General features: G+C 46.7%; 1 protein-coding gene across 3 annotated transcripts; it reads right to left on the bottom strand.

Moving 5' to 3' along the window:
• Nucleotides 1-60,265: 60,265 nt before the first annotated feature.
• Nucleotides 60,266-229,823, bottom strand: LOC146204848 (protein NDNF-like). 3 transcript variants are annotated; one of them, XM_084589562.1, is made up of 6 exons: nt 229,557-229,823; nt 152,077-152,142; nt 112,453-112,680; nt 92,217-92,344; nt 65,309-65,556; nt 60,266-63,817 (listed from the first exon to the last, which is right to left on the bottom strand). In XM_084589562.1, the coding sequence occupies exons 3-6, from the start codon at nt 112,659-112,661 to the stop codon at nt 62,675-62,677; spliced, it is 1,728 nt and encodes a 575-aa protein (XP_084445688.1). In that variant the 5' UTR covers nt 112,662-112,680; nt 152,077-152,142; nt 229,557-229,823; the 3' UTR covers nt 60,266-62,674. The 3 variants fall into 3 exon arrangements, with proteins under 3 accessions (XP_084445688.1, XP_084445689.1, XP_084445690.1); XM_084589563.1 differs by lacking the exon at nt 229,557-229,823 and adding an exon at nt 156,703-156,913; XM_084589564.1 differs by lacking the exon at nt 152,077-152,142.
• Nucleotides 229,824-288,358: the final 58,535 nt, after the last annotated feature.

The following is a 288,358-nucleotide window of genomic DNA, read 5'->3' as shown; positions in this document are numbered from 1 at the left end:
GCTCTATTGTTCGCCTGTGGGCATGGATAAGTTTTGTGAATATGTGGTGATGGTCCAATGGCTCTAAGTGAGCCTGTTTCCAGGAATCCTGTTTTGTAAGCATGTTTTGCTTTGTGGACAACCTGCAAATGCCAAATTGACCGTGTCAAGAGAACGTCTGGAAAAACACAAAGAAACGTCCCCCTGAGGGAAATAGCAGGAAGTGCTTTCTTTCTTTTGTTCACCCTTCCAGTCGAGAAGGGCTATCGTCCAGTGAGGAATGTCTACTTTTCAAAGGAGACGACAGAGTGACATGTCCGCTGACGTGCAGGACAAGAAAGGAGCATGACTCATACGGCCATTAAGTGATTTCCCGGGAATGCAGGAAAGATTTGCAATTGTCGAAAAGGGACCATGTTGGGAGCCCTATGCGGCGCCACGTGCACTCGGGTTTCTGAGAAGTAAAACCCCTTTTCAGAACCAGCCTGTGGTTTCTTTGCTGAAGAATAGAAATGTACCTCCTCTCCTCGCCGTTCCCAAGCTTTTCCCGCCAACAAGTGATCACGCCCAACGAATGAATGCCGGACCAGTCAGTGCTTCAGACCATCAGTGCAGTGATGTGTTCGATTGGATGCCGATACCTGAGGGGCGTGCCCTGGATTTGGTTGGTCAGCATCTTCAGAGAGGGGCTGGACATAGGGGGTTTTTAAGGACGCTGCAGAGCACGAAATGTCGCTCTGAGCCCTGGGTAAACGGCTCATCCAGTCGCTTCTCGCTATGAACCCTTAACGCTTGCCATTTTGCTGATGTACCCTTCTTTTTCATGTAAATATTCTTGTAAATACGTTTTCTCAAAGTGCCAGTAAACCTGCTTGTACATATTTTACCAACTTCGAAGATTCAGTCCTTCTTCAACCCCGAGTCTCTGCACGCTACCAAGTGAAGGCCGGGTCGACGTAGCCCCAGCGTCACGACAATCCTGCCACTTTTTTTTCCTCTTCAGTCCGACTCATGCGAACTCATCTAAGAAGTGCATTTCCGTTTTTTTGGGAGTGAGAATTAAGTTACACAGCATGCAAAGTCTTTTAGCAGCGCGAATGTGTTGGTCATGTAAGTGAACACGAACTCACACTGCACAAGTCGACCGTTTCTGTCTGAAAAAATTTGGCTAAAGGCTTCTTCCTAGCTGGAATCACGTGCTAATGTTCCAGGAAGAAGCTGTAGCAATATATTAGTGCTTGGGTGAAACGCATATAGTTTTTAAAGAACTTGGAAAAAGGGGTGTGACCGCAAAGCAAGCTTTACTCAGCCTGTGTGAATGTGCGTATGGATGTCAGATGCTTCGTTCCAGGTCCCTTCAATGGTACCTGTGCGCTACTTGCGTGATGACTGCCTTATCCGCCAGCAACTTCATGTCATGTGACACTTTATCGAAGAACTTCTCAGTGTTTAGAGATGCGACTACCGCTTGACATATATAGAAACCCGTATTTATACTAATCTATGGGATGGTGACAGTTCATTCTTTTATTTCGCCCTCCTTTTTCCTCTTATAGCCGGAATGATCATCTGTGTTGCAAATTGCCCTTTGCACTGTATGATGTTGACACAGGGGCTGTTTCATCCTTTATTTTTATTTTCTTTCTTTATTTATTTTATCTCACTATACAGTGAAAAAAGGAGCCAAGGGAAAAGCGGTTCAAGCCCGGCTTGGGTTGTCCTTGGCCCCACAACAAGCACTGGCAGCAGCGAGAATAGCACAAAAACCAGTGGTATAGGACGCGGCTAGCCCAGTCAGTACAAAGCAATTAGTTTATTAGTGGTTGGCACCTAACTTGCTTCTAAGGCACACCTCACTTAAACGAAGCTGAAAAGAAAGAAAAAAAAAAGAGGGGGGGGGGGATAGAGACGTCATGACAAACGTCGGCGTTCGTTAGATCACTTAATGTTTGACCGGAGCTCGTGCTCCGGTATAAACGTAATCAAGACTCCCACCAAGGCGACAACCGATTGCAAGCTATTTGATACAGGAAAAGCTTTCTGAATATCATTTCATAGCTTTGGTGCGCTGAAATATGCATAGCGCTAATTTCGTCAAAGCAAGCGTATGGCGAAACATAAGATCACTCGAAAGTTCTCTGAGGCTCGGGTAAATAAACGTCAGACATGCCTCAAAACGTTGCAAGAGGCGAATTGGGGCGCAATTTCCTCTAAATCATTAATAAAACGAATGATGACATTTCAAAGGCCCGTTGGAAAGATTGTATCGAGCAAGCTACTAAAACGGCGCAAATCCGACCTGCGTCGCCGTATTGATGAGAATGTTTACATTTCCGTCATAACTCAGGTGCATGTGGCGTTTCTGGAGGAACAAAGTAGCGACCGAGCTTGTTTTGTCTAGACCACCAATTCAAGGTCCTGGTTGAGAGAACCACTGGTCGTAAGCCACTTTTTTTTTTTCCCCCATTCGGTAAACCCGTACAGAAGTCGAACATGCAGCGAGTCGAAGTGACATGTGTTTCCTTCGCCATCGCAATCTCAAAGAATCATCAAGTGTTCACACTGGGGAAACGACTACGGCGGCAGTGTAATGTGTAGCATTACGATGTACCTGCTAATTAACGTGAAGTAGAATTAGCGACTTTTTCTTCTTCTTGTGCGTGATTGCCGTGAAATTTTCCGGGCAAAAATTCCAGAGGAACGAAGAACAATGCTATCGGGTAAAGCGGGAAGCTGCGTTGTATATGTCTCCGGCTCCACTTCCTGATCACCGGCTGCTGCTGTCTTTTGTTTCTGCTGCATATGTGGTCTTGGCCAGCGTAAAGAGAGCACCTTGTTTTTGAGCCCCCTAGAGAACAATGTTTCGTTTATTTGATTCTTTCTGTTTGCCGCAGTGAATTACGTCTGGAAAGAGAGGGGAACGAAAATACAAGCACCATGGGCAGTGACCGTGACGTTCAGCTCGAGAGGAACCGGCCGCTTCCTTTAATTCCGCCAGCGCGAGGTTCTGCGAAGTTGTGCGTTTATCTCATCGCAGCAGCATATATATCCGCGCAGCTCCGACGGCGGACGAGTGGAGTGCGCTGTTCCGTCGACGGAACTTTCTTGTACACCGAAGCAAAGGTCCAGTGCCCAGAACGGATTAGTTCGTGGCAGAATACGACGTAGCAGGATTCGATGTTGAGACCTGCAACTGTTGCTGTCCCGTAGTGCTTTAAGGTCCCGGTGGAACACTGAGAGGAAAGGCTCTTACGATTTGTCCTGTTCATTAGGAAGGGGACGGAAGGAGGAAGATCCCGGGGTGCTGCATAGAGAAACAAATCGCATTTCCGGGCAGTAAAGGGGAGCAGCCTTTCTAGCGTAGTCAGGTCATGTGACAGTGCTGTCAACATAAAAAAAAAAAAAAGCAAGATGAAAAGGGGAATTCTTGCAACAGAGGCGGGGCAATCACTACTGAAGAATGCATTCCCGTCAGTTGCCCATTGACGTCCGTGTACTCTATTGAGGCTGTGTTCTTCTTGGCCTACTACTTCTTGCCCTGCGATGACGTTCACCACGAACAACCTAAACACCTACCGACACGGCCATATATAAGCTATGTGCGACATATTTGGCATGTGTAGCGTACTACAGTGCGCCTTGAAGACTTGGGGGATATTTATTGCTATTCAGGGGAGCTTGGTCATGGTTTTCTTACCGGGTCACCTGAATGTGCAAGCGCAAAACTGGGTGCACAGAAATCTGGAGTGCAAACATTAGATTACATACCCGAGTTAAAAATTTCTCCTGTCGGCAGCCACTCGTATATGTTTGCATTGCTGATTAAACAGCAAGCCACACCTGCTTCTGTTGCTTTCAACGTAAAGATCTGCAACCGTGAAGTGTGAGTACACATTTGCTACGTTCTGCTTTCCGCTTGTGGGGCCCCCAAGCCATCTCCAGACAAACTTCGCCGAATACAGGCAAAAGATGCATGTTCAAATTCGACGACTTCTTGTCCATGATTAGTTCCCTTGGTGGACAGTTTTATGTGAAAAATAAGCAAGAATAAAATAAGAAGTGTAATGGGGACCTTTTCTCGCTCCAATTTTTACCATGTGACATACGGGCTTTTTATATAGAAGCACAGTGTAAAACTGCCAGCCCTTTAACCTGCTCGTCTTGTGGGGTTTTTGCAGAAGAAGGGCGACACAGAGGTAACGTGTGCGAGTACAGCACTTTATTCACAACTTCATTGGAGAGTTACAACAGCTTTGGTCGAAGGCAGCGGAGTACTCCTCCGCAGTTCAATACGCTTTCTCAAGATGAAGGGTAAAAAGCGTCAGCGCTTATTCTTATCGATTCTTCATCAAGCAAACAACAGTTCCTGCTCTGCAATTCAAGTACAACTCTTCTGAAAGAAAGAAACTCTCAACTCTTCTAAAGAAAATGCAGGCGGGAGGGGGGGGGGGAGGGGGGTTGCATGGCTCGCACCTAGTTATAAGGGCGAAAGCTCTGTTAAGCTTGGTTTTGCATGGTTTAGCAAGGTTGAACAAGGTTTGACGGTTTCACTTATAGGGTCCGGGACGCTCAAGCTTCACCTTAGGAGTAGACATAATAGCACCTATAACACCGCCGTTTCATTCCGCGATTTTTAATATATTTTGATTAGGATGGTTTCTTGGGAAAGACGGCGCGGTATCTCACTTTTCGGTGGCAAGTTCATTCAGACCCATCGGGGCGAAATCCGAAGTTACACTCCGAGTGGTAGAGTTTAGGCTCCAATTATTTGGTTTAAAATAAACGTTATGACTTCTTAATATTCGTAAACGGGAAACCAATGCACGGCAAACTTAACCTGGCCTTCGCTATCGTGCTACGGTACATCGGGAAGCGCGATGTCGCGCCCGTGCGAAAGTCGCGTTTTCTTCCCATAAGCTGAGATACCCAGTACGCTTCAAACATGGAGCAATGCTTGAGAGCGTTCACCTTGGGCGCGTTTGCACTCCCACCGCGGCAGTCGCTTGCCGATCCCTGATCTGACCTCTGGTGCCAAGTGCAACGTGCACGATCGGTGGCGTACGGGCTCCCCGACCCAGAAAGTCTGGCGAGAAAGCGGGCCTCTGCCGGCGCGACGCGCCTTATCCGCGCACGAGAGCGTTCGCTGCGGATTTGCTACGCCCTCATCTCGAGTGCGTGGTTGTTGGCGTGATCCGCATCTCTTGGCCGGTCTTTGTGCTACCTGCAGCACTGATGACCTTGGTCAATGCCGCCAGCGTTACTAAAAGCTGCTCCTCTACCTTCTTCGTTTACCATGTGTGCAGTGTCATACAGGTTTGCCGCCCGCATACACGTATAGCCTCTCTCTCTCAGTGTCCAGTGTGCACGCAATACACGTATTCATATACGTACTTTGCGCGCACGCACACACACACACACACACACACACACACACACACACACACACACACACACACACACACACACACACACACACACACACACACACACACACACACACACACACACACACACACACACACACACACACACACACACACACACACACACACACACACACACACACACACACGCACGCACACGCACACGCACACGCACACGCACACGCACACGCACACGCACACACACACACACACACACACACACACACACACACACACACACACACACAGAGGGAGAGAGAGAGATGGCTTCTTCGCCCAAGGGGCGGACCTTGAACCCTTACTTGCCTCACAAGTGGCTTGCGCAGAAATGCGAGCAGGAAGTGATACCAAAAATATCGTGTGATTTCCTATCAAAATTGCGAGGCAGCCGTTCTTTGTGCAACATTCAGGGCGGCGTCATACCAGTTCGCTTCCTAATTTGTATTTGAAGGAGGTTAGTTTGCGACAGGAATTCGAACCGGCGACATATGCACCTCCAACTGTGAAGTCACCTGCAGCAGTTCGTCGTACAGCGGACTTTCGTATAACAACATAGCGACGCAATCGTTTGTCGTATACAGTGTTCTGAGTGATGTCATACGATTTCGAGTTCCAAGTTACTAGCATACGTCTCTTAGTCGGGTTGCAGGCTAGTCTCGACAGGGGAACAGCCGACACATGTACGTTTAATGCTGCACCTTTCCTCGAATTTCATTTACCAATCGTGACGACATCGTTCGTCGTACAGCGTTCCGGTGGAGTCATTCGATTTCTTGTCCCACGTAGCATACAGCTGGCATTCAAGTTGGAAGTTAGCTCATGACAGCGATTCTAGCCGATTAGATGGTGGTGGTGGTGGTGAAAACTTTATTTCCGTAAAGAGAGAGAGAGAGAGAGAGAGAGAGAGAAAGAAAGACATTTGTCAAATGATCAATGGGCTTCTTTCCGTTGGCTTCGTGATGTGGCCGTCAGACCGTGTCTTTCGGCGACTTCCAAAGCCCAGCTCACCGCCCGCAGTTGTACCACAGGTTCGGAGCTGGTCACCGCAGCCTCCCATTGTAGTGGGTTAGATAATAGCCATTCGGCTTTGGGTTGGAGCTCAGGGCATATGTGTAAGATATGAGCTAGGTCGTATAAACTCACGGGGAGACATTGATGTTTTCGCCTTCACAGCACGTAATAGGCGGTGTTAAGTGGTCTCCGTAATTTTTTGGGAAGGAAAGGGCCTAGTAAAAGTAATTGTCTCCCTTCCCGCCGACACCTCTACCGTGCCATGAGGGACGGGTAAGAAGGGTGTGAAAGATGGAATATGTGGCATGGTGAGGGGATCCAGAATAACTTCGACCGGCTGGGGATCTTTAATGCGCACCGACACTATATAACAAGGGCGCCATATGCGTTCACCTCCATCGAACCATGACCGCCACGGCAGGGATGGAACCCGCGCCGTCCTTCTAGGCCGTGCAGCCGTGAGTGAGGAAACGTCGGCGTTAGCCACCCGTCATCTTCGCGCGAGATTTCCGACCAATGACAGCTCTCACCGAGTGTATTAACTAAACTGTAGCCTACAGTTTCTCTCGAAATTTTGTTTCCTGTAAAGGTTTCAGCTTTTTTCCTACCAAAGCTTTAGTATTAGTGGATTCATTTCGACTACCTGCAGTTCTCAGACACGCTCTGTAACGTCATTACACATGAGTTTCTGAGTTTAGCCTACAGCGAAATGCGGCGCCTAGGTGGTGAATAGCATTTGGCATTTATTATATTTAAAGAAAGGTTGCTTGGGAAGCCACCCCTTGGGGGCCGCTACAAAACATCAGTGGTCTGGGCCGCCATCTCGAGCATGCTGGACCACTGCTTCTTGGGCGGGTAGGTACAGGCAGCCGAGCAGGGCCGCCTCCCAGTCCTATCGGGTAGGGGAAGAAGTTATGGGTGAAGGAGGCTTTAGCTGGCATGCCCAGACCATGTGAAATATATCAGCCACCTCTCCACAGAAAGGGCAGAGGCCAGAAAAGGAAGGGTTGAAATGTTTGAGTACTGCCGGGCACAGTAGAGTGTTAGTAAATAGCACGGTTTCTCTAGCCCCTTGAGAGGAACCAGGTACTGACGGTGCGAGTCCCGGTAATAAGCAGATACGTCTTGAACGGCGTTTAGGACCGGCAGACAAGCCCGCGGAAAGTTACAACTAACGGCTGGGTTTTCCTAGCTGTGTGCCAGCTCCGGAGCTTTTTTCGAGTCGCCTGCATGTTCCTAGCCGCGTAGAAAACATGCAAAAACATACAAAGCACGAAGACGTATTCTGCTCCTGCTTTCCTATATCGCAGCAGCTTGCCGAATGCACCCGTGATCCACACTCAATGGCAGCAGAGCGTACGCTATTGCGTGGGAAACCAGCGGGAGATGTGCGTCAACAAATCCGTCGTCGTCACGTGCGCTTGATCTCGTGTATTTCAGTCATATTACAGCCGGCGCGCGAAGAATGGCAAGGAGCGCTACTTGTGCGCGGCGGTATAATGCATCTCTATCCAATGAATTTGGGCTCCAGCAGCATGCAAGGCCACGAGTTGCATTGGGCGACGTGTGCTGTTCAACGCAACGCCGTGTTTCCTCGCTGTGGACGCGAAATAGTTTGGCGCCGGCGTCCACTGCGCGAAACGCAGTCGGCAGCGAACGCCTCACGATCCGGGCGGGTCCATCCTGTGCGTCGTGCCTCCCGGTTTACTCTCGGGGTGCGGCCTCGTCCGTGAGTGTGTGCTGATGGTTCTTTTCTTGGGCGCAGCCTTCGGTCTTTTCCGTGCCGGCAGCCGCTTTCTTTCTTTTCCGTCATGGCTTTCTCTGGGAGACCCATTCGAGCTGCCTCCAGACGTATCGGGTGTGTGCACGAAACTCCCGTGGCCGCGATGGGTGGCGAAGCCTCTATTGTAAGAGCACGGACGACGCCTCGTTTTGTCTGTTTGGAGGGGAAAAATGCGAACGGTGTGGTTTGTGCTATCATTGTGCGCTCATACAACGTTAGCAGAGGTGCCGTGCTTTGTTGGCGTACGCGCTCGGCAACGTACTACCGCCCATGCGTCTGCAAATAGAACAGAACGGAAGGTGCTGCGGGGCTGATGCATTTGGCTCGGGGATACGTCTATCCATCAATATATGAAGGAGGCCAGCGTGCTCCGCGTTTTTATTTCTCCGCCTGACCTTGCAGCGGTCTTGAACGCAAGAAAGTAGCTCGAGTGCCAACGCCTTGGGCTTTTCTGTGTCAGACACGCTAAGGTCTTCTACAGTTTTTCATCTGGGAAAGTAAAGGTCCAAATGGACAGACGTGCGCGCAGTGACATTCTGCAACGTTTCGAGCTCACTGTGTGGTATAAATCACGTCGAGGCGAAATTGATTCCAAATTGGTTCTTTTTTAGCGCAAATCATGTTGATTTGCACTTCACTGTCACGGCACAACTAACGCTCCCCTCCACGTATCCGAACATTTCCGGGACAACAGGGCGTTGCGACAGCGGTGACCTTTAGTCGTGGAAAAATGCTTGGCTTCCCGTACGCGTCTTACTTTTTGCATGTATTGATGTGAAACATTCGTTTAGGCGATTCCCTCGGATAAACTTTGATGTCATCTTAGTTCCTCTGTTCGCCATATTGGTGCGCGTCGGCAATGGAATCTCAGATAAAAGGACCTAAATTTCAAGCGAAATATAGCTTCCATTAGCGCGACCCACAGCCTGTTTCCGGGTAAGATGCTTTGATCCTGTGATCGACTACATCCGTCGACTCTCGTATTACACACCGCAGAAGCGACAGACTCGTCTCCTTCACAGATAAGACTGAACTTAGGAGAAGCCTTTTCGTTTTTTGTTCTCCCAGAACGGATGAGTGTATATACATTTTACGGATTGGGTACGTTTTTCTGCCTGTAAGCGAGCGCTTCAGCGGCTGCATTCTTCCTTCCTGGCCCAACTGTGCAGCGGCGGCCCCACCACAAACATTGTCGGTGTATCAGCATCCCGAGTGGATTTTCCTAGATTGGGACGTTACGTGCGTCGAAACGTAAATGACCGGATCGTAGTCATGCAATTCTCGATTCGTTTCGAAACGCGTGGATCCCGCTATCGCGCGAGATCGGCTACAATGCTGCCGGCGCTGATCTGGAAAAAGATTTCTTTCGCAATCTTCCGCGCCGCTTTCCGTCACAACGCGAGCGAACGAGCCTGCAGGTATACATACAAGCACCTGCGCCGCTCGCACGCGAAATGACGTCCACCGGCAATCGGCTCCTCTCCACAGACGTGCGCGAAGAAAAGATTAAACGCCGGCGTTCGTCGCGAGAGAAGCTGCCTGCCGCGGCCGTCTCTGCCCCCGGAGCGGGCTATCAATGAAAAAGAAGGAAGCACCGCTGCGCCAACGCTGAAGCGGGCGGCTGTCAGCCTTCCTTCTGCACGGTGGAGACCTGACCCAGCGAAAGCGATGCTGCGGGCTCTCGAAGCCAGGGTGAACTTGCCTACCCGCCTGGCTAGCAGGACGCTGCCTCTGCCACGGCTAAAGCCCGCGGGTTTCCTTAGAGGCCGCGTAGCGGTGGGCGACTGATATACCGACGAGTGGTCTGCCATTCTTGCATTTTTTTTGCATTTTGCTTCGTTTCTTCCTTCTCCCCGAGGAGTCTCTCTTTACTTTTTACCTGCTCCACTCTAACGGGCCTTGCGGTGGAACCGCCTCGTTCACCCAACCTTGGCCGTAACATGTACCTTGGTATGCGAGGCGTCTCCATAGTGTGTAGCTATGCGCGTTGACGGCGCATAGCTATACACCGATCTGACTGCCGGCTCCCCTCCGGGGAAATCCCTCGGGTGTGCGGATTTCTCCTGGCCGATCAGCGTTTTTTGTAAACCCGTTGAGCAACGGGGCAGTGAGGTGCCGGGCTGTCCACAATCGTGCTGCCTGAGAGCGTCCCACAACGTGTGTGTTTACGGCTGCGGCCGAGGCGATGGAATCGAAACAGTGACGATTAGGAATCACGATTGCTGAATGCGTTCGGAGAGAACAGTGAGAACGAACTAGACTGGCTAGGCACAGAAGTAGTAAATGGTGACCACCAATTTTACTTTGCGCGAAAGATCGAAATAATGAAGGGAAGTGAAGCTTAAGGTGGATTCACACGACGGACCGAATAGCGAAGCGATCGGTCACGTGACCTCTGATCCGAGGTCCGTCCGTCCGCGGCGAGCATTCACACGGTGGGAGAGAATAGCAGACGACAGAGCGGACTTACTCTTTCTCCCAGGCACTGCGCGAGAGGAGAGCCTTGTTCTGGCGCGCTGTTATCGAGGGTAGCCTACCATGGACGATGCATGGACGGTGGGTGAATGCGCGGGTTGCGGCGGCCTACAGCTACTGCTGCTGCGCCGTTTTGCCAAAGTATTGTGGTGACTGTTTCGCTCGATGTGGTATACTACGCAGGCAGTTCTCTGCAGTGCAAACGATCGCGCTTACTCTATGAGAGCTGCATGAAAATACTGCTTTCAACCCTTGGAAGACGACCATTCGGACTGCCCCTATGCTCCCGGTACGTGCCAAATGCCAAAACGCTTGAGGAAAGCGATGAATACATTCAAGCGACTGCTCTGTGCAGTCACAAAACTCACGCATTCGGTATCGCGCAGTGCAAGAGCCTGTCACTGTAAATTCTGTGAAAACCATGTACTGCGAATGAAGGCAAAAACAGGCTAGTTCGACTCCAAAATAGAAACGACTGCCGTCAGTCGTCAGAAGCCGCTTCTCGCTTTCCTACAGCGTTTTAGTGCAATGTATGTTATGTTGTCTATGCTTGGGCACCGGGAGCATAGCTGAAAAGCGTTCCGCGAGAGAAATAAATAAATAAAAAAATGTCTTGTCCGTGAAGGATCCGAATTGTGAAAAGGACTCTCGACCTTGTCGCGAATTGCTGCTCGCGGACTGAAGCGAAGCAGCGGAAATCACTGACGTAGGGCCACGTCACAGCGAATCGTGAGAGCGATTCGCGATTTGGTCCGCCGTGTGAATCCACCTTTAAAGACCACAGATTCCTGAAGCAGAACAGGATGGTCTCACTTGGACTGTCACGGTACTTCACTCGAATAATTGTGTCATCATGAGCATGGTTGTCATGCTCATGATGGTTGTCATGGTTCTTCCCATCGAACAACGCGACATTGGTAATCAGACCTCTACGCATATTTTAATTTTGCTACAATAGCATTATCTTCAATTTCTTGAGCGTCGACATCCGATAATCGAGCAAGTGAATGCGTCACACCTTACGTAGGATGATCCGATTGTACTGTAGCCTTTTTCTGTTAAACTTTCGTCTTTATATCGTATTCGTATGCGATTCTCAGAACTGTAATTAATCATGGAGTGGAGGCTGATGGACAGTTCAGGATTCATACACAGGAGCAAGAATCTTGGGTGGTAGCACAGAGTGGCACCTTTCAACCAAGGGAGTCGCGTGCGCAATCGAGTGGTAGAACTTGTAAGCGGCATATTACTGCGGAGGCTAAAATTCGGTCACTTTATTTTCGGAACGTAAAGGCAACAGCGTTTCCTAACCTGGTAGTGTTTGGTTATGGATTTTTATTCCATTGGAAAGGCTGAACATTTTTTCCACTGCCGCTAAGGAGTGAAGCGGTTCAGAGAGCCAAGCTGGCCAGAGGGTGATACAAGCGCAACAACGGAGACGAGCTCAACTCAACGCTCAACGCTCAACTCGCCGTTTTACTGAAGAAGAGGATGATAGCTTAAACGATACAGCACCGTGAAAAGCAGCTTAACGTCGGAGTCCTAGTCTCTCCGCAGTGGCTCAGGGTTTAGGGCGCCCGACTGCTGATCTCGAGAACGCGGTTTCGACCCCAACAGCGACGGCTGCTTTTCGATGGAGGTGGAACGCAAGGTGGCCGCCGCGTACTGTGTGATGTCAGCGTGCATTAAAGAGGTCGAAATTCCTTGAGCCCTCCACTAAGGCGTTCCTCACAGCCTGAACACAGTCGTGATGTTAAACTCTATAAACTGAACTAAATATCAATGCCTTGTTATGAGTTTTGCATAAATAATTGCGGTGACGTCGATTTTTTTTTTTTTTTTTTTTTTTTTTTTTTTTTTTTTTAGCGGACGTTTCGAAGCTAGGCTACATCGCTGTTGATTCCCAAACGGGGATCACGCAGTCATTTCCGGCCTTTAGGTCGCAAGTATGAATCGAGCGGCGGACAAAAACAAAAAAAAAAAAAAAGATGTTCCCTTTTAAACTCGATTTTCCACGAAATAAAGAGCCCTCTCGCTTGGCCAACAAGCACCAACACAGCCTCAAATATCCATTCATTATATCTTTAAAAATAACAAAAATTGAATACGGTTGTCCTCACTTCACCTCCAACTTATTCTGCACACCGAGGAATGTGCGTATGACGTTCCTCGTCGTCAAATCGCTGCGCGCGTCCTGGAGACGTGCGCGGACAAAAGGCCGCAGAGTCTCATCCTGGCGGTGCGAGCGCACAAAAGAGCTTCACATCTTGCAGCGCCCGCCGACGGGGAAGGAAAGGGGCGAATGGAGCACACATTGCGCAATGCGCTGTGCTAATTCTTCTGAGCGACTCACTCCCGTTGAGTTCGTTCATTTCGGCGCCGCCTTGTAATGTTGCGTAATTTACGCACGCGACGTCTCCTCTTTTCCTCGAAGCCGGGCGTCGTTCCGAGTCGTTTCCTTCGAGCGGCCCCAGAGCGCGCGCGATGTGTGGACTTTGCGCTTACGTCTTAACCCTCCCTTCTCATCCCCGCCTTCATCCTGCGCTATTCTTTCTTGGCTTTATATATATTCGTTTGTTTGGCCCCCATGCCATTAGTTTTTGCTTGCGTTTTTATTTTCTGTGAGATGAGTTTCTTGCAGGACGGGCGGCCTCCTGCTTACAAGAAAGTACACGCACGGTCGGCCCCACCAATATCAATGCTGAAGTGTTAAGGAAGTACATTTTGTTATAATGGCAGTTCTTATGAATGGGATGAGCAAAAAAAAAAAAACAAAAAAAAAAAAACAAAAGCTTAACAACTTGACATCGTTTTATAAAGCGCAGAAAAGGAATTTAACTTTTTTTTTTTTTTTTTTTTTAAACAGCAATGCAAGAGCATAACTACCGGTAACCTAATTTTAAATTCGTTTCATGTTCAACTGTAAGGCCTCCTGATAAGGCACAGCTTGCAAGATTGCTTTTGTTATTTTTTGTCATCGCTGGCCTTGCACTGACACATCTTGTTCCGATGAAGTGCCTTCCTCACAGTTAGTGGAAACCTGTCCGAAAATCAGGCCAATGTTCGCGACGTTCTTGGTATCAGGACTGAATCCTTTCGTTTCGAGGAACAGTTCTTGACGGTGGAGAAACGAACTGAGACCATGACCCGACTCTTTTGAGTATCGTATACGCACAATTAGTAGTGGGAACTTGACTGAACAGAGATGCGAAACTTTCTCTGGATGCAGTCTCCAAGTCCAGCATAAACCTGCGTCACATATTTCGGCAATACAGACGTTTAAAGCTCCCACTTGCGTCCATGTGCAAGCAAGGCCGCACATGTGTTCGGCGGGAGATCAGAAAGCTGGCAGTGCAAGCGCGCCCAATGAAAAGCATGTGACAGCGCATACAGGTGACACGCGACAGATCAGTTTGCCTGCTGTATATTTAGGGTTGTTCGTTTTGGGGTAAAACCCGATTTTATCCGGTTTTTGCACCCCGAACATGTTCCTAAAAAAATCGGGTAAAACCCAATTTTCCCTGGTTTTTGGAACAACTTTGCCCCTGGAACTTGCTGAAAGCTCGCATGAAAGCACCAAAGCCAAAGTTATTCGAGCGATACTTTTTGATAAAGAGGTTCGTTATTCAAAAGCAGTCTTAATGAGAGATGCACTCGAGCGACTTTTAGATATTCGGAAAACGCTTGAAAGCGGAAAACTCGTGATGCCAAGTTTCGAACACCTCGTAAACATAAAGCTACAGCAGATTGTCAACTAGGTTTCCACGATGATCGCTAAAAGAGATCGAGCAAAGGTGTTTTGTCTATGTTACCTAAGAGCAGTGCCACATCAGTAAAAACTTGTTTTGAAGAGTTCTGTGCAAACATCTCAAACTAAATTTGGAGCTGCACCCTGAAACCGAGCGTCTTAAACGGAAGAAAACCAGTTGACAATGTGGAAACTGGGTGCCTGACACAATCCACCCCAGAAGCGGGTGCTGAGTCAGTCGTTTGATGACTGTCCACCTCTCTTTATTTCCGTGACGGGCGATGTGGGCTCGCTTCACGAGGACTTAAGCCAGTACTTGCTGAAAGCAAGCCCTACAAATGAAAGTGCTGAAGTCACGGACTACTGGAACGACGCAAATGTGCTCTACCGCAGGCTAGCAAATGCAGCGTTGACATTGTTTTGCTAATGGCAGCTGTGACGTTGAGCGAACGTTCTCTCGGCTAAGATACCTCCAGAGACCAGACAGGTATCGGACGGAAGCCGAAATGTTGCCCGTGCAGATGATTATGTGTGCTAATAAGGGCGTGTAAAACGTCGACGACCAGCTCAGGTGAAAATGTTTCTTGTACGAAAATCGACCGCTGCACATCACTGAGAGTAACATGTGAAGATGTATTTTTTGCCAATCTGTAACCCCCCTGCTATAACGCCTTCGGGCAATGCGGAGTAACTCTTGAATAAAAAATTACGACAGAAACGCCAATTTATGAAAAACTTTCTTGAAAGTAACCCAAAAGATAACCCTGATCGTCACCCATCGATTAGGGGAAATCGAATAAATTATTAGTTTGTAAATTTAACCCGATAAAACCCGGATTGCGGAGTGTTTCCACGAAAAACCCGATTTCTCCCTAATTATCAAGTAGAAAAATAACGTCCAATTTTCGCCCCACGAATTTGAAAAAAAAAAATAAAATCCGAAAACGAATAACGCTATATTCTGCGGCGGCGCGAGGAGTGCGGATGCAGCCGTCACGTGCACGACGTGCAACAACTGTGAAGAAGCACGTGGCTGCCTCACTTGGCCTGAATCGCGATTAATTTTTCTCAACGCATCTGCATCTATTGCAACGTTTCGTGCTGCTTTTTGAATGTATACATGCGTTTTATATGCATGCCTCTATAGCACGCCAGTTTCGGGCCACGCGCTTTTAATTTCGCATTGCATAGCACCAGGCTAACAGTGGAGATGGTCACTGCTAGCTGCTCATCACTGGAGCTGCTCAGTGGACGGTCACTCAGATCGTCCAAGTACGAGCTCGGCAGGATGGCGGTAAGAACCATATATATCGTTAGAAGGCTACTTCATATGGCTACCAACATAGAGCTCGTGGAGCACTATTTCAAGCAGTATCGCTTACAGAGTTGTAGAGGGATGAGAGCAGCCTTGGCGGAATAATACGAATAAGAGGTTTCTATGGAAGTTCCTGCAAGAACAACAGCAAATAAAAAGCGATAAAACCCGTCGCTAGTCGTAAACGCTATCGATGAGAATGCATTTCTGCAGCAGTTGCACATCGCGTTTACGGGTAGTCTGTGTTTTTTCACCTGTGCCTTTTTTTTTTTTTTACTTTTAATGACGGGTTATTCTACTTGTAGTGTCCTGGTAGCATGATTAGGCATCTTATTATAGGGAACCGAGAGTTTGAAAGCAACGTCCGCTGTGGCTTCAGTGCAAAGCAGGTAGATATAGCAACATCTTGCTGCCATGGAACACTGAGGCGGGCGGCAAGTCGCTGCAGATGCGAATCGACAGTCTGGGCGCAATGCATCTTGCATGTAGGGGTCAGGTAAGCTCATATTTTGCAGTTGGTGACGTTGGTTCCAGGGTATATACGTGTAAGAGAAGAGCACCAGCAAAAATCAGTTATATCTGGGTCCCTCGTTTCGACTATATACGGATGTATGCAGTCTCTCGCACACAGTGTAAAGCTTCGTCAATGCCATGTAATGCCACGCCGCTAGATTTTTGCGTTTACCTCTCAGGAGAGGACGATCCAAGGGCACATCATAATCAAAACTTTCAGGGGGCCATTCCACATGAGCAATGCATTTTTTATAACCGCTTAATACTGAGAAATCAGAGGCCAGTACAGGTCGCCCTCATTATAAAAACTATTGCGCGAGAAAAAGATTTGGGGAGGGATTCATTATCTAGATGCACTCGCGGAATTTCTAAAACTGGACGTACGTCAGCTTTTGAGGCGCTGACTTAAGCACTACAGGGAGTAAGCTAGGGTTCATGTACTCGTAAGACGTCAAGAATCGAGGACATTTATATAAAATTAACTTGCCTTCCTCTGAGGCATCTGGCGGGTGCATGCTGTTGTCTTATCCCTCGCATAGTGATTTGTGACGACCACTCATTTATTAACCTGATCACACTAACCTTTCACGGCAAGTAAGGACAACAATACCTGACAGCTCCATTATACCTCGTATAGGGCTCGGCTCGTTCTTTTACACATTACCAAATGACGCTATGTTTATAAAGCGAAATATGGGACCCTGGTACCGTGCGCGTTTTGCAAGGCTTCAATCTCGTGAGAGCAGCGCGAGTGCTCTGGGCGCATTCAGATCATGACTGCCAGCGATGCATATCCAGACAGAGATGGTCACCAGGGAACCAACACGAGCGCAAGGGACGCAGTGAAAATCTCGCACCTGTTTCACGAAAGGTTCCAGCATTTTCGAGCGCAAGATTAGTTCGTGGTGGGCTGACGCCCGTGCACTGCGAATGACGATATTCAACAAAACGTCAACTGGCGGGGCATCGTGACTGGCTACACCAACGAACAATTGATTACTAATCTAAGAGCAGACTGATGTGAACACGAGAGCGCTTGAACGATTTCTTGGATATGGCCCCAAAATTTTTTTTCTCACGGACGTCCTTTCGAAAACGTTCTGTTCTGTAATGCAAGCAGTTGATCGAGGCACAAAAACGAGGGGAAAAGAAAGACAGAAAAATGGCGGACAAAAGAGTTGAGACGGGAGATGAGAAAAAAAAAAGGGGGCGAAGCCACGCGAGGGCGGAAACGCGATGAGAGCTGTGCAAGAGACCATCCTCGCGCTGTCCACGTGGGCGCTTCTCTTGAGGGGGCCCCGCGGTGCCGTGCGTTTCCGTTTATCTCGGCCGCGTTGCACCGCCGTTCGGGGCAGGTGAGAGTTCAACGTTCGCCGACAGCGGCGGGGGCCGCCGCAGGCACCGAGCGCCCGCGCGGGTTTCCTCGGACCATCTCTCTCTGCGCGGCGCGAGGCTGGGCCCCGGAGGCGATGACGGCGTGCGGCAGCCACTGCTGGCGCCCCGCGTCGGGCCGTGAGCACGACTTGGCTCCGCTACGCTGTCGGTTAGAGTCCAGTGTTCTGAGCCCGTCGCTGTCTCCGTACTGGAGTGGCGAGAGATGGCCCTTAAATGTTTTCCTTCTCTTGGTTATCTGCCAACCCGTGAGAGTGCGAAGGGTGGCAGTGACCTGCACGGGGTGTGGACAAGGAATCCAATATGCACGCCCACTAGAGGGCACTAGGCCTGATGTGTGTTGTCATTTTTCGGGGTCGGTGCATGCGCACTCGAAAGCGTTGCTTCCAGAATGCACTTTTTGAAGTCGAAGAAAAGCGCTTTGCACTTGTTCAGACACTCTGACGGTGGTTAGTCTTTGAGGTCCCCCGCTCTGGCACCCAGGATCGAGAACACGCAAGCTTTACTAGCTGACCGTAATGCTTACAGCGCATTGCAATGCAGGTTGGATGGCAGCGTACAAGGCCTATGAGTCGCATTTGTGCTGCATGCAGACCATGTCCAGCTTCGGTAGCTAGACCCTTTATTAAGAAAACGGGCGAACGAGCGCTACGAGGTTGAGGCAAACAACAAAAAAGAAAAACAAAAATAAATTTTGAAACATGCGCACGTATTCAGGCAGTAGATTTATTGGACGTTGACGGCTAGCTGGAACAAGGACCCCTGCTTTGTGCATAAACTGTCAGTGTTGTGCTGGTTTCCCTACTGGGTGAAAGTTTGGCAAGGCCCACTAGGAAGGTTTTCCAAAACGTTTCACGCAAGAGGTATAATACGATGAGCAAGATTTTTGACAGAATTATGGACTGCGTGACAAGTTTAGAAAGGGAGAAATCGAGATGACAACTTGAGACAATGCTGTCGATGCAAAGACGTATTTCTGTACTTTCTAAACACGTACATATCACTTCTTCAATTCCAGCAGCACTCTATACCGAATAAATCGTCAGTAGCCAGCATTTTTAAGGCCCAAGAAGAGATTGTGCTTTATTTTGGTGGTTTTTAAAACTTGTTTAGCAAAGAAGACCTATCGGCCCGTGGGCCAGTGGATGCAAGCTAACATGTTAAAAACTCGGTAATATCAAGCTGCCAGTCCTTACCTGAAATAAATAATTCACTGCAGTGGGAATCGGCTTCTACACCCTCCACTCCCTTCTTTTTTAACATGCTAGGAGTGTCGCCTCCACAGATTCCTTTACATGTCTCCTACGATATTCATCCCTGACTAGTCCGCACCCACCATCTTTCACCACTGGGTTCTGTCATACGGAACATTGTTAATAAGCGCCCAAGCACCTTACTGAACAACTTATGTTTAAGCGCTTTACAAAAAATTGGTGAAGAAAATTCGGAGGTTGTTGGTGTAGAAGCTCTAGCCACAGCCATGTAGATTACTTTCGACCGTCCAGACGCCGTTGAACTTATAGTTCAGTCCTTCTGTTGCTATGTCATTGCAGGTAACATTGGCTGCTATCATCTAAGGCTTGAATAGCTCTTCAGGATTTACGCTATATGGTGAGATCCGGAAAGAAGACCCGAGGGTTCACTACACGGGAGGTCAGTGCAGATTACGCGGCTGTCGCATAAAAACTGCCGTTAAGCGTGAATAGTAAAGCCGCGATGCAACAGTTACCGGAATCTGTTCGAAGGGGTTTATCGGCTTCTCAACGGTGACGCCTCAGAATGGGCCCCTTCGACCATGCTATCGTCTATGCTGCACTAGGCGAGCGCTCTGCCGTGTTCCTTAGCGCACGTGCACAGCCGCCCGATGACCGTCACTGTCTTTGCCTCAAGCCAGGTTGACAGCCACGCAGCAGCGACCTGCTCGCGGGCTGCGACAGCCGTTCCAGCGTGACCCCTAAACACCGGGCGCGCACACGGACGAGCTACAACCTATCATTGCCGACACGAAGAACTTGTGCTCCCGCCGTAAGCGTTACGTCGGCCCCAGTTTGCTCGTTTCTCGTACGCAGTTCCTTTGTCCGACCCCGGCCTGTAGTTGATGGGCGCATCCGGCCTATAATGCGTCCAACAGTGGGCAAAAGTGACGCCCTCCCGGTGAGGCTCTCGAAGTGTTGGCCGTGGTGCGAACCCTGCGTTAATGTGCGCGAACGAGATGATTCGCGTTGTTGTTGCGTTGTCACATAAGTATGCAGATTTTTTAATGCATCACCGCTTTTTGTGTCACTGAAGATACATAAAACGAATGGGTCTTTGATTTTGGTCCTTTCAGAACGAAATAAATGGCTCCACGTTACATTGAAGGCACCAAGAGGATGCGGCGGGTGGTGGCAGCCACCGCGAACATTTTTCAGGTGCTTCCTTCTGTCCCTGATGATGGGTTTATTTCATTCATCCACAAACACCCTAAGTATCCCAGTATTTGCATTCATAAAGGCAAACGAATATATCTACCGCGGTTAATTGCTAATTTATTTATTCTTTGAAGTAATATTCCTTCTAAAAAATTCACTCCCCCTTTCGGCGTAACTAATGTAGGAATATATCAGAAAATATTATTTGGAGGTTTTTTTCTTTTTTTGAAACAGAAAACAAAATGTCAGGGGAAATATCTTCCTGAAGAAAGCATATATAGGTGTTGCGCTATGGAGCCGCAGAGGCTGTCGACTGTTTGGGTTCCTTATAAGTTTCATAACACGAGACATGGGATCTTGATTTGTTCCCGTGCAATATAAACTCACCAGTGTTCTGATTCTAGTTTTATTAATGATCATAATCTTAGCGTATCACGTGCTCAAAGCCTTCTTTAACACTGCTAGAAAATTATAGCCACCCTTCTACGTAGTTCATCACCTAACGCCGGTGGAACGGGCGAGGTCATATTGGGGCGCCGGACTATAGACGTCGATTATTCTACAAATGGCAGCCATTGGTACATTAATCCACACGCCGTCGCTTCTGCGTAGTGTCAGATATCCTTTGTTACTTCTTTTTTTCAAACTAATGTCTCTGTGGGCACTGTTGATGGTTCTTACACTCCATATGCTTAGGCTACGGAGTGTATACTCCATACACCCATATTATTACATATTTATTATACTCCATACACTCCATGTACTTAGACTATAGAGTGTAATTTTTAACACAATTTAATATAAACGTATCCGCTAGCGGAAATAAATGCAATTTATGCTCGTTTAATAATACGAGCAAAACGAGCAATAAATGCGCGTTTTTTTTTGTATATTTTTTTCACCACCCAATGCACTTTATTACACGCTTTTTTTTTTTTTTCTAGAGGAGCACAAACCACCGCCTTGTTTCAACGGCCGTGCTCAAACTCGCTATGCAGGCAGCTAGTTTTCTTCTCCAGTAATCGATGGCAGCGCCACGCGCAGTCGACTTCGACACCAGCTTCGTTTCGCCACTATGAAGTCTTCTAGAACACTGTAATGTCCAGTGATTTGCATGCTGATGTAATGCAGTAAATTGAGAGCCGTAGAGAAGTTGCTGCGCTGCGCGTGTCGTGAGCATGGGTTGGAACTTCTGTGCTCAGGCATGGCCATTAAGGATTGTTACGAAATTTCTCGAAAGCAAGAGAAGTAAATGTAAAATTTCAGCAAAGAAAAAAAAAAAGCGATCTGTCGATGTAGCCGCCTCCCTGCATGCGATTCACTACAATCAGTTAACAAATTGGCACCTTGCAATATCAAAGGTCAGTGTTCGGTGCTTAAAAATAATTTTCCTGAGTAGACAAATTGTCGTTATTCTCTCCGGGTATACAGTTCATCAGTGCGCATATTTAGAAAATATGTCGAGTTGCAACTGTGCATCCGAAAAGAAACTAAGAAACAAAAAGAAAGTTCTAAAAGTGCCGTCCCACGTTTTTCGTACTTTCCTTTCCGGGACGGGTTTCATCCAAAATCACTAAAGCGTTTGAAAGTGCCTCGAGAAGCCGTTATCTGCATTCATATGCGGAAAGGGTCGAGGAGGAGCTTGCGAGAAGGGGGGCAGTGCTATCCTGCCTCCCGCTTCCTGGTGATCGCAAGTAAAATTAGAGCCTCAGTATTGCCGGGGCGCACGCTGGCTCCGCCTGTCTGCTTGCTCGGGTCTGACGACGCGGTGTTTCCGAGTCGGTTGTGGCGCTGCCTTGCACGAGCGCGGCCACACTTGGCCGGATATTCTCGCGGCGAAACGCGTGCGCCCTGAGGCGTGAACAGCTGCCGAGGCTGCGATGGACCCGGCCGCCCGCTTTGCCCCGAGCGCATGCTTGGGTCGCCTGCGGATGGTCTAGGCGGTGTTTCCGGAGCACAAAGCGAATTCCGCTAAATCGACCGAGAAACGGAAACAGCCGATAACCACGACGGCGAAAGAAGTTGCGCAGACTACAGATGCGCATCCTGAGCATGAGCATCCACACGCCCTAAATTATACGGAAGCAGTGGCTGAACGCAGTTGCACAAACAGAAACACCTGTACAATGATGTCCACCATCGTCCATCGCATTCTAGAGAAATGCAAGAGCACTAGCGCTTACATTTAGTCAAGCGTAGATGCAGAAACACGGGCGCATGCACAGTACGTCACTCTCAGGAAGTATGCGCGGGCGGCTCCATTTCCTGCAAAGTCAGATGGCGTTGAGTAGACCTACAAGCATACACAGGCAACACTAGCGCGTAAATGGACGGACCTGCGAGCAAGGTATGTACAAGCACATTGCCCAGAATCAGGGGTTGGCCAGGTTTACGCATGAGCCGCTCGTGCGCTGTTTGCTCACTAGTGACGCAGACTATACATACACCTAGCCTCAACAGCACGCAAGCTTACATATGCTCGCTCTAGCATTGCTCACATACAAAATAATAGTTCTTTGAAGTGTCTCGCGTCTTACCCACTTTCTCTAAGCAGCGCATAAAGTATCCTGTAACAGAAGCTGTCCACTCCTTATGTCAGCTACCGAAGTATTTTGTATTTGTTGAAACCACGTATTGCATAAGAGCGAACTTTCAACGTCTCCCTCCTGTCGACAGTCATCTGTCATCATATGATACAAACTGTCTGTTTAGTAAGAAAGGAAACAAGCAGGCTTGTCTTCGTCCCCAGGCGAAGACAAGTCCCCTAGTCGAAACGTTGGTTTCGCTTGCGAAATGAGGCCTCAACCCTTGTCTGTTTCTCTTTCATTCCGCCTTCTTTCTACCCTGGATCCTCAAACCGTCTGCTTGGGTGCTTTCACTGTTGCCAGAATGTGGTCGCCTCCATCGACAACGCATGCTGCTGTTTGGACGAGGGCAGCACCAGGTACCTGCGAGTCTCTGTATAAGCCAGCATAGCGTCATGCCAACAGGTGCCACTTCGCCGTTTTTCCCAAAATTGTTTTTGACGACGGAATTATATGCCCTGTATTTGTTAGTTTAGGTGCCACTCCAGCGGACGATGATGCGCGTATCTCTTGCATCCGGCCTAAAAGCCTCTCACGAACGTTTCGGCTCGATGAAACGAGCTCCACCTGAGAAAAATAAACGAGACGAGATGCGAGGAATACGGCAAAAGAAGTATGAAAAGGGGAAAACAAAATGGAGAAAAGACGGGCCTGACCGAAGGGGGCTAGCTAATCCTTGACCGGCTTCTCACGTTCCCCGCAGGCGCGTCTCCTGGAAACCCGGCGCGCAGTTATTCACGCACGTTCGCGGGAGGCCTCGCCGTCCGCGTGGAATCCAGAAGCACCGCGTTTGCCACCAATCGCGCAATTTGGCGCGAAGCGAGGATTCTGCTTTGCGCTGAATACATGAAGCGCTTAGGCCGCTGTGGCTGGCGGGTAGAATAAAGCCGTTTTTCTTTTTGTTTGTTGTTGTTGTTTTCCTTTGTTTAGGCCGACGCTGCTTTTACCTCGGTAGTCTCTTGGCGCTCTTTCGTAACAAGTCGCGTAAGAGCCTCGAGCTGCTTTTCGGGGGAGCACGTAAGCGTGAAACGAGCCCAGCGAGCTTCACGGACGCAGGCGCGAGGACTGCGTGTACGTGCGTGCGCGTACTACTTAGCCAGCGCGTTATTTCGATCTCGGGAGATGCGAAGATAACGCGACGATGAACTTCCAGTTTGATATATTCCTGGCCGACTTCGGCGGTCTCCTCTGGTTTTATCTCCGGTGTGTCGACTACAGGGCCGCACAAATATTGTCGCCGATCGATGTCACTAATAAAAAAGAAAAGAAAATGTAAAGACAAGAACTTTGACGTTATGAAGAACCCCTAAGCAAAGCTAGCACTGTCCGAGACAAATGATCTTTTCTCCCCTGCTATCAGTTCATCTGGCCAGCGACGAATCGCCTCAGACTGAGTCCTCCGTGTGGTCGTTGGCTGCTCATGGGCCCTCAAGAAGAGCAGGTCAGAGCCTGCATGGCTAGCAGCGGGCTAGCGCCGTCGACGATGACGCTATTGATAAAATTTTGTCTTTTAAACAGAGAGGTGGAAAACTGGAGCAGCGGTCTTTCAATCTGATTTACTAGATCAGGTCGATCCCAAGACGGCCTTCCTCGTCTTGAAGTTGCATACGGACGGCGCGAGTGGTCAACTAATTATCCTTCGAGGGAAGAAAGAAAGAGGTCGCTAGCGGTGAGACAATAAGTCTGAGCCACAGAAATGACTGCGGACGAGAGATCCCAAGAAGGACATTTGAAAGTTTTCTGAGTTGTAACACCTTGGCTTGACTCCTCGTTCAGAGGACAGAGCCAATGAAAGCAGTATGGGCTGACAGCATTGGATGAAACGCCCGCAAGACAGTTGAAATGAGAACGACAAAAAGTGTAGGAGACTGAATATTGGAGCCCTTGATTATCATTTGGATGGCACGAATAGCACTACTGTTAATTGACCCTGCCTACATTGTTTCGCCACCAGCCAATATTTTTGCATTATAACGTTTGTGGTACCGTTAGCATGTTCGCATTTCACTTCACGCTGATAGTACAGCCTCAACCTGGCCACTGTAGCGGAGCTCTACTGCGGTAACCAAACGGAGAGCGAGACAAGCATCGGTGGGCATCCTGCTCTCGTATTGCGTTATTGTTAGTCAAGCACATAGTAACCGCGCCCCACAGGCGCGGATTAACGGTCCGCATTCCGAAGGTAAGGAACACAATTCTCGACACGTTCCAGCCGGCATAGGTAACACAAAAAGGCCGCCGTGTCGCAGTTTCGCCGGCAAACTAATACCTTGCGTTTGCGGCTTTCCACATTTCCTACCCCGTCTACGCGACGAAGGCCAACGCAAGCGCGCTGATTACGCGGGGTGAATACGGCGCGAGCGCACTCGACTGCTTTTCCCATTGCGCCAGCCGCGCACACTGGCAATGCAGACGCTACTGCGCTCGCTCCAAGGAGTAGAGCGCGGGATTTTTCGTTTCCTCGTATTTTACTTTCGCATATATATCCGCGACGTTCGTGAACGAAAACAGGCGGCGTTGTGCTCGCGGTAACTTTTCCACTGGGAAGAGCTGTTTTGCATGAGCTCAGTTCATATGCTAATGCCTCGACTCACGATACGCGCGGCGCGCGTGGCACCGCCGCAGGCGATGCGCGGTCCGGAGGGGCCGCAGATAGCAGCTCTGCCATTGAGGGAGAGCCGCCGTCTGAGTCGCAGCCGAAACGTGTGCTCGGTCTCGCGTTGCGCGTTCGCATTTGTGCGTACAGCCGCAGTCGCTTCGCAGCTAACGCGACGGACAAACGAGGTCACATTTTCGTCCCTGGTCACAGACGCCTCGCGCAGCTCGAATGGCGGGCGGGCGCAACTTTGGGGCGTTGACTTCTTCTTCGGAAGACGTTAGGCACGATTTTTGCGGCATCTCGCTGCTCGGCAGTTCATTTCTTTTCTTCCCTTCCACAACTCCCCCCCCCCCCCCCCGTTCCCCCATAAACGCTCTTCGTGTTTCGTCGCTGAGAATATACCTCCTGCTTTTGATTCGTTGTATTATTCATTGCCGTTACATCCCTGGTGAATATAGTCGCTCAGGTTAAGCAGTTTTAACGAAGGCTGCGCCTGACTGCTCTTCTTTTTTGTTTTGTTTGAACACAACTCACTACAATTTACAGTGAACCCGATCATTTAAAAAAAAAAAAAGTGATATAAGCACTTTTTTATAGACAGACAAGATGTTTTACCTCGAAAAGAAAAAGAAAAAATCCGCCTCTTTCCTACGTTTTTGTGCCAGTAGTAGAGATGATAAGCAATATTTCATGTCCAGTTTTTTGCTATTATGTTTCCCACATAAATTTGCCCCGTTTTTCAACCAGAGCGACCTGGTTCCGTATTAAGCGGCCACTGAGTCCGCAGTCGTCTGGGTTTCTGTTGAAGCTGCTGTTTATATGTATCTTCCTGGTCCAATCCAAACACCTCTTCGGTAGTTGTCAATCATGTGTGCCGTAGCCATGGGCACGCCAGTTCATAACACGGGGCTGCAATTTCCATGAATAACTCACTCAGTGCGAAGACTTGCCTCAGCAGCTGGAGCTAAAAGCTCTTTTCTTCCTCAAGCAACATTCCTTTCTCATATACTATAGAGTGCATTGAATGCACATCGAAGTGAATTTCATCTCGCTTGCGTAAGCTCGGCAGCTCGCGTTTCGGCTGAGCACCAAAGTCATTACTTGGTGCACTCCATTCCAATCTAACTCTAGTTATTTCTTTTCCGTGATCCGGTAGTCCCTGCCCTAAGATGACGTATTATCTTACTACTTCCAGCACCCCGCTACCCTACTGTAAACTATAGTGGTCATTTCCGAGGCTGTTGAACATTACTATAATCTTCTGCATAATAGTTTTTAGGCCTACCATTTTCTTTTCCTGTTTATGGCATTAATCATCCTTTGCAATTCGTCACCTGAGCCATTTAGAAAGGCAATGTCATCAGCGAATCTCACATTACCGAGGTATTTTCGATTACCCTTTATCCCTAACTGATCCCAATATAGCTGCCTGAATACTTCCTCTGAGTTTATTACCCTGCTTTCTGATGACAGCTAAAAATGGCCCAATTTTACCGTGTAAGCCGTCTGCGTATTTCAAAAAGCCTATTCTTTAAAAATTAGTGCCTGGCTTCACTGAAACACACGGGATTCTCTCAGGTTTTTACTTATTTCTTTTGACGTAATTGAGGCTGTTTTTCGGAACATAATCTTCGCTCAACTGTGATTGTAATACATTAGAATAATGGCTAATTAGGCTGTCAAAAACAAGTCGTGATGCTGATTTCCCCCCAAAAGTCTTCGCGTGATGTCGCCTGTGATATTGCCTTAACGGAATCTGTAAAAGCCTTTTACATACCTAAGCAGCTTCCCTAGTCGTTTTATGATATGGTTTGTATATAACTTAGAACAACTCTACAGCACTGTGTACTGAGAATATGCAAACAGTTTGGAGAAAATTAACATCTAAAGCTTTAAATCTGGCTTCTTTCGATGTGAAACTATTGATTTGGCTCAATTTTGTTCCAGAAACTATATTTGTCCAGCATTAATTCAAGCCGTATATATGAAATAATATCTAAAAACGACTCTACTGCGAACAGAGTATAAAATACAACTAAAACGCTCATTGCGTGCAGTCAGGGGCACTGCGATGCTTAAGAAAATGTAAATAGGAGGCTTCTACCATAGCACTAAGGTGACAGCCTTCTCTTCTCTTGTTCCCCATTTCGCCAGCGGAAAAGTAAACTAGCTTGAATGTATTGTATCTAAAATTTATTCTACCTTAACGGCAGCACCATAAACTCATGATCGGTAAAGATAGTAGATACAGGCAGGACAGAATACAACAGGACAACCGCTGGTCGTGTCATTTGTTGACGGAGTCTGCCATTTCGCCGCTACAGATGCCTTCGATGTCGCCGTCTTATGTGTTCAAACCGGGCGACGACCTCTTGATATCCTACGCAGTGGGTCGTAAAGCAGCATTCGATGGGATATAATATTAATGTTAGTGATTTAGCATGAAAAAACTGAGAAAGACGGTTCAGAGCGGTGGTTAAGTCACTTGTTTAGCGGCATGTTTTGCAGTAAGTGATACACATGGCATACTGTCATCTAGCTCGTATTGCCCCCGCCACTTCGCTCGAAGTATCGCTTCTGCAGTAACCCGTGCAACGAACCCGGTTCGCTCTCCATCCCGCTCCCAACTAAAACGTGCAGAGAATCAGCAACTCTTCATATATGATACATCCCGTGTCCATCACGTTATATTAAGTGGTTACTCGACTTGAGACATATGTACGTACACACATTCCTGCAAGGTGAAGGTCAAAGGTCAAGTCATCAGATAACTATTTGGTTCACCGTGATTAGACTTCGTCGTTTTTCCGAGCCACATAGAGTCTTCACACAGAGGTTAAAAATTTTCAGTTTGGTTTAGTTTGGTTCGCGGGGTTTTAACGTCCCAAAGCGACTAGGTCGGAATTTTCAGACATTTCGTGAAGTAGTGCTTCTGCACTAAAATGAGACCACGCTCACACAACAGTCCAACCTATATGAGGCCTAATGACAGGAAATGCCCTCGCGAGTGGATATGGGAAAAAGCGATCAAAACATACTCACCATCTGTCACTTGTTTTAGCATTTACCATATTTTAATATAACTAATATGAAATGCCACAATATGGCGTCATCTGCATTCCTCGTCCGCCCACACTGCTAAGACAAGTCAAGACAATTCACTTTTCTTCTAGCTGCCATTTGAAACTGTTTTCGGTGTCTACTGCACCCGACGCCCGAGCCCGGCGATTATCAGAGCAGCGATTCTGAGTGCGAGGAGGATGCCCCTGCAGCGCTGGCGCCAGAAATCGGCAAACTAGCGCCTTGGAAGACGAACCCTTCCAGGGCTCTGAGTAAAAAAAAAAAAAAAAAAAAAAGTATTATGCGCGAGTTTTTTAGACGTATTTCCTCTTCTTTTCGGTTCTACCGCCTTGTTAACCTCTCATTAAAAGCCGTTATTCTGCTAACTGATGCTAGTGGAGTTTCTGTAACTGAGTTCCATTGCCCGTCCATCTCCGATTATGTGTTTTGCAGCATTGTTGTGCTTTAAAACGGTTCATTGTTACCTAAACCTTCATCTCACAATTATTTACCTAAGGATGCCATTGTTTTTGACAATAGCGGCATTGAAAAAATGGTTAAGTATTTGAAGGTATTTGCAAGTCCAGGTGTCGACCCTATTAATGACAAGTTTCTTAAGGGCACAAAAACCTAATCTTCGCTGTTTTTGTTACTGATTTTTCAACAGTCCATCGACACAGGTGAAATTCCCAATGTCTGGAGAGTTGAGGAGGTGGTTTTACTCCGTAAATCAGGTAGCACTGCTTCCCCATATAACTACCGCCCAATATCACTAACATTCCGTGTAAAATCTTAGAGCACATTCTATTCTCTGAAATTTTAAATTTCCTTGATTGAAATTCATTCTTCTCACACGCTCACACGTTCACTGACACGGCTTCCAAAAAAAAAAAAAAAAAGAAAAAAACCTGTGAAACACAGCTAATTACGTCTAGCATAAGCTCCGCCTAATTCTTGACCGCCATTCGTTCGCCGATTGCATTTTCTTAGACTTTCCCAAGGCGTTCGATAAAGTGTGCCACAACATTCTACTTTTAAAATTAGGGCAGCTTAGCCTTGGTGATAACATTCTAACTTGATTTGAATGCTTCCTCCGTCACCGTTCTTAGTTTGTAATTAACTTGTAACCACCATACTTCATCTAGTAGAGTCCACTCTGGTGTGCCTCAAGGCTGTCTTCGGTCCTCTAGTTTTCTTAATCTACATTAATGGCCTACCGCAGCACGTCACGTCTAACATATTTTTTGTTCGCTGATGACTTTGTAGTACTGATGTACTACACTAACTTCCAGGACGTCCACTCATTACAGACGGACCTATACGCTATCCTTGATTGGTGCAAGCACTTAACAGTAACAATGGCAAAGTTTGACGATCACGTACTGAGTCGCGTTCAGAAATCTATAAGCTTAACACTATGCTTTGTCAGCAAAATCCTACCGCTACCTTGGAGTATATCACGTATGATCTTACTTGGTCCTTATATATTAAGCACATAATTAACAACGCTAATCGCATGCTCGGGTACTTCAGACGCAATTTTTCTTCCGCCCCCGTGTCACTAAAATTGCTCCTTTACAAAACCTCAGTCCGCACTAAACTTAAATATGCCTCCTCTGTATGGGACCCGAGCTCAGCCAAGCTAATACAATCCCTCGAACTTATTCAAAATAATTCCAATCGATTAATTTCGCACAACTACAATCGGACTGCCATTGGACTACAGCTACAATCACACTACAATCAGACTACTACTGTAACATCAACCTGCATAGTGAGCTAATCTGCAAGCCATCCTACCATTCTGATCGCATCGACCACATTCACGAAGTTGGAATCATCTCTTGCCGTACTGATTGCTTTTCCTAAAGTATTATTCCACACCCATCCTAGGACTGGAACCGCTTCCCGAATTCGTAGCTGCCATTGAAGATCACCAACATTTTAAAAATGCCTTAGCTAACATTGTATGATTAGGAGCCTAACATTTTTTGCAGCGTTTCTTGTTTCTGTTTTGTTTTTTATTGAATTTACTCACACCCCCACCGTAACGCCAATTGCCTTGGGGGTACTAATATATGAAATTAATGAAATGCTCTTTGCCACTATGGTGCTTCTTTTGAGCACTGCGCGAACACGAGCAGCTGAGCTTACTGGGCACAGAAAAAATAATCTGCACATGTCCCCCCATTTAGCCACTTTCTTCGGGCTATGCGCCACCCGGTGAACATAAGGAACCGTCACATAGTGGTTTCATTCCGCGCTTCAGCTTGGCTCTTTTTTTACCCTTCATTTCTTGAAGGGGGGTCTTGACTACACCGACAGTGACTGGCAGCGAAGCTGGCGAAGTGAATCCTTTTGATCTGAATTTTAAGGCTGCCGCCAATCGCGGGAATGAGGAATACAAACTACCAGAAACTATCATCCCGTTTCGCCATCTTGGAATACGCTTAGCCAAAAGGAAGCAAATCTTCTGTCTGCCAGGGTGAATATGGCCAGCAAACTTGCATTTCTCAAAACTTGATATATTTACAAGCTGTAGTCCCTTTTCTTAGCAATTTCATGTCGCCTGAATACGTCTACAAAACATTCCGCCTATTCTGGTTGGTTTGGTTTTTTCGGTTTAACGCCCCAAAGCGACTCAGGCTATGAGAGACGTCGTAGTAGAGGGCGCCGGAAATTTCGACCACCTGGGGTTCTTTAACGTGCGCTGCGACACCGAACAGAAAACGGGCGCCTTGCTTTTCGCTTCCATCGAAAAGCTGCCGCCGCGGCAGGGATATTCTGCCTGTTTTGAGATGCAGTATCGTGAATGACGCTGCCAACTGTTAATATAGTACGTAAATGAAGATTCACTCAAGCATCTTTGCTTAGAAAAAAAAAAAAATGCGTGGAATCCAAAGCCAATGGAGAATGCATAAATCCCTTGTTTGTACCCTTGATAAACTTTTAAGCAAAATATATATGCAGAGCAAATAAAACTGTTCGGGGCAAACGCTAATTTTCCGTTTTTGCATCAGGTACAATGCAGCAATTATTAAATTGTATCCAAATCCAACTTGTTCTAAGAAAATTGCACTCGTACTTTTCTAAGATGCCACAAGATCACATTTCAGTTTAGCTTTCGACAAGCGCTTCAGGCGTATCGGTCCCAAAGTAGGGCATACTGAAGCGACAAAAACGTTTATACTCAAAAGCAATGCATCTCTCGCTGAATCCCTGCAGCTGAATGAGCGATCGTGTCTGTTTCATAAAATCTGGAGGGGCTTTCAAGCTGCGCACAGTGTGACTTCAGATTGCCGGGATGGGTTATCTGTTTGCAGTTATTGTGATGCTCTCCGAGTCTGGTGTCGATGCATTTCCCTTACTGGGGCACGACATCGCACATGGGAAGATGCGCTCGCGCTGCTTGATGTTATTGATTACCTACTTAGATAACGCGACTTGAAAGTGGAAATTGCTTTCTTTTGGCGGTGTCGTGCTCTCCTGCTCTTGAAGATAGGTTTAGCTTTGTGGGGTTTAACCCCCCAAAGTGAGTCAGGCTATGAGACGCCGTAGTGGAGGGCTCCGGAAATTTCCACCAACTGGGGTTCCTTAACGTGCACTAGCATCGCACAACAGATGGGCGCCTTGCTTTTAGCCTCCACCGAAAAACGGCCTCCGAGGCCAGGATTCGATCCCGCATCCTTGGGTGCAGTAGTCGAGCGTCGTAACCATTGCGCCACCGCAGCGACTGCTCTTGAAGATATGTTAATGCAGATTTTCGCGCTTCTTTTTTTTTTTTCTTTTTTTTTTTTGCGTGGCGTATTTTGCGGCTTGTGTAACCTTTTGCTCATGCTGTCGGGTGATGTAGAATCCAACGTCAGTCCAATATCAAAAGGCGAAGCTGATGTATTCTTCGATACCTTAGAAAGGATTCGTAAACTCGAAGGTCATACTTTCTTACTCGAAGAGATAAAAGTTGCTAAAGAAAACTGGGCAGCAAGTCAAAACAAAATTCTACTACTTAGTGCTAAGGTAGCAGCACTATTGGAAGCAGCCGCCGCCTCACTTAGCACAACAGGGGAAGAAACACATGCCGACATAGTGTACGTCTCTGACAACCATTGCATGAAGGCATGATGATGCGGAAAATAGGATGTTGCGCTCGGACTTCCCCCCCCCCTTTTTTTTTTGTTTTTTTTTTTTTGAACTGAAGATCAATTAGAAGCAGACTTGGCAACGTCTAAACAGATTTTTTTTTTTTTTTTTGCTAGGAATTATTGCTACTAACCAGCAACTTGAGCGGGTACACCGCCTGGGAAAATATAACTCCAATAAGCGGAAGCCAATTATCGCAAAGCTGACCCACTTCAAAGACAAAACAGTTATACTGTTTTCAGGGCCCAAACTTAAGGGAACAGATTTTGCAGTCCGCGAAGGCTTTTCGCTTGCAACGCGCAGGGCAGAGCAAAACTGATCGAATTCGCAAAACCGCATAAAATGGTGTACAAGCTATCGCTTGATAAAGTGCGCACGAACTCAAAAACGTACGTGTTGAATGTGACTACTGATATTGTCGCGCAGTTAGATCAACAGCTCGCACGAAGCAAGAGCGTGCACATTCACACAACACTTGAACCCTGTAGACATCTCTTCCCCGTTATCGATATCATTTACTAGTATGCGAAGTATCTATCCAAGTGCTTTCAAGTCTCATCTTTTCTCGTAATGCCGCGTCTCCGACATTATCGCCTTCAGTGGAACATGGCTACATCCCGATGTCAGGAACAGTGAAATTTTTCCGGCTACAACTCATATGAGGAACAGGCGTGACCGCATTCATAAGCGAGGGGGCAGCGGACTCGTAGATACTGCAGCACGCTTCATGAGCGTTACATTAGACTTTAACCTGTTTCAACTAGTTACACAACCACCGTGGTTCAAATATATTAGACCTCATCTCACATCAGCCTCTGACACAGGAGGAGGAGTAGGAACGAGGAGGAAAGAGGAAAGGCAAAGAGGTTAACTGAAAAAAGAAACCGGTTTGCTACCCTGCACTGGAGGAAAGGCGTGAATGGATTTAAAAGTGAAGGCTAAAAAGGGGTTACAGGAATATGAAGTCAGTAAATCAGTGAAGTCAGTACAGCCAGTAAATCACAGGTCAGGCCCATGGTTCTCATGAAGCGGCGCAGTGCCGACGCCTTCACCGCCAATAATCGCCGCGGTCAGTGGCCTATAATCTTGATTTCTGTCAGCGGGCGTCCATCTAGACACCCCAGCGCACGCAGAGAGACTGTCTTTCCGCACTGTATATGGGGCACTCACAAAGAATGTGGGCTATAGTCTCGTCGCACCCGCAGATTGCACAGACAGGGCTACTAGCCAACACCTATCACAAACGAATAATAGTTTGTGAACGCTACACCCACCCGCAGGCGGCACAGCAAAGTTGCTTCACGTCGGGTTTACTGATATCTCGAAGAAACAGGTCCGTGACTACAACCCAAGTGATTACGATCAAATATGCGCTGATCTGCAAGCCTTTTCCAATGACATCCTGATGCCTTTTATATTTTTCACCACAGGCTAGTAGAAGATATCTGGACTCTTTATAAAGACATGCTCACAGAATTAGTAGCTGATCACATTCCATTTATCACACTATCAAATGATAAATCTAACCCTTGGTTTACTAAAATGCACCAACGCATGAGAAATAAGGAGGAACGATTGTATAAAAATGCGAAGGTGCCAATGTACGCCATGTATATGGAGTAAATACCAAGGCTACCTATATCTGCAACGTTCTACCCTTTGTGAAGCAAAATATAAATACTTTTCAGGAAACCTGTCTGCGCTACTAAAGAATAATACAATCAAGTTCTAAAAGCGATTGGTCCGAATCGCGTCAGCACTGACATACAATACATGACGTAGACAACAACCCTACTCCGACGCTGATCGTTCTAAAATATTTAACTCGTTTTTCAAATCTGTTTTCATTCAAGAAGACACTTCTAACATCCCCAGATTTTGATCACCTGTACATGGCGCCCGTTGACATTACACTTAATGGCATAGTACACCGGATAAAATACCTTAAGTGCATGCCTTCTTCCTCTGGGGTTGATCAAGTAAATTCTGAAATAATGAAAAAGCTCCGCCGTGGTAGTGCTGTGCATAGTTAGGGCGCTCGACTACTGTGCCCAAGGATGCGAGGTGGAATCCCGGCCGCGGCGACCGCTTTTCGATGGAGGCGAAAAGCAAGGCGCCCGTGTGCTGTGCGATGTCAGCGCACGTTAAAGAACCCCAGGTGGTCGAAATTTCCGGAGCCCTCCGCTAAGGCGTCTCTCATAGCCTTGAGTAGCTTTAGGGCGTTAAACCCCATAATCAACCAAACTAAATAAGAAAAAATACCATTTCTGTTTCCAGCAACATCTTGCTTCAAATCAGTCGATGCCAACAGGCGAGCTCCCCACTGATTGGAAAAAAAAGGAAATCTGGTGCAGGTGTTGAAAGTGGCAACAAACACCCGCACGGAAATTATCGCCCCATCTCACTAACATGTATTTGCTGCAAGAGGTTTGAGCATATTTTCGTTTCACACATTTACAATCACTAAATCTTCTTTCTGGGTGAGTTGGTGCTAAAGATAGAGCGCAAAAAAACAAAACAGCAACAACCACACACAGCCAGAGTAACGACACACAACACAAGCGCTCAGTTGGAGCGCTTGTGTTGTCTGTCGTTATTCTGTCTGTGTGTGGTTTTTTTTTTTTTTTTTTTTTTTTTTGCGCATTAACTTTATAATGTACATCTGCAATCACCTGAAATGTAGGATTTTTTTTTTTTTTTTTAATAAGCAGCATGAATTCAGAAAAGGCTTCTTTCTGTGGGTCGCAGTTATTTGAGTTCACTACGGACCTGCGTTTAAACATTTAAGAGCAACCTGCAAACCGACTGCATCTTTTTGGACTTTTGATCACTGCCGACTAATATCTGAGCTTTCCGCGCTCAAATTAGATGTTTTAACTTTGACATGGGTCCACTACTTTCTTTCCAATTGCCAGCAGTTCACTGTCGTTAACAATTACTCCTCCCCTCTCTCCGATGCCACATCAGGAGTGCAGCAAAGAAGCACCCTTGGCCCATTACTCTTCCTAATTAACATTAATGACCTTCCAATAAACATACCATCTTGTACACGCATATTTTCTGACGACTACGTTATTTATCGGCCAATAAAAGACAAATATAAACACTTTTCACTCCAAAAACCTCGATCGCATTTACAATTGGTGTAATACGTGGCCAATGAGCGTGAACATTTCTAAATGTAGCATAGTTTCTTTTACCCGAAAATCAATAAATTCACGCTTTTCGTACCACCTTAACGATGACACATTGTCTCGGTTTACACAGTATAAATACTTAGGCGTTCACCTTACACAAATTTTTTTCTTGGGTTAAACCTGGAAACGCGTGAACGACGAAGTGGTGTGCTCTCGAAGACGACGACGCTGACAGTGTGCATGCTGGACCGCTCTTGCGCCGAGACACTGCGCTGAGTTCCGCCCATCGCAGCGTAGGTTTCGATAAATATTTCCCCGTGACATTTTTGGTGGAGTTCGCGGGTTCGAGCCGACCACACGCTGGATATCCGCAGCGGCCGTCACCAAAGAACCGTCGCCATGACTACCGATCCCCTTGCAATCAACGCCTGCAAAGCCAACTGTTGTCGTGGCCCAGGCCCGTTATCCTGGCACATTCTGCGGTACAAGTGAGGTTGATGTCGAGGACTGGCTGTCGCTTTATGAGCGTGTCAGCCAGTACAACAGGTGGTACGCCACGCTGATGCTGTCAAATGTGATTTTCTACCCTGCCGGCACTGCCTGCCTGTAGTTCGAAGAAGCGATTCCCTTCTGGGATGATTACAAACAAAAACTCCGAGACCTGTTCGCCCGCTACTTTTCCTTCATCGACTTCGTAGTTGCTACTGGCCAATCTCTGCTGACGAACAAGACCCCAAGAAGACTTACTTTCGTCACACCCGATGGACTTAACCAGTTTACCTTTTGAACATTGTAACGCCCCTGCCACGTTAGGAGAGATGATGGTTGCGCCGAATTCCGTTTATCGCAGCGCAGGTCTCAATTAATACTTCCACGTAACAATTTAACCACAATTTTCGCTAATGCTTCGAGGTCGTTAGGTTTCCTTCGCAGCAACCTGCAAAGGTCGCTGCGTAAACAACCTCAACCTCATGTGCGTAAACAAGCCTGCATAACATTTGTGAGACCGCTGGTAAATTATTCTTGATCAACTTGGTCATCCTGTCAGAAACACTTAACCGATAATTTGGAAACTGTCCAGAACACCTGGGCTTGTCGTTTCATTTCGAGAAATTATTGTTACCAGACCAGTGTAACCCAACTAAAGCTTGAATTTTCACTCCGTCCGTTAAAAACTCTTCGAGGTATTTATTGCCCTTTTATCTCTGTTTCATAAATACGTCCATGTCACTACATCCCACCTACAGTGTCCCCCCTATTTACCATATTGATTACGCAATAACTTTAGCTACGCCGGCATTTATGGCAGTACACATGATTTTAACGTCTAGACACTCCCGCACGCCACCCACCTTTGGAACAACCTTCCGGCCTGCATCGCCCTGCAACACAATCATGATACCTTTCGCGAACCCCTATTCAAACGCTTCATTGATAACAGTTTGCACGCAATTTATATACTCGCGATTCTCATAACTCTATCTTCAGCAACTTCTGACTATTGTTGCGTTGGTTCTGTCCATGCGCTGTTTCCTGACATGTATGCCTGAAATGTTTTCTTTTGCGTTTGCGTGATAGTTCCTGCATTTCACTCAATTTTTGTTCCACGACGCATAGTTGCCTTATATTTTATATAATTTCTTTTGAATAACTAATTGTTACCTGTGTTCACTTATTTTTTGTTCTGTATTGCTACACTTCTACTATGCTTTAGCTCTAACTTTTCTGCATATCAACCTTTGCATATGCTCCCCTACGCAATGCCTTGAGGCCTCTAAAAATTTGTAAATAAATAAATACAGTGCTCTACACATGACAATGGAACAGTTCGTGCCTCGTTTCGCACATGTCGCTTCTTTTTGGTTGCCTTCTTCATTTACTCGTCCGCAAAGCACAGTCAGCTTTTATTGTGCTGTAAATGTCACAGGTACAAAATGTCTGCTAGCCACGATTTTAAGACCACGGGGAATCTTGTAAATGCATGAAATGGCTTGGGATAGTTGGCGCAACTTCCTCATCTGACTCTTTTATTTGTCGCATTTATGCTTATCCGCAGTGGCCATTTTTAGTGATCGAAACCAGTGAAATGTTCGGATATCATCTACGCACCTGAACGTAAAGCCATGTGTAACAATGTGCTCGCATGATTTCTCGGCACTCTGAAGCACGCACATGTGCGCGACACTGCGCTTCACCAATTTTGAATGGACTGAATCGGTACCCTAGTGCTAGTTGGTTATTGTCTCATGCTGAGTGGATATCCACCTCTAACCCCCCTCTCTTAGTGCCAACTCCAGTATTCCCCAAGTCGGCAGTAATTCCCCCTGGTGTGCGCGGCGGACATCTCTATCGCTGATGCATTGCGTTGCCTGCGAAGGTAGCCTTACTGAAATCCTTACGATGTAGTGACAATATGTCCGATGCTAGTTCAGGCTTTTGAATTGGGTCTATATCCTGATGCGACTCAGATTGGTTCATCATGACTGCACCATCGCGCTTAGCCAGCAAGCGACCACGTGGACAAACCACGTTTTTCACCTTGCCAGGACACTAGCGCCTTCTCTCGCTGGCTTGTAAGGACTGCTTTCCTATGTAGTGTGGCGGGAGTCTTTGAACGAGCGAGTGTTTGGTACTACAGTCATGTTTGTGTGCAAACAGCAGTGATGGTTGTGTTACTTGGCATGGGCATATGCAGAAATTTCGGGTTGTTATAGTGGCGATATCATATGTCGGCCCCTCGCTCCCGTGCCCGCGATATCGGTCAATTTGGGCCACCAATTAGCGTTTAGTACCCATTTCAGCACAAAGAGCAACAAGGCCTGGCCAGGTATCCAATAGAATTGGCACCATGCCAATTCACTTCTCGGCACTCGCCAATTGCTGCGTGGGAGCAGTATCATATGTTTCCCAATTTTCTGCCGCTCAAAAGCAATATTTTCTGTGGCAGCAAATGAATGACGATTCCGTGGTTTACACTTGCCACAAGGAACAAAGTCCGCCTGAGTTAGCGCAATTTGGAACCACTAGGTACCATATGGCCCGCTGCACCAAAAAATACATGTCGGCAAATTGTCACCACTGCCGCCAGAGCCGAGAGCTATTTGTTGCAAGCGTTGTGGCGCCATCTTCCAAACACCACGAAAGATAGCCACGCGTTGCTGCAGGCGCCAGCTTTGAATGACCGATTTGCTGCTAATTCATATCCGTTCTCTTACTCTTCGTATCCGTAAGCTACGTTTTCGTAACCTGGTCACTTGTTGTATACCACGGCCATGTGTAAAACTTGAATTTCCCAGAATTATTCTTGACTCGTCACCGTAGTGTTTGGGCTTAGAATGGGGAAGTGAAGCAGCGCTGTGTCGCTTATGAGCTCTGGCTCCGATCACGAAGTACAACGAAGTATATGAGGGGCGCATGGTGTCAGTGATCGTAATGTATATTACGCACTAACCGTCCGATTGGAGCGTCGAATAAATCCGCCGCTATAGTCTTCATTATTTGGTGATTTACCTCTGCATTTATTGATCAGCTGCCAAGCAACCGTTTCTGATATATACCGGGTGTTTCAATACAGATTTGCCTTTTCGAAATCGGGCAAGATACTTAAGCGCAGTCTGTGAAGGTGAGCTGTACTCTCAGGCGGACATTGTGTGCACTACAGAGATAAATGATTGGGCGATTAATTAACTAAAAGTAACTAATCAACTTTTCATTTATGATTTCAAGAGTCAATATTATATAGCGAATTTTAAGGCCGTCAACAAGAAAGTTGAGTGGCCCTTTTAAAATGTTCTCAATCGGCAGCGCGTAGGCTCGAACCGGTAATTTACAGATTTTTAGTTGATCACATAGTTTCTATCAGGAAAGTGCAATTTTCGCCATCCTTACTAATGCTTTCAAAGTTTTTGGGGAGCACAATAAGAGGCTAAAATGTATTGTTAAATTTAAATTCTTTCATGCATGACACAGTCTATATCGGCTGAGGTCGGCACTTTGTAAATACAAGGCTTAGTAAACAGCGATTACTTGCAAGTTGCTCATTCTTTTAAGAAACTAATCCTTTGAAAAAGAAAGAGAGAGGGGATGATCGTATAAATGGTAATTAGTTGACCGATCTATTTAAGTCCTGAAGACGCTGACGATGAGGTCCTTACGCTTAAGCAGCGTTGAGCGCTGCATCTGTCCAACGAGAGGCCGGCTGCTATCGGGAGCAGGAGTCTCGTTTGTTTGAATGCCGGGCAGGCCTCCTCTTTACCTCACTTGGCTGCCACTGAAATTGCATGGCGGTGCTCTGCCCGTTAGTGACAGGCTATTTTCTTTTGGTGCATCTTTTTGTGCCAGCTCACACGTGAGGTTAGCGTGTGCTCTTCGGCAAAAAATCGCAGTTAATTATGCCTTAGCCACACTTCCGCCACTTTGGTTGATGCCAATTTCGGGTGGCCAATTTCGGAAAAAGTAACAGCTGATTAATTTTTGTTTTTCTTTCCTTAATTTATTGACGCAGATTTCCAGCTTCACCTGAGCATTTTTGGGCACTTAAACCGTGTTTTTTAATATACTGGCTCTCTAGTTCTGAAAAAAAAAAAAAAAAAAAGAAACTTCTTTTTTTTTTTTTTTTTTTTTTGAGTCGGCGCTTCTTTTTTGTGTTCTGTCGCTTTTTTTTTTCTGCTTTTTTTTTGCGTGGTTTCATTTAACATGCAGCAAATAGCACACGTTTCGTTCCTGCGGCTTGACGCCAAACGATCTAAAACATGAATGAAAACTTGCAGAATCGTTGTGTTTTAGCAGATGCTTACGTGACAAGCCCCTCCAGCTGAGGCTATAGCTGAAGTTAAAAGGGCCTGTGTAGGTGTGGAGGCGATGTTCACGTGTGGCGTTAATCTATTTTTTTTTTTTAAACAGAGACTTGTGGCCGTTTGATGTAATTAATAGCTTAAGAGAGCACGTTGTTGGGCGAGTCGGTCGTACATACTTAAACAAGGGAATCGCGCTAAAAAAGACGCGGACGAGAAGAGGACATGGACGGGCGCCAACTCGAGACTGATTTTATTCAGAAAGAATACAAACACCTTGATGCTTATCCAATTATTGCCTAAGCGCACATGCCAGGAACGTTTTCTCTTTCTTATACAATTTGATAGTAGAATCGCTTACGCATTCATCACCTGACTTAGCACGTGAACTCGCTGAGGCGTTTTTCATTGATATCTGGCTACGACTGCGCCTTAAGATTTTCGTTCTAGCCAGCAAAGGCTGGCATGTTTTATCAGGCGTAGCCAAAGGGCATGCCGAATTTTGTCGTGTGTACAACATTCCCTGTATGCGCCTAATTCCTGCCCTTAATTTCAGCATGAATATCCGCATTTGTGGCCTGATGTACACAATCCTATCCCTATCTATTAACTTTACAGCAAGCGTTTTAATTGGTATTACACCTTTTGTAATCATCAATTTCATTTCAGGGCTTCTTGTTAGCCGCCAGATTTCTGCCCTAAAGATGACTACTAGTAAAATGGTCTGTAGTGTCAGCTAGGGCGTCAATTGGTTCTGCACACTGCTTTACAAGCGATCAGCTGTCCGTCGGTTTCGCTTGCAGCGAAAGAAAAGCAATTCTTAGCATGGGGTCGCCCATAAAGAAAAGACACCTATGCATGGATGCGAATGCGCCCTATGGATTTCACTGTCTTTGTTCTTATAAACGTGCACTCACCAAACCAACACGACATTTAAAAATTTGCGCTCAGTTAGTACGTGTCTATGTACACCGTGTCCAATTTCTTGCTCAGAAGATAGCTAGGGGGCGATGAAAATCGCCTTCCGCATTCAGACATTTCCGGCGATTGTCTTGAGCGACTACCAATTCTTTTCTGCATTCGCACCTTGTAAACTTCTGCTGTCGATAGTATGTATCCACTTGCCTCTATATACCTTGCCTCTATATAACACGCGGACAGTAGAAGCCGAGGCATTATGTCATTTCTTTCCAATATCATTCGTGATCGGTATTCTGTCACTTTTCCCATATAGGAGACTGTACAGGGTAAGTGTGCAATTGTTATTGTTGCTTTCTAGTGAATTTGCACGCCTCTTGAACACTATATGGTTACGCGAGGCATGCGTGATTGCTGATGTTTTCACTGAATCAAATGCTTTTTGGTAATATGTGAAGGCTCCGCCGCAAGGATATGCTGCGTACGTTTCTGTAAGCTCACTACGGTGTGAATGAGCACATTATAAGCAACATAAAATTGAATTTCACCGTGAATTAATACAGCTTGTGTATATTTTCATGTTTCAGGCACACCTGCCGTCACGAGTCATTAAGTGTACCGTATAGCAGGTACCGTATAGCAGCATCCTTCAAGAGACCCGCGGTATTTTGACACGCACCTTCCATTTATTTCATATGCAGTGCGTGCAGCTATTTCCTTATTGAAGAAGCGTCGCTTGATGGGCAAGTTAGTGCATAGCTATATAAAAAAAGAAAAAAAAAAACTGCCGAAAAGGTCGCGCTCCCAAAAACAGATACACGCCAGACGACTCGGGAAATTTGCATCGAGTGAATTTCAGCCGAGTTTCCAACGTCGCCCTGTGTACTTCTTGTGCGCACATGGTTTTCGGCAGTTTTTTCTTTCTTTTTTTAATAATTCTGTCTTTCTTCGCCTTTCTTGGCCCTTGGAATATCAATCTCCCCCGGAGCACTGCTCCACCTTGTGCCATCTGCGCCATAATTATTTTGCCTGAACTTGTCGCGCTGTTAGCAAAGGTAAATTCTTTAAATTTGTTGGGACGTGCTAAGCGGATTCCTTAGAGTCAGCGGGAAACTTTGATGCGCATTACGCTTGAACCGGCTGGAGGGAGGGAGGGAGGGAGGGAGGGAGGGAGGGAGGGAGGGAGGGAGGGAGGGAGGGAGGGAGAGAGATATCAGTTTATTTAAAAAAATAATAATCAAAAGGAAGCAAGAGGATATTGCCGGCCGCGGCAATTGCTTATCTACCTGGAGCTCAAGGACATTTTGACCCGCATGAACCACGTGAACTGAATATTCCTGCCATTCTTATGTTCTTGCGTGGCAGGTTTCAGAACATATCATACTGTTAGGAAATTAATGTTTAATTTTAATATTGGCCACCATGCATTTGTGCCTAACTGAAACAAGAAAGGCAGCCTCGTACGGCCTAACATGATTTTCTTTCGTACAGCCCATAATGACATAATTTTTTTTAAAGAACCTTTGTCCCTGTTATGCGAGGCACCCACCATATAACACGCAGCGTGAATTAAAAGGCTGAATAAATGAGACTGGGCGTCTTATGGGATCGACACTCACACACTCTATATAATATGCGCGTAAAGCACGGAACGACAGAGTGCGCACTAAATAAATCAACTTCTTAGGATTGAGATAATTTTTTTAACAAGAAAATCGTCAATGAAGAAGTTGTAATGAGAAAAAAAAAAAAAAAAAGAAACCGCACCATAATAAAGCTATTTTTACAAGTTCAGAAATACAGAGCATCATTTTGTTTTTCACGCTCGAAAGCAAAGCACGAAAATCACATTTCAAAATAAATTCAAGATATACGAAGATATCAAGATCAGTAAAAAAGTTCGCCGCTTCCAGTTACCGGTATTGAGCGAGCATGATAGTTTTCTTTTTGTTCTGACTGTAGTGACTGTTCTTTTTTTTTTTTTTTTCTTTTTTTTTTTACAGACAGGTCCACATTACCGTACAGTAAAACTAAGCTCGTCGGCTGTCAGCCTAGGTTCACAAGCCTGAAAGCGCTGAAATCTTTCCGCTGCATATCTCGAGTCCTTTGTAACAAGTCGGAGTCCTTCTTATTGCGTATACCGTCGTCTTCCAAGTAGTCATGATTGGAAACACTAGATGGAAACTAGATTAAGGCCAGTCTGAAAGTTAAATTACTTTAATCTCGGAAACTAATTATTTTAGACGTCTGAAATTTCATCCTCGCCAAAAAGAACTAGCCTGCCTTTAGCCGTGACGTCTCACTTCAACTTTCACAGTGACTCCATTGTACCGCAGGTGAACGCCCATTGTTAGCGGTATATTTGTCGGTGCTCTTGTGCCCCGCCTTTGAGGCAGCATTATCGATAGTTAGCTGTCCCTGGAACTTGTAGGCTCCGTTTTCGCTTAAATCAAGGGCTCACCCAGCCTTCGTTCGGGCCGTTGAGGTGTACCGTTGCAGGGCGTGCATGCTTTCCTGCTAGCAAAATGCGCCCGCCCCACAAAAGAGGGGATGCAAGCCAGCGCTTCTCCCATTCAAAGGAAACAACATGCCGGAAGCATACACTACACCCTTTACGCCTACTGCCTCGTGTATTGCAGCGGGAATACACAGTAAAGGAAATTCGGTCGAAGCAGCCGCTTCCGACTACACGCGCTGAACCTCCAGACTTCGTTTCCATGCAGTTCCTCGCTGCATGCATAACGCCATCGCATCCTCAACGACATACTCGACGTCGATGCCCGTGAAACGAATCGAATGCTCCAGCTTGGCTCTTTATTCGTCAGTTCAATACTTATCACCCCTTCATATTCCTCCTTATAGACTGCTGTTGTCCACTGCTCGACCACACGACATCATCGCCGTGCTTTTATGCGACGGACAGCGGAGCGAAAGGGCATATTTTTGACATGCAAAGAAGACAAGTTCGTCACCGCCGAGACACCATCCGTTAGCTAACGAGGATGTTGCAAGAGTTGCAAATATTTACGAAAACTGTTTGCTCCATGAAGGTACGTATATGATTGATGCGTGCATACAAATGCCGTCTAGTTTTCAGGAAGGAGCCCATTGAAATATATGCGTCTTATGTGACAAGGAAGCTAAGGAAACATGAAATAAATTTTTGCTTGCTTTTCGCAAATGTGGAAACTTCTTGGCGACTAAACATTGACACGTCGTTTCGCACAGGTGCTGAATTTCATTGAGACAAGCATGCTCTCTCCCTTCCTTCGCCTCTCCTTTGCTTTTAGGGCAAACTTTATTTACAGGAGGTCACCTTGCGATGGGTTCTGATCTCTTGGTGCTCGCGCCGCCTGGTATTCACGTCGCTCCATGTGTGGGGTCTATAGTTTTTTAATATTTTGGAGTAAATCATCTAGAGCTTCAATTTGAAATGCCTTGCAGTTTGTCGCGCACTGGAAAGGTTACAGTGTATATATATATACGCAGGAAAGACGCGTACTGCGAAGTCTTTATCATGTTATAGATCATTATTACCATCATCATCACCTTAACTGAGCCCACGGCAGTCCGAATTCAGTTTGTACCACGGCCCTGCCCTGTACCAACTGTGGCCACCGCACCCTCGCAAACTTCTTAAATTACTTGCCACCTTAATAATCATTACACTGTGTTAGTTTTTCTTCAAGTGGCGATCAAGTGGTGCGTGGGAAAGCAAAGTATATAGTTTCGCAATAGATACGCAGTTGTAAGTCCCGAATATCGTCAGTTAATTTTGCCTGATTATATTAAGTTCATCCATCTTTCCCAGCTTTATTATAAAACTCCGGCATTTCACCAGCCCGCGCATGTGCCAGTCAATCAGAACTTCGGAACCACAGTGTCAACTCACGAAAAATCTACATTTGCAGAGGGAACAAAAAAAAAAAAATACTTTGCGTGATAAACAAATGTGAAAGATCCTTAATTGAGTAAACGTCTGTTGGTATTAGTTTATTGTTCAATTCCGAAACTTTATGGGTATAAAGTTCTCAAACCTTTCACGCAAAAGGTGCATTGACTTTACTAAAGTCGTACATCGCACCATAGAACGAGACAAGCTGCACTATCAGACAAGCTCACAAGGCGTGCAGTGAGGTTCAATGCATGAAGGAAGAAAGAAAAAATCTAGGAGGAAGCGCGACACCACATGCGTAGCGACCGCATGCCAACCTCCTCTGACGCCGTTGCCTTCTCTCTCTCGGGACCCTTATGCTCATCGAATCTTGGTGTTCTTTAGTGACTGTGCATGCTCCGGCGGAAAGCCTGTCGAAATGGGCTGCTGTAAGTTCGCGTCTTTTCGTATGACACCTCATTCCTTTTGTGTCTAACTGTTGCATTCTAATCAGTGTTATAGGCACACTAGAGAGAACTGCAGTAACCTTTTCAACGGGTCCGTCGGGAAGACTCCGCATTTGAGCTAACGTTAATCGCGTGCCTGGGAAACTGGCTGTGACGTATTTTCAAATGAAACTAAAACGATTTTCGCCTCAAACAATACATATGCATGCCATGATTGGCAAAGGTTTCGTCTCTCGAGGAGTGCGCATAGCAGGATACTCGATGAAACGAAGCTCCGGGCAGTATTACTCTTCCGCGCAGTTCTTGCACCCCGCAAGCAGCAAGTTCATGTCGCAGTGGACAGGACCCAACCACCTCGAGAAATACACGGGCGCATTGAGGCGGTGGCCATGGGCCCGTCATAAGGTTGAAAATTCCATCGTCTGCGCACAGCGCATGCCTCAAGATTCAATCGCACGCGTCGCGTAGCGCAGCCACTCTTTCATAAGCGGAGTGTCCGAAACTGCGGCCGAAACCGGGCAAGAGCTATCCGCCTACCGCTTGACGTGTCACGCGACGATCAATTTCCCATGATGCTTTCCATTACATTTTTTATAGCCAGGCTTTAACGATTCTCCCTCTGTGGCGCTAGAGATATAAAATTTCAGAAAATTTTGAATGGCTTGAGTTAATCTTCGTTGGTCTCTTCTTCTTTGTTGCTCCCGTTTTGCAACGTCAGGTCCTCGCTGTGGAGGAGCAGTCCGTTTGACGTGCGACACGTTGCAGAGGAGATGAGACAGATGGGCAGACTTCTTGGCACGAATGAGTTCTGAAGAATTTATTTACACTATTTATATTATTTACACTACGACCGGTGTGGTCGCTACCATCAGAGGGTAACGAGAACGCCAGGCCACGGTGCGCCCGCAACAACACCCTGTCCTGCCTGGCCGACGACTTAACTTGCGTCGCGCTACAAGTAGCGGTTCCTCGGAGAGCGGTCAGCGCATGGCATAACCCGGTCCGCACCTCTCCTTCCTAGTCTCCACCGAGAGCCCCTGTCTGAAGTCTCTTCTCTAAGTCTGAGTTCCAAGGAAAAACTTGGAGAAGCATTGTAAAAACTTCTGTTATTTTTTTTTTCATTTTTTTTCCCATCTGAAAAAACAAAACAAAAAAAAATAATTTTTCCAAAATTTCGGCGTTTTTTTCAGGCCTTCAAATCTCTACTCGCTCCCTTCCAGTTTTCTTTGGTCCGATGAGACGAAGCGTTGTGGCGATTCATTTTGTGCCGTCATGTCACAGAAAAGAATATCAACATTTTTTTTTTTAACTGCGCCAAAGCGTCCATGTCAAGACACTACAGCCAGTGAAGGTAACTACTTTCTTATTTATTTTTTCTGCTTTGACTTTATTCGGGAAGACATATCGATTCTCTTTAATTTTCTTGGTCTCGCTACCCGCGGGCTTCGAGAGCCAGCCAACTAGAGCGCGTGCGCTTTTCTCGTGTTGCCCCGAGCCCCCTCGCGACACACTTGGGCACGCGTTCGTTTTCTATGGCCAAGTAGATTTTGGTCTGAGAGCGCTTTGGGCGCATTCTGGCTAGCAGACGAGAAACAACGATCCCTCACCGCCATCACTGGGGTGACTCGACGGATTGAAACACGCTCGCTTGAGGGCATCGCATCACTTTCACTTCAATGTTATTGGCCTCGAGATCGAGCAGAGTCGCCACCTAGCGGCGAACCCTACCTAATGTGGATGCGTGTTGGCGTCGCGTGCCAGCCCGCAGTGATTTACGTGCGCGCGTGCGGCGTGTACAAGAGTGCTTTTTGTTTATTTCGCGGTTCCTGTGCGCTTTTGCATACCTATCGGCCTCTTGTAAAATAAGTATTAACAGGCTATCCATCCCACACTCCATTAAAAAAATATACTTGTCCATATCGCGTATGTCACGCTGGAAAGGAAATCATCAGTCGCGGTCTTCGGCGTTTGAGATTCTTTGACAAGCGGTGTCTCAAACGAAGCGCTGCTGTAGTTTTAGGCGCCGTGTAAAAGCAAAACGGGTTGCTGCCGTCAATACAACTTAATGCAAACGCACAAAAATTGTATATTCCCGCTTCTGTTTGGAATACCGCAACTACTGAAACGTGCGACCGCAGACTGCTGCATCGCGAAATCCAGTTTGAACAAGCCACTCTGTGCCTTCTGTATCCACGAAAGTTGTCTGAGTACTACTTTTTTTTTTTTTTTTTTTTGCTTTTAAACCTCTGTCACGGTGTCTCAGTGGTAGGGCGCTCGACTGCTGATGTCGAGAACGTGGGGTTCGATCCCGGCCGTTTCGGAAGGCGCTCCTCGGCTGGGGATTTGATTGTACGTTAAAGAATCCCACGCGGTCAACGACACCGAGGCCCACTCCTACGTCATCCGTCACATAGCTGATGTTGCATGACGCATTAAACACATATATGTATCTCTTTTTCTCTTTTTTTTTTTTCAGTTGAAGGCTTCTGCGCATACGTAACAGTGGTAATGAGCACACTTCGCTTTAGAGAAATGCTCGAACGTTTGAGAAACAAATCTTCCCAGCAGCCCCCATGTTACACTAAATATTACATAATACACATAGATCAATGTACACTGGTAGCCCATTAGAATTATTAGAACCCCTTTTCGTCTGTGCTGTCTTTCGAGCAAACTGGTTGTTTATGACAAGGGGAGTAAAATAGCTTCATACGGGCTTAACGATCGGTGTTTAGTTCGGGAATAAATAGATATTTATAGAAACATGATAAGATGAAGTTTATTTCTTTCAGGATAGTTTTATATACGGCACCTGTTTTGGAAGTAAACTACTGAACCGCCCCAACTCACTGCTCAATTAATGAAAAAGAAATCTTCAGCCTTCAAAATTCCTTGCCAGAACATGACACCGACCAAAAGCGCAGTTTTTACGATGTCTTCGCAGCTACTGATTCGTAGCTTGCACTTTAACGTTACTGAAAATTAATCGCTGATAGTGCTAAATTTTGTCAAGTGTGTAAAACTTCTGTCGCATGGTGAAATTCATTGCCACTGAAAAAAAAAAATAATTACACTACTAATTTACCATTTATAAATATCACACACATCAGAAATTCCTTATACTTCCCTCGGTTTCAGGAAATCATTTAAAGTCATTTCACATTGCAACACCAGATTATCTGCCGCAAGAAGCATCCGCCTTGTTGCGAGCTCGGCAAACTCAATTTACTCACCGCTCTACACGTGAGCAGTCAGCTTTCCGGTGCAGCGACGTTTCCTAAACAGTGTCGGCATAATCTCATTTTTGGGGAATACTTGTGCCTGGTTGTCTAGCCAGAGTTGATGTCCACTCAGTTTACGGCAACCCGCCGGGCAGTACGCTGCCAGTGCTACATTTAACCTGCCTAATCCTCGAGTCAAGTACGATATAATAAACCAGGCTGCCTCGATTCATTCTAAAGTACTGCAGGTGAGATCACGAACCTTGTATCTCTGTGAGCTTGACACTAAATTTGCTTGTTTCACTCGTATAGACATGCGCACTCTGTTGAAAAGGCGATATGTCATGTTCAGGCCCAAGTATCAGGCCTGTGAACGCCGTACAACGCAAAAAGTGTGTAAAGCGATGCCAGTAAATCTAAAAGACGGGTGATTGTGTGCCTTGTTTTCCTATAATCCGCGCATTTTTTTTTTTTTTTTTTGCTGTATTGGCGAAATCCACGAATTTTTTTTCTGCAGTATTAGAATACTCTAAACAGTAAATCGTTAATGCAGTTGCATAAGGCACATTTTCCTGGCCAACAAACCCGCCGTAAGCTCGGAAGCAGACACGCCTAGTGCGTCTCTGCGAGCGCCGCCGGCTGCCAATGCCCACTATCGGAGCGACGGTGGCGCCACCTCTAGGTAGATCTCGCGGCGAATAGTAACCTCTCTGGAAAGTCTTTGTTTCACCGGCGTAGGACACCGAGCATGCGAATGGCACCGGGGGCGGTATCTTGAAAGCGACCATGAAATCGTGGCTATGGCGGCGGCGCGGGACCTACGCGATGGGCACGGGCCTTATGCAATGGGAACACAGTGAGCCTTGTTGTGTTAGCCCTGCTCTCCGCTTAGGTGGCGTTGAAGCGAGGGGCAACACGAAGATAGCTGCCGCTCTTGCTCACGCCAACGTTTTTACAGCGAGTGTCCGCGGTAATAAAATGAGATGTGTCTTTTTTTTTTTTTTTTTTTTGTATGTGTGTGTGAAGCCATGCTTGTTCACGTATAGTTTTCGAATGTGTTGCTAAAGAATTACTTGCTTCGTAATTGTGACTTTTTTCTAAACATACCCTACAACTCATCAAACCGCACCACGGCCATTTTTTTTTTGTAATTTATTTGTTATCATAAAATTACAGCTTCGTAATTCGAATTGTCACTAATGACTGACAATTTGCTGTACCTTAACGTTCGAATAACCGCTATTTAAAAACAACTATTGACGAGATGGCTGTGATGAACTACATATATATTTTCTAAAACTTGTACTGAGCTCCAGTAATACGCTGATCGTACAAAATGTTATTTTTATCTACCTGCTTTTACTTCTTTTTTGAACCAAAGCAACAACCTGCTTTGATTTCGGGTACATAATTGTCACTGTGCAGGTAGTTAATGTGCACATTTTGGTAATGATTTCTGCATTCTTCCTTTATTACTTTGCTCATATGGCGATATCGTGACCGCAGCATGACCCAAGTACACATCACGATTTGCGATCATAGTTTTGTTCTTGCCTGGATCAATTGTCTTTCTATGCATAAATATTTACTATCTGTGATTGCACAACATATTTAGCTACCTTGTTTAACGCATTATGCCCACTGACTTTTGCTTAGATACGTAGGTTTATTGAAGATGTATATGTATAATAGCAAGGCTGAAAGTTGGGCGAGTTGAATCTTATTCATATTGAAGGTAGCGCAAAAAACAAGGACCAAGAAGTAGAAGGACACAACACGATTGTTTCTTCGCAACTAAAACTTTTATTGCAAACCACGGAGCAAATACCCCATCTTATGAAACTAAACACAAAAAACACATTTGCTCTCGCATTTGTTTTCACATTTGTTCTCACACGCCTTTACTGTTTTTAGTTTAATAAGATGGGTTTTCCATGGTTTTCAATAAAAGTTTTAGGAGCGAAAAAGAGCTCGGGTTGTGTCCTTCTACTCCTTGGTCCTCGTTTTTTTTTTTTTTTTTTTTTTTTGCTTCCTTCAATATGTACGTATACATTAAGATATTCTTTTGATTTTGATGTGAGGTTTTGTGTACGTGCAGCGAACTTTGTTTCCAGTGACACTTTCTTGCTCATTATAAAGCTGTACCTTTGCATTTGAAACTTGCCATGCTCTCTTAACTCTCACTTTTAGATGTATATTTTGCGAACTCCTGCTTTTTATATGAGCTCTCTGTTGCAGCGATAATTTCGGTGTAATTACATAGCACGATCGGTGACAGCTGCTCCTGCGTAATACAGTGAAACAAAGAACAGCGTAATTAGATCTTTCCCTGGCCGTTGTATATGTACAAAACTTTAAACAAGTTTCTTGAATGACAAAGATTTATTAAAATATTTGTCCTCAGCTTGTTCATTTCATGGCCTTTTACGTTTTTCATATCAACGGCATGCACTGCAATTGCTGACATCGAACTGGTGTAGTTGTAAAGTTCGCGTGACATTTTCTTTACTTATTAAACAGAAAAAAAAAAAAGACAACTTTGCGGCATTCATATCAGTTATTTCTGGCACAATTTTTGCACATGATTATTTTTTTGTAAAAAAAACAAAAAAATATCCTATTTTGTCCTGACAGTGCGCAGCGTTCAAGAATTTCTTTTTTTTTTAGCGGCATCTAATCGCAATGGCAATGACAGTGCAATTCATATGTTTGATCCCTCGACAAATTCTATGGGAAGGAAATCGCGCAACAACGTCAGCCCCCCCCCCCCTCCCTCCTCGTACAAAATTTCTGGCTACACCACTGGCAAGCAAGTGGCGCCCCCACAGGCAGTGCGCATGGCGTACAGAAGTAGAACAGATGGTTCTTCGGTGTTTCATTTGGAAAACAATGCTAGGTTTCATCCCCAACACGCAGCGTAAAGGTGCAATCCACAGGGATGAGCTATCCCAACGTGTCCTCGTTCCGCACGTCGCAAATTCTGCGGCGACAACTTTCCGGCCTATTCGAAGGCACAGTGCCAGATGGTGGTGTCTGTAGTCCTTCTTGAGACCTTCGAATAGTGCGTTGAAAGTGCGAGGTTAGGCGGAGTGCGAGGCTGCACGCTCGCAACTGTTCAATGTTTTTGCCCAGCTGGATGCACCAAATCGAAGCGGGCGATAATACAGGACCGCGGCCACCTAACAATCTTCATTTTTCTTTCCGGTGGTGTGCTTCTGGAGTACACACTGTTAAGTTTAGCGACCGTGTAACTCATTCACGTTCTTTGCATGCAAAAAAAAAAAAAAAAAGAATCAAGTCGCTGAAGCCGGGGAAAGCGTAGGCGGCTGTTTAGACTTTTTTTTTTTTTTTTTTTTAATTTAAGTGTGGTGCTGATTCAATGGGAAATTATTAGCGAAGCGCTTTCTTACCTGCGGGACACTTGATTACAACGCAGAGGAAAATAATAATAACTTGCCATTGGCGGAATCCGAACCTACGGCCCTCGTATTTCGCGTTCTCTCCACTGTTCTAGTTTCGGGTGCATTCATGTTACTTGTAACCTAACCGTGGGTGTTGGTCACCAGCGTCATCTTCGACCGTAGCGGCGGACGTAAGAACATCGGTTTTCGTATGTGTGTCGCTACGAGCTCCTCGATTCCTTATTTTTGTCTTCTGATTGTTCTGGCAGTCCTGATATACCATAGGAATCACAACAGGGTTGCCGTGCAGCTGCCTCCTAACAGGACGTTTGTACGTCCACCGCCATGCCTGGTGGCGAGGCTGGCGCCGGTGAGCACTCTCAAGGTTAGATTACATCACAATCCTTCAATGCTTATTTCAAGGACTCTGGTCGCACTGTGCTCAGCTAAAGCAGTAATTAGTCGTACGGAAGCCAGGGGCATATTGGGCACGGTTTAGGTAGGGTGCCTTGATGCTCGCGCCCTCTCCCCAGTGGAGGGGGACGCGCGCATCGAGGCAACCTTGATGTAGGTGTGTATTGTTCTGTTTCTCTTCTTTACACACCTCTGCAGACCGGGAGGCTCGATCTCTTCGCGAGCCAGCTAGCGTAGTCCCGTTGATTGTCATCACCTGCTTAGAGCACTTACTTTCTTCAGTACGTTTTTGCACCGTATGGAGGGAGACTGACTGAAAACCAACGTCACAAAAAAAAATATCGCGTCCTGGCCACTGCGCGGTGGTTAAATGACAGTTCCACGACTGCCTTTAGCATGCAGGCACCATGATTTCGCTTAATTCGGGGATGATATGGTACCCAACCTCATGATGTTCAATTTCTACTCGAGCTTTTTCTAGACGTTGTCACCAGTTACCTGCGCTGCCGTTTTATTGAAGATAGCATTTATTTTTTTTTTCAAGCAGATTTCTAGTGTACGATCATTTGTGCTTTCATAACCCGTAAAACGTTAATTATTCATAAACCCAAAATTGAGGTTACAAAAAGGACAATATATATAATAAGCGACTTCTGAGTGCCCAGAAATATCTCATTTCTGTATTTCTTAGGGTATATATTTGCAGTGCTGTGGCAGTGGGACAAGGTGAAGCCTACTAGCCCCCAAAAAACTAACGCCTCTTCCTCCTCTTCTGCCACACAATCCTTCATCGTCGTCAGTAGCGTGACATTTCCCCCCTACTCAGCCGAAGCCCTCTAGGCTAACACGGCTTCAAGCGGGCAACGTGATATAGTTCGGTTTTGGCAGACCGACGAGCGACGACCCGATGCTGTCACGCGGGCTCTTGCATGAGTTAAATCACTAATGCGTTTGACAACCACATATGGGCCGTCATAGTGGGCCAAGAGTTTTTGATGTAGGCCGCGGCGCCGAATTGGACGCCACAGCCAGACTAAATCCTCCATAGATTACATGACACGCCGGTGACTGGCAAGGTATCGTACTTTGGAATGTTCTTGTGAAGCACCAGACTGTGAGCGGGCAATTCTCCGAGCTTCTTCGGCGAGGAAAAGGGTATCAGTTAGGCAGGGATCTTCACGGCTTGAGAAGGGCAGGATAGTATCCATAGGGTAGCGTGGTGGTCTGGCATACAGCAGGAAGAATGGGCTGTACTCAATCGTCTCATTCGTGGCGGTATTAAACTCATATGGAATGAAGGACAGTATGGTGTCCCAGTTTCTATGCCCTGCATCCACATACATGGCTAGCATGTTTATAAGCGTTTTGTTGACGCGCTTAGTCAAGCCAATGAATGGTTTGGCGTCGAGTGCCGGGAAGTTACGGCGCACAAACGGATGAGCTCTTCAACAACATAAGCGGTTAATGGTCGGCCCCGATCAGTGACGACAATTCGTGGCGGCCCGTGTCGTAAGATGACTGAGTGCAGCAGTAAAAACGACACTTGATGCTCCGCAGCAGATAGAATAGTGGTGGTTTCACAGTAACGTGTGATAGTCCACGCAGATTACAAATCAGCGATTTCCATCCAAGGACATGGGAAACGGACCTACGAGGTCGATGCCTACTTGATCGTGTTGGGGTTTTCACAGGGTGCAGCAAACCAGATGGAGTTGTGGTGGGACATTTGTGGCGTTAACATTTCTTGCAACTGACAACGTATTGTTCAATCGTCGAGCGCATTCTGGGCCAGTAAAATCTTTCTTGAGCACGGTGGAGTGTTTGAACCGATCCCGAATGCCCAGAAGAAGTTCATCATGGTTGACACGCAATACGTCAGTGCAAAACGTCTTGAAAATTACAAGTAGGTATCTTTGGCCCACAGAGGATAACTCTTTTTCCATAGGAGGCCATCACGCACACAAAAACGGCTTGTATAGCTCCGCTGGCTTGGGCGGCGGCAAAGAGGAGCTGCAGACCGCTATTCCTTTGCTGTTCCGTTTTGAAAGCATTCGTGTCGGGGAACGCCGGCTCGAGGGTCGATATATAATTGTCGAATTCGTCGCTGTCAGATTCGGTCGTGGCCACTGGCATTCTAGAAAGAAAATCTGCGTCTGCAAGATGCCTCCCGCTTTTGTACACCACGGCAAAGTCATACTCCTGTAACCGGAGGGCCCAGCGTGCTAGGCGACCACATGGGTCTCGAAGGTTCTACAGCCAATAGAGTGAATGATGGTCAGTTACGATAGTAGACGACCGTCCGTACAAATATGAACGGAAACGCTGCACAGCGAAAACAACAGCCAATCATTCCTGTACGGTGACTGTGTAATTTAGCTCTGGCTTGCTCAGGGGTCGACTTGCGTGCGCAATAACGTTATGCTCTCGTTCGTCGTGCCGTTGGACAAGGACTGCATCGAGACCGATTCCGGTAGCGTCCGTGTGAACTTCTGTCACTTCAGCAGGATTGAAGTGACGTAGAATGGGTTTAGATATTAGAAGACACTTCAGTTGCCGGAATGACGCGTCGTAGTCATGGTGTCCAGTCAAAAGGGGAGTTTTTGTTGAGAAGGCACGTCAATGGCTAAGCAACGTCAGCAAAGCGATGTATAAAGTGTCTAAAATAAGAACACACCCTCGAAAACTGCGCAACTCCTTCACTGTCTGCGGGGGTTTAAAGGACTCATCAGCGGCACTTTTCTGGGGATCCGGCATGACACCATCACCATTAACAAGGTGTCCTAGCACCAGCGTTTGACGCTCTCCAATGCGGCACTTTTTTTAGTTTAAAATTAGGACGGCGTTGTGCAGATAGTTCAAGACGCTGACTAGACGGTCGTTGTGTTCTTGGAAGGACTTCCCAAATATGACGACATCGTCCAGTTAGCATAGGCAAATGTCCCATTTTAAGACGCGAAGAACTGTGTCAATAAATCGTTCAAATGTGGCTGGCGCATTTCACAGCCCGAATGGAATAACATTAAACTCATAAAGACTATATGGCGTGACAAAGGCTTTTTTTTTTCTTTCCTTATCTGCGGGGTCCACTGAAATTTGCTAGTAGCCAGGTCTGAGATCAAGACAAGAAAAATACGACGCACCAGAGAAGAAGTAGAGGGCGTCATCAATGCGAGGAAGAGGATAGACGTCTTTCTTCGTAACAGAATTTAGACGTCGGTAATCGACACAAAATCGCCACGAACCGTCTTTCTTGCGTACGAGAATGACAGGGGCTGCCCAATTAAAGACTAGATGACTCCTGTATCCCCTTCTTCCGCAACATGTGCTCCACTTGCTTATGAATGACTTTGCGCTCAGATGGGTACACGCGATATGGCTTTTGATGGATGGGACGAGCCGAACCAGTGTCGATGGTATGATTGGTCTGAGGTGCAGGGTGAGAGGTTGGTCCATCTGTTTGAGAAAAGTCAAACCTAGGCGAGAAGGGCCGAAGAATATCCACAAGAGCACGGCGTATGTGAGCTCAGATCGGCGCTGATCACGTAGAAGAGCGAAGATTCATCAGCGGCTGGAGGTACGGGGCACTCGTAGCATCTGTGACCAAAGCAACGACGCGGAGCGCATCGAGTCCACATGAGGCAAGCTTCAATCCAGTTTGTAAAACTGCAGGCTCGGACGACGGGTTGATTATTTATAACGAGGCACTACCATGATGCACGGAGGTTATACAATGAGGAATAATGACATTCTTCTTGAGGCATGCTGAGTGAATTGGGTGCACCACTGCCTGAAATGTAACCTGGTCAATAAGTGGAGCAGACTTGGGGACGAACATGGCAGACAAGTGTGGAACTAATGTGTCTTCGGTAAAACTGAAAACTGTTTCTTCCTTATGGCTGCTTTCAAAAAGAGTCGGCAGAATGAACCTCTTGACTTCGGAAGTCCACGGTAGCGCCAGAAAACTTCAAAAAGACCATTTCTAAAATGATGTCATGCGTAGAGCGGTGTAAGGCGACGAATTCGGCTTGAAAAATTGCACCACCCACAGACACTTGCGCATTACACATGCCCAGAGGCTGCAAGCCTCTTGTTGTTGTTGTTGTCCAAATAAATTATGGCACATACCCACAGAGGGGGATCGGCCAAGAATTGGGTAGCAAAGAATCGTCGTCATTAGCGTGATAATATCAAAGAAAGAAAACCGGTAATTTATCAATCGAAAATAACTTTCGCCTGGAAACAAATATATTTGCACTCTTAATAAACGCCAAAGAAAAGTCTGCCGAATACGCCGAATACTCAAAAAAATGCAACCGGAAAGTCAGACCCTTCGTTACATGCAACACGCAACTCCAGAAAGTAGAAGATTCGGCAGCCGCCGTCGTAGCTCAGTTGGTAGAATACCGCACCTGCGCGACATGAGGAGGTCGTCAATTCAGATTCCACCGATGACATGTGGATGGTTTTTATTCTGCTTTCCAATCAGTTATCTTTCAGGTAACAAACGATCAGGCTATATCTCTCTTTGTTCAACAGCAAATGCATACCAAAAATAAAACCACTACCTTACACCTTCCTCGGTTTCAGCGAGCGCTGGCTTTCTTCGCGTGCATGTCGTCACGAGCTCCTATTTCTGACACGTTTCTTATTCATCCCGTCGTTGTACTTTGTCCGTATCACTATACCAATTTTACGGCAATGTGGAAGGAAGAACAGGGGCACATTCCTCAATTTGCCGATATGTTTCACAGAAATTCATAATGATCGTAGGCATCGTGATTCTCAGTGGCAATCGTAGTGCAGCCGAAGATGCGCTCGATCACATTTGGTCTCTACATGCCAGCCAGACTTGGTTATCATCCTGAACAAATAACATAAAAAAAAAAAAATTGGTAAGGCCTTATGTCTCTACGTCTCCCTTCCGCATCACAATCGTCTCTGTCCTCACTAACCTAGGAGGGATAACAAGCAAATCAAATGCACAGTCACAGGTTACTTCTTCACTACAAGCTATTTACCGCCACCACGCGGACGCTACATTCCTGCGTGTTTCTACTGACAAAAAGCTAACGCTTATGCAGGCACGTCCGGTCATTCCACTTGTCGCAATATCCGTGTTCCTTCGAATATTCAAAATGAACAGGAGACAACTCTGGAACCAACTGAATCTGACAATATTAAATTGTAGTATTCGAAATTCGCGTTTGAAACTTAGACTATTGTAGTACTCTGTCGTTTCATTATTTTATTGGTTCATTTGGTTTGTTTATGATAAGTATTTAGAGTCCCAAAGCGGCTCGGATTGTTACAACGCCGTAGTAGGACTCCGAAAATTTCGACCGCCTGGGGTTCTTTAACGTGCGCTGGCATCGCACAGAACACAGACGCCTTGCTTTTCGCCCTCATCGAAAAGCCGCCGCTACGGCGGGGACTGAAGCCGCGTCATTGGGTTCAGCAGTCGAGGGGCCTAACCACTGAGTCACCACAGCGTTTGGTATTGTATTGTATTCCCAGAATATTTTGGTTCATAATTCTTCGAATGTTGATCTACCAAATTAACTTAGCCTAGCCTATATTCTTAACCACCGGTGAATGGTTATCAACATTTGCCAGTGGTACCGATAGATGCATGATGCATGGCCATTCGTCACGGGCACGTAATGTTGGAGCTAGTTCCTTTCTTAGCAAGTGCTTTTGGTGAAATTCGCATATTGGACAACCTTAATGGGTAAATCATCAACATGCTCACTTATCATCGTTTTGTACGGTACGTGCTTTAGAGACAGGAAGGTGTATAGGGCGAGTTGGTTATCGCATCGCTATAAGTAATATTTACGAAAGACGCTGCGGCAGCCCTTTGTCATTTAATTACCTCGTTATTAACCCATATCATGTGCGCGATTACGTTAGAACGAGTACGTTAGGGGGGTTTTCCTGATTACGGAAGTCTTCTGGAGCGGCGTTTTCATAGACCCGACAGCAGCGGGTTGAGACAAGTTATCGGGTCGAAAATCGGCTACAGGATTCATGTAAACGCTGTCCGGTCGGTTCCAGAAGACGAGTCAACTCCGGCGCAGGAGGTGGATTGACTAGAGTCGACCTAGCTGCAGGAAGCTTGTAAACACGATCGAGTTGAGTTGGTACACAATAGGAGAGAATAGTAGGGAAAACGCTAGGGGTGTGCAGGAAAAAAAAAATGGAATCGGATGCAGTCTGCTAGTTATTCGCCTCGGCACCGTAATCACCGCTCGTCAGGTCGGGTTCACGCAAACCTGGTAGGGTCGAGTCCTCTTGACTCAAACTCCTCAACTCGACCCTCGCTTTTGGGTCCGTGTAAACAGGGCTTGGATATCCTATGAATAGCTCGTTGTTTACTATCCTGTGGTTTCGGAGGATGATAATCCGTAGAGGCTTGCTGGCCAAAGCAACATTGGTGGCTGTAAGGCACTCCGCAATGCAGTGCATCGGTTCTTCGACACCCCTATGTCCTTTAACACGCACGGAAGTCCCCATATGCGGCACTCTTGCGCAGTGTCCCTTTAGAGATGAGGCTGCAGCGGCAGGGATAGAACCAGTGAGCTCGTGTTCAACGCACGAACGTCAAAAGTGCATGCAGGCAGGACGCTACTCAGCAAGTTCGGCAACAGGACATCTGAGCCTTTTTTTTTTTTTTGCGATAGCAATACTGCGTCAGGTTTCGAGCCGTCGCGTGGTCCCGGCGGAGGCCACGCTTGACCTTGAACAGCAGAGGAGGCGGAGCAAAAGAAGAAGACTGGTAACTTATGCTCTCGCGTCATGCTCTTAAAGGGTGAGCTTAAGTGCACCTAATAATGTAGCACCTTACACAGATAGGGCGTGATAGGGGAATAATCATGGAGGAAGGAAACAACTTAGGAGAGGCCCTTGCCATTCCCAATGCATTGGAAAAAGTGTGGCGGAAGTGACGTCAAAATTTAGGGTTAGCCAAGTCGGGCCATTAGCAACGGCATCTCTTTGCTATGAAAACTCAGGCCACTAGCAACACCGTTGCTAGGGACCCGAGGTACGTGAGCGTTGCGGAGAAAGAAAATGCGGAGGGTAAATGAGGAGAGACGTTGCAGCGTCCGGTCGCGGCGCGGCCGCGCCGCCGAGGCGTGTTGTGGAGTTCCATCGCTTATCCGCAGTACGGTACTGAAGCGAGACGAATAAGATGATGCCGTTTGGGAAAGCCTTTCGTATTTTATTTTGCGAATGGTGACGGTATTCAGTCCACGGTAGTTGATATGTCACTTATGGCGGAAAGTAATCATGGCAATCACTTCGCAGCTCCTCGGATCCTCGGTTGGTTCCTTGGCCGGCTTCAAAACAGTGACGTTAGGGCCTCTCCTAAGTTCTTTCCTTCCTCCATGGGAATAATGTAGCAGGCAAAAGAAACTTCCGCCGTTGCTATCGCAATTCAACTAGGTTTAACCAGAGTTAAACCTCAACTAATGTTTTTTTGATCAAGGGTCAATCAGCCTCCAAGCCAGAGACATGCTAGCCATGCGCCCATACCACATGAGCCATGAAAGACGCAAGGCCAGGTGGTAGGCGAGAGTTAAAGCCCAGAGAAAGAAGCTAGAGAGATAACCACATCGAGGCTTACCCAGAACCAAATAGGTTTATTGCGGTAGTGGCTAACTCGCAGTTTAAATCGGTCATTCAAGCCTCTGTCCAGGATGTTCATCCGTCCACGCAGGCTGAAACCATGGCGGTAGCTCCCCCACCAGACATCGTGAGACGGTAGGCATATCTCACCCGCCATAGTTACCGACTTCCAGGCGGCGTGATGCTACCCTTATACAATGCGCACAATACAAACACATGTCCAAGCCTGTATGCTTGAAGCAAAATCTTTCCCACACACTTCACATTTCTTGGTGGTGTACTACTAAGCCGCAGAACCTGACTCAGACACAGTACTCTTACGAGAAGTGCGAGGCGGTACGTTTTAGCGACGCCTTGGACGTCCAGGAGAGTATATAGTCCAGCCAATCCACGAAACGGCTAGAGCCAGCGGGATCCTGGACTAAGGGAACCAACCGAACTACTTGCGAAATCCCGATTCCATTTCCCTTGCTTGTATAATGTTTTTTCCCCTCCTCCTCTTCGCATGCACTGAGCCACCGCATCCGCTACGCTTCGACGGGACTTCGTTTACGTTGATCAAATAATAGAGAAAAAAGGAAGAAAAGTTCTGTGAACTCAAAACTTCGTAGGCTTAAATTGTGTGTGACAGCGCAAGTATCTTGCACTTGAAAATCAAAGACAAAAGCGGAGGTTCGGGAGTTCACCCTTGGCATGTATTTGACTAGCGCAAAATCTCTACGTCCCGAGCATCAAGCTTATTATAGAGTAGCGAAGGCAACAACTGTGCTCCTTGCTTCTTGCGTAGCAAAATGTTCATTCACGGCGGACGGTGATGCCGATTTCACGAGACACAGTACACAGTGGAAAGCCACTTATGAAGGAGAAGACAGTTCATGTAAAGGCCGGGGCGATCTGGATGACGAAGAAAACGCACATGAAGCAAATGACTCGAAGGTGTGTCATTGTTCGCCATCTCAATCTTAAGACGACAGAGATTGTTGGTCGAGAGATGAAGTACACAACAATGCAAATGAACAACTAAAAAAAAAAAATGAAGCTGAAACCTCAACAAAAGAAACATGGCGCCTCGCGCGCAGCGCGGTCCCCAACACCCAGCACGAAGTTTCCCAGTGAGCAAGATGCTGGCTGAGCCTGCTGCTGATGCTCAAACATGTGCGTAGGCATGTGTGCACTCCGCTGGCGAGGCGCGAAAGGGTGATACCCGGAAGCAGCAGCTATGTTGCGGACGGAGCAACTCAGGTTACCGTGTGCTGCGGCCCTGTACATACTGTTTGTTTGTATGGTGATGAAGAACACAGAGGAATTAAGTATATTTTCACGGAGTATAAATGCATGTTTTCTGAAGGCTTTGAAACAGAACTCTTCAAATCAAGTGGAAGAAGCGTTCGTTCCTGCGAGTATGAACCTGCCGAAAATAGTAACTCCAAGCTCTCAGTGTCGGCAAAGTGCGACAGTAATTCAAGGCACGTCCTTCAAAGAGAATGAGAGCACACGGGTTTACTGAAAGCACGCGTATGGACACCATTTCACAGTGCCCAAGGCCCAAGAGGATTGTTACTGTGCATGTCGACAACTGTTCTTATACCGGTGACTTAGAGCCGTTTCGTCAGTTTTGTACATTAAAATAATAAAATACAACCCGAGAGAAGAGCATTATCTCAATATTGAGTGTACGTTCTCGGCGCGATGCTGCCTTTAAGCACTTTCAAATGAATAAAGTGATGTGCGTAAACATTAGCCATTGCAACAAGTAACAAAATGGAGTAGTTTTAGCCATCACATAATCTATGCGCTCTTCAGTTTTCTTCGCTTATTACAATGGAGCATAAATGATCTGTCATCTCTCGCAGGCGTTCAAATCAAGAAGAGCCGTAAATAGTTTACTCTTCTCGCACATGGTGCGCACTGTGACAGCTTTAACCGCACGAAAACGAACGGTCGCATGCAAGTCGGCGCCGGTTTCTGGCTTGCCTCTCTTCCCGTTAGAACACCGTCCTGCCCTGTTACCTGCCCAGAAGGTCAGGTATAATCAAGCATACAATCAAGCCGTAGTAAAGCCTTTTTCTCCACCGCCTTGTTTTCGTCGAACCTATTTTTGTAACCGACTCCTGTGTGGTGTACTACTGCACTGCGCCTGCTTCCTGCGAGACAATACATTACTCTTTAAACATACTCCATTTCAAAGTAAACTGTGGTACAGTGCCTTCAAACCTGGTCTTAAACGTGCCCTGTACTTCGCCCACTTCATAAGCGCTATAACAGTCATGGGTTCAGTGTGCGGGCAGGTCGGCTCCTTTGGGCTTTGGCCCGTGTGGACAATGTTCAACACAACCTTGCCGGCCTGAACAGTCGATTCTTCCTCCCGTAACAGGGAACGCAGTATTCTTCATCGTTTCCCCTTTCGGTATGACGAGCTGCAGCTCCTGTGCGTCGTCGCCCAAACTTTCTCGTAGGCCAGTGTACGCCCTCTGGCTTTCGTGACGAGAACTTCGAAGACGTAAGTTGTGTCCGGTTGCAGCTTTCTGATCTTCTGCATTATGACGTTCTGGAAGCGGTGCTTGCTGAAGCGATGGTAGCGACGACAGCTAACCTTGCCACTTTTCTCTGCCAGCTTGGTCTCGTCGCAGAAGTCCTGCGGTCTGGCAAACACGCCCGAGTAGCTCCCACGTACCTCCTGCTTGAAAATGCAGTAGCGAACTTTTTCATCCAGGGCAGCCTTCCAGGCTAGCGTGACTGAGTTGCACGTGGTCAGAGAGCCCATCACCTTCACTCCACTGTCGTCAGGCAGCGTAGGGAACGGGAACTTGTGGTACTTCTTGCTGACCAGAAGATGTACTCGGCGCAGTTGTGGAACGGTCGATGATATTTTGATCACGTACGTCCCATTCGACGGATGGTTCAGGGTGAGTGTCCTTGTGTCCATCACTTCTGCAGTGAGCACCTTAGCCTTGCGCAGCGTGACAGACAGCTGTATTGGACCTGGCCCTGAACAAGACTGCACGAATATCCACACCGTTGGCACGTTGGCGTTGACGGAGTACTTGGCCATATGCGCGAAGTTGTCCCTCTGGTCCAGCACGATACGAACCAGCTGGTTGTCTTGGATTCGCTGGTTTCCCACGCTTCTGGCAACCACACTTGTGCCCGGATAGGCCGTGCTTGAGTTGGTCTTGACATTCAGCGCGAACACATCGATGTAGTATCTCTGGTCGACCTCGAGATCTGCGAAGCTGTGCCAAGTCCGGCGGCCGACGCACTCGAAGACGACGTCACTTTGGGGCCTAACGGCACGCTGCATCTCACGAGACCGCAGGGCCAACTTGCGGCGGGTCGCCTTTTCCCACCAAAAGCCAAACCCTGAGTCAGGGTGCGGCGGACTGGGTACGTCGCCTCGCAGAGCGCTGTCCACGGCGCATTTGGTGTGGAAGTTGTCTTTGCGGTTGGCGGCCACGCAGTACTGCACGTCCTGGTGCGCGGTGCCTTCGGACGGGCTCGGCTTCCACGTGAACAGCACACGGCCGTTGCGAACCTGCGAGCGGGTCAGGTTGTCATACAGTCAGATAAATGACAGTATAGTTCTGACAATGAGGTCATAAGACAAGAAAGTGGAAGCACTATATTGCTAGTGATGCTTTTTGAAGATGATATGCCTTTCTTGTAGGCATATGAAAGGTACGAAGGCGCTGGGAAGCAGTGAGCCTATATTAGCCACGTAGCCTAGCATATCATTCGATACATCAGGCAGAATATGTGAAATTTTAAAATATCACGTCAATCACTTCCAAACAATATGCTCTGATGCCTCACGTGTTCTAGGTTATTTACGGCGCAACCTCAAATCAGCATCCCTGGAAGTGAAAAAACTGGCTTCTCAAGCTTTCGTCCGTCCCAAACTAGAATTTGCATCATCAATCTGGCACCCATCTCAAGCCTACCTAACCGCCGAACGAAGCCATCCAAAATCGTGCAACCCGCGTCATCACTTCTGAATACTCCAAAGAAATCAGCATCACTGCACTTAAACGCTCTATCTCTCTGCCCACTCTAAAGTCACGCCGCATCATCTCCCGTCTTTGCCTACTGCACAGCTTCTTTTACCACCCTGCTTCCAGACACCCTTTGCAGCAACCACCGCTCAGAGCGTCCAATCGCTTAAGCCACAGCCTCCCCATAGCAGGTATCAGGAGCCTCACTACAGCTATAAACAGTTCATTTTTCCTCTTCGCGATTACTCTCTGGAATACCCCGCCTAACGACATACTAGTTTCATGCGACGATTGCAAATCATTTCGCACAAAACTCGCTAGTCATTTCCAAGATGTGTAAGCATTTCATCTGTGTTATCATTAATCATTCATTGGCTTTCAACTTTGCTTGCCGCCGCATGTGCATTTCTTGCTTTTTCTGCATGATCCCACGGATACCCTGATGCTCTTTATTCATTTTATTTTTCTTGCCTTTTACAATTTGTAGTGTTTGTGTTAACTGTGCCTGCCTTCATCAAGATTGTATTTACCCCAACTGTAGCCCCTCCTTATGTAATGCCCTCGGGCCCTTAAGGATGAAATAAATGAAATGAATAAAATTTTCCGCTTGCTTTCGGGCTCCGCGATGCTCTTACAAAAACGTTCTGCGGTCGAAAACTGGTGGTGTTCAGAAGACGATAAATGTATATCACAGGGGACAATTTAATTTTATGCAGTAGATCAAGTGTGCACTTGGAATATTGCATGCCCTTCCTGAATTAAATTTGACTACACTTAGCCAATGCAATGCGATGCAGGTGCATGTGCAGGAGCTCCAGTCTGTGATTATTCTGTACGCCATTTTTTGTTTCTTCGTCAAAAAGTGAGGTTAATTCTTTTCGCTTTAGGCACGCAGCCAAACATATATAAATAAGGCAAAATGTGCACAAAGGCGACCGCTCAGTAATCACCAATTTAACTTTTTTTTTTTCTCTAAATAACGAAGTGGTTATACTCCTGCGGCCCAATTAAAACAGTAACAGCAGGGTGGTAACCTGGAGCACGTCCAGCTTGGGCTTGACAGGAAGCAGCGGGAACGGGTAGTGGGTGTCGGCGTCAGATGTGCCGTACACGCGCACGCTCGTGTCCGCAGAGTCCGAGTCGAACTCGAGCATGTAGACGCCCCTCGGTGCATCGCGCCGCGAGAAGCTGAGCCTGCCCCGGCCGTAGAAGGAGCCGCCGACCACGGGCTCTGTCGAAGCTCCATCATCCCGGTACAGCAACGCCGATGGGTCCCGGGACTCTGCGCACAGTGATGAGATATACCATGGTCAATGTGCTGCCTGGATCGCACAAACCTGCTGAAGACTGTATTCGCAGGGGTAACACTATAAGAAGCGCGCTCCTTTACAAATTCTTTGTAAGCGCTATCGTGCTCAGCAAGTGCTGTAGTGCTGGGCACAAACTATATTGAAAAGCAATAAAAGAACTAGTGTTGAACTTAATTCGGGTAGTAGTATTAAAAATGGACAAAGATATTGAACAGTGTCGCATCCAAGTACAGCAACAAAATAAAGCGATCGTATATCAGACGAATAAAGTGACGATTACACAGGTAGATTAGTAGAAATGTTTCTCATCGTCGTTAGAGCATACAGTCAGCTTTGCTACTTGTCGCTTGGTGCTAGAGAATACAGCTTATTCCGGAATATATTGCCCTCATTTCAATAATCAAATACGCCAAATTCAGAGCACGTTGCTCCGCGTCAGAATAAGAGGTGGATAGAGGTCACTAAGTGTGAAAGAACACGGCTCTAAGTTCGCTCGACGGGCGAGAAAAAAAAAAAAATGAAAAGGCGCTCTGCTTGCAGAGCCAATGGCGTAGCGGCTGAAGACAGCAAATGGACTAAAAAATCTGAGAGCACTGTTGAATCTACACTGCAGAAATGCGAAAGCCTGAGCGTTGCTGCTACACAGGGTACATCACGTTTTTCTCATTATCAACTAAATGCACCGTCATTATAATCGCTATTGTCATCATTATCATTATCACTAATGCAGTGTTATTGTCATCGCTACTATCATCCTCACGGTAGACAAGATGAAGTATGATATGCTTTTCACGACCCCGGGTGCGGCGCAGTTTTTTAAAGCGCTCGACTGGGGATCCGAGGGATGGAGGTTCGTTTGATTCACGGTGGAGGCAGGATTTTTGTTTTTCTGATGACGTTATCATGACGTCATCTGATTGGAAGCTACAGTGTGACCGGACGGACGCAGACAGTGTGAGCTTCGCCTTAAAACAGAAGCTTGGGCGAGTTGGTAATTCCTTCGTCCCAGTCTTGCTTTGCGCCATTTCTACGCAGGTGCAAACCCAATCGCTGGCCCTGCCTTCCCAAACCAAGCATTTTTCACGCTATCAAGACACTCGTGAGGCAAAATGAGCAACAGATAGGGGGCCGGGAGTACCCTATCAGGTTTCCAGTTTTTGTGCACGGCTGCCATACAACAGCTTTCGATATTAGCTGCTTTTTTTTTTCGTTTGCACTGCACGTCATCTTTATTAATCTGCATATTCTCGCACCCCCTTTTCCTCTCTCTCTCTCTCTCTCTCTCTCACACACACACACACACACACACACACACACACACACACACACACACACACACACACACACACACACACACACACACACACACACACACACACACACACACACACACACACACACACACACACACACACACACACACACACACACACACACACACACACACACACACACACTTTCCTTTGCATGTATTTTATTTCACCGATTTATTAATACCAAATTCGTCCATGCAATTATTTGATAACCGCAAACACAACCGTACCAGGCATGTCTGTCGCCATCATTGCTACTACCGTCTGCTTCTCACCCCTTGACGACAGCTGATGTCACGGGCACAAGCCAAGACCTGAGCACACTGTAGCACATAGGTTACCGTGCGTACTTAGCAGTCACGTTTCTCTGAAGCCTGCCGGGAAGCAACTGAGACCGTTGGGAGCCCCGTGGTAGCAGAGTTTAGGCGACGTTGTCGTCTGCCGCGTGTCTCGAGCCGCTCTTCAAGGGCAAGGCTCGCAGTTCCTGTCCCGAGCATAATGACGCTGGTGGCCGGACGCTGACAAACGCCAAGCTGATCGACAAGACGGGAAGTGCGCAGGGGAGGACGCATTTTTCTTCGCCCTGCGCCGCCTGCGCTCCCTTCTCGATAGTTCTCCGCAGCACACGCTGGAGCTACACCTCGCGGAGCTAGGACGTCGTCCTCATGCTGCCCGAAATGTATAGCGGCGTTTGAACCTAGTGGACTTTGTGGATCTGGACGGACCTTGCGTCTCTGGCGAGCCTCGGGAGACGCGCACGGTGCTTAAACACTCCAACTGTCACGAGTCCTTCAGGAATCAAAGCAGTGCGTGACCTGAAAACAAGACCCGCGGTTTGCGGCTGAGTGATACGACGCTCTCGGTGGCCCTGATTGGATCGGTCTGCGCCCTTCCGGCACGCTGCGCGGAAGTGCCGAGGCGGAGTCGCAGTGGCCGCGCGTGACGGCTAAAAGATACGGCCGCGTGGTGCAGCAGCAGCAGCTGGGCTGACAGCGGTGGCGGGTGGCGGTGCTGAGGAGCGCGCTTTGGCGCGTATTCGTCAGCGTCAGGGCCAGACGGAGCGTTAAATTAGGAGAAACCCCGAAAGACGACCGAGACACCGGCGTGCCACGCCACTGACGGATGAAAGAGCACCCGGGAGTGGAGGGAGGCCCACCGGGTCCTGCGCGCAGCATGTCGTTGGCCCTTGCGTGCCGCCTGAGCGATGGCCGCGGCTGTGAGGCCGGCGGCTACCGCGACGCACGCTCTACAACGAGCTTGGAGTGCGCCTTGCCGCTGTTCATGGAGTCAGCAGAGCATCACCTGGCGGCCATCGCCATTAAGCCTCGGTCTGGATACGCGCGGCCATCCAGAGATCCCGGCACCTGTAAACACCCTTAGCGGAGGATTCAGCGGGCACCACGCTGCGTGGTGTATATGTATTGAAGTCTCGCAACGTATGTGGGGTGGCGCCCGTGCAACTGCAAAGAACAGACGAAGTATACAAAAAGTGGAAAATGGCTTCTCATCAACGCAGATGTCCTCCCCCCCCCCCCCCTCCTCCTAGTCTTTTTCTTTGCTTGGGATATAATTAGCTTCTATGGTCATGCAAATTAGGCAGAGAGCTTTTTCGAAAAATAGCCCCGGCTGCCTCCAAACCTCCACTGTTTCAGTGGACACTCAAAAATCCCTACGATAGGAAATTCAAAATAGGAATAAAGGAACAAGCTTTCAGGAGGGCCGACGTAATTTATTGTCAAAAACGCTCCTAACTACACAGTTAACTAATTAACTTTTCAATTAACTCATTTGTGTGATTAGTGCCAAAGGGGAGTACGAAGCCGTGGACTAGGCGATGCCACGTTAGTTCCTGACATGAAGAAATCATTTTCGAATTCATTGTAGTGCTCTTAATTCCTGCCCCCCTATCACTCCCCTCTTTTATTTCCTCTTAATGTCGACTAGTTCTCTCTGGCAGATGCTGCGGCTGGCAAAAATGTTTTCCTTTAATTATTTTAAAACAACTTGAGCGTTTTAGACTCGCAAGAAAGCTCAGTGGAAACGGCACATCCACTGATGTCGTCTGTCAGTGACGACGGCATCCAATTCGGTCGCGCCACGCCACGAAAACTCTTTTGCTTGGCCGCTTGGTGAAAGGAAAAGGACAGTCTTTGTCAAGTGCGTGTTTGTTATTTCTGGAAGTGACGGTGCGAACGCAAGTGTATTACATACTGCAAAAGAGCAGGTAGTTAAAATTTGGCGCCGAGTCACCGTAACACGTTGGCAGCGCATTTGTCAATTTCACCCAGTGTCTTGGGCGCCTCATGCACGCGTTTCGGCTTTCTTCCAAAACCGAATTTTTTCGCCTTGCTGGATTTTAGAAAATGGTTTCAAAACTGTGACGCCATTGTTCTGTCCGTGGCTTCGAGCTTCACATTGGTACTAAAAACCTAACTTGATTAATTAAATATGAACGAGTGAGTTTTAGGTAATTAATTACTTCACTTGAAGGGTCTGTGCCGTAAACTAAGTTCGTCGTAGCTAAGAGTTTGTTCCGAACAATTTTTTTGTTTTCCTATGTCGAAGTCAATATTTAGCAATTTTTGAAAACGTTCATTGAAACACCCGGCATATCTAATAACTTCTACAGATTGTCCTTTTCGGCTCTAACCGGAAATAAAATTCAATTGATGGCGCCGAAATCAAATTTCGAAATTCAGTTTTAACAAAAAAAAAAAAAAGCAAATTCTGCAAAATCCAGTTTTAACCGAAAAATATCAGTATTCTTAGCTAACTCGGTAGGAGTGACATTAAATCAAATGAGGGAATTAAGGAAAATCGGGAGCCAAGGAAAAAGAGAAACGGAGTATCGTTATAGGTTAACTAGCGCAGTTGTTCATTTCGAGGTACCACTTGGTTACATTGGGCGCATCTGAAGGCTTGGCAGGCTCTACCTCGTCGCCATACGTCGTCTAGCGTAACGCAGTTTACTTGGTTAACTATCTCTAGCGCGCATGCAAGGACTCACGAAACTATGCATAGCTGTCACGAAAAGTATCAGGCTCTAGTTACCACGATAGTTAAGGAGGGGATCCATCGCTGCCGTCAGCACATAGACCACGTCAAGTTTCGCTCCCTCGCTCAGGTTAGTGCAAAAACCTAAATAACGCGGTAAACTAACCTTTTAGAAATTAACACTCATTTGCGTTTTAGTAACACTCATAGCCACAACTCGTCGATTTCACTGATAGCTGCGTGGTCAAGCTAGACATCAAAATAAATTAAGACTGGCAGAGAGTGGATTTCGATCCTGAATCGGCGCCAAAAGATCGGTTTCGTTGTCCACGCTCACGGATATTGCGCCATTCACATGTCAGGGCTGTAAGAGAACCAGTCAGAAGCGACCGCAGTTTAGTTCTTCGCACGCAGGCCTAAGTCAGAATTTTTCAAAAATGGGTATTAGCGAGTTTTACAGTAGCCTGGCCTTATCAGTTTATTTATTTATTTATTTATTTATTTATTCAGATACCCTAAAGGCCCGCTGGGGGCATTACATAGGGGGGAGGGGGGGGGGGACATAAGCCAGCATACAGTTCTTTGTTAAACAAACAATCAATCAAACAAACAACAGCAACAAAAAAACAAAACAGAGCAATGGTGACGGTGAAGTAGCACTCATAAACAACACACCCAGAGATAATATAGTATTATATCCTTGAAATTGAATATAATGCAATGACGGTGAAAATTCACGCAAAAGAAAGAAAACAGCGGGAGGAAAAGAGAGGGCAGAGTGGTCCAATATATTCACCGAAAGTGTAATGATTCAAGGGAGGCTTGTAATGCTGACTGAAATAAAGATGATTCTGTTATCGTGGCAATTCTGGGCGGCAGTTCATTCCATTCTTTTATTAATAAGAATAATGGTGGATGTTTGTACTTTTCCGTTCGGACAAAAACGGGGTTAACTTTATGGGCATGATCAACGCGATGTGACGTATGAGGGGGTGCAAAAATATGCGACCGGGTGAACGGAGTGCTACTATGATAAGGTGTATGAAAATACAATAAACGGGTGATTTTTCTGCGCACTCATAGGGATGGCATGTTGAGTGTTTCCTTCAGAGATATCGTGAATATATCGTGAACGCTTTGATATCGTGTACAGGATGATAAGATGAATCGAGCAGCTTTATTTTGGACGGATTCAAGAATGTTAGTTAGGGTGATTTGATAAGGGTGCCAAATTATTGATGCATATTCCAGAGAAGGACGTACAAGGAAATTATAAGCTTCAAGTCTAGTGTCCCTGTCGGCGAGATATAAGCGACGCTTCAGAAAGCCAAGTTTCTTTTGTGCTTAAGAAGCAATTTGCTCTATGTGGTCAGTCCATGTTAATGTAGAATTTAGGTAGACGCCGAGGTACGTAATCGAGGAGACCGAGCCTATTAAACCATTATTTATAGTGTAAATATTGGGAGAAGACTTTGAACCTATGAAAATCTTTATATGTTTAGTCTTTTCTGCATTAATTTGCATCTGCCATTTGTAGCACCACGCCGTTAGCTCGTCTAGGTCAAATTGCAAAGTAAGTATGTCGTTAGGGCTGCTTATATCTCTGTAGATTATACAATCATCGGCAAAAAGCCGAACTGTAGAAGTAATTTCATCAGCTATAGTATTACTGTATATTAAGAATAAAAGCGGGCCTATTACCGAACCCCCCGCCGGGGTGGCGCAGTGGTTACGACGCTCGACTACTGTTCCCAAGGACGTGGGATCGAATCCCGGCCTCGGCGGCAGCTTTTCGATGGAGGCGAAAAGCAAGGCGCCCGTGTACTGTGCGATGTCAGCGCACGTTAAAGAACCCCAGGTGGTCGAAATTTCCGGAGCTCTCCACCACGGCGTCTCTCATAGCCTGAGTAGCTTTGGGACGTTAAACCCCACAAACCAAACCAAACCTATTACCGAACCTTGACGGACACCAGACCTGACTGGTGCTGGACAGGAAATACTACCGTTCAGTTTAACCGCCTGAATACGATTGGTGAGGAATGCTTCGAGCCATCCTATTGTTTTATTATCTAACTCCAGATTGCGTATTTTCCTTAGTAATCGTTTACGAGGTACATAGTCAAAATCCTTTGAAAAATCTATAAAGATACCATCCACATAATGAATCAGATGCAATGAAGTGTGAATGTCTGTTACTAGTTCGTAAAGTTGTGTCTGGCATGAAAGCTTCGGACGAAAACCGTGCTGATTGTTTATCAGCAAATTATTTTGATTGAGGTGGGCCATAATGTGGGTGTAAAGAATGTGCTCGAGCAGTTTACAACTGATTGAAGTTAGCAAAATAGGCCGGTAGTGGTTGAAAAGTGTATTATCGCCAGATTTAGGTATTGATAGAACATAGGCTAATTTCCAATCGTCAGGGACCCATGCGGACGGAATCAATTGATTGCTGAAGTATAAGGGAAAGTAGCTGAAAACTCACTTGTTAGCTTTAAAAGTTTAGCACTCACGCGATCGGGCCCTGGGCTAGTCTCCAACGGTAGACGGTCCATAGCGCATTGCACGCCATGTGCGGTGATTATAATGGACGGGTATGCTAACGGGATGCTTAGCCTGGGGAGCGTAAGGGAATCGGAGATTGGATGTTCTTGTGTGAATACGCTGGCAAAGTGCCTGTTAAAGTGTTCGGCGCACTCGTCTGGTGGTAGTATACGTTGCCATCTGTACCTGTCATGGCTGGAATCAATTGATTTTGCTTAGGATTTACTATATTCCAGAACTTCTTAGGATCTGTTCCTAAAAGATTCGGGAGAGTGCAATTAAAATATTTCTTCTTCGCATCAGCAACTGGTTTTTCGAAATTTCCTTGTATTTCTGCCAATCGTCATGGGCATTTGACCGACTAGCGTTTCTATACGCTCTCTTCTTCCTGTTTATGTGCCTTACAATATCCCGAGAGAACCACGGGTCGCTTTTTGGGGAAGGGGGAATAGCGTGTCGTTAGTGCGCATGCGCAAAATTCTTCCCTGCGTCACCCTATGCGCTCTAGCCACTGAATTTCTGGTATTGTGATATTATCATGGGGAGTCATCAGAAATTATTCCCAAAGGCAACGCGCATATTGTATGGTGCTCTTCAGTCAGACCGATTTCCATTGACTGTTTTGAATCAGGGTAAAAACTCTTGATGAATTTCTGCATTAACATGTCTGAAGAAAAAGCAAAAGTCATGAAGAACGAAGACATCACAGCAGTATCACTTTCAAGTACCACCCGAGACGCATTTTTCAAATTACCATGCATTAAGGACGCACAGCAGCTAACAGAATAACTTTCCTGTTAATCCGTTTTCGGGCTTTCACGAAGCGTGCAGAAATAATTTGCGCCGGTCATTTTTCAAAGCATTAAATCACTTGATTTGTACATGCCAGGCACTGCACACATGACTTCATTTTTTTTTTTTTTTATTGTGCGCACTGACAACTACCGTCTAACACTGCTCTTATTGAGAGTGTATATATAAGAATGAGCCCGAGGAGTATGAGCGTAACAGTCTGTGTGCCCTGTATTTGTACGGCATTGTGATGCCATAAACTATATTCTCGAACGGAATTGTTACTTGCTCCTTTCAGAGGGTCGATGGAAGCTGTTTGCTCGAGTGACCGGAACAGTTATTTTCCTAATGGTCTGTACTGACGCTTATCACTAAAACTACCGACCTCATATTTCGCCAATGTTAGTTTGTGCGAAGCCCTTTGAACCTCAATATCAAATAAAACAATTCATGGCCGCGATCAGGTTCCGATCCCGCGGCAGCGAAAACATATAAGCTTCACCGCAAAGAACACTACGTCATCACCGCAGCCGAACACTCCGCCTATTTAACTGCCATTCTCTGGCGTTGTGCTTTCTATGTCGTCTTTTCATCAACTTCCTATCGCATGCAGTAAATCCAAACTGATTCATTATAAGATGTATTAAGCAGACCCAATATTTTGTAACGCGCTGCCTCTGAAGTCACCTCTCACCGATTTCGCATTTCTTTGTCTGAAGCCCGCTGGACATTGACAACCCAGCATCGAACCGAAACAGAAGTGAGAAGCGAAGTGCTATATAGTGCACAATTAACCCGCATTAGGCATCATCGCACTAAAACGTCCATTATTTTCGTCTCTCTCTCTCTCTCTCTCTTTGTACGTGTACGTGCTTCTGTATGTGTGTAAAACTGTTATATCGTTTACGTTCATTGTTAACTTTTGATAACATTTCCTTCTGCAAGGACAAGCGCGCCACCTGCAATTGACTACCATTTGTGCGTTACTTACAGATAAATCGAATGCTAAACATGGCGAAAAGCGAAGGCAAAACCTAAGCGGCTTTTTCAACGCACAAGAGTGCCACATTTATTTCTGAGAAAAAAAAAAAAAAGCGTATTCGCCACCGAAAACAACAACGACCGAAAAGAGTGTGTTAAAATAAGCGCCAAAAAAGAGCCAGCCAGTAAAACCAAAGAAAAAAAAACAACTGCAAAGTCCAACCTTTGCATATACGTTAAACTATTTGCCTTCTGTTTCTAACCGCACGAGCAGTTCGCCTATGGGTACAAAACACGGGTATAATAATGCCCGCATAATAAAAAGAAGTCTACAACACAGGGAAGACTGACGATAAGGAAGAAGGCTGTGGTACACGGGGTTCAAAGTCATGGAGTCACACATGGGCTACTATGAAAGCAATAATGGAGGGCTACAACGCACAACACACAGGTGCATTTTGCGTCTCGCTTCCGCTGAAACGCAGCTGTCGCGTTCGGGTTCGAACCCGCTCCTTTGGACCCCGGCAGCCGAGCGCCCTCACGACTGAGCCATCGTGGAGGGCAAGAAGGAAGGTGGCAACTGGGGAATATAGAAAGCAAGAAACAAACGAACAAATGGAAAAGTTCGAAATAAATAAATAAATAAAAACGAGAAAGAGAGCAAAATCATGCAGAGTTTTTAGATCGGTGCAGTCGAGAGCAAAAGGTTTAGCTGTGACGCGTTTCCGGAAGGGTAGCAAATATATCTCAGCGCCGCCGTTAGGAACACGCCGATAACAAAAGCGCCTGGCGTACGTGTTCGCAAAGAACGGCAGCCGCGCAGGGCGATTTTCGTCCCTTCGGTGACGTCATTGTGCTAATCTTATTTTACTAGCGACTGTACTACCTCCACAAAACCCAGAGATGATCCAATCAAGCCAATAGCTGATCTGGTGTCTTTAAAAAAAAATAATAATAACAATAATAATAATAATATCAATAATAAACAAAAAAAAGAAAAAGAAAGAACGCGGATGTGCCGGAGATTTCATATACTATTCCATGCTTCCATGAGAAAGAAAGTATTGGCGAGAGCAGGTATGGGGCCAGGAAATATGCTCACTCGCGTTATTACGACAAGGATGCCAGGGTTGATAATTATTAAACCAATATCTTGAAAAGTTCCGCACAACTGCTTCTTCAAGGCCTCAAAATTACACCCGCAAAACTGATATGGAAAAGAAAAGCTACAGCGATCGTTTGTCGCACCAACCGGGTGATTCATCGCGCCAGGTGCACAGTACAGTTTGCACGAGTATTGCAGGCCTTGTTCTCCTCTACGCGAACGTTTCGTCCGTCTTGAGTGGCCACCGTAGCGTGATGCACAGCAGCGCCTTCGAAATGATGAAGTTTAAACACAGGCTTCGCGGTCGGCGAACCCAGCGTGAAACCAGAAGCATGCATTCATTTTCTCTCTTTACTGCTAGTTTGTCATTTGGTGGAATAAATGGTGTCAGCCAATCGGTCTCTTCTCCGCCGAGATCTTGGCATACGCTGCCCCCCTGTCTGCGTTGTGTGCTCTTCGGGGTTTGTTTGCTTCAGTCTGCGCATAAACACTGTCTGACGGCTTGTGAAACGGGAACACTCGCCACCGATCGGACCGCGTCTTGTCTCAAGTTTGTTTTAACGAGGGAGGCTAAACCTTTACGGCTGGAAGATTGAGTAACGTAGTGACAGGGGAGCGGTTCCTCGCAGTGAGGCGCGGGAAACGGCACACATGCACGGTGCGCGGCGGATACACTGTGGCTGTAGACAAAGAAATGGCTCGGGAATGCATCGATACAAGCGTATCACGCGAGAGTACCTCACGCACGAGGAGTGCTTGCTCTCTCTCGATATGTGCTCTCAAAAGCTTTTCTTTCTTTTCGCTGTAGTCAGAAACTCATTCAGTAGTTATTGCATCGCCAACTTAATTTTCGCGTGAAAGGATGCAAAAATGAAATCCACACGTGGCAATAATTACCCACGGCGAATCGATAAGCCTTGTATCGAAGCGTTGCCATTGAAGATTTGTATGCGAAGGACGCCACCACGTGCTGGGCATTAAAGTGGAGTTACGAAGACTGGACAGCCCCAATACTAACGCCAAGCGCAAGCTTAGTGCCCTGCTAGATTTCATGTGGGAGTCTGGCGCCCTCAACCTCACCTAACCCACTCCCTTCCCCCCTAGGCCTCAGGTCAACCTCATAAATAAAGGTTTTTGAATGAATTGAAGTAGCAAGAAAGGGTTAAATTTTTGTCACTTTGCAGGACTATTTTAAATTATTAGTTGCGAAATTGCGTCAGTAGCTTCAATGGCTTGATGGTTGCGCACGCACCCGTGACTAATCTATTTTGCTGATTTTTCGTCATTTTATACTCCTGCCCATGCACTGCCTTGTTTTGCCTACAGGGGCCCTTGTATCGTGCTAAAGTGGTTCACCAAATGTCCATTTGTCGGTTCTCGGGCTGCATCTTGCTTCATTTTATTGTCGACGTTCCTCTTCGCAATGCATGCAACCCACTGCCTGCCCAAAAGGTACCGCGTCAGCATTTCATGCTAGGCAGTCCCACAGGTTTTCATTTTCTACGCACGCACGCGCACTTTTACCCACACATACCATTTCTCTCTTGAAGAGGAATATCGCTAGGAAGTTTCGGTTGGCGCCTTTCAGGTGTCATCACGATACGAAATGACAGTGTCAGAAAAAGAGAAACACGCACACCAAGGTTCGACATCAAACTGAACCTTTAAAAAGACAAAACATATACACTTACGCTACAAAACGTAATTGCGAAATAAATAAAACGACAATAATGAAAATGCATAGAGCGACCGTCTTGTCACAGTCTTCCAGCAATTAACTGGCGTTGGCAGCACTCCCTCCAGAGTCAGCAGGACGACGCGTGTGGCCAATAAGCAGAACTTACTCGACGATGGACGTGGTAAGTCATAGTTCACAACGTGGCGCACGCCGCCACGTGGAAGCTTTTGCCGGCCGTCGTGTTCACCACGATCACTAGGCAAAGCCCATCGGTGTCTTCTGCTGCGATGGCAAACAGCGTTCACTTGGTCAATGGAACACCGAATGCAGGGCGACCACGCTTACTTCGTCCACGACCAACGCAGACTGGACATCGCAGTCGTCGCCGGACTTCAGAGCAAGCAGCTGCTTGGCCAGGGCCCCCGTGGCCGTCAGGATGCAACTGCAGCAGAAGTGGGGTGCCTGGCCGTTCTTTGCAGTCGTGCCGCCGTAGACGATCGCAGCCTTCCGTGTGGAGTCGTGGGCGCACTTGTGCGCGCAATCGGAACTCGGTACAGTAGGCTCGTGCATTGGCGATGACGACACAAAGTACCAACGGCCCCGCGAGGCAACGGCGCTCAGTCCTGTGAAGGCAGCCGTCATGTTGGACTCGGTCTGGGTGGCCTGGGTACAAGTCGTGAGCCGGAGGACTTCACAGCGTGGTTATGAACAAACGTGGACTAGACGTATCGGGCGCGCCGCAGGCTTCGGAGAAGCGAGGAAGACTGCCTGCCGTCCAGAACGCTCCGAATTCCTTCCGAAGTGAGCTGTGCCAGTGCTCGCGATGAATGCACACGTCATCTGGCAGCCCTGGCGACACCTTTGTGGAGATTGCAAGGGTTCTTTCGGCACGTGCCTGATGTGCATGATATGCAATTAGGTAATAGCCACTTGACGCAAACGCCACATTTTTTGGTAGTGTGTGGTAAATAAAATTAGATTTTATCTGCATATTCATTTTCGTCTTTATCGCAGCCAGCTGCTGCAGTTCTGTATTGTGAGTCTTCATTCTCTTTATCCTCACTAGGTAGAGTTTTCATTTCCGAAGGTATTTTGACAGGACGCAGCGCCGACTGGCTCAAATCGCATTTAGGGCATATTGTGTACCTTCAGAAATACGCGTTGATACCATGATATTTCGCTGAATTTGATACGCTTAACGGGCGCCAGCATTGGGTCAGTGAAGCATATTTAACAGATGCGGGAGACCAACACTACCTGTGTTGATAGGAAGAAAAAAACTCCGAAACAGGCGGAACGGTTTCACACGTTATGACCATTTTTCTTTTTTTTTTGTTTTTTTGTTTAGATAGCTTTAGACACTATTACGAAGAGTTACGGAAAAAGTACTGCCAAATCATATTCTACGACGAAACTGGCCAAGAACAGATTTTCTCGGATCTATTTCTCTTCACAGTAACACGAGATAGAAGCTTGTCAGGAAATAGGGTCCTATACTATATCTGGAATACTTGCTTTGTTATCTTTATAGTCTTCGTTTATCGCAGTGTTTGTTCATTGTCGATTTTCTCTTGTAATTTGTCAAGCCGTCTTTTGTCACTATCGTGTCTGGCGTTTTTGTTTTATTTTTTTATTGTGTTCGATTAGTGTTCTATTATTATGCACTGTAATTGGGACTGCTAGCCATACATATTCAATTCTTGTAGAAGAAAGCGAACTTCTTGAACGTATTCCTCAATCATACACTGACACACGTACTTCACGGGTTGACCGGCCCAACTTTTAACTGTGTTGTCAAACCTCATAGAGGGACGACGGGTAAGAGTAAAGGGGATCCCGCGCCTCTGGTGACCGTGAAGGCAGGGGTTTGTGAGTGTGTGACTCAAGAAACAAGGATTCATGGTTCGATTTTCATTCCACCCATGTACATCTCAAACGAGCCACTTGAGTTAACAGCTACTGCCAACACGGCCATGTCATGTGATCTCGAGACGTCACACAACCAGTCAGTGTCCCTGACCATGTCACCTGCAATGGCAAATGGCATGCCCGAAAACACGCCTGCCGTGGCGTGGCGGCAAGGTCGTTGTTTTTCGCTCAACGCCGACCAGGCCGACGCCGTGTTTGTGGAGAACGTGACCTTCATGGCTGTCGTTTTAACAAGGAACGTACAAAGACACGATATCTACTGTTTCCGCTCTTGCGCCAAATGGCGAGCTCTTCACCAGCGTCCATAGATCGAATATACCGCCCCGAGTTCAGAGACTCTTATCATTGCCCGTTTCCAATGACATTGTTTGACACCGGTAACTGCATAGAATCTATGCAGTTTAATGTTTACTGCTTCTGAAGCACTACCTTCTTGACATGCGATGCTGAGTTGAAGATGTCACTTCGATTTTAACAAAGCCTTGAGTCTTGCGATTTCGTTTTGCGCGTTTCGTTTTGATGAGCGTGCTCTCGTGTCATATGAAGCTTTCCATGAAAATATGAATTTCGGTTGCCATATTTCCCAGATTTTTGATATAGTCCGCCTCAAGAAAAGGGGCGACGCACTTTGGCCACCGGTGCTCCTCATGCCATTGTAGATGAATGAGGGCTTCTGTTGAAGGCACAGCGGCACGTCTCATCGGCGACCTCTTCGTCGAACGCGAAACGAAATCCTTTCGGATGCTCCCTTTTCTTAGAAAAGAGGCAGAAGTGCGATAGCGCGAGCAACGAGCTGTAAGGGGGTCGAGGCTAAACGAACCATTGCCCTCGTTCTTGTGCGGTAGCATGCAAAAACTAGCGCAGCAGTGACGATGGTTCATCGCCCCGGTGGAGACTATATCGAACCGTAATGCGCTCTTTCAATTCCATCACTCAGTAAGGAACTTCAATCCATAAGCAAATGTATTGCGACGACTGCGTGTCTTGTGTCGTCTTATAAATCTGGGAAGGCGGCTGTGAATATTTTTAGCATTAAATATTTTTAGCTCCCATTGTCGGTGTGCAGGGGCCGGGTTACCTTGGCGCCAGAACAAAATGTGAACACGGAGCCGAACCTAAACGAACATTGGCAAAAGTTTCTATCCCCCCATATGCCTACGTGCTGTGTCATGCCCAGAAATGTTTGAGATTTTCTGCGAAAGAGTTCCTGAACCTAATTTTTAACGCATATTATATAGCTGCACGATAACACTTAATATGTCCGCAGACGCGCTCTCGGAATACTTCTAGTTTTTTTTTTTTTTTTTTTTGCTATTAATGATCGAAAACGTGTCCCAATGGTTTTCTGTAACGTCTGACTTACGTTTTTCTTTTTTTTTTTTTTTTTTTTTTAGTGCCCAGGACAAAACTCTGAAGGAAAATTTTGCTATTCATTGGGAGCTAATAGTATACGCTTCCATCAATGTGTGAATAACAGTATCTTGCAATATCCCACAGTTGCCTCAAAATGAATGGTGTCCCAGCATCATGTACTTGAAAAGCGCCGTCTATCGTGAGAGGCTCACGCACAGTCCTGGTGGCGCTTGATAAGCGAGGCTAATCTAGTTCACTGTGGCCAGGCGTCGTTACGTAATGGGCGCACTAGCAAATCGAAAAGTCTAAAGCACACGTCCCGTGACGCCACCCATCAGCACAGCCAGTAACCATTTCGAATTGGTCACTTTTTCTAGTCATGGCTGTTACAAGCGATTTTAGTAGCACCTACTGGCAGCATCTGCATCTTCTTCGGCACGTGGCAAGCGCTGGTCGTGCGCGTTTCCATACATAAAAACCAGCTGAAAAAGTCGAACGCACTGCGAAGAAAAGTCTAGGCCAAGATTTTTTCGATGTAATGTTGATTGGATCCCACAGGTTTCGTACCTGCGGCTTGCTTATTCTTCCAATAGGAATGAGCAACAGCCTGATATATCGCCACAGTAAAGGTTGTGCGACCGTGAGGCCGTTTACAACGAAAATCAAACTAGTTCCCAGAATGAGTCTGGCGTTTGCCCTACTAAGGACGCAGAAAATAGATGGGAGAACCCGCATTTAGGACAAACTCCGTTTTTTGCGTTGAAGTTAGTAGTCACGGTTCTAAAGATAAAGTTATATACTTAAAAATGCCTTCAGTTAAGCGATTAAAATGCGAAAAGACTCCGTCTACGGGCAAAACCCACAAACCGCCAGGAGGAGGCGTATTTGTTTCTTCATGTTTCTTCCATCTCAGGATGACGAGCTTTCGCTTTTCTTGACACGCCTCGTTCATACGGGAACGCGCGTCTTCGACGTCAAAACCTCAGCAACAACACAAGTACGCAGCACTGGCGCGTGCGTGGGACGCGGTTCCCACACACAGTGCGCTTGATAAACGTCGACACATGTCAGGCGACCACAGCTGCAATTTATCAACATGGATTGGAGCGTAGACAACGGTTCCATCCTATCGTCGAATCTCCCTTATGAAACAAGAACAAACGGCACGTCCCCCTAGCTGAGGTCTTTCTTTTCTCGTTCGCAGTTCACAAGCCACCCGGCACGGCCGAGGAGAGTCGCATGACGCGCCTCGTTATCGGAACAGCTGCCAAAATTGTGTTCGACGCACCTCCTCGCGGCGTCGCTTTTGAAGTGCGCGGGCAACGGGGGCAGCCGCTCTGTCGTGCTTTCGTAGGCGGCACGCAGGGCCGCAAAGACAGCGAACGAAACTCATAATAACAAAGGCGGCACACATAGACTCACTCGAACACCCGCACTCCATCACCCACACACTGGCGTGAACGCACCAATGTGCGCGTGTTATGCAATTAACTTATTTGCCTCTGCTATTTACGCCACTTGCGCAGCGAAAGCTTTTGCTTTACGTATACAGCAGCTCTCTACACCCTCGCACATACAGCACACTTGCCTTTAGTGATAATAGACTTTCTTATAAATGATAATATAGTCTCGTTAGGTTCCAGAAGCGGATATTACAACCCCAGCATAGCCTCATGTATTAAAACCAACACTGTAGCCATTTCTTCGTCTATATGCTCCCTGTGCTGCAGCTGCCATGACTTTTTGACCTGATCATTGCGCTTGCCTTCTTAACAGCTCGAAAACACCGGCAAATAAATGTTTTATGAGATATGACGCGTTGGTTTATGCTTTCTTTATTGGAGCAGTCTAAAAAAAAAATCTTGCTAAGGGGTTCATGAAACAGCAGTTACCAGAGAAGAGCGAGGTTTGAAGTGCGACCTAAATGCTGTATAACAAAAGTGCGGTCTGCACTACGCCACATCGCACTACAGGCTTCAAAGTTACATCTAAGTGAAATAATACAAGCGGGGATATTGAAAAGGATTGTCATTATCTGACTATTTAAAATACTGTTCGGCGTTTTTAAAAGATAAATTCCCGATCAGGATGCCTGAGTAGTTTTCTTTCAGTTGCCGTGCAAAATTTCTATTTTGCAGTAAGCTAGTTGGATAGCTTATATACCGTGCATAAAAGCAAGAAAGGCTGCTTCGACAGACGAGTAAAAGAATAGAGGACCCTTAATTTCCGCCTTGACGGAGTTAATGGCTCCCGTTTGCTGGCACCCCTTGCGGATCCTCGGTTGCGTATATATGCACTTTGGTACTCACTTAGTCAGTAACCTTTTAATTTGTGCCTCTATTATCCCGCGCATGCGCGACGGCATACAGTCGTCTCGTAACACACACATTATGTGAAAGACCACCAGACTTAGATACAAAGCCCCGCTCAAGCCTAGCCATACGGACGTGCCTGCGTAGCCCACGGATAGCGTGTCTAACTGGGGTCGGCTGGATTCCAATCTCATCCTCGCATCTCAAAGGCAAAGCCCGAGTTGGCAGCGCCTGTCAAACTCGGCCGTGTCATGCGGTCTCGTGACGTCACATACCCGACGACCAATAATTTTTCGCCCGCAACACCGACGCTGGATTTCCTCGAGGACGACGCCTCTGACGATGACGCGTGAAAATAAAATCCAGTCCGAAGTGGGCCACCAGAGAGACCCAAATTTACGAAGTAAACCTGATTTGTTTGTTTGCGCTTTGCCCTAGCCGACTTTCGTTTAACTGAATCCTGTTCGATCTCCTTAGGACCTAATTCGATTGTGTAGAACAGCGCGAAAAAAAAAAAAAAGACAGGGACGAAGGAAGACAACAAGACAGCGCTCGTCTTGTTGTCTTCCTTCGTCCCTGTCGTTTTTTTCGCGCTGTTCTACACAATGGATTACCAACATGCCCAAGCCTCTGTTTTGACCTAATTCGACACCTTCGAGGAGGTAGCCCCTGCGCAATTAAGCTCCAAGCAGTACAGAATTGTAGGGCTAAGCGCTTCAGAGCGTGAGCGCGCACCTTTCACGTTTATTTGTACGCGAGGTATACACGCGGTCACCTCTCAGAGTTTGATTTCCGAGCGACCGCGTGTTCACCGCCGGCCGGAGAAAGGAGAATGAGTGCGCAATGCAGTTTGACCGCGTGTTCGACCACCCACTCAACAAGAACCGCGCGTGTTCAGAAGCAGCAAGAACCTTACGCAACTCCGCCATTGTTGCGCCGCAAAGCTGAGGCCTTCACGAGAGCGCGTTGCGGTTTTGCCTGCGCAGCCCGTTCAGGGTAATTGCCGGTTGACTTATTACTTTTCCCCCTGCGCCCTTTGTTTACTCCGCAGGAGCTTTCTGGCGGGCGTCGAGCCCGTCGCTGCCTTGCTACCACTGCTCCAGCGCGGGACCGGGCAAGGAAGACCCTCGTCGGAGCCTTCTGTACGAGCTCCTCCTCAGACCTGAGCCGCGACGACAAACGCAGCGCCTATTTCGGCGCAGCGTCCCCGCGCCCAGCCACAGGGTTCACGGCCGCCACACCGGCGGCGGCAGCAGCAGCAGGAGGCGCGCATTGAAGGAAGGAGCACGGAAGAAGGGTCGCGCACGCGTCGGGGTTGACCGCCCGAAATAGATGGCGTCTTGCGTCCCCCTCCTCATCGCGCTTCCTTGCGGGCGCGCTCTTCAGCAGCTTCTAATTGCCGTAGAAATGCGCCTACTCGGCACTGGCTGGGCGGACATCAATTCCATCACGGCGACGTTACCGCCGGCTCGGAACATATTTATAGAGCGAACGGCACTCCGCGCCGTTAGTTCGCCCATCAGTCATGCTGAGGCGACGTCAAGCACACGGGACACCATGATCGTCTCGATCAAATTCATCTTTGGGACACGGGCGCGCCACCGATGAACGCGCGTGCGGGTCCAGGAAGCGACCGAGCGTGGTTCCGCAGTCGTGAACGCTTGCCTTGGAATCAGCTACAAGTAGACTCGGAGGTTTTTATATCCAACTAAAATTTGGCACATACTCCGTTTTGGCGTCTCCGGACTAGACAGATTGTCAGCGGTGCTTCGATCTTCCAATTTGTGGAAATTAAGCGTCACCGTTCGTAAGCTCACTACTTTTTTTTTTATTTGAGTTTACAAAGTGTCACTTAGAAACAAACAAACAAAAAGAAATCGCGACAAGCACCTATAAAGGCGAGGAGCGCATGCATGCTTAAAAAAAAAAAAAAAAAAAGTTGTCATAGTAGAGCACTGGACTGAGATGCTGAATCGGAGGTCCTCATTTACCGACTGCTCATCCCAGCGGCTACATTTCCATTCAAGTGGAATAAAAAAAGAGCAATTGCATTGATCTCGGCGCATGTTAAGAGACTGGGACCTAAATAAAGATATTTGGAGGCACTTCACGAAGCCATCATTCTGCCTTCATTTCTTGTCTCGGGAAAATACAGGATAGGTGTAAAGCCTAACGTTACGAAGGACGCCGAGAAAAGCGCTATCTGATAGAAACTGCGCAATATCGACCTACAGGCGACCATCCCTTGTGGCTTTTCCGTCCATGGCGCTGACCCCATCCTATGGATACAAACAAAACAGTGACCGAGTCTCGAATATCACACAAGCGTATATGCAGGTGTTTATATTCATGCTGAAACTGTTCTCGTTATTGGCACTCTATTACTTAGCCATCATTAAGGTGCGGATCCACTATTCCAGTCTTCCTACTTAGAGCATTCCAATAAGGTCTCTTGTCTGTTTATATACTCGTGTCTTTTTGCTGATCTCTACTCGAATCAAAACTGCGTTACACTGAACGGTATTGTTTATTTTTCGCAGCTTGTTTATCGTCTGTTAGTCGTGCATTTAGCTAAGAAGTATGCAGCGATTATTCCAGATACTGTTGAGGTAGCTAAGAATGCCATGGTTTTAGGTATCGTTTTGACAACTGTCGAACCGGCACTGCTGGCAACCATAGCGAGCCTTTGGAGTAGGCGGCGGCGGAACTCTGACGTCACGCACATCGCATATGTAGCTACTGCGCATGCGCAAAGCGCGCAGCCAGGCTGAAGAGTTGGCAGCAGCGGGGCACAACTCTGACGTCACGCGCGGCGCACCTGTTGCTGGGCGCATGCGTAGTAGCAGCTCTGGCTCCGCCCGGCGACCTTGGCTTTACATGGCGTAGTGAAGCTTCCGCTTCAATAATAATTCTAGGTCTTCAGACAGAACAAGAGCAGGTAATGACAAATCTCCAACGATCAATCTTGGTTTTATGGTTCGGCGAATCTGAGCACTTCATGTGTCCTTGCCCCTCAATCGTACCTTCTCAGTCACTGCGCGACAACACTCGTGTACATGGCATTATGTCACATAGTATTCAGTCCAACGTTTATGGGTATCCCCCAATGTGGAATGGAATTTGTAATAGGGAGAGATTTCTCAATGGCATCCACCTAAGTGGAGCCATAAGTTCGAACTTTGCACTGTCAGCTTTTCAAAAAGTCATCAGCGGGCGTTGCGTTACCACTGAAATTCGGCCACGCCTACAGCGTAACCACCCCGTGCAAAAGAAAGAAAGAAGGAAAGAATAATTTTTTCATGCCCCTTACCATGTTTTTGTGATTTTTCTTTTTTTCGTTTCAGATAGTGATGAGGCATCACTTGGTCCGTGGCTGAAAACTCCCCATTGGCATTAACCGCCAGTGTACGTTACATAATTAAATGCTGTAAAACAATTGACGTCCGCTGCATCTGCCAGTTAATTCCTTCTAGAGAACGTTCTCTTTGTAATTTGGCGTCCTATTTTCAGGAATTTTCGTTGCAGTTAATCGTTAATTTTAATTTTCGAAAGACAAACATGAGCGCGGCGACATCCTGCCTCTATTCAACGAGAGTGATGCCAAGCCGTTTGGGACACAAGCAGTGCTCCATGCTGCGGATGCACCCAGAAATTTTATAACATATGCGTATGCACCAACTGCAACGAACTCTCACGATGTCAGCGTGCACATCTGAAGCTACACAAGATATGCTAATGCGGCGTTAAACCAATTGATGCTCAGCTCTGTGATTCACTCTAGAAACGAAAAGTCGGCCCGATGAGGAAGAGGATAAAGAGGACGACATATTAGATTATAAAGTGCCTGACTAGTATATATGCTGTGCGACTATAGTGTGCAGTGTGGCGGCAGTTTCCTATAGGGAGCGGTGGCGCCGTTTGCAATGACTGCCACCATTCGCCGATTAAATGCGCTACGCACAGTGAGTGTGCTAAAACATCATCATCATTATTATCATTGCAAATCAAGCATGAAGATTTTTTCAATTTTTTGTTTATATGTTTGCCTTGGCCTGTTCCAAAACTTTGATTTGTCGCTACAAACGGGAACGGCCATACTAGCCTCAGCAAACAACCTCGCGTAGCAGAGGATTTCGAATAGCAGACAATACCGTTTAGCGTTTCTTGCGTTGCTGTGTGCAAGAGTTTCGCTGGTGCATGTTAGTCCCATGGTGTGTCATACGTTTATTGCGTTCATATTGTGACAGTGAATACTTATCGGAATATCACATCGCAAGACTGTCCAGGTAAAGCGACCTTGCAAAGGACGGGCATGTTTTGTATCAATATGCTGGAGTGGATACCGCCCAAGCAGCGAAAACGTTACTTTGTTCATGACCCCGGTTGACCCTGCACGACTTGCAAAGCAGGAAAAGGCATCAAGCTGGCAGGTAAACTACATACACATACGAAGGGGGGTATCGAATTCCACTGAGAGCGCCTCGACCGACTTCTCGTCAAACACGCACACTCCTAAAGCCGTTGCAAAAACCTCTAGCACACTGCCAGTCGGTAGCGCCCCTATGCGGCAGCGGCAGTCGCCAAACCAGCCTGCAAAACTGCGTGATGCTGGCTGGTTTGGCGACCAAGGCCTATGTGGCACCGAGGGGATTCAGAACGATATAAAAAGCTCAGCAAGAACGAGGAAGCAGCTTGGAGGCAGTTGCAAGTGATGGGCACCTTTCCGAACCTAGCCACAATGAATAGTTTCCTGACTGGCTTAAACGGCAGCAAATGTAGGGCATGTGGAAAGCGGGTGACCCTAGCCCATATGATGTGGACATGCGCTCAATAGACAGCTGTGGTGGATAGTTAGGAGTCACGGGAGATTTTGCTACGCAGCCAGGACCTCGAAGAGCAACAAAACACCATCAGACAAGCATTCGAAGCCGCCATGTCCCAAGGGATCTCGGCCGTCTGATAAGGACGGGAGAGCAAGGCCGCCCTCCTGATAATTGATCTGATATAATAAAGTTTTTCTATGTTATACTATGCTAAACCAGCCGGCATATTCTACGCACTGTACTAGTGCTGTGCAACAAAGTTCATTTTGGACCATGCGCAAAAAGACTGGCAAGCTGTGACGGGCAGTAAATATCGTGCAGACAAGTTTCATGCGAAATGTAGACGTCTTACAACATAACTAGAACAGCGACTAAATTCGGTTATACTGGCTACTATATGATAATGGAAACATAAGAGCTATTATAAATAAGGGACAAAACACAAAAAATTGATAGAAAAAAAAATGAAAAGCATGTATTTCTGGCAATCATGTTCAGTTAATCTGCATGAACTGCAGGCGACAATGAAATTGCAGAAATGTTTAACCACTATCCAGACGATAATAAAATATTGAGTGCAGTTTTTATATCTCAAATAGTTTTCGCTTTAAATACTGATGATTTGCTGCAAGAGTACAAACATATTGGTCTGACAACTATGAAAGCAGAAAAATCTAATCACTATTGTATAACTGGTGACAATATTTAATGCCCCTTTTTGTTTACTTGCAAAAGTTAAATTTTGAAGCAGATTTAAATACTTATTTCATATAAAGCTACCAGATATAAGTTGCAGCGCTAAAGAAATGCAGCCACCACCGATAGGCGTTGAAATGCAAGAGCGTAGGCTGTTATCCATCGCGATCTCATTTCACATAGACCTCGCCGAGACAAATCGTTTGATACCCCCCGTGCGTGCCCACGACCAGTGGTTCGCCAAATACGCACCCCCGTGCAAATGTGTATTTTGATCATTTCTGACCCCCCCCCCCCCCCCCCCAAAGGTGGATGGTGCGACTCCCTCATCAAAATAAGAGTAGATTTAGACTTGCAGTTTTACCCGTACGAACCCAACTAATCGGTAGACACCACTCCTATGGTCTCTCTACCACCATCTATAGGGTCACAATTTTAGCGTAATGACATATTTATATTAATATATAAATTTGAGCGCACTGCCGATCGGCGTGGTGTTGGGCTACTGAACCGGAGTACCCGGGTTCGATACCGACCGCGGCGGCCACTTTTCTATGGAGGCGAAACGCAAAGGCGTTCGTCTGCTTTGCGATGTCGGTGCACGTTAAAGATTCCCAGATGGTCGAAATTATTCCGGAGCCCTCCACTACGGCACCTCTTTCTCTCTTTCTTCTTTGACTCCCACCTCCCTCCCTTCCTTTACGGTGCAGTTCAGGTGTCTACCGAGAAATGTGACAGATACATGTTCCTTTCCTTTACTCTAAACCAATTTAACAATACATCGCCACGGCTGCCGGAAGCTACATCCCCATTACGGTTTCAACGACCAGAGGTCGTCGGTACGACTACACGTCACACATTTTAAAGCTCGACTCGACTACCAGTTTTTTTTGCATTAAGCCAACTAATTGTTTAGCACCAGTCCGAACCTCGGACCTTAGTGTGGACGCCATCTTGGATTGCTAAGGTGGCACACCACCATGATGAACACTGCATCGAATTTAGAGAAATTTCGGCCCGGATAAACCAACAGAAATCGCCAAACGTGACGGGGCGAGGGAGCCAAACAAGCCTGCAGCTATAGAGAACCGACCGGAGGACAAAATGATGAAAAAAGAGAGATTCTACAATGCATAGGCCGCCACGAATCCATGAGGGAGTTTCGAAATTATATATATATATATATATATATATATATATATATATATATATATATATATATATATATATATATATATTATTTACACCTAAACACATGTTCCTAGATAGACGCTCGCAGCGACAGACAGGCAATATCTATGGCCTAATGCTACGTAAGGTATACATTAAATAGTAAAATTTTCATTCCCGTCAAGGTTATTTGTAAATTTTCGCTTGCGACTCGTCTAGAAACGCGTTTTCAAAAAGATAATGTTCAGTGTGACAGAGTTAAAGGCCCCGTTCTTCAAAAAATCGAGCTTTGTCGGCGTCGTGAGCGAAATGTCGCGAGCGATGCTCCGACAGTTGGCAGGTGTCAGACACGAGATTATCCAACGAATTCTGCGACGTCACGAGTCTACACTACATGGCAGGATCTGCCAACTCTGGTACTCTGTTGAGATGGGAAGACTTGGATAACACTGCTCCCGTTCGTACGGCTGGCTTCAAGCGGGGCATTATATATCTATGTCGAGCGGTCTCTCACGCGATGTGGTACTTTGGGAGTGTATGCTAATGAGGTGTATACCAAAGGTACAAACACAGCAATCAGTGAATAAGCGAGTGGTAAAGTGCCCGTTAGGCGAACAATAACCCTCAAGAGAAGCCGGCAAACGGGAGCCATCAACTCTGTCGCGGCATACCCTTAAAGGCGGAGCTTAAGCGACACCCCCCTTCCCCCCCCCCCTTGAATTTTTTGTTTCAGAAGGGAAGAGTCCGCAAAAAAAAAAAAATATGATCATAATGCTGAGGAACGGTTGGCGATAAACAGTCTTGAAGCGCAGTACAGACCTGTAACGTTTTGAACATTAGCACCACTATATGTCCGCCAAGGGATAATAATTAACAGCGGTGAAAGAAAAATATGCATTCGAAAAAAAAAAAAAAAGGCCGAAAAGACTTTAAAACACTGAATACCATAGACACGCTAGATGCAGGCACAAAATACTCCTGCTTCAAGGTTGCCTTTCGCAACATTTGTTATGAAAGGCAGGCTGGAGCGCTCAGTGACCGCATAATAATATTCAGTCCGGTATTTATGACATTACCGTCATCCATAGGTTTTCACATTGCCTCCCGTATACGAATTTTGGCCTTTCGAGAAAAATGTTTTACCGTGCAAACGCTGAATACACCAGAATGAGGCCAGACTAACAGGCAAAGAACTTTTCGCAGGAGACAACTGAGTGAATTTATAGGCATTGCGTAAATGGATTCTCCCCCCCCCCCCCCCCCCCCCCTTTCTTGCTACGGTCGCAAGAAAAGTTGAAACTCGTAATTTATGCATACGCCCAGCAGAACACTGTTGAAGTGGCTGAGCATGGTATGTTTTCCTGCTGGCATTGTTATTGTCCACAGTTTCGGAACCAAGCATCTGCGCGCTTTTTGAAAAGGGTTTTTCCTCGTCGCAGTTTTTATGCTGCGCTCTGGGATTTTCATTTAAATTTCAATGCTCAAAGGCACACAGCACGACGAGCCTGGAAGTGCATAGAGCGCTGATAAGTGGCACGCCGAAGCGGCGAAGATTCATTTCGAACTCTTTGTTGATAAAACGTGCCTAGAGGTCCGAACCCGCAGCCAGCGCAAGCTGCCAGAGAGCGCATGGGAAACGTCGAACCGGAACAGGCCGATGGCTATTTGAAGAAGGCTAGCCTCGGTTAGTGTACACAGCGCATCAGCAAAAGCTGGACGCCTCATAATTAAATCGCTCAACGCGGTCACTCACAATCGCGCGCAGGACTCCTGCGCCCAAGCACACCAAGACACCTGGAAGGAAAATATATTCAGATAAGCCACATGGCAGCGTTCGTCTGAAGTTGTGAGCCCTAAGCCTGCACGTATGAGGACGTTTGGTGACGTGTGCTGACTGTGGCGTCGCGATTGTGCCTTGCACATTCTTAAGGCTCAAAAATTTGCCCAGCTGCTTAACGGTTAGTTGTTCAAGCGCTGACATACTAAACTTCACGATCTAAAGGTTCTCTGTGCGGTTGCAAGAATGGTACGTATTGCGTGACAGCATCTACACCTCTGGCAATTCACTCCAGCCCCAAATGCCCCGCACTGACTTGAAATACGACAGGTGTCTGAGTGCTCTGATGAAATATGCAATTACACGTCTGCCACAGTTATCACTGAACGAAACGAGCTAGCTTTAAGAACAAAATGAAGGAAAATTTTAATCAGTTATATCGCGGAACACACATGCAAAAACAAAGTGCAAAAGAGAAAAACGAAGTGAATTAAGAAAAAAAAAAGTCCACCCTCTACACAACTCTGTCGTCATTCTGCTCCCTGTCGTTGTTCAACATATTGAGGTAAACGCTACCTTGTACTGTAGCATAACGGCAGTGGAATGTCTGGAGATGCAAATGGCCAACACCAGCAAAACCAGAACAAAACGTGCACCCCCCCGTTTCCCTCACACTGGCAGGGAGCCAGCACCCTGGATGGGAATGCACTTTCACACGTGGGACATCCCACTGCGATCTTTCGAGCTGCGCAAGATTCCTTGCGGCGTTCACTGATCTCACCTGACGGTCTGCCAGGGGATAGGAGAGTCGCAGTACTCGTGGTGCTGTATGCATTTTGTTTCACTACCTCGCAGCATGCAAATTTCACTTTAAATGGACCGCCTGCCCTCCCCGGAAACCAAAAACAGACTCTCTTCCGAAAGGTTGATCGACCCACGCAGGAAACGTCTCTTTCAGTGGAGGCCTGGCGCCGGGCAGGTGGCTTGCTGCTGCGTGTGGCATAAGGCGACGCTGCCGACTATCGCGGCGACTAACACGAATTACAACGTCTTACGACGACCACTCGGCGGTAGCCGGGTTCCGGTGGAGTGGGAAACAAGTTCGGCGCAGCCACGCACCTCGCAGGCGTGTGAGCACCTCCGTGCGCGGTATGTCGCGGCGACCCACCATTGGACTCCTCGGAGTAGTCGGACGGCGCCAGGGGCTTCCGGAAGATGTGCCACTCGATAGGCGCCGAGCAGGGGCTCGCTGTCAGCAGAAGCGAATTGCGCTCCTTCTCCACCAGGAAGAACACTCTGCGAAGTGGGAAGGGAAAAGAAAGCAGAATACAGCTGAGCAAATGGATTGTGGGCTGGCTGCCGGCGTACGCTGCGGCGTGACGCGACGGTGCAGTTTACTAGCTCTAAAACGCGCATCAGAGCCCATTACCGGGGACAGCGTCTCCGCAAAGAGCCGCTGGGAGGAGAGCACACCGCCGCCAGGCAGCTTCGATAGTGGCGTCCTCCTCAAGTGCGCGGCGCCATGGCGGAAGATGAATTTCAACTCGACGCGGCGAAATCACCGATCACAGCGACATGCACGACTGTAATGCACGCCGCGTCTTACTGTTCATGGCTGCCCACGCGCGGCGTTACGTACCAACATGCACGATGGAGCTGGCACGAATGTCTGTTATTCTGTGTTGCTTCTTGCTGCCTTCAGACGAAGGTGGCGCTTACCACGGCCGCTCTCGAGCGGCCGTGCGCTTATTCTAAGCTGGCGTGTTATGTGTAGGCTCTTTTTACTAGTGCACGCGCATCTATTGTGCCACGCTTATTTTTGTTTCCGAGTGTACGAGTTGGGTGTACACATTAATGATCTCTGAGCGACGTTGCTTACACGATGTAGGGGGCACTCCGTGCGTTAGTCATGTCCTGAACAATTACAATGACTTCAATCTGAAATATTTACAGTAGTTACTCACCCTGTCAAAAATGCGCGAAAAAAAAAATGCGTTCTTTAGTAGATACACATTTTTTTCGCTATGCTGTATTTTTTGTAATGCTTTGCTGTATATTTCTGTCCCCACAATTAAGGAGTGCTACACTATAGAAGATTCTGTGTTGCTACAAAAATATGGGTTGTTACAACAGGTTCGCGCTCCCAAATGCTACTTAAGACTCCTTGACACACAGAAGGTTTTCTGCTATGTTTTTCGATAGTAAAGCGCCAGTCCACGTCATACAGTGTACACGTTAGCTGCAGTAATAAGAAATGGGGTGCTCCGAGCAGCGTTCGTAGGCGGATATAGAGAATCGAGCTTAACGAAGATGGAAATTGCATGAAGCTTAGCGTCCAGCGCTCTGCCCCCCCCCCCCCCCCCCTCCTTTTATTTTCCCGGAAAAGAAAAAAAAGCTTTCTTGAAGATTAAAATACCATTTCGGTCAATCCGCGTGAGTTCGAAGTGTCTTAGTCACAGCCACATGATTTTATGGGCATCAAGGCGCATTTCCTTCACCATTAAATTACACCCATTGTAGCCATTTCATCCTTCGCTTCCCAGCATCACCTCCGACGTCGAACATAATTCACTCCGACGGGGAAGCAATTTGTATGGATTTAGCTTGCCTTGCAACACTAGCGAACGGTATAGACAAGCGTCAGCCCGTGACGTCAGTGGAGATACGGCGGCGCTGGCGACAGTAGTGACTTTCGTGGTGTAGGCAAAAGCATGGGCAGTCTGCATTGGATGCGCGGCGCTTTCTGCGTTTTCGAGCATAATTCTCCATATTCCTGCCATGTGTGATGCGGTTTGTTGCGCCACCAAGGCACAAAAAAGAAAATGGTACCTGTTTTCGCTTGTTTCTTGCGGTCAGATAAAGATGAGAGCGAATGACAGAGGCGTTGAGCGCAACAATTGTAGACCCTTCGGCGACAGAATCCCTTGGCAGCTAACGTGCGCTGCACTGAAACGCGATCAGTTCGTTTGCAACTCTTAATTGTCTTGATTGCTTTTCGACCATACGACGAATAGCGCAATAACAAACGCCTGCAGTTTGTGCACGTTTTTGATATATTCCGTGTGCGTATGATCTTAATCGAACGCAGCTAGGAAACCGCGCTGTGAGTTCCATTCATCTGAAGTATACTGCTCCTGCATATTTTCTTACTGAAAAGGACGCAAAAGCTGCTGCGAAGGTAACTGCAGTTACCTTGAGTGGTCATTCTAGCGCGATATTGCCGAAATAAGCCCAGAGTTGTGAAGCAGACTTTCTCTGTTATCACTTTCCCGAATTTCGAGTGACTCTACATCAACATTTCTAGACATCTAGTGAACATCGCTAGGATCCGGACAAAGTAAAACAGCGCTATTTCTCGCAGTATTAAATTTTCTTTTTGAAGGTCACTAAGATCATAATGAACGAATTAAACACGTACAACCAGCTGTGATCGAGCAAGATATTTAATTATGGTATGTACAGTACATGTAACTAAGTGGAATTGGCTATGAGGGATGAAAAATAACCAGAATGAGATGACGCGCACTTGAATAAAAAAATTCTCAAAATATTAAATAATGCTCAGCAGATCGCGCAAATTGCGCTGGAAGCGATAGTGAACATAGTGGAGAACATTGCATTTGCGCTAATAGAAAAAAAAACAAAATTAGAGCATTATTACGGGCCTTTGTTGGTTGGTTGGTTTGTGGGGTTTAACGTCCCAAAGCAACTCAGGCTATGAGAGACGCCGTAGTGGAGGACTCCGGAAATTTCGACCACCTGGGGTTCTTTAACGTGCACTGACATCGCACAGCACACGGACGCCTTGCTTTTCGCCTCCACCGAAAAGCTGCCGCCGAGGCCGGGATTCGATCCCGCGTCCTTGGGAACAGTAGTCGAGCGTCGTAACCACTGCGCCACCCCGGCGGGGATTACGGGCCTTTGTGTATATATTAACCTGTGAATGACCCTGGCTACGTCTATGCACTGAACAGACGTCAAACATCTTTTTATCGAGCAGAATAAAACAAGTTGGCAGCGCGCACTATAGGCGAATGTTACGAAGAACTAGAAGATTGAGTTGTCCTTATTCAAAAAACTTCTATGACTTAAGTTGCAGGTACAATTTGCTAGAAGTATATTCCTAGTTCAATATAGTTACCGGCAATATTGTTCTTTAAAGTGTAAAGGTGCTTGGAGCAGCAGAAAACGTATACCCATCAAAATAGTCGTCATATGAAAAGCACACTTCCAATCATTCATATTATATCATCGTACTTGCATGGGCTGACAATAGGCCCGGAAGTTGGACAGTGTTGACTATATACTAGTTTTTCTTATACATTGCGATTTCTCGTTTTCATATAATTAAATCAGTCACTAGTCCAACGTTGCTACAGTCGCCCACCGTAGCCGCGCGCTGTTGAGGCCACGGAGAAGGAAGTCAATGCAGCGCTTTTCGCCAGGCAATTCCAGCTGTAATCGATTAGTAAAGTGCTGAACTACTCTCCAGGCACAGACCAAACTGTTTCTACGCACAAGCAAAGCTTGCGCTTCAGAATACTTGCACGCGCGAACTGGTTTCGAAGGCATTGTCGCTTGGCGCAGTGTAGGCACGCTGCGCTTTTGCCTACACTCAATGTCGCTGCCGATCGCAGCGCCACCTTTGTTTACAAACATGACGCTTGCCTATATGCAGTTCAAACAGCCGGCATGCTCTTGTCAACACTGAGTAAAATTGCCTAAAACAGAACACTGACAGTAAAAAGCTCACTCGAAATAATTCCCGCGAGTGCCATGTCTATTTACGGGTCTTAAAAATAAATAAATCGTAAGCGGCGCGTTTTACCTGAAATGGGCATTAGCTTTGTCATTTCCAGCCACGATGCACTTAGAGCTGGACCATTGAACAGCGCAAAAACGAGGACGACGAAGAAATTTGACAAGCGCTCATTTTCCGCGCTAGTTAATGGTCTAAGACTAATAATCGACTAGCTCCATACCAAGTAATTAATCTTGCTTGATGCTCCTAAATCAGATTTACACATGTGATCGTACGAATCATATGAATGAGTGAAGTGGAAGACCGGGCCTCCGCAAGCGCATACGGCTGAACTAGAGGGGCAGATTGGTTCGATGCGCGAAGCTGTACAAACTCGAGCTGTGTCGTACCCAAAAAAACCGGTCCGTGTGAGCCGCTTCTGCAGTGTACTGCTTTGCTAAAACGCCACTGTTTTTCCCGAGAACGGCAAGATTTCGCGAGCCGCTAATCAGATTAAACTTCATTTGCTCTCAGCATGCGCGTCTCGCGCGCTGCAGAGCAGCGAACGCCTCGCCACCAAGGTTTCCTCGGCGGCGCAAACGATTATACGTACCGCAAGTCTCACGATTTCTCGAGACATTGTACGGCGACATGCTTAGGCTTTCAGGCTCCGAGGCTGAACGCGCTCCCGACCGCCTTCCGCGCTGCGATCTATGCGGCCAGAGATACGCGCCACGCTGAGGTCGTTTTTTATTGGAGCTCGTGCGGACGTGCGTGGCCTCCTAAAGGGGTCTTTTCGTATGCACGCGGTATACAACTTTCCCCGTGTACGCACGGTGTAACCGAGAGCGTTCTCTCTCTTTTTGTTTTCCTCTCTCTGTCGTTTTCGCTCTTTGCATATTTCGTTCAGTTTGTATCCCGTCAACTTCCTCCCCACTCTTGGCTTTTTCACCCGTTGTCTCGCCCTCGTATCTCCTCGTATCGTAGAGGGAAGAAATAATTTGCTGCTCCGAGAGCGCCAGAGCAGCTGGCTCCAAAGCACGCCTCCACTATCGAGCTGTCACGGGGCAGAATGCCTGCATTTGTCTCGCGAAACGAAAGTTTTTTTACTGCTCGAGGCGGCGTGACAATCGGGCGCGACTCATCGCAGCCGCAGGCAACGTGTCCCGAAACGCGTAGCGGAGACCCCGGAGGGCAACTGCGCGGCGCATGTCCCGTGGTTGTGTTTCGTTTCGCCCGCGATTGTCAGTGAATGCAAAGCCTGGGAACAATGATGGAGCGCGAGCGCTCTGTAAACAAGGTATCGTTGCAGCCCCCCCCCCCCCCCCCCCCTCATCCAAGACCTATCATAGTACGCAAACGGCGAGTAATTGATCATCGAGCTCTCGCTGACATTGCGATAAGATAACAGCACCGCGGGTTGGCTCGTTGGTGTCTGAGAAGGATTCAGTGGTTGTATACATCGTGCGACGGCGCAGGCGTCTTCGTCGAATTACAGTCCGGTATCAACACCGGAGTCAAAGTCCAGCAGCAGCCAGCATTATGTTTCGTTTATAGGGTTTAACGTCCCGAAGCGACGCAGGCTATGATGGACGCCGTAGTGGAGGTCTCCGGAGTAATTTCTATCCCCCTGTGGTTCTTTAACGTGCACTGACATCGCACAGCACATGGGCACCTTGCGTTACGCCTCCATAGAAACGCGGCCGCCGTGGCAGGGATCGAACCCGCGTCCTTGATTTCAGGATTCGAGCGCCCTAGCTGCTGAGCTACAGCAGCGGGGCCGCCAGCCAGCATTACTTCTCTTTGTTAACGCATAAATGCATTCTTGGTTTTGATTTCTTGCTTTGTGCGCTCGCGTCCGTAAATTCTTACATTCGCCCATTGGTTTTTCTCTGCTTGAGTGCCTCGATAGAAGCATCACTTTTAATTAAGTTTTGATCTGAAATAAGATTTCAATGCATGACAGCAGTATCTTAACGGTTTCATGCCTCAAAGCTACAGAAAAAAACAAAATCAGCTTTCCACTTAAATTTTTGTACTAATCAATTAAAAGACACTACAGATCAGAACTCACCGATTTGCTTGTTTTTTCGTCCGGATACGCAACCCGACAACGACACCAGCTAACTTTAACTCCTTTTCGCGTTCGAAATAACTACTTTAATACTCATTCCTTCCACGAACTCTTTCCGATTGGAATAACCTCACTAACAATGAAGTGCTGCAGCCATTACTGGCGTTGTTCTCGCAACATATCACCTAGTTTCTTTATATTGCATTTGTTATTTCACTGCTGGTTGTATATGTTTGGTTTTATTCCTAATTGTGCAGAAGAGCTTCAACTTGCACTGTAATTATTGTTTATTTTTGCCTGTTTTGTTAAACTGCTTAGTTTGTATTCCCACCCTGCTAAAATCCCAACCCTGGGATGGCAGTATAAATAAATAAATAAATAAATAAATAAATAAATAAATAAATAAATAAATAAATAAATAAATAAATAAATAAATAAATAAATAAATAAATAAATAAATAAATAAAATGTATATGGGTGATGCTGAAATGAGCCCCTGCCCCGGGATGACGCGTCTTCCGCGGGGCCTCTGTGGTCAGAGCGCTCGGGAACGTCAGCGCAAATGCTGCCGCGGCGGCTGCGTATAAATGCAAACGTAACGCAAAAGGCACTCGTGTCATCTGCGATACCAGCTAGTGCACGTTAAAGATCCCTAAGACGTCAAATGATTCTAGAGCACTTCTCAGCGGCATCTTTTTTTGTTTTGTGAAACTGAAAATTAGCTTTAAGGAAACCACTCCTTGGTGAACACTCCAAACGCACGCGTGTAAGGGATGAAGGAACTTCAAGAAGGCGGTTGAAGAATGAAGTAGGGCAGTAGCGGAAGGCTCCAGAATAATAGCGAGTTTTAGTATACCGTAATCCGCGATCCGCTACCGCGATCCGCCACCGCGCGTTCTACTGCGCATGCCCAGATCTCCTTGACGCCGATAGATGGCGCCACATACTCGATGTCGGCACATATACCTGCCGCGTCGGGAACAATGAGCTTGTGCGCCCCGCCCAAGCGCGGTAGAGGGTTGCGGTGGCGGATCGCGGATCACGGTAAGCTGAATCTCTCTAATTTCGAACCCCTAGGGATCTTAAAAAGGACACTGAAAGGGAACACAGGTAACGTTCACAGTAGTGTTCCCGAGGAATGGTCTATCAGTCTGGCGTAATTCCCGATTTCCCACTGTCCATTTAACGTGCATTGGCATCGTACAGCATACGAGCGCCTTTTGTTCTTCCGTGTGCTGTGCGATACCAGGCTACGTTAGAAATACCCAGTCCCTCCCTCGCTTTCCTCAAAGCGTGGTGCGAGTGTCCGCCGTGAAGTGAGATAGTTACTGCGCCTTTCATTTATTTTCCCTTCCTTTGCTCAAGAACATTTTTTTTTTTTGTAGAATGGCGCAAGCCGCCACCCCATTATTCGTTATCTGTGAGTTTTCAGTGGCTCTGGCTGGTAACACAACTGATAAGAAATCAACAACTTGGAACAGAGCCCTGTATGTTCTAAACGGTAGTTATGTCAATCCTGTCAATACTGCGAGGAAGAGTTACGTTGTTAATCCAGAAGTGAATTCTTGCTTTTTATATTATGCTCTAAACTTACAAAAAGCGGCCGGTTTTCGTGCTCTTCGGCACATCGAGCGCGACGCGCGGTCGGAAGGCGCCGGCCAAGCACTTTCAACTCTCAAACACTCGGTGGTGCGCGACTGAGTTATAAAGAGTTATTATCAAAGGGACGATAACGGCACGACTTATAATGGTTGGGCACCAGAACAGTACCTATCCAGGACGCGAATAAAGAAAGAATAGTGTTAAATTCCCCATGGAAATTTAAGTTCTGTGAGATAAGGAGCAGGATAGTGAAGACAAATTTGTATAAAGTAAGCGCATTTTAAGTAGCTCTTCGAGCATTTTTTAAGATCCTGTAATGTATGGCTATACTTGCCGCTGACTTGTCGAAGTCGGTTTATCTGAAGCAGACAGAAATCACCTTATACTCATTCGATTTCATGGAACTGTTGGACTGATACCCTAGTTGCGTATAGGCAGTCATCGTAATAAAATTGTGCGACAGTGTCATGATTTTCCGCTGTAAAATCTTGCACAACGCTCCGTAGGTACTACAAGTGCAGTCTCTTTTGGTAAATAAGATTATACCGCAAGCCTTACCGACTCCTGCAGTTTCTTTTTTTTTATATATATATATTGCTCTTTTTCAAATGAGGGCCACCATCGGCCTTTAGTTGAACGCAAAAGTTTGTCTGACCTGCAGTGGCGTGAGAAACTAGTCTATTCAATTTTGATATCGCCTTTTTCCTACTCTTCCTTCTCTCGTTTTACTCGTCGCAAATCACGAACGCACTTCCTGTGTTATTTCCTAAGGGCACACTACAACTCGCCTCTCCATCCCTTCTGCTGCCCCCCCCCCCCCCCCCTTTCCCACTCTTCTCCGGCGTTTCCCCGCTTTGTACCTTACACGCACGCAGTCAGCCACTACATTTCGCAGGCTGCTCTTTCTTCGCTACACTTCTGCCAGCATCCTCCGCGGGCGTCTTTGTCTTCACCGCCGTGTTCGATCTCGAGGAGGCTATAGCACGGCGCCGTGTGGTAAATCACCATCATTTTCCCGTGCGCTTCGTATCACTGGGCCAGCAGGTGCCGTGGCCCACCGGGGATGTATGCTCTATAGCATAATGGAGCCGCACTCACAGACACACACCTTCGGGACGACGCGTGCGTTGTGGATCATCCTCACGAAGCGGCGAATGTCCACTGCGGTATGCGGCTAAGCCACCTCAATTGCCAAGTCGCCGGCTGTGAGGGGCCCGTCCGGCCCTCCCAGAGTACGTCGCATGAAGTTCGGGGCCCCGTTTTATCGCGCGCAACCGCTCGGTGCTGGATGGTCGGTCCCTCGTATATCATGGCCCGATTCAGTGGCCGCCGAAGGTCCAGTGCAGGCCGCCTGCAGGCTGCGCGGTCGGCGCAGGGCGCGGGAGAAAACGACTGATATACGCGTTTTACGAGCCGTCAAGGTATTCCGCGTGGCGAATTCTTTGGCGCAGACCCCGCTGCTGTCCTTTGTTTTGTGGTGAGGATATGAAGCGAGCCGCGGAGGTCGATAGCGTTCCATGAAGAGATATCAACGCTTCGGCACTGCAGAGTCCCGACCGGCATATATGCGGCCACTATACTCGCTTAATGATCTTGTTTGAGAGGCGCAGATAATGAAATATTGGAACGAAACAATAAGCGCTAAGGTGCGCAGATAGAGAGTTACGCGGCCCTGCTTGCGTCACATGTTTCAAGCCCGACCTCGTGACTATGCTATTTAATTAGCTCGAGGCACGGACCCCGTCTTTCCTCCTGTAACGCGGCATCGTCTTAAGAAGCAACATTTACAAGGTGTCCTTATTCCCATTACCAATACTAATGCTGCGCGTACAGTTAATGCCCGACGAGACACATCATAGGAAGTCAAGCGTGGCGCTTCGATGCTCGAGGCCAGACGTCACGCAGGTACCGATGTTGTCAAGACATGCGCGATACAGAAGCACGAGCTTCTTACTGATACCTTCACAGGCTCCCAGTCAAAGTAGGTGGCGTTGGTAAGAGACGTTCAAAACGTTACGAAGAAGACCTCTCTGACCCACTTCCGTACTTGATATGCCTAGGTAAGTAACTGTGGTAGTCACGCGATTGTCCTCAACGTTGGTAAGGAAATTGAAATAATTAAAATATCCCAGGTTCTACAAAAATTGTCTTCTCCCATGCTGCTGGCGTGTGACCCGTAGCCTGAGCGGCCTCGTTATGATGACTTGATGGTGGCGCGTAAACATGCCCCCAATATATGAAAGGGAAGAGAGAGTCCGCAGAAAAAAAATATTTTTTGAGGGGATAGCATATTGGGCTCTTTCAGCCGTAAATCTGTTGCCAAACCCTGAAGCTGAGAACTGCAACATAGGCACAAATCGGAAAAACTACGCAATAAAATAAATATGCCGTCATTGCGGTTCCAACCCAGGCCCTCAGCATGAAAAAGACGGACATGCAATGAACGAATAGGATACGCAGGGCCGTTGCAGTGGTACACCTATAGTGAACGCGATGTTGTACTTGCGTTTGGGATGTGTACCGATGGTAATGTAATAATATTGTTAATTAAAATAATTAAGGCAAGAATTAGTTAAAAAAAAAAAACGTCGCGGAATCGCAAGAAGGTGTTAAAAGAGCTATCGCTTTCGTCAGCTGCCGCCCTATGGCACACTAAACGTGCCGGGCAACGACTGGCGCGGCCATGTCTTGAGGCGAGGTTAAAGAGGGTAGAGAATTGGTTTTGTAAAAAACAAAAAAAAATCGATTATTGTAGTATGTAAGTTTCTGATAGATCATTTTAAGTTTCAGAAACTGCATTGCACTTAGGTATTCAAAGCTTTTTTGATCGTTTTTCGCAGTGACGTCGAACATAGAAAAGAAGTGGGGGGGATTGAAGGGATTTATAAGAATTATTCTCAAAACAACGTTTTTGCACGCTTATGCAATTTTTTTTCGAGAAACAAACTTGTAAGGAAAAAAATTTTTCACACATGTCAGTGCACGCTTTTTACATGAGCATAGGGCAACTTGTATTTTTTATGAACAAAAGAAAGGAGAAAAAAAGCTATAATCAGTCTATTATTCTGTTAAAGTGAATATTTGTAACCTTTGCTGTGTAACAACATTTTCTACTGCCACACCAATTTTCAGGTCTCTTTATTTAGCTGATTCTCAAGAAAAGGCACATAATTTTATAAGAAAAACGAAAAATGCAAAGTCCTATTACAGTTTGGAGCTCTAATGCGAGCTCAGACATTCAGAGGACTAGCTGCTAGCAAATTTCATGGCCGCAGCTTTTATCAGACTCTTCTGCACCACTTTCAGAACACAGTTTTCAAAGTCTCACCTATGTGATTGAAAAAAAAATCCCGTTTTTTATCTTCTGTGGCCTGTTAATTGATGAAGAAAACTGCAAATATCATCTGGCTTTTTATGGGCGAGAGAGCGTGGCACAGTATGTGCTTAAGAAGATCGCAGTACGCATATATCCAGTTAAGATACAATTGTTTTGCAGCATTTACGATTGCCAGGGGCGAAGCGCACCCATCTCAACTGATTGCACGTGCGTATCGTTATATATATATATATATATATATATATATATATATATATATATATATATATATATATATATATATATATATATATATATATATATATATATATATATATATTTCATCGATGTCAGCACGAGGTCTTTTGGCTGCAGAGTGCCATGGCATACCTTTTGGGTGTCGATGAAGGATACAGTGTACGGTGCGCACTAGCTGCCCCAATTAGGCTCTTGCGTATTGCCTCGCCCAGCTTCACGCCACCACTGTAGCATTTATTACAAGGATTACGCAGCGCAGTTGGGGCATGGGTTTCTCTCACAAAACGCCTGCTCCGTAGATACCTCTCGAAGGGTGTAATGATGGGGGTGGAAAGAGGTTGGGGTGCTTCCGTAAGGTATAGAGTTCCCATCTTTGTTAACACTATAGTCGACGCAGAGACTTTCCAGAATGGCACTTACTACTGTTGTCGAAGTACAATACATGCGTGGTACGAAAGATAAACGAAAAAAAGAAAACGGTTGGAGCATTTTAAAATTTAATTGCTAAAGAAATGCTAAAGTTGCATCTTATACTGACGCCTAAATTGATTGTGTTTTATCGTTAATTTTCGTTGGTTTTGTTTACTTCCGTATCTGCCTCTCCTGGAACGTGGAGGCTATAGCCAAGAGGGTTCTACTTAAGCTGAGGACGACGCAGAAGGCTATGGAACGAAAAATGATAGGGGTAACATTAAGAGATAGGAAGCGTGCAGAGTGGGTCAGAGAAATAACTCAAGTTACTGACATTCTAGTGGAAATCAAGAAGAAGAAATGGACATGGGCAGGTCGTGTAGTGCGAAGAGAGGATAACCGATGGTCGCTTAGGGTAACAAACTGGATTCCAAGGGAAGGAAAGCATAGCAGGGGACGGCAGAAAGTTAGGTGGGCGGATGAGGTTAAGAAGTTCGCAGGGGTCACGTGGATGCAGTTAGCACAGAACCGGGTTAATTGGAGAAATATGGGAGAGGCCTTCGCCCTGCAGTGGGTATAATCAGGCTGATGATGATGATCTGCCTCTCGTGCAACAGGTTACGCGTGATTCTAGATTTGTGCCTCATTTCGCAGGCTGCTATAGATTTAGACATGCCATCGCACGTGGCACAGAGACATGTTATAATGCTCGATCTGTCTTCTTTCTTTTTGTCATTTTATATGATTTTTCTCTCGTTGAACGAACATTATTATTTAGCTCAATGTTCTTGCTGTGGAAATCTTTTTTTTTTTTTTTTTTTTTTTTTTTTGTAATCGTCAATCTATAATCAAACATTGAAGGGAAATGCTGTTCAAAATTTCTAATGTGAAGGATATTGTACAACCATTTTGACCAATGAGAATGATGAACGCGCAGTCTTAAAGAGTTCTTTTCTCCTTTCTGCCCTAAAAAATGATGTTAAATCATCATCATCATCATCATCAGCCTGATTATACCCACTGCAGGGCGAAGGCCTCTCCCATATTTCTCCAATTAACCCGGTTCTGTGCTAGCTGCATCCACTTGACCCCTGCGAACTTCTTAATCTCATCCGCCCACCTAACTTTCTGCCGCCCCCTGCTACGCTTTCCTTCCCTTGGAATCCAGTTTGTTACTCTCAGCGACCATCGGGTATCCTCTCTTCGCACTACATGTCCTGCCCATGTCCATTTCTTCTTCTTAATTTCCACTAGAATGTCGTTAACTTGAGTTATTTCTCTGACCCACTCTGCACGCTTTCTATCTCTTAATGTTACCCCTACCATTTTTCGTTCCATAGCCCTCTGGGTTGTCCTCAACTTAAGTAGAACTCTCTTGGTTAGCCTCCACGTTTCAGCCCCATAGGTGAGTACAGGCAAGATGCAACTGTTGTATACTTTCCGCTTGAGCGATACCGGTAAGCTGCTAGTCATAATCTGCGAGTGCTTGCCAAATGCGCTCCATCCCAATCTTATTCTTCTTGTTATTTCCTTTTCATGGTCCGGATCTGCGGTTACTACCTGTCCTAAGTAGATATATTCGCCTACTACTTCCAGTATTTCGCTACCTAATGTAAACTCCTGTTCCTTCCCGAGGCTGTTGAACATTACCTTAGTCTTCTGCATATTGATTTTCAAGCCTACCTTTCTACTTTTCCTGTCTAGGTCATCAATCATTATTTGCAGTTCATCTCCCGAGTTGCTTAGCAAGGCAATGTCATCAGCAAATCGCAGATTACTGAGGTATTCTCCATCTAGCCTTATCCCTAACTGCTCCCATTCCAAGTCTCTGAATACTTCCTCTAAACAAGCTGTGAATAGTACTGGGGAGATTGTGTCTCCTTGCCTAACACCTTTCTTTATGGGAATTTTGTTACTTTCTTTATGCAGAACTATGGTTGCTGTGCAGCCACTATATATATCTTCCAGCACTTTCACGTACGGCTCGTCTACCCCCTGATTTCGCAATGCCTGCATCACCGCCGAGGTTTCAACTGAGTCAAATGCTTTTTCGTAATCAATGAATGCTATGTATAAGGGCTGGTTATATTCCGCGCATTTTTCTATCACCTTATTGATGGTATGGATATGATCGATAGTAGAGTACCGTTTCCGAAACCCTGCTTGATCCTTTGCATGATTGCAGTCTAAGGTTGTCCTGATTCTATTAGCGATTACCTTAGTAAATACCTTATACGTAACAGACAGTAAGCTGATTGGTCTGTAATTTTTAAGGTCCTTAGAGTCCCCTTTCTTGTGAATGAGGATAATGTTTGCATTCTTCCATGCTTCCGGTACCGTCGATGACACCAGGCACTGCGTATACAGGGTGGCCAGTTTTTCTAGCACGATATCCCCCCCGTCCTTCAGCAAATCTGTAGTTATCTGATCCTCTCCAGCTGATTTCCCCCTTTTCATAGTTTCTAGTGCTTTCTTGACCTCGTCCTTCGTCACTGGTGGAACGTCTGACTGTTTTTCCCTACCGCCAATCTCATTACGGTCCTGACTATTTTGGCTGCTGTAGAGATCTGTATAGAACTCCTCGGCTACTTTGACTATCTTGTCCATATTAGTGATGACGTTGCCCGCCTTGTCCTTTATCGCATACATCTGGTTTTTGCCTATGCCCAATTTCTTCTTTACCGCTTTAAGGCTTCCCCCGTTCTTTACAGCATGCTCAATTTTCTCCATGTTATATTTCCTTATATCGGCCACCTTGCGCTTATTGATTAGCTTTGATATCTCGGCCAATTTGATCTGGTCTGTTGGATTGGAAGCTTTCATACTCTGCCGTTTCTTAATCAAATCTTTCGTCTCCTTAGACAGCTTATCGGTATCCTCTCTAACTATCCTACCGCCTACTTCTACCGCGCACTCAGTAATGATATCTCTGAAATTATTGTTCCTTGCCTCTAGGGTAATGTCGCCATCCTCAGTTAGAGCTGAATACCTATTCTGTAGCGAGATCCTGAACTCTTCTGCCCTCCCCCTCACCGCTAATTCGTTGATGGGTTTCTTTCTTACTAATCTATTGCGTTCCTTCTTCAGATTTAGGCTAATTCGGGACCTCACCATCCTGTGGTCACTACATCGAACTTTCCCGATTACCTCTACATCCTGCACAATGGCGGGGGTTGAACACATTATGAAGTCGATTTCATTTTTAGTCTCTCCGTTAGGACTTTTCCATGTCCATTTTCGGTTCTTCCGTTTGCTAAAGAAGGTATTCATGATTCGTAAGTTATTGCGCTCTGCAAACTCAACTAGTAACTCCCCCCTGCTATTCCTAGAACCAATGCCATAGTCACCTACTGCCTTGCCTCCTGCCTGTTTTTTCCCTACCTTGGCATTGAAGTCGCCCATTAGTACAGTATACTGCGTCTTTACTTTTCGCATTGCCGATTCTACATCTTCATAGAAGCTTTCAACTGCCTGGTCATCATAACTACATGTAGGTGCATAGGCCTGTACAACCTTCAGTTTATACCGCTTATTAAGCCTAATTACGATGCCTTCAACCCTCTCATTAATACTATAGAATTCATCTATATTACCCGCTATATACTTATTGACAAGGAAACCTACTCCTAGTTGTCGCCTCTCTGGTAAACCTCGATAACACAGTACATGCCCATCCTTCAGTACAGTATATGCCTCATTCGGCCTCCTAGCCTCACTAAGCCCTATGACATCCCATTTCATGCCCTCTAGTTCCTCTAGCAGCACTGCTAAACTAGCTTCACTAGCTAGGGTTCTAGCATTAAACGTTGCCAGGGTCAGTTTCCAATGGCGGCCTGTCCAGCGGAGCCAGGCTTTCTTAGCACCCCCTGCTGCGTCACAGGTCTGACTGCCGCCGTGGTCAGTTGTTCCGCAGCCGCTGGTGACTGAGGGCCGAGGTTTTATGGAGCTTATCATAGGAGGTTGTGGCCAATTACTGCACCAGGGTGGCCAACTCCTGTTCTGGTGAGGGAGTGCGTTGCCGGAGGTGTTCACCGGCATCAGGTCGCACCCCAAACCTGTATATGCGATTCCATCGACACGCGGATTTTTTTTTTTTTTTTTTTGTCATCCGGTGGAGAATTGCGCGGCACCGGGATTTGAACCCCGGTCCTCTTGCATGCAAGGCGGATGTTCTACCGCTACGCCACCGCATGTTAAATGGTGAATATTAAAAAAATAAATTTGTCGCCGGCAAACGTGTCGTTGCAACCAGCAATTACTTTTTTTCCTCATTTTTCCACAAAACACAAATTCCCGTTTCTTATTTGTGGGTTTATCTCCTCTCCCCGATTTCCCCTGTATTCCATCGTTAATTTTTTGTTCTGCGCATGAGTCACTCGTGCTTTGGTAGGAATGAATTACGACGAAGCTGTTCCCTCATAATGCTCGTCCATAGTTTAACTAGTTTATAATGATAAGCTTTAATGTTTAGTCAGTATAGTAATGAGCCAACTAATAAGTATCGCGACTGGCGCGAAACGCTCTTCATTTAGTTGCTTGCAAGGCCGCATTAAGGGACTTCAGGAACGCAGGCGCGGGCTTCGCAAAGCTATGCAATTCATTCTCGCCCACGCCCAATCCCTCCCCCCCCCCCCCTTTTTTTTTTTTTTTTTGATTTGCCGCGTAGCTGCAGCCGCAAAAGAGCAGCTTTATCAGCCTCTCACCTGCACTGTCAGCAGAACAACCAGAGAAAGATAGCGACATAAAAAGAAACCGCGCGTGCTTTAACACGTAATTCGGATGAAATGTTGAACAAAATAATATATATTGGCTAACAGATTAAACGGACCGCCCTTTGAAGCGAAGCTGAAGTCAGGAAAGTAACAAAACAGCCCATTTTAAAAAGCCCACCGTATAAAGCGTGCTCGAGCACTTAAGAGCGATGTTTCAGTTAACTATATGAGGGCTAATTGCAGCAACGACGCGAACATGTCGAATGAAAAAGTAAAAAAAAAAAAAAAAAAAAGAATAAAAGGTACTATAAAGTTAAATCTCATATGAGTCAAGCACAAATATCTTGCATTTTGATAGTTCATTTATTTCACCTTTACTTTTATCTTTTGGGTGCGTGATTTTTATTTTCCGTTTACATTTCTTCCCCCAAAGGCGCTCGCGCGGCGGCGCGGGCTTACGATTCTAATATCGTCCTTTAGCTTTTCTCCCTTAACTCCACGAAAGCGTGCTGGCAGGTGTGTCTGACTGCGTCGGTAAGAGTAGAAGCCCAGCCGCGAGCGAAAAACTGCTACACTTGCACAGCTTAGGCACACCGCGTGGGAGGAGAGGATGAAATGTACGAGAACCGTTTCTTTCGCTCTGTATAACAAAATGGCTTCTTCTTTTTGTTCCCTTTCTAGCTCTCCCTCTTACCTTTTCATTTCTTCGCGCCGCAACGCGAAAGAGGTCTCGTTCGGATGTCCCTCTCGAATTTCAATGAAAGCAAAATCTGCAGCGCGAAAGCCTCTCTGTGCGCTGGAAGCTTGCCTATTTCTCAACGTCTTCTTGAATGGAGAGGCCTGAAATACGTCCGACCTAGAAACACGGCTTTGTCGCTCGACTTTCTTTTTATTTTCTCCTTCATCTTCTTGTCACACGCACGCAAAGTGTTGCAGCAACCCAGGGAAAGCGCGTAGCCACGTCTCTTCGGAAAACGTGTCATGCGTGAGTAGGGGTTACTGCTTGCGCAAACCATTCTCTTGGACAGCCCAAAGGCGCGGGAAAAGAAACAGTGAAACAAGTTCGAAACTAAACAGATAATATCGCTGAAGGAGAGGGGGGGGGGGGGGGATGAAAACATGGATTAGGCTGGCGTATGCTGCGGAGTGTCAGAAAAAAAAAACAAAAAAAAAAAAAACGAAACGTCGGCTAGAAAGTCACAGAATAAAAGAGAGAATGCTCGAGAGCACATGCAACGCCAGCACTCGTACTGTCGTAACTACACAAAGGTGAAGCATGTAGTCGCAAGCTTAATAATGCGCGGTACAACGCTATCGAGAGATTCACCAGCTGAGCGTTTAAGATAAAAAAAAAAAAATAAGGATATAAGATGAGAATCACTGAAAGGATGGCTTGCTTTTTTTAAGGGGTGTCGCGATAGACACGACAACACTCTCGCGCTTCACATACGTGCATGCTGCTCCAATGACAACCGAAAGTACTACCTGCTCAATCCAAACCCCAAAGTTCTAGTAAACCACCAGCACTCGATCGTCGGAGGCTTTCTTTGCGTTACTGTCTGCAATGACGATTTGCAAGGTCAGTATAGTGCGTCATAGCGGCCTAGGTGGAGAACCATGTATGCAAAGACTTCAGAATAACGACTTCAAACATACGCAGACAGATGAGCGTTCTTCTCAAAAGATCGGACCGGAATGCGAAGCGGACCGCTTTCGTAGTCTCCTTCAAAATCGCGTCTCCACTTCGCTTAATCTGGGGTACTACGTACGCTTTATCGCCCCACGGAGGGAAAAAACCAGCCCCGGAAGTGCCGCGAAGCATTCTCGTTGATGTAGGACGGCCGCTGATACAACATCCGCCAGCAATGCTAAAAAGCGGGAGCGACGTCTGCCTTCGTTCTCCGGCTTCACGGGCGTAAATTATAGCCGGCGGTGAAGTCGAGTTCCATAATTTCTGATTATTTCGGTGTAATGCACTTGCATTCACGCCCCTTTCATTTAAGCCAGTAATCTAAAGGCAGCAAGTTGTCATTCTCAGACAGACATGTGACCATGTGACGAAGTGAACAGGAAGGCAAACAAAGGCGAAAGTCATGCCACAGTTGGCACCGGAAAAGAGGGCAAAAGTTTTAGCACAGCCCGAAACTCGAGCAACTTTGATACTACTCCAGTCCCCGCACACGCACGGTACAGGCAGAAAGGTTCGTCCAAGTCGTTTCTTCCGTGGTGCGAACTAGCTCTTCCGAGAAACAGTGTGCAAGTTTCGGACAAGGTAGTGTAAGATGTTGGATATCAGCGAGGAAAATCCCAAACCTCGTGCGCATTGGATGCTTAGCCATCTCAGGGAGAACACGAAGGGAATCTGGCGCCGTGGGCATTATACCCTCGAACGTATGGAATGGAAGTGAAAGCGAGAGAGGTCTTATTGCGTTTTGGATCAAGGATAGTTCTTTCCTTGGGTAGTTTAATCATTGCGATGTTTGCGTGCAGTGTACGGAAAGAAAGCAGTACTTGTTTGGGAGCCCACATTCTTCGTGTGCCCAGTCCCCCGGCTGACATAACATATGTATTATTTCGTAAATCTGCTTGACACGGGCATGAAGCCATTGTTGCATTATGATTAGTCGGTTTTGTAATGGAACTCATGTGGCGCTCACAAAGCAGCCGGAATCAGTGTATTTACTTAACCAATATGTGCTTGAACTAGAACCCTGCACGGGCCTATACTTATGAGGCACGATCCCAGGCTGAAGTGCGGCCCAGGCCCGTGGCTTCAAGCTCGCACTCGGCCCGAACTGCTAAATTTACACTTTACTAATCCCGACCCAGCCCGCTGAGTTCAGCGAGTCCCAGCCCGAGCCTGCCGCGGTCCTCTCCCGCAGCAGCCCAAGGGGTAAATTGTTGACTGTACGCAAATAGACTCCTACTGTACCAATAAAGAAGTGGCTGTAAAAAGCGCACAGATAGCAACAAGTCTTGATGATATTGGTTTGGTAACCACAAAATTAAGGGTTCGCCCACAGTACTTTTTCAACAGTATAGTGTTACCTACAAATGGCTCTGGCGTTACGGAACGAAACTAAAAGGGTTGCATACGAGCGCAATAATGTATACTTTGTACTACCATTAGACCTTTAATCAGACTGATTTCTTACGGCTCACGATGTCTAAATAGAAAACTGTCCTCGAATCCGTAGCAATAACATTTTTTTAGTTTAAGTTGAATGGGGGTTGAATTTAAGGCTGCAATGGGACGCGTTTCAATGGACACAAAAAGTAAGAACCGCAGTAGGCATGCTGCGCAGTATCTGTTAAAAGAACCGGAGGGGCATAAAACAATATCCTCTTCCCCAGCGGCGCTTCCCATAGCGTATATATAGATGCGTGTTAGGGAGGTAAAGGCACGCAATCTATGACGTCGTTGGGGCTGCCCTTTAAGCAATCGAACTAAGGATTCTCCGGTAGTTTTTGTTATGTCCAGTCGCGAGTGCCATTTGGTAGAACCGAGGGCGTGTGCTCGCTTGTAGTTGAAATAGCCCAGCTAGCGGCACACTTTACTAAGCGAACGAACACTCTCAAATGAACCATGTATCGGGCCTTACAACGCTCCAGTGAGAACGCCTTCGTATAAAGGAGACCGTTGCTGAATTTTGAACCTGCATGCGAGGGCGGTCTTTCTCTGCTGCTCTTCAGTCCCTGAAAAGTGTCATTTTACTTCATTTGTATCATTCAATGCGGCCAGGCGTGCCCTTCCAAAGTTATTTCAACATTGCATTGTGAGAGATGCGGATTAATTTCGGCCTCCAAATGACGTAGTTGATTTACCTCTCATTTTGCGTCAGCCAAGAAATCTGGCAATATTTTACAGTTCGGAATTTTTTTTATTTCCAAGACATTCCAGAAAAAAACAAAAAGAAACGCACAGTTTGTAGCTCTTATTACGCGAGGAAAGTAATTACATCAGGCATCGAACATTAAGTAAATAAGCAATGAGCGTCTTTTTTTTTTTTTTTAGACCATTATCAAAGCATTCTTCCATTGGTTTTTCAACTATAGAACGTCTGTACTTCACCCTGCAAAGAGAAATCAAAAGCCGGACGCCGGTCTTACATGTACGGGACCGGGCCAGGCATGAGCCCGCAGCTTCAAGCCCGGCTCACTCCCGGTCCGAGCCCGTGCAGCGCTTTAGCTCGAAGTAGCACGGTAGAGCGTACTGCGCGCACTCCCGTGCGGGAAATGATGCAAATATATTGCTGTGGTCCGGGCAGTATAGGTCACTGTGGTGCATACCTTCTGATCTGGTCCTTGAAGACGAAAACGCTCACTTCGCCGTTCTCAGGAACTACGTTGTTGTCGTAGAAAAGCTCGGGCCGGTGCTTGGCGAAGTGGAAAGGTCTCTGCGATTCTGGCCTGGACGGCGAGGAAGGCCGCCGCAGGTCCACCGCCACGGCCACCTCTCCGCGCAGCAGGAGACACAGCAGCAACGCCAGCCACGGCATGGTGCGGCAAAATATTAAGCTGTCAGAGAAGAGAGATAAATAAGCATGCGAATTACCTGCACATTACTACCAACAATACTAACAATACTATCTCGAGCAATACCCAGTAACGTCACAGACCAGTTTTGATAGAAAGTAGCTTTCTCGGGACGAGGGCATGTTGTGATGGAAACATGCGAGAGGGGTTTAAAAGGCAGATAACAAAACGGCAAAAATGATGATGATGGTGTGTGTGTGTGTGTGTGTGTGTGTGTGTGTGTGTGTGTGTGTGTGTGTGTGTGTGTGTGTGCGCGTGCGTGTGTGTTTGTGTGTGCGTGCGTGCGTGCGTGCGTGCGTGTGTGTGTGTGTGTGTGTGTGTGTGTGCGTGTGTGTGTGTGTGTGTGTGTGTGTGTGTGCGTGCGTGCGTGCGTGCGTGCGTGCGTGCGTGCGTGCGTGCGCGCGCCTGCTGTCGTCTTTAGACTTAGCGCCTTCATTTCTTTGGCCAGTTAGGTCTGAGCAACTGTAGCAAGATCGAGTGTTACTCGTACAGATTTTGCCATCGCGCACGCTAAGGAGCATCAGCGACACCCTGCGACGGTGGGGTTAGACAGGGCGTTTTTCAACTCTTCTTCCTTTTCAGTCGCAAGGAGAGTTGCTTCCAAACTGTTATGCAAAATCCAATTTATTTATTTATTTGGTCATAGTCCAGTTCCACTAAGAGTTGAAACATTTCCCTGCCCAAAGTAAACTTCGAGTTGAGGAGTGAGCAGGGTCACTGATATGAATGAAGGCCTCAGATTTAAACAGCACAGAAAAACCGGAAGCAACATTAAACTCTGCTTGTCGCTCCTATTCCAATCGTTTAATTTGAATGATAGCGCATAATGATCAATTCTGCGCGATTGGTAGCTTCCGGACAAGTGAACTTATGCAGTATGTCAAAAAAGAAGTGTTTTAAGGATAGCGTTTTTTAGTCAGCCACATGAGCGAGTGTTCTCAAGCATCCAGCGAGGCTGTCAACGCGGATCTGTAGTAACGAGCATGGCATACATGAAGGCCCCCTCGTCTCGCGTCGACTTCACTTAGCAACAACGATATTATCAAGATTCCTCAACATCGACACTTGACTGTGTAGATGCAAACGACAACTCCGCGCAGCGTAGACTGTCGACAGGTGCCTGTCTGTATAGCTTTCTTTCCGCCGTTACTGAGGAGACCCGCTGATCCTTTCTGAAGGTAACTGCCACGTTATTAAGTATTCCGTGCCACCTGAAGTTTGCGGAGCGGGTTTGCTCTTCGACCGCCCGGGATCGCCTTAGACCTGCACTGAGTAGTAGTCCAAAGCACTTTGCGCGAGCAATTCATTTTTTAATAATCAAAAGGTTCAGCATAGATAGTTGTATAACGTCGGATACTTCTTTATGACATAATTCCGCATAAAACGCATATTCTGGACTTTTATGCTTCTGCCTATATCTCGGCCAGCTAGGTTCGGAATCAACGCACGAACGGGGAAAGACAAATTGCCAACTGGAACGTTCCCAGGAGCCATTTACGAGATACGTGCACTGACTGCCATAAAGTTTAGAGAGGCGGAAAGAAGTTCTCAAGACAGCTCAGAAAGCACGAACGTAACGTTAGAAACAATAATTACATGACGAACTTTATTGAGAAGCACCCACAAGGAGATACCTTTATAAAATTGACAGGGCAACACCGCTATCTCACAGTAAATGAAGCGAGCGTGTTATCTCAGCGCCTGCCGGGACCACTTATTATATGAAGCCGATGCTAGCTGCGATGAACCAGAGAGAAGAAAATATGCTGGCTGTTTACGCACGCTCATCAGGTATTGCGTGCATAAGTGGTTCTGATTTTTGTTCTACTCAGTGAACAAGGAACCCGCAGGTGGTCCCGAAATGCCGATCCTTTCGAAGGTTGGTCGGTGAAAGTGATTGCCTTAATCTTACGCCTGACCAGGCGAACTTTCCTCGAGCCCTTGTTTTTACGCCAAGCCTGACCACTCACCACCTGCTTGGCGGGAAATAAATATAAATACAACGTTTACTAGTAAAGGAAGGCAGTTGCCGTGCGCCCTTGAATATTTTTGGGCAATTTCACACCCAGTATGCAATATGAATTCATAACCTATAGAAAATAACGTTGCATGCTTCTGCTACTGGCCGGGAACTGGTATAGGCAAACCCAAAATGTGTCTAATCTTAATCTTTCGCGAAGAGTTGGTAGAAAGATCATTCGTTTAGAAGTGCAGAGCATGCATCAGCAGTAATTGAAAGCAAACTGCGGGAATCTTCGATCTTTCACTGTGGAAGCGTACGGTTGGGCTTTGTTTGTTTTTAGAGAGAGGGAGGGCTCGCAAATATTCTTTCTTTGCCGAGCGCAGAATTTCTTTTTTTCAACATCTCATAAGCTGCATAAAATTGGGCTGATTGTCTCAGTACTCGTGATAGAGTGTGCGAAAAAAGAAGCAAGAGAGCGGGCATCATCGGCTTTCAAAGAATTAAATAAATGTCAGAAATGATGGCTAAACGCGTCGAAGGCAGCAGACAGTGCTGCGTGCAATCTCAACCAGCCAAACTTCGCCACCCTGAACAACGGTCCACGCCTATCAGCGTCGCAAAGCCAACGAGTCGTGAACGTACGTCAAACTGTCACCGAGTGCGTTTGAGGCAGCACTCCGTGAACAGTCTATCAGATTGGTTCCTCAACGAGGCGAAAGGCTGGCGCTCTCTTACAGCCGGGCACAGTCTCCCGCACCGTACATGGTCAAACCAGAGCCGCGCTCCGGAGGTCTAAAAGTGCTCCGCAAGACGACGGGTCTCCTGGCTGCCGCAGTGACGGACTCCCGACGTTGACGACATCGCGCGAGAAGAGCTCACGATGTCGTCCGCTGTCACGGGTTTATGTCAGCTACGTCACAGCGTCGTCAGGGCAGAAGACGCGGGGCGCATTCTTTTTGAACACAGGGAGCGGAGGTCTATTTGGCTCGCGCACGCTGTGAGATACCGCCGGTCGCAGCTTCCGGCAGCAGCGCTATCTGGCGTGCGGACTGGTCGCCCAATACCGGTTTCGATATCGCGCGTACACGTGATCCTGCGCGGCAGCACGTCTGGAATTCTCCAATGCTGAAAATCGTGACCTTTTTGCCCGAGAAAAGCAGTGCCGGCTCCGACGCGAGCAACGGGAAGCCCGCTGCTGCGTGTTAGCCACGCTGAGCGATATATACACGTTTCTCGGCGGGAGCCTCCCCACCGCGCATTTTCATTTCATCCAAGTGCAGCGATGCGCCCGCGTTTCTTCCTTTTTTTTAAACGACGCAGCAAGTACATGGCGCCGGGTTAATGGTATCAACATTGATATATTCTCGTTTTTTTTTTTTTTTTTTTTTTTTTTTTATATACAGATCGGCCGGTCTCATTTATTTCTCCGCGAGGACAGCGCGCGGATAGTCCGCAGCATCGCCAGTGTACGCGTAGGAAGCTGGAAACGCATCTAAGGTTGGGGAGAAAATCGCGCTCCCGGAACTCTGCGAAAATACGTTGCGCATGACTCAACGTGGGCGCTGAATCATCCACGCGGCGCAATATGTGCGCGTTCGTGCCAGTGATCCCGAGATCACGATCCGCTTCAAAAATAGGTCATCCGGCCAAAGCACGCCATATATCTACCGCAGTCACTCAGCGACCGCAAAATTCTGCTAAAAAAGAAAATAGAACAATGGATCAGTCACTAATTAAAGCGTCAGACCCCCTGGCGTTAAAGCAGCATTGTTGCAGGCGAAATACGTAACTTTCGGTGCACTGAGATGATGCAAAGTTGACCAATGTCAAGGGGCCCAAATAAAGCCAGAGCGAACTTTGGAAGGTAAGCATTAACGGTATAGAAACGCCCTGAAAACACACCAGACGAGCTTGACACTCGGAGCTGTTCCGAGAACTCCGGGCAACTTACACATTAGTTGCAAGTCGAGTTTATCGATGGCAAGGCAATGGCCCAGTCTGCCTGATGCATTATACAGTGCTTGACCCCACGTAAGTAGCCCTGCTAGCAGCGTTCTGTCGACGTTCCAGTAACTTATCTTAAATGCAACGGATGAATTCGTACCGTAGTTCTACAACGTCAAAGCTATAAAAACGCGAACTAACCTTTCTCTCAGTCCGCTCGCATCAATCACCGCCAAAAAGCGCATAGCTTTGGTTCAGCATCGCTTGAAGGTAATGATAATAGAGAGGATATCAGTTCTTGCGCGTGCAGTTAAAGGTAGACAATTACTTTGCATCTTTCGTTCACACATCTTATTAAGCTTTCTACTCTTGATTACGTTCCTTCGTAGTGGCAGGCGGTGGCACCCAGAAGTCACAGCAACAATCTACTATGTGCGCTTAAGAGGCGATAAATGTGGCTTCAGTTTTCCGCATGACATTATTCAATCTTGTTATCAGCTTTGCGCCATCTTCCACAATTGCAGCGGCATCGATCAGTTGCCGAGACAAGTAGCACCACCGGCGTGTTTAGCACGCCATCAGGTTGCTGACGAATGCCCACTCTTCGTTATTCTCGCCTGCCAGAAAACCTTCATGAAGCGACCGGAGACGATGAATGACGAAAAACACGAAGACGATGAACAGAATGGAAGAAAAAACAATTCACTGCTCACTCTTCCTTTTCAGAGAGAGGGGAAAAAAAGAAGAAAATGAGTTCCATACAGCTCGCTCTGAATTGCTTACGAAATGCCTTTCCTGCACAAGCCTCGGATATGTATCAGCTTTCTAGTCACCAAAACGAACTCACAGAGATTAATCTGGCCAGAAACAAAACGTGCCAAAGGCACTAACCGACATGACAAGCGCCTAGAGAGCCGGTGGTAACCTAGAAACTACTCATGAATATTAACGCTTACGGTGGTTAACTGCTGGCTCCCTTATGGATGGATGAACGCCGCTAACGCCAGTGCAGGGGCATTCGTTCATACAGCTGGCCAAAACGAGATCACTTGACTTGCAAAAGCACAGCGTGGCGTCTACGTTGTTCTGCCATTTTGCCCTTCTCACGAATCTTGTCAGGAGAGCAGGCGACGGAAAACCACAATAAAAAAATAAAGAGAGAGAAAAGGCAATGCCATAAAACGAAGATGTGGACGTTGTTAATACTCCCAAAAATTAGTATCCGCGGTGTGAGCATATGTGTCTCTATATACAGGCGTGGCTTGGTTACCAGCGTGTGTAGAGTCTCGGAGCAATATAGGACAAGCGAGTAAAAAAGCTCATGAAAACCGAATTTTAAAGTGCTTTAGACAAGCGTTAAAGCTCTGTGCTATTTCAGTGGTGTTGTTTCACGTGAAGAAAATGCAAACGCTCGTTTAATGCGTCCGGGATCCTCAAGTGAAATATAAATGAGAGCACGGACACAACAATAGACAGAGTGAAAGTCTCTAAGATCTAGCGTCGTTTTAGAAAGCTTTACAGTTTCTGAATTCTTGGATTTGACTTCAATTTGCTTCACATGTGTTCTGCGTCCGGTGGAGAAGACGGGTTCCGGTAAAAACGTCCCCGGAAAAAATGGCTAGGAAAAAACATCCCCGGAAGAAAAGTCCCCAGTTATGAAGTAGCAAAAAATTCCCCAAACGGGTGCAAACAAAATGTACTGCGACGCCAATCTCCGTCTCGCCTGGTATCCGGCTTATCAGAGAGTTGCTTTTGCCGTCACCGGCATTACCGATGTTACTTTATATCTTGCATAGGTTTCAGCTTGAACCAAGTTTGTATTTTATTTCCATGGTTTCTTTAAATTTCCATGCGCAGATTGTTTCCTCGTGGCATTATTGTATGGTTCAGCGCTTCGACCTTTCGGGTTTGAAGTGGCCAAACGGCAAAACATGCTGATGCAGGGCACTATTAACAACAAAAAAAAAAAAAAAAAAAATTATGGTAGCGGAAAATTATTGGCAAAGGGCAAGGGCCTTTCTGTATCATTCTGCGTTTCAACGACATGACTGCGAGAAGTGCTTTTTAATGTGATATTACGCAGCTGATGAGACGTCTTAATGAGTGCCTAAGAAGCTCGGGAACTTGGTACCAGACAATTTTTTTTAGAAGGGAGTTTTAAAACAGTACATTGTTATGACACATTTTTAGCTTTGGGACATTTTTTCCTAGGGGCCGCTTCTTCAGGGGCCTTTTCTTCCGGGGACATTTTTTTCCGGGGACGTTTTTACCTACACCCGGAGGAGACCTATAATAAGCACGAGAGCTGAGGCGCGTTGTTCGCCACATCAGCCTGCGAACTTACTACTACTTCCTTTTTTATTTTTTTTTTCGTAGTACACCAAGAGCTGTGATACAAACGTTCAAAAGCTTATTTAAAATTACAAGGGCTTACCACATGTCAGCATGCGTGCCTTACTGTGCGACATTGCCTTCTGGACCAACTTCGCTTTCTGAGCGCAAGAAAAGGCGGCCAAGGGCACTGTCTCTTCGACCAGCCCGCTTCCACTCAACTTTGGAGAGAAGCCCCGCCGTTGCTCTTTCTTGTGGCTTTTATTGCTTCTCCCAATGAAATCTCACTTCTTGAGCTCTGAAGTCGTGTTGACCTTCTAGGGCAGTCGGCGCGACCCCATTCCTTGACTTCAAGAGTCGTGCTTGACATCTAACAACGCAAGAGCAGCTATTGAATCATCATAAACGCCAATATTTACGGGTTGCTCCTTCCTTAGCATACAAGAGAAAGTCGCCTTTTGGTATTAGTTGAACAACTGAAGCCAGTGACATAGTGAAACGTTAAACGTAACGCCGTTCGTACTCTGCATAGGAGCAGCCTACATCTGCAGGTCACAGGTATCTAAGCATCTTAAAATAACGGCTTGAGGGGCCAGTTGGTGCTGCATAATAATGTTCTGCGGGGAAGAAAGTGCGAATATCCCCTTAGCAAAGAAGAGGAAGATGAGAAGATGTACTTGAGTGTAGAAGAAGAGGAGTGGTGAAGAGGAAGTGTTTTCAGATCCTTATTACAGTTGGTAGTGTGCGCGTGTGTTGTGTCTCTTCGCTTGTGTTTGTGTTTGTTGCGCCACATTTCTGGGCACTATTCATCTTAAAACAGCGCGATACACGAAAAGAAGTGACTTGTCGAGTTGGAAAGAATCTACTACGAAAAAAAAAAAACAAAAAAAAAACGGAGGTGCCGCATTTTCTGGCACTTCGTACCGACATATCCGAGGAAAAAAAAATAAATAAAAATCACACACTCTTGAAGGTCGCGAGCATGGTGACATCCGCAGACACGTTTTTTTTTTCTTTTTTTTTTTCGGCGTGAGGTTCTTGAACATGGGTGAATGTGCTGCTAACAGACATTCGAATGCGAAGCTGCATTCGCGCGAAGATCGCGACCAGCGTTGTCATTAGAATCTCTTGTGAGGGCGAGGTTGTCCTTCCTTCTAGAGATGCTGCGCAAGAGCTTCGGCAGAGGAAAAGAAAGCAAAACGGAAAAAGAACAGCGTGTGCCCTAATTATTGGTATCTCACTTTTGGGTGCCTACAACGGTTCTCTCCTGTTACGTCAGCGCAAGTCGTCTGCTAGGAACGGCGGTCGCAAGCGCCCCGTTATTCAGACTGATTCACGCTGGTCTGTATTGGCCGAGATGCATTCTTGGCTTAGTGACAAAGGCTGGCCGTAGCACCCGGAACAGTTGGCGAAGCAGAGAGATGCCGAAGTGTCTGCTGGGGCGCGAGCCCGGCGGAGGGAAGAAAGAGCAAGAGGATCAGAGCTAGGTGCGGAACGAGAATGATGAGAAAGCGTAAAAAGGAGGCAAGCGCGGCTCTTGTGCAAGGCCTCAGCACCAAGCTGTCTGCGACGGCGGCCAAAACTGTGCGCGTACGCACGTCTGCATGCAGGGACGCGCGGCGAATCTTGGCAGTCGCTGCTCCCTCGGTGGCAGGTGCTAGTCCCCGGGGGTGCCGCGCAAAGCTGCGCGCCAGCAACAGCATCACAGCAAAAGTCGAGCGCGGCGAGGCAGCAGCGCAGCGCAGCGCATCGCCGGTGGAAGCGGCCGCGCCCATTCGGGGCCCCATGCCGGGCGCTCGCGTTATGGACTAATTCCGCGCCTTAACAGAGCGTCTCTGTCTGTGCGCCTTTCTCATGTTTACAGGTCGACGATTTATAACAGGTGCTTCTGGGCCCTCCGGGGCACGCGCCGCGGGAGCACAGTAAGGCGGTTCGGCTGTATTTTCCCAAGCTCAACTGCTTAATGCGGTATTATTATGCGAGTAAAGCAAAGGGTAACGAGCACCAAACGAAGTGAGGAAGTGTATACAAGCGTATTACATAGATAAAAGGCAGCTCCGCCCCCGCTGCCGGCTAAAGAGGAATGTCAGGCTATATGTGGCCAATTATAACGATTCGCTTCAAGCATATAGATCATCTAGCACCGTAGGCCAGCGCCAACTGGGACCGCTGATGGGCGTTAAAGAGAAACAGCCCGAGAAAATCGCATGCCTTTTGTAACGACACATCTTTGTAGTCGAACAAACTTGCACGCATGGGATCCTCCCTGCTTGCTCCTGCTTACGAGATTATCAACACATACTTCCCTCTCGCCGTCCTCTCCCTCTCATTCGCTCTTCTCCGCGAGGACAACACCGGTTTGTTTGGAGCGCGCCGAAAAGCGTGCCGCGCGTTTAATTGATCTCCTCGTCAAAGCTGCCGGCACAGAGGCAGAGGCTTTGTGTTCGTAGGAGAGTCGAGCGGTTTTGGCGGCGGACCAAAGTCGAACGCCTGAATAGCGCGCGCTTATTCTTCGTCATTTCGCGCGGTTCGCGCGACCGAGCCTTCGCCGAGGCCTTGAAGACCCCGATTTCGCTCTGTCCCCTTGTGTGCATGCAGGACGCAAGACGACTGGTGCCCGCGCTTCCTTCGGCTTTTGCCCAGAACAAAGGGGGCTGGAGGAGGGCATGCGGTGCCGCAGGGCAGCGCGCAGACATCGTCTGACAAAGGGGAGAACGACGACCATCGGCGAGATTAGGACAGCACGCAACAGAAAGCGCAGAAATGGCGCTCGCAGGCCACGCCCTGGTGTTCGAGCGGCGTTAATGGTTTGATTTTTATACCAATGTTTTCTTCATTTTTCTGGAGCGGGTGTTTTGTCTTTTTGCAATGAAATAAAGGCCAATGCGCGTTCCTTTGGTGCGCACGCTAAGGTGCTCGCAGTAGCCGGCTGCTGGCTTTTTTTTTTTTTTTTCATGCATGCTGAGCGCACCTCCGGCGTAAACCACCATTTGCACGCGTCAGTGCTCGCTAGTGGCATTGCTGCAGTACCCAAAGCGCTACTCCGCAATCCTTCTCGCGCTCTTTTCTTTTTTTCTTTTACTCTTGCTGCCGCATATAGTCACCTCTCCTCGAATACTTCCACGTGCTAAGCAGGCAACGTTTCCTTCCACTCGACATAATTAGAAAACGCTGGCAGCAATAGCAGCAGGGTGTGGCGCGTATGCCGTGTCCTTTGCAGCAGGCAACCTACTGAACTGTGCCGTCTGGCGCATAAAGTCTTCGTTATTGATGGCCAGAAACGTGCACGAGCGCAATAATTTTGCTTTGCTCGTTGCTTCACTTGGACCAACTTTGCCAGCTGCTTCGAGTGCTTGTCGTAGGCTGTCCGCGGGAGCCAACAGCGTGCACACAGCTATCTGCAGCTGCTCGACTGAGAACATCAATCAAACTGAAGAACTCGTGCCAGGGACGCTTTCCTAATGATAACGACATGAGTGACCGCAAGAAGCAAGTGTTTTGCAGGGTGCTTTATATCTTGCATCCTCGACCCGAAAGGCCGCGGCCGAATGAAGACAAATATTGATAGGATAACTTCATCATTAGTGCAGCCTCTCTTGGTTCTTCTGATACGGCGTGCACGAGAGCCAACCGTTTAGCGTTGTCGCTGTTTTCATTCCTCACGTTGCTCAAAAGTGAAAGGAAGCTAATGGAAGCCGGAATTGGACTGTGGACACTGTACGCTTTGTCCATGATGTCTAGTTTGTGAACAGAGAGCCGCGTTCTAGGATATATTCGGTTTTGGTGGTGGTGATGGTGGCGCTGTGCCGTCGGTGGGCTATTATATTAACGAGTAGGTCTAAACGGATCCACGAAGGGAAGTAGTCCTCGCATGTTTGAGGCCGTCTCGTCTGCAGTGTTCAGGATATATAAATCAAGAGAGCAAAATATGATATGGGGTCTATTAAATGCAAGAACAGAAGAATAAAACAGATAAAGAGAGGAAGTCCCAAGCGACACTCGGCCCTCAATTCCGCTTAAAGGTGAGAACTGCCTCAAAAGTAGATTGGCCGGAGCTTCTCGCTACATCTGACGCGATAAGATGTGCGGTCGAAAACAGTGCGGTCAGGTGACTCCAGAGAATAGCACGCTTCGCAGGGATTCTCATTTGGCTTGAGGAAGCGCATTTCATCCCCGCTGCCGGAACCGCATTTCGACGGAGGCAAACGGCAGTACTGAGATTTCGGACACCAGATGGCCAAATCAATCATGGGCCATTCAATTCTCCATTCTTCATAGACATTTCCCAGTTGCAGCTCGGGCACATCTTTTTGATTTTCATATTCGTGAATGTGCCACCTAGGCGTATATCTGTGGACTAGAGAGGTGCCTTCTCGCGGCGCGCCTCAATAATTCGGTCACCGTAACTAAGGCCAACGAACGCTGGAGCCTTGATAACGCGTTCCATCGTGGGTTTTACAGAATAGCCATGTAAAGCTGCAAACGGGGAAGTTCCGTTTTTGTGTCTACTTGCTACGAGGGTCCTTAAATACGGGCTGTGATGGCCGGGCCTTTACTACTGGAACTTTCTGTGGAGACCCTTCATCTTCAGCGTGCATTGCAAGCCACTCACCTCCGTTTCTTCTGGTGCTCTAGAGCCTACAAATGTAATGTGGTTGTACTTATTAGCGCACTGCTTCATACGCTTTCGCCGTCTAAGGCTGAATGTCACGAGGGTGTGAATAAACTTCACCTATGACCATTTTTTGCGGCATACTTTATAACAGTGAGTGTCATCATTCTAATACGCGTGAGATATTGTTTTGCTCTGCGGCATGTGTCAAAAGTTTACTGCCCAAGTGGTTTGGTTTAATTTTAAGCCACACTAGGTGGTTTGTAATGCATTCCCAACGCTCCAAATTTCCTTAAGGTAAGAAAACTTTTGGTACAGCCTTCTCCACAGGATTCGACATCCACGAACGCTGCTTAACGTTTGGAAACAACAGAACCGCGGTGTAGGGGAAAGCCGGTCAGTGCTTAAAGGTGCAATATGAGACCTCTTCGCACCTCCCCGTCCCATCGGATTGTTTTCAGTCTTTGCACTACACTTGGACGTCAGGTACATAAACGCATGCCAAAACGGATACAAATACAGACCCCAAGTCAGAAACATTCATAAACAACGAGATAAGACCCTTTCAGCGCAACTTCATCTCATCGACGGCGTCAGTGTAAGCACAATCAATTGGCTGCAGTAAAACAAAATGAAGAAAAGAGAGGAGGGCGAGGGGGAAGTACAGACAGGAGAGTGGCATTGTTGCCCTTCAAGAAACAACTTCACATCGAGGTTTGGCCTCATGAAAGACATAATTGGGTAGATTCAGGAAAGAGAAGTCATTCGTCTGGCAGCATTCGTTAGGTCGCATGCGTACGCCATCGACAACGCGATGAGTGCGCTCCCGTCTGCTCACCGCTTTTCGTCTTCCCCAGGCTCGCGTGCAGAAAAGGGTCCGATGACCACCGTCGAGAGCACCATGGTCGGGAGGAACTGCTGCTCGCAATGGAGCGGAGCTGGGTAAGAATGTCGTGCTTCTTTCAGCGCGCGGACTGAATGAACGACGTTCCGCTCTCACGCTTCTTCCTGGGAACGTCCGAAAGCAGCGGCGGCCGCCGCCTGGCCAGTCCGCGCGCACTCGCACGCCGGCATGCGGGGCACTGAATGAAGACGCGCGGTACCCCATGTATACACCTCGATGGCCCGCGGCGCCGCCAGAGGGGAGAGCCCGAGTCCTTCGCTGCTGCCTCCTTTCTAATATTTTTTTTCTTCCTGTTCCCCCGCATCGCTCCCTTCCTCCCTCGTTTTTCCGAAGAAAAGTCGTCAAAACGCGAGGTGGGGAAAGCGTTTCTGGCTGGCGAGGGAGGCCTGCTCCAGACTAACGGCCGTCCAGAGTGGACGTCGCCTTTGTACCGAGCACCAGTCGGCAACTTAAAAAGACGCCTCTGGTCGGAAAGTTTTCTAGCTGGCGTAATTGTTTTGTATGATGAAAAAGTAAGCAGGGGAGCAGCTGAGTGAGAGGGAAGGAGCTCAGAAGGAAAACAAGCGATTGTTCATCTCATCAAATGTTAAAATAGCACGAAATCTACTTTGTGCGCCGCGGGAAGCAAGACCGTGCTCACATTCCGAGAATATTCAGATCACGCCGCAGCGAAAAGGTGGGCGGGTCAATCAAGCGCACGCAGGAGCCGATCGAGCACGTATTTCGCCAGATCAGTGTGATTAGTACGTCCTGATCACAGGCTACTGTGAAGCACCCGACACTCCTCGCCAGTGGCAATTAACTAGAGCAACGTTATACGACGGCTCGAGTAGGTTAAACTGGCGCCGCTGACACTCTCCGTGCGGGCCAGTGACGTGCGAGAGCCCGATATCAACAAAGGCACACATCACGCCGTACGACTGCCGCTCCGTTTTCGGCCGAGCAGACAGATACACGGGCTGATGTGGCCCTCCTCCGCGGGCGATCCACCGCCTAGTGTGCAGCCTCACCACCCCCACCCCCTTCTTTACCCCTGAAGCTACTAACATCTTGCCGACTGCCTGTCACTCGTTGCCATACGGAGCCAGGAGCCCGGCCATCATCCCACCGAGCGCAGGCAGCGGCTGCGAAGCAACTTCTAGTAACGTTGGCGGCGAAGTGCGCGTGTCTCGCCGCCACGCATCTCCCGCCTCCGCGTAGGCGATGATGTTTTCATTTTTCTTTTTTTTTTTCATACTCCAGACGGCGCGACTCCGTCTGTATTTTTTGCCTTCTGTTTGCGTCTTTCCATTTTCAGCCGAGTCCGCTAGGCATTGCAGGCGACTGGGCTTCCGGTGTTAGGTTACAGGCGCTTTTCGTCTCCTCTCTGGTCCGTTTCCTCCGCCTTCACAGCTCAGCGGCTGCTTGGACGCGGAGAGCGCATTCTTCGGCATCCTACTATGTTTTTATCTGTTCGCTTTCAGGAAATTCTGTCGTCTGGAGAGAGGGAGAGGGACCCGGTGTGCGCGCGGTATCAGGAGGCGATACCTCTCATAGATACGTATGCGGGAAAGTGGGCAGGCTGACAATGTATTCTGTGATAACTGCACCCCATGCTTTGGCAATTCGCTTGAAACTTTCAAGAAGACAGGAAACCAATGGTGTTAAATGAGCTCGCTATGAATATCCCCCCCCCCTCCCTTTTTCTTTCTTTCTTTTTTCCCCTCTACTAGGCGAGCTTTTCTTTTAGTGAACAAGTGAACCACAAGACATGGAATCGGCATACCCTTTCGAGCATCTCGCGAAACACGCAAAGGTGGCCGCGAAATTTATTCAAGACGGCAATTTTGCACTTATACCGAATCTGTTTTATATCGGTTTTATTTTAGTTTGAATTTCTTCTCAAAAGCAGTTGAGCGGTAACTTTCGAAGTTTTTCTTTCAACCACTTTTTTTTTTTTTTTTAAGTTTGCGTTACAAACTTTTTTTCCTGAATTTGCAAGCCACGAGAAGTTCACTGTTAATGTAGCGAGTCTTTTAAGAGGTAACCGCATGAGGTGACAACCTCAGGCGATTCGTCGCGCGACGCCGCTACCAACGTCGGCCTGTCGTTGCCGCTGGTCCACACCGCACGCAGCGACGGGGCTCAGCGACAGAGAGGTGCGTTTTCAGTGTTGCTCTGTTACCGCCGCCTCGTCGTTCGGTCAAGGGGAGTGCAATTACGCTATATCCCGTTTTTAACACTAAAGTAACAATAAAACACTGATGAAATTTCTTGTAACGCATCGCATTTTAAAGGGTCACAGCGAAGCGGTGCGCTACTACACTGCGATGCCGACTTGCATTGCAAGCAGTGACTTTCTCCTGCTCCTTTCGAAAATTAACAATATCTAGCCACACTAGCCTTTTCTTTTTTCTTTTACGACCCTAACAAGCATTTACTGAATTGTCTAGATGCACTCATATATACACGGTATACACGGATCCGACGAAGTGAGCGTCTGCAGACACCAGGTTCTTCGCCCAAACCGGACTAGGAAAACTAACTTCACCCGGGTAGGTGCTTGGTTGTTTCACCCGCAAGCTTCACCCGCAAAAAAAGAAAAAAAAAAAAGACAGAAAGGAAGTTGAGCACGCCAAGGCCTTCTGCGATTGGCTGCCTCGCACGCTGCTTCCGGGCGACACGCGACATTTTCTAAAAACCCAAAAAGTGAGCGACAGCGACGAACGAGGGTGCCTCGATACGCGTGCTTCCCCACGCCCACCGCGCGAAGTCGTCGCGCGGCGTGCCGCCGCGAATTGTCGCCTGGCCGGAATACATGCAGCCTTTTTTTTCCACGATTTTCGCGCGTCGAAAACTGCCGCGCCGACGCGACGCCCAGCTCGAGATACATGGAACGTCGAAAAGGCGCGAGCGCCGCCGCTGGTGACTCGATGCGAGGAGGAGGAGGATGAGGAGGAAAGGCAGGGAGGTAATGCGAAAGCAAATACATCAGCGAGCGGAAATAACAGCAGGGCAAGGTACGGGAGAGAAGCGACGCTGTCCCTTGTGTTAAAATCGCGATATGGCGCATTCCAACGCTACTGTGCTAAAAGTAGAAAGCATACACAGGTCGCACAAGGATTTGGCTCGCTCGAATGAACGAAGATACCTCGAAATGCCCGCTCGGATACCAGCGGCACGGTTTTTTTTTTTTTCTTTATAAATTTCGCTTCAGGGAGAAAACAAATACATTACGATCCGATAGTAGGTCATATGCTCACAAAAAAGCGACATTCCGTGCTTGATTAAGCGTTTATGTTTACGATAATCACATTTCTGCGCCAAACTGTCGCACACCTCGTCGGCCATGGCGGCCATGTTGACAGCGGCAGCTCAAACCGGATATGCTAGCTTTCCGCGCTCCTATTGGCTCGCGTCGGCAGTAGCTTCCGGTTCGAGAGGACGCCGTGCCGCCCGCGCGTCAAATATCTGGCAGAGCCAGATCGGCGGCGGCGCGCGCTTTTTCCGACGACGGGCGTCGAGTGCGCGCCGCCGGGCGTAAAACGCCGGCTTGACGCGGCAAAAACGCTCCATGTATTCCGGCCTTTATGCGGTTAGCGCTTTAGCAAGTTCCAATGGAAGTAAACAAATGACGCATGCTCGTAGGGATACTTTACGTACTCCATCTGCATGCAGTATCTTATTTATTCATTAAAGGGGATGTTTGTTTCTTTTTGTTTGTTCTTTTAGTTTAAGGAAGTAAAAGATGTCCTCCCCACAGAAATAAAGAAAAATAGCGCCATGCTGGTGCGCCCTTTCTCGGCTCATTCCCTTAACCGTGGACGCGATGGAAGCGGGCAGAAAGCGCGTAGCGTTTCTCAATATTAACTAAAGGGGAAAGTGGCGCCACCGTCTATGCGACTTTCGTTAAGGGCGCTTCATCCAACGCGAGAATGCCGGAAAAGCGAGGTTTATGTATTTAGCTTGGCTAGTGTTGGGTCCAAAACGTGGGTTTTTCATCGAAGTCGTTAGCCCGCCGCTATGCTTTCCTCTGTGTGAATGTTATATTAGGTATTAGCAATAGTGTGTATTCCACTCCGTCAGTAAATTTAATGCAAGTGCCTGTCGTCTACGTTCAACTTTCGACCGCGTTTAATTCGCATTTCCTCTTCCCATGATGAATCACCGACAAGCCCACACCAAGATTTCAATCGAAAGTTACGCGTTAAGCTAGGATGGAAACTTGCACAGCATGATCTTTTCATCGAGAACAGTCGTATTGTTACGGCTGAATACAGGTGTCCATATTAGAAGACCACCGACGCAGCTTTCTCTCTCGGCACACACAGCCGGCGAACCTCATGTGACCCTGCGTAACGGGTTCTTATTTCAATCTGCAAGCGCGGTGGTGGCGGAGGCGGCAGGAGCCGCAGAAATCGTCTACCTGTGCTTTGCGCGTTTGTGTCGCTGCCTACTATCACATATGAAGCTATGTATCCTGGCAAATTCATTGGAACTTCGGAGTTAAAACTTATACTTCACTGCCGGTCATGCACCACTACAGTTCACTTAAAACCAGCGCAGAAATTTGAAACGAACACATCACTGGAGGCTTAACCTGGCGTTATCACGTTTCCTTGCATCTATACTGGTGTTTAAAAATTGACCGAGTAAAAACGCAACCTCATTAGCTTTACACAAAATTCGGAGTTGAAACAATGCTCCATGGCAGTCCCACGTCGGTGCCCCACAATACAGCCGACTACAACACACCGTGTGAACCACATGGAAAAAAGCTGAGAGAATGAGGCTTAAGCGGGAGCTCCTACAGGATGGCGGCGCGTACAAAAGGAAGATCAGGTATCGTGGGAGCGGGCTGCAGGTTTCAGAGGAACAGTTCAATCTAGCTTACTGTCGCGTTAAATGGCGGCAATCCTACTGTCGGTTGGCAGACGGCCTTGAAGCAGCAGAACCTAACTACGGAAACGATGGTATACCAGCAAAAGGAGATGAGGTGGTGGTGCACAAGTGGACGGCGCAATGTAGAATTTTTCATTCTTCCGTTTGAGGTTTGGGGGTTTCTTAGACCAAAGAACTCCTATTATAAAGTGGCGTTGAGAAATAGTCACATGCTCTGTTATTTCTTTACGGAGAGAAAAGAATGTCCTTATTTAGCTCGAAAAAATATCTAGAGACACTGAGATATCGAGAAAAATCTGAAGCCGTAGACTTCACAATATACACTTGCATTTTTTTCACACATCACAACCAACACATGCACATCGCGTATCACAGCGTATGCATCACACCGAAATAGAAAGCTATGTCCAGCCAAAATGTATCATGAAACCCACGCTCTCGCGTAAAACGCGCAACAAAAGCGCCGTACTACAGATGGAAAATCAAAGTCCGAATCGTAAAGTATGCCAATGCGGACCCACAGGAACAAAGTGCGCGCCCTTCGGACTCTCCCACCGTAATCCTCTTCACGTGTATGCCTATCATGGGAGCTTGAACGCAAAAAACGTGTCCAGATTGTTTTTTTTTTGTTTTTTTTTTTAAATAACGACTACAACTACAAAATCACCATAGAAGCTTAGCGGGGAAATAAGATACTCCGCGCGTCTGCCATAAGCGTCGTGCCAAAAGAGATAGAAAGAACCATACAGTACAGGTTTTACCACGTTTTCTTGCCCGATCCGATGCGAGTTTTTCGGTACCGGCTGTAGCCTGGTTCATCGACAGCGGAGTATCATGATATCGATAAGTTCACGCGCGCGGGTTGTTCGGACAACTCCCGTATCCCACTTACCTCAGCACTAAGCGGACGCCATAGGCAACTTCGATCATCTGGCCGTCTATATAAGCTAAATCGAGGATTAGCTGACTGCTATATGCCATCAATAAAAATTAATTTCCCAGAATTCAGCATCCACACCTTGGCCTCACCAGAAAACAACGCTGGCAGTCGCCTTGCTGCGTGCGGCAGAGTACGTGAACGAATCTGCGTCCACTGTCTCAAGCGCTGTTGATCCAGCGGTTACAGGTCACCTCATTTCGACAAATTTCGTGAGATTTCTGGAGCTCCCCAATGCGGAATCATTTTTCTCACAGCGCACAAGGACGCGATGAAAGACTATATAACGTTGCGCACAAACAAGCGCTCCATTACGACGTCCCTCATTGGCTGTGCTGCGATGGGACGTAAAATCCTATAAACTAAAACGGAGCTAACGGTAACAAAGCCTTTTGGCCGTCATTGCGTGTTGGATTAACGGGGACAAAGCCCGCATGTGCCACTGCCATTACATGGTCACGCTCGTGTCGGCACACGCGGATATCGGCCCGAACGCGTGCTCTTCAGTCGTGCGCCAGCCCGGACGCAGCCCTTGCCGGAGATGCTTTCCGGGTGAAGGAACGGGCCTCGCAAGACAGATAGGAGAGCCTCTCAGGCGAGGGTTCACGTTCATCTTGTTCGGTGCAGGGAAAACCAAGCTGAGTGGGGCGTATAAACGGTTATCTCGGCACGAGCGGGTTTGTTTATATAAGCTCTCGCGGGCGTGCCACCCTCTTCATATTGCGGAATTTATTTCCCCCCCGCCCCCCGCTCCCGCTGGCATTGCTGAATCAAGTCGACGCAAGACATTTCCTGCCGGCTCATTTGTGTTTTCGGGTCAGTCTTCAGAGATCAAGGAACAGAGGTACTTAAAGAGGCATCAAATATCATCGCAGATTCATTTGTGACCGCAGTGTCTGAATGCTATCAAAGCAATCTGTCATTTCATCCTACGCATCAACCTCCACTTTGTAACGTACTCGGGCACTCTGAGTATGAAGTTAAATGAATCTTCACTCTGTGCCTCGTGGACAGGATTGTTGAAAGGTATGGGAGATGCGAATGATGAACCGCGCTTATGAAGCTACGATTTCTTTCCGAGAGCACGTCCGTGCAACTATGACCAGCAATACTACACTCAGCTCTTCCCAGTTAACGTGCTTCGCTTTCTTTCTTGCGCATGTGGGGATTCAGCTCGCACGGTGTGTTGGAGCGGGTGTCACTGATCTGTAAAAGTGAGAGCAGCGGCGTGCTGAGACTCCAAACCACAAACTATGGCCATCTCATTACAACGATGGTCCATCAAAACGATGCAACGTACAGAGCCATATGCACTCGGACGGTATAGGTCGCACTACGGAATCAAGCAGCGCCCGGAAAAGATTTGCGCACCGGGACGGCAGAGGAAATGAGCCCCGAATGACCCAGGGGGCTTCGGACGCGCACATATGAGCAGGGCGTGGTGCAGCGCAAAGTAATACAGTGTACCAAGTGCGAGGCACAGAGCTGCACGCAAGTGCCGCGGGTGGGGGATCTGCGGAGTGCGCACGTGCGACCGGCGGAGAGCCGCGGAGCGGATTAGCCGTGCGCGCGGCCACTGCCGAGGTGTAGCGCGGGCAGCCCAGGCCAGCTTTCCGAGCGTGCTTACGCTGCACGAAAGTCTCCAGCCCGTTAATTAGCCGACTTCAAAGTCTTACCGAACGCGCACGCCCGCTTCCAAACACGGCGGGGCAAATGCGATTAGTGAGGCAGGCTCGGCATGCGCCCCTGTTTGTATACCTCGCAATTAGCTCTGCCTGCCGATGGACGGACGCCTGTATGCGGGAGGAAGACCAGCAAGAAGTGTACCGTTAAAAGAACTCGACGAGGGAAACAGCGTGGAGACAGAAATCTTCGGCGAGTCCAGCAGCCTCGGGCTTAGCGTAATCGACGTCCCAGTCCTCGAGGGAGTGCGACGGCGCGCTCGTTAATACGCGCGCTGGGAAACAGCTTGTGCCATTATGAGTTGGCGCGAAACAGCCGTCTTTGCTCAGCGCGAGGACGCGGCAAGGCGGTTTCGCGTGTTTTCGCAAAGTGCGCTTCCGATGCTCGGCGAGTCGAGCTACTGCAAAGCGCGATCGGGAAGCGTCGGCGAACCTGCTGTGATGTGGATTAATGAAGTTTATTCTGTTCCGGAAGATGTCGTCGGGTGCGCTTAAATCTGCGCCCCCGTCGGGCACTTAGGGAGTTGGACGCCACGGGACGCGTAAACAGGGGGCCAGACAGAGTCTAATTTTGAAAGACGCGTGCGAGACGTCCTCTAATGGATTTTATCTGCCATGCGAGGAGAGACACGTTCCACTGCCACAGTTTCGGTGTCTTGTTGCCAGAGGGATGCACGCGTGCTTTCATCAGGCGACAACCCTGTCAGATATGATTTCGGCAGTATTCGAAAAATAAATGCTACTTGGACGCCGATTTATTTGGACTTGCGTTCTGACGATAAGCTGATGCGCAGTGAACAATCGATGTCATGAAACATCTGAAATTAGTTCTTTAATGACCTCTGAAACTAGTTCTTTAATGAAACTAGCAACGAGGTGAGAGTCTAAAGCATTTTCGCTGCACTTCAGGTTCACAGGTGAGAAGGATTCGCTTATCGTAAAATCCCGGATTAAGTTATATCGTTCTTCTATCGGCAGCGCTCTATACGGACTTGGAAAGTCATACGAGAGTCGCGTGAAAAAAAAAAAAAAAAAGACAATTTATGGAAGAAGGAGGCAGAGGCACAGTTAGTTATATAGTCATTGTCCGCTGTTTGTGTACTTTCGATGAGTTCCTGTAAAGCATTCGTTAAGAATCCGTCGCGGTTCCGACAAAAAAAAAAAAAAGAAAAAAATATTCGAGCTTTTTGTTTTGTTAGTCGTGTGTGGCTCGCACTCAGCGACCATAACCCACCTTCAGCGAGCTCATATAGCTTTCTTTGATGTCATGACGAATGCTATACGGTCCGATGCGTGCCAGGCGAAACGTCTTGCATGTATGGAAGCCACAGTTGCATTTACAGATTGCGCATCCAGTCTGTGAGATTCAGTGCTTGCTGGAGACATATTTTGGAGGATTGTATGCAAAACTCACACTCTCATCAGCAATTCGGACAAAGTCTTCTAATGAAACCAGCAAGAAAAATGCTGTTTTCATCATCTATCGGACCGTTAGCTTTAAAGACTGAACTCCTTGGTGTTTTCTTGTAGAACAGGGCCACAGTGTGAAAACGAAGACACGTGTTACTTTTTATAGTCGCAGTGTCAGCACGTACTCACCGCCCAGTCTGGTACCCAGATAGATGTACGCTGAAGGTCAGCGATTTGCTTACCAAGTCGGCGGCTAGCAATTGCGAGAGAGTGGACGGCACTTCTCGACGCCCATCAGCGCATGCCACTTCTTTAAGACTGACCAGCCCAACTTCTTTCGCAGTCAAAGAGAAAACAGAAATAGAACCATGCTTCGAGGGAGAATCGGACTAAGCTGTTTCTCCAAATGTGCCGATTGCGGATTGAAGAGGAGTAAAGCTCCTTGTTTTGTTTTATTTTCTCGCTTTGCTTCGATGACACCAGAGAGCCCGTGTAGGCAAACTGCGCCGAATCCGGAACTCTCTCCCTGCTCCCCTTCCAGCCTGCTGCGAATCCCGGCTCGCAGTTTGTTGCTCCAGATTGGCTGCCGGTGCCTCGCTTCCTACTCCTTCCACGTCGTTGCTTTCTTTGCTCCCGATGCAAGAAGCATGGCTGCCGCTCGTTTCCCTTCCAGCTGTCCCCCTGGCCGTTCGGGAGCCGACTACTTTCCAAGAGCAGCGTCGCGGACTCGCAAGACCGGGAAGGCATGCGCCGATAGGCAGGAGAAAAACGAACGAGAAAGGGAAAACCGTTCGGGAGGCCTGCCAGTGCGGCGTGTTGCGTTGGCCCTGATTGTTCCTGTTCCCGCGGCCACCTCTTGCCCGGACTCACTCGGATGGGGAGAGCGAGCTCCTTTTCCGGAGCGAGGCAGAAGAGCGCGCAAGGAGGCCACCGGGCCTTAGGCGCACCGCAAGGACCACGAGGATGTGCTCCACTGGGCTCGCGCCCGCCAGACTTCCCACTGTAACGCTGCGTTTTCCCCAGGGAAAGCGCGGGGCTTTGCTCAAGAGGTGTACGGAACTCGAAGGAAAGTCGGCTGAAAGAGGTTTACAAAAATCGAAAAAAGGTCGGCGAAAATGATTTCACGAAAATACTCGACGGCCTTTTCTTTTTTTTTTTTTATTTCTCCTTTACGTTCGGCTCTACAGGGGTGATTCTCGAGGGGTAATAACGTTATCAAGCAATCGGGAAGTAAGAGGAAAACAAGAGTGTAAAGGAGCACAGAGTTGGACGCAGCATACGGATGGCGAAAACAACACACCCATCGTGGCCCTCACCAAATTACCAGCAATGTTACGGTCGCTTCCAGACATTAAGGACGACGCATAGTGACTCACAAGCGAAGACGGAACTGCGTGCCCGTGCTTTCCTGCTGAGATTATCAAGTCTGGCTGCGTAGGGTATATGTTGATTTAAGGCAGTGTTTCAGAAGTGTATGGTAGATCAATGTTGCTGGTTTTTGGAGCGAGGCACTTAATCTTCACAAGATTAAAAAATGGTCTGATTCATTAGGCGAAGTTTAAAAATTCAATAACAACCAGACGACACTCAAATTCGCAGTAAAACAAGAAAGCTTGCCTTCATGTATGTACAGGGTCGTCCACTTCTAGATAACACGGTCACTGATTTCAAACTGCCATTGCGTCCGACCCGACCACGCAATAAAGCTAAGTGGCATGCTATATGCAAAGCCCTACCTCCGGGTCCCTCTGTGCTTGTGTCGCTTTGCATGAATATGCGCCTACGTCAGGCGCAATGTTGCTTTGAAAGCAGTGACCGTTTTATAGGTAGAAATTGAACCTGCGTGCGTGAGAGCTAGTTCACGCATGGTACAGAAGCTCGTATTTTTACCAGCCTGCATCAAAGGAAACCCACAGTTTGGTGATTTCCTTGTCAGGTGAAAAAAAAAAAAAATCTAAAAGCCATAATTTTCCAAACTGCGCCAATGCGAGCTTAAATGACTGCCTTGAAACGTTTCGTCAATTAGTATCGCCGCGTGTATTAACCGTCGAGAGGACTGGCGACTCGCTACTTTAATAAAGCAGAATTTATTATCTATAAAGAGTTTATTTACTGAGTATTCCTTAAGCATTTGCCACTCATATATTACCACGACCTCACTGGTTATTACAGAGCAATAAGAAGCCCTGCCAGCCCCTCATAAGCACTTACCAGACAACAGCAGGTCATATAGAGACGGTTACAGACGGGCACCATAACCAACCCAAACTAAGGATATGAATCCCTTCTGACGCTTTTGTGGCGAGAAAGACAACTTCGACCATATTATCTGGACGTGTAAATTCCATAAGCCTCCCTCAGAACTCTGACATGATCCCTCTAAAGAAGCTTGGGATAAGCTCCAGAGTCCAGCGATGACCAGGAGATTCAGTCCAAGGCCGGCATGCGGAACGCTCTCATGCCTCTATTCTCCACCCTTATCCTAAAAAAAAAAAAAAAAAAAAAAAAAAAAAAAAAAAAAAAAGTCTTATCATTCTCAGCCTCCGAAAAAGACTAAGCCGCGCGTAACTGACTTTTATCGTACGGCCGTGCTTGAAGGGAATGAACAGTAAGACATGCAACGTTTGAATGTTCAGCACGCTTACAGAAGCTGCAACGATGACGCTGACGGCAACGGCTGAGGTGGTGAGGGCAGTATTATGCTGCGCGGTTTTGCTTATAGAATTATAACAAGGGCGGTTCAAGTTAAACCAAGGTCTTATTAGCGTGATAATGCACAAAGGTATCACCGAAGACCACTTCTTTTTATGCTAACAAAGCATTCAACCCCCCTCCCTCTCTCTTTCTCCCAGAAAAAAAAATAATGATCACGCATATGGAGATACACTAAATATAAAAATTTCCGTTTTCACAATACAGCGACTGTTCTAAAAATGTGGCCTTCTGTCGAATAAGCGGGGTGGCTTGATAACTGGACATAAGCCTAAGCCCAGCTTGCGCATTTCATTACCATGCCCAAATACCCTCTCATGCACATCTCCCTTCCTTACCCTCTTCAGATCTAAATGAGGTTTCCGCGGCCTCGGACAACGATCGATGTAGGCAGACCGATATATCCTTTGCCCAAGGCAGGGCATGAAAGCTGGCTGATTACAGAGAACAGAATATGAAAACAAAATCAAATGTGTTTCCTCGAGGATTGCCTTCTGGCGGGCCGGGTGCTTGGTCTTCCCTTGTCACAGCGGCTTCAGTGAGCACCAATTCTTTCTTTCTCTCTCTCTCTCTCTCTCTCTCTCTAGTTTTTTTTTTTGCCGATACTCAGTCTGAATTCTGCAGACTTTGAGAGGCGTACATTTAAGAGTTAAGACAAAAAAGCTGCATCATCTGTGATGAGGAGCACAGAAGTTGAGCGGATACAGCGAACACGAAAGAGAACGCAAAATAGTTCGATAGAAGAAAAATGGCGGTAGATAATTTTACCTGCTATAACTCAGAAGCAAGAATACTTTGCACGCTAGTTACGCGATTCAAGGGTACCACTAGGGGAAACGGCATTAGCAGGGGTGCGGCGTGCCATTCGATATATCGGATGTTCCACTGAAAGCGAGTTCGATGACCTCGGATAATAGTAACACTCTTCTGGGCGGCGTTTACAAGTGGACATCCTGGCTGTTATTATAAACAATATTTTGATGTATACGTGGTATACCTGCTATATAGTTAACGAAGCAAGGTGCCTTGCACCAGAATTTCTGCGAGGAGAAGATGTACAAAACTAGTGGTGTTGCGTTAATCACTTTGATAAAACAGACAATAAAAAGGTTGCTATATTTTAGAAAACAAAGTGCTATTTTTTGTTGAGTGAAAGAGCGCAGTCGCAGGCCCAGCGCTCTCTGAAAGTGAAGCTGAACTTATGCTGTGCATGAGCTCATCAAAGAAGCGTAGATTCTCTATGATCGGCGTTAAAATAAAATACCCGGCCCTGCACAGTCAGCCCACATTGAGTACTGCCAAGATGCTCGCTAATGTTCTCTTCCACTTTAATGCGCTCTTGTATGAGTGGGTGTGTCAAAGGTAGCAGACACGAGCGCCGCGGCATAGCACATGCTCAAATTCAATGAAAAGCTACTTCTTCCAACAGCGGCTAAATGTTTGCGTTCACTGAGGCATGAATTCCCCCTCGGCCTTTTGTGCTTGGGCGTAAGCCGCTGATTTAGTGCACGGCGCGCACAACACATCCGTAACGCAGTAACCTTGGTGCATTGGCTCAAAGCTGCCAGAAAACGTGCGGTTATCGACGGGGTGGCGCAAACCGTCAGCGTTAAGAGGAAATGGGTGCATTGGGCAACGAGCTGCCACGCAAAACCAGGAAGGCCAAGTCGGCCATCGAGAAATCGCTATTTAGGGTACACGAAGGGAAGCGCGGTTGTTCACATGTTCCTTTTCTCGCTCGCTGGCTAATCAGAATCTGATATCTGACGGCGCGCGCAAAACGATGAAGGACGTTGGCGTTTTCTCTTCTCTCTTTTTTCGCAGAAAAGCCACCGGGGCTGTCAAGGGGCCAGCATGCAAGCTGTCACTGCTGATGGAGAAGGGCACCTGGGACTGGCAGCCTGTAGCGGCCTCGACACCTCCTCGCGGCGTCGTGTGTGTTCTCCCGTGTACAGCGTTAATCGTGAAGCACACACGAAAATCACAGGCGCAGCCTAAATAGAGAGAGAGGGCGCCCCTCATCTTCACCCCTCATATTTAGGATCGCGATAGTGCCGCCAAAACGCGCACCCAGGGCGGCAGTGCCAAGTTCAACGGCCGCCGCGAGCTTCCTCCCGTTCGCGTCAGCCGCTTGTGGGAATGGCGTTCCAGACGTGGCAATCAGGTCGTCTCATCAGCGGCGGGCGATGGTTGCTGGCGCCGAATCTCGACGCGTGTAGTACCTGCTCTGGCCCCCTCCCACGCCTTCCGCGCGCCATTGTCGCTCCCACAGCCGCGCCATGAGGGAACTGAGAGCACATGGTTGTCTGAGACAGAGCCGAGATACTGGCCTCCGGCATCCTGCTGCGTCCCTCTGAAACATATTACGACAGTGTATGACACACGCTTCAAACTTCCCTCTTTCTTTACGTCCCCACTGCTTTGCGCATGTATCCTCTCGATGAGTTCAGCTGCCATCCATTGAGAAGGGACAGTGGTTACACCAACGGCGCAGCGAACGAGGTTGTTTGTCATGAAGCAACTGACGAGGCAAGTGCCGATCGAAATGTCGTCCAAGCACGAATTTCACTTCTTGAGGTATTAAGATAAGATTGTCTCTGGGCACTAAATCTTCTTTGAGTCACACAAAAATTCGATCGCGAATAACGTGGAGTTCAGAATACCCCTCATCACTTTCTTCTTTTTTTTTTTTTTTTTTTTTATCGCCAAATCTGAAAGAGGCGAGTGCAGGCGGCTCATCGTACAGTGGCCCAGGATCGCTCAAGATCCCGCCCTCTACAGCAATGTCACCAGTCAGCGAAGATGGCGGAGAATCGCAAAGGTGTGATGCTTCGCAAAAGTGCCTGTCCGAGGCCACACGTTTCACCGTTCCACGGAGTCCAAAGATGAGCAGCGACTGCTCGCAGCGAGGCCTCCTCGCCCCCAACTGCGGGCTGGGCAAAACGACGAGAGGGAGCCCCTATTTTTAACGAAAATGAGCGTGGAGAAGCCTGGCCTCTCCTCCTTACCGCCATCTCCACGCCACACGGCTTCTGCTGTCGTGATGGTTGCTCCGGGCCGGAGCTCAAAGGGCCCTCAGCGCAGGTTGGAGACAGGGCTGTGCGTTACCGGATTCCCCTGGCGGAGGATGTGGGGGAGCCCTGCTGTCTCCGGCTGCACGGCAATTACGTCTTTTCCGCGGCGTTTCTACGGCCGCTATATCACCGCCCCACTGTACCTTCTGAAGGTGGCCGCGAGGGTGGGTTTCCCTGCACGGAACCGCCCATGCGCCTCCTCTCTTCGCAGGCAGACACGCGGCCGCTGCGCCCCATTGTTCTCCAAGTGGTCATTTGTTGACCGGACGGCACGCCGGTTCGGTGTACTGCTTCCTGCCTGCTCCCATTGCTCCGACTCCTCTGCTCGCAGTGGCAACGCATTGGGTTTATGTCCTTTCCTTTTCGTCTTCACTTTCTGCCTTTTCCATTTGATGAAAGCTCCTCGGAAAGCCATTGTCGCTGGCGCCGCCGTTCTTTCCTCGGGTACAATGCCCTGATCGTGTAGCGCCCGAAAACAGAAAGAATCGAGGCCAGAACAAGGGCTTTTCGCCGGAGTGGCGACACCCCCTTCCAAGAGTGGTGCGTTGGTCGTCTGGGAAAGGAAAAATAATAATAGTAAAAAAAATCTGGGCAAGGAAAGGCCATTCCGTGTTCGCGTTATTTGTTTCTGCCATCTGCCTTCCTTGTTTCACGGCCTTTTTGTAATGTTTTTTCTCTTTGAGGAAAGATCATGAGAAAAGTGTGCTCTTGTAACGAAGAGGCCAGTGACAGTTGTGTTCTGCTGCCGCGACTCTGCAGCAGGCTAGAGGAACAAAATGACTGAATCTTACTGCGATGGAAGCGCTGTGACACGTCGTTTCAGTTATTTTTTTTTTTATCCATCGTCACAACGAGCTCTGTTAGGAGTTTCGAGGTGACATTTTTACATATACAATGTATTCACCGTGGATGCGCCAATGCTAGGGCCGTATGCTGTTCAGCGCGAGTTTGCAGGAGCGAAGTGTGGTTGCGATATTCGCATTTCGAAGAATTAACTTGCGTAAGGATTCCCCGTGCTGCGCGCTTTCAGTTCACATTAAAGAAATCTAGGTAGTCGAAACCAGTCAAGCCCTCTGCAATGAAGTGTATCAAAGCTCACGTGTAGCTTCTGCAAGTTAAAGGGACACTAAGGGACACTGAGAGGAAAATATCAAAGCAAGCACGTCACTATACGCTATAGACAAATATGTTATTCCTAATGGGGTACTACGAACACTTTCTTTTTGCTCGAAAAGGTGGATGCGTTGCTGAGAAATTGCAAATGAGATTCTCTGTTTTTCTTCCCAATTTTCCAACTATCGAAATGCAAGGGCACCTCCTCCCTGCAACATCATTTTCAGTGCGGTCAGATCATTTTTAACCATATCAAATCCCTCTTGGTATTTTAAAATAATCCTCCCGAATAGTATATTACAACCTGTGGAAAACCAATACATCAGTTTTCCAAATAAGAGCATCAGCTGTTAATTGTTTACAAGCATGCATACAACTTCGTACAAAGTGGTTCCGGGTTGTAAATTGTATTGCGTAAATACAAGGATTTCTCAGATAATCACCATAGGGATCGTGGATTCACTTCCACTGTCGAAGATGAACATATTTGAAATTGAGGTCAAATAAATAATGTTGCTCGTGGTAAAACCTGTCTGCGTGAATTAGCTGGCCTGCAAAGTCGCCTCATTTACAACATGAAATATACCTTGAAGTAGGATGGACAGTTGGGCGAGTTTTCTGTTGTGCGTTTCTTCTTGTGTGTTTCTTCTTTTCGCGCTGTTCCATCCACTATGAAATATACCACCACAACATCATGGGGAGATGCACAGTATACGCGTGAATAAAATAAATAAATATTAAAATTTACGTGCAACAAAGAACCATATCACTGTTAGGTGCAGCACACACTCACAAAGAGCTGAGAGTTCCCTTTGTGCACAATTTGGTATGCAGTGCCACGAAAGGTCAAGCTTCTATGGTCGGTAAAGCCCAGCATTGTCCGGAAAAAACGTTTAAAATGTAGCCATAAATGAAGCACTCATCTTATCCGAAATAGTACGAAGCTCCCCTTCGAAATGGTATTAAAAAGGAGATAAGCCTTAGCAAATATATAGCTCCGAGAGGAACTCAAACCAGCGTCGGCGTGTAAACCAGTCCGGATTTGCCTCAAAGCGTGAGCGCGGGAGCGACGTCACGTATGTCTCCGTCAAATACGATACAAGAAAGCCAGTCGATATGGCTTACTATTGTAATCGTGGAAATGTCATTAACTGAGCCAAGGACTTGGAGCCCGCGTTCGGTATGCCAATTCTACTGAGCCATATGAATGTGCGGACGCCAGAAGTCGCTTATCAAACTTCACAGGTGTTTCCATAAGACGCCGTGATTCCTTGCTGTTCGCTAGCTTATAAAAGCCTCGCGAAAGGAACTTCTGCATGCATGCATCTATTCTTTCTTTTTTTTTTCTTTCTTTCTTTCTTTAACGCAGCCGCCTTGAAGGCCCCATTCTTTAGCAAATCTGGCGTCGGCGTGGAGAACGAAAATTGGCTGTGGCTTAGCTCAGCTAGGCCAGGATACGTAGCGAAAGCATGTGTGCCTGGCGCTGGGCTGCCTACTCTTCTCCAATCCAATCCAATAGAATATCATCCAATCCGGGGTAATCCAGTCCAGTGTAATCTAATCCAATCCAAACCAATCAAGTCTAATCAAATCCAGTTCAATCAAGTACAGTTCATTCTAGTGAAATACAATTCAACCACTGATCCTGTCCAATTCAATCCAAACATGTACAATCCAAACCAGTCCAATCGAGTCTAATTCAATGCAGTCCAATCTAATCTAGTCCAATCCAATCCAATTATGAGTACACGGTACACACTCTCACTCGAAATGCGCCGCTGACTAGCCTATCATCATCACTACTATCATCCTCATGCTAGAGAAGGAGAATTAAGATGCGCTTACTCACTATATATGTCTAGCTATGTTGTTGCATTAAAGAGGAGCCATCATCTTCTTCTGGTTGCTTCTTGATTACCAGATGTCACGGCCAGCGCGTGGCGTCCGTCAGCTGCGGCGGTTGCTAGGCAACGGCTCTGTGCCTCCCGCCACGCGAAACTCCTCGTTTGTGGCTAATGTAGCTTTCGCTACAAAAATCACGGACATGCCTCTGGCACGTAGTGGTAGGTGCTGCCACCACGTTCCTGACAAATCGGGTTTCTCTTTTGAGATGAAAAGGTGAATGGGGCAATACCACTGCTTCGAACATAATTAAGCTCCTGCTACTACAAAAAAAAAAAAAAAAATCGGTACGCGTTATTTCCGGATCATCACATGATGCTCACACCGCACCTCGTTTTGATAATCTGAAGACCCGCCCAATGAAATTTTTATACAATGAAAAATTGCTGAAGCAATGTTCCAAAAGCAAACATCTCAGAAACAATTTAATTGCGATTTTAGCAGACCTGTCCAGAAGCATTGATATTTATGAAACTCGTCATCATGAAATTTGGCATATCCCATCAGTGCGCACAAACTACGGCACACAGTTATTGCAGTCCACGCTACCTTCCATACTAAACATGCATGGGCTATGAACTCTGACGAAAAAAAAAAAAGAATAAACGATTGCGAACGGCAAGGGAAGGAAGGGAAGAGAACTGGCTAAGTCTTCTTTTTTTTTTCTTGGTTCTAATCTGAATTTCATCCGCACTTCTTTGTTGCAGTATTTACCTATTGTATATTTTTGTTATTATACCTTCTATTACTACTAACGTGTTACTTTGCTACTAATAGCATTTTGCTGTTACTATAATATTTATATATATATATATATATATATATATATATATATATATATATATATATATATATATATATATATATATATATATATATATATATATATATATATAGATCAATCAAGTGGAAAGGAGGGTGCTCGTTATAATACATGAAGGAAAGAAGCCAAAAAAAAAAAAAAAAGACATAAAGTACCATCTTCAACGCTTTCCTCGGCCTCGCCGACTGTTGGCTTCTTTCCTTCATATATATATATATATATATATATACACACTTCTTTTTTCATGATTCATATTGCAATTGTAATAAAGATTTCCACTGCTAATGCCATCTTTACATTTCACACATGTATATGTATTGTAAAGGGGCACATGACCCCGTCAAGATGTGTCTTCTTCAGCTTTTTGTCTGTGCTCTTGACTCTGTAAAGAAGTCGAATAAACTGATTCTGATTCTGATTCTGGAATCGAACCATCCGGGACCCTTGTATCCCGAGTCCCCTGGGCCACGCAAGCTGGTACCGGATGTCCAATCTAACCAAAGGTTAAAAAAATAAAACTTTTCAGGTAGGCCAGACAAACTACTTGATACACCTGCCAGTCATCTGGCGCACAACAGGCAATTTTTAAGGCGAAAGCCTTTAATGGCTCATACTCGCGGCCATGACCCTGTCCGTCCAGCCACGACCATGCCACACCTTAACTAGTACTATTAATACTTATGGCTAATGACGAACTAATCACTAACCAGTACTAACTGTAATGACTAACTAGTCACTTGCTAGTACTAGTTAGCCATTAGTAATGACTAACCTAATTAGTCATTAGTCATGACTAACTAGTCTTTGGTAAATACAGATGACTATGAGGTCATCGGTCGTGACGTCATGACCGGATGTGTCGTCATCACACCAGGCCACGTATAAAAACAGGAGATGACGTCATAACGACATCACATCCGGGTATGACGTCACGGCTGGTCATGACGCCATCAGACAATCCACGCATATACGAAGATGATCCCGCCGGGCGTCCGATCCAGGTGTCCGTGCAGCGCCTTTTATTTGGCGCTTCCTCGAACGCGTTTCAAATTGGTTTACAGGAAAGAAAAGGCACACTACCTGTCATAATTATCCGTTGACGCCTGAATCGAGCAGTAAGGAAAAGGAGGAAGGAGGGAGTGAAAGAAGAAAGAGAAGTGCCGTAGTGGAGGGCTACGGACCACCGCGCTGTAAAGGCTTTCGCCTCATCCGCTTGACCGTACTCCTTATCAGACCTGCGAGTTCTTGCTTCTAACAACTGCTTCGATTTTTTATTTTTATTTTCAAATATCAAGGAGCAAGCGTGTACTAGCGTATATTCAATTGCGGGTGAGCTGAAGCAATGTCGAAAAGCGCGCTAACATGACGCTTAGCCACAGTAAAACCAGTAAAATTATTGTGGCCTAGTTGCGTAGAAAAGGAAAAACAAATTATATATATATATATATATATATATATATATATATATATATATATATATATATATATATATATATATATATATATAAGTGTTTCATATTCTAATAAAATGTAAGTAAAAATAAGCGTGTTCTACAATTGTTATTGGTAAATTGTGCCGATGCCGCTCGTGTTGCACCGGCAGAAATAGCAGGCACCACAATCATCTCAAAGAGCTGTTGCGATTGGCGCCGCAACGACACTGAGGCTGGGCCGAAATCTTTTGTGCGCGTCGCATCATGTGAAACGGCCTTAAATCAGCACCGTGTCCTATATATACCCCCTTCCTGTTAAGCGATCGGCCCGATGGGAGTTGATGTACACGTCGCATGTCGCAGAGCCTCTGAGTGTAATGGATAGCAGGGGCCTTCTACCTCGATCACGATGTGCCACAGGAGAGCGCACATCTGCCCCCTGCCGAGTTTCCGCGCGAGGGCCGTTATGCTGCCGCAGGTTGAGGAAAAAGCGTCGCCAAGAATGTGCCAAATGAGAGCGGTGTAGAGTGGGGAGGGAGGAGTGTTCATCCGGTCTCGCGGGCATACCATGTGCTTACAGCATGGAGGCCGTGCTCGATGGGTCCGCAGAGCGCTCACAGGGTCACCACGAGTTTCGAGTTTCCTTCCGGAAGCTCATGAGACGCCCATTCACTACTTGACGAGTAGTTGCATACACTCTCGGTTCTATAATTGTTCGCTGTTCAATGCGCAAGTGGCCATCGACATTCCGTTTTTATCCGTTTCCGTTTTTTATGACCCCCTCTCTTAAATGTTAATATGACTTAACCTCAATGCAGCATTCCTTTTTAATGACTGAATCACTTTAGTAAACAGTATTTGCGCTCGTAGTTGGTGTATACTGTGAATGGAAACATGTGAGAGTGGTTAGCGTGGCCGCAACACGTGCAACTTTGAGGCGCTTGCATATGCGTTCAGCTTTTTAATGGAGGAATATATTTAAAGACTACATAACTCCTATTGTCAGTCACAGTTCCGTCCATAAAAGGCTACAGGACAACCATAGGTGCCTTAGTGACTCTCAGTGGAGTTTAAAAAATTCTCGTTTGTTGTTGTTCTAAGTATCACTCCAAAATACCCTCTATAATTTCTACCTACAATAACGACATTGCAAAGGTACAAGATAGTTAGTCGAGAGTTTCTAGCGCGCCTGCCAGAAACTACAAACGTAAGTTGGTTTTAGGAAAGGAAAGGCGCAGTATCTGTCACCCATCTTCGTGGACACCTGATACGCGCTGGAAGGGAAGTGAGGGAGGTGGTATTGACAGCAGAGATAGAGAAGTGTCGTAGCGAGGGGCTCCGGAGTAATTTCGATTGCCTGGGGATCTTTAACGTGCACTGACACCGCACAGTAGACGGATGCATTTGCGTTTAGCCTCCATGGAAACGTGGCCGCTGCATTGAGCGGGCAACGGACGCCCCATCATCTGCGGTGACTTTAACGACAACACTGATCACAGTGGTTGCAGTGTTCATGAACGAATTACTCGGGTCGCAATTGTTAACCCACTTCAAGTCACCGCCATATATGTACCTTTGATTACATCGTTGCATAACACGTCGATTTAACCAGCATGAACTATGGGTCTTACTTCAGTTACCACACGCCGCTACTTGCTGTCCTGCGCGAAAGCACACAGAGCACACTTGTGATTAAATGTAAGTTTTATCAATAACTGTATTTTGCTTATGGTGACAGAACATGGGTCAGCACGCATGCATTCCTGCAGTGGAATAATATAGGCGTAGCACGGATTAGACCGCCAATATTTTATCCTCGTCTTACCTCGAAGAACGGTGACGCCATTGTATGGGCCAAAGTGCAACGAGGGAGAGCCGACCTAACGATTTATGCAGGCGACTGTAACTATTAATTAGCCCTAATAAAAACCTTATAATACTACAACTGCTTCCAAGGACATGTTGCGTGGCTTCAGACAGTATATAGCGGACATCTTGCTCTAAATTTCACTCTCAGGAAGTCATGCGGCTTAGTGGGACGAGTTTTCGTGTACGCCTTAAATCTTTGTTCCGCGTCATCCCAAAATGAGCTGGTTACTGACCCCCCCCCCCCCCCCCCCTCCCACACATACACACACACAATGAGATCGATAGGTGCGCCGACAGTAGTGGTCGCGTTCTCTGTGCACGCAACAGCAACAACAAAATATGCAGAAATGTACAGCGCGCGCTCCGATTACGATTCAGTTTTGCAGGCCTCACTTCAGCAGGTTGCGATTCCGCTTACGGCGACTGGCCACAATGTTGACCAACCATGTAAAAAAAAGAAAAAAAAAAACAGCTTTAGATCATATCCCAAGCTTTAGCTCTACAGTTGGTGGGTTCAAGCCGTACAAAAAGCCGGAAGGAAGTCGCAACATAGTTCTAAACCCCATGTTGAGACGACTAAATCCCATATCGTCTAAACGAATTGGCTGTTAGGGCTCAGTCGAAAGTGGCCGCCATCGCAAATAACAAGCACGTGCTTCCCTAATCCACTTTTTGAAATGCCGCCGTATCGGTCAGGAACTGAGCATGTGACCTCAAGAAATTAGCGACAGAAAGCCGCTCCAGGCGCTGGCGCGTTGCCCGCGGGCGCAGACCCCGCGCGCGGCCCGAGGACAACGCGAGGTGCCGCGCGTGCTCGCCCGGTGTGACGACGGCTGTGTCGCGTGACCTAAAAGCTGGCCGGACCTACGCGTCTGTTAAAAACGCATTAACGGCCCGCGCTCTGCAGAGATGCGCAGAGCGAAACTATCGAGCAGTGCATCTCTCCCTCTTTCGGGCGGCACGCTCGGAGGCTCGCTCAAGAGCGCGCGTCGGGTTCGTGTCGTGGAGTGGGCTCGTCATCAAGCCCCGCGCGGCACTGTTCCGAGGAAAGGGCGGTGCGCCCTGTTTCGTTCTGATGAATTGCCAAGCGCCGCGCCCATAGCTCCCGGTAGTGATTAATAAAGCGTAGCTCCTCCGCCCTTTCAATTGCTGCATTGAGTCACTCTCATTTCGAAGTGAGCTCGACTGAAGGGACCACACGGGTCTTGTAGGGAAAGGTTGATTGTGCCCATACCATGCAGAAAGGAAATGTGAATCACTTTCGGTTGGACCATAAGCGCAGAACATCTTGAAGAACACTTCAATTAATACCGCTATATGAGAAGTTGGTGCTGATTCACTGTTTAATGGCGCAGGAGGACATGCACATGTTTCTCTCTGCGCTGTTGAACCACCAATATGGAACAGTTCAACATGCGTATTTTTTTTTAAACTTTATTAAACCTATGTCACTAAATTAAGCATTATCCTCCTTAAGTACCAGCAAATTACCCTCGCGCATGCGGCCTATCTTTCATTTGATCTCCTACTGCATATTTTCTTTCTTTGAAGTCATAATGTAGTAGTAGTAGTAATAGTAGTAGTAGTGGTATTAGTAGTAGTAGTAGTAGTAGTAGTAGTAGTAGTAGTAGTAGTAGTAGTAGTAGTAGTAGTAGGATTAGTAGTAGTAGTAGTAGTAGTAGTAGTAGTAGTAGTAGTAGTAGTAGTAGTAGTAGTAGTTGCATAACACCTTTATCTGGCATGTACACATCTCTCCAGATGATTATCAACAAAGTGTGGGATAGTGACGAATAACTGGAATCCCAGGGACGCCAGAACGACCGCTTATAGATGCGGATTCGCGCTGCCCATACACGACCTAACACATCGAAAGTAATTGCGTCTTGTTCTTGCTATTAGCAGCCAAACACAGTCCGAAGCCACCACAGTTTGCTAGAGCGCTGAGTAAGTGACGCCGACGACGATGACCTAGAGGGCGGCGGTAACAAGAATAAGGAGACGCTCTCGGAAACTGCTGTCTTATCCGAGATGTGGTGCAACTGGATGAAGACAGCCCCAGAGCGTCAATTCAGACAACACCGCTGAAGTTTCCCCAGCGTTCACTGGCGTCCTCAGAAGCGCTCGTTACCTCCCGCAGTAGAGGCCCCCACGAACGCCGGTGTTGCGCGGCGGCCGGCTTCGGTGGCGGGCTCCGCTTACTGTTTGTTGACGAAGGCGGCGCGTGCGAGAGAGAGATCCGCGGCGCGGCAGCGCATGCGAGTGTGCATGCCCTGCCTCATCAGCGTCCCTTGCCGCCGCTGCGCCCTTGTTACGTTTCCGCGCGAGTCCCGAAAGCCGGATATTCGTGTTTCCGACCGGGCCGTCGTCGCGGTTTAAGCAGGAAACTGAATTGTTGCAGTTTTTTGCCGGCCGTCGGGGCCACTCTCGGCACTTGTACATCGGCGCCGTATTGCTGCCAGTGACGCGCGTGACCTGGGCGCGCGGTTTCTTTCGCCTCCCCCATCGCGCGACTGATGCGCGCTGCCACCGCCCCTGTGTGCGCGGGGGGGGCACTCGTGAGTCGCGTGCTTCTTCCAGTGTCACGTACGCGCCGCATGCAACGGGCGCCGCGTGCTTTCCGAGAGAGGGCATGTCTACCAAGGGACATGAATTATGTACGCCGCCTCCAGGTGCTTTTTCACGGTATCTGTGGACGGGACCAACGGGGCTTCCTGTGAATATGTCACGTCTGAGCGATCCGGCTCGAAAAAAAAAAAAAAAAAAAAAAGGAATCTGCGCGAGCGGCGTTGCCGGATTTTCCTATTTTATTTCGATGTACCGTCACTAATCTGCCGACAATACGACTCTGTCCATACTTGGGTTAGCTGCGCCGGAGGACGCCCGGCAGCCTCGCCTTTTAAGCTTCTTCAAAAGGTGCCGTTCTACCCGGCTCCGGCAGTACTCTAGACCCGTCACCAACAGCGCATATTCTGCATTCATGGTGCCTTGCGTGCCACTGAATACCGTCGAGCCGGATCAAATCCCCTAAGATGCAAGAACACTCAATTTATGCGCAGATACGCTTTCTCAACGTCCTCCCGTGGTAATACTCATCCGGTGCACGAATAACTGTGTAAGCCGCCTTGGCGCCTGTGAGCTCAGCAAGGAGCCATTTTCAAAACACCGGTACTTATTGCGGTTTACACATGTAGCGTTACACATCAGCTCATTGCAAGTACATCCGACCGGAAAATTCGCGCTACTTTTAGAACACTCCAGCCTCGCAGTGTTAGCTACAACGTACTGGCAGAAGCTCGCTCCAATCAACAAAGGATACAGGAGTCATACTCATCATTGTTATTATTTGTGCACACTTTGTTCTAGACCAGAATTCATAGATATGACATTGTTTCGTCGAGGTCGCTCATAGCTCTGTGATGTCCTCAAGCAGTATAGAAAGGGAGTAGCGTACCGCTTCTCGCGAATAATTGTCACTGCTCAGCGCCGTCAAAAGCATCACTCATTTTTTTTGCCCTCTTTGAGCACCTGTCGGCGGAGTATACATTGCAACAGTTTTATAGCGACAAACCAAACGAAACAATTATGAGCCCCGCGCAGAAGACTGGTGAGGTGAGGTAGTCTAAGCATGAAGCTAAGAGCTACAGATTACTCGTCTGGGCTATGTGAAGTGCAATATCCCATCGCTATTACTGTTTCAGCGCTGGAAGATACCTTGTTGTGCACACTCTCTTCTTTCTTTCTCCGTACTACCTGTTTCCTTCCTTCCTTCCTTCCTTTTTTTTTTTTGCCCAGTAGCTCAAAAATCAATCGAACGAACTCTTGATGAAATGCAGTTAGCGCCCAGGTGCAACATGAAAGCAAGCTATCAGCGGGGCAATTTATTAAATCATCTTCAAGGTTTATTCCGATATTTAGGTTCTCGGACGCTTAATATATATGAGAGAAGCTAGTACTTTCCTTGGGGGTGTGGAAAATAACAGCTGTAGCCTTGACTGCCAGCAGCCATCCGTAACTGATCGCTTCTTTTCTCGCTTCCGCGGCTGCGGAGCCAGGAGAGAGGATGATACGCTTCTAAAGAAAGCGCGACGAGGCTTTTAAAAGCACTTCGCGCCAGAGCACGCTATGCCCAAGGACGATAACTGCCCCCTGGCGCGAATTGCTGAGGTCAGACGCTCCATTTTAATCTCCCGCGCGTTCTTAGAAGTCGAAGAAACAATGTCTATGCAGAGAGATAGCGACGAACTCTATGCGTGACATTTTTCGCACAATAGATCGTCACCAATGACTGCTGGTGTTCAAGCAAAATTAAGAACATACAGAAGCGAATCATAGGAGTAAAATATGGATGATTATACCAGATTTCCAATCAGTAAACAGCTCTGCTAACAACCCGCGATCACTTAGCCCTAGCCTTTAAGTTAGTTCAGCGTAAATTATTTTGGGGTCAGTTTGAAAACTTCACGTAAGTCTTGTCGAATGCGAAGAGACGAAGTTCGAAGGGACAGGTACTCCCACCTCACTGTTCCTCGGTTCTTTCATTGTTAATTGTTTTCATCCATTATGTATGTGCGTTCTTTTCGCTTAATTATCCAAATATCAGAGATAAATAATAAGGAGCACGGCGGGAAGGGGTTTGTCGACACACGGCGCCCTTTGTCGTCTTGTCAGAGATTGGTGGCACACGAAAGCGAATAAATTCGTTCTCGGATTTCTACTTCTGTTAGTGAAATAGGCAGTACTGACGCCTGTGTTGACATTGCCGGCTTGCTTTATTTCAGGACACCTCGAAAAATTTCACTAAAAAGGGACGAAAAACGAAATGCTGTTTTAAATCGTCAGATAAAACATAGACTAGACCCTGCTCGAGCTTCACGTTTCTTTCAGGCTCGTTATCTCGTTCTGATGATCAGCCTTCATGCAAGATCGATTGTGTCAATAATAAGCAACGCGAGGGCAGCATATCATCACGCAGCTGGCCGTGCTTTACGCTCGCCTTCATAGCGCAAGCTTCGTCTCTCGTGCAAGTTTTTAGGCCGCACCAACCGAGGCGTAACATGCGAGTCTTGCTACCGCTGTAACGTAGGACGCCACCATGGCCGATTGCCTCCCGCACGGTGCCTGTATGTTTAGCGTTAATCGCAAATTTAACTAAACCCAGCAAAGCCGCTGCTTATGATGTTTTAAATGGTGCAAACATGAGTTTCCTAACCTTTCGATTTCGGCAGACTGGCTGGCAAATGCCCGTTTGTCGCGCACAGTAATAGCCTCGCAGTAGTTGACAGCAGTGGCGTACGTAAGAGTGATTCGAACCTGCGTGCGAGCACGCTTGCGCAGAGGCCGCAAGCATTCGCTCCACTTGAATCTTGGGGACAGGCTGCGGCGGCCTGCTCGCTCCCGCTTCGGCGATTCCCTACAAGTTCATGCTGTCCGGGGTCACGACGCCAGGGTAGCGCCCTTGCTGTCCCTGGCGCACTGTGGGTCCCAGACTGCGGCAGGCACCTTCGCGTACACTCGGTATACAGTCGGCCACCCCCCACCTTCTCTGTCTGTCTTTCTTGTTCTCGTGAATCCGCCGCGGGCCGGCGCGGCAGGCGAGGCCGCCTCCCGCCCGGTCTAAACATAGGCCCGCTGGATTTAAACCAGACGCTTTCTGCGCCTTTGTGCGCGGCCGCTCTCCTCCGAGCACCGTGGCTTGCGGCCGCCGCACACGCGAAGAGCAAGCCGACGCGTCCAGATTCCGGCTTTGTTGTTGTCTCTATGCGCGCGTCTAAGCCCTTGCTTAACCTACTTTCTCGGTCCGCGCTGCTCCTGCTGCTCCGCTGTCACGGCAGGCTCCAGGTGAGGTGGCGGCGCCCTGCGAAAGGGGAGAGAGGCAATGAGCAGCGCCCAGTATAGTTTTGGGAATTGGGAATCGGACGGAATCCCGCCCGAGCGCCAAGTTGCCAGGTAGACGCGTGCAGAGCCGAATAACTAGAAAGCACGGAAACAAGCGCGAACCTGTCGCCACTGTGGACATTTCTCCCCTCGAAAATGAAGACAAGGAAAGGAGCAACAGACGACGCTGGAGGCGAACGGATATTTATATTTTCTCCGGTATATATACGCTCGCGGAACTTCCAGATTTTCCGTTTCCGCGCGGCTGCGAGCCGGAGTGTCGCGGGCTTCGTCCCGCAGCGAAGGGCAATGCACGCGAAATCAGCAAGAAAGACGTCGCGGAAGACTGCGGGCGAGCTGGAAACAGGCTTCTTCGCTGCTCTTAGTCGGACTTACCGGGAAAACAGTTTTTTTCTTCTTTTTACATTGAATCCGCTGTCATGCAAACTTACGCATTACAAGCTTCCTTCGGAGCTATTGATAAAGATCGTCGTGTGGCCCAGACACCATTCCTGCGTATAGTTGGAAATGCGAGCGGTTTGCTTGTCAGCCTGCTTTAAAAGCAAGAGCAACAAGAGCGCTTCGTGCGCTAGGCAGGAAAGATGCTACGTGCTTGTTTTCCTCGACCCAGTTAAGATAATATGCTTGTTAATTTGAAGACCTGCCTTGTTGTAACACGTAATACGGGCGGCAGTGAAAAGATTTCGGCGCCTCTTGGCACACACTTCGAGAGCAATGTTGTTTGCCTCTCCTATATGTATGCTGTGGCAAGCGTTGCTATCGGTGTCCGCACTGTTCACTACTCGAGTCGCCGTCGTTTGAGGACTCATCCCTATCATCGTGCCAGCTAGATACAGGGCAAAACGGGCGCGCGAGCGAAGCATGTTTTGCTCTGCGACGTGGAGGAATACGAGTGGATAATGGTCAAAGACTACGCCATCGCAATTAATATCTAAAACAGGTATTGCGAGCATATAAACCTTCGGACAACGTGTTTCTGCAATTCTGAGCACGCTTCAAGCAGCAGAAGAAATAAAATTCATGTTCAGCACTACGTACCATGCGACTCCCGAAGCTATTTTCGCGTCCTTCTTTTTCATCAGGATTTTTTTTTTATCTAGCTACCCAAAATTCAGAAAGCTGCACAGCTGTATAAGGATCTCGCATTCAGCTTTTCCATAGCTGTGCGTACCTAGAAATAAGCTATTTGTTACCATGGCTTTGTTTGAAGCCTTCTCCAACACGTATCGGAATAAATAATCTTTCCTGCATCGACATATCCAGCAATTCGGCCTTTCATTTCCATCTCTCACCCATCTGTGTTAGCTCAATTGGCACTGGAAAGCTCTCATGATCGAGAGGTGGCTTCTGTATTGAGCCCCAAAGCCCACACTCTGTTTGGGAGAACTAAATATCCGCACAACGAGAGAGAAGTCAGCGAGATGACAAGAATAGAGTGGACTACATTTGGCAGTCGCTCCCAGGTTATGAACACCAGTGTAAAAATGCCCCCGAACGAAAAGAATATAAGCGCTGTATCTTACCACCTATAAATTTGGAGGCTAATAAAAAGGATAGAAATGAGGCTAACACCTGCGGACGGCAGAACTGAAAATGGCAGGTGAAACAATAACAGACGGGAACAACGTTGTATGTGTGCGAGAACAGACGTGAATTAAAGGAAAAAGTAAAGACAGAAAAAGATATGTGCAAGACATGTACTGCTCTGAGCTGACATCCGAAAGTCAGTCGGAATTTCTGAATAAAAGCTAAGAGATGGAAACACCAGTCCGCGCTCTGGCCTAGAGCCAGACGAAATGAAGAGCCGAGAAGATATGCAATAGGATATGGGCTAACCACGGTCAGAAATAGCTGAAAGTTGATGGGAGATGCCCCCCTGGTGATGAAGATGATCGATATGGTGGTGATGTTGCTCTAAATGTTCCCTTTTTAGTGGCTGAGCGGTACTCGAGGATATACAGACCTTCGCACTTCAATCGTTCCTTCACTTTCAAGATCGGTTTTCCGTAATCCGGAACAATACAAAGCACTTGATTTGAAGTCGTACAGATTACTGCTTAATTCAGAACAACCGTTCAGCCACGGGACATTTTCAACACCTATAGGGCTAACCCTACATTTACGCACGTATCGTGCGTCTAGACCACGCTCTGGCAACTGGAGTAGCGGGCGGATTATATTCGTCGGGATCCGAGTGGGCGTCGCATATGACCGCGCAGGATGCGACATTTTCGCACAGTTATTTTGGCGCTCGCTCGCCTGCATGCCCAGCTATGTCTACGCGCCCAGAGAGCAGCAGCGGAAAGCGAGGACACAACGCTGCTTTTGAGGCGGCATCCCCGCGCGCGTATGAAGGCGAGCCCTCTCACCTCCGCGTAGCCGCGACCTCAAGCGCAGCGTCCGTCTCGCCGAGACGCTTATACACCGGGCGTCTCGTCTCCACCCCCTCATATATATATTTTTTTTTCCATTTCCTCCCCATCTTTTCTTTACGGCCCCCGCGTCTCTTTTTGTCGTCCTCGCGAGCGACGCTCGCCGCCCGAACCGGAGCAAGACGGACGTCTTTGCAGACCGGATTTGCGCTTTCTTTTCTCGGGCGTCCCTTTCGCGCGGAAGCAGTCGGACGCGCGTGGCATTTGCAAAAAGAGACGCTCTTTTCCGGAGTCCAGCGCACGAAGCTCTCCTGTGGGACGTGCCGCGGGCCTAACGCGAGATGACCGCCGAATGCGCCGCACGCCGCTCCCTTTTTGCACGCTCGGATCCCGTCTGATTTATAGCCAGGCATCAGGCTTTCCGGCGTTTAACCATTAGCAAATGTCCGCATTTGTTTTCGCATTTATTTACGCGCTATACACCTGGGCATGCTGGCATTTCTTTTATTTGTGAGGAGGGCGGCGGTGAGGTACTGAGATGCAAAAAAAAAAATAAAATAAAAAACAAGTACTTAATGAAAGAAAAAAAAAAAGATCAGAAAAAACGATTTTACTCCAGGCAACCGCTTGAAGGAAGAAGCAATTTTTGCTAAACGCCAACTATCTACGCGTAGCTCTAGGCATATATTTTCCCTTAGCCTGTGCGGTACTATAAGTTATCCTGTTGATCACAAAAAGTCGGATCCTCTCTGATAAATACTTGTGCAGATAAGTCTGGCAGGATGCAATCAAAATCACACAAGAGCCATTAGCTCCTTGCTCTCTCTTTTGGATTTTGAGAAATGCTCGAAAAAAAAAAAACACGTTTTGTACTGCTTGCAACTTGCCGAGCAAACCACGTGGTCTTAAGTGATGAGAATTTGAAATTTCATATTCCCCGCCAATCAATTGACCCATAGTTATGGAAGGTTTTTGATATCATTTGTGAGGTCATTCAAATTTCACTCATGCCCGTATCTGGCTAGTCTTTAATTTAAACTGAAACGAAACGAAGAAACGGTGTCCTGATAGTGGTGAATGCGTAAATTTCAAGCAAGTGCGAGAGTGTAAAATAAGCGCAAGGAATTTGGCAGCTATGAACATGAACCACTCTAATTGCATTTGTGTTAACTGGGCCACAGGCGTCTGACTGGATACCTGTGACAATCACAGCTTACCTTGTAGCGTCTTGAAGCAAAAATTTGTTTTCATGATAAGTATTTTTTTTTTTTTTTTCATAAGCGAGACTTAGATGCATAACTGCCTCCTTCACGAGACTTTGTTATTAATTGCTGGAAACTTGCCTGGTTATTTTCTGTGCGTTTGTCAATCCAACGGCACGCTGTGATACATTTTGGATCGCGCAGTAAAAAATCATAGTCACAGATCGAATGTTTCTGCGCACAAGTATTTCCTCTAGCTACTGTTCTCTCAGTTTCCCAGCAAGGCAACTGATGACAGGGTGCGTGCGATCTTTCACATGGTGTGTCACATTGGCCATCGGTTATGACAGACCACCGCATATACTTTTGGCATCAGATACAGTGACTAAATTATTCATACCCTTCTCTCCCAGAGCTCCGGTTCTGCCAATGCCTACGCCTCGGAGCAGAAGGAACCAGCTGGCCTTGGCTGAGGATATCCTTGATGCTTAATGCTTCGCTGCAGTGAGGTTACTTATTCCAAATACATATTTGCTGCAATTTATGTTGCAGCCGTCTGGGACACACGTCAGAGAAGAAATTACTCCGTGGTAAGATGTCTCCGTTTAAGCACGTCGCAAATAATTTTTCGTCACGAGATATGGATGGTTTGCAGTGATACGGCGGCCGACATGCATGGTGATCATAAATAACGGCGCGACCACGCTCAAAGTCTGCACGCTTACGTAACGTGCTTATAACCCGTACTCTGATGTCCGCTGAGGAATGAATAGGCGGGCTCCATCATCATGGCGCCTTTGACGTCAAGTGCAGGCCACGTATAGTATACGCGCCGAAAAGGAGGACATGATTGTCTGAAACAAGTGGTAAATGCCAGAAAAACCAAGGGCGAAAAAATATGACGCTAGACATAACTGCGCTGATAGAGCAAGACAGCCCACTTACCTTGAACGGCACGTTAAATCATATTCTTGACAGCTTGCAAATCGCTCTACCGTTAAGTCACATAGTATAACAGACCATAGCCTCCTATATTATAGGAGGCTATGAACAGACGAAACAGCTTCCCCTGTAGCACGAGTAGATTACGCCTTTGCGAGCACGTTTACTGAACACGAAAGGCCACATACGGGTCCCTTTACTGCTATCGGCTTATCTGCCATCTGTCATTCTGCGACAAAGTCCCTGCCAAAAGCGTGATGAGGGCGCGCCCGAAACGAGCGAATACGCGCAAGTGCGTCGACTGCATGTCGGCGGCGTCGATTGCAAATGTCGATTACATGCGGTTATTGCGCGAACAGTTCCTTGCAACCCCTCCCGGCACCCTCGGTGATTTACCACTTGATTTATCACCTACCGACGGCGTATGTCAGCGTATGTTCGCAAAAAGCATAAAAAGCGATTGTCAAAACTGAGGTTACCCCGCTCGAACCCCTTGTTCGGTTTCCTTTAAATTTGTGTGCATACCATGGATTTTTTTTTTTAAATCTTTATAGCTTAGGGTGTTTGCTTCTGAATAACACCTTTTGACTCGTAAGGCCTTCTCAGCGTCCCAAATCGTCTGAAGGTAAGAAGAGTTTTGGCCCTGCCTTCTCCCATAGGTATAACTTTTTCGAACGCTAAAGGACACGGTTTACACGCAAACCTCCCGGATTTTACACATTTGACAAAGCCTATAGCCTGTTTCATCTTGATTTTACTGTTGGAGAAATAGTGCAGGCTCTTTTAGGCAATACTATAATGGCTTGGAGGGCCACACATTTGGGTTAGCTGGGTCATATGGTCCCCACACCGACTGTTGATTCGGATATTTTCATATTTATTTCTTCGGTGATTATCGTTTTCCTGTCGTAGCCCACAGTCGCGCTGCTCACTGAGCTTCACACATTCACACACAGGCGTCCACGCACTTAAAGAACAATGGGTAAAAAGAAGTGGTGGGGGGGGGAGGCATGCAGCGCTCCGAAAATTTCAGCGGCGAACCTGACACCTCCCCCCCTCTCCCCTCTCTCTCTTTCTCTGGCTATACCTCTGCAAAAGGGTTATCATTTCGAAGCTCTCTTGTGCCGATCCCATGCATGAAATGGCATACAGCTCCGCACAGTATTGCAGCTACTGAGCAAGGATTTCCTTTTCTCCATCGAGCGCCTCTCTTTCTTTCTTTCTTTCTTTTTTTTTTTTTAATGTGGCGTGCCCCTTAGTGAAGGGGGTTTTTAAGCTCGTGTTCTGCGTTTTGGGCCGTTGTTTCCGAGTTTTAATGAGTCACTTTGGCATAAACTCGCTGCCCATATACTTGCTCGCTTCGACTACGACTTTCCTCGCTATAGCTGCAAAACGCACCGACTGATTGCTTTATTTCACTTATAAATTACAAATGAAGAAAGGTGACGTGCGCCCGTCTGGAAAAGATTTAACTCGGTCATGAAAACACACTGAAGAATCCGAATGGCGTGCGCTAGTCTCACAGTGCTTTTGGGTGCACGCTGTCCTTCTCCTGCTGCTCAAATGAAGGATGACCGCGAGTTCCAGCTGCGTTAACGAGAATTTTATGCGACATCACACCGGAAAAGAGAAGCGAATCGAGCAGATCCCAGGTCCGTCCCTGCAAAGGTAACGATGTTTCACCGAAGAACAAAATTTCCCGGAACCATATACTGCTCTTTGCATCTGCAGTTCTGACTTTGGTTCCTTTGCATCACGCGAGTGAACCCTCACACGCCATTTCTTTTTGTTTTATTTTCTGAAACCAAACAAGTTTTCGCATATGAACTAAAATTTAACTGAGCTGCAATTTAAGACGCATGTCCAGAAATTCCTGACCGCCAGTTTACGAGGTATGTGCATGCCTGTCGTTTCAGCGAAGGTGAACCAGAATTTTTAGAAATAGCAATTTTTTTAGCTGTAGCCATGGATTCAGATGCACTGTAACACCAGTTTTGGCGGACGTCAGCAAAGAGGTGAAACACAATAATTGGCAAACGCTTAAACGAATTTCTGGTAGTTTATATCTAAACTATTGCAGTTAGGTGCGTTGTTGCAATCGGAAATTCATAGCGCCTTTACAGCTTTTCTTCCCGCTGTCCTTGTCTTTTTTTACGCCAGTATGTACGGCCGGTACTAACTGGCTCGAATTTCCTTTACTGAAGTCAATTTCATTTTGACGTCGGACGTGATGACCACGTGGGAAGGGAAGAATCAAAGAAATGCGGGGAGGAGCAGAAAAGGAGTGCTTTAGGGTAACTCCGCACATGATCGTGCGCAATATAGTAGTATCCCCATTATGCTTTTACTACAGCGAATATATCGCTTATGTTAGTGTGGCGGTATTCCTGCGCTGTTTCCTGCCCAGGAACCTTGGGGCATGAGGTGGGTGGTGTGTCTGCAGATCACCGAACAGTGCCAGAACGTTCACGGGTAGGTGTGGAGAGCGAATCCCCCTGGTTTCAGTGAGAACTTACCGCCCGTCGTAAATCAGCAACAGCCGATAGCAGCAGCACGTGCCATCGTAAAGTGCAAGCCGGGCATGCACTACACTTTACATGTTATGGAGGTTAAATTTGGACCGATCTTTAAGCGTTCCTGTACACAGCCACGAATAGTTTGAAAGGAATAGGTTCTTTTTGAGTTCGGTGTGGGCGTTGCTAACTTCTGGGGCGTTCAACCAGGACGACAACATTTGTACATGAGGAGGTTTACGTGCACCGTGGTGAACTAAGCATATCTGTCTTGACGGTATTGACTCCGCTGCATGCGACGCTTCTGATGCACTTTTGGTTAAACTTCGACCTAGGCAAAACTGAGTTGGCGTCGATTTAATCTTGGCATAGGTTCTAGAGAGAGAAAGAAGAGATTTTTCTCCTCGTTTGTGACGAAGATGTAGCAACGATTGCTGCCGTACCACTGCCTCCCGACTTTACCGTTACTTGAACGCGCGAGTATTAAGTTACGATATAGAAACCCGACGGCGATACTGTCCAATCTGGAGAACTGCTTTAAACCATAAATACCCGCTAATGGACGTGCTCAGATGACCTCAACATGATTATCCAAGCAAGGATCGTGATCACATACCCTCACAAATAGCGTGTCGCTCGGGAGAAATGGTCTTTTTTTTTTTTTTTTTTAACGGTACACGCTCGTGCGACTGGAGCCACAATGCGTGTAATATGATCGTGAGTTAGGGTAATATTCTAGAGCACTATAGTTAGGTTGGGAGCGGGCAGCGCTCCTTCAGTCGAGAAGATGCCGCAAGCTTGCGCCCGTGCTCCCTTTCCAGGCGTCCTCGGAGTGCACGCCGGTCAGAACAGCCAGACGCAGCTGGTCTCGAGCGGGAAATCCAGTTTTTTCTCTTGGTTTAAACAAGACGCGTCCACCACCCTTTTTCCAATAATAGCAGCTCTCCTTCCACTCTCCGCGGGCGGCCGCGCATATGTGTGCCTGGGTCGGTCTGACAAAGTCGTCGGCCGATATTGGCCGCGCATCCATTCGATCGCCTAAGCCAGGCACGTTGCCTCCGTCGCCGCCCCGCGCGCCAGCAGCCGCCACAACCAGGCACGCTGGTCGTTGCGCTTTCGTCCCAAACAGATACTCTAATGATCGCCAACGTCGGTCGCCTCTGTCCTATCTCTTTGTTGCGCCGGTCCCCTCCTTTTCTTGGGCGCTTTGAGAGGCTGCTGTTGTCAATGTTCGCCGTCGGTAAGCAGATCGAAAGTGGTACCCGTCGGCGGTCAAACTTTGGCTGCGCCCGACAGGTATCGTCATGCTCGTCCGTCGTGGGCAAAAGCTGGGAACGCGTGGAGAGGAATGAGCAAGGCCAAGCACTGCAGCACGCCTTTGTAGTGGCTGCTAGTTGAGTCGCTGTCGAAGCTTGCGTATTTGCTTGTGCTTTGCGAAGGGCTGCTATCGCACCCCTGTGTAATGAAAGGACGTGCGTCGGCAAAGATCACACGCCGCAGTGGACCAAAAATGTTGCGAGATAAATTTAACGAGTACCACCGAAGCTTCCGCTGTCCGTCAGCTGCTCCATACCAGAGGCTTTCCTGTCTCCGAGCGCGCGCTTGTTCTAACGTTCTACCGCCCTTGGAGATATTTCTCATTCAAGTGGAAAAGATACACTGTTGATAGTGTTGCATCTACACGGCTAGGCAAAGAACATAAGTTCTCTCAGTTTCGGTTACGGGGAAGTTTTGTGTGTTCAGGCAGGTCAACTTTGCTTATAGCTAGCGCGCATATTGAGTGCGTTATCTCACGAGAAAAAGAAATAAATAAAAGCGAGGAAAAGATAAGAGAGCCCTTGAGAGAACAATGCAATGAAGCAGAAATGCCAAAAAAGAAAAAAAAAAGATACGGTGCAAGATTTGATGACTTTGTTTCAGCAGTTCTGTCATTTTTTTCTTTAGACAACACACTTTACGAAAGTGAGATGATAGATTATAGTTGGTGTTCCATGGTGACGTCCTAGCGCAAAGAACGAAGACACAGGTCGTACAATGCTTGTCTGTGGTTTCTTTTCTATGCCCGTGTTACTTGCACTGCGCTGTCTTAATGAATGCGCTTTATAATTCCTTTCAAGGGTCTTATATGCCTGTGTGTGGGAATCATTTTGAAGAGCAACGACCAAGGTATTTTTATCGGGACTGGAAAGCTTCTGCATTTCCTGTAACTGATTTAGTGTGGTCACTGGTCGTTATCGAAAACTGTTGCATTTTACCAGAAGCAACACTCACTAATACGAAGTAACATACCGCGGTGATGGATGGCCAGCGCCACGCATTACTGAAACCGTAAACTTGGGCTTGGTTTCCGCCAGTGCTGCGCGCCGCGTTACGTTAAGAGCCATTTGGATATAAGTGGATCTATGTTCTCTATTTCACTTTTCTTTTTTTTTTTTTTTTTTTTTTTTGCGTGCGCGTGAAGAAAACTTAGACGACTTGACCTGCCGTTGTGTCCGGACCGCCTTTTCAGGTGCTGTCCATAGCAGACATGGCAGTAATTGAATTACAGTAATGAAATTACTGTAATTTAATTACTTTTTCGGTAATTTGTAATGTAACGAATTACTTTTTCAGTTCGGTAATTTAGTAATGTAGTGAATTACGTTTTAGTAGTAATTTCGCAGCAAAGTAATTAATTCCTCTCGAAATTACTTTACTAAAGTGCGCCATCACTCCATCAATAGACAACAAAGTAGACTGCGCGAAAGCAGGGACGACGTGCTGCTATCCGAAGCCAGCGTAACGGATTGGCAAAAGGAGACAGAATTGAGCAGAACTAGAATACTCTGGAGAACAAGTTGTTGTTTTGTTTAATAGCTTTACTTAGTTTTTGCATTTATGGAAACTAGAAAGTAATTTCAAAGTAATTGAATTACCCAGAAGAAGTAATTGTAATGTAATTTCATTACTTTTGGGGAGCAGTAATGAGTAATGTAACTTTATTACTTTTCTGCGATTTTCAGAAAAGTAATTATTAATGTAATTTAATTCCTTTTCAAAAGTAATTTTGCCATGTGTGGTCCATAGACAACGGTCTGCGGAATGGCGTTCATCTGCACTTTACTGGCGGGCTCATATGTCATTCCTCCTTTCTCTGAACTCGATCGTTCATTCCATAACAGGCCACGGCTGTTTTCCGTTTTAATTTCATCGGTTTTTGGTTAGACCTGACAATGAATGTTCTTTTAGACGTGCTTGCGTTTATGTTCTAATTTTCTTGGTGGTGAGAGCTTTGACGCCATATAGTGCTTGTAAACTTCATCGCACCCTGTCCACGCATTCTGATGCAAACGCTTTGCAATCTTGCTCATCAATTCGTGTGCATGTGTCCTGATTAAACAAGTGGTTGAGAGTAGCGCATATTGCCCCACTATTGCTGCCGGGTCACTCATTCGGATGACATATAGCTTTTATTTGCTTACCTCTTTTTTAGCGAGACTTTGAGCCTATTTCACAGCTCTGTGATGCTATTGGTTCTATGCTGAAGGACCCACAGACTCTATAGGTTTGGGAGGACGTTACGCCCGCTTTTCCGTTTGGCCCAGTGCCAAAACGCTTATATCTAAGTAGCGCAATGGTGTGTTTGTCTTTCTATCTGTCCGTGTTTCTAGCGCTATTTTAACATAACGCTTATATCTCCCCACTGCTCTTTTCCTCTCTTCACCTTTCTTTCCACATTTTCTCCCGTCTCTTAATCGTTTTTGTAATTTTGTTCATAGCGTGGCTATTAGCTGATGTTTATTTTTAACAACATAACATTCTTTTCTTTTAATTTTCATTGTAGTTCCGGAACAGCATTTTACCATTCAATTACAATTACCGCTTTTTTCTTTCATTTCTTTATTTTTTTGCACGGCCCCAGCCGCCTGACTCTCATCTTTTGTTTCAGCCAACCTCTTGTGCGTGTACCAGGACCTCGCTTTTTCTTTCATCTCTAGGCATAGCAACCTCTTTTTCTTGTCTAATTGGCTTTTATCTAAATTATCTTTGGGGTTTCCTTTTGTTTTAGCTTTTGTTCAATTATTTTTATTGACTGGCTGGGACAGACATTCCACCAGCTTTTCTTTTTAAATTCTTTTCTTCTTGTTTTGGGAGTGGCCACAAAATGAAGAACTGAAACTATTTACCATTTGAACCCATTAAAACGGCTCTTGCGCAATTGACGACTACCCCAGACAATTGACCCAAGTGTCCACACCTCACCGCTACGAACTTGCACAGTGCAAAAAAAAAAAAAAAAAAAAAAAAAAAATGCTTTTTTTTTTTGTTCAAGGCACAACTTTTTACAAAACTCGAAAGGCTCGGAAATGGGTGATTTTTTGAAGAAAGGGAGCAAAGGTGATAGCTAAAGAGCCAGCGGCTTTTGTGCAAGTGAGGTTCTGTGATTCTTTCCGGTGCCAAATTTAATATATCTACACGGAACTTTATTTTGTTATGAATATCCTGTTACATTTTTGTCCGCAAACAAACTGGTTTCATCCGCTTGGGTCAGTCGTCGACAACCAGAAATTACAAAGAAAGAGTGTGTAAATATAAAAGTGGGAACAGCAGGACGCCATTCCTTGTTACTATGTTAACGCTGGACGCTAGAGCAGACCCCTTAAGTCATATGCTGCTCCTACACGCGCTAAAGGAGACACTGACATGCTAAATTTTGAGGGCAAGTCTTTTACAGGCGTATTAATGAAGTATAATTACAGTCACCTCTGAAAGGCATGCCATAAAAGGTAAGTAAGAGTCACGCCTTTAAGTTTTTTCTTTTATTCGCTTGGCATCCGCTTGTATCAAACGCATTTGCGTTCAGCCGTAGTGGAAATCCCAGAAAACGTAGAGAGAAACTATATGCAGTGAACATTGACAAGACTGCTTTCCTTAAGGCAGACACAGCAATGGACCTAACAAAAAAATCCTTTCGGTAGGAGACGCGACTTCTCTAACAGCGCATATGAGTGTTTTACAAGGTACGACAATTCTCCTGCCGCTCAAAAACAATGGCAACATCTTCAATGGAATTGCTCGTTTCTTTAGTTTTCACACTTGTGCTTGGTACACTTCATTGTATGAAGTAATAAAAAAAAGTTGGGGAAGAAGTACCCCCGTACTTGCAAATCATCTTCAATGTAGTTTCCGCTGCGAATGCACCGGTCTTTTCATTAAATGTTGCTAAAGGCTGCTTACATTTTTTTTTTTTCTGGTGCGCGTAAGTCATCGCCACATTGCAGGCTTTATATCTGAGGCTTCCATTCGCTTAGTACTCCATCCATTTAGTATTAGTTAATACGACTGCCCTGTCTATTGCAAGTATCACTGTATTGAACTTATCTTTTAGGGCGCTTCCCGTTTGTCAGCAACCTAAGAATTAGCTCGAGTTTGTTGATAGTGAACGAGAAAAACAAGGCGTTCAATTTTTGTTCGTTTACTTTTTATTTTGCATCAAAGTGCAAATAACAAGGAAAAAAAAAACTTTATGAAATTGAAGTCTGTGGGCAACGTAGCCAAGAAACCTCGCGTTTTAAGATTTGGCGGCTGATTGCCGGCAAGCGAAGACCCATCCAGCAGCAAATAATTTTCGCCATATGATTTACTCCCTCCGTTTCATCGGCACCGCACGTCGCCACCAGCAGCGTGTACTTCAGTTCCGCGGCGTCTGAATCGCTCCGCACAGATTTTGGACGCGCCCCGCTGCTTGTGTTGTACAAACGGTACCATTTGCAACAGAGGCAGCTGAGCGTCGCGAAGAGAGAAGAGAAAATTAAAAGAGAAAACATGGTCGCCGCCTTCTTTTAAAAGACGCACGGGCAATTTGTCTCAGGCAGAAACTCACGTTGTCCGGGTAAATTTAGACTACTTTGTCTTTCTTAAGTGACCCCCACCTTGGCACCTGCGCTCAGTCAGTGGAAGCGCCATATAGCGCGCAAGAAAAATGGGTACTTAGCCGCACGTGTTTTCTTTCACAAATCAGCTGAGAAGTGTCCCCGTTACGGCCTGCACGATGGAACGACTCTTTTGCGTGTTGAATGTACGCTGCTGCACATTTGCTTGGTCTGATCCGCTTTCAGCTTTCCAAGAAGCGCCTGTTCACACAGCTTTAGAAGTTCGAATCCCTCCATAGCCTCGCATAAATCACATTAATTCTCGCTTTCGAGTTTTGCTTACAGTAAACATGAAGGCGTTAACTGCAATCGCGCGTCAGATATCACGTGCCCGTGCATGCTGTTCTGTTCAACAGCGCAACAGTTGTTAGTCATCTGCGGTGCCACGTACTTTTCTTCTATTTTTATTGCCTTGTCATACAAACTGAATTGAGGGGTCACGCATGTGAGCAATAATAAGCATTTTTAGTTGCCTGGTAGACACCGTACAGTTTAGACGCGAAACAAAAAGCCGTAGCATACAACATATGTAGCGCCGAAATTAATGCCTATTGTTACCACGCATTTACATTAAAAAAAAAAAAAAAAGGCAGTGCCAAATGACGTTTACCACTTGGTTCTTTTTTTCCTTCGCTTTTCTCTTCTGTGCCCATGAGTATGAGTTTACACGAAACACCCGCACGCTGGGGTTCCCAACGATGGAAAAGCGCAGATCATGCGGCAACAAACATCTCAAGCGACAGAAGTAATGCCGACTTCAATTAACCGCGCATGTAGACCTAATTCAGAACGCACGCCGTATCTTCCTCCGCAGGACAATGTTATCGTACACAGAACCTTTCCGGGTCACCAGCCCGCTCATTAACATGCTTGCAGCACTCTGACTTCACACTGCGGATCAGCCAGAACACCAGATGTCTATAAATACGGATTGCTGAATAGCCGTAATTACAAGGATCATGTATCCTTGCCCCTCCTGTCGAACCTTCCACGCCGCAAGGGCTCGAGGTGCACCAGAATGCGCTCCTTCCACACTCTTACACCATATATGAAACGGGTCCGAAAATGGGAAATATCCCCCAGCACTGCTTATTGATTACAGCTTCCTCTAATCAGATAGAAGGCCCCGCACGGACGAAAGCAAAATGCAGATGCCTAAGTTCTGACAAATGACAGCGTTTAAAAGGACTCGCACTTATTTTCCCCAAAGGCAAATGTGTCTGACACAGGTGCGAACGCTCCAAGAAATTCGCTAGCTACGCTTGCCTTCCATTCTTTTCTTCCAAGTTTCTCAGCTCCAGATATTTTTTTTTTTTTTTGGTCCAAACAAAATAGAAGGTTCACGCTGTAGTTTTTGTTTCGATGACGGAAAGCAAAGAAAAAAAAAAGAAATAAGAACACTTTGAAGCAAGCTTCTGAGCACCCCACCTCGGAAGGTGCGCTAAAACCTACCTTAAAGGATAATCAAGAGTTAGTGCACGAGATCGGAAGTAATGGAGCTGCCACGTGTGCAAAAGTTGAGAATGAAAAAGAAAACAAAGAAGGCGTCACGGCCACACAATTTAACTCTCTAATCCACGAACATAAAGAAACATTGGCACCGGGTTATTGGCACGCCGGAGGCATTGACGTGGCAATAATCCGAGATCTAATATTTCGGATCACTGCCCACGTCTCTCCTTCCAAATCGCCAAAAGAAAAACGTCCAACCCTGGAGTTTCATCGACATCGCTTGAAGATGAAAAAAGTAAGAAAAAGATAACAAATACTGACCGAAATTTGGTAGCAACGCAAAATACTTAAAAATTGGGCATGCCCGTTTTTTCTCTGTTCGTGAGGGCTACCCTCAGTGGCTGCTGGTATATATGTGCCCTTCCGCTCGCCTCTGCGCTATCAACGCATTGCTGTTTTTTATTTCTTTTTCCCTCTTACCTCGACGTGAAGTTGTTCTGAGGCTAAGAACGCCTCCCTGCCGCGATCCCTCGCAGCATTCGCCCTGCTCCGATATAGAAATGAAAAACTGCAGGTGAGCCCCCTTGGAGTCAGTAGCGCTCCGTTCCAAAGTAGCACGGCACTACTTCTTTCCGGATTAGAAACGGCGGCTCGTGTTGATTTTTCATTTAGGATTTCGCTCCAGATCTTTCCGAAGCACGAAGAAATTGGCCGCATTACGAAGCCACCGCGCGGGGAATAAACAGCTGCAGTTCTTGATCTCCTCCGCGAAGCGCTCTATCGCATCCACCTGGAGTTGCCGAACCCCCAACCATGGGTGCGCATTTGTAGTACGCAATCACATCGCAACGCATGCGGTTCGTGATGGCGTAACTCTCTGTTCAGCTTGATTCGCACAGCATGGCGGTTGTGCTTCGGTGGTTGCATATGCGTGCTTCGACATCTCATGAATTCTCGCACGCCTGCATACAAGGTCTGTCGGGAAAGCATCCGGTCCCAATCCGGCCTTTTTGCAGCTTGTGGCTGAGGCTTGCATCTCAATTGGCCTCCCGCTAAGATCGCCACCGCTCTGCATGGCCTGTGCGAGATCTCGTTAAAAATTATTCTACCTGATGCAGTAGAGCGCGTCAATAAGGGCTGTCCAGTGTCGGCGTCGCATTCAGAATGTGGGAGAATGGCAATACGCCTGCCCACTCAACATGCCTTGCGCAATGCATCCTACAGCGACATACAAATGTTGAACACCCATTCCCGTGGTTTCGCTTCGTTGTAGATAGTAGTATATTAGTAGCAGCAGCACTAGTAATAATAATGGTAGTAGAAGCAGCAGCAGCAGCAGCAGCAGTATTATTATTATTATTATTATTATTATTATTATTATTATTATTATTATTATTATTATTATTATTATTATTATTATTATTATTATTATTATTATTATTATTATTAAAACGCCCGAGGTCTTCGGACTAAGGGATCTGAATGTTTTTCTATCGTTTTGGCCTGTTGTTACACCGCTGTTGTAGTTACCAAAATATGGCTGTCAAGCGATATCCATTCCAGTGATTTCCTTCCTAATAATTACTCTGTTTTTCGAAGCGACCGCCCTGAAACATCATCATCATCATCATCATCATCCTGACTATACCCACTGCAGGGCGAAGGCCTCTCCCATATTTCTCCACTTAACCCGGTTCTGTGCTAGTTGCATCCACTTGACCCCTGCGAACTTCTTAATCTCATCCGCCCACCTAAGTTTCTGCCGCCCCCTGCTACGCTTTCCTTCCCTTGGAATCGTTTGTTACTCTCAGCGACCATCGGTTATCCTCTCTTCGCACTACATACCCTGCCCATGTCCATTTCTTCTTTTTAATTTCCACTAGAATGTCGGTAACTTGAGTTGTTTCTCTGACCCACTCTGCACGCTTCCTATCTCTTAATGTTACCCCTACGATTTTTCGTTCCATAGCCCTCTGGGTTGTCCTCAACTTAAGTAGGACTCTCTTGGTTAGCCTCCACGATTCAGCCCCGTAGGTGAGTACAGGCAAGATGCAACTGTTGTATACTTTCCTCTTGAGCGATACCGGTAAGCTGCTAGTCATGATATGCGAGTGCTTGCCAAATGCGCTCCACCCCAATCTTATTCTTCTTGTTATTTCCTTCTCATGGTCCGGATCTGCGGTTACTACCTGTCCTAAGTAGACATATTCGCCTACTACTTCCAGTACTTCGCTACCTATAATGTAAACTGCTGTTCCTTCCCGAGGATGTTGAACATTACCTTAGTCTTCTGCATAGTGATTTTCAAGCCTACCTTTCTACTTTTCCTGTCTAAGTCATCAATCATTATTTGCAGTTCATCCCCCGAGTTGCTTAGCAAGGCAATGTCATCAGCAAATCGCAGATTACTGAGGTATTCTCCATCTACCCTTATCCCTAATTGGTCCCATTCCAAGTCTCTGAATACTTCCTCTAAACCAAGCTGTGAATAGTACTGGGGAGATTGTGTCTCCTTGCCTAACACCTTTCTTTATGCAGAACTATGGTTGCTGTGCAGCCACTGTATATATCTTCCAGCACTTTCACCTACGGCTCATCTACCCCCTGATTTCGCAATGCCTGCATCAACGCCGAGGTTCCAACTGAGTCAAATGCTTTTTCGTAATCAATGAATGCTATGTATAAGGGCTGGTTATATTCCGAGCATTTTTCTATCACCTGATTGATGGTATGGCTATGATCGATAGTAGAGTAGAGTAAGGATAGTAGTAGGGCCCTGAAACAGGACCCAAACAAAGAGGAGGGGGAGTGCTCATTGCTATTGACAGTTCTATGCAGTGCGTTAGACGTTCCGATCTGGAAACTGTTGAAGAATGTGTGCGGCTTGAGCTCACTTTAAATCGACATGAAAAACTTTTACTGGCAGCTTTCTATATTCTTCCTAATCTTCCTCCTCCTTCCTACGATGATGATTTACTCTCAGTGGAGCATGTTATAACTTATCATAGCAAACACAAAAACTACTAAATTTAGGCGATTTTAATGCTCCAGGTATCAACTGGAACTCATTTACGTTTTCTCACAACAATCATTATACGTGAGTGTAACATGCTGCTTGATTTTATAGCTTTGAACTTTTTGCGGCAACTCAATTTCATTGAAAACTTGACATTCTTGACATCTGTCTATCAAATTTTGAAAGCGTTCGAGTCCCGAGTTCCGAGTTCCGACATACCGCTGACTTGCTGTGACAAATTTCACCCTCCACTTCTAGTTACTACTACTGTCTCTGCCTCACCTTCTACTAATTCAGATCGGGCGGGAAATTCGCCCCGTTTCGCGTATGCACGTGGCGATTATGTCGGTCTTTTCAATTTCTTCTCTTCCGTCGATTGGTCCCTTTTAAATGACATTAGTGATGACGACGGTCAAGTCAGTCGCTTCACTGAAATAGTTCTTGATGGTATACGTCAGTACATACCTCTGCATACTCCTACTCGTAGCAAGTTTCCTACCTGGTTTTCCAGGGAACTAAGAACGGCGTTAAAACTTAAGGAACGGGCTCATCGTAAACTGAAACGCCCTGGGTCTGAATTCAGCGACGCGCGCTCCCTTGCCCGTGTTTTTTTTTCTTTTTCTTTCTTTCTTTCTTTCTTTCTTTCTTTCTTTCTTTCTTTCTTTCTTTCTTTCTTTCTTTCTTTCTTTCTTTCTTTTTTTTTTTTTTTTGCGCAAACGGAGTACTATTCCCCACCTCCCGCCAAACGCGGAGGAGGAAGGGGAATCTGTCTTGCGGAGGCTAAACGACCGGGCAGGAGAGTGAAAAACCTTTAGCACGACAGAATCGGGTGATTGCGGTGGCTGTAACTGCGTTATTAATTACTGTTTTCAAAAACATTTTGCGGCCTTGCGTTCTGGGGGCGAAGTCTCACAGTCACCGAGGAAGAAAATATTTTCAACCGGAGGGTGGACAGTGGGCCTTTAAGGGAGCGCGCTGTTCCGTCTGACTGCCACGCAGCAGCCCTGTTCCTTTTTTTTTATTCGAATGAACATCAAAGCGGAGATAAGGGGAGGTAGCAATTCATTTCGGTTACCCCCAGTCTCGTAAGGTTATCACGCGGCGAAGTCAGCCAATTTTAGGTGTTCTGAGCCAGGGCTACGAGATAAATTTTTATGTTTTAACGACGTCAGTAAAGTCAAATTATGTGAATGAAATCTAATGCGAATGCGACAGTAGTTGGTCACGCAGGTGTGTATGATTGCAGGCACTGTGAAACACGTTTTAAGCGGCATGTTCGATATAGCACTGCAGTCGAAGACGTGATTGCATGGGAGTGAGTCGCGCAGCTCGGTTATAACCAAAAAAAGCATGAAACGAACGGTAATGTTTTTTACTATTTACATGTACATTCCACAGGGACGCATCATTTTTTGGCTTTGTGCACACGAATATCTTGAACGCGTAAATTATTTAAAATGGCCAAATTACATCAAAGCTTACTCCGCCACGGGGTTCATATGCTGGCTGTATGCGAACAGGGGCCTGCGGTGAGGACAGGCCTGCGCCTGCTGCTCAGTGCGCAGAGCTAAATTCCTGGAAGCAAGAGACTGAGTCAATGCCACCGACACCACATGGCTATGACGGTGACAGTGTATTCGATGAAAGCAGGTTTGCGCATGCTGATCAGTGTGCAGAATTGAATTTCTGGGAGCGAGAGACTGTATTCATGCCATCGACACCATCTGACGATGACGACGAAATTGTCGTGAATGAGTACTTTCCTGCTCGACAAGACATGCCCCGCCAAGCCAGTGCGGGATTTGTGCCCGATTATTTACCTCCGGTACAGGTACGAACAGAATATGAGGCACAGAACATGCAGCCGTCACCTGTAGCTAGCGTTCCCGTACCCGCCATGAACAGCGCTGATAGTACGCACCTGAATCGCCATTTTGTTTACGCTAACCATCCTGATTACTACTACTACTACTACTACTACTACTACTCAGTTCAGTTCAGTTCAGTTCAGTCGTGTCCGATTCTTCGTGACCCTTTGGACCCTATCACGCCACGCCTTCCGGTCTCGCACTATCTTCCTAACATCACATAACTTCATCTGCAGCGCCTCGAGGATGCCATCTAACCATCGCGTTCGCTGCCTACCCCTTTCCTATGACCCTCAACCTTTCCTAACATCAAATCTTTCTCCAGCGACTCCTCTCTTATCATCAGATGACCAAAGTAGCTGAGCTTTAACTTTAGAATTCGACCCTCCAATGAGCAGTCAGGGTTTATGGTCGACAATATCGACTGATTTGATCTACTAGCCGTCCAAGGAACTCTCAAGAGTCTCCACCAGCACCACAATTCAAACGCGTCAATTCTTCGGCGGTCAGCCTTCTTCACAGTCCAACTCTCGCATCCATACATCACAACAGGAACGACCATAGCACGAGTTATATGGATCTTGGTTAGCAGTGTAATGTCTCTGCTCTTTACTAGGCGGTCAAGGCTAGCCATGACTTTCTTTCCCAGAAGCAGGCGTCTCCTAATTTCATGGCTGCAGTCTCCTTGCGGGGTAATCTTGGAGCCCAAGAAGAGAAAATCTGTCACAGCTTACACTTCTTGTCCATTGATGCTCCAGGACTTGATAGGGCAAGACGCCATGATCTTTGTCTTTTTAATGTTCAGTTTAAGCTCAAACTTCTCACTCTCTTCTTGTACGCGCATCAGAAGTCTCTTGAGTTCCACTTCACTTTCTGCCATTAAAGTGGTATCATCCGCATATCTAAGGTTGTTGATACGTTTTCCAGCAATCTTCACTCCAGCTGAAGACTCGTCCAGACCGGCCTCCCTCATAATGCACTCTGCATATAGGTTAAATAGGCAGGGCGACATTATGCAGCCTTGTCTCACCCCTTTCTCAATCGGAAACCAATCAGTAAGACCATGCCCAGTTCTGACTGTGGCCTCTTGCCCTTCATACAGGTCCCTGAGGAGACAGATGAGGTGAATTGGAACTCCCATCTCTTGGAGAGTTTGCCACAACCTGCTGTGATCTACGCAGTCAAACGCTTTCGCATAATCAATAAAGCAGAAGTAGATGGGCTTCTGGAACTCTACCAATAATCAATCAATAATTAATGCCTGACAAACTCGCAGCAATAGTTACTAGTGAAAAACAAATTTCAGCGCACCTTTTAAATCGGCCCCTTAGTTTGGTTATCAGTGAGAGATTCCTCATTAGCGGCCATCGAAGCGCTACAAAGGAAATTGCTCTACGGCTTTCAGAAGAAAATGCGCGGCTGAAGAAAAATTCGTGCTGACTCAAAGTTTGAACCCGTGACCACCGCCTATTCCGTGCAGGTGTTATAGTTTAATCTAAGCAAATGTGAATAAATGTTTTCATCATCATCATCATTAACAAGGTTACTTGCTGGGCTAGTTGGTATGTCATCATAACTTTTGGAAGCGCCGAGGCAGACACGCACGGGAGAAGCGTTTGTCCCGCCCACTTCTCTCGTGTATGTCAGCCTCAGCGCTTCCAAAAGTTGCGGTGTAGGCGCTATACTCACTAAGCTAACAGACCATACGGCTTTGCGAAAGCTCGTTGACAAATAATTCGAAGTGGTAATAGCGTTGTTTCAAAGTTTAGGAGCATCCACCAAGAAGGATTATATTTTTAATGAGTGAGTATCTTATCATCATTGAAACAAACACGACGCTACCCGACAATGAAACCCGAGCTATACCGTCATTCTAGCAACATTATATGCGTTTGCACCAATTCAGAGCAATGAACTCGCAGTATATTGAACACACGCAGAAAAGAAATAATAGGTCATGCTCCGCGAGAGCCAAATTAAAATACGCTAGCAAGCAGTTGACCACACTGGTGACTGCCTGGCTATTTTTAAAACCAAAGCAGACACCTTTTGTTGGCCATTAAGAACACCCTTTCTTGTTCACTCCTGACTACTTTTGTTTTTGTTGCTTTTATTCGCATTCACCTTGAACAGCTACGTGTTGTAGCTCGTGTAGTAGCTGGAAATGGCCCGGACGTCACTTGCGACGATATTTTCAGCTTTAAAAGCCAAGTCTGTGCAACTAAGCCACAGAATGGTACCCATGCCATCGGGATTGACGAGCACCGTTTCTAACTCCTCCTCGGCATGCATCGGATATAAATTGTGAGTTTCAGGCCATGCTCTTGTTCAGAAGCTCCCATCAAAATGAGAGGTCGCTCCTTGCAGCGGAGGGGGAATCCTTTCACCTCTGTCCTTCAAGTAAAACGGCGTCATTGTGGCTATGATCGAAGTTCCATACCCGCTTTCCTCGGTCAGTATCTACTCCGGAGGAGTTTTTTTTTTTTTTGGTATTTTCTTGTGCTTTTTTAATGCATGAGGTTCACAGGCACATCGCTGAAATCGCTCATCGCTGGGAGATGTGCTAGCGCATCAAAAAAAAAAAAAAAAAAAGCGCTCTCAGATCTCAGACCTCGGTCACAATATTTGCTTGGCGGGGATTGCTTTACACGAAGCTAACAGCCAGAGATACAGCGCTCTCTCCACCATCACGACCGATGTGCATGCTCGTCCCATTGCCCGATTTCCGCTCTGCGACACCTCGCTGCCTTTGCACCTGGAAATCAGCGCTCCGCGCTATTACAAAATATCTAGCAAGCTGCATCATGAATATAAATCAAAGGCATCAAATTCTTAGTTATTTAATGCAGATGACAGCAAATAAATATCGGTGTTCTCCAGAATTTGGTCATAGAATTGGCATAATCGAGATAGCACTTCTCATATATTTTGTAGCGAAAGTTACACTACGTCGCCCTTGAGCATTTCGCCAGTGACTGAAAGAGCGCCAACTCGGGCCTCTCCATCATGTGGAAGAGTGACATTAGAATCAGCCTGCCATGACATTTGTATTCACGTTACCAGGGCATGCCACGCAGGCACGTCCATACGGCTTGGTTAAAGCGGGGCTTTATTCATGTAGCCTACGCTATTGCGTCATACACTTAAAGGCGGAGCTTAAGTGTGAAACATAATCTTGTAGCGAAATGTACACTATACGCAATACTTAAGCATTCGCCGGCGCCTGAAAGAGCATCCCGTTGCCTGGCAACCGGTTTCGCCGCTGTTGCAGAGGAACAACGAGAAGAGGAGGAAGAAGAACACAAAGAAACCGCTCGCAACTCGACAGTTGCCACACTGGTAGAGCAGTCCACACTGAACCCTGGCCAGTCCCCCTTCGTGGGTATGTGCCAAATATCAAGGAAAAAGAAGAAGAAGAAGAGACGGACGACAAGAGCGAGTTGCCCGCAGCGAAAGCTTTCGCTCCGCATTCGGTTCAGCGGCGTTGAAACACTCCAATTTTTATTTTAATGAACGTGCATTGGACTATTGGAATAGCCAGTAAGTGCTAATAGCAGTATATAAAGGAAATAACTGCACTTAATGAGTTTGCTAACTAATATGCCGCGATAATTTAGCGCTAAATCCTGAAGTTGCTGAAAACGTTTCTTTTTGCTCTTGCTTTTACTTACAGCTAGCAACTATAAAAACCTATGCGACAAAGTATATGCCATGTCCTTAGACGCTTTCTCTGTTTACTCATTTTGATCTTCGTAAGTAATCCACTCCGTCATGAAGTGTGGGACTCCACAGGAAGTCCCACACAATGCTCTGAAAGTCCAGTGACGGATGCAAGTAATTTGGGGGATAGAGCACACTACGAAGCTTCGTATATATCTCTATGATTAAAAACTACGTGCGCTACAAGAACTATCTGACAATTATTGCGTGGTACAAGACGTGCATATTAGAAGCATGTGCAAGCCCGAGAAGAGCATTAGAAGGCTACACTAGCGCGTGTGTCTTTGGTCCTTCACATTCCCATGTCACGCGCTGCGAAAGTCACGTCGCACCAAGTCGCTCAAACTGTCACCCTGCGCAGGCGAGGCGTTGCATGTTCTATGCAGTCCTGTTCGAAAACATCGTTCTCCCTTCCAATTCGACGAATGACACAACGGCTCACCATGCAATCTGCTTTCTGTTCTCTCTCTCTCTCTCTCTCTCTCTTTTTTTTTTTTTTTTTTTTTACTGCCACTTGTTACAACAGCGGCGTACCGCGCCCATGCCAGCCAAGAGTCATAACAGTCCACCGGCGTAAATTTAGCTGGCCTCGCAAGAACGGCGCATACACTTGCTGCATGGCGGTCATACAGCTGCGACGCCTGTCCTTGTCCGCTGTCATATCAGCCGCGCAATGCCTAATGACATCGCTCTCTGCTGCTGGCGTCCCTCGCCACTAGCGAACAGGTCCTTTAATCAGGACCTCGGCGCCACGAAGCGACGGTGCTGTGTCCTATCGTGATGTGTGAGTTGCCGCTCGCGACGTGACACTTCAAAGAGTATGCCGCGCGTGTTCACTGTTGGCAGCCACGTAGCGGTACCTCGTTTTTCTCTGCTATTTCCTTCTCGGTTACAGAACGCTGGTATCACGGGCATACTTTCAACCGCACGGCCATGCCGTCTTCTAGTTTCTTCGGTTGTATTGATCGAGAAGGCGGACAATTATTCTGATAGTTATCAGGGCATCGCTAGAAACTTCGAGAATGCATCGTGCATAGTAGCATGCTGCCGCAGACACGAGTCGAGGCGGTACCTTCTTACAGTACTCTTGCGGCTATATAATGTGATATATATAAACGGACTAAATAAAGCAAAATGTCATGAAAAGAAGACACCTTCAGGTTCTTTTACTCAGAAGCGTTTTCAATTTCAAGCCGCAAGTTATTTGTTCTTAACTTATGTAACGTTTGTTGTACGGTGCTGTGAGGCTCTTGTTGACTCCTCGGCTATCCATGTTGAGGCGAATAAACCTTCCAATAATTACTAACAAGACCTTTTTGGTTATTTTTTTCTGTTTTTTCAACCACTGGTAATTTTCAGTCTCGACTGTAATTAAAGCAAGGGAGTCAGAGAAGCAAATAGCGCCTGTTCCGCCGTACGATATGCTGAGTGCGCAAGTGACGGCTTCACCTATTTATATATGATGTATCCTGGAGCTCAAAACATCATCTCATCATCATTAGCCATGCTCTGGAGTGCAAAGGCCTCTCTCTACAATTAACCCGGTCGTGTGACCGCTGCCGCCACCTAATACGCGCAAACTTCTTTTAATCTTCTCTACCTACCTGACCTTACGCTTGCCTTGCCATACCTTCAACTTCCCTTCGTTATCCTTAACAACCATCGGTTACTTCGCATTTGCATTACATGGCTAAGCGCATTTATTCTTCGCAACTTCGACTACAATATCAGTAACTCGTGTTTGAGCCCTGACCCACTCCACTCGCTCCTTTTTTCTTAAAGTTACATTTTCCTTTTCAAAGCTCCCTGCGTTGCCCTGATTTTTAGTTGCAGATGTTTTGTTAGCCTATGTGCTATTGCCATAAAGGTAAATACCGGCAAGATTCAGCCGTTTTTTATGTTGGGGTATGCTGGCAAAATCTTATTCGATATCTGAGAGTAAACGTCAAATTCCTTTCACCCTACCCTCATTCTTCTAGTCATTTGCTGTCGGGGTCCGGACCCGACCTCCCCCCTGCCCAAAGTATAAAACTTCCGTTCTCTTCTGAGACTCGACAACACTTTAGTTTTCTGCGCATTAATCATTGTGACCTACCTTTCTGTTTTTACTGTCTAAGTCATCACTCATGCTTTGCAATTGGTCCCCCGAGTTACTCGGCAAGCCAGTGTCATCAGCAAATTGCAGATTACTCTGATATATTGGTCATTACTTCATTTTTGCAACTGTTCTTAATTCAGGCATGTGGCTACCTCTTGTAAACTAGCGGTGGCTTTGTAGATGTTGCGTCTTACTGCCTGACACCCTTGATTATTGGGACTTCAGGGCTATGGTAGCTGTGCAGACGCTATTATTTCATTATTTTTACATATGGCCTTGCCGTAACTATAGAATGACTGCTGAGGCTTCGATTAAGCCAAACGCTTTCTCGCAATCTATGAAGGTTATATATACGGGGTGGTTATACACCGCCTCAGTGGCTCAGTGATGGACTGCTGAACCAAAATACTGCTGAACCAAAATACCCGGCCGTGGCGGTCACTTTCGATGGACGCAGAAAACACTCGTGTAATGTGCGATGTCAGCGCACCTTTGAGAACCCCAGGTGACCGAAATTTACCCTCCACTGCGGCGTTCTTCGCACGGTAAACCCCACAAACTAAGCAAAACCTATAATCTGCGCATTTTTCTATCACATTGTTAATTGTGCGAATATAGTCTATTGTCGAGTAGACTTTATGAAATCCTGCTAGGTCTCTTGTCTGGTTGAAATTTAAGGTGGTACTGGTTCAGTTAGCAGCTACCTTGTAGGCCCGCACGAATGGATCGGCAGCAGCCACTGACAAAAAGGAATGCAGAGGGATTTTTTTTTTTTTATTGCGAAAGCAATACTACTCTAGGTTTTGAGCCTTCAGCGTAGCGCGGCCGGTAGCCACCTCTTACCCACGTGACGCTGTGACGTCAACACCCCACGTGGGCTGGCAGGAGCTGCCAACTTGGGTCTCTCGTTTCACATGGGACGGTTATGTCAGAATCAGCCTACCAGGACCCTGGAATTCACGCTACCCCTATAGGCCACTAAGGCACGTTCATACGGCTTGGTTAAAGCGGGGCTTTATATGTGGGCTGAGGAAGAAGAAAAAGAGAAGAAGAACGCTCGGTCACCCACAGCTAATGCTTTCGCTCAATATTTGGTTCAGCAGCATCGAACCCTTGTAATATGTATATATATATATATATAGTATGTATATATATATATATATATATATATATATATATATATATATATATATATATATATATATATATATATATATATATATATATATATATATTAGTGTTGCTGGCTGTGAAATAATAATGTACTCGTATTGATAAAAACAATGGCATGTCGCCGATGGGATCCGAGCCCACGACCTCCGAATCCGAGTTCGGATCCCACCATGTGGTAGCTTTTTTATCTACTTTCTAGTAAATTTTCTCCATGATATGTATTGTTTCACATTGATTAGCACGCATACACCAAAATCCCCCGTGCTTTCCTTTGCACCAGTGGCTGTTGGCTCCCTTCTTATAATTATCCTCTCATTAGCCTTGTATTTTTAGGCAACGGGCAGTAAGCTGATCGACCTGTAATTATACAAGTAATTGACGCTCCTTTTCTTTGTATAACGATAATGCTAGAGGTCCACCAAGATCCCACTACATTCGAAATCGTAATGCATTGCGCATATGGAATATGGGGAAGGGGGAGGGGGGGGGGGCATTCTTTTTAGCACAATCTCCCTACCGTGCTCCAGTATAAATGAACGTTGCCTGAACCTCACCAGCTTCTTTCCCATTTTGACAAAGCTTCTCAATACAAAGCCAATATGTAAGCACGCAGAAAGCCTTCCAGCAGCAGTTAGACCGCTAAAAGAACAGTAGCGACTAGAACGAACCACACTAGTGCTCCCAGCCTTATAAACATCAACGGGCCTAAAGGTTTACGATACTTCAAATAAAGTAGTTGCAGGTCAAAGTCAAATGAAAAAAAAAATAAATAAATAAACAGCCACGCAGCGCACTACCGACAGCTTTCGCGCGAGGGCTTTAGAGAGTGCCGCCTATCTCTACCCTATAATTTGCCGCCGCCTATCTGACGAGCTTTGTGCCTTTCTCCCCCGAGTTTATCAAGCCCACGTGTTTCAAGCAAGTCGTAAAGTCACACAAGGAGTCGCTTGCACGGTTTCGCGCAATCTCTCCAAGATCGCCTTCTAAACTTCTTTACGGTCGCTGAGCGGCAGCGAGTAGCAAGCAACACGCACACAATGGCAGACATGCCGCGTTTTCTCGCTTCTGTAAAAGTCCGCGACCAAAATGAGTTCTCGGAGTCGACCCCTTCCTCGAGTACGCGCCGTTTCACCGGTGTCAGATTCCCGGGAGCACCGAACGATATTTACGGCCACGCCATCGGCGCGCAAAGGCCGCCCGGCGAAGGGCTTGCGCGCAGGGGCCGTGCGTTGGGCGGCAGCGCTACACAGGTGCCGCACACCCTCGAAGCTTCAGCTCCGGCGCGGGAAAGCGAAAAAAAGCGCGCTAAAAGTCGCCACAACGCAGACGCACACGTATACGACCGACTTTCCTCGAAATTAACGAGCCAGTTTCAATTCTTTCCGCGCCCCTCCCGATCGACCGAAGAGACTTGAATGCCGGTCCATTGACCACCGCCATACGCGAGGAGGAAAGCTGTCGCCGAAAACGCGTGTGGAGTATATAACATGGACAGAATCGAGCCACAATCGGAGAGGCCACGCTGTCGGCACCCGCGATTCTCGGAGATGGGCCGCCGATATCGGGGGAAGCCCGCGCGCGTATCGGAGGGCGAACGGCTGCTGCTCTCGGGACTCGAAAGCAAACGTGCGCGGCAAGGGAGAATAAAAGCGGCAGCCGATACAGGCCGCCGCCCAGCGCTACATCAATGGGAGCGCGTTGTCCGTGATGGGTGAAGCAATCTCTCCGCGCACAGCGGTTCCCTCAGAGCACGCGGTTTCGGTGGCTGCTCGGCCTGCTGCTTGTGCGTGTCTGCAAGCAGTATACGCGGTCTCGGCTGTGTGTATACACACACGCGCGCGCTGGTAAGCCGCCCTCTCCGCTCATCCGGGGCGCTGCCCTTGAGCTGACAGTCCTGCGTGCACTTCCGTAGTCAAGCACCGCGGGTGTGACGACGGGATTGTGTGGCCTAATTAGCGTAACTGGACGACGAAGTCTGTTTTAATTGGCACAAAGTGAGAGCGCGTGGCGAAATTTGAACGGACATGAGGAGAACCACGAGGTAGTGATAAACGGGCATGTTTTTTTTTTTCTTTTTCTCCGGCGACGTCACATACGTAAGTGGATTAGGAGCTCTACCGGCAGCAGCATTCATTGCTCTGGATCCGTTAAGAAGTGCGCCAAATGTAAAGGCGGTATGAAGGCCGCGACATTAAAAGCAGCGACGCTGAAGCCATCCTCCTACATTTTTACCCCAGCTCTTTCCGACCAGGCCTCAAGAGCCATGGATCATCCAAGCTCTCTCCATAAAGAAAACGAAATTCTGGCTCCGAGACACGACGCAATACTTTAAAGACGTCATTCGTAGTGACAAAATTCGCTGCGGCTCGATGGTATTCTCTGCACCACACAGATAGGAACGACCATAAAAGATAGGAATGCTGCTTGGCACCGCCATCACCTGACACCACCTCGACGGCGCCGTACGAAATGGGCTGCTCGCTGCTTAAACGTTCGGGCGCTATTATCATCTTCGCCATAGCTTAAAGACGGCCGCGGTGAAGTACAGGGCGACATTTTTGAAATGAAGGCAGCAAATTGTCTGCGAACTATACGACGGGAAATCAAGGTCGGAGGCCCCGTGAGAAACCTCCAACTCTTGTTGCCGATGGTATCAACAGTTGTCAACACCGAAGGCACCTCTATAAAAAATATGTGGCTTTTGAAAGCTGGCATTCAGTAAAAGAGAGTGGAATAAGTTACACGGGGCAAGGTCGACTTTGCTGCAACTGGAAAGACTTGCTGCCCCAGATGGCTGCAGATCAGCGAAAGCGAAATGGCGACCAAAGGTGACTGAAAGCGATGAACGATTAGGATATTCTTAATAGTTAGTTTAGTTTAGTTTAGTTTAGTTTAGTTTAGTTTAGTTTAGTTTAGTTTAGTTTAGTTTAGTTTAGTTTAGTTTAGTTTAGTTTAGTTTAGTTTAGTTTACAGGCTTTAACTTCCAAAGTGACTCAGGACAGTGCAGTGGAGGACTCCAAAAAATTTCGACAACCTGGGGTTCTTTAACGTGGACTGACATCGGACAGCGCACGGGCGCCTCGCTTTCCGCCTTCGTCGAAACGCAGCCGCTACGACCGGCTTGGGACCAGTAGTCGAGCGCTCTAACCACTGAGCCCCCTCGGCGGGCGGCATTCAATTCAGAACGCTCTTTAGCTTTCGTGGTTCTCCTACCTCACATGAGGAGCCCTTCGTGCTTCCCCAACTCAAGGAAGCGTGGAATGGAGCCAAGTAATTTTCGAACCGTCCTCACTCGCTTCTTGGGTAAGGAGCCACTCAGCGACGGGGAGCCTTTTGTATGCGTCTGGCGACTAAAACTGACTCCTAATATTTTAAATACATCGGTCCAAGTGGCAAAAAGATTACTAATTGTTGATTTGTGTTCATTTTGAGGCACATTGCTATGTGCGCTCGTTTTCCATTTCCCACGTATTGTTTCAACGCTCTAGATGTCCTCGCAAGAAAACATAGTCGGTCTGGCAAGGGGCAATTGTTGAAAGTGTAACGGCTTTGCAGAGACAGCAGCGAATGTTTGCGTTGTCCGCTCTGTAACTGAACTCCTCTTCGCTTAAGCTGCAGTGCAGTGAAGCATGAGTTCCGGTTAAGTGCCAAGGTAAGGAAGCATGAAGGTATCATGCCGATCTAAAGAAAAGGACGCTTAAAGAGAGGCTTAATTCACTAAGCCCTCTTTAGTAAGGTGTGTTTAAAAATTGATCGAAGGAAGGCGGGACCCTCTTAAGGCATCTTCACTGAGATAAGGAGCGTTTCAAAATCCGCCCTTAAAGGGCAACTAAAGTGGTTTTAAAATTCAACTAAATTAAAGGAGTCGAATCTGTGAAAGCTGATGATAAATCATGCCAAGTCGTTTTGCGCTAGCGTATAAATTGACGCCGTAATCGTTGGATAAACCTGTTTCGGCATTCTGGCTTCTCTGCAGCCGTATAGATTGCTTCATCTGCGGAGGTGATGCCTTTCCAACGCATAAACGCTTACACTGAGGAATCAAACCAACACTAACCAAGGTAAAGGCAGCGAGGCGTTGCTTGGCGGAATTGGGCGACTCAAGAAAGGAATTGGACAAATGCAGTTGAAAATGGAAACGTCACCGATAATGACGTCATTGTCAAGTTTCTCCACATTATTTTGTTGCTATGAGAAGCCTGAAAATCGTCGCGACTTTAATAGTTGATTACGCGATATCTGTAAATGGCAGCGCAAAACCACTTCGTGAGCTTAATCTACAAGTTTTGCGTGCACATCGTAAAATTGTCTAAAAGTGCTTCAGATTCTCTTTAAAGAGAAGCGAAGTGGTTTTTCGGCATTTGGACGATAATCAACGACCCAAATGTACGACGTTTTCAGTGAAAGCGTGCGAGGTAGGTACTTTCACGCGAGCATTTAAAAGGGTGACGCAATCATTGATTAAATGGTGGAGGCTTATCCTAAATGCGCCTGAAGAGTGCGCACAAACTCATGATGACGGCATTGTTGCCAAATTTTTAGATTTCCGCTGGCTTCGCCCACATGCTGTCGCGCGCCGTCCGATGCTGCCAAATTATTCCTCACGAGCTATACTTTCGGTGGATTTGGTTTCCTCTCTTCAAGCAACCGTTTCTCCTGTGGAAACGTGCGCCACTAACATGAAGTCATCGTTGCGGTCCCCAGCTCGATGCTTTGCTCTGCGGATAAGTCCGAACGCCCATCTCACTTTATTCAGCGGTTACATCAGGCTTCACGTTATTTGGCTGAAAGTTCTACAACTTTCGTGTCCTGTCAAATTCAATATAAAACCTCTTCAGCTGTCCTTTAAAGTGAGAGAGGCTTCGGAGCCCCTGCATGCTCCAAGGTGTGGAAACTTCGCACTCACCCTTGTTTTACACAAAAAGCATTTATTTCGGGATTCGAGAAAAAAGCAGCTTCTCAATTGCGACACAGCGATATTGTTTGGGGTAGTCACCGCGACTCCACTAGCCCCATATACTGGTGCTTAGTCGTGCTTTCTTTACCCGCTTAAACAGAGCACTCGTCAAGGAAGCTTTCAAAGAAAGCAATGTATTAGCGAAGCGCCTCTTCTGCGGAAGTAATACATTGTGCTCCATAGCATATCATCACATGGTTCCGTAACTCGCAAACCGTAGTGAACCACTCACATCCATCGTGAACCGTTGCCCGACCGCCCTGGTAGTTGCATGTTATTCACCCCGATTTCCTGTATTCAACAGCCACGAATACGTCAGTGTATGTGCAGGTGAGTTGGCGTCGTTATACTTAGCATCTTGTTCTCGCACTAGGGCAGGCATTCAAGCTCAGCCCGCCTTGACCTGGGTGCAAATTAAGTAACGTGGGAGCGCGCGAGGTTCTCATGCGGCTCACTGCACGGGTACGCACAGGGGCGTTTCGTAACGCAAGGGTTCCAAAGGCCACGTCGTGATGCTCGTGTAAGCCCGTTCGCGCGAGGTCATGGCTTACTCAACTCGACACGCTACAATGCGAGTGCTAAAGCACTCCGAGGACAGTGCTAACGAGCGCGCGAGCAGCTCTTGCCCTGCGTCTGCCGAAAAACGGGTCTGCGAGACGCGGCCTGAGTTTAGCCAGCGTTGTATACTATACACGTCTGAGCGGAAATGGGGCCGCTAAACTAACCAAGCCACGCCCGATATACAGTATCAGGCGAGCGGCGGACCACCGTAATCACCAGCTTTCACTGGTGACAGCCCTTTATGAGGAGTTAAGCTGAAGTGGTAAAGCTGGCCATTATCGCCTGAAACCTGCTACAGGAACGCGCACTTGCACTGAGCGCGGGGCCGCTGCGCCGTGATAGCCGTAAAATAACACCCGAAAATTGCGGCCAAATCAAATAAAATCGGAGGCGCCTGATCCTCACAGAAAGGCGTTAAATAATTTCTCCTTCACCAATTACCACTTGTTTTGTACGGAAGCTAGCCGCCTGTCTTTACCGGTGACATTTATGTTCATATTGTCCCCGCTGACACTAAAATTAGAATACTATACATATGTTTCCTCAACTTTGTGACCGCGGAGCTTGGACTGCGCCTCTTCTTTGACCGCGTACTCCCGCAAAAACGAGGGATCGGTCTCGACACGACCATTGAAATGCGCGCGCATATTGATTTTATTTGCACTGACTTTGTATTATTTTTTCCTGAATACCAGGGAATGCTGTGCGTCGTACCCAACTTGCTCATACATTCTGCAAGGCGATGAAACAGTCGGCGGAGCATTGAAAACGACCTCTTGCTGAATACTATATATCTGAGGAATAAATATCCGATGAAAGTGGGAAATTTATCAACAGCCGACTTCCCTTTTTTTGTTCTCCAACCTGCAGCTATATATAAACGCTCGCTTTAACTTTCCTTCTGTAGGCAACCGCCGTATCATAGGCACAAAGTGCGTGTTCATAGTTTTCTTTTTTCCTCGACCCTGTTCTATTGCGTCTGTACGCCGACCATTTGTCTTCGAAGTATACTCGCAGTGCAGAATTACTGACAAAGCGTCAGTCGTTTTGCGTTTGAGAAAGCTGAAATATGGTAGCGCAGAGCAAGGGCGGATTTATAACCCGCCATGGCGAAAAATTGTACTTACATAGGAAATCCACGCTGAAACCAGTTTTTCGACCAAAAAAGTCCGAAAATTAAATGGATAAAACGCCCCCACCCCATCCTCGAACCTCCCACTCCACCAGGAGCGTCCCATAAATACACTCCTGGTGCAGAGCTGCCTTGCATTCACTAAGTAAATCTCACATTTTATTTTATTATTATTATTTATTTTTCACTGGAGGCTCTTAGCGTTCCAAACCTGCGTTCCTATCAGCGCTAAGCAGTGAAAGCCACCTATGCTGCAAGCACAGCAGTGATACAAGTTGCGACAACCGAGCACAAGTGGATTTGCCGCGCCCACGCATGGTCATGGCCGTGGCCCGACCGCTAGACCGCCCGCATAGGTGAGGTCGAGCAGCCGCGGTATATGTATCTGTGTTTCTTCTCTCTCCTCTCTTTCATCCTCCTCATTCCTTCTCTCAAGACTCGCTCGTGGTGCTCGCTCCAAGTGAGACAGACCTCTACACAACGGATCCTCTGCTCGGATACCATTTGGTGGCCCTGCGCTGGTGGACGCTGGAGCTCATCATATAATAGAGAGATTTAGCTTGCCGGAGACGTATACTGACGTAGACGTATACCGGTTTGCCAGACCCCTCCTGCGAACGCGCATTGACAGGGGTGGGTGCATTCGCGGCCTCTGCGCCTGCGTGGGTGGGGTACGTTAAACCCGTGTACGGGTTTACCGTACCCCTCTCACGCAGGCGCAGACGTATACGTAGACGTATATATACGTCTACGTCAATACGTCTCCGGCAAGCTAAATCTCTCTAATATTACGTATTCATACGTCAGCTGCAGAGAAAGGAAACGTCACCAGTAAGTACGGCCGTCACAAAACGCTTTCAATGTGCGCTGCCCTGAAAGTACAAAGGTTATTTATAACGAAAAGGGCATTCAAGAAGCGCTCGCCAGGCAATTTCTAAAAACGATTCGATTCAAACGATAGGCGTTTTCATTTACGCAGCTATGTTTGGATGTAGCTACGACGGTGTTTGAAAGTGGATGGTGAGAAATGGGAGCTTCTGCATCCCTTGGTGGCCGACGATCTCAGAGCAACAGTTCTAGCGAACCTACACTGATGCAGATGCGCTAGGGTGACGAGGCCTCATTAAAAGCAATGGATGCGTTAATCAGCTTTAAAAAGAAAAAAACTGAAAAAGTCACGAAAACGCGCACTGTCCCCGTAAACAAATATATTCGCTATTCACCCCATTATTCACTGTGTCGCTTTTGGTAAGCTCTAAAAATGACGTTCCTGATGAACCGCATTTTAATTTCGCAGTGGCAATAGTTAGAAAGTGTTAACTGGTCTAGCCGACCCAAACCGCGATTGGCAGGCATGCCACAATTCAGGAACCAGCTTCGGAACTCTAGCTCGAACATGACAGTGAAGTCGGAGAACTTGGCCTCCCCACGCACTTTACCTCCCGGGATATTCGACAGCCCTTGAAGCTCCGCTGCTGGCGTCCAGTGGTTGAGCACTCGACTACTGAATCCATAGACGCGGAATCAAATCCTGGCTACGGGGGCCGCTTTTAGGTGCAAATCAAGGCAGTCATGTGCTGTGCGATGTCAGTGCCCACGAAAGAAACTCAGGTGGTTGAAATTTACGGCGTCTTACACGGCCTGGGTCGCTTTGGGACGTGAAACCTTATAAACCACACCAAGCCGACATTTGGTGAGCTTCATTATGATGCTTAGATCGATCAAATGTGGAATAATTTGATGCCAGATGATGGTGAGCTAATCCGCGCTCTGCGTTTGGCTGCCACGAGTTCCACTCCACGCAGAAACAGTATACACTCCTGGTGCGTCCACTACAGGGTAATACCAGACCCCACACTTCCCCATTCGAAAATGATTCATTCTACGATAATGCTGCTAACCTCGCACCGCATCGTGAAGGAAGTGCACTAAGAGGGTCGGGTTTCCCAAATAACCTGCGGATAAATGGCTCCGCGACGTCACTCGATGTGCGCGCAAGGTTCCCGCCCATGCGTAGACTGCCTCAGCCCGCCGCCAAGGATGCCAGGGCTGTTTATAAAAGCCGAGTCAGGCACGCAGTCCAGACGAGGCCGACGTGCACTGAGCGGGAAAAGCACACGAGCAAGACGCCATGTGGATCGTGTTGTTTCCCCTACTAGCGACTCTTGGCGCCGGCTGCTTTTCCCTGGCTGCGGGGCGCACCGCTGCTGCTCTGCAGCCTGCAACAGGAGCCGCCGCCGCGCGCCCTGGTCAATTTCAACTGTCGTCGATCACAATAAATCGCTGCGCATATGAACGCGTGGACGTGAACGAGGCGCAGCCCGCCGTTGTGCATCTGTTTACCCGGCGGAGCGCGTCTTTTCCTCGCCTCCATTGCAACGCTCGCTCGGCACTTGGCAAAGCCGCCGACGCTCGCGCAGTCACAAGCGAGTGGGAAGTGTTTAGAAAGGCTGCCGAAATTAGGAAGGGATGCGAGTGTGTGTTTAAGTTGAGGCTGAAATGGCAAAAGTCGACAGGTGAGTCACTCGTGCAAGTACTTTCGAAGGGGGCACGGTGCCCAAAAAGACAAACGGCCAAAACTCGAACAAACATTTTTCCGTCAAACAACGAAGGCTTCGTACTACGTCTTGGTTTGTTAACTGTCTTCTGTTTTCATATCTTTTTTATTTACTGCGACCGGATAGAAAACGAAAAAGAATACCCCCCCCCCCCCACACACACACACACACATATATATTCAGCGCCTTAAACCCATTCAAATTGGTGGGGTTCTTACTATAGACCGTCGAGCCTCTGTATTTGAAGAAAGATGGAATCTCATTGTTCCGCTATAATATGCGCGCTAGTATGCACGGTAAATACTGATTAACGGAGACGGGATGAAAGATTCACCCGCTAGTTTGTAGAAATACCAATATACGTTCTTCTACACAAGCGGGTATTTAGGCTCAACTCGAGCTTCCAGCAATCCACTGACGTCTCTGGAACAGCGGAAAAGCACTTCCTGTTTTCTTTACGCTGAAGACTCTATTGACAAAACATACCTGGCTTTTCACATCGCCTAGAGCATTTTTTTACCGCCCAAGGCTCCTTTCTGCGCACGTTAGTTCAGGTAACGGCCTTGTACGTGGCATGTATATTGGGCGGTGGTAACACACAACGCACCGAATCTTCCTTGCTTCCCCACATTTGCTCGTTTTCTTCTTCATATTTTGTTTATTCGCTTCGCAATATCCGCAAATAGCGACCAGGAGGCCTCGTCGCGAGTAAACAAGAGGCTGTGCGAAAGATGGCGCTTGCTGGTTCGTGCTCATAAGTGCTCAGGAGAATGAAGGAAGAAAAGAAGGTACGCTCAGTCGTAAAATAAAGTGCCAAGTGTTTCAGCGCTGCGAGTTGTCTTTCGACGGAAAGCAAGAGAAAAATGTTTGATTCCAAGTCGATTGTGTTTATTCGCTTCAGAGCGGACCCTCTTCGACGAGGTGGTCTCGCGGGGGTATATTATTGGAAAGCCGATGGCGTCGTCAGATCTTAAACGGCCGCGCTGCGAGAGGCAGCTTGCCAGGCGGCCACCCTTTTAGCTGGCGTGTCCAGACAAGCGGGCCTACCTCTTACAGCAACAAAAATTGCCGGAAGCCGCTGAATGGATCACTGTGTCTCCGCGTTGGATTCCATGCCGATTGTTTGGAGAGCAACGGTCCGCTCCTTCTTGGTACCGCTTCGTGTGTATACAGTGCAGCGCAACGTGGACACGTATAGTTACTCTGACGACCTGCAGGCCTGTTGCACTCTGCTTGAGATTAAGGGGCGTAAAACTATTTACGGCTTCGGTGCGTTTCCGACAGGGCGATGTCATTCACACAAGCTCGTAGCAGCACTCGATGTCATGCCGTGCGCATTTCGAGCCTCGCTCATAGATATTGCGTCATCATATGTCAGCGATTTAAGAGAGCAAATCAGAAGCGACCCTGAAGGGTGTGGCTATGGATAGGCATAGTATCAGCCTATGCGTTCAAACCTTAATTGTTCTAGAACTGGGTATCGATTTTTTATATGATAGTGCTATAATCATGGTGATTCACGGAATCAATCACAAAGGCAGTGTCTGTTCTGTTCACCCATCAGACCGATCTGCATTAACTACTTGAAATCACGGTGAAACAACTAACTCTGGATGAATTTCTGCATTTACGTTTCAGATGAAAAATCAGAAGTCATGACGGACGAAGACATCAAAGGCGGCATGGTATCCCTTTCAGGTACCGCCCCAGACGCGTTTTCAGAAAATCGGGCTGCAAGGACGCACATCAACTTGCAGAACTTTGCCGTTAAATCATTTGATTCGTATATGCCAGACATTGCATACATGATTAAAAAATTAATTCTGCGCACTGACAAGTTGACAACCACCCTCCAGCACTCCTCTCGTTGGGAGTATAAAAGCATGAGTTCGAGGGAATACGAACCAGTTAGGATCAGCTGAGTGTATCAGTGTTGCCTGTATTTTGCGCAGCATTGTAATGCCCTTATTTCGAACAGGTTGTTGCTTGCTCCTTTCACAGGGTCGATGGAAGCGGTCTGCTCGAGTGATCGGAGCAGTGATTTCCCTACACGCTTCCTGAGGGGCCGTATGCACGCCTAGCAAAAAAAGTCCCGATCTCATGTTTCGGTAATGTTAGTCTGTTCGATGCCTCTTAAATAAAACAATTTACGGCCGCGACTGGGTTTCCATCCCGTGGCAACGCGAATAGATCAGCTTCGCTGAACACTGCATTGGACCACCACCATTTGTTATTTTTTTTTTTAAGCGAAAGTTTTATACTACTCCATGTATCAGCCAAGGTCAACCTGTCCGGCCGCTTGACCTTCAAAAGATAGTGTGACCTTGACCTGGTTAAGTGTGAGTGTCCATCCAAAAATATGCTGTGCCTTACTTTCCCCAAAATATAACTTAAAGAAGGCTAGTGAAAAGTCGCGGATTGAAAAGACGCTGTCACGTACAGGGGCTATAGCAGCTACTCTCTTGGACGTCCCCCTAATTCAAACCATCGAACGCACTCCCTGTGGCGTAGACTAGGGCACCGTGGTGCATGGTTACACTCGTCGCCATGGTGCGAGGGAAGTCGGAAGGGTCTATGGCAGGAGCCACCGTGGCTTGAGCATTACTGAGCAGTGAGCACAAGGTGCCGAGCCGACGTCGATTCTTGGGTCTGCGGAAGCAATAAGTAACCTAGCTTCATCGGGCCCTTCACATGGTGGAGACAGCTCCCGGTCAGGAAGACGTTGGGTTAGCCGGTCATCTCACGACAGTTCGACTATGCTTCTGTTTTGTTGCTTTTGTTTGGTTGCCTTGTTTTTGTAATCGCAAGTGCTGTAGCAAAGAAGAACGGAATAGCTCCCTGGGAAGGAATTCGGCGGGAATGCGTGTGCTTCGCGTCTAGAGAACAAGTTGTTGCTTTGTTTACTAGCTTTACTTAATTTTTGCATGGACGGAAACTAGAAAGTAATTTAAAAGTAATTGAATTACTCGGTATAAGTAATTGTAAAGCAATTTCATTGCTGTTTGGGAGCTGTAATGAGTAATGTAATTTAATTACTGTCCTGCGATTTTCGTCAAAGTAATTAGTAATGTAATGTAATTCCTTTTCAAATGTAATTTTGCCATGTATGGCAGCCACTATTTATTTTCCCTTTCCGCTCGCTTCGGAAGATCAGCCTTGTCGTGTACGCAGACGAGCGCTCTCACCGTTGCCGTCTCTCGGGCACTCGTCACAGGGCGTGCGACAAAGCGTTTCTCGCACACGCCGAGGCAGTGTTAAACAAAAGGTGTCGCTGTCAAGTGTGTCGCCGCCAAGTCACGCAGGCGGAGACAAAAGGGAGGGCGGGGAATCCCTGTGGAATTCGGGTGGCACGTGCCCGCGTAAAAGCCAGCCCGAAGCGGAGAGAGAGCGATGGGGGAAGGGATGGCGTTTCAGCTCACACGCCCTTCGCCACCCATCACCGCCACGCGCGGCGCGCGCCTTCGCTCAGCCGCTCAGCTCTGCACGGGACCTACCGAGTCCTCCTCCGTTCGTCGTGAGGAGTTGAGTGAGCACGCGTGCGGCGCGGCCGCCGCTGCTGGCCCAGCCGCGACTGCTTCGGGGAACGCTCGACTTTTACGATGTCATGCTTCGAATGCCAAGGGCGACGGCCCACTGCTCCTTCCTCCGCCTAATTCCCCCCGCCGCGGGCATTCCTGGCAAGCCGCGCACAAGGCCTCTTTCCCTGCGCCTCTCGTCTTCCATTTCTTCTCTCGTTCAACCCTGGGGCGTCGCGGTATCCCTGGTGCGCCGCGGGCCCGACCGTCCGCCGCACCACCGAACGGGTTTCGCTCAGTTCGGCCCCAGCGGCCGGCGAGCAAGCAGATCGGGGGAAAGCCACTTCGAATGCCCCTCGCGCTCTGAGAATAGGAAAATAAACGGCCGGTATCGGCCGTTTATGCGCGGCGGAAGTGAAGAGCTATAGCTTCTACGATTGGATCCTACGGAAAAATATAAATGTGAAGAAACTCGGTCCGCCTGTGCGAATAAACATACTTTCGGTTCATATACATGCACTCTCTACGAAGGACGGCTGGCCTTGCGTCCCGCGAGCGCTGCGGATCTCTGCTTATCTCTGCCTGTCACACTGCCTCTTTTCGCTTGACTTGGCCTGCGTGCTGCGCGTTCAGCGTTTTCAAGTCACGTGTGCCATCCCCAAGGTGAGCGCTCCGCTGAAACACAGCCTGCGTTTGCTGTGCTAATCAGGTTTGCTGCACGGCATCCGAGTGAGTTTAACGCAACGGTGAAATTACTTGCTTGGCGATTGCTGAAAGGGCCCAGTCAAGAAACCAGCGTGTAGGTAATGCCCGTTGGAGGCAAACCTCGGAAATTTTCATGAGACATGAAGGCATTTTACTACCTAACAACCTTGCCAGACATTGGCGAAAAAAGCAAGCAAGCAAGAAAGAAAGAGTCCGCTCAACGCGACCACAGCTATTGCCTGCACTTTATCGTGCTGAAGCTTCATTTCAGAGGCTGTACGCCCACCCTCTCCTGATCCTTTACAGGCGCTCCTAACAAAAACCTCTACTACCGTTTTCGAAACGCTCGTGGTTAAGAAAAAAAAAATTTGTTCCGATCGAGGACGACTTGCAGCTAAAATCTTGGTGTCTGTGCGGTGCAGCTTCGCATTATCTGATCCAACAGCCAGGCGACGTGGTGAAGCCGTGATTGAATCCGTTTCGCAAGCCGTATCTTTGTTCGGGCGTACTTGTGAAGTTGTCAATACAGCCCCGGGGTCATTAAGATATGCGTCTCCCTCGCTCGCGTATTATGTCGGGTCTTCGTAGAATGTGGAGTAGATTGCTCCGCGCCGCATTCGGCTGACGTCTGGTCGACCCAGAACGCGAGCGACGCAAGTGGCTTTCCGTGCGTCTCGCGGAGGGAGGAAACAGCCAAGTGTATCGGCTTACGCAAAGCGCGCGGCGAGAAGCCGAATACAATTGTCGCAATGACCGAGGCGGGCAGGGGTGGCGCGCTGAACAACGCGTACAGCTGGAAGATCAGCAGTCTATGGTGGCCGCTGATCCTATCATGTCGACGGCGGTTACGATATCCATCACGACCGGCACACATGTGTCAGCATGCTGTAATGCGTTGCACGCGCCCTTTACGCACCAGGACCGCAGCGGCGCGGAGTCAAATTAAGCAATCATGGCGTCACTTTTCGCTCGCTTTCTTTCTTCGCTGTGGACGAGAGCAACAAAAGAAATGGGAGGGGCGCATAACAGAGAGGTGCGTGTAAATATTAGAAGGAAAAGATGCGCACCGCGTCCCTTCTGCGGCACCAGTGTCCTGTCTAACGCACTGCGGCTTCCATTGCTCGTGTAAGTTGAGTACGCGAAAGTAGGCTTTAAAGCCGAACTCTGTGACCAGTCTTGTCGTGTTACCCATAAGAAGCAGTGTCGCACATTAAAAGCGTCGCGTGTACACATCTGGTGCTCCTTACTGACATTTGTTTTCTTAAAAAAAAAAAAAAAAAAACACATAGCTGTCATGCGCTGCGCACAGGTATAACCGGCTTGCAAATATGTCACAATGCTGCTATATAGCCTGTTTTCAAGACTTAAGAAAATTGAGACGATGGCCAGCTGGTTTATTGCGTGCTCTTTCTAACGGCGCGGCTTCATTCCACATTTCTTGTTTCTTTTCCCCTGTTTTCTCTCTCTTCTTCTAGCTCTTCATTCTTCATACCGCGGTCAAGGGTCGGCCCTCCGGGGTTTTTATCAAGCGTACAAATCGCAAGATAATCGGTTTGACTTGGTATTCCTGCAATCCGTTTCGCTATACCGCAGTGCCAGAATATACATGAAAGGCGTTGCTTGCTATGTGAAGTTGGAACGTTTGTTACATTTATGCGACAAAATGTCATTGATGTAGATTTACGTGAATACAGTAAAGCAGCGAGATTTATTATCCTTAACTCCGCAAGAACAGTTCTTAGGGCGAAGTGTAATTCAGAACATGCCTCACGTACGCGCTCCAGATTTCTCGTTTGTGACATCGGTGCTGTAGTAAACGTTAACCTAATGGGAGCAAACTGTTTAGTGGAAGGACCTCGCAAGATCAAGCGCAGTTATGTGCGTGGAATCGGCAAAGCAAGAAAATAAATATCTGTCTTGTTAGATTTCACGTCGTCTAATGTCCGAATGGACAAGCTGAAAAAAAAAATGCATCAACTAACAAAGGAAGCGTCCTTGCTGCCCAGAAAACAGGACACAGACGCATGTAATCTCAGTACGAAAGCCGGTACCTCGAGAGGGGAACAAACGAATAACAAAAACACCATCGTCGTCTTTCTCGGCTCATCAAAAATGCTGGCCCCCAATCACGTCCGTCGCCCCTTTCATTACGTTCCTAAAGCGAACAAAGGGACGAAAGAAAAAAGAAAAACATTTCGAGGCGGCAAGCCAGGAGCGTGCAAGCGATGCAGAGTACAAGAAGGAAGAGACAAAAGAAAGTTGTAAGCGAGGCAGGAGCGGCAGCCCTCTTGCAAGGTGATGACGCGTTGTACCACGCCCGCTATGGGCAAGGCGAAGACGAGCAGGAGGATCGAGCACACTTGACCGTGTTCCCGAAAAGAATAGGGGCCGGGTTCGAACACACAGGCGAGACCGGGCGCGCCCGAAATGAGGCCAGATGCTGGAGCGCCGACGCGCACTCGGCGAGCGAGCGAGTAGCCGCGGCGCGATATCGCTCATCTCCACGATCTCGTGGACAAAGCGAGCCGCACAGCCGCTGCCTGCCACCATCCGTAGTAGCCGGCCGACCGAACTCGCGCGCACGCACAAACACAGGCGCGCAGGCGTTCGATGAAGATGCGCTGAAAGAAGCAAAAAGGGAAATAAGAAAAAATCCTGCAGAAGGTATGCCTGGTAGACTCGTGACTCGCCGGAATCCTGAAGGTAGGTCACGGCGTTTCCTTTCCGACACGCGCCTCACAGCGCCATTGTAATGACGATGCTATCGCCAGTCCTCACGCGGCGCCCGCGCCGCTCCACCCTTTGACGCCGACGCGGTGCCGCCTCTTCACTGCTGGTAGCGGGCACGTGCAGCATGGGACATTTAGCTCGCCTTGAAAGTCTACGCAGCACGCGCGTGGGGCAAGCATTATACACCATTATCGGAATGTCTTCTTACTGTAACAGCTGCCCCCGCCATCTTCTCAAACGGTAAATTTTAACGCGTTGCCTCACCCAATTTGAACCATGTGTACATGGAAAGTTAGTAAGCAAGTATAACGACCCTTTCGGTTGTAAGAGTGCGAACCGCCACTTCTGGACTTCTTTGGGTGCTTTTCAGGCGAACAAATGAGGGCCCCCACAGCACAACAACGTTGCGGAGACGTCAGAGTAACTCTGGCAGTGAGTGCCAACCGAGCATTGCTTTATATATTCGACCAGAGTGCAGCTTATTCCCCATCGGCGCGATACACGAAACCATTACTGACATTCCTCCGCGGCATCACGTGAGTCTCTCCACTGACGCGCCGCTTTTGGCTAGTCCACGTGCTTTTCACGAGAAGAAAAGACATGAGCGCAAATTTTGCAATTCCATGCGATTCAGATCTTTCCTAACGATGAATGCTGTTGCCAGTCGGCAATGCTTGCAGAAAGCTTGGCGACGCGCCTTGTATCATTTATGATCGACGATCTAATCGCGAGCACAACTCTCGACAGAAAACTCTCATAGTCATCCTTTGCGGGCGTTACTTTTCGATCGCGTTCGTGGGCGCGGAACTTACGCATTTTATTGTCGTGAACACCAGTAAATATTGTTAACGACCCGTTTAAATGACACTTGAGCAGCGAGTGCTGCTCGACTCCATGCTGGCCGAAGATAACGGAAAGCGCTGACAAAACCATGATTTGAAGCCGTCAGCAAAGCGGTCTCATAGCTTACCGCTTTTCAAAACCATTAGGTGTGATTAATTTAATGCCCAGGAAGAGATAATTAAAGCGCACCAAAAAATACACTGGAGAGCAACCAGATAAAGTGCATCCGCCGCGGCAACTATACACGCGGCTACAAAGCGGGCGGCTGCCGCTCGCGAGGTAGCGGTCGAAATTTAAATGGATGCGAAATGTAGAAACAGTTGCGCGCACACAGAGATTTAGGTATGTATAGAAGTAACATACATTACGATTTTTAATCTCGAAAATATGGCAGACTTTCCTTGGTGTTTATTTAAAAACCAAACTTTCGTGTGCTGTTTTTCGTTTTTTTTTTTTTTTTTTTTTTCAGCGAATTATATTTTCTACGCAATAAGCTGATTTTCGGTGAAATATACGATGTCAATGAGCGGTCTAAGTAATGTAGTTTTTCATGGTCCTTATTTTATAATTACCAGTTATCGCAACAGTATAAATTACAGGAAGGATCATATTGAGAGCTATTACTGCAAAAAGAAATCGTAGCTTTGTAATAGAAATTAGAAATTTCGAAATTAAAGAATCCGGTCATCAGACCGAAATATATGTGCATGCTTGGTTATAAAAGACTTGGTTGTTATTTAGTGATTGTACTATATCCTGAACCAGAAGAGCGCGTGTAATATTGCAGCGTGTTGTTGACGGCCGCGACAGAACTGCCGCTTAATCATCACAGATGTTTATAGCATATCAATTTCGCTCCTTTTACGCCTAGCTACGCATTAGCGGGAGCTTGTTGAGGTTTCAAACGTTGTCAATGTCCCTGCATGCAATGTGAAAACGTACTAATTGGGTGAAAAGGCAGAGCAGACGGCACCACGTGCCAACCTGCACCGCCTAATTAACGTCTACAGAGCTGCAGCGGATTGAGAGTAAGTCGATGAAAGGCTCGATAATAAAAATAGAGATATTAAAGTGAGCTGATGTCGATGTCTCAGCGTATATACTCCCGGTTCATCACTCTCGAAATTTTCTCCTTTCTCACACTTTAGGCGGTATTTAAGGGCCAACTGATTGTAACGTGGCAGCCAGAATACTGAACTTTTCTTTTTTTTTTTTCGTTCAAACCGAATAGCCCAACCACTTGCTAGCCGTGTATTAAGAAATCACAGTGAAGGCGATCAAAAGTATCTAATCTGAAAGCTCGTAGCTTTAGTAGAATACTACCAGTCACAGAAACTGCGTACCTCACAGCCCAGGACATCACTTCAGCGTCTAAACATGCGTAATCCACTAATCATAACCAAAGAAAATAAGCTGATTTTGGTACTCGTACTGGCGTAAATTATATTCAGACTCTTTTTTCGCTAGTAACTTCATTTAAAAAAAAAATACCGACGCGAACAAAGCATGAGTCGGTTTTTGTAGAAAAGCGGGTGAAAATACCCGATGCATCCCGCGACCCAGTCCCTCTGAACGCCCAAAGCAGTTTCTCGGGCATGTTACGTATCCGCTCCAATTAGAAAGCGAGACGCGAGCGTCGCGAAGGTCGAGGCGCGCAAAGTGTCTCAGCACCACCTGCATGCAGTTGCGTGTGCAGATGCACTGAGTCGGAGATTCCGCGAAATCGGCGAAAAGAAGGCCTCAACCCGGCGTCGCGGAAGCGAACACGGGCGTGTGTTGCGACCCACAAACGCGGGATGCAGTACCCCGCGTGATAAGAAAGCATTCATGGAAGCTTTTCCCCTCAAGGCGACTGGGCGATCAGCCGCCGCTGACGCCGCCTCACGCGCCCTGTTTACAAAGGTCCACATGCTCGCAGCAGCTGACGCACAAGGAATAATAGCAACGCACAGCCGAAAGTACAAATGAAAAGGGGAGAAAAAGAGCTGACCGACCATAAGTGAAGGTCAGAGCACGGGGTGGCGAAGAAAAAAAGTTGCTTCGGGCTTGAGAGTCTTGCGCCTTGCGCTGTCGCCCAGAGAAGGAACATCCGCAGGCGCTGAAAAAAGCTGGAAGGCAACGTGCTGTGCTCCACGAGCGCATAGTCCGGGAAGCAAAGTGACACCGTTTAATGGAACCCCTAAAAATTAAAGGAAACAAATATCCACAGAAAAAAAAAAAATCCTTCTCGGGCCGAAGTTAGGTCGACATGAAGAGACTTTTTGCGACATAGTTGTAGAGTCCCTTTTCAAAGTTCATCCCAGAAAAGTAAGAAAAACTCGGGCTTTCATGTCTTCTTTCTTCCTGTTTTATCTCTCTGATACACAGCCCAGCGCGTGCACAGGTTAGACGCTCTGTGATGTGCTGTCTGCACACCAGAACTAGTGTAATTTCTCCGCATTCGACTGTACTGCTGGAGTATATATACATCTCCATTTTGGGTCCAGGTGCTCGCGCGCGCTTTCTAGCGTCCTCGGTAAATTGAACGGGTGCTCTACGATATCAGCACGCATATGTACACGGTTCCCTGTTGACTTAAGACCAACAATGTCGCGGCCACTTGCTCAAGTCTAATACAACGAACAGCGTTCACCAAATGCCGACAAGTGAAGACTCATCGCGTCTTTATACGCATAAGTTCTGTTATTTTAGATCTCCGCTCCTGTGTTCGACGCATATATTGTCGCCCTCAGGTGTTCATCTGTCCATGGAGTCGAATGACGCTTGACTACAAGACTGTTATCGTGCAGGCGTAATATTAAAAATAATAAAAAAAAGCGGTGGGGTTTTCGAACCTAGTTATATGAGCTTCATTGAGACTGGTTTTCCATGGTTTAGCAAGGTGGTACACGCTTTGACGGTTTGAATTAGTCGGACGCTCAAGTTTCTCCTTCAGAGTAGACGCGACAGTGCCTTGAACGCTGCCTTTTCTTTCCACGATATTTAAAAATATTTTTGTTTAGCTCGTTTCGGGGGGAAAACGACACCTACATTTAATTAGGTCAAGGTCATTCGGACCCAGCGAGGCGAATTTGTAAGTTGCACCCCGAGGACACGATTTACGAATATCAGCGACACTCACGGTGCTTGGTCAATGTTTAGCATGGTGCCTGTCGATACCGGTGCGCAACCTTTCTGCAGCGAACCACAGGCACCGCTTCAGGTCGTGCGCAGCCGAGCATAGTAGTGAAAATGTGCGAATCGTACGAAGCCCGCTGTACCTTTCGCGTGCATCTCGAATACGCGCCGAAAGCGCTGTTCTCACGTTGCACGTGCAGTGGAAGCTTCATGTGGCGTTTTCTTCATCTGTGTCTTTGGAAGTTTATTCGTCGTCACATTATTCAACACTTCCTTCATGTACACGCGCTATGCATCGTCTTTATTTTCGCGGAAGCTGAGGGGCTGCATCAAGCTGGAATACTGGCGTCGCGGCATCGTTCGACTTCAGTTAGACGCTGTCGGCTTCTGAAAATCTACAAACAAGCTGATGCATTCGTCTTGGGGTGTCCCGTGAAACAAATATAGCCTACTAACACGCGATGCACGGCAGTGCTCACTCATTTATAATCATGGATGAAACTTGGTTGTAATGACATGTTCCGTAAAAAAATCAGTGCAGTCTACTCTTTCGTTCGGAGCCTACGCTTTTCGGATTGCCCTAAATTATAAAAGCAAAAAAAAAAAAAAAAAAAGAGACTGCATTTTGTTCTTGCGAAAATCAGGGGAAGCACCCAGTATCCACATCCACGCTCTTCGCTTTCCATATGTTATAATGAAAGAAAGAAACGTCATCTCAATGAAAAAAAAAAAAAAAAAAACAGCTTGGCACGCCCCTCCCCCTTTCAAAAAGGTCCAGTTCAGAATCAGTGCGACATCGTCTTTCCGCTGCTGCAACACAGAGCGTAGCCTGGTTCCCCATTTTCTTCTCTGAGCACAGTGCAGAATGAAAAAAAAAAGAAAAAAAAAATAAATAAATAAAAAATAAATAAAAGACAGACAGATGCAGTTTGAGAAGGCAGTCTAAGGGAAAAAGCACGCTCCGATGAGAACAAAGCCCTGGGAAACGCATTTAGAACCAAGTCGGAGGCGATTCTTCACGCCCTAATCTCGGCTCTCGCGCCATTTTTCAGGAGCTCCTTAAGCCCCGCGTCGGCGGCGGCGGAGCGCGCGAGCCTGTCTAGCTGCTCGTCTTTCCAACAGCGGCGGGATGAGGAGACGGGCTCACGTAGAACGCGTTCTCCCGCGCGCACGCGTGCATATATGCCTACGTCTCTTCACAATCGCGCCATCGGGGCGCTGATGTATAATACACACGGAGTCAGTATTTCCGCAGGCCCCGCTCGCGAGGCTTATATACCGAGGAGTACAGCTATAGCCGGCCAGCATATGGGCTCATCAATAACTGATAACTGCGCAGGCCCGCTCGGACGACGGCGATGTCTCAGAGGAGCCGCTCGCTTGCGCATGCTATTATTTCGGGGCGGACGCATTTAAAGGAGGCGCTTTACGGAGCGCCCCGCGTTCGCCGACGCTCGGCGTCCAGCTGATCAATCAGGCACTTTTCTTCGACCGGTTCACCGTTTCTCTCGTTGCGCGCCCTCGCCGCCTCTGCGGTGTACGCGCGTCTTTTGACGCCCCCTGCGCGCGTCCTTTTGTTTTCGCCCTTCTTGAACCTCGTTCGGTGGGCTTCCCATCGTCGAGCGAGCGATCGTTCTCGTCATCCAGAAGCAATCATCGCTCGCGTTCTGAACTCACGACCTGCGGATTTTCTCCTACGCATCGCGTCGTGACGAGTCTGGCCTTAAACTGAGGCTAGTTCGAAAACGCGCCTGTTCTCTTCTCCATTGGCGACCGAACAGGCGCAAGGCCAGGGAGAGAAAGAAGACGTGGCCGTGACCACGACAAGGTGGAAACTGGTTCATGTGTTTCTTTTCCCGTGCCTTACAGATGGAAACCAAAAGGCTGGCACATGTAACCACTGAAACATTCCCGCTCGGAGTCGCCAAAAAGTTTAGCAATGTAAACGTGTTATGAGCTTCTTAACAAGGCACGGTTGCGAAAGCACGCAAATACGGATATAAAAATGCCTGCTGATGTATACAAGCGCACAGAAAAGATCCATTCGCCGCATGCGCTATGAAGCAAAGCTCGTCACAACCAAGTGAGCCTGCTGAATGTGAGGCTATCGGAGAGACAGAGAGGCTGCAGTAAACAGCATAGATACAGCGGAAATAATTTATAGAAATAGTACTTGGTATCCGGGCCCAGAAATGAACTAAAGCCCAATTTAAATAAACATGAAACCGTTTTGGCGGCAGAAGAGAAAGCCTTCGTGACGTTCAAAACGATGTCAGCTGGTACCACACCTGTGTACATTGCAGTCACCCATGAAACGACACAGAACGAAAAATGAGACAAGACTAATATTTGTACGACGACATTCCTGAAGTCCATCGGTGAGAGGGATTTGATCTTTATCCCTCTCGCAGTGAGTACAGGCGGACGCGGACGCCTCGCAGTGAGTACAGGCCGCCAGGAAATTGAGGTAATCAAGTCCTTAATTTTATTTTCATTTTAGGTTTATCTGAAAGGCGACAACAGCATCCTTGAGCGCGGCGGGATGCTATTTCAAGCGTTAAGTGATACAACACAAAGCAAGCCATGATATGTTAGGGTTACGCTTTGCGGCCTGATTGACGAAAAAGAGTGAACGGAAGCAAGGAAATGCGCCAGTAGTTTTCTTGTCGAGGGGCGTTATTGCTGCCGTGACTCACCGAGCGCGCGGGCTTCCCTTACTTCGTCATAACCTCACCTCGCCTTGCTCTCTCCTCTTTCAGCAAAGAGAAAGGAAGAAGGGTATCAGAGTCAGAGAAAAGCAAAGAATAATCTAGACAATCACAATGGAGGAAAGAGCCCGAAACAGCCGAGCGGCGCGAACAACTTTTTTCTCCCCGTTGAGGATTTATTGCCTATCGGCGGACTCACCATTCTGCGGCGTTCCTCTGGCAGCAGCGCGGATGAGAGAATGACAGTGTGTTTTCCCAGCTACACGCACGCGATAGAGTCTCTTCGCTGTTTTTTTTTTTTTTTTCTTCCCCCTCCTCTGGTGTTCTCAGGGAGGCGCTATAGATGGTTGAGTGCGCAGCTGTCAGCGTATACGGCACCATTAGAGCCACGGCCGCCGTCGCGCAGCAGCTATTGCGCCCTTGCGTTTTGTCTTTCTGCGCCTCGTCCCCGAAATATCCATCGGCGTCGTGCGGCGGCGTCCGTACGCACCGCCGATGCAGCAAAGTCGCGCTACTGCTGCTGCTGCTGCTGTCTTACGGGCTTACTTCCATTTAGGAACCGCAGCGAGTCGAGAGGAAGGAAAGCAAAAAATATAGGAAGCGGAAACAGATGGAAAGCAGGAACGGAACTGAGAAAGTGTACCGCGAGCTTTATTAGCGCTTTTGCCCTTTCCGTCTCCAAGGCAGCCCCGTGCCATTTGTTCGAACCCTCGCTTGCTCGGCCGCCGAGTGGAAGCGCCTCGCCTGAATTCCTCTCGTTCGCCATTCGTGAAGAGTGGGCTTTCCATCGAGATTATTCACTCCGTCGTGGTTGCAAGCAATTAACGTGCGGTTGATGCGTAATTTCAGCAACATTTTCCTTCCAACCATACCTTTCAATTCGTGCTGGCACTACCGGAAAAGTTCTGGTTATCTTCGTGTGTTTGCTTTCATTTCCGCTTTCTCTTTCGCCACACAAGGCCAGACAATACATGTTCGGACGGTATAATTGGCCAAACAGCATACTGTTCATAATTGTATAGAAGCAGGGCACTCCCATATTACAGCGTGCAGGCGGGCTTTGGAACGCATATTAGTGCACACCCTTTGTTCTGCACCGCTCGATATACACGCAGACTCAATAGATAGGAGGAAGTTGCTTGCGGTTTCATACAAATTGCAAACGAAAGCAGACATATTTCAACGAAATATTCGAAAAAGGAGACCATCGCCAATATTCCGTTTTAAACGACTACCCTGCACCAATAATACGCCAACGTACCAACGATTGGCCGCACGTTCTCTGAGGCCCGAAAGCAACCGCTCTATAATTTCCATTCCAGCGATTTGGAAAGCCGGTAAAAAAATTATAGGGGGTACTTTAGATCGCTAAACTGTGATGATGCGGAATCCTCTATCGCGCGGTGGTCCGAAGCCCTCCACTACGGCACCTCTTTCTTTCTGTTTTCGCTCCCACTTCCGCGATGACGCGATAGCGTAAGCTACCAGCCAACATATAAAGGCCCACTTTACCCGAGCCGTATGAACGTGCCTCCGTGGCCTAGGGGTAACGTGAATGCAAGGGTCTTGGCAGGCTGATTGTGATATCACCCTCCCGTATGAAAAGAGAAGCCCGAGTTGGTAGCTCCTGCCAAACGTAATATCAGGAAGCCCTACGTCCAGTTACTCGGCCATGTCAGCTGCCAGATACCGCCTCCCACGACTACTACTACTACTACTACTACTACTACTACTACTACTACTACTACTACTACTACTACTACTTCTTCTTCTTTTTGTTCTTCCAGTCGGACGGACGGTCACCACGAGTATGGGTGCTTAAAGGCCTTAAAAGATAATTAAGCTGTCCGTGTTGACGCCGCTGCTTGACAGTTGCTGCCAGTATTCCGTATTATGTCGCGTAGCGTAAGCAGCACTACCTGTGCAACATTTTATTCGCCGTCTTTCTTCCGACAAAATTTGGGGGCACTTAAACCCCGCCCTAAACGAGATGACGCAGAAGCATTAATGGCCCCCGTCTACGGATCGGATCCTCGTTCGCGCACATGCAGTTTACTACTCGTTAATCGCGGTTTCCTCAAATTATGCTTCCATTATCTCACGAATACTCATTAGCATGTGGTCGTGAGCGACCAAACTAAAGACCAGCCGGCATCATCTGACTCGGAATCCAAAGGTCCCCGGTGGGTTCGATTCCCATCTCAAAGGAGCTGCGTGTGTTTATATATATATATATATATATATATATATATATATATATATATATATATATATATATATATATATATATATATATATATATATATATATATATAGGGGGGGGGGGGGGATGAGGGTGCTCGTTATAATACATGAAGGAAAGAAGCCAACAGTCGGCGAGGCCAATGAAAGCGTTGGGGATGGTACTTTTATGTCTTTTTTTTTAATGTTTGATTAGATAATCACAGAAATTAGTAATGTAATCTGTTTAGGGGAAAGATAATTAAACGCAAAGTAGAAGAAAAAACAACGTGCCGATGGTGGGAACCGAACCCACGACCTCCGAATGTCGCGTCCGGTGCTCTTAATTGATCTGCTTGTAGCTTACGGGGGTCTCGGTTCCGGCAGTCTTGAAGTCATAGGTAGCGTAAGAGGGTTCTAGCACAGCTTTCACCCTCGCTCTTGATCACGTTCTACGTGACGCTGGCGGTAACAAAGGACGTTCTACGTCCGCCGCTATGGCTGAGGGTGGCGCTGGTGAACACTCTCAAGGTTCGTATACAGACAACATAAATACCCGAGCAAGTAGCAGGGGGGACAGCGGCCGATGTAGCTCAGTTGGAAGAGCACCGGACGCGATATTCGGAGGTCGTGGGTTCGGTTCCCACCATCGGCACGTTGTTTTTTCTTCTACTTTGCGTTTAATTATCTTTCCCCTAAACAGATTACATTACTAATTTCTGTGATTATCTAATCAAATATTAAAAAAAAAAAGACATAAAAGTACCATCCCCAACGCTTTCCTTGGCCTCGCCGACTGTTCGCTTCTTTCCTTCACACACACACACACACACACACACACACACATATATATATATATATATACATATATATATATATATATATATATATATATGCAGATCAATTAAGGGGAAATGAGGGTGCTCGTTATAATACATGAAGGAAAGAAGCCAACAGTCGGCGAGGCCAAGGAAAGCGTTGGGGATGTTACTTTAGGTCCTTTTTTTTTTTTTAATGTGTACTTGGATAATCACAGAAATTAATAATGTAATCTTGTTTAGTGGAAAGATAATTAAACACAAAGTAGCAGAAAAAACAACGTGCCGATGGTGGGATCCGAACCCACGACCTCCGAATATCGCGTCCGGTGCTCTTCCAACTGAGTGTCGTGACGCTGGGGCTACGTCGACCCGGCCTTCACTTGGTAGCGTGCAGAGACTCGGGGTTGAAGTAGGATTGAATCTTCGAAGTTGGTGAAATATGTACAAGCAGGTTTTATGGCACTTTGAGAAACTTATTTACAAGATTATTTACACGAAAAAGAAGGGTACATCAGTAAAATGGCAAGCGTTAAGAGTTCATAGCGAGAAGCGACTGGATGAGCCGTTTACCCAGGGCCCAGAGCGACATTTCGTGCTCTGCAGCGTCCTTAAAACCCCCTATGTCCAGCCCCTCTCTGAAGATGCTGACCAACCAAATCCAGGGCACGCCCCTCAGGTATCGGCATCCAATCGAACACATCACTGCACTGATGGTCTGAAGCACTGACTGGTCCGGCATTCATTCGTTGGGCGTGATCACTTGTTGGCGGGAAAAGCTTGGGAACGGCGAGGAGAGGAGGTACATTTCTATTCTTCAGCAAAGAAACCACAGGCTGGTTCTGACAAGGGGTTTTACTTCTCAGAAACCCGAGTGCACGTGGCGCCGCATAGGGCTCCCAACATTGTCCCTTTTCGACAATTGCAAATCTTTCCTGCATTCCCGGGAAATCACTTAATGGCCGTATGAGTCATGCTCCTTTCTTGTCCTGCACGTCAGCGGACATGTCACTCTGTCGTCTCCTTTGGATAGGAGGCATTCATCACTGGAGGATAGCACTTCTCGACTGGAAGGGTGAACAAAAGAAAGAAAGCACTTCCTGCTATTTCCCGCAGGGGGACGTTTCTTTGTGTTTTTCCAGACGTTCTCTTGACAGGGTCAATTTGGCATTTGCAGGTTGTCCACAAAGCAAAACAGGCTTACAAAAACAGAATTCCTGGAAACAGGCTCACTTAGAGCCATTGGACCATCACCACATATTCACAATACTTTTCCATGCCCACAGGCGAACAATAGAGCGCGCAAATGCGGATGCTTGGTCGTAACAGCCTCCTCCCCCGCCAGAAGAGTCACGGAGGGCAGCAGTCGCAGCTGCTGCATGAAGAGACGACTTAATGGCCTGCACGTGAACGCTTGAAGCTCGCTGTTGCTTGTCGCGTTGTCTTGATTGTTGTAGGCCAAATTGCTCGAGCTGTCTGAAACTCAACCACATGTCTAAACAAGCACTCGGCTCCCGTCTGAAGAGACCAGGTTAAAAGAAAACTGCCATTGTTGTTCGAGAAAAGCCCACTCTCAAGACGTTCAGGACCCACGTATGCCTAGAAAACCAAACGTGCTGCTTTACATAGTCACACATATACAAGCGCACGGAAAAAAAAAAAAAAAACCTGATTATCAATTTCGATACATGGTGAGGAACATCTCGGACCGCTTAGAAAGAGCGGCTAAGCGCGTCCGCATTCCCATTTAACTTCCCCTTTTTGTATCTTATTTCAAAATTGTACTGCTGTAAAATCAAGCTCCACCTAAGAAGGCGACTGTTTTTCGATGTCGCAGTTTGCAGCCAAGCCAGGGGACAATGGTCCGTCTCTACGGTGAATTTGGCCCCTCCAAGATAGCACTGCAATTTTTGAATGGCCCATACAATGCAAGCGCACTCTTTCTCTGACGCGCAATAAGCCCTCTCTCTAGAACTCAGTTTTCTGCTCAAGTAGAGCACGGGGTGCTCATTACCGTCGTCATCTCTCTGGCAGAGAACAGCACCTAACCCTCGATCACTGGCATCACACTGGACCGTGAATTCTCGGTCATAGTCTGGAGCTCGCAATACCGGACGGCTAATCAGCACAGCCTTCAGGTTTACGAAGGAGGCTTCCTTTTGTTCGTCCCAGACTACATTTGTCGGTTCTGTCTTGCGGAGAGCGTCGGTCAGAGGGCTAGCCAAAGCTGAATAGTTAGGGATGTAGTGATTGTAGTACCCAGTCAGACCCAGGAATGCTCGAATTTCCGTCTTCGTGCTCGGCCGCGGGTAGTCTGCTACCGCAGAAATCTTAATCTCGCTGGGTTTCCTGAAACCTTGACCTACATTGTGACCCAAGTAGTCCACGGTCGCCCTTGCCAGGCAACATTTCTCGGCCTTTACGGTTAGTCCAGCTTGACGCAAAAGGCTCAGTACAGCTCTTAGATGTACCATATGGTCCGCCCATGAGTCGGAAAAAACCGCAATGTCGTCTAAATAAGGCACCGCGAATGTTTCACACCCCTTTAAAACCCTATCCATGAGTCGGGAAAAACAAAATGGAGCATTTTTGAGCCCGAAACTCATCATTGTTGGCTGGTAGCTGCCCGTTGGAGTGACGAAAGCCGCGTATCTGCTGGCGCGTTCAGTGAGCGGTACTTGCCAGTATCCTCGAGTAAGGTCCAGCGTAGTCACATATGCCGCTCTACTGACCTGTTCTACTCTCTCCTCAATATTCGGAATAGGATACACTTGATCCCTGGTGAGAGAATTTAGCTTTCGGTAGTCTACCACAGGCCTAGGGTCTTTACCTGGAGCTTCTACTAAGATCATAGGCGAAGCATAATCGCTTTCCGAGGGTTTTATTACTCCCAATTCCAGCATGCGAGTTACTTCCCTATCCAGAATTTCTCTTTGCCTTGGAGAAAATCGGTAGCACCTTGATCGCACTGGCACGTCTGAAGTCAGCTCAATATCGTGCTCAGTCAAGTCAGTTCTGCCTGGCCTGTCCACGAAGCAGGCCTCAAACTCTGTTATTATCTCGCCCAGATCGGACAGCTGGGATTTCTTTAGTTCTCCTCTCTGCTCCGTCTTTTTGAGAAGCTCCTGAGCGTTGCTTCCTTTTCCGCTGAGGCAAATCAAGTTGTCCCCCATCTCCTCGGGAAGGTTTAACGTTAGATTTACCACGGCTTCCCTCTGCACATAAGGCTTCATAAGATTGCAATGATAAATGCGCACTTCTTTACGCCTACCGGGAATTTTCACTGCGTAGTTAGTGTTAGAAAGCTTTGCAACGACTTCAGCCGGTCCTTCCCACTGTACTTCGAGCTTATTCTGCCTTGAACTTCTCAGCAACATCACCTGGTCCCCGATACAAAACGTCCTTTGACGGGCTGTCTTATCATAGTACACCTTGGAACGAGCCTGGGCTGACTTCATGCTGGCCTCAACGAGTTCCTTAGTGTTATGTAAGCGATTCAAGAGGTTCAGAATGAATTCCACTACTGTTGGGTCTTCTCCGCGCCCCTCCCAGGCTTCGCGCACCATTCGCAAAGGTGAGCGCAGTGACCTTCCGTACACCAACTCGGCTGGGCTAAATCCAGTGGATTCGTGCGGCACTGACCGCAAAGCGAAAAGCGCTGCAGGCAGGCAGGTATCCCATTCGCGCTTGTTTTCATAGCACAGTCCCCTCAGGACTCGTTTGAGAACAGAGTGCCATCTTTCTACGCTGTTGCTCTGCGGATGATGGATCGAGCTATGCACTACCTTAATGCCGCATCGCTCGAGAAATGAGGTGGTGAGGACACTCGTGAAAACGCTACCCTGATCACTTTGGACCTCGGAAGGGAATCCAACTCGTGCAAACACTGACAGCAGCGAATCCACTACACTCTCGGACGTCACCTCGCGCAGCGGAACAGCCTCTGGAAACTTTGTGGCTGGGCATAACATAGTGAGGATATAACGGTACCCTGACTCTGTCACAGGAAGTGGCCCAACTACATCTATTACTAACCGGTGAAACGGCTCGGTAATGATTGGTACTAACACCATCGGAGCTTTCCACTTATCTTGCGACTTTCCAACCCGCTGGCACGTGTCGCATGACCGTACAAAATTTTCCGTGTCCTTAAAACATCCAGGCCAATAGTATTCTTGCAACAGCCTCTGCTTTGTTTTCTTTATTCCAAGGTGACATGACCACGAGCTGCCATGGGAAAGTCGCAGTAAGTCTCCGCGATACTTTTGGGGAACGACTAATTGGTCCCGCTCTACTCCGCGCTTATCCTTGAATAAGCGATACAGCACTCCCTTTCTCATCTCAAAAGAAATGTTCTTTGCTGTCTTAGTGGCGCGGTGGCGCTCTCTTATCTCCTGTATCTTGGGATCATTGGCTTGCTCCATAGCTAAGTCCTCTCGAGTTCCACTTAAAAGTCTCGTGAGATTACTAGACACTGGCGGCAAGAGGTTACTCTCAAGAACGTCCTCATTCCGCGTCTCATCAAGCTCCCTTTCAAGTTGACATATCTGAGATGCCTCGCTCTCAAAGTTTTCTGACCTGCTATCTTCCGCATTTACCACTGTTTTAACTGCCGTTTCCTCCGCTGTGGATTTTTCTGGAATGAGCAGTGTAGCTAGTTCTCGCGCCTTTGAACGTGTTAAGGCTTGCACAACTCTGTCTCCGAAAAGGATGCCCCTCTTTCGCAGCAGCATGTCCGATTTGTTGGAGAACAAATACGGATAGCACTTAGGAAGCTTTCCTGAAACGGCAGCCTCGGTTGTTAATTCGCCGAAAGGGCCCTCGATGACCACGTTCGCAATCGGCAAGCACACACTCTGTTCCTCAACTACCTGTCGGATCCATGCACACTGTCCTGTATAGTCGGAAGGCGATACATACGCCGGATGGACAACATCCATCGTTGCGGCCGAATCGCGCAGTACCTTGCAAGGCTTCCCGTTGACTACTAGGTCATGCAGGTAGGGTTCTAAAAGCTGCATATTTTCATCGCAGTCCCTGACATACGAGAAAGCAATCTTTTCTTTCCGGCAGTTGACGGCAATGTGACCCTGCTCATTACACCTAAAGCATGTGAGCGGCTTCCTAGCCTCAAGCTTATTCTTTGTGTTCTGCACGTTGGTCACTTCCCCACTTTTCTCACTGCCGTCCTTTCTAGGGAATTTGCCTGAAGAAACCTTCATTTCTTCGTTTCCAACTCTAGCAAAGTGCCTTTCCTGACGGTTTTTCACACTGAACTTGGGATTGCGGGGCCTATCCACTGCTGGGTTGCTGAATTGTCGGCGCGAAGCATACTCCTCAATAAGTTCGGCAGCTTCAGTTGCCGACTTAATTTCGCCTCGGTCCTGTAACCAATTTCTTTCTTTTTCTGGGAGGCAGTTATAAAACTGCTCCAAAAGAATTCGCTCGACTACAGCGTCCCTATCACTGTAGGAATCTGTGCTCTTTAGCCACTCGCCCAAATTTACTCTTAAATTGTACAGGAATTCAGGGTAACTCTCGTCTCTGGACTCAGTAGCGTTCCGAAAACGTTGTCTGAACGCCTCGGCGCTAAGCCTATACTTTCTCAGAAGGCAAGCTTTGACCTTCTCGTAGTTGTCCGCGTCCTCCTTGCTTAGCCGCGCGACAACCTCCGCTGCCTCGCAGGGCAGAACCGTCAATAATCTCTGAGACCAAGTGTCTCGCTGGAAGGACAGTTTTTCGCAGGTTCGCTCAAAGTTAGCCAGATACAGACCGATATCCCCTGATATCACATATGGCTGCATGTACTTTGACATCTTGAAATCTGCCTCCTTGTTGAGAAGAGGTACCGCTAGCTGGGGACAATTGCCCGACCTCTTGCTCAACTCTAGTTCTAATTTCCGGAGCTCAATTTCTAGCTCCAGCCTTTTTGCTTCTCTTTCAATTTCACGCTCTTTCTGCTGTCTGAGCTGTTCCTTTTTTTGACCGATGAGGTTCCATGCTTCACTGAGCTCCTCATCATCGGTTCCTAGATCAGTGATTGCCTTTATAATCAAGGGTTTTCGTGCCAAACCACTTGTATCAATTCCCAATTCCTCACACAATAGCAACAGGTCCGGTTTCTGCAGCTTTTGTAGGTCCATGATTGCTCCGAGTGTCGGCTACTTCCAAAACAACAGTGCAAACTACCAAACCTAAAGGCGTTTCAACACTTTTTACCAGTTCTAAAATCTAACCCTGTTCTAGAACCTGGTCCACATCAGAAGAAAAGCCAAGCACTCACCCACACATGCGATCGATGTTCCGAGCTGCTCTCTTGTTGGCCGATTGTTGCGCCTGCTTGTTGCTTGAGATGCCACCTCCGATCACAAGATGTGGCTTGTAGATTCTGATCCACCTCGAATCACCAGATGTTGTAGCTTGTAGATCCAGATCCCACCTCCAGTCATCAGATGTTGTGGCTTGTAGATTCAGATCCCAACGCTGTTCACCAGTTGTCGTGACGCTGGGGCTACGTCGACCCGGCCTTCACTTGGTAGCGTGCAGAGACTCGGGGTTGAAGTAGGATTGAATCTTCGAAGTTGGTGAAATATGTACAAGCAGATTTTATGGCACTTTGAGAAACTTATTTACAAGATTATTTACACGAAAAAGAAGGGTACATCAGTAAAATGGCAAGCGTTAAGAGTTCATAGCGAGAAGCGACTGGATGAGCCGTTTACCCAGGGCCCAGAGCGACATTTCGTGCTCTGCAGCGTCCTTAAAACCCCCTATGTCCAGCCCCTCTCTGAAGATGCTGACCAACCAAATCCAGGGCACGCCCCTCAGGTATCGGCATCCAATCGAACACATCACTGCACTGATGGTCTGAAGCACTGACTGGTCCGGCATTCATTCGTTGGGCGTGATCACTTGTTGGCGGGAAAAGCTTGGGAACGGCGAGGAGAGGAGGTACATTTCTATTCTTCAGCAAAGAAACCACAGGCTGGTTCTGACAAGGGGTTTTACTTCTCAGAAACCCGAGTGCACGTGGCGCCGCATAGGGCTCCCAACATTGTCCCTTTTCGACAATTGCAAATCTTTCCTGCATTCCCGGGAAATCACTTAATGGCCGTATGAGTCATGCTCCTTTCTTGTCCTGCACGTCAGCGGACATGTCACTCTGTAGTCTCCTTTGGATAGGAGGCATTCATCACTGGAGGATAGCACTTCTCGACTGGAAGGGTGAACAAAAGAAAGAAAGCACTTCCTGCTATTTCCCGCAGGGGGACGTTTCTTTGTGTTTTTCCAGACGTTCTCTTGACAGGGTCAATTTGGCATTTGCAGGTTGTCCACAAAGCAAAACAGGCTTACAAAAACAGAATTCCTGGAAACAGGCTCACTTAGAGCCATTGGACCATCACCACATATTCACAATACTTTTCCATGCCCACAGGCGTACAATAGAGCGCGCAAATGCGGATGCTTGGTCGTAACACTGAGCTACATCGGCCGCTGTCCCCCCTGCTACTTGCTTGGGTATTTATGTTGTCTGTATACGAACCTTGAGAGTGTTCACCAGCGCCACCCTCAACCACAGCGGCGGACGTAGGACGTCCTTTGTTACCGCCAGCGTCACGTAGAACGTGATCCCCAACGCTTTCCTTGGCCTCGCCGACTGTTGGCTTCTTTCCTTCACACATATATATATATATATATATATATATATATATATATATATATATATATATATATATATATAGAAGCTAACAGCCGGCGAGGCCAAGGTCGGCGAGGCCAAGGAAAGCGTTGGGGATGGCACTTTATGTCTTTTTATTTTAATGTTTACTAAAAAGAAAGAAAAAAAATAAACATAAAAAAATAATAATAAAAAAAAGACATAAAGTACCCTCCCCAACGCTTTCCTTGGCCTCACCGGCTGTTGGCTTCTGTCCTTCATGTATTATAACGAGCACCCTCATTTCCCCTTAATTGATCTGTGTGTGTGTGTGTGTGTGTGTGTGTGTGTGTGTGCGTGTGCGTGTGTGTGTGTGTGTGTGTGTGTGTGTGTGTGTGTGTGTGTGTGTGTGTGTGTGTGTGTGTGTGTGTGTGTGTGTGTGTGTGTGTGTGTGTGAATGATAAAAATGCACGAAAATATCAGGACAAGAAACGGAAGGCTGGTCGTTTATTCTGCGCCCGGGGAGCGTCGGACTGAATTGCTCCCTTATACGGCCAGAAAAAGCGCGCAGAACGTGTGAGGGAGAGTAACGTCGTCCGCCCTTCGTCGGCCACTGGGTGTCGTCTCCTCCTCCCTACTGTTGCCAGGCATTCGCTCGGCGCTTGGGTGGCCCCGCTGCACGCAAGTGACACGCCCGTTATGCATTCCTCCGAGGACCTGAGCCAGTGAGGCGATGCGGCGAAGACAAATGATGGAAAACGAAAAATAGAAACAGATACAAGAATCGAAACTTCCCCATTTCGTTTCCTTAATGTCAGTGCTCACTAAGTCGTGCAATCAAATGTTTCACTGTCCTCCCGACATGTTTGTTCTTTCCTCCGTTGTCGTTTTTTGTATGCTTTATAAAAGACAAATATGAAACTTGTGTGGATGCTTGTGAGCTAATTTTGGCTAGCCTGAAACTCATTCAGATTATAGCCTAAACGAAAGCGAGTTAAATAAATTGCGACTCCGTGATGCGAAGAGCGAGAATTCCTAGACCATCGTAGCGCTATCGATATTGAATTTCTATTAAAGCTACCCATTCTTGACCACGTAACAATTATTCATGTTGTTTTTGCCGCCTTCGTTGGGGCACGTCCAACTGGTGTTCCTCGAACTATTGCCACTAATTAATGTTGGTGCTATGCGTGCACGGTTCCGAGCCATGGAAAGTGTGAGAGGCAGACAGATATTTTTGGATCGTGTATTGAGGGCGTACCACACAAAAGTGTCCTCTTTTCATATTCAACAAATTTCTTTTTTCCCCTCTGCGTATCGCTTAAGGCAGAATATGTTGTATGCCTAGCTCACCAGAAGTGTTCTGCACAGTTTAGCCGAAAGGTTATCACGTTGGAGTTTGAGTTTATTTCTTCCTACATAAAAGGGGAAGCCAAGGCAAAAGGCGATAAGCCTGACTGGGCATTGGCTCCCAAATCAGACAACAGCATACGCGTCTAGTGTATATAAAATGTAACAAAACAAAAAAGCATTATGCAACACTTACATACCATATATAAAATGTATCAATACATGCAGCATTCATTAGATATTCAAATCACGTTCATCAACGTTCATTTCCGTATAACGAACCAACAAGGTTTCCTGGAGTGATGGTCTCTTAATCTGCGATAAGTAGGACGGTGCAGGAAATAGGAATCATACGGCTAACTAAGGTCCCGTATTTTTCTAGCCTTATACTTAAGTATTTCGGCTTGGAGCTGTTTATTCTGAGTAGGTTAGGCTATGAGTGATCCGCTCACACCGCATTGCATGTGAAGGGAATGCCTACCACATGTATCAGGACAAAAGAAACGGGAAGAGTGGCGTACTGCCTCAGGAATTGAAATCACTGCTCCAACACCCTCCGGGACAGCAAATGGTTTTAGCTGCAATCGGGAGCAGCTTTTTATGGCTCTGCAGTAAACCCATGAGCGTAGTCAACTGCCTCATGGCTCATGAGAGCTTAAGAAAAGAGTGCTTGTGGCAGCAGTTCCGCGCGCTCGAAGCTTCCTTCTACTGCGTCACAGAGACAATTGTCCCCGAGGCATGTGATGAGTTCCGACACCCTCAAGCAAACAGGATTCGACCCACATAGAACCCCCATGTTGGCTGCGAGAGGAATGCACCCGCCTCTTCTCTACCCACTCCACTGAGTGTGGCACTTCATCCTTTCTATCGCCATAAGCTCCACTTCTCAGGGCTAGTATGTTGATTGATAAACGTCGTGCTTGTTGCGTTGCTCACAGGGAATGAGGAAGCGGCGGCATCTTATAAGTCGTCTGAAAAGAAAAAAAAAATCGGACGTTTTTTTTGTTTTTTTTTTTTTTTCTATTTTTTTTCAGTTCACATTCTGCATTCTTACCAGTCGCTTTGAAAGATGGAGCGGCCGTATTTTTCCCAGCACGCAAATATGCAGCCATGCCACGGGTAAAAACCAAGTGTTCTGACGAGGTTCAGATGCAATATGGTTTAGCAATCAACTGAGTCCCTACTCCTCTACCTCCCAGAAACCATTATCAGCAGACGCCCAGCCATGCAAGACAGAATTGTCTTGCATACTGATATTAAGAATGAGAGCAACGGGAAATATGATCACAGACTCAATAAGCGAAATATGACGGTATAATTCGGAAACCCGTGCGCGTATCTGGCGCTGCAGACGCAACGGCACCTCTCGTAGCACGTTTCTGGGGCGGATGGGGCGCGGCGCGTGTGTGAGTGAAAACACGCGCAGTCGCGAAGAGCGAGACTGCGTGAGCGGAGGTGGGGACGCGCGAGGGCGGCGGGGGAGGCAGCGGTGCGCCACCGTCCCAGAAGGATCTTCCACGAAGAGCGCCTAATGAGAGGAGCCCACACCGCGACGCATGGTTCTTCCCTTTATCTTTGCGTGCCGCCCGCTCTCTTTCTTTACCACGCGTGGAACTGCTCGGCAGTCTTTTCCAGAAAAATACAGCGAGGGCGCGGACGGGGTGAGACGTTTTCCCTCGGATGCGTGCGACCGCGCTGGGCAGGCAAGAAAGAAACAGAAAAAACGCGTGGCTCATCCGGAGCGCCAGGCGCTCAGCCGACCGCGGTCACGCGCAACCACTGCTGCCGCGGCTAATGCGCGGATGCATGCGAGCGGTGGCCAGGGTGGCGGAGAGCCCGACTGTGTACTGAGCTGTCTTGCTGTTCGAGAACCGTGGTCTCGAGAAGAGCAGCTTTCCGGAAACGAGGACAGCCGAGGGACCGACCAGCCGCGTTGTTGCTCCCGCGTTCCAAACTCTAGCACGAGTGCAGCGCGACGGCGCCTGCGGCCCATCAACAGTGGCGGTGCCTGCATTGCACTGGCTTCCCGCTGCCGGTGCTTCTCTCTCCGGCTACGTACCCTTGCTCTTGTTTTCATTTCTCATCACTCACAGGCGACCAGTAGGCAACAGAAAAGGAAGAAAGATATAAAAAGAAAGAACGAACAAGCGGTCTGTTTCGCTCGGAGGAAGGAAAACGCAAAGAACGGGAAGGAGGGAAGCAGCACCGCTTGAAGACGCACGCTGTCACAGACGGACCGTATGGCGCCGCCTCTTGCTCGCCCCGGTTCGAGTTTCCGTTTTTCTGACATTTTTTTCTTCTTCCATTCTTCTTTGGGCTGTCCTTTCCAAGAGCGGAAGAACGAAAGATAGAGGGAGATAGGACTGCGAAGCTAAAGAAAACTAAAAGGGAGGATGACCCTGGACCTAAAATGAATGCGCGCCAGTGGCTTTGATAACGACAATGCCGTGGTCGTTAGGGCGCACAAAGCGAGTCCGCAGAATGGCTCGGTCCGACGTATGCAAGCGATCCCGCGCGGATTCCTCGCGCGAGCGCCCGCCGTGTGAAATAAAAGCTTCGGCAGCGGGTATAGCCCGGCGGCGCGCAAGTCTTTTGTGGCGCTGGAGCCGTCGCTTTGTACCGCCCTTATCGGGGCTACGCCCTGGGCCCTGGCCGGGTCCCAGATTGAAAACTTCCCCTCCCATGCCCCTCCCATGGCGCCTGGAGAACTAGATTTTCGCCGATGTGCGATCCCGGCACTAAGGTTTATTTATTTATCCTTTCGGTACGCCTGAGAAAAAATACATATACTTAACGCCGGCACCCGCTTTCATTGTCAGCTATACCAAACCTCTCTTCCGGTCATTTGCTCATTATTTTCTCCTCAAAAAGGCTATTATGTAATCAACTCACTAACTTGCACTTTACGCCTAGCAGCAGCACTAATGTGCCACGCAATTAATCATGGTCTCAGAATCAATGTATTCCCTCGCCGAGTATAAATGCGAACCGTAGGGGTCTCTCATTATTAGAGCGGAAAATGGAGCCGGTGCGTCTAAATCGACAGCGGCATTGCTTTAGATCATTAAGGAGGTCTTACCGCTTACGTGCAGTAAACTTCAGCAACAGCGGCGAGAATTATCGGAAAAAGGGACAATAGTTGGGAGAATTGAGAAAGGCAAGGAAACAGGGTCTTGTAAAAAGGCAAGAAAAAAAAAAAAAAAAAAACTTCGTACGTCGCTATAAAAATACACTCTGCGCACTTCCAATCTTCGGATCAGAACCTTCGTGGTGGTATCGCTGAGCCGTATTGACACCACTGCATCTCCTTTTTATTGAAAATCTACGTGCAACTTCCAAAATGCTACAAATTATACGCCGATTTCATTACCGGTATAAACCCGACGATGGGGCTGAGTGGTTAGTGCGCCAGGCTACTCAGCCAGAATACGCGGTGCTAATCCGAATGCGGCGGCCACGTCTCGATGGAGGCGAAACGGAATATAGACACCCGTATGCATATACGATGTCACTTCACTTTGAAAAGCAACTCGAGTTATTTTTCAAACATTCTTAGGTCATAATCACATCGTATTACTTCGAGTCCCTTCTCTTTGGTAGAAAAAATAAACAAAGTTTTCTCTTACAGAAAAAGAAACCTGAAAACCTCAACCGCAAATCGGTTTCGACCAACCTATGACGTCACGGATACGGCCGAAAAACATCCTGTACGCGTTGGTTGGCTAAACTGGCGACTGTGTAGTAAGAAATACCCAAAAACAATGCCAAGCTTTTGTCCTGTAGCAGACGCAGAACAAACATAAACAGCCGTGCATCTAGTGACATCACGCTCTCGAAGTTGCGCGTAGAATTGTCTCCCTGATTGAGGCCACAATTTAGTACAAATGAACAGAAACCTGATTAAAATGTACCGTAAATGTTTCATTTAAATTTGAGGCTTCTTAAAAGTGCTGGAGTTTCCGTTTTAAGATTTCCGGGTGGTCGAAGTTAATCTGAAGCCCTCCACAATGGCGTCACTCAAAGCCAGAGCCGCTTCGGAACGTTAAACTCCAAATATACATGAGCGATGTAGCATTACCGCCCGGTTATTTTCTCGCGCCCCGTAGTGTGTTTTTACTAAGCGTAGAAAGCTGGGCTAGTTGGTTGGTTTGGTTTGTGGGGTTTACCGACCCAAAGCGACTCAGGCTATGAGAGACGCCGTAGTGGAGGACTCCGGAATTTCGACCACCTGGGGTTCATTAACGTGCTCTGACATCGCACAGCACACGTGCACCTTTCTTTTTGTCTCCATCGAAAAACGGCCTCCGCGGCCCATATTTTTGGGCACAGTAGCCGGGTGCCCTAACCACTCCACCACCACGGCCGGTCTAGTTGGCTTCTAATAAAATTGCGACGTAGTGGTGGTGGAGAGAAAATGTGAGTTCCCTTGCACGACAAGTGGGTAGAAAGTTGACGGGCGTCGAAGAAGGATTTAAACACATCAAAGGAGGAATGACAAGGCACGATGTAATAGACAGTATATCGCTAAGCGTAGAAAGCTGGACTGGTTGGTTTCTAGCCCAGCTTAAAGAGACACCGCGCCGGCATTCGTGGTGTCTCTTCTACCTTCGTCCGTGTTTTTTTTTCTTTTTTCGTGTGCTGGATTATGTCTCACACGTGGGTTAGTTAGCACTTGGAGATATGTACTGCCCAACAGCTTTCACAGTTCAGACTTGAAAAGAGTAGAGTTCATTAAGCCAGATAACGCACGGAAATACGACAGAGTGATCGAAGTAAATAAAACACACGGAAAACGAAAAATGTTAAAAAACGAACACGCATTAGGAGAATACAAAACCAAATGCCTTTATGTATTTCAAGAACTACAAGCAATCGGCGTTTCGCTCGCAAAATACTGCGATACAAATTTCGGTTTCAGCATTCATGCCTCAACTACCCAGAAATTTAACTGTCTGGGACCTATTTTTTCATAAACCTTTGTCCCTGCTATTCAATGATGCGGAAGACAGGCCAATGTCTTTCCTTTTCGACAATTTTCCTTAACTTGTTCAGCTCCCTGTGGTGTCCACATCGATTTCCTGCAAAGAACGTCGTAACCATGTGAAAGATGACAAGACGAAGTTCTAAGTCGACCGCATTGTCTGTAAGCAGCTGGTACGCACAATGTACAGCAGTCATTCTTATTAAAGAACGGCATCCATCCGACGAAGCAACTCTCGTGATAGTTCCACGTATGCTAAGGAGCTCAAGCGAGATTTGTCGAATAACATATGTTAACTGCGTGTCCCAGGTACCAAGAAAGCGAGGTATTTATCTATATGTTTACGAAAACAGCATGATTTCCTCAATAACGTTTTAATGTTTCTTTTATTAATGAAGCATAAATAAATAAGGCGCTGATTTCCTACATTTACTTTTTCGAGCAGCTTTTATGAAACAAAGGGAACAAAAATATGGCAAACAAACATGATCAGATAAGCTTTAGTTACTTTTCATGTTGCAGTGGTATGAAAAGTAAAGAAATTGTAGATAACGTTCTCAGAAAAAGAGGAAAAAAAGAGCATTCGCGCACAAAGTATGACATTTTGTTTGTACGTTTGACGGCTTAGTCCCCTTCACGTCGTATCCGAAAACACATGTAAACAAACGCATAAAAAATAACAACAACGTTCGAGCATCGTAAAACAGACATTAATGAATGGTAAAAGAAATATAATTCTCGCGGCGTGGTATAAAATTCACAAAACAGCAACAAGAGGACAAAAAATGAATTATGCTCATGGGTGCACAGTCCAGTAAATGCGACGCCAGCGAATGCCGCCGTACTGAAAGGAATTAAATCATGGACTGGCTCTTACTGCACCACTTGTGTTTGCAGTTACAGTTAAAAAAAAAATAAAAAGAGAGAGAGAGAGAGAGAGAGAGAGAGAGAGAGAGAGAGAGAGAGAGAGAGAGAGAGAGAGAGAGAGAGAGAGAGAGATGAACCGAAACTGCTGCGTTCGTATCCCTTCTGTTGCGTACGACTCCTTATGCGACTCTTTGATTTGTTCCAGCTAGAACTATTACCTATAATGCCAGACATGTAAGACTGAGTAGCCACGCTGCAATGATCATTTAAGGGAAATAGCGCTACATTACGCCATAAGATGCATGACGGTGCGCACATTGACAGAAGGCAGACAGTATGACAACATGAAATAAAAAAAAAGCAAAGAACAACGATGCCACGCTTTACAGATTAGACACGATGCTGTAGAGGGCATCAGTACAGGCATATTCACACGTAGACCAAGCTTTCATCTTCCTGCTCCAGTCATTCGTAACGTAAGCCACCTGACAAAGAAATTCGTCTAGCTTGTAATGAGTGCACAAGGCCTGACTTTATTCTGGGACAGGCTGTCATAGCAGTTGTAAATAAATCATTAGTCACGACAGAGGCCAAAGGTCCCAAAGCGCCCTCTGGAATGTTTCTGGGAGCCCTTTCATTCTTTCCAAATTTTCATAAGTCGTATAATTCAAGAAGGTGCACAAATACGGCTCTTATCTGATTAATCTTGACCACTTCACTTCTACTTGAACGAGAAATATGCTATCGCCAGGTAGACAGAAGAATGGTAGAAGAAAAGAAAAAATAACGCTTTTACCTGGACAAATGAGCAATATTAAGCTCACGTTTAGGAGTACATTTATAATGTATAAAATATCCCTCGTACATTGTGTAATTTACCATGTGTCGAGGTTGCCGATGCGACGTGCTGAACAAGAGGGCACCTTGTCCTCATTGCAAGAGTTTTTCATAACCGCAGGCTTCAGATATAGTCTGAGCACGTATTTAATTCTCATGAATTACAAACGCACCCTCGGGTATAACTACCGGCTCGGTGAAGTGGCACCTCGCGGTACCTGCCTACCCTGCGCGCTCACGGGCTCGTACCTGCGGTCGATTCCTTCGTGAAAAGAATCGAAATCGACAGAATAATGCCGCGAAGAATTCTCTTCCGCAAAGGTGCCGTGAGACAAACCGACGGTCGTTGCACAATCTGACGGCCCTCCGCTGTCGTCGGGCGTCCGCGACTGAGGTGAGTTGAGTGGGAGACCAGCCTTGGCCTTAATTATGGCGTTACACGTACGAAACAAAACTCGAGCCATAAGTTTCTTCCGCGACGAAAGGTGCGTGGGGCAAGGCAGTTACGAACGCTCGAAATATCGCGGGGCCGCGGCTTGTCATTTCTGCGAACAAAAGCGGCACAAAACTTTGCGCCCGGACCATAGCAGAAAGTTGCATTGTACTCTTTCCCCGGGGTGGTGCAGTGGTAAGACGCCCGACTACTGTGCCAGAGTACCCGGGTTCGAATCCGACCCCGGTGGCTGCGTTTCGATGGAGGCGAAACGAAGAGGCGTCCGTGTGCTGTGCGATGTCAGCGCGCGTTAAAGATCCACAGGTGGTCGAAATTACTCCGTAGCCCTTCACTACGGCTCCTCTTTCTCTCTTTCCACTTTCATTCCCACCTTCCTCCCTTCCCTTACGGCTTGGTTCAGGTGTCCACAGAGCAAGTGTGACAGATACTGCGCCGTTCCCTTCCTGTGAAGCAATTATTATTATTATTATTATTATTATTATTATTATTATTACTAATCCCCCCCTTTTTTTTTTCTTGTAATCCCATGCGCAACCATAAATTTGTTTAGCATTTGCAAAGACATACACAAGTTCTTGCGTCTTTTGCGCTGTTGTACATGGGAACTCTGTCGCGTGCTTTTCCACTGTCCGCTCAAAACGATATTTAACAGCGATGGCGAACAATCAGCGCGTTAGCCTATACATCATTAGTCATGGTCTCCGCAGCCAGGGGGTTCGATTAAATGTTATGACAAAATTTTGCAAGAATAATACTCGCGTACACATTTGGGTTTCACCTTGTATGGAAGTGTGCTTTTTTTTTTGTTTGTTTGTTTGGCTGTCCCTTCGTTCTGAAGGAAAACAAAAATATTATTTTCAAGCAGTTATATCTCTGTTTGTCTCGTGCTAAAATTCGGCTTTGACGGAATCTGTAGGAATATAGTGAAAAAATATGTAGTCTCCGTAAAGTGCCACAGATTCTACGCACATATTTCAGAGCCGCTTGCAATGCAGAAGGGATATGCATGCTTCACCCGTACCGTCGGCAAGATTCTAAAAACATCTGTGTGACCATGTTTTTTTTTTTTTTTTGATATACGGGAGCGCACGCACTGAACAAAAAGAAGTTGAGAAAATGACTAAGTATATATTTCTTTTAGCGCTTTTTATTATTTTGTTCCCTTTGTTGTTCCCGGGTGTGAACCAAAATAGCTCAGATGCCACTTGCTATCAAAAGGGCAGGAAGTAGTTGCAGTGGCATTGAAATAGACATCGCATGCAGCGAAGGCAATCCAGGACACGGACGCAAGAGAAATGACGCGCACATCGCGATGAACTGACGCGAACCGTAGGGCGATAATTCTCGCGATTTCTCGGCGGACCTTCACGCTTTCCGGAATCCTCCGGATAGACGTACTTGGCTCTTTGACGCTGCTCTGATCTGTGTTAGCGTGTCCGTGTTTCACGCTCCGTAATGACTGTCAATGCAGAAGAGCAGCCCCCCAGGGACCCCTGAAACAACTGTTAGCAGGTGACTATGGACTAAGCGACATTACGCAGCTGTAAAACGAAAGTTGTGGGTTGTATGCGTGCAGAAAACCACTGGGACCAAATTTACGACGCCGGCGAACACCTCTGTACGTATACAGTCGTTTGATGCTTGGTTGGCATCCTTGCACTGTCAGGCTGCGATAGGCGGTGAAACGTTAGGACAGTATACCGCGAATGATCCGCGTTCTGACTGACAACGACTGCCAAAGAGACAGTGGCTGGTGCTCTAGCTTGCAACCAATCAACTACGCTTAAGCATGCAAAGACGCTTGAGGATCTTTCTCTCAATGTGGCCTTTGGTTCCACCAGCCTCCACGCTTCCCCGGCTTGTGGGGAACTAAACGCCAAAGTGGACTTGTATCTACGTGTTATTTACGTACGTTGCGAAGTAAGTGCGTCGCGTCAAAATTAACCAGAACGTAGGTTTGTTGTCTGCCGCACGAAGCGGTGTTTGGGGCCGCACTGAACTGAATACAAATGTTGAACCTCAGAACACATCTCGAGCCACAAGTTAAATTCCACCGCGCCAGTCATCAGGGCACTTCGATGCCAGAGCCATGCCCTGTTTGCTTTCTGCGTGTATTCGTGAATGATATCATACACTACATTACACATCATGTCCCCCCCCCCCCCTCTACCCCATTTTTTTCCCTTTGTTTGCTCTGAGCCATAGGCTTAACGATATTCTCATTATATACACTGCATGTGCATCTTAGCTTTATTTCTGATAGTTACTGGTTTGTTAAGGTACATTACTCTCTTGCCCAAAATTTTGGTTCTTTCCCACCTCAGCCTGAAGCCGAACGGGTCACCACTCATAGCGAAACGCCAAGTGTAGCGTGATGGACCAGCTCTGGCCACCTCTTCCCCGTCGAACATCGCGATTCGTGGCGGTTATTATCCTAATCGATACCACCTTTTAACTGCCGCATTACGCGATAGGTCGCTCCTGATCGCATTCTCTGCTGCGACGCCGGAGGCTGACTCTTTCCTGCTTTGCTTTATCAACCTATAGGGGCCCTTTATCTCGGCCCGAACCGCGGACGGCCGATCGACTGGCACGGTTCGTGCGCTGTTTTGCGCGGCGAGAGGACGGCGCCTGGCCTCTCGGACCCCGCAATGCAGTGCGCGTCGTCAAAGTGGTGAAGAAACTGCGCGCGCCCGGCGTCCACTTATGAGGGCAGCTATGAATTCGGGTCGCGGGTGACAGCGGCTTTGAAATATTGCCCGATAATCAGTTTCCGGATTGCCGTGCGCGACCATCGCTCTTTCGCGGCCGCGTTCACGGAGCGCAGTGCGGATACTTTTCGGCGTGCTTTTAAAAAAGCGGCTCACGAAAATGCGTCGCTCTCTGTCGTTCATCATTCTTGTTCGTTTTCGCGCAGCGCAAGCTCTCCAGCGCTCGCTCGCGCGCAGCTGCTGCGCTGAAACTTCTTGCCGCTTATTGAAAAACCGCACGTAATCGATTTGACGGGTGCACCATTAAGACCAAAACATGCGGCTTTGCTGCTACTTATTCGTTTTTTTCCTCTCCTTCCCTTGTCTCCCGTAGAAAGAGTAGCCGCCTAGGATGCATGCAAATGACTCACGCGCATTCACATGCCGCATAACTTAGGACCGCCTGGCAGGCCTGCCGCTTCCCGAGGCCGCCTCGCAGTGGGTAACAATAGACCTCATAGCTAAACAAGCTCCGTGGTAGATGCATCGTGTCAGAGCTGGTCGGAAGGAGAGTAAACGCGGCACTGTGCTGTGCATTGTTTCTAAGAAGAATGCTCAACATAAATTATTGAAACGTACGATGGACAGCAAACCGATTTGACGCGTGCACCATCGACTGCAAGTTTTTTTTTTTTTTTTTTTTTTTTAATTTCTGTCTGGGTGCGTGTGCGCGCAGAAAAGAGGAGAAAAAGAAGGCAGTTTTAGATGTCGAATCATTTCGGGTGGAACAAGCCCGTGCTCCACCTTATGTCCGTTGCTAGCGGGATGCAAAACGTGAATCAGACAAATATGAAATGGCACGAAACAGAAATGATAGAAGGGCTTTCCATCTTGATGTTAGGGCTTGAAATTATGAGGGAAAAAATAGTAACTAGCACACGCGCCTTGCTAGAATGTGTTCGTCTCGCCAATCTAAAAAAAGAAATAAATAAAACACGAAAGAAACATGCATCCACAAAGCATACGAGTTACTGATGGCTGAACTCCAGAAAAGGAGCGATGGACGTGCGTAGGGCGTGTGCTGCGGAAAACAAATAGCTGATGGCTCCTTAGGGGTAGCCCAGAGGATTCCAAGAGAAGGAAAACCAAACAGGGCGGAAGCATGCGTAAATTACGCCTTAAAGTGGGTGCAGCTGATTAGCGGCGCTGGTAATATCTTGATGACACCCCCACACAAGAAGTTTTTTGTTTCGCACTTTCGTGGGAAAGACGACGTCACGGATGAAACAGCTTTGGTCTCGTCATTTCCTGGTCTAACAATACGTTGTACAGCTTTTTACAGGTAGACTCAAACCAAACTGACAGCTGCAAGGGGGCTATAGGGTAGTTAACAAAGGGCTTTTTGCATACGAAGAGGAAATAATTCTCAGCTGGTTTTAATTAACTCTACGAGGTTTCAGTGGTAAAGAGATCAAGTCGCAGTGCCAGAAAAACCTGCTACTGATCCCTTGGAGACATGGCGATCACCGGCGATAAGATTTCACTTCTCAAAATATTCGGAGGTCGCAGTGCTGAACACAAAATAAAAGACGCCATCCTTGAATTATGAGAGTGCCAGCGATAGCGTCTCTATCACTTTTGTGGAATACTGCACAATACTGTACAAACATCAGATTATGATGCGAACATCGCAGTCGCGGGCTGTTTACCATAACCTGCTACTGTCTGGTTTTTGCTTTTTTACATTATATTACAGTCATTTATTCTTCACCGATATGCAGGAGCAATTTATGGTTCTGCGGAGTTCATGGTGCAAATTCAATCAATCAATCAATCAATCAATCAATCAATCAATCAATCAATCAATCAGGCAAAATATAACAAAAACAGACCCCAGCTATATTTTTTATGCCCAAACAATTAAAGGATGAAAATTTCGCTATATTCTTCTGAAAGGATTTTTTCTTCGGCTTTCGCATTAGAGCCGAACTGCGTAACTAAAGCGGAGCGTATTGGTTGGGAGTAATTGACCAATTATATGTCATACGCTCTCTGTCAGTATGTGATCAGAATTACTTCTCTTGACTTTACTTCGCCATCTTTCCTTTTCCTGCCCTCGCTTCCTCTTTTTGTGCTTGAATGTCACAAGGAGGCAAAAAGTGTGTGCGCACTGAAATAACCCAATGGATTTCGGTTGCACAAATATTTAAAAAAAAGAAAAAAAAAATACACGTTTTCACCAGCGTAAACCAGCAATAGAGCAGACATGTATATGTTAGCGAGCTTTCAAAGTCCGCTTGACGTGAAGTAATTAACATGCTGCGTGACTGGCTTTTCTTGTCGCGCCCCTCTGCGGTACCGATGTGTTAAGTGGGCCGCGCAGATGTCAAACGCAAGTGGAGCATGACGAACAGTGCGGAAGCAAGCAGCGCGCGTGCTGATGATTTCATTTGCATCCGCGTCGCCCAAACGCAGGCACCATCACTCGTCCTCTGTTTCCAGTTAGGAGCGTTGACTACATGATTAAGAGCGCCAGTCTGTGCAACTAAGCTTGTATAAGCCGCATTTCAAGCTTAGGCGTCAACCTTTGGTGACCTTGGCGCGCGGAAAGCGACAACCGCGAAATAAAGTGCACGACCGATGCACGCTATTTGTTTCGTGCCTGCCGTTCTGAACTGCCGTATTCATCCAATGAAAAGACAAGGAGCTAATCGAGCTCCGCTTTCTTCTACGCAGCATTACTGAAGCCTCAATTTTCAGAGAGCGAGTGACCAAACTTTATTCAACACATTCCCATCTTAACCTCTATCGCTCATTCGTGCGCCTGGACTCTGCCTCATACACTTATTTCACTGACATGGAACTATATAGCTGGCGCAAGCGAATGGGGGACCGGAGAGAGAGAGAGAAGTAACCGAGACGATTGATTTCAAAACTCTTAACAGCGTATGTTGATCTGTGCGTTATTGGCCGGCACCTTAGCTTTTGCGCACCAGGCTACGACAACTGCTTAAGCGCGAGCCAGTCACCTTTCCCAGTTACATGCTTCGGTAGTTTATCGCTGGACTTTGGTCAACAAGGCTCTTAATTTTTTTTAAGCAACATTAATTCATCCTGACGAGTCTTATTTTTTGTAACCGATTGATTTGAACGTTGAAATCGGCAATCAAAAATGTTTAGTGCTCGATCCTCTAAGTCAGCTTCAGCTCCAGCAATCGCGGGACGGAGTACAGCTTTTTCTTGTCGTGTCTACAGGCGGATTTTCTGGCTCCCGTTGCATCATTGTTTTGATACGATTGTGTGTGTCGAATGAAGTTCCGCGCTCTCTTATTCATGGAGCCTATAGGAAGTGGTCGCTGGGGATGTGCAACAATTCCGACTTAGATTGTGTTGTAGGCTTTTTTTTTTTTTTTTAGTTTTTTTACTGTATAGTGTATTCATTTATTATTTGAGCGGCGCTGTCGTTGCACAGCACACCAGGGATAACGAGAGAAAGATTCTCTAATATCAATAGGAAAGGTTTGCATGATCATATATCTGGGCATATTGCTGCAAATGGCAATTATAAAGCATGAAGTGATAAACGTGGTCCCAAATACCGCACGCACAGCGCTCACACACACACAAGGTTCGGAGTATCCACCGAAACAGCTGAAGGCGCCGACTAAGTGGCTACTGGCCGTCGCGTTTTCATCTCGCCGCGAGCTAAGTTGAGACCCGAAATAAGGTCGAATCGGGCGCTGCCATTTTTGGCGGTCGTCACGATTGGTCCTCGCCTGCTGCGGCGTGCGATCACGGCGCGCTCGTAATTTTAGAGACAATCGGGGCCGGCATTAAATTTTAAGCAGCCTCGTGTCGTCGCCGCGATGGCTCTAGCTACATGCTTTCCTTTATGTTCTCTTCACCCTACCGTTTTCTGAACGCAGCCTTGAAACTCGTGGCGCGCGCCAGATAGCATCGTCTCGCCTTTACGGCCGGACAAGCAGGCGGACATCGCGGTGGGCACGGTCAGTGCACCGCTGTAGCGTACACCCTGTGGGTTACCGGGCCACTGTCGTCCAGCCGCAAGCACCTTGGCGGAACAGAGCAAAAGCAATGCAACCTCTTAGCCCGCATATGCGAGAGTTGTGTGACAAGCCAGTGGATTGAGGGTTGAGCGACGGTTAGTTAGTTACAAGTTTTCCCTAGGATAGCCGGAAGGAACGGAAGGTTGCCTCACAGCATACTACTTTCCGCGTGTTAATAGGGGAGACACTTTTATTTGACGTGCACAGAATAAGACATATCGAAGTGAAGCGAAAACGCTATGAAATTTAAATGAACTGATTCTTTCGCCGCTTACGAAAGAACGACCACCCTTCTCCAGCAATTTTCTTTTAATCATTTTTTTTTTCTGGCATCGGTGCAGTGTAATGCAGTTGTGTCTATACACGCTGGACCTTTGCAATACACCACTTATTCAAAGCAATCGTACACTACACCAGATTTGACAAATAACTTTGCAGGCACTTATCCGGACTATAAATGCATACATAGTCTTGTAGAGAGATAATGAGCATTGCTACTGGCGAAACGTCCAGGTAACATCGAGGAGGCACAGCGACCGTTGTTGTCGAATTTCCCACCGAAGTTGAAAAACTGTCGGGCCAACCAAGTATCCGTAAGGCAGTGCGCAATACTTCATGTGCGGGGGTCTCGGAAGCGCCCACTGATTTGCGTGAATCATTGCGGGACTGGACGCCAAACTTTGCATCCAGTGCTGCCATATGAAGCATCGTCAACGAAGCCAGTACACAGTGTGCGAGTGACCGCACGCCAATTCAACGTCCATCATCTCTCCGATCAATGGAGCACTTCTTCAAGAGCCCGGTCTCTCATCACCCTGTGAAGCTGGGAGAATACGTAACTGCTCCGTATTTACAATATTTTTCTTTGGGCAGCATTGCTTTACGGAGCGAGAGGGTGCGACGGGTACGCAAGTCACAAAATTTATTTTCGTTCAATGGTGAAGAATCCTGTATTCCTCCTTTTTGTTTTTTGCGAATTTAATTTTTTTTTGTTTCTTTTTCTTTTCTGTCGCCAATCTCGAAATGGGGATACCGACATGTCTGGCGAGAACGCGTGTGCAGCAAACCTTTCCTCGCGCATGCTTTTATTCAAAATTAGTGCTCAAACATGTAATGATTATCTTCGTTTGCACAGATTTACGGCTCTTACTGTTGCCCAAATGCTTAAGTTCAAGCTTGACATGGTCGTTAATTTTGAACCACATTTTTTTTTTTTTCGAGCTGAAGTATAGAATATATACGGGGGACCGAAGCATGACACAGACGGCGAGTACCGTCGTGAAAAAAAAAAAAAAATACTCACTGCGTATACACAGTGCATGTGCGGAAAGCACGTAGGGGCAACAAGGCGCTTCACCCGTATAAAAAAATGATACATAGATGATATGATACGATACATAGATCAAGAATAGGGCTCAAATGTTACAGTGTGTGTTGCCCAATGTCGACAAGCGTGTGCTTCCATTGTTCACACGAATGCGAATAGATAGAACTTTCCGCTGCTTGTCGTAGCCGCGGTCATGGTAGGATTATACGCAAGCCTACCTCCGCAGCTGCAGGCGGCTAAGCTACAGGTCGCAAGTGGTTGCTGGTAGAACATGCAACACCTGGGCATGGACTGAATTCGCGCAGTACTTGTCAATCAAGCACTAAACACAACGCAAAATGCTGGTGCAGTCTCAGCATGCGTCGCCCATGACTGCAGGCCTCACGAAGGTTTGACGGAGAATGTGACTCCAGCTCAAAGCTCGGTGGATTAAAAAACAAACAGCGAAGGTTTGCGGCTAGTAGGCGCCGAATCTCCCGCGCGACGCTGCGCGCGTGCCGCCACAGCTCCTGGCAGTAGTCATTGGCGCACCACTTCTATGAGCTCCGCCCCTGCAGTTCCGCGAACTTGATCGATCGAGATCGATGGGGTGACAAACGCGAACACCACGTGCTCCCGGCCCACTTATGCGCCCCTGCGGCTCATGCCCGTTCACATTTCCTTGCTTCAAAAATGCGCGGTTTTTGGAGCAGGGAAACTGAAGAAATCTGTCCCTTAGTTAAGGGCTCCAGGCGGCGCCACACAAAAAAAGTGTCTGACCCACGTCGGATCGCCTCTAACAACGCCAAGTTCTGTTGTGCGCGCGGGCTCTCAAGCGTAACTCCGGCTGTCTTCGGCAGCGTAGAATACGGGCCCTGGCTACGTTTCGTCGCGGTGTTCACAGTTTACTTCCGAGCAGCCCCGTGCTTGGCGGCGTGGCTCTCTCGAGCGTCAAACACGCCGGCCTGACCGCGGCGGCGTTCGTGCAGTGAAACGGACAAACAGCTCGCGCGGCGCAGCACACGCACTCACCGGTTCAGGGCAGCGGGCGGCAGCAGCGCCGAGGCATCCAGTAGTGATGGAGGTCAAGTCGGCACGCACGCGCCGGCGTGTGGCGCGGCCGCGAGTAACGGTCTCGGCAGACCGGCGCACGTGCGCCCGCGCGCTCGGCGACGACCCGGCCGGGGGTAAACAACGAGGCGGCGAGCAGGCGGCGGCTGCAGCGGCCGTGCGTCCTGGCGCTCCGAGTGGGCGCGAGCGCATCAATGAGCGACGGCGAGTGCGCGCCACGGCCACAGACGGCGCTGCCTCCCCGCTGTCTGGCCTGCCCGGCACACGACTCGTCTGGCAGGACGTTGTTGTTTTGCTGCGAGCCTCCTCTCCTTCTACCCGCGCCGCCGCCACCGCCGCGTCGTCGCGAAGCCGGGCGGCGGACCAGGATTAGAAGAGGAGCCGGAGGAGGGTAGCGGCCGCTGCTCCCCATCTTCCGCGGCCCCGTCGTTGCTCATCGCGCGTCCCGCGTCGTGCGGGAGATGCTCGCTCATCTTTGCAGGCCCGCCGAACCAGACGGATCCCAGTGGCCGCCGGACGGAGAGCGCGGCCCTTCCTTTGTGTACGCGCTGCCCGTTTCCTTGACTAACGATAACGCGCGCTTCGGGGAAACGGGGCCCGCGACCCACCGTCCGTCATTCGTCGCCCCTTCCTTCCTGGACATATGACCCGTTGCCACCGCGGGTCGCTGACCGAGTCGGAAGTGGAGCTTGAAGAAACAGCGTGTGGCGCATTGCAGGAACGATTCCTTTTGCGAACAAGTTATCCTATTCCATTTCGTCACATAGGAGCATTTTTTAGTTTCCGCTGAAGAAAAAGTATACAGGCCACAAATGCCTTGAAGCCCTAACTCTCTGCGCTATAGACATTGTCGTCGGAATGTTTTCTCACGTCCTGTTGCCAGTACGCGTCACAAAAGCCCCCCCCCCCCTTTTTTTTTTTGTTTAAATTAGTGCGCTCCCGCGTTACAATGCAATAAGCTAATAAGATGTTCTCGGTACACATCTTGGCTTGGGCAGATAATTGTAGGGCACTAACTTATGACAGACAAGGAACGCTGCCACTGGGCTCAACTGCAGGAGTGAGAAATGTACCCTGATCAACGGACCTTCCATCTGTGCAGTAGTTTCTCCAATCGTAGTAGCCATCAATAATATCAGTAGCCCTCGTACAGCCTATGCTCTGAAGAGGGGCAAAAGTAATCTATTCGAGAGCACAATAGAAATATATCAGGCGACGTTCCCCTCCGAAAGGAAGCTCACGTCGCCAGATGTTTTAGCAATCGAATGAAATCAACAAAGGGATCCAAACAGCCAAGCTACCTCGCTACCTCATTATATCCTGCAGCATAACACTCTGCCGAAGTTAAAACGTACTGAACAATCCCTGTCATTGCTATTTCGTCTTAGTAGCTGACAAGCAGCATACCAGATATACTGTAGATACTGTGGTGCTGAAAGTTTCGCAAAAACCTCATCCCAAAACAGCAAGTGACCGCAAATGGCGTCTTAAATGTGCACAGAAAATGGTGCCAGAAACATATGATGCCAGTCCAGAGCGATGCGCGTGAACTTTAGTTGGCTTAGTCCTCATTGCAGATCACTTGTATATAGCGAGGAACCTCTCCTTGATTGCACACTCTGCGCAAGCAAGTGCCGGGTTTATTGGAATTCCTGTCCGTTCGTAAGCGGTCCTTACCCGCCGCCCTAGTTGTGATTTTCAGCCAAGGATCAGAAATTCTCTTCCAATAAGCTGATATGACTGATTTCGTTGCAATGGCTTTGTAGTCCATTGCACATGTCATGCCTCTTGCACCACTCTGCTAACTGCCAAATACTTTAAATTGGGGGAAAAGTAAGCAATTAGCGAGTTTCTGTTTATATATGTAAGAAGGGGAGCTTATAAGCTCCCCTTCCCCGTTATATATAACGGGTCTTCTTCGAAATTATCATGACATTTAAGCTTCCATTCCTTGGCTGAACTACTCTCGCTGCTTGCATTCCCTAATTGTATAGTACTTATACTTTCTGAGAATTGTCTACATACTTGCCTGTTATTAAATAAAAAAATAGTTGACATTTTCTTGCCGGCTTACTGTGGTTTCGGGCTGGAGGGCTTTACGTTTAATAGGATTGCGCTGTACTGTCCTCATGTGGTGCTCACAGCAGCAAAAAAACATTGTCATAAACATCCCATATTTTAGCAGGTTACAGCTAAAGAAATTAATACGCCTTTAACTCCCTCAAAAATGATCACGCCTCTATTGCAGTTATCAAAAATTTACCCTCGTTACTTACGGCGTCTTTTTGGTCGTAGCAACAGAGTACGGGCCTTGGTTGATCTATCGTTCGTTTCTTTTCTGTAGTTAATATTTTCTGCGTTTTGTGTTTTAACTTTCCTATATCCCGTACAATCCTTCCGTCACTCTTCACACATCTGGATGTTGTTTGGATGCTGTCGCCCGCACCTGGTGCTGGTCACTCCTCCATTGCTCCCTCTTAGCCCGAGCTCACAATGCGATCCTCGTTGGTTTTCGCGGAAGAAGTTCTGCTCTTTCAGCGGCTAGCACCTCTTTGCCGCAGAGAGACTACCCGTCGCTGGCCCATCACTTAGGCGGGAATAACACTTCCCACAGCCAGCCGACACTCTTGAGCACTCTATGTTGGAAACAAAAAATGTCAAGTCAAGCAAGCCGCCAGGAACTTTTTCAACAAACGAAAAGGGCTAACAAAGACCGCTGCATGCGTTGCTGCCAGTATCAAGCGCTGACGTCACAGCTTCGTCGAATGTAGCCGAAAGAGAGGCTGTAGTAAGACTGTACAGTTATTCACTTCAGAGCTGACCAATCAGTACCATGGAAGGTTCAGACGGAAGCGTCCAAGAAAATCTCGCCCTGATAGAATGCACGAAGCAACTAGGAGGAGCTATTTAACCCTCCAGGAAAATTTTTGTACCTTCCCTGCCTTGTTTTCAACTTCATCGCACTGTGTCTATCATTCTTAGACTGCCATTCAGCATCATAGCGTTCATTACTGCGGGACTCAAGACGAGCTTGCTATGGGCAAAGACAAGACCAGGTATGACTCCATGGCCAGAAAACGCCAAAATGCACCCCGGGAAATGACGCGCTTTTTACCGAAGGCAACGGTGCTAATATGCCAAAGATAAGCGTTGACGCATCTGATTGTTGATTGTAGCAGTATTGCAGTTGGCCTGGCGGCGAAGTCCTGCATCGTTGGAAGTTAAACGGGCAACTCTGCGAGAGGTTTCTTGCAATATCATGCAAATGATGGGCGGCAGAAATTTCCAATTGAGCGGACTTTTGTACATATTTTCTTCGTAACTAGGAATCACATAACTGTTGTAATATTTCTTCAGAGAAAATTATGGAAGCCCAAAAAGTTTGTGACCGAAAATACTCTCCAGCGCTTACGCCACTACTGTCACAGTTAACTTCGGTCTCGAATATCTTACTAGAATGATGCTGCACTTCGAGGAAATGTGCCTGAACATCTGACGAAGGAATCTAGAATTACCATACATTACGTGCAGTTGTTCATGTAGATTGTACAAGTTGATTCGGTTTTTGTAGTTAACAAACTTGGTTTAAAATCACTTTTTTTTTCTAACTACAGCTTTATCTTAAGGAAAAAAAAGAAGCATAACCGCAATGATTTAATCATATGTTCAGCTTGAACTGATCTGCTTTAAGAGATGCGAGATTTTTCGAAATATTATAGGGATAATGAAGTATGATGTGATCTATTCTGCCAGCAGCTGCGAGACTTGCACGCCTGAAGTTCATTTTCTTATTCCTTGATATTCTCTGGTTCGTTGCTTTAGGTGACATGAACAGCATTCATTTCTTTTTGAACGGGTTCTGATTCCCCAGGAGCTGCTTTTTAATTGGTAGTGATAAATTTTGCTTTAAAAACTTGTTTTAATTCTGCTTTATATGTCGTAACCGACCCTCTGGCTTGGCGGCTCATAGCCCAGCTCGCGGGATGCAAACTCTTTCAGAAACGTCGGGCTACTTCGAAACCAGGGAACTCTATTTCGCTGCTATTATCGGCCACTTTGATTATGAACCTATGGTTTACATAAAATGTGTCATAATTAGGTGTCTGAACATTTTAAAGCATTTTTATAATTTCTGCAGTGTGCCCAGCTGTTTTTTAAACACAACATAATGCCTTTTATAAAACTTCTCACTCTAGACATGCTGGAAGTTTTTTTTCTTGCAGTTAAAAAGGCATTTAGGAGATGAAATAAATGAAATAGTTAATGACATGTTTTATGACATAGCTGGAAGACAAAGCACATCTGATGAGACATTTCTACTCGGCTAAGCACGCGTTGTAGAGGAAGAAACCTTTTTTTTTTTTTTTTTTTTTTTTTTTTTGCAATGCCTCTCAAACGCGAGCTGATTATTTTCCTTCGGGGCAATTATGTCAGTTAGCAATAATTACTAACTGACATAATGAATAAAACCCCGTTAATAGCGTCATGTATTAGCACACCGCGGCACATAAAGCTGAAGGTTCGTTTGAAGAAGGATCCATAACATGCTTCGAACTGAGCCGTAGCTCTATGTCTCGCAGTGCGCTAAGATATGGCGCTATTAACGGGGCTTTATGCAACATGTAACGTATAGGACCTTTCGCATCGCCCCGGCACAGAACCTTGAACAGCGGACATGGAAGAAAGTCTGTTGTGTAGTGGAGCCTGTTGTAAGGCTGTTGAAGTCGGCAGTGACGAAGGATATGCTTACCCGCGCCATTTTAGTTAATGCAGGTGAGAGGGGCAACTGTTGGAGAGGTGGTTGCGAGCGCCAACGCCAGGGCATTTCAGTCTGTCCTCTCCAAAAGGGTTATACAACACGGCATACACTCCCACAATTTTAGTGGTGGATGACGGCATCGGCGTGCTGAAGAGTCGCTTCTGGTGCCTGCAAATGTATCCGACACTCCTCTACCAGCTGGAGTATGCAGCCTACATGTTTGCAAAGTGTGCCGTGTTGCATAACTTCTTTGGATATCTTCTTCCCTGCGGACGAACAGGGTGCTGCTGGCTTGGACAACAAAGGGTCACGTCTGCGTACCGGCTACGTGGAAGTGGGATCACTAGCCTGCCACGCATACCTCCATGGAAAGGCTATGCAAAATCATATTGTGAGCCTGTTCCAGAGAACCCACCAACAGAGGCTGGCAAAAATGCACATGGTGCGGCAACAGCTGCGGCACCAAACCGAGCACAGGAGCCGACCGTGATATACCACATCTAGCTGTCCAACTCGTCACAGGCCGCCAAGCGCCAGCTTCTCGTTTTGTGTCTGTATCTGCTGTGGGGAAGAAGCATCTTCTCGAGACATAACAGGTGTTCAAATACCTCATCCGTCAAGTCAAATTGGTCTTCGTACACCCCCTTTCACTGTTGCTGGAAACCGTGCACGTTGGTGTTTGTGTGTGCGCATGTGTTTGAATATATTAATTAAGTGTTTCGCAATAAGGCAACAATTGCGCTGCTTGTTGTATTGGGAAAATCTAGCAGAAGTGTTTTTAGGAGCATGTCTATCCTGTGCGCACATTTATTTGGCTGCAGGGTTTCACACGCCTGAATATGCAGCAGCAAAAACGACTACCTGCAACAGCATTGACAGTGATTCCTATAAGCCTTAACGCGTGCTGCACAATTGTGCTACACAGAGGCAGAGGTGACACAAAATAATTGTTTAATAACTGTAAGCTGACACGGTACTTTTCACAGGTTTGGCACATTTCAGGAGCAAGAAACAAAGTATTGCGCATAAAACTGTGCCACACAGAGGCAAGATATGAGAGTAAAGAGTCTTGCACTGTAGTTGTCACAGGCTTGACACATTTCAGAAGCAGGAAACCAAGTATGGCACATAGCAGTGCAGAGACATGATACAAGTAATGGTATGTACAATTTTTGCAAAGGGCAGTCTCCACAATGAGCTTTTCAGGACTACAGGCCTGCAAATGCCTTTAGGATACACAGAACGCATGCATATCCCAGAGGATGTCAATTTGGTGGAGAGAGTCTAGTAGCTTTGCTTAATTTTTTTTTATTATACAGGTACTGCTAGCCTCAAGGTGAGGCTGTAAGCAGGAGTGGGAGACATGAAGTCAAGCATAATTATTACATCTGAAAAACAAAACAAGGCACTACAAGCCTGCTTTCGCAAACCGACACGCACAACTTGGCAAATGCGGATCCTGTTAAAACAATAGAAAGAAAAGCAAAAATACAGAGAAACAAGTAAGGTACACGTGGCAGAGTTCAAAATGCCTACCATCACAACTGAAGGCATTTCACAAAATATTCAGTGGTTGGGCTTTCTGCAGCACTTGCTGGCAGTCGATTCCACTCACGTATTGTCCTCGGAAAGAATGAGTTTGCGAATGTGTTCGAATGGCAGGAATAATCTTGTAGTTTTTTATCATGATGTGATCGGGTGGTTCGCCTGCACACTGGCTGAATGTACTCGCGTTTGTTCACACCAAGTTTATAGTAGTATAGCAAGTACATGTATTTTAATCGATCACGTTGGCGCCGCTTTTCTAAACACTCTAATCCTGCCTTGCTTAAGAAAGCAATGGCGGAAGTACGCCAACTATAAGATCGGTACACAAATCTAGCTTCTAGTTTCACAGATTCTAGTTTCTATATGTTGCCGTCTGTGAATGGATCTCAGACGATTGATCCATATTCTATGACAGGACGAACTAAACTTTTGTACGCCACTAATTTCACCTCGCTGGTACACTGTCGCAGATTTCTTCTTAAGTAACCAAGCTTCCTCGTAGCTCACTTCGCAACTTCCAATATATGCTCATTCCACCTTAAATCCGAAGTTATGGTTATGCCTAAATATTTACAGCTGTTTACCCTTTCGAGATCGGTACCACCTACGGAGTACAAGAAAAGTAATGGTTGTCGCTTCCGTGTTACTGTCATTGCAACTGATTTTTTTTTTTTGTGTGTGAGTTGACTGTCATTTGCACCACATTGCAATCTTCGCTAGATCGCTGTTGAGTAATACCTGGTCTCTGCTATTATGAACTTCCTGATAGATTATGTAGTCGTCGGCGTATAGTTTTATTTTGACAGGAAGGTTGTGAACTATGTCGTTAATGAAGATTAAAAAGAACTATGGACTAAGAACAGATCCCTGTGGAATGCCCAATTTAACAGGTGCAGGATCAGAGCACAGGCCATCAATACGAACAGACTGGCGTCGACCACAAAGATAAGCTTCAATCCACGCAAGGAGAAAATTGTTTTTTTAACATGGGTTGAAGTTTTGACAGAAGCTTGGGGTGTGAAACGCGATCGAACGCTTTTTATAAATCAATAAATATAATGTCAATTTGGCTTTGAACATCGATCGCTGCAGAGAAGTCGTGAATTAGTTCTAGAAGTGCGGTTACAGTGGAAAGTCCTTTTCGGAACCCATGTTGCCTGCTGTCAATCATGTTGTTATTTTCCAAGAACGTCGAGACATGACTGTAAATAATTTGCTCAAAAACCTTAGAACATGTACACAATAATGATATCGGCCTATAAGACGAAAGTAATGATGAATTATCTGCCTTTGGTATGAGTATAATATTGCTGCTTTTCCAATCAATGGGAAGATCTGCTTTAGACAAGGACAGGTTGAAGATGATACATAAATACTTGCTGCACCACTCGGCGTATCTAACGAGAAAGGCGTTGGGTATGCCATCAGCACCTGGAGATTTTTTGGTGTCAATACTGAGCAAGAGTGAGAGAAGGCTCAATAATGCTCAATAAAGTAACAAATCAAAGATAAAGCTGAAAAAATGAACGTATAATATATATTGGGAGGGCTCAAAGTTACTGTAGCATAAGTATAAAATCTCCACAGGTACACAAACAGGTGTAAATATCATAGATGCATCAAGGAAAAGGTCTATGTGGAGAGGGTATATTACTCAAAAGCAAAACAACACATTCATGGAGAATGCTGAAAAAAAAAAAAATACAGCGGACATTAAAATGGACGGTACGTCGAAAGCCCTGCCATGGTGGCACAACTGGCTGGAGTGCGGTGCTACTTGAATGACGGCTTCAGTCCCGGCAGGGGTGGCAGCATTTACACGGTCGTGTTCGTTGCTAACTACTTGGCTACAAACAAACATGATCATGCGGCCACAGAACTTCATTTTGGCTCACAGTACATGCTTCACGGTCGTCTTGTATTTCCTAAAGAAAAGCAAATAGAACCGCAGATCACATGCCTGCACGTTGCGCTTTGGGTACTTTTGCCACTGATACTAGTAAATGCCGACTGAACAAAAAAAAAAAAAAAAACTTACTTCCTTAAATTGTCTTCGTCGGCTGTTGGGCCGAGCGCTCCATGAAAGTTTATCTCTGCAGACTTTTCGCATCCACTGCCTTAAGTCAGGTTTTCCTGCACACTTTCAACATCCACACAGGACCCGATTTTGGTACGACGCGTGAAAAAAGCCGAAACTAGCCAGGGAATCAGCTAGCTGTTGCCTTGCCGGCCGCCATGCGCACGCTTTGACACACTCAGCGTACCCTCACGGCAACAAAAGTTACTGAGGAGGAAATATAATTGCAAAATTTAGAGTGCTTCTTGTTCTGTTTCATGTTATTGAGCTTAAAAAACATAGTTCATTCGCAAAATAAAATATTACTCGATTAATTTATTGCGTATTATTTGCGCCGTTTTACAAAAAGTTAGCACGGTTCCTTAGCAGACGGTTCCTTGTCGGACTCGTGCCACAGACTTGGTACTAGGCTTTACCGCGGACAGGTGATACCGGGGCGGAGCCATGACTAATAATTAGATGATTTTGTAATCCGTCATGACTGACGTTTTCAGGTCACATCATGGCCACGTCATTTTGACGTCATGCTCACAAAATTGTGAGCAGAGTCCGTAATTCGCCCCCCTGACATTCAAAATGGGGAATTTTGTAAACTTTTTGTGCTCTTTTTCACTAACGCTGACGCTGTTAAAGGTGCTCACCAAGCGTGCAAAAGCCTCGTGACCTTGTCATTTGAAAAATGGAAGCATGCTATAGAGAATTTCAAAAACCATTCGCAGAACGATTATCACAAGAGGGTGACTCTTGACCAGAGGTGGAGATTGGCCTCAAAGGTTTCGACATTACCTTATCCTCGACTAAAATTTTGTGATCCCACCAATCTCCACCTCACTAGCTGACGTTAAGGTTTTCTGAGAAGCTATCATTTCAATTTTTCAGATGGTAGCGACCCTACTCAACCTCACCTAAAGCTCATATTGTGAGGTTCAGGTCAGATGTTCAACCTATAGAAGATTATTGTGTTAATAAATTGTAACTAAAATTCATCTTTTGATAATTTTCAACCTGCTGCATTGATTACGGTAACGTTATAGCTCTTGTTTACGGCAACGGCATTTAGAGCTCTGCACAGGGTGTTTCGTGTAACATAAACCAAGGATTAAAAAAAGAAGAAGAAACAAAAAAGACGCGGGAGATCCTTTGCTGGGCGAAACGAAAGACATGCTATATGCCGTTACGTAGAGCCTCTCGGCACCTTCTATATTGCGTCCAAGTAGACAATTAGCCAAGATTAAAGGCGCAGATTTTTAAATATTCACACAAGGACCCAATGTGCTTCGTCAAGCTGTACAGAACGCGACTAAGCATACGATCCGATGATTTCTATCAATGTACCTTCTGCGTGGCAGTTTTTCTGGCATTTAAAGAAAGCCCGTTGAGTGCGAAAAAGTATTCTACGTGACTATGCGAACGCTTCGTTCATGCAAAACACTTTCGGCAGCGCTACGTTGAGGTAGCACAAGAGAGCGGTCACGTTCTTTTTCATATTTCGCGGGCTTTCTTAAAATGCTGGAAAAAAGAATGCCATGCATGTATCGAATGCATCGGTAGAAAAAAAAAAAAAAATTGATCGGCTGTCTCTTAACTCCCTCTACAACTTATCGAAACACATTTGGTTCGAATGTGAATAACAGAAATTCATAACTGGTCCTCGCTAATGATCTAAATTATCGAAAGTAAATAGTCTGAGGAGCGCCACACAGCGAGAAAGCTCATAGAATATATGCTATGAGTTTTACCAGATAAATTATTTGCACTAGAAAGAGCCTGCAACTCTCGAGGTTACTGGAGAGCCCCGCGCGTACTTTGGTCAATCATGCGCACTACAGTGCCGTACGCCTTGATGTTCTAGAATCTATGGATGATGGCGATGATGATGACAATGTATTTTTACGGAGCAAGAATCCCAGAAAGAAGTATGATGTACAGCTTTTAATATACCTATGGCTGGAAAATGAGAAAGTTAGTAACGTTTTCTTATTTACTTATTCTATTTTTAATGAGTTAGCCTTAGAATCCCGCCGTCAGGAAAAGGCGGTGTCCGGCTTCGTGGCGTGGACACTTGCCACCTTCCCCGGCTGGTGCACGAAAGATTCACCTGCAACCTGCCATGGCTGGCAGGTGTAAAAGTGGAGAGAGGGAAAGCAGCACTCTCCACTCGTAGGAAAATACAACTCAGCCAAAACAAAATTCAGCTAGCGGTGTAAAGAAGACGCGGCCGATGCTCTGCAAGGTAGCGCGCTAACTCAGCGGCTGCAATGCAAGAACAGAAATAAAGAATAATAAGCAACAACAAAATTCAGAGTGTTAGCAGGATTCCTGTAAAGGAGACTGTCCTGTTGGTTCGACCTGATGAACTTGTGGAACCGCCCAGCTAGGCATCCGGTCTTTCTAAGGGCAACCGAACCCCAATAAGAGGCGGTGCACTTGAACTCCGGTTAATTCAGAGGAAGTACTCGCCAGAGGAAGCTGCGGGAGCCGCGAAGAGCCTTGACCTCAAAGCCGACTTCACCGAGAGGCAACTTTATTCAACCTCAAACTCACGCACGAGGTTGAGGTCAGATTTTCTAACCTCACAAAAAGTGGCTACCTCATGAGGTTGCCTACCTCTGCTCTTAACGTGCAGAGTTTCCTCAACGGGACGAGAAGCAAAGTGGATAGCATCCACATGCAGCTAAACCAGCACGCGAATGACTTGTTTGAGGGTAACAAGACGAAAATGTGTGCGATCGTTTAGACTGCTGTACTTTGCGGAAAACCGCGCTTTCAGGGGCAAGGTCTTGCCCGAGTTTTTACGCTAAAAAGCAAATGGAGCGGCACCATGTTAGCCTGTCATAATAATACAGCCAGACAAAAAAGAAACAAAAAAAAAAACAACAACAAAAAACAACAACATGCAAAATGAGGTTATTTCCATTACTGGGCAGCTAACCTAAGTCAAAATAGTCAAATAGCTCAACAAACCAGGGTATTTTGCCATAATATCAGACGAAAAATCCCACAGCTCTGTCAGAACAAATTCCTTGTGCGTGTGATACGTTACGTTGACCGCATCACTTCGTGCACCCGAGGTAATTACAGTTTTTTTTTTCTTTTTTTTTTCTGTATTTGTGCATGTAAAACGTCAGTGTTGCCAGCTTAGCTCACGGGCTGAAAAGTCAGCTTGTAAAATTCGTCCTGCCGTTGGCGCACCTGAGAGACCAAGGTCACAATGGCGTAGTGGTGGGGTATTTCGTGGCGCACAGGCGATAATTTGCGAAGAGTTCCCTACTGAGCTGTACTGAGCTCATGGCACTACCTCAATCTTAGCCTAAGCGACGATTCGAAAGTTCAAGACGTTTTCGCTTTCTTCAGGGAATCGCCTAAATAAACTGCAGTTTTAAAGAGGCATCTCGGAAGCTCCTCGAAATCCTTCTGCAGCTTATAACGGCATTGTGAACCGTGGTGACACTTTCTTACGCTTAACGCATCGCTTATCGGAGTACTTGCAGAACAAGTCTGTTGACACGAACGTCTATTTAGACCACGTAGACATGGTGTTGGATAGGCTGTATGGAAGGAAGTTCTTGTAATTCTGAGCAGAAGTTTCACAAGGTATATTTTGGACGACAGAAGACAGCGGCTAATTTTTGCGTAAACTCTGAAATTCCGCGAGTAGTCGCTACTCAGAAGCATCGGGCTAATTAATCTTCCAGCTTCAGCGGAGGAATGCTATAGATGAGCGATGTTTATACCATACAGGGGCCATCTCGGAGTTCCTCTCCGGCGCCACTTTGAAAGCCACAGTGAAACTTTGAGCAGTTCGTAGTTTGTTCTGCCGAGACACGTCCCTAGAGGAAACTGCGCACGTGCAGCCGGCGCTTCAGTTTTCCGTAAACGATATGCCGACAACGCACATCTCAGCCCAAACGAAATGCGGAAAGCGAAATTGGAAGACTAGTAGAGCAGACGCATTGGTCGTTTTCGCAACGCTGGCAGTGACTACCGCCGCGGCAGAACGCAGGTTTTGCAGATTGCAGAGGATTACACTGTACCTTCGAACCCGAAAAGGTCAAAAGTGCTTTGACGTGTTATCCCTCGCGTCATGTCACCGGGCGCCAGTTAGCGTATACTTCGGTATTTATTGTGAAACCACGGCGAATTGGGATCACAGCATGATGAAAAGGTTATTCGAATCCAATCCAAAAGTACAATTGCCTCCCCCCCCCCCAAAAAAAAAAAATGGACCGTTAAATATTGCGCCTTTCTTCGTATTTTTAACGTGCCATTCACACAAAGGCGTAGTAGGGCTGACGCTAATGCTTATTTGGTGCAGCGGGCACATTGCTAAGCTGTCCCCTTTGTGCGGTGAATGTTTACTGTTATGTGTGCAATTCCTTGTATATTTTTTTCTCGTTTAAACTGTGAGCAGCATATTTAGTTTTCTCAGTGAGTATATGTTTTGTGCAGGTGCATCTGTATAACTATAGCATCGGTAGCAAAGAAGGTGCACACAATGCCATACTATAATGAAACATCGTACTTTGTTCTTCTTCTGTGGCATCGTTAGTATAACCATAATTGAACTTCGTTCTCACTTCAGTAAACAATTTGGTTATCATTATGAATTAAATAGTATAGAAAGGGAAATAACAGTGCACACAGGAAGATGGGACAATTGAGGGGACACAAAAGCGTTTGTCTGTGTCAATTGGCTTGTCCTGAATTCCTTTGAACGCTATTTAATTCCATTTTAGGTGTAAATCACCAACGTGCCCAAAGTTTTTCTCTGCTTATAGGATAGCCTTCTGCTACTTTGGTAGAAAATAAAAGATGGTACTCGCCTCAGCTGCAAATCCTCTACTTGGAAACTCGTGACCGAAACTTAACACGTGAATTCACTCAGAAACATATTAGCATTGTCAACACATCTCGTTACATATGCGCACAGCCAAACATACAGCTTTTGTGCGCAACTGGCGCTACCTAGGCACAGACATCAGAATTACGAGAGCTGTAAGAGCCGGAAATAGCATTGCTGTATTTTAACACTTTTCTCATACAACAACGCTCATTTGATGACGTACACTGTGAAAAAGTTTTGTTGAAAAATACAGAAATTTTCTGACAACTGTCCTGCCAGAAATTTTCTGTTCTATGTTTTCAGTTTTTAAAATTTTCTGTGATTTTACAGTTTTTTCTGTTTACAACTGATCGAAAATTTTTGTAAATTGACAAAAATTTTCTGTTATAGGACGTTCTTTGTTTTTTATTTTTTTCTGTCGCAGTGAAAATAATGATGCAAATATATTTTTTTACTCGTCTTTCATTCCACATTTTCTTACTGTAACAACAATAAAATTGCGTTAAGCGCCAATTTCTTTAATGAACCCTATTTTAAGCCAAAATCATGTCAACTACATCTCACGAATATCTCTCGGTGCTGGCAATACTCGATGGCACCCATAAGGTTGGCCTCGTAACAGCCGTTGTCTAGTCACCGAAAAGAAAGTGGAAAAATGCGTAACAGGTACCACTGTAGCAAGGAGCCAACCAACAACGGACCTCAATGTGGCGCCACTAGTTATCTTCTTTCGAATCGAAATTGTTACTCAGCCGATCATCGGACAGCGTCTTCGGGGTTGTCATACCATTTCGCTTTCTATTCAGAATTTACCTACTATTCAAGCAAAAATCAGTTTGCGGTAGAAAATAGAACAGACGGCAAAAATATATCAAATTGTTTGCCTTCCAGTCAAGGTTTCGGCTGGAAAACAGAAAATTACTGTTTTTTTTTTTTCGTGAATGTATTTCGGTCAATGAAGTAGAACAGATATATTCTGTACTGGCACAGAAATTTTCTTTAAAAATGCCTGTAATTTCATACAAATTTTTCACAGTGCTTCAGTGATCAAATCACAGGGCTCTAGACAGACTTTTTAGCCTCTACCAGTCCTGCTTGCGTTACAGCGCAGTCAATAATAAACATTCTACTTTCACCCAGTTTTCTGATATATTTTTCTAGACTCTCTCAAGCTTTCTCCCACTGCAAAACAGCAGCTAGACTTACTTCTATCGCGCTAATTATATCAGTATATTTTTGCTCAGAGACAAATGGGCCCGAAGCCTCCGCGATATTTGTTTGCAAACGTCTTTTTCGGCTCATTGTTTATGCTGCTGTAGCAGCCTTTGTTGATCTTATTTTAGCTTGCACGTCTTCTAAACGGTCAGTCACGTACGCGCACATGGTTAGGCGCGTACGGCAAAAAGTGCTCACGAAATAAATGAGTTCGCTGGGAGCAGACGGCACTTGAAGATAATAACACATCCAATAGCTGGACGTAATAAAGGGGGCGATGGGCTTTGACAGTCGACGCGGCAATGAAACCTGCGGCTCCATTCTTGCTGTTTTTCTTCGCGAGTTCGCGGGTCGCCACCCAGCGTGGAAGCGCCGCCCGTTGTGGCCCTTGCACGACAAGCAAAGTGCGGCACTTGTCACAAATTGGGATCCTCGGCACGCGGCTTCACTAACGGTTTCGGCAACTGGGCCACGTCTTGGCCGTGTCTTGGCTGCGGTTTGCTCCGCCAACAAAGACCCGAGACGGAGGACCGCGGCGAATGTTTTGCGATGCTCTCGACGCCTTTTCTGCTGCCCGCTTGTCTCTTTCGAGCCAGGCAGGTGGCCTGTCGTCTTCGTCGTCTCCCGCTCGGCAGTAATGGCTTGGGTTCGCACCATGGGGCTGCACCGAAATAGGCCGCGCCGCGGGACCCCTCTCCGCTCTGTCGCAGCGACGTTCCGTGCAGCGCCGCAGACCCCATAGGCTTTCGCATCCAGTCGGATAATGGAAGGCTTTGGAAGCGCAAGCAACTGGGCATTGGAGTTCGCACTTGCCTCGTATGCAGGGCTGGCGCGTCTCCTCCTCTAAGGAAGCTCGGGAGAGGCGAGAATCAACTTGAGAGAAATTGGACTGGGCACTACATTTCCTCGCGCAGGAACTGGCCGGATAACCTATCCTTTGCTCAGCTTCGGCCGTACTGCGCGCAAATGGCGCTGCTGCGGGCCAGCAATCCGCAGCCGCGCATCATTGCGGCGCGGGTCATCGCTTTGTTTGGCTGACCCGCCGCCGGCTGCGGGCCGGCGGGCATTTCGACAGACCGCGCCGCTACCGCAGGGGAGACGAGCACCTTCAGCCTTCCCTCTCGCAGGTCCCTTCCTCTTCGGCGAACTTCGCACCTGATGAAACATTTAAGGGCGCTATTTCGAGGTTTTCGCGTCCGCTGCCTGTCTGCGCTTCGACTCTTTTGTTGCAGTCCCTTCCAGGCACCGCGCTTTCAGGTACGCTCCAGAGTGCGCTCCTGCTCGAACGCTGCAACTGTTGTTCAAAGTTGCCACTGTTTGCACGCCGCGCTCTCTGTTGTGTGCTTGTGCTTTCGCGTTGTTTCTGTTTGCCATGTTAGGGAACGACCCGTGTCGAAAGGTATCGCGTGATGAAAAGACCGTTCCGCTCCTGTCTCGCGCATCGAAGTGGGCGGTCTTCTTTCTTCGTGGAAGAAACTCGCCAGCTTGTTATTGCTCCTTTAGCGCCACAAAAAAGCTCGAGTTACTGTCGAAAAGAATTGGTTTTGAAGCCCCCCCACACACACACACCTTCCAACTTTTTTTTTTTTAAACTGTTTATGTTGCTTCGAGTTAAAAAGAAACCTTCCAAGCTTCGGATCATTGCAATTTACGGCGCCGTTTTCAGTGTTTGGTATGCTAGCTTTCTTAAGAAATCAGACCTTCTGCTGAAATTCGTTTCTTACCTGGTCCACTTAACGACGAGCAGACATGCTGCCCGATCTTGATGGGCGTGGCTTTCACATTTATACGGCGGAGCACCATGACGCTGAAATGCAACGTTAACATAAAAAAGGTACCACCACAAAGTGCACCATTACTATGATACAAACACCACAACCAAGTAGATGCGTTATATATCCGTCTGGTATCTGTATAGAAATCTAAGTGAAGCCATCTTCGGTTTTGATAATTTACTGATCACCCTGTATGAGTTTTCAGTAAAATGTTTGAGCTAAAATATGTGAGGATACTTTGTACTGGGCCATTATAAATAACAGCAAGCATCAAACTCCCCTCGCGCCCTGCCGTGGTGGTGCAGTGGTTAGGTCGCTCGACCCGAATCCCGGCCGCGGCGGCTGCTTTTCGATGGAGGCGAAAAATAAAGCACTATAGTGTGCTGTGCGATGTCAGTGCACGTTAGAAACCCCAGGTGGTTGAATATTCCGGAGCCCTCCACTAAGCCGTCTCTCATAGCCTGAGTCGCTGCGGGACGTTGGACTCCATTAAACTAAACCAAACCAAATACCCGTAACTTTTAAAAAACTAGGAACTATCATTATTTTGTTTCCTTTCTCTCTGGTGCCGGCTGATTTCAGGATTTGATGCCTCTAAACATTGAGGAGACAATAAAAAAAAAAGCATTAGTATTTCTTCTCTACAGTCATTTAGATATGTCTTATCCCAGTTTAAGAAAAAAATCATCAATGCAAAATAAGCGCCGCCGTATCTTGCGCTTAAACTTTCTTCACAAGGTCTAACAATCTTCTTATTGCTATTCAGCCGCATTGAACCTCTGTTATCCATTTTATTAAAATCTGAAAGACCATAATGAGGCCGTTTGGACTTTAAAGTGCTTTATTTTGCCCCGTTAATCGTGCTCAAGCCCTCTATTCGTAAAACTTCGAAAGAATATTAAGAGCTAGGCTAAGTTTAATTCGAACAGCACATCGTAATCGTTATGCCAGTTTTTTGCAGAGTTTTCTGAAGTCAGCCACAGTATTGCTTTGTGACTAATTTATTTGTACCTTTCGCGTGAAAGGCGCTATTTTGTTGGCGAAAATGGAAGCTTTGCGCAGTTTGATTACACTCGGTTACGGACGCAGGTCGATAAGCAAAGACTTAGAGAGATTATTCAAAAGCGAGCGCAGTCTGTGAAGGAAGCTTAAAATTGCTATCGCTGCAAAATGACGAACCATTGCTGCTAGGTCCCGGTTTCAACTTCTACGATTTCTTTTTTGTTCTTTACTTTCCTATCAGAAATAGCCTCGATTATGGGAACGGGCGTGTTGTTGTGGAGTGCGGTCGTTACGATTATATTTATTAAACGCACCAGAATCGAACGCGGAAAAACAGCCACAGAAATAAAGAGTTCGGCACTACTGACCGTTCATTCAGTACTGACTTCCGGCGAAAAGCCATTCATCAATACCCGGAGTAATACCATGTGATAAATGCGCGGTCCCTGGAAAGAAGCAGCAGTGTTTTTTTTTTTTTTTTCTTTTCTCGGGCATTCGTTTTTCTGCAAAGGAATTCTAAATGCACTTTAAGAAGCAAACCCATTTCAGCTCTAAGCTGTGCTAGCAATTACATTTTCTGAGGGTGATGAATGGAACAGGCGAAAGGTGAAACCTTCTGTAAACATAACGATTTCACTAGTAATAATAAAAAGATACGATGGAGGCTGTTAGAAAAGGCTGTAATCCAAAATTAGGGTCACTTTCGTCGATTCGTCAATAAGAAAAAAAAAAAAAAGGACAAACAGGAGCAATAAAAAAAAAAAAAAAAACCTGCACTCGAATAGCGCCATGGGCCAGGCTAAGTTAGTTGCGATCCATTTGTATCAGCAGCGCGCACACAATCAGGAAAAAGAAGAAAAAGAGATACGACAGAGCGCTGAACTTTCAACTTTATTTCAAGAAAACTGAAACCTGCACTTATATACACACGCCGGGTAAAACGCCACCAGGGGAATAATCAAAGTGACGGTAAGGACGCGCTATTGAACTGGCAATCACACGTGCTTTTTTTTTTTCTCCGGGACATCAAAAGATGCATCATCGCTAAAAACCACCACACATTGAATTCCGTGACGCACAACACAAATGTCAAAAGGATGGAAAAACAGGGTTGAGGGCGCAATCATGTTAGAACATTGCAGGGCGAGAAAACGGTGAAGAGATTAGCGGTAAGAGGGATGAGCGCCAACAATTAATACGGCTAGAACGAAGAAGAGCAATATATGAAGGGGGCCTCTAAAAGCCGGAAGTCAGATAAAACCAGAGAAAAACGTTATTTCTTTTTTAGATAGTGAGATGGAAAGGGTGCTGATGCAACCTTCCCTAAGGCCTGAAATGAAGGCGGCTTCAACAATTTCGCGCATTAATTGGTTCTTATGTTTTTCCAGGGTTGTTGTTTTCTCAAACCGCCAATCATTGAGCGCTCAATCCTGTTTTGCTTTTTTTTTTTGCATTTTTCAATATTGCGCCTCTCAACTTTGTTTTTCAATCCTTTTGACATTTGTGCTTTGCGTCATTAAATTGATTTTTTAGTGGTTTTTAGCGATGATGCATCTTTTGATGTCCTGGAGAAAAAAAAAAAAGTGTGATTACCAAAGTTCGATAGCGCGTCCTCACTGTCACTGATTATTTCCCTGGTGGTTTTTTACCCGGCGTGTGTATATTTCCGTTTTATCGAAATAAAGTTGAAAGTTAAGCGCTCTGTCCTATCTCCTTCTCTTTTTTCCTGATTGTGTGCGCGCTGCTGATACAAATGCACTCGAATGTCACGAACTTCCGCAGATATTATACGAATAACAACCTTTCTCATGAACTATTCCTTTCATATTTCAACGAAAGCCGAGACGCAGGCTTTTATACAAAATTAGCACAATTTATCTTCAAAAGGCAATAGCTTTCTCTGTGGAATATGTGATATACATTTCGTTAGTACAAAAGACTGTACGAAGTCTCGAGATTAGACCTGTCGACTTATGCTTTCTGAGAGTCCACGAACTGAGGGGCGTGCGGCAGCGAAGCTATTCTCTTGGAAGCGTTAAAGTACACTGGCAAAGAATGAAACCAACGGAAAGACAACGCTGGACTGACAACTGAGTTTATTGCTAAGAAACTGACATTCATATATACCCTTCAGCGAAGAAGCAACACATGCCCACGTGGCAAGAGAAATACTAAAATAATAAAAATGATGATCACGGGGAAAATTACCTTAACAGCACGCTATCTATATGCGCTGTAAAGAGCTTAGGAACTGAAATTCTTTGTCGTACAAGGTGACAGAAGTTTCGCTTGACAGGCACTGATATATATTTTTTTTCTTGGAGGGGGGCAAGACGACCTCAACGGCTGGCCAGCCACCGTTAGCTCTCAGTAAAGTTTATTCCGCCTTCTCCGAGAGGTTAGGAAGAAGGGAGGTATATGGGGATTGCCGTTTTAACAAGGCGGATGACCTTATTGGGTGTACTCAGCGAAATTTCTAGTCAGTATGCAGTAACTTGCAGCCTCAGCGTATTTTCGAACTCTTTCAAGACGCAGCAGCATGCGAGAGAAGTTTTACGATGCTTCGGCTTTGTACACGCGAAGTATATGCCATGCCATTCAGTGTTATGCTTTAAGCTGGAGGTTAAGGTCGAATGCGTCGTAAGAGAAGAGGATGCCTTTTCATATGAACTGCGCACAAAGCCGCGCTAACGAGAAAGCAGGTCATCAGCACTCACGAAGACGAATCGTTGTTTGACATACAGGTTAAGAAATTAAGCTGCTCTTGACTGCGCCTTCAGTGTGTTCCTTGCATCTATATTCAGCAAGTCAACGCAAAAAAAAAAAGAAAAAAACAGAGAAAAAGATGTGGGGCAGAACTTTATCCTACTTCCCGGGCCAAAAAAACGGACTGTGTTTATCTGAGCATTCTTGTTCTTCTGACTTCGAGCTCTAGTCTCGGCAGTAGCAGAATGGCTCGGTGCACATTTAAATAGAACATCACTGCTGTTTTCTCTCCTGTGTACAAGTCTTGTGCATTCCAAGAACAAATGAATCTCTTCCTACTTAGTGTCGGAGTAGCCCTTTCAGTAAAACACTCTACGCATGTGAATTACTGAGGACTGCGCAGAGAAGACATCCTGCCTTTAAACTCACAGTGGCCAAAACAGACAGACTGGCATGACTTTTGCCGTTGTTGACGACGCGGAGCGATACATCTTAGAAGCCTTCGGTTTTAATACTTTTGACTGTTCCAAGCTAGAAAAAGTGCTATTCTTCCATGAACTGTCCATGCACATTTCAATGTGACCATATCATTTATGGCAGATGGTAATGCCGATTCGATTAACACGAACCGTTTTGCTGCAAGTATAGACGTGCCGCAATTCATTTTCCTTGAAGCGCACTGTTTTCCTACGAAGTTATCGATTATAAGCTCTCCGCATTATCCTGCAGAATAGCATTTCCTTTTCTTGATTTCCACCATGATTTTACTTGATTTGTGTCAAGACCTTTGCTTACTTCAAAAATTTAGCAATACGAAAAAAAAAATATTAACGGTATTCTCCATGTATGTGTGGAATGTATATAAATTATATATATATATATATATATATATATATATATATATATATATATATATATATATATATATATATATATATATATATATATATATATATATATATATATGGTCCCAGAAGCGCGTCTGGTAAGTGTTTTACGGTGTGACCGGGCACCAGTCGCATAATGTCGAATATTTGCGCGTGGTTGGCATCCTAACTTAAACCGGGAACTGAAGAATAATTTTTCAACAAAAAACAGTGTTTTAATTTTGAAATAAGGCCACGAAAATTATTAAATGCATTAAGATCGCACTGTACAACTTTCCTATTAATTTTGTCAAGGTTTGATCAGAGTGTGGTCATTTGCGAACCTCAGCCAGAAAGCAATGCCATGAAGACACAAATACGGTGATAGGGTTTAAAAAAAAAAAAAATCTCTTAGAAAGCAATTTCAACTTTGTTTTCAGTAATTAACCTTAATATAAATTTTCCTGGATTTCTTGGACCATGTTCTATATTTTTTCACGCTAATAAAAAGCATAAAAGAGCAATACCCGCATTATGCTTATATTACATAGAATAAGGTTTGTTTTGGTTTGTGGGGTTTAACGTCCCAAAGCAACTCGGGCTGTCAGAGACGCCGTAGTAGAGGACTCCGGAAATTTCGTCCATCTGGGGTTCTTTAACGTACACTGACATCGCACAGCACACGAGCGCCTTGCTTTTCGCCTCCATCGAAAAGCGGCCGCCGAGGTCAGGATTCAATCCCGCGTCCTTGGGAACAGTAGTCGAGCGCCGTAACCACTGCGCCACCCCGGCGGGGTATTACATAAAGTAAGGACGCAGGAACAGAGACGATATTTTTCAGCGTTGCAATTTTATTTCATCGCTGTTCTGTCAGGCTCCCTGAATGTGGGTCGGAATAAAATACCCCAAATCAGCTTATTATTATTTTTTTTTATGGGAAGACTTAGAAAAACGACTAATTTACCTTGAAACATGAATTTCAGCCACAAGGCATTTGTCGTGAACAGGAACCCTAACCTAACTAATGCTTCCATTGTCGTTTGTTTTTATTTTTCAGAGCCAGATAATTTGAACACGAGGTTTTCTCAGTAATTTTTCGCTTTCTTCTTCTTAATTATGGTCATTGTATGTGCTTCAAGACGGAAGCGAACGAAAGAGATGTGCTAGCTGCTTCCTTGAAGCGTTTAGACAAGAGGCCTCTGTCGGAGGAACTGCTGCTGGGCGCTTGGCAGGACAAGGGGAAGGGCGTCCAGGCAGTGCGCGCTCTTTGCCGTTATTTGAGCGCCAGCGGACTTGATTCACGTTTGTAAAGCAAGCTGTTGTGTCTGTATATATATTTCATATGCCTTCTCCCACATCGTCACCCATCATGACCTTCTTTCTTCTCTCCTTCCCCTTCCCCAGTGCAGAGTAGCAGGCCAGATTTGAATTATTCGGGCCAACCTCTCTGCCTTTTCCTTTCAATAAATCTATCTATCTATCTATCTATCTATCTATCTATCTATCTATCTATCTATCTATCTATCTATCTATCTATCTATCTATCTATCTATCTATCTATCTATCTATCTATCTATCTATCTATCTATCTATCTATCTATCTATCTATCTATCTATCTATCTATCTATCTATCTATCTATCTATCTATCTATCTATCTATCTATCTATCTATCTATCTATCTATCTATCTATCTATCTATCTATCTATCTATCTATCTATCTATCTATCTATCTATCTATCTATCTATCTATCTATCTATCTATCTATCTATCTATCTATCTATCTATCTATCTATCTATCTATCTATCTATCTATCTATCTATCTATCTATCTATCTATCTATCTATCTATCTATCTATCTATCTATCTATCTATCTATCTATCTATCTATCTATCTATCTATCTATCTATCTATCTATCTATCTATCTATCTATCTATCTATCTATCTATCTATCTATCTATCTATCTATCTATCTATCTATCTATCTATCTATCTATCTATCTATCTATCTATCTATCTATCTATCTATCTATCTATCTATCTATCTATCTATCTATCTATCTATCTATCTATCTATCTATCTATCTATCTATCTATCTATCTATCTATCTATCTATCTATCTATCTATCTATCTATCTATCTATCTATCTATCTATCTATCTATCTATCTATCTATCTATCTATCTATCTATCTATCTATCTATCTATCTATCTATCTATCTATCTATCTATCTATCTATCTATCTATCTATCTATCTATCTATCTATCTATCTATCTATCTATCTATCTATCTACCTACCTACCTATCTATCTACCTACCTACCTACCTACCTACCTACCTACCTACCTACCTACCTACCTACCTACCTACCTACCTACCTACCTACCTACCTACCTACCTACCTGCCTGCCTACCTACCTACCTGCCTGCCTGCCTACCTATCTATCTACCTACCTACCTATCTATCTACCTACCTACCTACCTACCTACCTACCTACCTACCTACCTACCTACCTACCTATCTATCTATCTATCTATCTATCTATCTATCTATCTATCTATCTATCTATCTATCTATCTATCTATCTATCTATCTATCTATCTATCTATCTATCTATCTATCTATCTATCTATCTATCTATCTATCTATCTATCTATCTATCTATCTATCTATCTATCTATCTATCTATCTATCTATCTATCTATCTATCTATCTATCTATCTATCTATCTATCTATCTATCTATCTATCTATCTATCTATCTATCTATCTATCTATCTATCTATCTATCTATCTATCTATCTATCTATCTATCTATCTATCTATCTATCTATCTATCTATCTATCTATCTATCTATCTATCTATCTATCTATCTATCTATCTATCTATCTATCTATCTATCTATCTATCTATCTATCTATCTATCTATCTATCTATCTATCAAGACGGAAATTTCTGCTCCTTGCCGTTTTGTTTGCGTCTGTAGTCTACAGCATGAAAACGGATATCCCCGTCAGGTAAGCAGGTGCAGCTCCTCCTGTTTGTCCGACACTTAATTACTGTGGGTACGTACTGATGTAGTTTTGCCGAGCAAGTGAGAAGTACGTTCGCCTACGTTGTCCCGTTTTCAGGAAAAAAAAAAGCAATTGGAATTCCGACCTCTATATACATTTATTTACTTGACGCTGTTAACGTGGGGTACGTCTCGCATATGGCGTGGGTAATATTCTCCCGCCTACACCTCCAGCCTCCCCCCCCCCCTCCTCCCCGTCTAGTGAGCGGGTATTTTTGATGGCATGGGTAACTTAACCCGAGCTAAGTAGCAGCAAAGATCATCACAAAGCAGCCGATGCCGAATCTTCACGCAGGAGGAAAATAGCTCGGCTTATTGAACAGCCCAGATTAATAAATCCAGTTTCAGGCCGAATACTCCCGCTGAGAAGCCGCACAAAGAAGCGCAAAAGGAGCCGACTGCCAGGAGCGTCGTTTTTCATTTCTCGGTCTAATATTAGAGACGCCTCCACGAGAAGAGCCGGTCATGCATTTCAAGTTTATTTGCGTGCGACTCGACTTGCGTGTCTCCAGGATAGGCAGGGCATCGAAATCCGAAAAAAAGAATCTACCTCGCATTTGTTGCTTGTCTGAATTTTGTGGCCATTGCAACGTGAAAAAGGATTATAAGGCTAGCGCTGCTCAAATAGCTGCCGAAATTTTGAAATGCCCAGACGTACTGCTCAAAAATTTATGCGTTGGACGAAGAACATCAGCCAAGGCTCGATGTCGAATGCAGGAGGTTGACAGGCGCTTTTGTGACACGTCTTCGTTGTACTTGGGAAAAATTGCGGGACATTTAGAACGCTCTATAACTTGCGCATTTTTAATGCCAAAGCATTACTTGTCCCATTACGAAAAGAACCGGTGGCGCGTGTGTGCATGTGCTTGCGAGCTAGTCCCCAAATATCTCAGCGGCAGCAAGGAAGATAGGGTGGAGGCAGCAAGCGGCTGTGTGACGCAGCCGCGATGCATCAATAAACATATCAAGGCCCATCCGCGACCGAGGCCATCGAAACTTCAGACAACGCTTTATTTGTCTTTGTCTATACGTGTACTAGGCAGTGAGATTCGTATCAGAAGTGTGATACAAATCATTCTTCGTAAAACACTCCGATGGTGTTAAACGATTCTCGGTGACCTGACCTCTGCTAGTCGAGAAGGAGGCTAGCTTGCGAAACGAATTCGAACGGACGGCATATATATACCACCAACTCTCTTGCTTCAGAGCGAAGTTTAGGCTGCTACGGTGCCCCCCCCCCCGCACGTACGCGTACGTGCACACACACACACACACACACACACACACACACACACACACACACACACACACACACACACACACACACACACACACACACACACACACACACACACACACACACACACACACACACACACACACACACACACACACACACACACACACACACACACACACACACACACACACACACACACACACACACACGCACGCACGCACGCACGCACGCACGCACGCACGCACGCACGCACGCACGCACGCACGCACGCACGCACGCACGCACGCACGCACGCACGCACGCACGCACGCACGCACGCACGCACGCACACACACACACACACACACACACACACACACACACACACACACACACACACACACACACACACACACACACACACACACACACACACACACACACACACACACACACACACACACACACACACACACACACACACACACACACACACACACACACACACACACACACACACACACACACACACACACACACACACACACACACACACACACACACACACACACACACACACACACACACACACACACACACACACACACACACACACACACACACACACGATAAAATATAATACATGTCGAAAACATTTCCCCCTCGGTATTGGAACGCCTTAAGTTCCGTCTGCATACTTCGTGACGTTTCAGTAAGTTTGCGCTACCAGCAGGGGCCATCGCATTGTCCTTTCCGGACCGGCGATGACAATTCACTATTAACTCGAAGACTAAGTGTGAAGTAACACTGCACAGAACTTCAGTGTGCTAAAGCTGATCGCCAGGCTGGTTGTCCAGTGGGGCTAATGGATGTGTGGTCAATGAACCAAAGAAAAGAAGAAAAACAAAAAGCGCTAGGGAGGGCGAAGTGAAACAAACACGGCACGAGTAGTCCAGCGCTCAGTTTACGCAGTGTTAGATCCCCTCGGACCTTTCCCGCGTTACTTTTACGTTCCACTAATAACATGTCCATTAGTCGCGGTAATAAACCGCGCACGTGTCGTTATAGGAGTTTCGCTGTCAGCGTAAATATAGGGTGCTCAGAACTACGAAGGAAAGTCGAACAATCGGGAAGCGGGTGATGAGCGGGTTTTACAGGATTGCCGCTATGCTGCTTTCGAGAGTGTGGCGCTGAGCTGTATAGATGTTTGCAGCCTCTCGGTCGCAAGCTCATATCTGCCTGTGCTGTGGCGGTAATTTTGGTTTGCATCAGAAATTCTGTATGGCTGAAAAAATGACTGCCACTCGAACTCTGCACCCTTTCGTTAACAATTATAGGTTGCATTCACTGTCGGCTGTCGCACGGGGGACGACGGGAAAAATGAAGCCTTTCCGCTTGCGGTCCGCCATAGCCTTGATCATCGTCGTCGTCTGTTGAGGTTTCGTTTGGGTAGTTCGGAAGATCCAATGTGCTGTGAACTATGCAATTTGCTACAATAATGGTCAATTGCGTTGTCTGCGGATGCGGCAATAAGTTCTGCAGGTGTAAAAACTTCGAGAACAGCATAGCTGTCAACTTTTTGGGGTAGACGCCTGCTGTGGTGGTTCTTGCACTGTTGCTTCTGCTGCGTCGTTTTGCTAAAGCATTACCGTGCTGACTGTGCCGCTCGATGTGATATAAACGCGGTTGTGTATGTGCAAGTGATCGCGCTTACTCAATGACAACTTCATAAACATGCTACTTTCAATCCTTGGAGGAGAACCTTTCGGACTGCTGCCCAGTTGTGCTCCCGGTACGTGTATATGCAGCGTAACTGCAACCGCGCTAGATGAAAGCGATGGAATACCTTCAAGCTGTTGCACGTTACTAATTAGGTCTTGCTAGTTTTCCCCTGTGACGGTGGGTACCAGGCCAGGCGCTGACCAGACATAGCGCTGCGCGCACTACAAGCGTCGCTCTAAGATGACCGGGATACAGAACAGCGCGACGCCCGTTCGTGCCTGCTTTGTGGCCGTACTAGTCAGTCCCTCAAAGCCCGCTTTCCTCCGGCGTTTTAGTAGAATACATGTTACGCTCTACATCCTTGGGCACCAGGGTGTGGCCGGAATGCTTTCCGCTACAAAAAAAAAAAAAAAAGGCAAAATGAAAGTGTCGTTCGTGCATGAATCCGTACTGCCAAAACGCTGCTCGCGGACGGAAGCAAAGCGCTGGAAATCGCTGACTTAAGGGTCACCGTCTGCAGTATGCTAGAATATTATAGCTCACTATAGTCACGCAATGCCAGATCGCGATAGTGCTTCACGATTTTGTCTAGGGTGCCTCGATTCCTTTCCCGAGGCGAAAGGCATCGATGCACCCTAATTTTGTCCGTTGTGTGACTCCACCACATGTCAAATTTGGTATGCGACGACCGGGCAGCGTCGCGCACGTGACCAAGAAAATGCCGGACGGCGCTCATGCGATGACGTCATGTGGTGCGATGACGTCATGTGAAATGAGCCTATACGCTTCACCTGCCGTCTGCGTTTGTAGCTAGAACTCACTGACACCCCTGCTGTAAATATTATTTCATTCCCCTCTTTTTTTTTTTTTTCTCGCAAAAACTAAACAAAGCGTTCTACTTCCTCGTCATGAACGCAGTTACGCTCTTGAATAGCCCGCGCAGAGAATAAAATAGGAGAAGCCTATTCTATTTTTCTATTTTATTCTAAATAAATGGTGCAAAATGCCCTTTCATCATTCTGAAACAATGTATGCACGGCGTTGCTAACTGGCATGAAAGGAACAGCACAAAAGCGGAGGCATTCTCTGTAAAAAAAATAAATTTTCTTTACTTTTTTTTTTAACTTTTCAAGCCATTTTTTTTTTCGACCTTCTTGTTTCGTTACATTGTTGTTTATGTAAAATACACGCTGTTCAGCGCAGCTTGCGTGGTGTTGAAGGTGAAGCGCATGCGCAGAATTTCTAGACGAGCGCATTCTTTGACCAATAAGTTGTTTATGAGCGCAATTTTACGGATACCGCGAGATTCCATCGTCATATTCAATATAACGTCATATCAGCTCTTGGTGCGGTTTTAGTCTTCGGCTGTTTGTTGTCCAAAGACACATCTTATCAGTTTTCTAAGGCAGTTTTAACTACTCGTTGCGAGCGCCGGGCGAATTTGAGAAGCAAGATTTTGTCACGTATCGAAACTCGAGACCATTCTCATGAGTGTGTGCGCAACAGTATCTTGCAATAGTGCCTCCAAATTCTATAACTGATGTCCTATAAAGCTAGACATGGCCTTTTCAGTTTTAAGTAACGTCTCCCGGTGTTTTTCCTGAGACTTCACCTTGACTCGCTGTTCTTATGAGTGCTGCGATTGTATTTAGCCTTTAATTGCTGAATTACCAAGTGCTTAATGTTTCACCGTGCTGCGAATTAAATGGGTAAACCAAGGCACTAGATGACGTGGGTGACCAGTTCAGTCCAGTCGTCTTTCTCTGGAGACGCATTGGCGTCTTCTCCGCCGCAGCGGCATGACGGTTGGTGGCGCAGTGTTTATTTGTCGTTCAACAAGCACCAAGTGGTATCTGGCGCCACACGTGCAGAGCTAGACTTGCCTCGCGCGCGCACCTCCTGCGGGGTATATCTGGGTCGTCGCCGGGCTCCGTTCGCATCTGGGACGTCTCCGCATGTTGATGGCGGCCGTGGCCTCTCCTTCCCTAAACACGCGCCACACACGAGGCGGCGGCCGCTATACGCAGCATCGAGTGCCAGCAGCTACTTCCCCGCCTATTGCGCATGCATTGCGGTTGCGTCACCGGTGGTCCAGCGACGCTGGTTTATATGGCTATGTTTTCTACTTCTCTCGAGCCGTACGTGTGCGCACTACGCCGATTAACGCGATGTTATCCCGGCTGGGAAACACTTACATGTCGCCTCCTCGCCGGCACTCCTTCCCTGCGCCCGGCCTAACCGAGCTGGTTATGCGCGGGGGGCTCTCTATTGAGCGCCCCGCGCGCTGAGGTTGTGCGGAGCGAATGGCGCGGTAACTGCGCCTCGCACGGTGGCCTTGCACGTTTCTGTTGCCTGTTTGTATCTATCGGCTCCGTTTAGGCGAGCCAGTGGGCCTACCCGGAAAATAGGCACATTACATCGTAAATGCGCCGGATCACTTCACGGACTAACAAACACTTGACCCGCAAGTGGAGTTGCCTCTTGGGAAGGCGTTCCCCAGGCTTTTCGTGACAGGGTTACGAACTCTGGTGAGAGACCCCTGGCACTTACCCCCTGACAGGCGTAAACGAAGAGCTCTTCTCGTAGGGCGTAAGTACGGTTAAAGGCCGGGCGTGCGTACCCTTCGCCTACTTTATAACGTAATCCGCAGTAGCATCTAGGCAATCAAAGACACTTTGTACACAAGGAACAAATATTAATCGTTGCTTGTAGTGTTACTGACTGTGTGCGCTCTCTGTTTACACAAGTTCTCTGACAACTACAGGCGGCTGCTTAGGTTCCTATTTTTAATAAGCAGTCCTGTTCACGTTACAGAAAATAAGCAACAGACTGCAATTCAAATTGTTCATGCTGAATGTAACTGTCTACAGTGGTCCAGTTACAGTCCTTGGAAAATAATTGAACAATTATAGAAAAGCAGTCGATTACAACTGCGTTACTTTTCTTCTAGCTTTTTTGTCCAAACACAAATTTATAGGACTATAATTGGCGTGCTTTTCTTTTTATTTTCTTACACGTTATTAATTCTGCAAAGGAGTAGTTTTTCGAAGTTGCAGCTAATTTTCCCGCGTTTCTTCTTCAAGAGATCAGTAACTACGTTGAACTCTTTCTCATCGTGTGCACAGCGGGGAGGACCAGAATTATCAAGTATAATTAGCACCTTGTGCACCAGGTCATGCTTATGAGATCCTCCAGTAGTAGTGCTCGCTTGAGCAGAAGCCTTGCTTTACGCCCCTTCATATCCTGCCTGGAAGGGGTCGAGTTGGGTGTTGTGAAATGTAAGTTTTCGTGATATCTGACTGTGCGGAAGGGGGGGGGGGGGGGGGGTGTCGTTGCATAGTGTACGCCGCAGAAAGCAGAGGTGATACGGCCGTTCGGGACGCAATCATGATTACGCGCGAAGCTTCGCCGGTTAGCTGCTGCTCTGTAACTAACGAAACAGGTTCTCTAAGTTGTACAGTTTGTTAATTCTTGTTTTTGAAAAAAAAATTATTGATTACGAGCAATCCATTACAGACAAAAGTGGTTGAATTATGGGAACGTTACCATTTGAAAATTAATCGATTAATTTGTAATTGATGTAATTGATTATAAAAATAGCATTTCTTATAACGTGGTACGTGCACCTCTGATATAAGTGCAATATCTCCTTAGCTAACACGATTGGGTCGAGTACACCATTAGAGGGAAGTTAGAAGAGCAAAGAATAAGCAAAAATATGATACATCAGCTTATTAAACCCCTTTGCTTAAACTCCCGCCAGTCTTGTACACATTACAGAAATAAGTAACCGATTACAATTTCTTTTATTTTTTTCTGAAATGTAACTGATTACATTGGGCTATTATATATGCCCTGTAAAGTAACAGAACAATCACAGAAAAGTATTAGATTACCAATGCATTACTTCCATTTCGACTTTTATTGCCATTACGCAATATGACTCGGAATGCAATGAGCAACCGTGCCTCGCTTGATGTTTCGTTAGAAGTTATTGACTTTTTAGCAGGAGTTGTTTTTCGAAGCTGACGTCGCTAATTTATTCACAGCCACGCCACGGTGGCTTAGTGGCTAGGGCGCTTGATTTATGAACCCAAGAAAGCGGGATAAAATTCCGGCCACGGAGGCTGCTTTTGCATGGAGGCGAAAAGCAAGGCGCCCGTGTATAACCGCCAGCACGCTTCACACGAAAGCTCGAGCGCGTGGCCTGGACATTACCAGACATTATAAACGTTCAGCACTTGCCGCCCAAGAAAATGCTACCAGATGCGTTTAGGGCCGGTGGTAATAGAGGATGCCCTGTAGTCACCTTAATATGACATTGGACCCATCGGCCAGCGCGCTGTGCGGCACTAGTGTATCCGTTGATGCAACAATCTCGAACGTTTGTGTTAAGCGAGCTGGCGATGGTACTGTTCGATGTCAGTGCGCGTTAAAGCGAAATTTCGGGGGCTCGGTGTCTCCCATAGCCTGACTCTCTTTGGGACGGGAACTCTACGAACCAAACCAACATATATATGCGCACTTCCTCACGGAGAGATGAGCAGCTATCGAAATACTCTCTAATTGCATGCGCTTAAGGGAAGAACAGTATTATAACGTATAGACACCTTGCGCGCTTGCTCGTAGTTGCGCAATGCTTCGATGCTTGCGCTTCAGTGGTTTAATACTGAGGATTCTGGCCAATGTGCTTTAAACTCGTGAAGGAGCTTCTAATTTTTATACAGAAGTCGCTGTCGAGTGCATGTTTTGCTGGCCAGTTCCGCTCTACGAGCAGATCGCTCAGACGGAGACGCGAAGTTTATTCTTTCCATGAGTTTCCTCTTCTCGATCAGCTTTTTAACCGGTTGTTTAACACGATATCTTGAGAAGCAGAAAAAGAGACAATGACAGAAACAGACGCATTAGGCACAAAGCTCACAGGAGAGTCGCTCACATTGGAGGCACTTGAAGACGCAAGGTCCTTTCCCAGGCCGAAATAACGCCGTGATCGATTGCGCCCGAGCTGAAGTGGAATTTTCTGCACTGTTCGACGAACTGCCCGACGACAATCGTTCAATGTGTCCATAAAAGCTCACCATCGTTGAAGACGTCGACGTAGCACCAGAGGCTTGTGCCCTTGTGTTTCTTTCGTGTCCTGCCGTGTCAGCGGTTACTGTTTTATTTACGCCGTCTGCACCCTTCATCCACCGCAAGCACCATGCCGCTGCCGTCTGCTGTTCTCGATGTTCACAGTGGTTTCACGCAGCTACGCATCTACAATCCGTCTTCGCGCCCGCTTACTCTGCTACGTGGTGAATTTACCGGCTCTGTTCAATCAGCCCACCTTCTCTCTGACCTGGACGCCTCTGAGACCTACCGTAGTAACTACATCGATACTCTGCATTCCGATCCGACGCCTGATCCGTTGCCAGACGACTTCTCCAGAACCGCCATTGATGACGCTCTTCCTTCCACCTACCGGACGTAGCTTGTGGCCCTTTTACAGACGTTTCGCTCCGCTTTCGTTGTCGCCCACATACCTTTCGGCCGCACTTCCACAGTCGCACATCACATTCAGACCGGAATTCTCACTCGCCTTTTCGACAACAGCCTTATCGTATTAGGTAAGTTGGATCACCAATTCTGGAGATTTTCTCCAGTACTTTGCCACGTTGCTTCCAACTTATATGGAGTAAGATAAGTTAGGAATGTACCTTCTTTGAGGATGTACATTTAATAAAAAGTGCACTAAATTTTGCTCACAGCACTCCATCTTTCACTTTGATGTGCGTTTTGAAAATACAAAACGTTCTATACTCTCCATGCTACAATTGATACAAATCTGCGGTGTTTATTTTCGTTGCTTTCATAGAACCTTTTCATCACAAGCCAGTCCATTTTATTTCAAAGAAAACCTCTTTGAATGTTATTGCGTTTCAAAGCGCGCATTGTCGGCATTCTTCATGCCTATATACGTACGTGGATATTCAAATCCTAATAAAAAGGTGAAAATGAAGCCGAACGTTCAGTAATTTTCTTTCCGAAACTGTATCTAAAGAAAACAACTTCTTATACCATCACCTGACTCGAACCAGCGTCGCCACATACACATCATCTTCGTTTCCCGTGTTATACACTACTCGGCCATCCCTGCTGCCTTTCGCACATGATGGTGGCGACTACCATAGCAATGGTGCATGCCCATGCTAAGAGATCAGACAGGGTGTTGCCGGTGAAAACATATTTATGAACAAGGGCAATTTTTGGATAGATTTCTGCTTAAATATAGTAATTAAAAAAGTCTACAAAAGGACCTACCCGATTTAATAACGGAGTCATGAATAGAATCACGCGCTCCTTTCAGGAGATGTCCCCAGGCGCGTGCCCCAAAGGAGAGAAGAACCGGAATTGCTAGAGGAAGTCCTTGTCGAGCGAAGGGGTCCTCCGAAGAAATTGTACGCAGAGAAAACTGCCGGCAGGAAAGGAAAAAGTGACCAATAGACTCAATTTCGTCACAAGACGCACAAAGATTTGTCATATACAACCACGATAGGCATAAATAAAGATTCAGTCGTGGTATTCGGCAGCGCAAGAGGGTCATATGAGCAGTTTCCATTGCCTTCAAGGACAAGTAAGCACACTGCAATAAAATGCCAAATGTTGGAAATCCGCTGCAACATGAAGAGGCTCACTACTTAAGGCGTGCACATGCTGGAAATGCTTAGGGCATGCTATGATAAAGTATGTACATAGCCTTTGGAATGAACAGGGACAATAACACGCCCGCTGAGGGCAGAGTTTGCTAAAAAATAAGCCCTCTCACTACCTGCATTGCCGCAGTGACCAAGAACCCAGTGAAAGCGTACTTCTGTAGTAAGTGATGGGATGAAAAAAATTCTAGACGGCGCTTGGACCACTAAATTGCGATGAGGCGAAAGCCATTATAGCGTGGTGGATCGCAGCCCTCCACTACGGCACCTCAGTCTCCTTCACTTCTTTCACTACCACCTTCCTCCTTTCCTTTACGGCGTGGTACATGTATCTGCGGAGAATTGTGACAGATACTGTGGCTTTTCAATCCTGTAAATCAATTTCAAACACCGCTGAGGCCTGCGGTGAACCTGGAGTGGTCAACCAGAAATTAGCCGTCAACATACTATGTTGGTAAGAAAACGGTGAATGGAGGGTTGTCTACAACAGGTGACTCTGGGCACCTCTCTTAGTACCTTGGAGTAGGGCTGAAAGAATCTTAGTACGGCGAAATGCGCCCCTCCAGTAGCCCTAGTACAGTCGGGGCGAGGGAGCCTGACTTGGGGGACGGGGAACCCCAATGTGGCCCAGCAGCCTGTCTCATGTGGCGGAGACCCGGCGAACGGGATGTGGATGTGAATGCGCTTGAAGGCCGAGGGCCGTGCATTGGCTAAAGCGAGTGCTCGCCCTCAACTGAGGCCAAGGAATTGGAGCTCGAATCGAATCAGGATCATTTGAGAAACCCCTAAGCTGCCCCGATCCCTCCTACAATCCCATAACCCTTTCCCTATATCCCATTTCCCTTTCCCTTGTCCCATCCCTTCCCTCTACTTCCCAGGGGAGATCACGGGGGATCTCCCCGGGCCCGCTCTCCGGCTGTGGGCCGCTGCGTAGAGATTCCCGCATTTTTGGAACCTTCGGGTTCTTTCGCCTACGGGTGCAAACACAGACCAAACTTGTCCTTCGGGACCAATTCTTTTATATTCGATTGGATTGAGCCTGTTATACCTAGAGTGACACGGGCAGAGGCATATTATTTTATTCTCTTTTTGGTTGCCTCACCATATTTGATGATGATGATGATGTACTAACGCCTCCTAGACATCTGGGTCTGCTTCTGTTTGCTGTGTGGTGCAGCGTTCGGCAAATGAAAGGCGCCGCACAGACGCCTGGATCGGACGCCCGGCGACGTCAGCTTCGTATACATATGCATGAATTGCCTGGGGATGTCATGATCTGTCGTGACGGTACATCGCGCGCCCCTTGTCGAACACAATCAGCATTTCATTGAGCGCATCAAAGTTCATCGAGCTTCTATAATTCGTTTACAGGAAATGAAAGGCGCAGTATCTGTCACTCGCGGAACCCCGTTATTATCCTCACGGTACACAAGGGAAATTATGAAAAGCGTTTCACGATCCGGGGCGTGGGGATGTCTGCCCGAAAGGCCGCCAATTTCTAGGGGATGATGTTTAATGGGACAGGTACCGAAAATGGATAGCGTCGCAGCATAGCAAGTCGCTACCCTTAACGTTAGAGGTATGCGTAATCGTCAGAGGCAGCAGCAGTTAAAGCATCTGTTAAAGAAATGGAGCGTGCCTGTAGCAGCAATTCATGAAACAAAGTTGTCCTCCGATGAAGAGACGGAAGTTGCTCTCGAGCCGTTTTTGCCGGAATATAACATTATTGTTAGCCACGCTAGAGGCTTGTCCGGAGGGTGTATGCTATTCCTGGCCAAAACGCTAGAGGTGACAGCCATGGCTTATTGCATAGATGACGAGGGGCGACTTACATGCTGTTATCTCACAATTTCAGGTGTGCAGTGGCGAATTATTTGTGTTTACGCCCCCGTAAAGCAGCGAGATACGTTTTTTTTATTTCATTAGTTAACAATTTGTGCACAAATCGCAAAATTATTTTGTCGGGAGATTTTAATTGTGTTTGTAGGGATGAGGACCAATCGGTGCTATGTAAGAGATATGACCCAAGGGCTGCATTACTTAACGATTTGGCTTGTGAATATAATCTTAAGGATGTGGGGCAGGAAAAAGGCGACAGTATTCATTTCACTCATTTTCAGTTTTCCTCTAATGCCCGCCTTGACAGAATTTACGTTCATGCAGACACGTTGGCAAATGTGTTTGGTTACTGGGTGCAGCCTATCTTCTTCAGTGACAACTGTACGGTGTCTCTTCAGGTAGGGAGGTACAGTCGGCACATACTTCACCCTCGGTGGAAACTGTGGAAGAATAAATGTCGGCTCTCAGATGAAATCTTGAAGCGTGTTGTACCTACTTGTTTGAGAGGCATATGGTCACTGACCATATGCCTATGACATATGATCATATGACAGATCATGGCGGCGCCATGATCTTTCAGTTTTTCAAAAATGGGACTTGTTTAAACAGGGGACCAAAAACTTGGCAATTAAAGCCTCTGCAAGAATCGCGTTCCTGAAGAGACACCACCTTCGTGAGCTTGGGCGCATCTAACTTAGCTACATGAGCTAGAGAGGGTTATTCCGGGTGCCTATGTTGAAGAAATTAATAACGTAAAGGTAGAGTTTCAACCATTTGCGACGGAAAGATACAAGGGGGCCTGGTAAGATCTAGGATCCGAAGGTTTCTTGACGAGCAACCTTCATGTCGGGCCCTGAGTGATGAAAGAGAGAATGCTCTTACGAAGCAAATATTGGAAATTCAGTATGGTGATTGTACATACAGTGATGCTCCTAGTATTTTTGCTGCTTTTTATGACTATTATTGAAAGCTGTTCGGCAGTTGTGAAGATCCAAATCAGGGCTCTGATTATAATTCCTTACCTGAAAACTTTCTTGGACTAGACGATGAGAAGTGGGCTGTATTAGAGGGACCCATCACTTTGGACGAAATTAAATCAACCATTTAAGGCCTTCAGAGCCAAAATTCTCCTGGCCCAGATGGTATTACTAGTGAATTTTATAAAACATTTTCGCCTTGCCTATCGCCTGTTTTGATGGAAGTTTTCCAAGCATCTTATGATGTGGGTTTCCTGCCTCCCACTTTCTATTCAGGCCACACAATATTAATTTCCAAAAGCAAAGATACGAATCGGTTGAAAACTGATGAAGGATTTCGTCCATTGTCCCTCTGTAATGTTGATTACAAAATTTTTGCCCAGATTCTTTGTTGTCTTCTGCAGCTGGTAATTATGGACTTGATAGGTTCGCATCAGGTACGTGGTATCAGAGGACGCAGTATTCGAACACATATCCACATTGCACGTTCAGTAATCGAGACAGTATCAGATGAGACGGGCCAAGTAGCTCTGATTCAAATTGACCTGGCGAAGGCGTTTGATAAAGTTCGGCACGAATTCTTGTTCGCGGTCTTGGAGCATGCAAACATTGGTGACGTTTTGCTCAAAGGCTGTGCTATATGAACTCGTATATAAGACTAATTGTTAATCAGGAGCTAACGAAACCAATACCACTGGAATAATCTGTTCGTCAAGGATGTCCACTGTCTCCACTGTTGTTTGCCTTATATCTGGTACCCCTCTGTCTCAGTATAATTAACAGTGCAGCCCATTCGTGGTTTCTCTCTGGCTCAATGGGAAGTTAGGATTTTAGCCTACGCGGACGATATCGCCCTCCATTGTTTTGACAAAAAGAGTCTACTTGAGGCTTTAAACTTGACTGAACAGTTCTGCGATGTATCAGGCGCGGCTCTTAATTTAGATAAATCCAAAGGCTTTTGGTTGGGCCATTGGGGCACTAGACCAAGCCAGTTTGGAGGCATATGCTGGGATTGTAGTCCTCTTAAGTCCGCTGCACCAAGTTCGCAACAGCGCAGCTTACTGGGATTCACAAATCGTACCTATGCGACGACAAACACAGGCTTGGATGGGTAGGGAACTCTCAGTGTTTGCTAGGGCACAGGTCTGTAACATATTTTTGTTTGCAAAGCTTGCGTATGTCCTTCAAGTCCTGCATTGTGCGAGGAGGAACGTGCAAGTTATACACAGAATGTTTGCAACATTTGTGCGGCGCTCTCAATGGGAGCCCATGCGGCGTGACAACTAGTTCCTTCCCTTAGAGTTTGATGGAGTGGGCCTTGTTCACTTGTTTGTGCATCAGCTTGTTTCCCGTTTTTTCTTTTTCAAATCTGCAAACCACCCGTTTCTTGTAGCTGTGCTCATTAGGTGTCGTCCTCATTTGCCTTACTTATCCGCATCGACTGGGCAGGCTCGTGAGGGGCCTTTATGAGGATTCCTTAAGGAGGTTGCTGACACTTTCAATTTCCTCACTGTGCGTTTCTCTGTAGATTACCTGTATAGCTTCTCGAGAAAGCAGATGACCCAGGTTCTCACTGAGTCTTTGTTCCCTACACCGCTGTATCGGCAGCCTTATCGGGGGGTTTTTGGACACCACTGTTCTAAAGCGTGTTGGGCAATTGTGCAAGGCAGCTGCAAAAACGTTCTTTTTCAAACTACACACAGCGATGTTGCCTGTCAAGACATTTTTTCATAATAAGGAGATGTTTGTGCCCTTTAACTTGTCTGAGAAAATTGATCATTGCTTTATTCTGTGCCGTGATGCTATGTTTTTTTGGGACATACTACAAAGAACTCTTAAAAAGGACGTTGAAATTACACAATATACTACTAGATTTTTGTCTCCTGACAAAAACTCTGTCGTGCCTTACGATCTATTTGTGTTGATGGGACTGTTCAGTTTTTGGAAAAGTCGTATGACGGACAAGCATGCCGAGCCACCAAGATCGTCCAAATTCGTGTTTCGGGAGCAGTGTGATTTGGTGAGGAGTGTATATTCCGCACGTGAAGAACCTCCAAACTGGATGCCGTATCTAGATGCATGCGTTTGCCTCCCAGAATTTTGATGTTTTGAGGAGGGTGCATTGTTGGGCTAGGGATTTGGCGGGCTCGTATTAAGCAGCCCGGTAACTTTAAACATGTATGTCGTGTTTTCTTTTTTTTTTTTTTTTTTTTTTTTTTTTTTTTTTTTTTTTTTTACGGAAGCTTTACCATGCATTAAAGAAAAATAATATGGCATCGCACAGTTGGTAAAGCGCTGGACTGGGGATCCAAGGAATGGAGATTCGATTCCCGGGGGAGACAGGGTTTATTATTTATTTTTAATTCTCGCTCTCGAAAGCGTGTCACCTCTGCTGACAATCTTCTGTCGACAACGATGAGGCATTAAAGGCTTTCGCCTTAAAATTAAATTGAAGGTGACGGCTCAGGGGAGTGCCCCTCGATTATTTAAGCGCAGTAAAGACGAAAAGGCTGCCTCCGCCAGTAGCTTGACGCGCCACGTGCATGAAATCGTCATCTTCATAGTCTTAAATTCTATGTTTGTCACCACACACACACACACACACACTCTCTCTCTCTCTCTCTCTCTCTTTGTACGAATGCAGATGCTTTACAACCGCAGTAGGGGCGCCTACTGGCTGGGGCATCATCCGCGCATAGGGGAGATGCTGGGTTCGATCCCCTGTGCCGCCAAGTACCCATAGGTGATTAAACGGGTGAAAGCGTTCCCATGGCCCGACGCTGAGATGCTTAGGGGTAACATACTAGAAAAACGGGGCTTTGACGCCCCTCTCCTCCTTGTGTAAAGAGAAATACCTTGTGCCTAGGCGCTATGCCACCGCCCCCATTTAACCATCGATTACAACCATCGCCATCACATGTTTTACAGCATGACATCGGGGGACAATTTTTGATTGTCATCTTGAACTGCAGAAAATTAACTTACTTTGCCGCATATTTTCTGAAAACCGCATTCTTTTCTGCATCCTATAGTTATTTATGTGGCAAAGAAAAAAAAAAGACGGCTAGACATCTTTACGCAAAATGAAACGAAACTACGAACGAGCAGGATTTCGATATGGTGGCTCATTTCATGTTGCAGCGTGTTGAAGTCACTCTCACAGCAAAGACACAACGTTATCAGTAGAGCAAAGGCATCGCTCAACTACCACGGCTACAACTTTACAGATGCGGCAGTTATGCTCCGTTCCTAATGAGGACGCAGTGACCTGCAGAATTTTTCACACTATGCTTCTTCCGGCATCGATAGGGCGAGCGTTGCCTTTCGGGATTCACTTTATAGAAGCGAGGAACCATCAATCATACTAAGAAAGTGGAGACAGATACTGGCTCGTTGCCAAGGCCGCGTATGTTGGTGCTGCTGAAAACGTTTATTGAATCAAAAAGGAATCCGAAGGTCCCGTGCTGCCGTATCAGATCTCCGGAGGCACTTGATGACGAGGGAGAGAGGTCAAGTGGGACATGAGCTAAAAATAATAATAAAAAAAAAAAGCCGGAAGGAAAGAGGATTTGACAAAGAGGATAAAGAGAGGGGGGAAGGGGGGTAGCAAGGGCGATGAGGTTATCTGACGCTCATGGGCTAAGGCTTGATCTATGACCCCTGCCTAAGCGACTTGTGACAGTATTTTACCGAGCCTAACGGTAGAACGCGACATACTTTCGCCAGATCGGGAAGCTCACAGTAGCATCTTTACATAAAAACAGCCCTGCAGCTGGTTGCTTCGAAGCCTAAGAAACAAGAAATGGTCGCACCACACTGTTTTCATCCATGCGAAGAGTGATATCCCAGGATTCGCTGCCACAGATTCTATAGGCACCACATGGTGCACAAAACGGGGCTTTGATATAGCAGCCGAACCAAATAAGCCAGCGGTTTTCCAAATACTTATATGATGAATACTTATATGATGAATACTTATATGATGTGTATCTGGCTCAGCTACTTTGGTCATCTGATGAGAAGAGAGGAGTCGCTGGAGAAAGATTTGATGTTGGGAAAGGTTGAGGGTCGCCGGAGAAGGGGTAGGCAGCGAACGCGATGGTTAGATGGCATCCTCGAGGCACTGCAGATGAAGTTATGTGATGTTAAGAAGATAGTGAGAGACCGGAAAGCGTGGCGTGACATGGTCCATAGGGTCACGAAGAGTCGGACACGACTGAACGCCTGAACTGAACTGAACTGAACTGATCTGGATTCTGCCAGTTCTCCCAGTAAAAAGCGATAAGGGAAAAATGGAGGAAAGGTGACCGCTTTTGCAGCTAAAAAAGTGTAGAGCCCAGGAGGTCTGCTTCTGAGCCACTTCGTTCGGCTTGAACTTCCAGTGAGCCTAATCTCTTGATGGTAAGGAGATTTTTTGTCCTACCTTCTCCAATAGGAAGTACCTCCAATTATGTTAAATCAGCGCCACTACACAACTCAGAAGCAGACTCCCTGAGCTCTACACTTCTGACAAAGGCTGTACATGATATTTGATGTATGCACGATGGTTAGTGGACCGTACGCACTGTTTGTCTTTTCGTGCGGAGAAGAGCACCACGAAAAAAAAAATAGTAATAAAAACAAAACAATCTTGGAGCATTGTGTCATCAGGTGCCGCCTTTTCATTTTTCAGTCTGCTAACTTCCGTGAAAGCTCGACAGCAGCCCTGAACGCTCTGAGAAGCTCAAACATTCTTTCCGAGCCGTTAATAATCACCTTTGTCGTTCCTCATGCCGCGGTTTATAATTACAGGGAAATGAGAAGCGCTCGCCGATACGCCTAGTTTTTCTCTTCTGCAAGGGTGCATAAACAGCTTCGGGCATCTTCAGGCGGCTGCGACCAAGCTGTGCGCAGACTTGTTCCGTATGAGCTCATTCCGCGTTATTATTTCCCGATTTCGGATTGTGCCGTTACAGTCCGCAAAGGACGCCTTTTGTCCTATTAAAAGTTTATCGCTGCTTTTTTTACACTTTTTCGAAGTGTGATTAGTGCAGCGTGCGGCATCGACACGACTGGTTTCTTGAGCTAGTTGCATTAACACAGCAAGTTAAGGTGATGCCCGCAGGAATCTGTCTTGCATGCTCTGCCGCAGCCCCACCACAATGAACAGAAACACAAGTGAGCGTGGCCTTTCTGAGCGGTGTTCTCGAGGTACAAGGAACAAATGACAATAACTTATTGCACATCGAGCTCTCTTCCGTGTCTTTTTGTTTTAATGGTATCATCTTTACGCAGTGCAATAAAAAATGGCCACGCGCATTAGCGACTAAAATTGGGTTCATTTTTTAATTTAACAACCAGGCACAGATAATCGAAATAAAGGTTCAGAGAGAACTTAATAGCGTGACATGTTTTGAGGCTAATCTGTTTAATGCTGACCTGATAACAACTAATGGTAATATTCATTCGCCAGTCCGGAACACGCCTTTCTCCGCGAACTGAAGTTAGGGTTCTGATTCGGATCTTGCGTTCGAATGGTGAATTAAAAGCAACTCGCTCCACGGCGGATTGCCAACCCTGTTCAGTGAAGCCACAAGTGCATCTTTTGTTCTAATCTTTAATTTGAATTGCCTGGTGTCAGGGCGGATTTTGTGCATTGCATGGACCCATAGCAATGTATCGGATTGCAGGCTGAAATATGCCATAACAGATTCGCCTGGTTAAGCATATTAGCTCCGTATCTCGGTATGCCATCCAGATATATATATATATATATATATATATATATATATATATATATATATATATATTGTGAGCACTGTGTGCACTTCGCGTTACCTTACAATATATATATATATATGCATGCCCTAGCAATTGGTCTTGTTTGCAACTTTTTTTTTTTTTTTTATTATTATTAAAGCGCGTAACCAGATTGGTAATCGGAAACCAAACCTTCTGCGTGCAGTTTTCCTCGGCGCAAAGCGGTTTCGGGAAGCCGTTCTTCACTCACTTTTTCCGATTGCACTGCCGAAGAGAAATCTGTCCTGCGGAAATGTAGGCACTTTCTGTAGGCACTAAGAAAGTACTCTGGGAGAAGTTCTGGAAGGATGTTTGAGACTAGGGTGGATTTTCCTGCGTCTTACAACGACGTGCCATGTAATATGATCACATTGACAATGTGGTAAAACGAACGTTTAAATTATTTGCTGATATTAACGCAAAAAGTAAAGGGCCTCTTTCACGTTGCTGATAATGGCTGTCTTAGTGCTGTGGTAAGTTACGAGGAGCAATCCTTTTTTTTAGACCTCTTGCTACCGGAAAAGCCAGCATGGTCACCCTACGAAAGAAGTCACCTGTATGCACGAATGTTTCTTTCTCATGTTTTATGTACAGCCTGTTGGCGGCCGCCCGCCCCGATGGTCCTTATAGACCGAGAGCCTCTACATGAAGCACGTTAAACGCTGCGTGGCGTGCCAGAATTAAGTTAATGGATTGTGCATTTTTATTCTCTACGTCCAATGTAAGTGTCAGAAGGTGCCTTCTTAATAATCAGTAACTTGAAGCTGTCGTCACCTGCTAGTACTGATAACATAAATTATAGCGCACTGAAAAACATACAGGTTAGTGAATACCTAATATTGATTTTAAGGCACTCAGTTTATTCGGGCTGGGTATTTGCTGAATGGAGGATTCATGGGAAGGTGATCCCAATATTAAACCAGGAAGCCAATCACCAATCTCCAAATTCATATCATTAACCAGCGTCTCATGTAAAGTTATGGAGCACATTAGTTTTCAGCCTTATTGAACACCTGAGAACCTCACCTAGTTGCGTTTCTTGTGATCTACACGTTAACCTCAATAACTAAGCAACGGACGCTTTCTTTCTTGACATTGATAAAGTATTTTACAGAGTTCCTCATGGCAGGTTAATGCACAAATTGCCACCTTTAAATCTTCACAAATTTTTTCTGCAAAGATTTGAAATTTTCTTAACCAAAAAACCTTCGTTGTAATTTACAAAACAGCTTAACTCCACCCCTGTTCTTTCCGGCGTTCTGCAGACATCGGTGCTCGGCCACCTTCCCCTTCGAAACTTAACGACCATCCTCACTGCATAAACAATAACTTTCAACCTTTTGCAGGCGACTGTGCAATTTATGATGAAGTAACAAATCGCAAAGTCATCCTACAACGCGGCTTACCAGCAGTAGGAATTTGGTATATAAATGTTGCGAGTATCCCTAAACATTGCGAAATGTATACGGTGATGAATTTCTATAGGCGCTTCAACTTAATCGCTCAGAGCTGCTTTCTCTGTTGCTCTCGTTTACAGACATACGAATATATTGAATTACACACGTCTAACGATTTTAAACGGCCAAAACACTATAATCACATTATTTCAGCGTCAAGCCGATCCCTGGGCTATCTTCACGCTCAATAAAGCTCGTCATGGCAGATGTAAAATTAGCAGCCCTTACCGCATTAATACGAGATAAAATTAGATCATGCAGCCGTCGTTTGGAGCCGACATTAACAGTACCATTCTGATAGTATTGAAGCTATCTAAAATCAAATCGCGCCGTTAGATTTGTCTATTCCGATTATTCATCCTACACTAGAGCAACCGAACTAAAGATCCCTAACCGAACTAAAGAGCCGAAAATAAGATCTCTCTCTCTCTCTCTCTCTCTCTCTCTCTCACACACACACACACACACACACACACACACACACACACACACACACACACACACACACACACACACACACACACACACACACACACACACACACACACACACACACACACACACACACACACACACACACACACACACACACACACACACACACACACACACACACACACACACACACACACACACACACACACACACACACACACACACACACACACACACACACACACACACACACACACACACACACACACACACACACACACACACACACACACACACACACACACACACACACACACACACACACACACACACACACACACACACACACACACACACACACACACACACACACACACACACACACACACACACACACACACACACACACACACACACACACACACACACACACACACACACACACACACACACACACACACACACACACACACACACACACACACACACACACACACACACACACACGCACGCACGCACGCACGCACGCACGCACACGCACACGCACACGCATACGCAGAGAAAACTTGGTCATGCGAAAAGATATGCTGAAATCCTTTGATGTATTCAATGTTTCTGCGTACCTTACTAAGCAAACATTGATCCATTGTACTCTGAATTGCTATATAGTTTTCCTAGCTTGCTCATCTGTTATCCAGTTTTTATTCACCATTCTGCTCCTGGTGCATAATTACTGCGGCCAGTAAGTGAAGGGTAAGAATTCATGTCGCTTATTCAATAGGGCATTGGAACTAGAGCCTAATCAAATTGGGCAGCATTTCCTTTGCTTTCAATGGTTGCACAAAATTGGGAAATAACTGTTAATCTCGCTTTTCCGAGCTATGTTCGCTGCACGTTGCAGGAAAGAATGAGAACCTTAATTTCTTCAGGGCAACCCATTTTGAGACGACAAGTGAACTTTGTTTCTGTCTCTGGTTCCTACTGCGTATTTCCATTTCTCTAGGAATTCGCAGCGAAGGCCTATCTGCATCCGTATGTCTTCGGGATGCCGAAAAGAGTTTTCTCGTTCTTGTACCGTGACAAAGAAAGCGAGGAATGCCTTCCTCGATGCTCTTTTCTTCTACATTCTTTTCAGCTCTCGCAGAATTTGAGGGACCCAAGCGCCCACCTATGTGCGGTCAAATGAAGACGGATGGTTCTGACGACCGGAGGGCCGGAATCCCGCGCTGGCACTTATAGGCGCCCAGCGGTAGAGCCCGCCTGGCATGGGATGACGAGGTTGAGAGAGCAAGGAGAGCCGCGGGCTCTCTGATGTTTTGGACAAGCTTCTCCAGAGCTCAGATGGCGAATTCGTTTCTACTCGTGGCCCGGGGCGTTGCAGCTGAGCTTCATTTGGAGGCTGGCGTCCTACACGCCGACGGTGCCTCTCGCCGAGAAAAAAAGCGAGCAGTCTAAGGTCAGAAGAAAGCATGCTTTTTTGACTTAATGTTTGTCCAAATGTTTTTTTTTTTTTGCTCCACTGGCGTTAGTACCTACGCGCTGCTTCTTGAGCCGCAGCCACAAATGAACGGCTGTTTGTTGTGCAGCCTCCTCCTGTCCGTAGAATGAAGTTGCTTCCGCCTTCTTGTATATGCGTATCTGCACACGTGCCTATATGCACTCTTCAGTTCCACCCGGTTAACGACCACTGCAGTGAAAACCAAGACCGCTGGAAACAATGTTGTTGCTGTTTCGTTTTTGTTTTTTATCACGACAAAACCTGCTTGTGAACAGCATGCGCCCCTCTCTGAGTATATAGTAATGCACTCTACGAAACAAGAACCCGCACGTTCTGAGGAAACGTTTGCTGCTCTCGTCTTTATCTTGCTCATCTGGACTTTCACTACGTAATTTACTGAATCGTACTTCAATCTGTTCCATTATATATGACCTAAACGAGCGCATTGAGATATATAATGATTTCCATAACGTGGGGTTTCCATCTAAATCCTTGCACCAGTTTAATATCTTGTCTGGGGCGGAGTTATGGAGTAGCAAGTGAATTCTATTTGGGTGACCTTCATAGAATAATCAAGGGCACTCAGTTACACCTCCTTACATTTTGTTCTGAATGCTGTTTGCGGATTCGTTTGCACCAATACCAAGCGAAATATAAAGATTTATTTCTTGTGTCTCTCTTTTTAGCGGGGAGGTGCACTCTAACCAACTGGGTTGTGTACATTACGAAATTCTCATTTTTAATTAAGAGCTCACTAAGTATGACGCAATTAAAATGTGAACAAGTGGTGTTTGAGCAAATAGTATGTGAATGAAATTGCTTTTAAACAGTAGACGCTGAGTGCCTACAGTGCTCAGAAACACGGTTTAGCGGGTGTAAATCCTACATTTATTGAAAACATGCAACTAATTATATTACCGGATTAGTGTAGCATGCGACACGATGTTCTTGATTAAGACATCTTGGTGGGAATGATGTGCAACGACAGGATTTTTAGCCACGTATACATCTGTGAGCGCCTCCATTTGCTTCTGCGACAAGGAGTTAGTTCGGCACTTGGAAGTGTGTTCGGAGAGTAGATTATTCGTGTGCGTTTCGTGAGCTTAAGTAATGTTTGCAGATGAAGGGAAAAAAATAACTGAAAAGCAGGAGTGGAGTGCCTTTAACAGCTATTATAGAAGGACTCGACAATTTATTCTGTAGCTTGCCATGTACCGGAAATGACGTGGATGTGCCGTACGGTCATGGCGAACTAATGTGGGACCAGCTTACGTTGCACCCTTAGCAAGAAAATAACTGTGTGTTTCTTTGGTTACTCGTGGCTGAACACCCATTGCAAATATGGATTTGCTCAAGGACTAGCTAGGGTAGAAGTATTTTAGCGCGCACTGAAAGAGTGTTATGCCCCTTTACTGAAAGCAAAGCACTATTTTTAAGCTTTTACAACCCCTTATTAACGAATTTGGTCGTGGATATGGCCTTAACCTCCGTTTAGCATTGCGTCACATGAATGACGTTTTGCCGTAGGTCGGGGCGTCTTGTGAGGTTTGCATGACAGCGATAAACGGTGCTGTCCGAATAATAGAGGGCAAAATAAGGACCAAAATTAGACATCCTCTGTGGGTATTTTAAATTCTTACGGCCTAGATGACAAAGATAATAGAACCGCTGAATAAATGAAGAATCATGTGTCTGGTGATAACGTCCCACAAACATAACAAAAGGAGACGAAGCAGAGCAAAGCAGAAATTAAACTAAACTAGGAGAAAAGGAAAAAAAAAACGGACGAGAAAAGAAGCAAGGAGGCTCAGCATAAAAGCAAGACAAACAAAAATGTTTTACGCTAAATAACTTGTGATATGGTGACTAGTTACTCATTATCTGACACACCAACGTGAACTCTTTGCCAAACACTCAACCGCACTTAGGAAGACACTGAAGGCATCCGTCCGTCCGTCCGTCCGTCCATCCATCCATCCATCCATCCATCCATCCATCCATCCATCCATCCATCCATCCATCCATCCATCCATCCATCCATCCATCCATCCATCCATCCATCCATCCATCCATCCATCCATCCATCCATCCATCCAAAGCAACCCAATCTAATCCAATCCACCCGTCCGTCCGTCTACATACATACATACATACATACATACATACATACATACATACATACATACATACATACATACATACATACATACATACATACATACATACATACATACATACATACATACATACATACATACATACATACATACATACATACATACATACATACATACATACATACATACATACATACATACATACATACATACATACATACATACATACATACATACATACATACATACAATCCAAACCAATCGATCCAATCCATAGAGTTTCTTACTCTTACCTAGAGGGAAAGCTGTGCTGCCGTCTATGGGAGTTTACATGGAGTTTCCAAACGGACAGTTCAGCCACCATGGGCGCTCAAAGCATCATGGGCCGGAGAGCTACCGAGTGCAGAACTACAACTTTTGGCAAAAACTAATGCAAAGATAAACGTTGTTCTACCATAAATAATGTCCTAAGATTGAATATTGTGACTGTAAATTACAAAAAGAGAGAGAAAAGGCATGCCAGTGTGAGATTTATCCAATATAAGCGATGACTCTTTCTCCTATTGGCTTAGTTTTGAGCAGCACAAATACCAATATTTCGCACTTAATAGGCAAACTTTGAAATAAAAAAAATGCTACGAAAATATTTATCGTTGTGCAGTCACTTAAGGAAGTTTTTAGTGGCATTTCGGGAAACAGAAACCATTTATTGGCGACGTCTGCTTTTGCGCCTTCGCTACTATGGCTTTCGCGGTCTATGTACGCACATTCAGATGATGATGATAACAAAAAATAAACATTGCAGTAACGCCACTCCACGTACCCGAGAAAAACCGACTGTCCCGCAACAAGTAGCACACCGGCCCATGATTCTTAGCGCGCCCATGGTGGCTGAAGTGCAGCGCCCTCAGCGTTCCCTCTAGTTAGTGTAAGGAACTCTATGATCCAATCCACCCGTCCGTCCGTCCGTCCGTCCGTCTACATACATACATACATACATACATACATACATACATACATACATACATACATACATACATACATACATACATACATACATACATACATACATACATACATACATACATACATACATACATACATACATACATACATACATACATACATACATACATACATACATACATACGTCCGTCCGTCCGTCCGTCCGTCCTTCCGTCCAGTGTATGTATTCAAGACCGTTTAGATCCGAGGTGACGAGCACGATTTCACCCTGATCAGGGCGGGACAACGATCGGCGCACTATCTATCGCACTGACGGAAGTGCGACCGGCCTGCTGCCGTGCGCAAGCTGGCCGATGCCGTGATATAGCAAATCACGGCAGCTGTTCGTCAGTAGGCCGTTCCGACGAGCATCCCATCGTGAGCACATTTACTGTGGAAAAAGGGCCTTCTCGAGAGAGAGCTGAATAGAGGGGCAGAAAAAGGAACAAAAAAAAAGAAAGAAAAATAAACAGACAAAAAGAACAAGAGAAATATACTTAGAAAAAAAAAAAGGGGGCAGATGAAGATACTGTTTCGCCTTTTTAATTTGGTGGGTTGTTGAGAAAGAAAAGTTGCCTAAGATTTCATTAATTCCTCTAGTTAGAGTCGGAAATTTGTGTATGAAGCAAGATTCTCTGTGTTTGTGGCCACTTGTATGGAAGAGGAAGATGTAGAGGAGGATTACTCGAGTGCTTTCGAAAATATGTTGTGGTGCGCATAAGTGCGGGCCTTGTGGCTGTTGAAACGCAAGTTCAATAGTGCTTCAGTCTGGCGGATGTGTTACATGCCGCACACACTGCAGCATGCAACGTGCATGGCACCGAGTGCACTGTCACAGTTCAGAATTTATTTAATCCTAAAGATGAAGCCAAAGAAAGTGCCTTTAGCAATATTTGTTGTTTCCACAAGACCTTAAAGTGTGGTTTCGGCAACTGTTGGTACCAGATGTTTGGGTTTGTATAGGGCGTTATTCTAGATTTGACTAAAATGCTCTTTACGTCCCACTGCCCCGATATACTGTTCTTGAGGGCTATCTACAAATGAGAGACAGGTAACTGCTTTGCTGGATAATGTTGAAAGATTTCGATATTACATTTTTAACACGAGGTATGTGTGATGAATGGATGAGAACGGGTTGGTGGGTTTTTGTCTGTCCTGCGATTTTTGGAATTCGGAAAGCATATAGCGCGGGAAGAACGGAGGACGAAGACAAAACCGGACAAGGGCTATGCTTCCCGAGTTGCAATGAAATACCTATATCTGCCCAAGCCTATTCTCTTCTAAAGAGTTTTTAGAGCTGATTTCATTTACGGAGCTTTCACGAATTCGATCATACCTGTTGGCATAACAGGCCAGCTACACCCTTTTGACTCTGCATCTTTTAACGATCGGCTGCTAAAATATTTGTAAACTGGCTCTTGAAACACGCTAGCTCATCCCAACAAGCCACGTCGAGCGCGCGTCACTATGGCTATGGCCATAACAGCTACCTGGATTGCTGCAGCCTGGGATGAAATTCCCGAAGGCTTTGTCGCACACTCTCTCAGAATAGAAATCATGCATTTCGAATGCACTTGATGGAACAAAAGACAGCGTACTGAATGAGGAGGGCAATTACGAGGAGAGTGACTGCGATTATTTGTGAGCAAGGACAGGCTCGTGGTAAATAAATGTAATTTGCGTTTTGAACTTCTTGTTCTCAATTTTCTCCTTCTAAGTCGAAATCCTTTCTAGGCTAACGGAACAAAATTCCGTGCGCGAGATTTGTGCGCGACATTTGTCATATTCCTTTGTTCTTCCTGTTATTTGTTCTTGTCTAGCGTTCCTGCCATCTGCAATACCACACTTGAACGCACGCCAAGGAACGCCACGCGACAGGAGCAATGGTATACCGTCCAAGCACACTTACCGGAGAAAGTGTGACAGATACTGCGCCTTTCCTTTCCTGTAAACCAATTATAATTATATGTAGCACTGCAAAGAAAGCCAAAAAGAGCCAAACGATTAGAGGCAAATGATAGAAGAGGAGGGTAGGCTTTCGCCATTCTCCTTTGAGAGACATCTAAGAGACCCTTTAATTTTTCTGGACAGTTATATTCTAAACATGCATTGTTTCTTCAAGGACTTCATCTTTTCGGGGCTGACTTAGAATTGAGGCCAGCTTACATTCGATGAATATATGGTATCGCCTCTCTAACCGTGCTTATAATGGGCTCTGTTTTTCTTTTTTTTTAAGGAAATGTACCGACATTTTTGACGCCTCATCTCCATTCCCGCTAGTTTCTTCAGTAACAAATTTGGTCAAGGCAGAAACCTTGATTCCTGGCCCATGCTGGCTATGCGTTCGTTGACCCCATGTACGGCTTTTGGATTTCGTGTATTGCTCTAAGAACCCTGCTCAAATAAAGGGTGGGGACTAAGGCATGTGCCAGCTTTACCTTCGTTTTAAGCAGAGCTGGGCAAGATACTTCTAAAAAGTATCTTCGATACCGATACTCGATACCCTGAAAATATCTATTTCCGATACCGATACAAGATACAGAATCGAAATCGATTACCGATACAGATACTCTGTACTGTATCGTCGATACTACGATACATCACTAAATTCACAACATAATAAAGGTGGTAATATGACGTTAGGAAATTTTACCGTGCTTTCTGCAATCTTTAGTGCATTTCTATAGGGAACCTGCACTGCCTAGGCGGCGCTGGAATTGTTCCACAGGGTGCCTAAAAACTGGTGCTGTTAGCGGCTTGGTTCGCGATAAACGACCGACCATATTCTGCAGCATTATAGATACGCGTGTGGCAGGTAACGTCCTTGCCCACACGCTCTCGATGTAGCCCAGTTATCTGAGGCACGCCATGCTGCAGGAGTTTGACAGTTCGTGCAATCTGACCTCTGTAAGCGCAACATACAGGTGGCATGAAAACGTCCTACGGGAGCGCCTATAAAGTATTTGCTATTCTCACTAGGCTATGTTTACGGCACGGAGATCGATACTGCAAACTTCATTGCAGGTTCCCTATAGCGTACTTTTTCAGATAGGGGTTAAAAACAAATCCGATGCCACAAAGTTATCGAAGCTTCTCTGTTTGTCAGCTGGTTTTGTAAGAACTTCACATTGGATTGAAGTCATGGCTACAGTGAAGTGATCACTTACACCACCAGCCCAGTGAAGAAATCCTGAAGGTAGCTAGGTAACTCAGGTTTCAATAGCGTTGCTTGAGAACTATTGCTGGTTTCAAATAAAATATACAAGCAGTTTTTTAACAGAGTGGCTGATATGGTGTCAATCAATTCTTATATTTATTTTTTAAAATGTTAGTTTTTTTTTCTTTTAAAGCACATATATGTCTTTACAAGTTTCACTGAAAGTCTGCTAAAAGGGTTTTGGCAAAAAAAAAGTTGTTTGACAACGCATAATTTTTTATTCGAACTTATGTGCTGGAAATATGCATTCATAATTTTCATGTTGTGTACTGCGTAAAATTTTAGACGTAATAGTTTTTCAAGAAACAAAGTGTAGTGTAACTGTTTTCAATCAAACGCTGTAAGAACAGCGGTTAGCCGACAGCATCGTGGCCGAATGAGGTCTTAGAAGCTCGTGTTCTTGCCGCCAAGCAGAAGCGACACGCGCAGGCGCAGCCCTGTGTTTGGAAAAGGGTGGGGCATAATGTACTGCGTTCAACAGTACACAGAGCACGGTGCTTGACGAGAATCAGATGCCGCAGAAACAGCGGGGGGGGGGGGGGGGGGGGGGGGGTGAAAATGGTGGGAGAGCGGCTAGGGGTACAGCAGGGCGCATAGTCGTGCGTGTTCGCCTTCCTTGCGTCTCCGCTTTGTTCCTTTCTTTCAGTGTGCCTGTTAACGGCATAGCGGCTTTGTGGTACGCACTCAGTGCTCACAAGTAAAGAACCTCGTGAGCACCTACTTAACTTTGGCTCCTTTAGTCGGAATCGGGAAATGTGATGCTGAGGCGACGGGGCCTTTGGAGGGAACTCAGAACAGAAGGGAACTCAGGCGGTACTACAATCCGAACTGTCTCTGTACTTGTACTGCCACCTGAGCTAGCACCCCCAACCCAAAGTTTCACAGCGGCTTCAATATTTGCAGTTTTCTTTAGTATCGGTTTTCTCTTTCAGCATAGTCCGCTCAAAGCCAATGTTTGAGATATCACCCTAGTGGGCAGTATATTGTATCCGACTGTCTATTGTAGACGCATCTGTTCAAAGAGATTTGCTTAACAGAAACTAGCCCTCACCGAGTATAAAAGTACAAAATTCACATCCATAGCAATGCTGATGCCTGCATAAGATTATTAAATTTTATTTTTTTGTTGCAACCATAACTGCCAGCGCGTAACAAAGCACCTCATAAATATATATATATATATATATATATATATATATATATATATATATATATATATATATATAATGTGTGTGTGTGTGTGTGTGTGTGTGTGTGTGTTTGTGTGTGCGTGCGTGTGTGTGTGTGTGTGTGTGTGTGTGTGTGTGTGTGTGTGTGTGTGTGTGTGTGTGTAGCGAAAAAGGCAGTTCGTGAGTTGAACGGGTCGTACCTGTCTATTTATTCAACTATTTAAAAAAAAAAGCTTATCTGCAGTGGAAATTATTTGCAAGAGCTGCAAAAACCACACAGAGTTTCTCACGTACACTCTGGACATATAGACGGTGGCTCAAAAGGCGTGAAACTTAAAAAAAAAAAGTGTTTTTGCTAATTCATCAAACTGATTCATTTATTGCAAAAATCTTCAGAGCGAAACCGTTAATTTTTTTGTTTGTTTGTTCGCAAACACATAGAGCGTTTTTCTCCACTAGAATATTTTAAAATTGAAGTAAGAATATTATATGCAGTCTCCACTAAAGTTTACAGACTGCGGGAGTTTGGAAAAAATGTTTCATCGCCGTCGCACGTACAAGCTAATCAATGTCAGGCGACTGAACCGTGAAACGGCGCTGCAATAAATTTATTTCCGAGCCCACACAGCTTGTAAATTTTTGCTGCCATATTTGCCCTAAATAAAATTTATTGCACCGTAGAGCTGATATACCTCTAACGCCAGCAACCGAAAAAAAGTGGCAGATGATGAAAGTGATGGTCCTGAGGGGAAGAACTGAAATTGAATATTAATAGGCACAATGTGATTTGTGTACTTGCTAAATAAAGAAGGCGTAGTGTGGCTCCCTCTCATGCTCCCAGAAAACTGCGTTGAAAATATTCTGATTACAGATTTCTGGCGTTCTGTTCTAGTGTTCAAACTACGATATACTAAATGTCATTTTTTTTTTTTTTTACAGATATCATGCAGTAAATTTTGTTTCAGAAAGAAAACAGTCTTCTTACCTATGGTGATCGAGCCTTTCTAAATCTTTAAAGATTTAAGGCAGAGCAATTTGTCGTCAATATCTTGAACTTTTGTATTCAAGACTAGTAGAAATGCCCTACAAATGCAAGGTTTCTAAAGCAACAGTGCTTGTGTCATAGAGCTTCGATTGGATTGCGAAAAGTATCGCACGAAAAAAGAAAGCCCTTTTCCGGTTCTTAAAAGAGTACTGTCGGCACAGAAATCTACCAGTAATTACACCGAACGTTTTAATCGCGGCCCTAATTAATGACCTGGACTGGCTATCTTCACTGTAATAGAAAATATGCATGACTCAATAAATGAAGCAAAGTCTTTAAATGCAGCAGATTTAATCACCATATCTTTATTCGCGTTCTGTTTTTGTTAAGAGGTGTCTGTATATCATAGCGCTTTGCTGCCTTAAACGCCGATAAAATTTTTGTTCGAAGGCTCAGGTTTTCGAAATAATTATTGCTCTTGCTACAATTATTTCCAGTGTTAATGTAATATCAATTAATGTTCAACTAACTGAAGTGTATAAACATATGTTTAAACATTTATGAGAGGGCGGAATTGACAATAAATCTTACCAGGGAAACTAGGTGCAAACATAGCACAATACCACGAACGACAATCTATACGTGGCCTCAATGAACTATCCTGGCCATGCTATGTGACTCTGTGTGACTCTGTGCCTGCAAAAAGCCACTAATTTTTTCAGCTTGCTATGCGTGCTTAAGAAATGTTTCTAAGCAAAATTCGCTGCCGGATACCGGATTGGCAGTATTTGAAGATGAAATAATTTGTCCAAAAAGCGTTGATTTACTCATACAGTACCTGCTTAAACGCAATTGCTCTACTTTTTTTTTTTTTTTTTAACGCGCTACATGAACTGATCTGATAGAGGTCCTGTACCCAGAATTGAATTTGCAAGTACGCGAAATCGTCATTGACATCCGGGCAGAAGCCACTACACGGCGTGTGAAAGCCGGTCCTGCAAGTTGCAATTAGCTTACCAAACTCCGATAAAGAAACTGTTCAAGAGAAAGCAAGCATAAAATACAGCTTGGGCACAGTCGATAAACGGCATAAGAAATACACTAACAAAGGAGAAGAAATCCGCGGCACAACGGGCCAACCCGAGCAGTGCAGAAAAGAGGGATGCACGGTTCGCAGCGCGGTGCATGCAAAGGAGGACAGTGCCCCTGTTTTTTTTGCAGTGGCGGCAGTAAAGCCGCTTTGGCACGGCCGCCTACTTTGGCTTTGTGAATGAAAGGGAAAAGAAGAAGAGCGTGCCTGATTTACTTCGTTTCATCCAGGGGTCGTCGCGCGGAGACCGAGCGTGGTGTGAGCGTATACGCTATCTCTCCGTGCGGCCGCGTACACGCTCGGCACCGCCTCGGGCAATGCGTCCAAACGAGACAAACAAGCCTGCGGTGATGAGACCGCAGCCAGCGACGACGGTTATAGTCCCCGCCGCCGCGACTTTCTCTCTGTCTCCCTCCCTCCTCTCCTCTTCAGGAACCATCAGCCCTCTTCCAACTTTTTTTTATTATTATTATTATTATTATTATTATTATTATTATTATTATTATTATTATTATTATTATTATTATTATTATTATTATTATTATTATTATTATTATTATTATTATTATCGCTATTTCTCGCTTGCTCCTTCCTGTCAGATAAAATGCACGCGTTTCGTGGTGGGGTCGAGGAAAGCGAGGATGTCGGCTAAAGCGGGTCAGTCTCGATGGACACGTCCGGCAACACCGCATTACTCTGTTACGCACCTCGCGCAGTTTCTCCGCAGTGTGGACATAACTGCGGCGCCCTCTTTCTTTCCTTGTGTGACTTTCGGTGCACTCCATAGCGTTTCTCTTCCTGCTACTGCCTTCTTTGAAGACTATCTGTGATTACCTGACCACTTAATGCGCTAAGTTTAGCGCAGTAGTGTCTAGAGCGCAACGCTTATACAATCGGATACGGATTCAGGTAATGACTGCACACGGGAGTCGGGACAAGTCTAGACCTCGTTTCGGCGGCTTACAAGAGCCATAAAGAGGAAGCTACCGTAAGTCTACTGCACGCAAGTAGGACCGATCCTTCCTGCGCACGTTAGAGCCGAAGAAAAGGTGTTAGCGACCGGAGCCTGGGACCAGAGAATGAGGACAAGGACTGGGATCTGCGGCGGGCGGAGAGCTTACGCGCGTCTGTAGAGTGACTTCGCTCGGAACCGCCCTTTCCCTCGTTGTGAATCCCCGGCTTCGTGTGCTTGAACTGCGACGACAAAAACATGAGACCAGAGAATCATTTGCAGTCGACACAGTGCGACAGAAAGTGGCGTAACGCGTCGTCGCGAGTGCTTTCGGTGTAGATGCAGCGGCGTGCCGAAAGGGAAGCCGCCGACGAGGGTTGTGGGAGCGCCTATCCCGCTCACAGTAGGTTGAGCGGCAGAAGGAGTTGCACTCAGAAAAAATGGAGAAATGGCAGCAGTGTCACGGCCGTTGGCGCAATGAGCCAACCGAGGCGAGTGCACAGCCGGCGGAGCCATCATACCATCAGGAAGAAACAGCCGCGGGCAAGCAAGCAACAAGGAGAGGCGACAGCGAGCAATTCTCGGGCAGCTGCGCCGGTCCGTGCTGTCGGGAAGCAAGAAGAAGCGCGCAGCGAGAAAGCCTTCCTACTTAGGGCCTCGTTAAAAGGTTCACTGGTCGAGCTTGTCGGCAAGCAACTCGGCGAGTGGCTTCTCCGGCGTGCGATACGCGCTCGCCTGTCGCTCAGCTACATTAAACGCGTGACGGGTCTCTCCCGCGACGTCTGCATCAGTTCCTACGAGGCGGTTGCATGCCGGGATTTCGCGCTTAATGTAACAAATGACATCGTTCCTCAGCGGCGGCGGTTCGCCGGCGTCCGGGTGTGAAGCATGTTGTCCGATCCGGACTCCCATTCACTGTGCGTAATCGGCCGGAGTATGCCAGAAACGCGCGGCTGTGCATAATTTACGATGCACTGACAAGTTCCTTTTATCGGAAGCAACCTCCTTCTCGATGTTTCTGTTGCTGTGAATAATGGACTGCTCTGGTTCTAAGAATCCGCCAAACAGGCAATTATGGCGGCAGTGACATTTGCTTAGGAGCATTTGCTGAGCACATACAACGAGCTCAACATAACTAGCGGCATTTGGCATGCATAAGCTGCGCACAATGGCGAATGCAGGATAGCAAAGATAGTTCAATGAGGTGATGTGTAGATGATCATTCGCGGAGTGACTGCAAGCCCCGATTGCTGACCATAAAGCTCAGATCAATTTTGCGTTGGCGCTCGCCATTTGCGCCAAAGCAGCTCATTGACAGAGAGACGAACATCTAATTCAGGCCAGGGCAGAGCTCTGCTGTTACAATCTTTGCGGTAAAAAAAAAAAAAAAAAAAAAAAAGCCATTCTGTATTGCTTCTTCGAATCTCTTTTGCCCTCTTTCTTTTTCTCTCACAAAAAAGTCCCGTCTTGTTCTCGCGAAACCTCACCTTGCTGTGCCATATTTGCATCGAGTTGCCTGTCCTGTGATATATGATAAATACATCACGGTAGATTTTAACTACCGCATTCACTCGATTCTAAGCAGCCCCTTTTTTCACAATCACGATGTATGTCTAAAGTGAGGGGGGAGGGGGTGCTTAGATCCGAAAAATCTAAAATACCCCCCCCCCCCCCCCTCCCTGTTTTCGTGTCGATACTTTGACGAGCTGGGCGTGAGAAAAAAAAAAGCAGCATATTTGGCGAACAAACTTTGCAGACATCGTCCGCAAACCCGATTGAAGTGGGCTTGACGTTGAAGCTACGGCAGCACTCTTTAAACTCATCCCGATTTCCGTTACGGATACCAAATAGCTGATACCAAACAATGCGACGCGGGAGCACGATCTCTGAGAAACTTGCCGAGATGCGTCAAATGGCCGCCGATTTCAGGTCCATGTGAGAACACGCTGATAGAGTATCGAGGTCGCTTTCGTCCAGCTTTGGCTAGGGAGCCTACATGTTGAGCCGCCCCGCCCGCCTCAGCGCAACATGTATAGCTCCCTAGCTTTTTCCGTCCTGCACCGCCAGCTGTCGTGTACATAGTGCAGATCAATAATGATGTCCAACACTTGAACGCAGAAGCAGAAATTTTATTCTGTTTATGACCGCAAAGCATAGCATGCAGATATCTCCCGAGATAAAAAGACAGCTGATAAAATGTTGTCTCTAAACCTGCTGCATTTTATATAGTCTTTTTCTTTGCTCAGTCATGTATATTTTCTGTTAATGGTAAGACAGCGAGCCCCTGTCATTAATTGGGGTTCTGATTGAAACATTTACTGTAATTACTAACCGAATTCTGTGCCGCATAAAACTGGAAGAGGGCTTTTTTTTTTTTTTTTTTCATGATAGCACTGTTGATTTGGAAAACATGTATTTGTAGTGACGTTTCTACTAGGTTTAAAGGGAAAAGTTGAAGATAATGATAAAAAACTGCCTTCGCTTCAAAACCTTCAAAGATTTAGTGAGGCTCGACCACAATTGGTAGAACGACTGCATTCTTGCTAATAAAAGTTTACTCTTAGATATTCGACGAGACTTTGTCCTTTCGTGCGTCGCAATTTGTACATTCGAATAGAATGCGAGAAAATCGCGATTTTAATTACATGCAGTTGTTTGCGGGGCATGTGAAGTCATAGTGAGGCTTTTTAAATGAAAAGATACACCAATGGCCCTGCTTTTTGACATTCCATTTCAGCT

The sequence above is a fragment of the Amblyomma maculatum genome, chromosome 1 (assembly GCF_055883805.1).
Source record: "Amblyomma maculatum isolate TAMU_Amacu chromosome 1, ASM5588380v1, whole genome shotgun sequence".
Taxonomy (NCBI): Eukaryota; Metazoa; Arthropoda; class Arachnida; order Ixodida; family Ixodidae; genus Amblyomma; species Amblyomma maculatum.
This window is presented reverse-complemented; position numbering and strand designations above follow the sequence as displayed.

Excerpts from the sequence above, each read along its gene's own strand:
- LOC146204848 (XM_084589562.1), bottom strand. The coding sequence starts at position 112,661 with ATGCCGTGGCTGGCGTTGCTGCTGTGTCTCCTGCTGCGCGGAGAGGTG. Across the intron at positions 92,345-112,452 it reads TTCAAGGACCAGATCAGAAG|AGTGTTCTTCCTGGTGGAGA; the intron begins GTATGCACCACA and ends CCCACTTCGCAG. Across the intron at positions 65,557-92,216 it reads CTACTCCGAGGAGTCCAATG|AGTCCCGGGACCCATCGGCG; the intron begins GTGGGTCGCCGC and ends CACTGTGCGCAG.